The following is a 287639-nucleotide window of genomic DNA, read 5'->3' as shown; positions in this document are numbered from 1 at the left end:
CATAAATTATAGAACATAAAATGGCACCAACAGTAGTAGTAGTAGTCAGAGGTGTCAAGTAACAAAGTACAAATACTTTGTTACCTTACTTAAGTAGAAATTTAGGTTATCTATACTTCACTTGACTAATTATTTTTCAGACAACTTTTTACTTTTACTCCTTACATTTTCACGCAATTATCTGTACTTTTTACTCCTTACATTTTAAAAACAGCCTCGTTACTCTATTTCATTTCGGCCTTTAAAAAAAAAAACTATCCAGTTAAATTGCTCCATCTGGATAGAGTGAATTTGGTTGTGGTTGTTTCAGATGTTCTTGTCCAGTTTTGTTCTTACATCCGTTCCCTCAGATTCCTGCAACTAAACTTGGATGTACATTCCAATAAAGGTTAGGATAAGTGATAACATGCCTCTGAAGTTTGACTTTTGACAATACTTATAGGCAACTAGTCATCATATCTTCTGCTCTCTGAAACACATGTTAATGCTCAATAGTACACATATATGGTTCTTTAATATATTTGAATTATACAAAGATGCATTCATTTTCAATGGCTTTTGTCCATAATGGCTTTTTTCCCCCTTACATTACTTTTACTTTTATACTTTAAGTAGTTTTGAAACCAGTACTTTTATACTTTTACTTGAGTAAAAAACTTGAGTTGATACTTCAACTTCTACAGGAGTATTTTTAAACTCTAGTATCTATACTTCTACCTGAGTAATGAATGTGAATACTGAAGACACCTCTGGTAGTAGTAAAAACAGTGTGGTGACAGAGCACTCTGACACATGTTGCAATGGATTAATGATATCAACTTTATTTCAGAGTGTATATATACCTACCATAAAAACAAAAAACAGTCTAAATTGTGTTGTTTCTAAGAACATTTATTTAGATTTAAAAAAAAAAAATATCTTAAAACTTTTGTTAAACACCTCGAGCATGAAAACAGCATGATCGCTAGGGGGCGGTAATGCAACATTACGGTCGTGTTTCCTGCACAGGAGAAGAAGTATTACGCAGCTTTGTTGTGGTCTAGTTTATAATCAGAATCAGAATCAGAAAAGGGTTTATTGCCAAGTTTTCACACGAGGAATTTGTTTTGGGGATTGGTGCAACACAATACGCTCATTTGTATCGTACCTGAGCCGGTATTTAATGCAACTTCCCAGGGTTTTGTAGTAGTTTGTTGCAGAGGAGACCCATGGCTTTCGCGGTGCCGGTGTGGCTGGCGGTGCAGCAGGAGCTGAGCAGACACAGCGAGGAGGACCCGGCAGAGCCGAGCTGTCTGGAGGACTTCGACGACGAGACTCTGTTCCAGCTGTTCCACCTCACCAGACCGTGCATCGCCTTCATCATGGACGCCATCCGCATCCGCATGAAGACGGTGACCTCCAGGAAGCCGCTGCCCTCCGTGGAGGCGATGGTGATGGTGGCGCTCAACTACTACGCGCACGGCGTGTTCACGCCCGTGGTGCTGCAGAAAGCAGGAGTCAACCAGTCGGTCAGTGTGGGGGTGTTATTGTTCCAAGATAATGTGTGTGTGTGTGTGTGTGTGTGTGTGTGTGTGTGTGTGTGTGTGTGTGTGTGTGTGTGTGTGTGTGTGTGTGTGTAAAAAGATTTGTGTGTGTGTGTGTGTGTGTGTGTGTAAAAAGATTTGTGTGTCTCTATTCACATTTGTGTGTGTGTGTAAAAAGATTTGTGTGTGTGTATTCACATTTGTGTGTGTGTGTGTGTGTGTAAAAAGATTTGTGTGTGTATTCACATTTGTGTGTGTGTGTGTGTGTGTGTGTGTGTAAAAAGATTTGTGTGTCTCTATTCACATTTGTGTGCGTGTGTGTAAAAAAATTTGTGTGTGTGTGTATTCACATTTGTGTGTGTGTGTGTGTGTGTGTGTGTGTGTGTGTGTGTGTGTGTGTGTGTAAAAAGATTTGTGTGTCTGTATTCACATTTGTGTGTACGTAAAAAGATTTGTGTGTGTGTATTCACATTTGTGTGTGTGTGTAAAAAGATTTGTGTGTGTGTGTGTGTATTCACATTTGTGTGTGTGTGTAAAAAGATTTGTGTGTGTGTATTCACATTTGTGTGTGTGCGTAAAAAGATTTGTGTGTGTGTGTGTAAAAAGATTTGTGTGTGTGTATTCACATTTGTGTGTGTGTACGGTATTCATATTTGTGTGTGTGTGTAAAAAGATTTGTGTGTGTGTATTCACATTTGTGTGTGCGTAAAAAGATTTGTGTGTGTGTATTCACATTTGTGTGTGTGTATTCACATTTGTGTGTGTGTATTCACTAGGGGTGTAACGATAGACTAATCTCACGATACAGTACGATACACGATATTGAGGTCCTGATAACGATACGATGTTATAGCAGTATTTTTTTAACAACCTTGAATGAGGAAGATATGACTGGAAAAAAAATGTCTTTTATTTGAAAGAAACAACACACTTTTTTTATATTCTGATGTAAATCAGGGACTATAATGACACTAGTCAGTTTATCTGTAGTGATTAGTCTGTTTTAGATTGGGTGGAGTGATACGCCACAGTACGGCACTAGGTGCTGTGTTGATGTTCTAAAATCCTACACTGTTGAGGGACATTAAAGTACACTGGAACTCAGCAGAAGTTGTCCCCGTGTTTATCCTACTCACGACCCCAAAAAGGTTTAATTTAATAAGGTAAGGCTTAACTCTACACCAGCCTTACATAAGTAAAAGTTGAGAGCTCAAAACCCTGCAAGAGTCCCGTGATCGGGACCGCAAAACGGTACTAGTTTCTTCTGAGCGGAGTAAGATTTTGGTCCGCGGTTCGTGGTGCGGTCGTTACTAGTCAACACAATAGATTAATATTAATAACCCAATATTGCGATACAGTTTGTCACCTCCACGACACGTATTGTGACGTTTTTGTATCACGAAATTTCGTGGCACGATATATTGTTACACCCCTAGTATTCACATTTGTGTGTGCGTAAAAAGATTTGTGTGTTCTGTATTCAAATCGAGAGCTCTCGGCTGATTTTTTACGCACACACAAATGTGAATACAGACATACAAATCTTTTTTTACGCACACACAAATGTGAATACACACAAATGTGAATACACACAAATCTTATTACACACACACAGATTGAGATACGCACACACCAATAATATTGGAACAATAATACCCCCGTAGGTCAGCATCACCAGCACGACCAGCACCGTGTCCGGCGTGATCGCCGGCATGTCCGACGTGTTCATCTCCTTCCCGCTGACCGTGGACGCCAGGAACAGGACCGCCGGGAAGGTGGAGCAGTTCTGCGGGATCCCCAGCGTGCTGGGGGTCGTGGCTCCGGCCCACTTCAAGATCCGGGCGTCCCCCTACGAGAGGGACTCCTTCAAGTCCTTCATCAACGCCCTGGGATACACGTCGGTCGTCAGCCAGTTCATCTGCGACTCGGAGGGCAACATCCTGAGCGTGGAGAAGTGCTGCGTGGGCAGCACCTTCGAGCAAGACCTGTGGGACCTGTCGTTCAAGGGGAGGGAGGTGGAGGAGGAGCTGCACGGACCCTTCTGGTTCATCGGTGAGGCGGGAAACTACACGACAGGCATTTGCATAAAACAATAAAGAAGAGACCCTCATATCTGTTCCAACCCTGTAAAAACCAAGCAATTTGGAAAAAAAATACAAATTTGGGGTCCGTGCGTGCGTGTGTGTATATAAAATAAATATATGTGACATATTAAAAAATAATATATCATATGTATTTTATATTAAAAATGCACATACAGGACTGTCTCAGAAAATTAGAATATTGTGATTTTCTGTAATGCAATTACAAAAACAAAAATGTCATACATTCTGGATTAATTACAAATCAACTGAAATATTGCAAGACTTTTATTATTTTAATATTGCTGATCATGGCTTACAGCTTAAGAAAACTCAAATATCCTATCTCAAAAAATTAGAATATTCTGGGAATCTTAATCTTAAACTGTGAGCCATAATCAGCAATATTAAAATAATAAAAGGCTTGCAATATTTCAGTTGATTTGTAATGAATCCAGAATGTATGACATTTTTGTTTTTTTAATTGCATTACAGAAAATAAAGAACTTTATCACAATATTCCAATTTTCTGAGACAGTCCTGTATATGCCTTAGGTTCTTACCGGCATGGTATTAACCATTAATATGTGTGCAGATAAAATAAAGAAGAGACCCTCATATCTGTTCCAACCCCGCAAAACCAAGCCGTTTGGACTATTTAAAGCAGCACTATGTAACTTTTCCACCTTAATATCATATTTACAGAGTCATTGTGATGGTACATCAACTTCCAACAGGTTTAATGAACCTCTGTCATGGTCTGAGGGGTCTGTAACGCCTTCACTGGCACTATGTCACTTCGAGGTGGATGGTAGGAACCCTTCCACACTAAAAAACTACACATTTTTACGGCTTTGACTGCTTTACGGCATACGTCACTTCCCCCTCCTTCCCGATTCGTAGTCGAGACGAAAGCTGGGCGGGACGTGGAGCGCAGAGCTCAGCAGAAGCTGAGTGAATCCCTAAAGAAAATTACCTCAAACACACTCCTAAAAGTCCTAACCAAAAAAACAAAAAAAAACGATTAAAATGCTTATATATGCTTTACGTTTTACCAAACTTGGTGTTAACCATTAATATATATGCAGAAAAAAAGGTCCTAACCAAGGGGCCGATTTTTACCCATTTAACAGAGTACTACTGTTTTACCAAAGAAGAAATCTCTGAGGAGAAATTAGATTAGATTAGATTAGATTGTCCTTTATATCTCCCTCAATGGGGAAATTTGCTTTGTGCAGCAGCAGTTCACTCAACACACACATGCAGGGAAAGGGTAAAAAAAAGTACAAAATATATCATTTCAAAATATAAACAGTATATACAGTGGAATGAAGTGCAAAAAAAGCAGGTAGGATGTTGATGAGGTAGACAGATATTGCACATGTTGTTATTGTCCGTTGCTACTGTGAGCAGGCCTGGTTGTGGAGAAAAGCAAGTGTCCTTATACAAGTTCAAATATTTTAACTTAATTGAAAGGAACACACATTTTAAAAAGTATATTATTCAATACACATCCCACATGTATTGCAAAAATGGTTTACAATGACTTACTGTTTTGTTAGCGTTGCTTCTGAAATGTGTAAAAAGGAAGTAAGTTGTATGCATTCATCCAGTGAAGGGTTTGATCTTCTGCTTCCTCAGCTTCTCCATCAGTGCATATATAATGTTAATTTAGCAGGTGTTCAGAAGAGTTTCACTACTGAGTTAGGGAATGAATTCATTCTCAGTAAGGGCAAATGTGCCATCTGTCAACCAGACTAAATCTTTTTAGTATTTAGCTCAATTAAAAGTTTATATTGCAGTCTTTAGAACTAAGGTTTTAATTAAGTATTAATTATGTTCTCTTGTTTCTTTTTTAAGGTGGAAAAGGCTACAGCTTGACCAAACATATCTTAACACCTGTATCGCAGCCTAATGACAGCGAGCTCAGCTTCAATGATGCCCACGCAAAGATCCACAATGTCATGCGACAAACACTGGGCTCCATGAAGAGGCGTTTCAAGTGTCTGATGCAACTTGGCTTTGCAGAAGAAGGGTCTTTGAACAAAAAGTCCAACATTATCAAGGCATGCAGTGTACTACACAACATTGCTAAAAAGTTCTCAGTCCCCCCTCTGCCTGAAGATGTCAATTTTGAGCCTCTGTATCCGGGCAAACCGCATTCAACTGCAGCAGAGATCAACCCTGAGGCACTACAGGCCAGAAAGGAACTTATTGAGAGGAACTTCTCTGTCCTCACCAGTAAACAGGACCTGAAAGATGGCGATGCCAATAAACTGAGCCCAACGGACAGCAATACCGCACAGGAGGATATGTAAACAGTGCGATTGTGTTTAGAGAGTTACAGTGGCACATGAAGGACAAATGCCAAGCGGTCACCTTGCACTGTAAGATTTATACACGTAAAAATAAGCTGTGATTCTGTCCACTTTGACAGAAATATGTACAGATCCTAAAATACTTTGCTTTTCATTGCATTTGGAAACTTGGTATTTTTATGAATACAAAGTATTTTATTTCTTGTATAAATTATTTTTTGACATCATTTATTATCAACAATTAAAAATATGATCTAGTCACATGGAGTGTAAACTCATTATAATAACAATAATATTGGTACAAAATTGGCAAATAGGAATAAAAGCATAATACATAAAATCTCAAAAGGATTTTGCATACGCAGTAAATAAATATTTAAATGTATTCAACATTTCACGTATAACAGCTTCTTGAAAATATAATCATTTTTTAAATTTAGTGCATAAGTCATTAGGTTTATGTTAATGAAGCTGTTGGAGGGCCGTGGCATTTTCATATATCACAACATTCTCATATATGTTGTCTTCGGGACTCTCATTTGATTGCAGACTGTCCATGATACACTGGTGCAGGAAAACATACTGCGACTGAAAAGAAATTCACAAAAGTTTTTGGTTAATTTAACTGCAGAGCTCTTGCGTGAGTGTACTACCCCAGAGAAATGAGGTTTGGAATAATGTCAACATAGCATTTCGGTTTCCACTTAGAATTAAGCATTTATGAAGTTCACATAAGTAAAGGTAGATTGATGATTATATTTAAAGTTTCTCCTTGATGCCTCAAAGTACTGGTGTTGTTACACCATTATTAGGGCTGGGCGATATGGACCAAAAGTCATATCTCGATATTTTCTAGCTGAATGGCGATACTCGATATATATCTCGATATTTTTTCTGTGACATAATTGGGGTTTCCCCCAAAAGCATTATAGCATAGCATCTCTGTTAGCTTCAGTTTTTTCTGAGGCAAACCCTTAAAAAAACAGTCAGTTTTAATACAAAGCCTCGTGCCAAATGTCACACAGGTTCCTTTGTTAACAGAGGTCTGCACAATATCAAAATGTATAAAACAAATGAAATAAAAATAAACTTCCTGCATATATAGAATAAAAATGCTTCTTGAATAAAATAAAACAAATATCCCTTTCCTGCATAACAATTAAATTAAAATACACTGTACAATTAATACAGTGTAGACAGTAACAGGCAGACTTTTCAACTGAGATAGTAACAAAACAAAATAAGCTATATAAAAAAAAAAAAGATTTTTTTTTTTTTTAAATCGATATAAACGATATTGTCTCGTACCATATCGCGTTTGAAAATATATCGATATATATTAAAATCTCGATATATCGCCCAGCCCTAACCATTATGAATCCTTATAACAGGATTCAATAAAGATATATTGCTCTGGTGTCCAGGATTGTAAACTATTCTTACAGATTGACATTAAAAAACATTAGGATTATCATAAAATTATATGAATAAGCAGCAGCAGCAGCATTAAAGATCTCAGCACAACGTACATGCAGTATATGGTGTGATGTTGGTGCTTTTAGTGTATGTAGCTGTGTCAAAATATAGTACTAACTAGGCAAATAACTAACAAAGACATAAAACAGTCCGATGCAGCTAAAACAGTTTTACCTCTGTCTGCACCATGTAGGGACGGTTGAGTCTCATCTTGTGAACAAAGGACTTGATGTCAACTATTTGCTCTTTCTGTAGCTGCTGAAGTAGCACATCCAGGGCGATGATAGTCCCTGTCCTCCCCACTCCAGCGCTGCAAGCGAGAGACAACACAGAACAAGTTTCATCAGAGTGGATCTTGATTATTTCAAAAGGGACGTGAAAAAAGCAAACGGTCTGAGCTGAGAGCATATCACTGTAAGTTTGACTGAAGTGATTACCACCTTTATTTAGTTCACTAGGTGTCCTCAGTGTTTTCCAGGTGAACCATCTCCAAATTGGTCTGTTTGTTCATGGCTCACTTGGGAAAACCCTTCCCCCTTTCTTCCATAATATTTTTAGTCACAACTCACAAGTACATACCTATCCAACACGCAGCTCTAATCACCTCAGACCCTCAAAGACTCGCACATCACAATCTCAGTTTAATATTGGTTTCAGAGGATCAAAAATATGGAACTCATTACCTTCATACCTATGGCAATTCTCATCCAATCAAATAAAAAAAGCTCTAAAATCAACTCTTTTAAACAATAAATACTTCCCATACGGTCTTCCAACTTAACCAGGTGTACCAAATCTTATCATTTTTATTGATTTTTGTTTAATGTTTCTGTATTTAGTTTTACTAACCCCCCCCCCCCCCCCATTTGTTATAAATTGTATCTGCTTTCCAATGCTCTGGATGTATCTAAATGGAGAAAGCCACTTCTCAAGCCCCTGGAGGGTTTTTAGGCTTTCTCCTTCACATTTCTTTCTACTTTTATATTGTGTTACAAATGTTTTTTATATGTGAAAACAAATAAACTAAACTAAACCTTTCAAGAAATCCTACATAACACAACACTTCCCCTCCTTTTGCTGTCGCCTACATTTAAACATAGGTCAGTCCCTGTGGTGTTTAGATTTGCTTTGTACTGTTAAGTCACAGTTGCCTCAGAGCAGAATTATCCACCCTTCCTGTTTTTATCTATATCCAGCATCAACTTCCAGTCATGCTTAATTTGCTGTACCTCAGACACGGAAAGTCAAAAATGTTCTTTTTTTTTCTGCTTTGCTATTAACATCTAATTCTAATCAACAACTGGATGTGTCTGCTAACGTAAGACAGAAGTCAGTTAACAATGCTCTACTGCAGTGGTTCCCAAACTGTGTGCCGCGGCACACTGGTGTGCCTTGAGGCAAGTCCAGTGTGCCGTGGGATTTTGTGACAACCATAGCCTACTGCAATATAGTATACAACTAGACAAAAATAATTATTTTAATTTACTATATACTACTTTGAATGCACTCATTCCATAATACAGAGGCAAACTCTTTATCTAAAAACTATTTAAAAAAATCCTCCTGAAATGGGTGTGTTTGATGAAGCCCAATTTGATAAAGTTTAAATATTTTTGTGAAGTATTTTGTTAATAAATATTTCATGAGTAGAATAGTTGTCTTTGTTATATCTTATTTGGCATTAGTAAATAATAAACTTAACAGATAAACAGATGGTATTAGTGATAACACGTGTTATAAGGCTATTTTGCACAATAGGTGTGCCTTGAAATTTTTTATTTGTCCTTTGGTGTGCCTTGGGCACAGAAAGTTTGGGAACCACTGCTCTACTGCAAGAATGGCTTCCATAGCCAAGAACCTGAAAAGAGTTAGGTACTGTAGATCCTGAAGTGCTCGCTGAATGAGGAGAACAAAGTCTGTGCCATCAACACATATGCCCGGCAGCCAGTAATAAGGTACCCCACTGGTAATGGATTCTGGCAACAAGAAGAGATGGAAGCCACTGATATCTTGACGAGAAACCCCCTTACAATGCATGAAGGATTTCATCCCAGATCCCACACCATGAAACTCTACATGACTTGGAAGGATGGAGGATTAGTGAGCATCACAGCCACCATCCAGGATAAAACAACAAAATCCCAAAATACATCCAGAAAATGACTTTGATGAATGATGAACCGTGAAGTGAATGTCTTTGGTAACAGAAATGAAGTGAGGAGGAAGAAACAAGGGAGGTGGAACCATCATAGAGAGAAGTCAAAAGGGTCACACCGAGACTGCAGCTCAAACACACACAGTCATCACTCTTCACAGTAGCAGAGTGCTTTTCTAAAGGCTGAGTCAGCCTGCTCATGTTGATATTATAAACAGTAATGTGGAGGGAGAGGAAGTGTGCTTCTTAGTTTTGTGATGAGCACTTACAGTATTCTCTCTAGTGCAGCTCATTGCCTGTACTTCTAAATAAAGGGAGACGAGGGCAGATGAGTTGGTATGATACACGGAATAGGCTGCCATGCTGTTTTTCCAAGTATGATGCTATGATGTAAGATGTTAAATACATCTAATGGAATTCGAGTAAACCTTATTTGCAATAATTCCTATGGTTCAAGGCATCAGTTAGGCACCAATAGGCCCTTTACTAAGGAGCTGCCTCAGCACCTCAGACAGGCCTCTGTTTTTAAATCCCTCATCAAAACCCACCTCTTCTCCTTGGCTTTTGACACTTAGCAAGAGGCTGGATTTTGCTTTATTTTACCCTTTTATTCTTTCATCTTTTATCCCATTTCATTGTTAAGATTATATTAATGTTACTTTTACCCTTGTTTTATGTCTTTAACTTCTTTTATTTAACATTTTTTTTAGCTGTTTTGTCTTTTATCTATGCTGTTTTTTACGTATTCTTCTGTACAGCACTTTGGTCAGCTGTGGTTGTTTTAAATGTGCTTAACAAATAAAATTGGATTGGATTGGATAACTAAAACTAACTTAAAGCTAAAGCTGCCAGTGTATTACGCTTCATGGTGGAGCCATTTCTTCCCCTGTGAGCCTTTTAGTTAACAACTTTCATATTATCCAACTAGGGCTGTTAGATTTTGCCCAAAAATAAAAACTCGATTTTTTTTCTCTCAAAATCCGATTTTCGATTACGATTACGATTATTTTGTGAATTGACAAAAGGCAAAGAAATTATTTCAAATATGCAGTTTTTTTATTGAACATTTGCCCCATTGGGCTTTAAGTGCAAACTTTGCTCTTATTAAACCAAAAATGAATGAATAAAGTGCAAAACTCTGTAAAATAAGTTGAAAAAAAGTTTTAAAAAATATAATAAAATATAAAGTTTTATCTCTGAAAAAAAAAAAATCTGCAAATCAGCACTTGCAAACATACAGTAAGTTATATTTCCAATTAAATAAAACAAGACATTTTCTAATTAAACTAAACTGGGTCTTTGCATGTTAAATAATAATGCAACCCATGAAGGAGGTAGAGGTGTGTAATGTCAGTCATTACATTTGCTATTCACATTTGCAAGTTTTTTGCAAGGAACACGAGCCGGTCTACCGCATCGGGCTTGAGGGATGCCCGGTGGCATGTTACAACGCCCCCTCCTACACTAAAGAGCCTCTCCGATGGGGCACTTGTCGCAGGTATTGAGAGGTATTTCCATCAACCATTAATATGGTATCAATCATTAATATGTGTGCAGACAAGGTAAAAAAAAAGTGAAAAATCGATTTTACGATTTTCACGTTTTAACATCGTTCTAATTACATAATCGCGATTACGATTTAAAATCGATTAATCGAACAGCCCTTTATCCAACATGTTGCTTCATAAATGAAGAAGTCACTGGAATAAGCTATTATTTTTGAAAAAGAAAAGAAAACACCTGGATCTATTTTTTTTAGGTCCACCTAGGAGTGTGTTTAGGTTTCTATCACTGAAGTTCATAATGAGTGCAAACTCTTATACTGTACCTGCAGTGAACCACAGTTGGAGCGTTATTCGCCTCACTCTCCATGTGCTCTCTCACCAGCCCTCGGAACTGGATCAGGTCTTCGGTTCCTAGTGGGACTCCATGGTCAGGCCAGGCAGTGAAGTGAAAATGTTTTACAGTGTGCTCCTCTGAGGTGTTTGTCTGTGAGCAAAGATTAGACACAGGGAATCAGTTTCTCTACAGCTACAGTACTTCTGTTGTAGTTGATACACAGTATACATCAGTTATACATTTTGAGGGCAAATGTGTGAAATTGGTAATTAATGAATAGTTGTTTTTGGGAATGGGCGATATTTTACCGTTCACGATAAACCGTCCAAAAAATTCCCCACGGTAAGAATTTGTCATCTCGCGGTAAAAATGATAAATTCCCGTTGATGACGTTTTTGTGTAAAAGCTGAAGGAAGGAAGGAAGGAAGGAAGGAAGGAAGGAAGGAAGGAAGGAAGGAAGGAAGGAAGGAAGGAAGGAAGGAAGGAAGGATGGAAGAAAGAAAGAAAATGAGCCTGAAAGAAAGAAAGAAAGAAAGAAAGAAAGAAAGAAAGAAAGAAAGAAAGAAAGAAAGAAAGAAAGAAAGAAAGAAAGAAAGAAAGAAAGAAAGAAAGAAAGAAAGAAAGAAAGAAAGAAAGAAAGAAAGAAAGAAAGAAAGAAAGAAAGAAAGAAAGAAAGAAAGAAAGAAAGAAAGAAAGAAAAATTCCCATTGGTGTAGTTTAGTAGCATTTAGTATCTTTTAGAGCAGTGTTTTGGAGGCTCCAAAGACTGAATGTGGTGATAGATTTATAGTTAAAAAGGTGGAGTTGAATTGGTATTTTTTCTATCGTCATTTTTATCGTTTTCGGGATAAATGCCAGAAATTATCGTGATCATTTTTTTAGTCCATACCGCCCATCCCTAGTTGTTTTATATATTTGTATTTGTCATGTGAAACTGCAGTGTTTTAAATTGTTAATATTAGGTAAGTTGTACGAATTTTGGGATGTCTCGTACATCTTTGACAGTAAACTCCCTCAGTGTCCAGGTGGGCTTCTGCTGCTCAGATCGGAGCGTGACCAACAGCTCTCCGTAAATCTTCCGTTCTTCAGGCCAGTACTGTTCACACTTGGCCTATAGAATAATAATACAAAATACAATAACATGTAAATTACTCTCAAATCTGACAACACATTAGGTTGAAGAAAATGAACTGCTCTTAAAGCATTGATTCCAGTCACATTTTACTCATTGAAAAATGTAACATTTCCTGAGAGCTTACCCGACCGTTTTCGGTGCAGTTGGTTACCATGACAATGCCTTTCACCTTCTGTTCCCAAATCATCTTCCAGAAATCTTTGACTGTGGAAGAAACAGGACCCTGGGCGGCGATATACTCTCTGTTGCTGTTGTAGCCCTAAAACAGAGTTTACAAAGTTAAACTACACGAAGCCTTTAAATGTCCTTTAAATCAACCGTTTATCTGTTGACTTCACACACCACGGTGAACGTTTCAGGCTTATCAAACCTACCCTTACTTATTTAAAGGTATTGTGACATGAAAAACACATTTTTCTTGATTTTTTGTGTTTTGTTGGGTGTCTTGACATCAATTACACCCAAAAAACAACAAACTTTTAACATTCAGTGTATTGTGTGCTTTCTGGGATTTTCCGCATAACTATGCAAAAACGGCTCATCTGGTTTGGTGGCGGGCCGTTACGTATAGACCCGCTAAATCACCGCCCCCTCCACCCAGCTCCCTGCCTCCTCTCCTCTCCAGCGCACCATAAAGGCTGATTTATGGTTCCGCGTTACACCGACGCAGAGCCTACGGCGTAGGGTTACGCGGCGACGCGCACCGTACGCTGAACCCTACGGTGTAGGCTCTGCGTCGATTTAACGCGGAACCATAAATCAGGCTTAACACGGAGCTGTTTAGAGCGTCTTTTGTTCTAATCACCGGAGGAAAACTGCTAAGAAGACCCGCGGCCACTGACTGGACTTAAGATAAGGGGACAGTGCTGCTTGCATGCCTTTATTTTTATGATTGTTTGCTGTGGTTCGCCTTGCTGCTTTTCCGTGCATGCTTCGCCTTTCGCTCCCGGCTTAACTCTCCGACGCCGCTGTGAGCGTATGGCTGGAGGAGGAGGAGGTTTGGAGGAGGAGCGGGGCAATGATTGACAGGAAAGGGGGAAAAGGAAGCGTTTTTCACAGCGCAAAAAAACACTGTCATAAAAAGCCAGGAATGGAGTACTAGAGTGAAGTTTTTCTTGTTACACTCTTTTAGACACATTTGAGGGATGTTGGCCAAGACTTTTAATAGTGTTAAAAGCATGTTAAAAATGATGTCACAATACCTTTAAGCACAGTACTAGTCAATATTTTGTTATTATTCTCTGGAACATTGTGAAGTCGTGTACAATGGTTAGAGGGACAGCCTTCTTGAATGGTCATCAGTTATAATACTATACTTACAGGCATGTAACTGGCATTAATGTAGTCTAAATCGTCACGTGGAGCTGACGTCATTAGTTTGACTCGACACCAGTCGTCTAGAGTGAGAAAGCAGACGATAGTTGAATTGTAAGGTACCTCGATGAAAGAAGAACAACCAATGCCAGTCCCTCATGAGATCATGGTCCAGCAGTCAGAGGAAACACTTACAAGGCAGGACGTTGGTGTATCGATTCTTCCCTTTGTTCTCAGGTTGAGTAGCTGCCTTACGCGTCTGGTCTGTGCCAACTGGAGCCAGGTCCTGTGTGTAAGTGGAAGATGGGCCAGCATTAACTTAAACAAAGAGCATCAGAAAATTGCTTAACATTTGTGAATTGTGTGTAAAGTCAAAACGTTAAGGTCCAATGAACACACCGAGAAGAAACAAAGGAATACATTTGAAGTTATATCTATATACCTCATATTCCTTGCTGAAACCTCTGTTTTCGTCCAAACCTAACTGGAAGAAGTGGTCTGGAAACTTAGCTTTAGAAATACCCCTGAAAAATAGCACAGCCAGATTTCACCAGACTTTCCCAATTAAACACAATTAAATAAGTGTTTAGCAAGAGAAATAGTGGCCGTCACAGCATCCGGTTATATAATAACCAGACTCTGCACTTGACACGTGCAGTTTACAGGGTAAGTGACTGACCACTTATCCATAAGAGGAAACAATTATACTCACTTCCCCTTTTTATCAGGTAGCTTGGAGTCACCAATGAAGAACTTTTTTCTGCCGGGAGGAGAAATTTCTCTGATGAAGTTTGATACGGTTAATTTCTGGGATATAATCCAACTACAGTTCTGTCACCAACCTGATAATATCTGGTCTTTTAAGTAGAATGAAGGCAGCCACAAGAACCAGCAAAGCAAAAAGCAGCACAGCAAACACTGACCCTCCAATGACCACTGCAAGTAAAATAAGTATTTAAATTACTTCTTTGATTTTCATAAATTAAAGAATCTAAGTAAGTCATTTGATCTCCGCAGAGCACTTTCATAAAGAAAAAATGGGATTCTGATGTGTTTTATAGTAAACAACCAACTTGCCCTTTTACTCACCCCTTGGATCGGTAGCACAAGAAAAAGCAAATGGCTCTGAGCTCCTTTCTGTCTTAGACAGTGAAGCTAAAGACACTTGATATGTTTTGGCCGGCTGAAGTCCAGTTATTATAAGCTCGGTGTTATTTCCTTTCACTAGGTGAGTTTCCCCAGTCATGTTCACCTGCACAGTCTCCCACACTCCATCTGGTTGGTTCCAGACAAGGCGGGTAGAATAACCAGCATTCGAGAACTCACAGTAAGCTTGTAAATTAGGAGGAACTGTGCGGCAAAAGAGAAAATACAAAGTCATAATCACAAAAATGATGCAAAGAACTGCATACATGTAAAGTAAACCATTTCCACTCATTTTTTCTTGAAAATAAAAACTTTCTGTAGTTAATCAATCAAATGAATACATAAGGAAACTTTATATCAGTATGCCTGAATTATTTAAAGGTATTGTGACATCATTTTTAACATGCTTTTAACACTATTAAAAGTCTTGGCCAACATCCCTCAAATGTGTCTAAAAGAGTGTAACAAGAAAAACTTCACTCTAGTACTCTTTTCCTGGCTTTTTATTACAGTGTTTTTTTGCGCCGTGAAAAATGCTTCCTTTCCCCCCTTTCCTGTCAATCATTGCTCCGCTCCTCCTCCAAACCTCCTCCTCCTCCAGCCATACGCTCACAGCGGCGTCGGAGAGTTAAGCCGGGAGCGACAGGCGAAGCATGCACGGAAAAGCAGGAGGGCGAACCACAGCAAACAATCATAAAAATAAAGGCATGCAAGCAGCACTGTCCCCTTATCTTAAGTCCAGTCAGTGGCCGCGGGTCTTCTTAGCAGTTTTCCTCCGGTGATTAGAACAAAAGAGGCTCTATACAGCTCCTTGTTAAGCCTTATTTATGGTTCCGCGTTAAATCGACGCAGAGCCTACGCCGTAGGGTTCAGCGTACGGTGCGCGTCGCCGCGTAACCTTACGCCGTAGGCTCTGCGTCGATGTAACGCGGAACCATAAATCAGCCTTTATGGTGCGCTGGAGAGGAGAGGAGACAGGGAGCTGGGTGGAGGGGGCGGTGATTTAGCGGATCGTTACGTAACGGCCCGCCACCAAACCACATGCGCCGTTTTTGCATAGTTATGCGGAAAATCCCAGAAAGCACACAATACACTGAATGTTAAAAGTTGTTTTTTGGGTGTAATTGATGTCAAGACACCCAACAAAACACAAAAAATCAAGAAAAATGTGTTTTTCATGTCACAATCCCTTTATTTAAGATCTTAATGTACGGACAAAACTCATGATAATGTTGCATATTTTTTATATGAGAAATAAAATATTGTAATAAAAGTAAATAATACTCACGGATTGTCACTAAAGGTTTGTTGCGACACTGGTCAAATTTCTTGGACGACATATAAACAAGAGATATTTCATAGGTTGCTCCAGGGTAGAGGCCTGTAAACATCACATTTGTGCCTCCAGGGCTGCTGTGAGTTTGAGATGTGTTGGTAGCTTTTGCCTCTGAGAATAAACCTTCAACTGTTCCCTGGATTGAAGAGTTAGTAACGTGCCATTTTATACTGTCACAGTCAATGGCTGAAATGAGAAAAGAAACATACTTTTTTAAAGTCATTGCAGAACAAGAGCTGTAATTTAAGAATGTTTATAAAACTCCATACCAATCAGTTAAAAGTCAGAAGAAGGTGTATATACATACTTGTTACAGTGAGAGTCTTATGAGGAGCGCTCACGAGTCCAGTGAACTTTGTGGTCACACTGAATGCATACATTGTTCCAGGTTCAAGATCACGGACTGTATATGATACAGTTTCTATTGGTTTATGTGGGATAATAATTGAGCCATTGCCATTGATGTCAAGCAAATAGTTCCAGGCTGTGTTTGGATTCTTCCATTCAAGAGTTATATTGGTCTCATAGCGCTGCTTCACTTCGACTGAATCCACCGTTGGAGGAACTGAGAAAAGACAAAAAAACATGAAGTTATTTTTGTAGGTCAGTATATCCAAATAATAATAATAATAATAATAATAATAATAATAATAATATCAATAAATGCATCTTTAAATGTGATACTGCTACAGAGTTTTGATTTATAATTAGATTTTTTAGGTGACATCACTTAAAATATTGTAGACTATATTAGATGAATGACAGTTTACCAGTGGCTGCAGTGAGGTCGACTCCGCTGCTTCGGGCATAGTCAAACAAAGCGAAGACTGCGAAATTATACTGAGTCCCACTTGAGAGATTTGGGACTGTGTGTGTTACAATTCCCTCTGATGAATTAATTTTTGTTTCATTTTCAGCATAGACAAGAATATAATCACTGATGTCTCTCACTTGTTTCCACTGCAGAGTTATACTGGTCTCATTCTGACTAATGTCTGTGAAGTTTTCAGGATGAAGAGGAGCTACAATGAGAAACAATGAGGAGAAATGATTTAGAAACACAGCAGGGTATCCTAAACATTGTTGTTTATAAAAGGAACTGAAGTATATTGATCATGAAGCCTTTTAAAATCAACTTTAAAGCAATAGTCAGTCCTGGCTCATATTGTTGTCTGATCAGAGAAAGACATCTCACCAGTGACTGCAGTGAGGTTGACTCCACTGCTTCTGGCATCGCCAAACACAGCGAAGATAATGAAATTATAACTAGTCCCACTTGTCAGATCTGACTCTGTGTGTGTTACAGTTCCCTCTGATAAAGTAATATTTATTTTCTTTTCATCATAGGTGAGAATATACTGGATGTTTCCCACTTGTTCCCACTGCAGAGTTATGCTGGTTTCATTTTGTCCAACTCGTTTGAACTGTTTAGGGTCAGGAGGTGCTGGAATGAAAAAACAAGGGAAAAGACAATGATTTTAAAAAACAGAGTTATACTGGTCTCGTCTTGTTTAACTGACTCAAACACTTCAGCATCAAGAGGAGCTAGTATGTGAAAAAACAGAGAAAGGTTAAAAAAACTTGAATGAAAACTTGAAGGAGCTTTTGTTAGTCAGTCATGATACTTTTATATTGTCTGATCTTTGTCCTTGATTAAATGTTTTATTGATAGCCGGGCTGTAGTTTCCTACACTGCTTCTGCTGTTTTTAAAAACACTGAACAGACTGAGTTGTGTTAATTACTAATAGTGACTGCTCAGATTGCTTGTAAAACTTAATCATTACTAGGTGATAAAATACAGACCAGCTCACTTCAACAGGACACAAGTACATAGTCTAACTTTATTTCTTTGTCTTAACGAGTAAGAAAGATTCACTTTCATGAGTTATGAATCAGTGTGTAGTGAGTGAAGTTTTTGACTTCCATCAGAGGAAAAACATCTCACCAGTGACTGCAGTGATGTTGACTCCACGGCTTCTGACGTAATCAAACACAGTGAAGAGGCTGAAGCTGTAATTAGTCGCACTTGTCAGACCTGATATGGTGTGAGGCAAAGTTCCTGATGATAAAGTGAAGTTTATCTCACTTTCATTGAACACAAGAGTATAATTGTAGTCCTCAACTTGTTCCCACTGCAGAGTTATGCTGGTTTCATTTTCTCCAACTCGTTTGAACTGTTTAGGGTCTAGAGGAACTAAAATGTAAAAGCAGAGAAAGAACATAACTTGCAATTAAGTTTTTTAACAATGCCAATATTTTAAATAAGAGATTGTTTGTATAATATTCAAAACAATTAATAGTTTTATTTAATTTAATAACATTTTCAGAGATACATCTACATTTACCAAGTAATCAATACATTTAATTTGCTGAGAATGAATTAATCATATGCTCTTTATGTGCTCATTATATTGGCTGTAACCAGAAGAACATCTCACCAGTGACTGCAGTGAGGTTGACTCCACTGCTTCTGACATCGTCCAACACAGCGAAGAGCCAGAAATTATAACTAGTCCCACTTGTCAGACCTGACTCTGTGTGTGTTACATTTCCCGCTGATGAAGGAATATTTATTTCCTTTTCATCATAGGCGAGAATATAATCACGGATGTCTCCCACTTGTTCCCACTGCAGAGTTATGCTGGTTTCAGTTTGTCCAACTCGTTTGAACTCTTTAGGGTCAAGAGGTGCTGGAATGAGAAAACAAGGGAAAAGATAATGATTTTAAAAAACACGGTGTCGCTCATTTAATTTCTAAACAGGACAGCTAAATTCAAGCAGGATTTCATGTTCAGTTTTTATACATTACTTTTCAAAGTAGGCAAAGAGAGTACGATACATGTGACTGGTGTATATTGGAAAATAAGAGATTTTAACCATTTTATTCTCGCCTTGATCATCATGAAGCATGAGAGAAGCCTAAGAAATAAAAGGGATGATCGTGTACCACTGAACAGCAGGAGTATCATGTCTTTTGAGAGGTGGAAAGGAGAACGTTCTAGCACTTTCATACATGGATTTTCTACAATATTGGCTGACATGAGACTTTACCTCACACACTCTACCTGCTTTTTTTTCCTACTGTATATACTGCTCATATTTCTTTAATTATACTTATTTTATATATATTTTTAATTTTTTACTTTTTAGTCTCTTTTACCCCTCCCCTGCATGTGTGTACTAAGGGCCTGATTTACTAAAGGTTTGCGTGCGTAAAAACGTGTGCAAACTTGACATCACCAGCAAACCAATGTACCAGCTGATCTACTAACAGCGTTCAAAGAGGACTGCGCCTCTCAAATGCGCAAAATAGCACACGCAATCCGTTTAGTACTTTTGCCCTGATGAATAATCAATATGGGGCGTACCCGCCAGAAAGCGCTAAATACTGGAAGGGGAAAATGCAAATATCTCCATTTACCACGCGCAATGAGATTTACCAAGCCTGAAAGTTTTTGCGGGGATTGTGATTGCGTCTGTATTTAATACTTTCGAAAGGAAGGTGCTAATCTGCCCAGCATTACGCAGGGATGCTTGTTGGTGCCTGATTTGAGGACTGGGGTGGGGATGGCTCAACTTGTGGTGAGGATTCTCCACATGCAAAAGGAGAAATATTTTATTTGAATGTTAAATCGAGTATTATTCAGCAAAAGGTTGCCACAGGAGGCACATTCATTTTTTTATTTGTGATAATAAATAAATCACGTGTTTTCATGGAGAAAAAAGTGTTTCTTATTGTGCGCCTGTTCTGCAGTTGGCTCTAGCGTGTCATACCCCGGCAGGTGTTGTGCCGTATTCAGCACCCCTGCCGTGAAAAGCACCCCCTCGTCTGGCAAAAATGATATTCTCATTCCGTGTCACGTTCTGTTTAGCGTCCAGTTTTGTGTTAATGATTCATGTTTAAATGCGCTCATGGATTCCACAATAGTCATACTTTCCCACAATCACAGTCACAGATAACAAAAATCGGGTAAATGGTTATTGATGTCATTAATTAATAGCCTGCTTACTGTGTTGTCTTCCATAATATTTGTAAATATATATAATATAAACTCCTAAGCATGTGTTTGTGTGAGTGTGTATATATAAATATATTGAAGTGTCAGTGTGTTGTTTTTTTTCTTGGTCTACTTATCATTGAATATACGAGGAGGTGCTTTTCACGGCAGGGGTGCTGAATACAACAATTTGCCTCTTCCACTAATATCTCTAACTCCAACTTGTCAAATTTCATTTTGCACTTGCAACTATATCCTGCTTTCCATCCAGACTCTCCATGGCGCAAACAAGTAAGACAAATAAGACACGCAACACCTCATTTAAATACTGCGGTTTGCACCTGTTATCAATTGCGCGAGCATTCTTAGTTGATCACCCGCAAAACACACAACAACAGCAAGTGCAAACTTTTTCAGTGCACACGCAATTTAGTACTCTTTATTTAGGATCTTAGTAAATCAGGCCCTAAGTGTACTGCTGCCAACAAAATAAGTTTCCCCACTGAGGGAGAAAATAAAGGATTATCTTATCTTATCTTATCTTAATCATGCCAGTAACAGTGGGCCAGGAGTGCTTGCAGTATTTGTTTATAACATATGGAGCAAATGTGAAGGAGGGCCTCTGCTTCCTAGATGGTGAAAGACTAAGTTTCCACCAACGCCGTCTACTGAGAGGATTCACCTGACCTTCTGATGCTGTATGTGACATCACCAGAACAGTTTTGCCAATGAACAAACACAATACTCCAATACTTTCATGATGAACCCTGGAGAATTCAGCCAAGCCTCGCTCTGCTAGTTAGTCTCCAGTAGTTAATAAAATAATGATTGTTTTGTTTTTCATTGTATCACATATCTTCCAATGCAATTTACACTGCAACAACTTTTTTGGGGGGACTCAGATAAGTCTTGACTTATGTCTAACTTATATCTCAAGAAACCTTTTTCAAATTGTTTAATCCTTTGACAAACCCAATACAATTGTTGCATCAATTACATCAATTTACAATTTGACTTTTGATAGCCAGTTAAATCCTGTTTTGATTCATTTTGCCTCCATTTCTTTTGACTCCATCACTGACAGTACATCTAACTGGAAGCAGTAACACCAGTTAATCTTTTTTGACCACCTTCAACAACACTGAAAGTGTCCGCCCCCGCAACATTTGTGTGAGGCCTGACCTGATCCCAATTACAGAGTACTGTAGTAACCTCCTTAAGGGCTCCAGTAATATTATCAGACACATGAGGTAAAGCAAACACAAGTGCTGCATTTAACTATAAAATGGTTTGTTTTCCTGACACGTCTTAACCTAACCAGGTATTGAAGGGAACTTTTCACTTGAAGAGGGGAGTGATGTGAGTGATTAGCCTTTTTAAACCAGCCGCTATGAACATGGCAGTAAATAACGTAGTTCTGCTGTATTTCTGTGATATTTTGGGAAAAGTATGCAACATTATGTGGGCTCATTAAGATGTCAGGATGTTTTGTCTTGATCTTACCTTTATTTTATTTTTTTTCAAACATCGCAAAATAAACTTGTGCATATGTGTGACCAGCAGTGATAGGGGAACAATGATAAAATAAGAGAACGATTAAAATCTGTGTATTTCTGGTTTCTTGAAAACATAGAATAGGTAGTGACTGTCTTGCATTGATAGTAAGGCAATACACATTTTTGCTAGCACTTTATGTGTACTTCCTCAGCACTCCTGAGTCATTTACTAATGAATCTTTCATTTTTTCATCAAAATATTGCTGAGACAAAAACCCCCATCTGCCGCACTTGGCACAACAAATGGTTTGACCGAATAACACTTTTTGGTTCTTAGCTTAATTAGTTAATCACATCCCCGATCTTTTCTCTCATTTTTTTTTCTTGCAATATTATTTTCCTTTATTTTAATCAACATACAATACAGTACATTTCAAGTGTTGGTATGGAAGTCATGTTGCTCATGTTTTTCTCATAAATCCACTACAGGACATCTTACCAGTGACTGCACAGCTTTAAAGAATAATTTTCCATTATTTAAAGTTATTTAAAGTGATATTTTCTCGACATCAGCTGGACTAACAGCAACATATGCCACTTAAAAATGTTTCCACAAATGTTGTGCCATTTAGTTCTTTAGCCCAAATGATTCAGACACACATTCTCAGGGAGCTAGAAAGTAATCAACGTGGATTTGTATAAATCATTAATATCCCATTAGCATAATACTGTAGTACACATGTTGAGATGTTGTTAATCTGGTAACCATGTCCCAAGTCAGAATGTCTTTCATCACACATCAACAGGCCTGGTCCGCTGTACTTGCATGGGTTTTCTCCAGGTATACCAGCTTCTTCCAACAATCCACAAAACATGTACTGTATGTCTGTTTATATAAGTAACAAATATAACTTCCCTTTAATGGACAAATAAAGTTTTATTAAATCTAATTGTTTTAATTATTTGTCATTTATCACTATCACAAGGGGAAGGGACAGGGCTAAATAAGCATTCTGCTTCCTCCTGTTCCCTCTCGAACACATTGTTTTGCTGTTGTGTTTTTATTTCTGGATGAGACTGTTAATTTTTTTAATATTTTGATGCTTTTAATTTGATGGGTTTTGTTGTGTTTGAGACAAAGCCAACAATAAACAAAATAAACTGATGTTCAAATGAAATAAAGTCAGTGACAAAGGGAAAAAAACGCACTCGTTTTAGTTGTCGATGCAGTTGATGTAGGGGTTGCCGATGCACTCGGGTCTGATGTTGTAGTGCAGTCACTGACAACCTAAACAACAGAAAAAGAAAAAGAAATACCTCAAATTTAGATATTTATTGAAAAAACTACCAAAAATTAAGAAAAAGCTGTTTAGATGTTTAGATTGTTTGATGATTTTTATGAAGTTTTATGAACATAAATTTACAATTCACGTAATTTCTGGTCCCGACAAGCAATGAACCTGAGAAATCATTAAGTAATGTCAAATATCAATTATAGTCTGGACACTGTTCTTGCATTTCTACTTCCTAACATCAAATATAAGAGTACATGAAGAAGCTAAACAAATAAATGACAAAAATTCAGAAACCATTAAAACCATTGTTTTTTGATTAATAATGTAAATCACCTCAGTGGAATAGAGAGGAAAATGTTTATGTGTTACAACACCTTGAAAGATACTCTTTTGCCTGTCTTATCCCACTATATAGAATCAAACTTGCATTATTTATGGTTGAATATAGGGAAAATATAAGAAAAAATATGTTCAGCCTGAGATGTGCTCTCCAAAGCAATATACAAAATAAGTATTTAAAATGTTGCTACGCTAGTTACTTATTTCCTCATTTGCATTTTTATTTTCTGTGGAAACCAGTGAAAATAAATAACTGCAGCTTAGACGAAGTGAAGTCATATTTCACAATTTGAGAAACTCCATAATAATTCTGTTGTTGCCTACAAAGGGTTTTACTTTCTGTTCATTAAGAGAATTAATTTCTTTGTAAGATCCTTCATGGTATACCTTTCATGTGCTTAGCCTTATCTGGCTTTGATTGCAGAGGTTTCTTAGAGGAACAGTTTCATACAGTTGCAATCTGAATGTAAGGTAACAAAAAACAAAACTTACCCAAAGCAGACTAAAGAAGCAACACAGCAACAAAGAGCCCAAGGATGATTTGAAAGCTAAAAGCTTCGTCATTGTTCTGGACTAGTTACCTACACATACACTATGAACATCTTAAATTACTCTGTTGTTTCAAGATGAGCCCCAGCTTCTGCTGTCAGTGCAACAGCCAAAAACAACGAACATCTCAAAGCAAAAGTTAATATTAACTTTAGCCTAGAGGTGTTGACTTTTAATTCCTAACAACGTCCTCCTTTTGTAACCTCTGGTACCTTCTAAAATGGCCAAGTGAGTAAGGGAATAGCTGCTTCTCCTTTTTGGCCTTGCTCTGTGTAAGCAGAGACCTTTGCCCCGCCTGTTACTTCCTTATTAACGGTTATAATGTGCCACTTGTCAAAGGTGCGTCAGTCCAGTAAATTTGCTTGTTTTAATTGTTTATTAGCAATAATTGCTCCTATTATTGCCACTCCCATACCCATACCTACTTTTGATGAACAATATAGACAAAGGCAAAGCTTTCAAATGCCTTGAAAGATGAATAATCCTACTTTTGTTATGTTTAAACATATCATTTCAGTGTTTTTTATTAAACAGAATGACTGACTAGACTGATTTCACAGATCAGCAGATAGGAGAGATTAGCTGTTAGTTTCCCTGCACAGGTCTCCGTCCCCTGTGATATTTATAGCTTCCTTGTGGTTGAGATCTATAAGGAACTGCGAACAGAAAATATCACTGACAGAACTAACCACTGTTTATGGTCTCATTTTATCTGTAGTGCTCAATAAAAGTGTTAAAATGTAAAATACATTTCAAACAACCCGACTTTTTTTTTCACCATTTTATATGGTATAATCGGATTAACAAACAGAACTATAACTTTCCGTACATGATAACAAGCACAACCAGCGTTCTTTTCACATAGCCTAATGATTCCAAATTTGAACAAAATTTAATTTAAAAAGAAATTCATAATAACTTATGATAGAGTGATGGGTTCTTTAATTAACTTAACCTAATGCTTAAATACATTTCATTATAAATTATAGTGGCGGAATGCAGAATTTCAACAATTGCTCATGTGAATTAATGTTTAAAACCTTCATCCTGGTGTCTACAACAAATGAGCCCTGCAGAAATTACTTTTCCACATATATTTTTTTTTAAATGTGTGCATGCATAGGACTTTAAACCTTGACCGCAGCTCAAATACACATATGGGTTAGTGCTTACCAATAAAAGGTACTATTTGCAGCCAGAAAAGGCTATTGTTAAAAGGTGGCATTATAAAAGTAATAAAACACATAAAACACACAGTAGTTGTTCATGTGTTTCCTTTATGTAGAGCTGAACATGGTCATGCGAGGGTTAAGCATTGACACAGTAAGAAAAAAATGTTGTGCTGTGTTATTCACCTAAATGGTGGTTGATGACTAGATTCTGATGACCAAAAGCATCCACTGAGCTTAGAGTTGAATTTACAATCAATAAGTATTAGAAAGAATCTTATTAGATAGGCTACAGGAATATATAGTCACCACAGATGATCAGTTTGGATTTAAGAGTAAATGGCACTGACATGTGTATTTATGCTCTGAAAGAGGCTGTCAGTAGGTACAGAAAACATAACTCTACCATGTTTATGTGCTTCCTGGACGCCTCTAAAGCCTTTGACCGCATTAACCATGGTAAACTGTTTGTGAAACTACGTGAGCGAGGGGTCCCTCCTTATTTATTACGGGTTTTACATTTTTGGTACTCAAATCAAACCATGCAAATAAGATGGGGGAATACTACATCTGAACCCTTCCTAGTGACAAATGGGGTTAGACAGGGTGGGATTCTGTCACCTATGTTATTTAATTTGTACATGGATGAGCTCTCTAAAAGGCTTAAAGAGTGTAGGACTGGCTGTATGGTCGGAGAAAGGCTCATTAGTCATCTACTGTACGCTGATGACTTGGTCATCATGTCTCCCTACTCTGCTGGTCTGCAGCAACTGCTTAGAGTCTGCTCAGACTATGGGAAGCAGTTTGATATCAAGTTTAACTCAAAAAAGAGTGTGGTTATGATTGTAAAGACTAAGGAAGACCGGAAAAGAACATTCCCCACCTTTTTCCTGGCAGACAAATTGCTGAATGTTGTGGATAAGGTCACATATCTTGGTCACATCATCAGGGATGACCTTTGTGATGATGATGATATTCAGCGACAGTACTGTAAACTGTACGCACAAGCAAATATGTTGGCACCTAAATTTTTTATGTGTACTGATAATGTTAAAATTGCTTTGTTAAAGCCTATTGTACTTCACTGTACACTGCCCACCTGTGGTGCAGCTACAGTAAGGCTAAGTTTAATAAGCTACGGGTGGCATACAATGATGCACTTAGAATTATTTTGAAGCTCCCTAGGTGGACGAGTGCCAGTCAGTTGTTTGTGCACAGTGGTGTTTCTACCTTAGACGCTGTCCTTAGGAATCTCATGTATAATTTTATGGCAAGGCTGAATGACTCAAAAAATGAAATTATTATGGCTTTAACCATGCCCAAAAAGAGCAGTACTAGGTTCTTTTCTAGTTTTTGGAGGCATTGGAGAGGGTGTTTGTATATTTTTTAGGTATGTTCTTATTCTGTCCTTTGCTGTTTTGTCTACTGTTGTTGTTGTCTCTTTTATTGTATTTATATGGACCTATTTGAGTCTGAAATAAAGATTGAATTGAATAAAACAAGTGAACTTAAACCAGTAGAAAGGTTTCTGTAGTAAATCAGAACCTGAGATGCCCCTAAAATGAGATCTGAATAGAAAAATGACAACAGTCCATCGCCTCAACTGTTGCTCAAGCTTTAGTAAACAAAGGGAAATCATTATGAAATATGGGACAAATATAGGAATAATCACTACTTATTTCATTTTTTTTATGGGACTGTTAATGTAGTTTTTATACTGGATGAAAAAGAGCGACTTTGGAGCATTCCAGAGTGATTTGAAGCGTGGGTGTTCAACGGAGCATTAACAAATAGAAAAGTAATATCAAATCAAATCAAATCAAACTTTATTTATATAGCACTTTTCCTACAAATAATGAAACACAAAGTGCTTAACAGAAAAAAAAACAAGAAAAAACAAATAAACATAAAACTTATTAATGCCCCCCTCCCCCCCCTCCCCCCCCTCCCCCCCTCCCCGCAGACAAAAGCACACTACAATTCACCTAAATTCCTAAATTACACACACAGACACGCACGCAGACACATGGTGTAGACATGGCTAGGCACAGAGGATCCAGGTGACGAAACGGTAACGGGGAGCCGTCCAGGCCAGGAGGTCTCATAGCCCGCAGCTACAAGGGGGGGGGGGGCCCACAGAGACCATCCCGGCCCGGACGGAAAGAGGAGTCCACACCACAGCGGTGAAGCCGTGGTGCAGAGCTCCACAACCATCCAGGCCAGAACCACCCCCAGGACGACCCCCTGCAGGCCAGAGTCACTCCCAGCATGGAGGCTCCCCATGAGGAAACACTGGAGATAAAAGCTACAAGAAAACAGGATAAAATACACTAAAGGAGTTTATAAAAAACATAAAACATACAAACATAAAATCCTAAAAGTATGTCTAGAAAGTAAGACATTAAAAACTAAAATAATAAAACAGTAAAATGTATAAAATAGACCATAAATAACAACTAAAATATTTAGATAAAACATTGAGATTAAACAAAAATAAAATACGATAAGAAAGGATAAACTAAATATAAAACAGAGCAGTAAGATTCAATAAAAATAAGGGTGAGCATAAGAAATGTAAAAGAGTTAAATGAGTCAGTTAAAAGCCTGATTAAAGAGATGGGTCTTGAGCCTCTTTTTAAAAACATCAACAGTCTCTGTTTAACATCAGGAAGTCAATGTCCTGAGGAAGTCAATAGTGACTTTACTTTTTGATATTGGTGTGTGACTTTTCCGTGGAAACTGTCATAAACGCCATATGACTCACTATAGTGGAAGAAGGTTTAAGTGCTCTAAGGACTTTTTACTTAATTGCAGGTAAGGGGGCAAGCGGATGTGGAACTTGAGGTGAAGAAGGAACCACCCCAATTTGTCATTTCATATTCTCTATTGTAGGCAAACTGGTACCAAATAAAGAATCTCTCAAATGTTTTAAAGTAAATTCCAGGAGTTCCACATGAGCTGATTTGGGGTTTCAAACTATACACAGACAAAGTGAAATTCTGGGATTATAGTCTCCAAATCGTCTTCTTTTCCTTTCAACTGTTCCCTTCATGGGACCACCCGTCTCCATCTAACCCTGTTCTCTGCATTATCTTCTCTCACAGCAATTAAGAATTACAGTCTCCAAGAATATGGTAAAACATCTTGAAAAGTTGAACGCTTGACATTTTGTGGAATGAGGTTAGAGAGAAGAATAACATGGAAAGGAGGACATATATGTGATGTTTCCCTCTAAATGTGGCAGAGTCAAACTCAACAAGTTGGCATTGATCATACAGGGTAATGAGGAAATAATATAAACTGCCCCACATCAGAATATAAGCATTCATTCAAAATAAGGAAGAGAAATACATTTGGCAGAACACACTGAGATTAGGAGAGAATGAGAGGCTTATACTTACAAAATATATAAATATGTAAAAATATATAAATATATACTTAAAAAGGTCAAATTAAAAAAAAACTTTTGCTTTTTGTCATAACCAGGTTGAGGCTTATCGTCTACTTCGTAATGGGTTAGATCTGGGAAACAACTACCGTATTTTCTGGACTATAAGCCGCTACTTTTTTCATAGGTTTTCAACCATGCAGCTTATACAAAGTTTTCTATTCTGTGGATTTTTCTTCCACCGCTCGGGGCACTCTAACCGGAATTAGAATCAAAACTAAGACAAAATAAAGAAAGAAGAATACGCTACTTCTTCTTTAGCAGATAGAAGTAGGTAGAAGCAGATTTCAAACAGATAAATAGATAAATAAATACCGGTTACTTTCTCTTGGTTCTGTCCCGTTTTAATCAGCAAAGTTGCTGCCGTGTTAAAAGACACTGTTAGGAAAGGATCTATTTAGGTACAAACATGTACATCATATACAGTTAAAAATCCTTCTGTACATGTAGTAAATATCTAATCTAACAACAGAAATATCTGCGGCTTGCATATCTTTTTTTTATTGTCTTTTTAAAAATAAAGCGGATGCGGATTATATACAGGTGCGGCTTATAGTCCAGAAAATACGGTAAATGGAAAATGTGTGTGAGAAGGCACAGAGACAGTTTCATCTTGTGAAAAATGACTCATTTCAAAGCTTATGGACACAAGCAGCAGCATAAACTGCTGTACTATTCCTTAGTACTTCCAAAAAATATTTTAAAAAGATGTTAAAATTATCTTAAATAACAAACAATTGTGTTTAGTGGTAAGAATCTTGGAAGGTACTGTACCTTTCTGTGTGGAGTTTGCATGTTGTGGCTTCTTCTTAGAGTCCAAAACCATTCATATTAGATTGACTGTTGATTCTAAATTCAATAGAGTAGTGAGTGGAAATGTGGATAGTTGTTGGTCTTTTTCAAGTCTGCATGCCTCTGTTTTTAGTGTCCACCAATGCACTCCATCATGGCAGTACTTGTATTCAGACAGGTGGTGGACTCCAGCCCTTGAGGGCGACAGTCCTGCATGTTTTAGATATTTCCCTGCTTCAACACACCATGAAACAAGGAGTTGTGTCAACAACAGAGCTGTCCAGACCTTGATGACAAGCTGGTGATCACCATTAATTAGAATCAGGTGTGTTGATGCAGGGAGACATCTAAAACATGCCGGACTGCTGCCCCGAGGACTGGAGTCCGAGACCCCTGAATGGTCCATATTGGTAGATGTCAATTCCTCTAAGTAAATGAACAGTAGAGGGCAGCATTAAACCACTGTCATGTGTAGGCCACATAAAGCCACACAAGAGAAGAAGACGTGGCTTATATTAAGGGGCATCCATCTCGTCGTCTGTAGTCTTTGGTCGTGTGTAAACAAGACATCTGGAAACAAAGAGTCGTCACTGGTCAAGCAAGGTATGCAATTTACAGAATCAATTAAATTGAGATACTTATCTGCAAAATACTTATTAAAACTTTAGCCGTAATGAGATAGAATTTACTAAAAAGTAAACTTTTGTTGCCTTCAGATTAACCTAGGTTATTGTTACCTAATCAGTTAGCTTGCAGTGCAACTTATACAAGCTCTAAAACTAAGTCTTGCGAAATTCGTTTAGGTAATAATTAAAGATTAAATATAGGGACCAATGATTGTTTTTTTTTTTTTTTCTGAGTCGTGGCTTACCGTTATGGTTAGCAAGGTGTGTGCGCCTCTAATGTCACGTTATTATCCTAACGTACAATTACCTGACCAGACCATGCTGGCCTCTTGATCACGTGACCTGCTTAGGGCCACTGCTGGCGTGTCTTCTGATCACGTGACCTGCTTAGGGCCACTGCTGTCTCCTGACCTTAAATATCAGCTGCGGAAAAGCTGACTGGCAAACAAGCGAGATAAGAGTTCGAGAGAAAAGGGGTAAAGAGCAGGGTTAGGGTCTGTGTTGGTGCTTTTATTAAACTGATGTAACATTATCTGGACCTCAACCAAATTCATTGCTGTGTTTTGTTTTTTTTAGAAATGCAGTCTGCAGTGAAACAAAACTACCATGTGGAGACTGAAGGTGACATCAACATACTCATCAACCTGAAGCTCAGGGCCTCCTATACCTACCTTGCTCTGGTAAGATCTTATGCTTGTATAATCACACTGATATTGTTTAGGAAGCAATATTGTAGACGTTTCAATTCAGTTTATTTGGGAAGGGACAGTGTACATTCATATACATTTAGAATTAAAAATGCAAATGCACCCAATTTTAGCTACAGAGCTAGTTTCCATTGGCAGTCCCCCGGCTAAAAATATAAAAGAGAGACAAGTTAGAACAAATACAAATAAAGCATGCAAAAAGTTTCTGTTCTTGTTATTTTGCTTCTATTTAAGATAGAAGGAACAGGAGAACAACCTGACACATCAATCTTAATACTTGCACGATCTTACAGACATTTACATATATTACAATAGTGAATACATTACACACATAGTTTCACATTAAGCAGTTAAAAGTTTAGGCGGTAAAGTGCCAGAGTAAGTTAAAGTGCTGAGGGTTTAAAGTTAAAGTGCTATAATGGGGGAAAGACAAGGAGGATGGGAGGGGAGAGTGAAGATGGAATGGGCTGCAGCAATGTAAAACCAGATCATATGTATTGTTTGGTTGTGGAATTTAAGGTTCTATGCCAGTTGTAGGGTAAACAGATTGTGGAGATGGGGCCGGAAGGAGAAGAGAAGGGGGGGGCATGAAGTACAACATAACTGGGGAGGGGTGAGAGGATAGAAAAAAAAAAGTAAGAAGAGGTAGATAATTACTAGTCAGCTGAGTAATCATTTACATAAAAAAATAGCAAACCAAGAGGTGATGGCATGAAGCATCACCTCTTGTTTACAATCAGAATGTCAGTGTTTAAATAAAGTGACAAATGAAAGATTACTTGAGGACTTTAGCATCAATCACTGGATACTATCCAGTTTTGTGACCCTCTTTCTGGTGTCTGTCTCTAAATTTCTTTTTTCTACCCCTTCTATCTTGCAGGGGATGTATTTTGACAGGGATGATGTGGCTTTGCCAAATTTCTCCACTTTCTTCCTGGAGCGTTCCAAGAAGGAGAAGGAACAGGCTGAAAAGTTGCTAGAATATCAGAATACGAGAGGCGGCCGAATTTTGCTTCAGACCATTGCTGTATGTCTCATCAGTTTGCTTCAAAAGCCATCATTGTGATGACTGCTTTATATATTTTGGTACAGCTTTTGATGCACTGTGTTTGTGTAGAAACCCGTTAGGGAGGACTGGAAGGGTGGACTGGATGCATTGTCCTTCTCTCTGGAATACCAGAAGTCTTTGAATACTTCCATCCTTGAGGTGCATCGCAAAGCGGACGGCCACACCGACCCACATGTAAGCATCGTGCTTTTTTTTTTTTTTAAGATGCTACACCTTTTATTCATTCTAAGAGTTTGGCATAGACCTGTGGTACACATTACCTCAGCAAATTATTTAATATAAGACTTTTCTTTTACAGCTGTGCGACTTCCTCGAGGACCATTTCCTCGTCGACAGCCATGACACCATCAAGACGCTGGGTGACTACATTGGCAGTCTCGGTCGCCTCGTCTCATCTGAGACGCATGGTTCTATGGGAGAATACCTTTTTGATAAACACACTCTGTAAAGGTCAAAGTAGTGTAGGAACATGCATTTCAGACTTACAAAATGGATAAGGTCAACTTTGCATTCTTTTGCCTTTAAAGCTTAACACATTTTGCACACTTTATGCTAAACAATTTTTGTACAAAAAATCCAAGATGACTAGAATACCTCAAACCTTTTACAGAGGGGGAAAAAAAAACTTGAACGACTGCTTTCCTGAGCCGTTACTGTGAGACGAGTCACTTGTTCAGACTCTTGTATTGAGTGTCATGCATTCCAGTATCAATCATCTGTGATCATTAAAATCATTTGGTGAAAAAAAAAAAAAAAATTCCTGAAAATGAATTAAACTTGACCATCAACTTAACCTTGACTGTCTTGTTTTTTTGTTTTTTTTTGGGGGGGGGGGGTTAAAAGTGAAACTTGTTCACTCAATGATTCTTATGCCTGAGTACACTGTCTGACTCTGTTTTGAACACTAAAGAGGTAACAGTGGGGCTTTGTGTAAACACTACCTGGACGATTGCATTTTATATTGGACTATAGGGCAGTTTGTGGTGTGAGGTATTGCTTTTGTGACTTATGTTTATGCAAAAATTAGATTTTCAGGATCATAACTGTCTGGATCCTCAGATGTGTACGTGTGTTAAAGTTGTGATTAGAGCAGCAGTTTACGAATGCTTGAAACTTGATTCAGTGATTCTTTCACTTAAAAAAAAAAAAAAAAAAAAAAAATCTCTCCAGTAATTACAAGAAATGCAACTCGGAAGACTTTTGTTCCCAGGGGCTAATTCAAGGCACACCAAAATTGTGTATATTATGCAACACAGAGCCTTGGTATACCCAACTGAAATGACTTTGTTTTTTTCCCTAAAAGTTTAGTATATTGCTACTAATATCACAAATGTTGACTTGGCCAGTGAGGTCTTCATATGATGCCAGTTTAGTGTGATTATGGGTGGCGACGCGTGTCGCCGCGTACCCTACGCAGATTTAACGCAGAACCATAAATCAGCCTTAAACCACACTCTCACAGACCGGGTCGGATCAAAACACGGGTTTTATTCCCCACTTCTCCAGCTAAACGGAGTTGCTGGCCAGCTCTCTGTGGTGCAATTAACCCCAATCTTCAGATAAAACTAGTTTGAGGAAAAAAATATTAACTCTTTGTAGCTGCAGAGGAAAAAAATATTGCTCACGCCTCGGAGCCTCTTCAACATAGCAGTCAAAAAAAAAAGGGATACAAAACATGTACTGTATGTTGTACTATTATACACATTTATTGAAACACATGGTGAGTCAAACATTTACCAAAGCAGCTGCCAAACACTCAAACAAGGTAGCCGGAGACGGTGGTTCTGCAGAACTGCGGCAGTAAATCCTTTCTAAAGAGTGCAGCTCCGACGAGGAGCTCCATTCTTCAGTAGGGATTTCATATGGATCCAGACCGTTAATCATTTTCTCCATATACCGCTTCCTTGTTTTAGGTATCCTGGTAAATTCCAGTTCCTTTCCAGCAGTTTAACATCTTTTTTGCGTTTCGTCTGTTCACTTGGTGAAACAGAAAAGCGACCTGTCTTCTCTCAAAACAAATGCACGGGACAGGAGTTTTCCGGCAGTACGCGCTGGTGCTCAGTCATGGGAAACGTGTTCTTTCTAGTAAAGCACTACCGCTTTTGTCCAAAAGATGCCGCCAAACTCAGAAAAGCTGAAAGTTACGTTGTGCTGCTTTAATCATTACCAGGTGATAAAATACAGACCAGGGGCCTCATTTAAAATGGACTGCGTAGGATTCATACTAAAAGTGCACGTACGCTCAAAAGCCGAAAATGCCGGGCGCAAAAAAAAATCCGGATCAATAAAACCATGTGCACGCAGATTTGCACGCAACGTTCCTTTATGAATCACAGTCCAGCTGGAAGGCTGCGTAGCTGAATCCCCGCCCTGTACACGCCCATAAATGCATATGGATGAGCCTACTGAGCATGCGCAGTGGCTTCCTGCAGCCTGTTAGTGCGTCAGAATGAATTAGAAGTAGCAGCCACTGTGACACTGACTTTCACGGAGACAGAGATGTTGTAGATGATGTGGAGGACAGGAAAACCACATTATTTGGTGGTCACAGTAAAAGTTAGAATAAGTATATAAATAGTATACAATAAAATAAAGCGAGTGAGTGGCAGCACGCCGTTGCTGCGCCAAACGCCGTGAGTTCCCCGGCGCAACAGGGGGACACACGTCCCCCCGTCTTTTCAAAATCATGTTTTTTTCCCCTTACTTTTTACAGTTTAAAAACTAACGGTAGGCTCAGCCTTAAATTGCAAATTATCAAGACACTGTATGAAAGCGATACGAGAACAGCCCCGCTCCCCCTCCTCCCCCCTCCCCTCAGAGCTGCTCAGAGCTGGTTTATGGTTCTGCGTCACCGACGCAGAGCCTACGGCGTAGCTGCGCGTCGCCGCGTACCCTACGCCGTAGGGTCTGCGTCGTTTTAACGCGGGACCCTAATTTAGGCACCACAAGCAGCACCTAAAGGTTTCACGCGCGCGCAAAACTCATATATATGAAAAAAAATCTGAGTCCCTTTAGGGAAGAAATGAGGGGCTCCGTGGGGCTCCCTAAACGCAGCCCCTCATTTGTTCTGTCCTAAAGCGGTGCAGAGGAGGCTGCAGCTCCAGCAGCTCCAGAGTCCTGACTGACAGCTTCACACACAGAGGGACACGATCAGCGCTATTTTATTATAAGTCTGACATATGTTGTGATATGTGATGACATTATTAAGAGTATGACATGAATTTGGCTTCATTTCACCACCTCACAGCCTGCGTCGCCAGTTCCCTGTGTGTGTCTTAAGTAAATTCTTACGGGAGGGTCCGAGTTGCCATAAAGATAAGCAGATTTTTCGGTTAGTTTTTTCTTTTTAGATCCGAGGATTTGCGTAGAAGGTGGCTTCCGCAACTTTCAGGCGCTTTTTCTGCGCAAGCAAGCTTTATAGATGAGGCCCCAGCTCACTTCAACAGGACACAAATACATAGTCTGAGGATACTAACTTTATTTCTTTTTCTTAACGAGTAAGAAAGATTCACTTTCATGAGTTATGAATCAGTGTGTAGTGAGTGAAGTTGTTGACTTCCATCAGAGGAAAAACATCTCACCAGTGACTGCAGTGATGTTGACTCCACGGCTTCTGACGTAAACACAGTGAAGAGGCTGAAGCTGTAATTAGTTGCACTTGTCAGACCTGATATGGTGTGAGTCAAAGTTCCTGATGATAAAGTGAAGTCTATCTCACTTTCATTGAACACAAGAGTATAATTGTAGACCTCAACTTGTTCCCACTGCAGAGTTATGCTGGTTTCATTTTCTCTAACTGGTTCGGATGAACCTGCTTGTATTCATCGATATCATGTGACGTCACACAGTACTCGCAGCGCCATCTTGAGGACCGACTTGCAACATGCCGTCTATCTGTTGTGCCGTGGGATGCAATAACAATAAGTCTAAAAAAACGGGATTGACCTTTTATAATGTCCCCAAAAACACTGAGCGTCGAGAGAAATGGATTGCTGCTATCAGGAGGGACCACTGGACTCCTACAGAGCACTCCAGACTTTGCAGTGAGCACTTTGTTTCGGGTAAGTAACCAGGCTACCCACCCGTCCCTTGAAATACAGAATTGTTACGTAATTGGGAATTAAAAGTTGCGTTCTGTATTGAACCAATACGGAACGCAGTTTATTCTGTATTTCACAATTGTCCCATGCACGTCTGTCACACACAGGAACAACAAACTAACAGTAATAAACAAAATAAAGGAGAGTGTAGTGGGTTACATAATTCACTTAGGAACCCTCTGCGGGTTAATGTTGTTCCGCCCGGATAGGGCGCACGAACGGACGTTACGTTTCCGGCTTAGTGTTGTTGTGATTTGAATGGCTGATGTTAATAAACGGCTCGCGCCTTCATTCAACATTCCTACTCCGCCTCCGACTCCCGTTCTTCGGCACCACAAGAGGATATATTAAAGACAGCAACATGTGTTGGTTCACTCTGTTATTTATTGATGTCATGTCACTTAATTCGTTTCAGTAAATTCAACTAAGGTGAAAACAAATATATTAGATATATTATTTCCCATTACATGCAAAGTGATATATTCCAAGCCTTTATTTATTATATTTTTGATGATTATGGCTCACAGTTTATGAAAAGCCCAAATAAAAAATCTAAAAAAAATAGAATATTTTATTAAATCATTAAACAATTCAATCATCAAAATGATAACAGATAAAGGCTTAATATATCTTGCTTTGCATGTAATGAGACTATGTAATATATTAGTTTCACCTTGTAAGTTGAATTATTGAAATAAATTAACTTTTACACCATATTCTAATTTTCTGACTTTCACCTGTAGCTATATTTATATTTACTTGCATGTACATCTTGGCTGATGTGTGACTGATGTGATGTACAGAGCATTTCAGTTGCATGGTTGGCTGTCGGTAGGCTTCGGTACTTTTAAAAGCTTTGAGAGCTTTGCCGGTGTATGGAGAAAGATTGTGGACCAGGTAGATGTCCGCAAACGACAAATTTGGCAGGTTTTTGGCAGACTGGAGTGGAGTCAGTAATTGATTAGATATTATATACGGATCGAAACCTAAAGTGTCAATTTTCTGTAGATACCGTTGCTGTTCTTCGGGAGTTAAGTGAGCCTTAATTATTAGGTGAGACGTCATATTGGCTGCGCGACGTGAAGGTCCCCGGTCGGTCCTCAAGATGGCGCTGACAACAAAAAATGTCACGTGACTGATACCCATGAATAGCTGATGAACCTGGCTTTCTGTTTCAAACTGAAGCTAATTCTGATAAACAGTCTATGGCTAACCCTTTGGTTGACAATGACATTGAGGATGCTGGAAATGAGCTGGGAGGCCAATACCTGCCTCCAGAGATTTTATCAAGAATTATTGAATTTGCTTAATTCAAGATATGTCCATGCTGGGGACATTTAATCGGGTCTCACACTTATTCCAGGCACTATCGGCACCATTTCATCCCAACCTCTATATCAGTGAAACACTTGAGGAGAGCCTAGAACTAGAGAAAGAAAATGACTGTTCTATTAGTATTATGAAGCTGTACAAGGCTGCTGGACGCAACAGTGGTCTGACCACAAGAATAAAGGAGTTGTTTAGCAAGGACAACCGATGGATGAAAGTCTGGATAGTCCTTACTCATCTGACTTTCGGGCAGTACAAAATCAAAGACATATACTGGAAGAAGTAATGCCAGTTGTCTGTTATGATTCCTCCTTTGTCAACTATTTAAAGTTTTTTTTTCCACATTTGTAAATGAGCGAAAGCTACTTTTCATTTGAGAAGGAACAGTTTTAATTTAATTTTGATTGTTCATGTTCTATCCTGTGTATTGTACACTGCAGTTCAGATTTTGGGATTGGAAATAAATAATAATGCAAGTCCAGGAAAATACTGTATACGGTGAATTCATTTGACACCTCAACACCCTCAACGAGACACTGATTTTATGGTATATGCATGGTACACATGAAAAATTGCCTGTTTAGACAAGAACATCTATGAATATCTATTTGGCTAAAGAGGGGAAAACCACACAATTATGAGAGAGAGAGAGAGAGAGAGAGAGAGAGAGAGAGAGAGAGAGAGAGAGAGAGAGAGAGAGAGAGAGAGAGAGAGAGAGAGAGAGAGAGAGAGAGACATATCTTGGATGAATAAATATGACAACTATATGTCATCCACTAACTGCCCAAAAACTGCAAAAAACCTTTATTTCCAAGAGCTGCTGTCATATTTACGTGTTATTACATTATCGGCACCAGTTATTACATTTTGAAATGTTTTTTTTAATACCAGGCCAATAACGTAATAACCAGCCAATAATGTAATGCCTTATTACATTATCGGCAAAAAGTTATTACGTTATTGGCTCAAAAGTTGTATTACATTATTGTCACATTATTACACTACACTACACTACACTTGGCTTTATTACATTTGAAATGGCCAAAATTATTACGTTATTGGCAGTTATTACGTTATTGGCCGTTAATACGTTTTTGGTTGTAACAAGGCTTATCGTCTACTTCGTAATGGGTTAGATCTGGGAAACAACTAAATGGAAAATGTGTGTGAGAAGGCACAGAGACAGTTTCATCTTGTGAAAAATGACTCATTTCAAAGCTTATGGACACAAGCAGCAGCATGAACTGCTGTACTATTCCTTAGTACTTCCAAAAAATATTTTAAAAAGATGTTAAAATTATCTTAAATAACAAACAATTGTGTTTACTGGTAAGAATCTTGGAAGGTACTGTACCTTTCTGTGTGGAGTTTGCATGTTCTGGCCTCTTCTTAGAGTCCAAAACCATTCATATTAGATTGACTGTTGATTCTAAATGCAATAGAGTAGTGAGTGGAAATGTGGATAGTTGTTGGTCTTTTTCAAGTCTGAGGGCATCAGGCCTGCATGTTTTAGATGTTTCCCTGCTTCAACACACCATGAAAAAAGGAGTTGTGTCAACAACAGAGCTGTCCAGACCTTGATGACAAGCTGGTGATGACCATTAATTAGAATCAGGTGTGTTGATGCAGGGAGACATCTAAAACATGCAGGACTGCTGCCCCGAGGACTGGAGTCCGAGACCCCTGAATGGTCCATACTGGTAAATGTCAATTCCTCTAAGTAAATGAACAGTAGAGGGCAGCATTAAACCACTGTCATCTGTAGTCCGCATAAAGCCACACAAGAGAAGAAGACGTGGCTTATATTAAGGGGCATCCATCTCGTCGTCTGTAGTCTTTGGTCGTGTGTAAACAAGACATCAGGAAACAAAGAGTCGTCACTGGTCAAGCAAGGTATGCAATTTACAGAATCAATTTAAATTGAGATACTTATCTGCAATATACTTATTACAACTTTAGCTGTAATGGGATAGAATTTACTAAAGTAAACTTTTGTTGCCTTCAGATTAACCTAGGTTTAGTTACCTAATAGTTAGCTTGCAGTGCAACTTATACAACCTCTAAAACTCAGTCTTGCAAAATTCGTTTAGGTAATAATTAAGTATAGGGACCAATGTTTTTTTTTTTTTTTTTTTCTGCCAGTAGAGTCGTGGCTTACCATTATGGTTAGCAAGGTGTGTGCGCCTCTGCTCTAATGTCACGTTATTATCTTAACGTACAATTACCTGACCATGCTGGCCTCTTGATCACGTGACCTGCTTAGGGCCACTGCTGTCTCCTGACCTTAAATATCAGCTGCGGAAAAGCTGACTGGCAAACAAGCGAGATAAGAGTTCGAGAGAAAAGGGGTAAAGAGCAGGGTTAGGGTCTGTGTTGGTTTTTTTTCTTAAACTGATGTAACATTATCTCAACCAAATTCATTGCTGTGTTTTGTTTTTTTAGAAATGCAGTCTGCAGTGAAACAAAACTACCATGTGGAGACTGAAGGTGACATCAACATACTCATCAACCTGAAGCTCAGGGCCTCCTATACCTACCTTGCTCTGGTAAGATCTTATGCTTGTATAATCTCACTGATATTGTTGCTGTTTAGGAAGCAATATTGTAGAAGTAATTTATTTTATTTAATAGGGACAATGCAGGTTTACATGTGATCACATTCACTCATTACAAACAAGCCAATGTGACTGATGTTCTGCATACAGAGATTATAGCTATTGCTAGTTTCCATCTCCTGTCCCTAGTTAGGCTTTTAGTAAATGAAAAAGGAGAAAAAGAATACAAAAATACATTCAATTTTCAACATGCAAAGCTATATCCTATTTACAATTCTCAGCTTGCAAGAGAGCACCCTATTAGCGGTTACAGGTGATTAAAAATGCGTACATTTCTGATTTTGCTTCAACCAGTCTTTGACATTTTTAGTAAAAACCTTAAAATCTTGAGTTGTTTTTATCTCAGTTGGCAGTGTGTTCCACATTTGAGAGCCCTTTTATAGAGAACGCTCACTCCCCAAAGGAGGTCTTACGGCGTTCAACCTTAGTTACCACTTGTTGTTCCCCTGGTGATCCTACCACTATTCTGCCTGCTAACTAACTTGCATAAAACATCTGGTGCTAGGTTCTGTATACACTTAAAACTACACTTATGAAAGATTACTTGAGGACTTTAGCATCAATCACTGGATACTATCCATTTTTGTGACTCTTTCTGGTGTCTGTCTCTAAATGTCTTTTTTCTACCCCTTATATCTTGCAGGGGATGTATTTTGACAGGGATGATGTGGCTTTGCCAAATTTCTCCACTTTCTTCCTGGAGCGTTCCAAGAAGGAGAGAGAACAGGCTGAAAAGTTGCTAGAATATCAGAATACGAGAGGCGGCCGAATTTTGCTTCAGACCATTGCTGTATGTCATCAGTTTGCTTCAAAAGCTATCATTGTGATGACTGCTTTATATATTTTGGTACAGCTTTTGATGCACTGTGTTTGTGTAGAAACCCGTTAAGGAGGACTGGAAGGGTGGACTGGATGCATTGTCCTTCTCTCTGGAATACCAGAAGTCTTTGAATACTTCCATCCTTGAAGTGCACCGCAAAGCGGACGGCCACACCGACGCACACGTAAGCATAGTGCTTTTTTATTTATTTTTTTAAAAGATGCTACACCTTTTATTCATTCTAAGAGTTTGGCATAGACCTGTGGTACACATTACCTCAGCAAATTATTTAATATAAGACTTTTCTTTTACAGCTGTGCGACTTCCTCGAGGACCATTTCCTCGTCGACAGCCATGACACCATCAAGACGCTGGGTGACTACATTGGCAGTCTCGGTCGCCTCGTCTCATCTGAGACGCATGCTTCTATGGGAGAATACCTTTTTGATAAACACACTCTGTAAAGGTCAAAGTAGTGTAAGAACATGCATTTCAGACTTACAAAAAAGGATAAGGTCAACTTTGCATTCTTTTGCCTTTAAAGCTTAACAAGTTTTGCACACTTTACGCTAAACAATTTTTGTACCAAAAATCCAAGATGACTAGAATACCTCAAACCTTTTACAGAGGGGGAAAAAAAAAAAACTTGAACGACTGCTTTCCTGAGCCGTTACTGTGAGACGAGTCACTTGTTCAGACTCTTGTATTGAGTGTCATGCATTCCAGTATCAATCATCTGTGATCATTAAAATCATTTGGCGAAAAATTCCTGAAAATGAATTAAACTTGACCATCAACTTAACCTTGACTGTCTTCTGTTTTTTTTTTTTGGGGGGGGGGGGTGAGTTAAAAGTGAAACGTGTTCACTCAATGATTCTTATGCCTGAGTACACTGTCTGACTCTGTTTTGAACACTAAAGAGGTAACAGTGGGGCTTTGTGTAAACACTACCTGGACGATTGCATTTTATATTGGACTACAGGACAGTTTGTGGTGTGAGGCATTGCTTTTGTGACTTATGTTTATGCAAAAAATTAGATTTGCAGGATCATAACTGTCTGGATCCTCAGATGTGTACATGTGTTAAAGTTGTGATTAGAGCAGCAGTTTACGAATGCCTGAAACTTGATTCTGTCACAAAAAAAAAAAAAAAAAAAACCCTGTCCCCAGTAAATACAATTACAAGAAATGCAACTCGGAAGACTTGTTCCCAGGGGCTACTTCAAGGCACACCAAAATTGTGTATTATGCAACACAGAGCCTTGGTATACCCAACTGAAATGACACTTTTTTTTTCCCTAAAATTTAGTATATTGCTACTTATATCACAAATGTTGACTTGGCCAGTGAGGTCTTCAAGATGTAACATTGCAAAAAGCATGTGATGCCAGTTTAGTGTGATTATGGGTCTGTTAGCTCTCGTAAAGGAGTTGCCAAGGGCTGTTGGAACTTGGACTGCCTGTGAGCACAGCTATGTTCTGGGGATTAGTGGAGGGCTGTGTGCAAAAGCTGTGTAGGATGATGGATAAATAACCACCACTGCCATGAATGTAACATCCTCTACCTCAAACAAGGAAAAACCTCAACTGTTAAATTTGAAACCTTGAAGTAGGAAAACCATAAGATTTGTCTCGATACCTTGTCTGTCATAAAGCAACAGATGTTAGCCTTCTAATATTGGTGGGGGGTGGGGTGGGGGATTAAACAGCATCACTGCTCTAGTGATTTGCCAGTGCTTTGATGGAAAGGGTTTCAGGGAGCCTGCCAGTGAGAGCAGCAAATCGAAGAGTTGACAGGTGTATGAGGGCTCCACAAAGACAAGGCAAAGTAGTGGTAACTAGAAATATAGCTAAAGCAGAAAGTTCCAACACCTTTTCACATCGAGGGATTTGAGGGAACCCTTCAACAGGTAAGATGAGTGAAGTGTTTTGTTAGTTTTTTTTTATAAAATCAAAAGGCAATGCATCTAAAATAGTAAAACTGTTTCTGCATTATTTCATATTAAAATTATAGTAGATTCTGAATAAGCCTGCTTAAATGACCTGTTAACTTTGCTACTGGATTACCCAATGCTATTTTCTTTTTTCTTTACATTCACACAAATTTATTTTAAAAAGTGAGGATAATTTTCCAAATTCAATGGCATCTTAAATTATTGCTTTTATGTCAAAGGAAAAATACCCTGAACATTACCAGCAGTAACAACCCACATGCAGCTTTTTTTTTAAAGAAAAAGAAATGACATTTTCCTGCTCTTTTTTTCCCTTGTGGCAATGAAGCTAACTCTTTTCATGTGTTGTACAACTTAATGTTGTGTAATGATAATTCCATTTAGTCTTGAATCTGAATATATCAAATATTAGTTTTTTAATCTAACCATATATGCAGTACTGTGTTGTAAAACAAAATCAGGGGGGGGGGGGGTGGATTTTATCATGGATCATCATCAATATCACATATATTACAAATAATAGCATTGACCAAAACACCTGCAGAAATACTGCAGGAATGACATAGCAGCAGTTAAATGCAGCCTTCTGTATAAGCTTTAAATATCCACTGGGCTTACATCTAATACATCAAAACACAAAAATAAAAAACAGTTTTCTGAACTTATCAATATGATTCTGTCCTTCACAGGATAAGTAAAATGGATCACTGCAAAAACTCAAAATCTTAACAAGAATATTTGTCTTATTTCTAGTAAAAAAATCTCATTACACTTAAAACAAGACTCATCACTGGAAAAAACAACAATTTTCACCTGTTTCAAGTAGATTTTCACTTGAAATAAGTAGAAAAATCTGCCAGTGGAACAATATTTCTTTGCTTGTAGATAAATCTTGTCCCACTGGCAGATTTTCCTACTTATTTCAAGTGAAAATTTACTTGAAACAGGTGAAAATTGTCAAATAAGTTATTTTTCTGGTGATGACTCTAAATGTTGAAATAGCAGTAAAACCACATTCATTAATTAAATGACATAAGGGATGGAAAGGGGGGATGGCAGTTTTACAGGGGGGATGATTTTGACCGTTTTTATTTCAGGGAGGATGCCATCCCCCCTCATCCCCCCTCAACTCCAGTACTGCATATATGTCTAATTTTGTTTTTGATGTCCAGTTAAAAAAAGGTTTATATCATTGAAATCCATAACCAAGATTAACTGGAGCTTCTCTGAATCTGGCCTGTAGTCCAATGGGATTCCTTCCAAATGCATCGATAAACAGTCATTTGAACAGATACCTTTGTGAGAGGGCTCAAAGCAGAGGATGAAAAAGCATATAAATTTACCTTCGGGGATTAATAAAGTATTTTCAATTTGAGTTTGAATTTGCAAACAGTGGCTTCAGGAGGAGTGTTGAAGGAAGAGACCAACCTCTATTTATAAAAGCTCTGAGAGTCTGTGATTATGGATTAATATTGCAATGCCAGAGTTTAATCCAGTCTCTGCTAGAGACTGTGATGATAGAAAAATGGGGATGGGATAAATGTGGGAGTGAAAGTGTGGGTTATAGGATGGAGGAGATGATGGAGAGTATGGGCGTAACAGAGGGATTAGGGTCAGGCCTGTTGAGCATCTGGCTTAGAGATGTGCTGCTCCTGGACTACTGCATGAACTGCATGGACACAGGGATTACACAACATGCATGTGGAAATGTGTGGTGTCTCACTGAATGCGCCAACTAGATAGACGCCACTGACCCAACATGAATGTTTGAAAAGGTTCTTGTGTTTTTTGTTTTTTTTGCAGCTGACATGAGGCTGGTCACTGGTGGGGTTCGAGTCCGGAGGGCTGCCGAGCCGTCCAAACCAGAGTCGGAGGAAGGGACAGAGCCAGCTCATCCAGAACATGATGAACACTCACATACAGAACATCACCCAGGCCATGACTACAACAAAATGAAGGAGAAGTTCATGAATGAAATCACTCATCTGCATAGTAAGGCACTTGTAAAATGTACTGTATAGCACAGGGATCAGCAACCTGCGGCTCCAGAGCCGCATGCGGCTCTTTAGCGCCGCCCTAGCTTTTTCAAAAATGTTTGACCTTTTTTCTCTTTTTTTTTTCTTTTTCTCTTTTTTTTCTTCTTTTTTCTTTTAAAAAAAGAAAAAAAAACTTAGCTTTTTTCTTTTTTTTGTTCTTTTTTTTCCCTTTTTTCTCTTTTTCTCTCCTTTTTCCTTTCTTTTTTAATCTCACCATTTAGACTTTTTTTTTCGACATTTAGACTTTTTTCTTGAAATTGTACTTCAACATTACCGTAATCTCAATATTTCGACTTTTTTCTCGACATTTAGACTTTTTTCTCAACATTTCGCCTTTCGCCATTTGCCTTCATTCTAAGGCTGATACAAGACTTTTCATTTTTTGCGGCTCCAGACATATTTGTTTTTTGTGTTTTTGGTCCAATATGGCTCTTTTAACAATTTGAGTTGCCGACCCCTGGTATAGCAGAAGTGAGCAATTGGTAACTTTATGTACACATTAAAATAAACTCTTTGAAAAATGATATCATTTAAACTTTTCGATGGGTATGAAATCTTTTCCAAAAAATTTAAGCTATAATGGAATCATAGAAGAATTATACGAGGAGTATTCCCCAATTTCATGGGTATGCAAACTTGTTTCTTATATCAATACATTAATACTGTACTATTACATACTTCGATGTCCCTACCACAAAAATCAAGAATTAAAAAAAAAAGTGCAAGAATCGGTCTTCCTATGAGTAACTTCTGTTTATGCTGTCAGAGGTAAACCACTTAATGGTGAACTACTACCGCTGACACTGCTGGTGCACAGGGCCACTCCCAGCTGCAAGGGGTTCATTATCTGATTGTGGAGAAGGGTGTTACTGACCAAACTCATGCTCAACCAACCGTTGTGTGATAAGTGTTTGCTTGAAGAATTTAAAAGCTGAGTCATATATGCTTCCAGTTACATATGCTTTAATTAAATTTCAAAGCTAAGGAAAAGCTGAAGCACAATTGCTTGAATTAATTATTGAAGCACTAATGTGAAATTAAAGGTTGTGAAGTGACATCTATGGAGGATTTTTTGTGCCAAAATTAAATAAATAAATACATCATTAATTAATTAAAATGGGAATGAAATATATCATTAATTAATTAAATGTGTCATTAATTAATTAAAATTAGAATGAAATATGTCATTAATTAATTAAAATACAATTAATTTTAAGTAAAAATATATATTTATTATCTCAGCATTTAATTAATTAATTACACATTTAATTAATGATTTCGTGTTACGTGAGAATCATGAAATGTAAAACTGCATTTAATTAATTATGGACACATTTAATTAATGATTTCGTGTTACGTGAGAATCATGAAATGTAAAACTGCATTTAATTAATTAATGACACATTTAATTAATGATTTCGTGTTGCTGAATCATGAAATGTAAATGTAAAACTGTCAGTTTCACTCGTCAAACTCAGTGGGCGGGGCTAACGCGAATCAAGTGGAATCCATTGCTTTGGTCTGAAACTGGAGGTGGAAGAGGAAGCCGTTCGTTCTAAACATGGCAGCTGTGAGTTCGGAGGATTTTCGTGAACTTTGTAGAGAGTTGGTGAGCGATATCTTCGACCTTGCAGAGTATGTGGAAGCAGGACCTGCTGACCCCGAGCATGTAGCTTGTAAAGCAGAGGAAGTTCCTCTGCTTCCTCTGCTGGATTCGCGTTAGCTCCGCCCACTGAGTTTGACGAGTGAAACTGACAGTTTTACATTTACATTTCATGATTCAGCAACACAAAATCATTAATTAAATGTGTCATTAATTAATTAAATGCTGAAATAATAAATATATATTTTTACTTAAAATGAATTGTATTTTAATTAATTAATTACATATTTCATTCTAATTTTAATTAATTAATGACACATTTAATTAATTAATGATATATTTCATTCCCATTTTAATTAATTAATGATGCATTTATATATTTAATTTTGGCACAAAAAATCCTCCATAGACATCATCCACTCTTTGTGGAATGATTATTTGACTCTTACACATATAGTGAGGTTGATGTTTTTTATTTTCTCTTTTATAGTTCCCATGTGGGCAATAGGAGCAATTGTGGTGGTGGTTCTGGTTTTGGTGGCATGCATGATCTTCTGTCTTTTCAAAAAATGCTGTGGGAAAAAGAAAAAGCCAAAGAAAGTGAGGGAGAAGAAGGAAGGTAGAGGTCGCAGAAAGGCAAAGGAAGGTGATGGAGAAGGTGGAGACAAGGTGATCCTGAGAGAATTGTATTTCTTGTAATTTACTCTAAAATCTTAACCTTTTGAGAGCTTGACGATGAAGATACAATAGACTGATGCTTAATCTTGCAGGAGGGAGATGAGAAAAAGGAAGGGGAGGAGGAAGAGAAAGAACAGGAGAATGTGGGTAAGCTGGAGTTCTCTTTGGACTACAACTTCACAGATAATCAGGTAAGTCTTCAATGAAAACATCAACAGTTCCATCAAATACATTCATGACATTGGTGAGAATATAGAGATAGTGGAAAGTCTTACTCCTACTCTCTTTCCTCTGAAGCTGATAGTGGGCATACTTCAAGCTCAGGACCTTGCTGCTATGGACATGGGAGGAACTTCAGACCCCTATGTCAAAGTCTTTCTGTTGCCTGACAAAAAGAAGAAGTATGAGACCAAGGTTCAACGCAAAAACCTTTGCCCTGTTTTCAACGAGACTTTCATCTTTAAGGTGCTTTATTTCATTCTGGGCTATGTATCTACCTTCCTATATATTCCTATATATACATTTATTTCCTTAAAGGTATTGTGACATCATTTTTAACATGCTTTTAACACTATTAATAGTCTTGGCCAACATCCCTCAAATGTGTCTAAAAGAGTGTAACAAGAAAAACTTCACTGTAGTACTCCATTCCTGGCTTTTTATGACAGTGTTTTTTTGCGCCGTGAAAAATACTTCCTTTTCCCCCTTTCCTGTCAATCATTGCTCCGCTCCTCCTCCAAACCTCCTCCAACCCACCCATACGCTCACAGCGGCGTCGGAGAGTTAAACCGGGAGCGACAGGCGAAGCATGCACGGAAAAGCAGCAGGGAGAAGCAGTCCACAGCAAACAATCATAAAAATAAAGGCATGCAAGCAGCAGTGTCCGCTTATCTTAAGTCCAGTCAGTGGCCGCGGGTCTTCTTAACAGTTTTCCTCCGGTGATCAGAACAAAAGAGGCTCTAAACAGCTCCGTGTTAAGCCTGATTTATGGTTCCGCGTTAAATTGACGCAGAGCCTACGCCGTAGGGTTCAGCGTAGGGTGCGCGTCGCCGCGTAACCCTATGCTGTAGGCTCTGCGTCGGTGTAACGCGGAACCATAAATCAGCCTTTATAGTGCGCTGGAGAGGAGAGGAGACAGGGAGCTGGGTGGAGGGGGCGGTGATTTAGCGGGCCCTGACGTCACGGCCCGCCACCAAACCACATGCGCCGTTTTTGCATAGTTATGCGGAAAATCCCAGAAAGCACACAATACACTGAATGTTAAAAGTTCGTTGTTTTTTGGGTGTAATTGATGTCAAGACACCCAACAAAACACAAAAAATGAAGAAAAATGTGTTTTTCATGTCACAATACCTTTAAAGAAATCTGATCAGATAGTCTTATCCAAGCAATAAAAATGTGTTTCAATTATATCCTATTATTTTGATCATTGTTGTCTGGATTTTTAAATTCTGTTGCACGTAAACAAAAATGTCTACAGTCTACCGCTAACTACGATTATTATCATTTCTCTTTTTAGATTCCATATGCAGAGTTGGGTGGAAAGATTTTGGTGCTGCAGGTTTTTGACTTTGATCGTTTCTCCAAGCATGATATGATTGGAGAAATAAAGATTCCCATGAATAGTATTGATTTGGGCCAGCCAATGCAACAATGGAAGGACCTGGAGAGTGGTGAAAAAGAGGAAGTAAGCTTTTCATCGTGTTTTTTTATTTAAACAGGTTAACTACTGTCAAATTTGGGGATAAACATGTGCACTGGAAAATAATTAATTGAATATGTATATATGTATCCATCCATCTATCTTCCTTCAAATGCACTTCGTTTGGTCGATTATTTCTTGGTTCTTACAATGCTTCTTGCTGATAATTCTTATATCGTTGGAAATTTTGTTTATTTCTTTTTAAATAGTGCCAAATTTTTACGGAAAATACATTTGTGGGTGCAGTAGCAGAGTTGAGTAAGTGGGTTGAAACCAAGCACCAACCATCTTACTTCTCCCCTGAAGATCATGTAGAACTAAGATTTGGTGCAGTTCCTAAACTGGCTGGTAGAGGCAAAGGGGAGTCAATCTCCATTGATTCCCATGGTAAAATATCCAACTTCAGAGCAGAAATAAACATATTCACAGCCCTGGTCAAAAATCAAGCAATAAATCTATTTCTAAATCGATTGGCAGTTGCCTAAGCCAACGGCTAGCCTTTACCACTTCCTTATCCATAATTGTCATGCTAGCACACCTAACGAAGCAAACACCCTGTTACAACCAAAAACGTAATAACGGCCAATAACGTAATAACTGCCAATAATGTAATAATTTTGGCCATTTCAAATGTAATAAAGCCAATAGTGTAATAATGTGCCAATAATGTAATAAAACTTTTGAGTCAATAATGTAATAACTTTTTGCCGATAATGTAATAATTTTGTAATAATTTTTTAATACCAGGCCAATAACGTAATAACCAGCCAATAATGTAATGCCTTATTACATTATCGGCAAAAAGTTATTACGTTATTGGCTCAAAAGTTTTATTACATTATTGGCACATTATTACACTATTGGCCTTATTACATTTGAAATGGCCAAAATTATTACGTTATTGGCAGTTATTACGTTATTGGCCATTATTACGTTTTTGGTTGTAACACACCCATTTGTATTAACCTGGTGTGGGCTAAACACGACAGTCATTTTTGATTCTGCCGTCAAGTCAACATCTTAAACGGTATATCCCACTGTAAATGTCTGTCAGAAGCTCTGCAGATATTTTGGGTAACTTTGATTGAGATGCAGTGGGTGTGTTCACGTTGGCTTGTTGAGCAACAAGGCTGCTCGCTGTATAAAGAAAAACTGGACTTCAAAACCAGTCTTCAGAAACCAATGGGTCACATGACCGAATCCTTCATCCATATACAGTCTACAGTTGAATGTAATAATGTATGTAATAATTACTCGGGGGTCATGTTCTGGGTCTCTGGAAAGCGTCTAGAGACAACTTTTGTTGTATTAGACGCTATACAAATAAAATTGAATTGAATTGAATTGAAACCATGAAGATATTCTTTGTTAATGCTAAACTGCTTATTCTGCTATTGATTCTGTCAGTGACATGGGCCTCCTTCACTGGAACAACAAAGCTTATGATTAGATGAAATGTCAATGCAGAGAGATATCAAGCTATTCCTCAACCAGTGGGAATCCCATATCTCCACAGTCTGGAATTGAACTCGTTCCTCCAAGATGACAAGGCTAGCACCCACAGAGTGGGGTTTATCAGAGACGATCTCCAGAATTTAACCCCATTGAACACCTGGGATCAGTTTGCTGTTCATGCCAGAGTGACCGGCACAAACACAGTGACTTGCAGCAAACGCTCACATCAGTGTGAGGAGGAAGTGACAGACTGTTGTGGCTGTGTAAGGTTCTTTCACATGCTGCTGGAGCTATGTCTGTTGAATTAATACATTGTTAAATTAACAATATGTATTGTTTCTTCAAACTTCAATTGTCCAATATTAGATTGGATGGTTGAAGTTTGAAGAAACAAGAGTCAATAGCAGAATAAACTTTTTGGCAATGGCAGAGAAGAATAGCCATGTTCTTCAAGGGTGCAATGCAAAATAAATGTTCCTTACAAATGTGGCATCATTTAAAGAGGAATAAACAGACCAATGGTATAAGATGTATTGCCAAAAAGAATTGGTACAACAATGAAATAATCAACCAAACACAAATGTTCTTTCTTTTTAAACTCAGTTTACATACATTACATTTTTTACATTTCTACTCTCGAAATAGCAGACTGTCATTATTTGTAAAATGTAAAAAAATCATAAGAGTCATTTCATTTGAAACGATTTCCCTGAATAATTTCATAAATTATTCTTTCAGCAAGAAAAACTGGGTGATATTTGCATTTCCCTACGTTATGTACCCACTGCTGGAAAATTAACAGTAAACATTATGGAGGCAAAGAATTTGAAGAAAATGGATGTAGGAGGCTTATCAGGTAATACAGCCTTGTATTGTATTATTAGTTTGTGATTTATTTAGTTAATTTCTCATACAAAAAATAAAGTACTTGAGCCTCATGAGGAAATGAAATAGTCACACAAAAATTAACAACTTACCCACTTCCCTTCTTTTACAAGACCCATTTGTGAAGATAGTTCTGCAACAAAATGGGAAGCGGATTAAAAAGAAGAAGACGACAGTCAAGAAAAATACCCTTAATCCCTACTTTAATGAGAGTTTCAGCTTTGAAGTCCCTTTTGCGCAAATACAGGTGGGATTTACATGACTGATCACTTTGCTATAACAGACCTTGTGGTGTGAAAGAATCTAAATACAAAATGCTTTTTTCTTACAGAAAGTACAGGTTGTCATAACAGTTTATGACTATGATAAACTTGGGAGCAATGACGCCATCGGAAAGACCTTCATGGGCTATGGAGCTACAGGAGTCGGCTTGCGTCACTGGTCAGACATGCTAGCCAATCCCAGACGTCCAGTAGCCCAGTGGCACACTCTCCTGCCTGAAGAAGAAGTCGAAGCATTACTCAAAGCAAAACCTCGTTAGATTTACACCTTGATGGAATCTCAAACATTGCTGAGATGTTATTTGGTGTTAAACCTGACGTTTCACCAATTTGAATGTTCTACATCCAATTCTGTTTCCTAAGAGACACATATTGGTGAGAGAATAAATGACAACCCAATGTGAAGTGTCTTAGTAATGTCATAGGCCATCACAGACAGTCTGAACAGATTTGTTGTTTTTTGTACCCCATGGATGGGAAAACTGTCACCCTGGAAGACATCACTCCCACCAGGACAGAAATATTGCATCATGGGACAAAGTTCATATGTGGATCCAAACCATTCCAGCAGGGGCGTCAATTGGGTATGGCAAGGTATGGCAGCCGCCACACCTTGGCTTCAAGGGAAAATGTAAATGTTTGTTTTTTTAATACATTTATGGAATTACTCTGTGTCTATTTGTATTGATTATTCTATTACTTAATACATATAGAATAACTACAAATGCAAATCAGAACAACATGATCGATTTCACTAGTTATTATACACTGCAAAAAACTCAAAATCTTAACAAGAATATTTATTTCTAGTTAAAATGTCTAATTTTTAGTCAAAAAAAATCTCATTACATTTAAGACAAAACATTTTCATCTGTTTCAAGTAGATTTTCACTTAAAATAAGTGGAAAAATCTGCCAGTGGAACAAGATTTTTTTGCTTGTAATGAGAAGATAAATCTTGTCCCACTGGCAGATTTTTCTACTTATTTCAAGTGAAAATTTACTTGAAACAGGTGAACATGGTAAAACAACAAGTTATTTTTCTGGTGATGACTCTTGTTTTAAGTGTAATGAGATTTTTTGACAAAAAATTAGACATTTTAACTAGAAATAAGTTAAATTCAAAATAATTTTTGAGTTTTTGCAGTGAGCGATACTGCATTTGAAAAAGTTCCAATTTTCTTGAGCACACAGATAAGCTACATAGACTTCTGTGATGAGTATTTGCTGGACGTGTTGATTGATACTCTAGTTAAGTTCTGTGACTCGTAACCTTGCCATACCTTAGCTTTGACTGAATTGACGCCACTGCATTCCAGCAAAAAGCCCCCTTTAATGTTAAGTTTACGAGTTCAGTTTTTTCGTTTACTTTTGTCACTTGTCTGTACTTTGTATTGTATGTATGTGTGGGTGTATGTGTGCCTGTGTAATATACAGACACTTGATAGGCTATTACTTGATCTTAATCAAAACCTTGTCCCCTCCTATTTACCTACACTAAAGTCCAACATTACTGTATTTGTATAAGAACTTTATTTTTTAAATGTACATATGTGTATGCTCAGGGTTTGGATGTATAAAGAATGATTGACAGAAAGTGCTCTGTGCCCTGAAATGTTTGTTGGCTCTGGAGGTAGTTTCTAGATTTTATGTTACGTACACCGGGCTTTCTTTTTCTCATTTTGTAGTGCTGTGGTGTAACATAAATATGTAAGATACTAATAAATACATAAAACTTCCAGATTATTGCTTACTTTATTTTATGAACTATACAGCGTTCAGTATCTTCCCTTAATAATAACCTATACAAAGGTGTCAAGTAACGAAGTAAAAATACTTCGCTACCTTACTTAAGTAGAAATTTGGGTGATCTATACTTCACTGGAGTAATTATTTTTCAGACGACTTTTTACTTTTACTCCTTACATTTTCACGCAATTATCTGTACTTTTTACTCCTTACATTTTAAAAACAGCCTCATTACTCTATTTTATTTCGGCCTTTAAAAAAAACTATCCAGTTAAATTGCTCCATCCGGATAGAGTGAATTTGGTTGTGGTTGTTTCAGATGTTCTTGTCCAGTTTTGTTTTTACATCCTTTGCCCTCGGATTCCTGCAACTAAACTTGGATGTACATTCCAATAAAGGTTAGGATAAATGATAACATGCCTCTGAAGTTTGACTTTTTGCACCATTACAATACTTATAGGCAACTAGTCATCATATCTTCTGCTCTCTGAAACACATGTTAATGCTCAATAGTACACATATATGGTTCTTTAATATATTTGCATTATACTAAGATGCATTCATTTTCAATGGCTTTTGTCCTTAATGGCTTTTTTCCCCCTTACATTACTTTTACTTTTATACTTTAAGTAGTTTTGAAACCAGTACTTTTATACTTTTACTTGAGTAAAAAACTTGAGTTGATACTTCAACTTTTACAGGAGTATTTTTAAACTCTAGTATCTGTACTTCTACCTGAGTAATGAATGTGAATACTTTTGACACCTCTGAACCTACATGTATAGGAAAAGTGAGCTGGCAGTCTGTCACCGATGGGTGGCGACCGTTTCAACATTCACAACCGTTGCCTAGCAACACAAACCAAACTTTCTGCCTGAACAGTTGGCTGCAAACGCAACTGTTACGTAACGTTAGAGGTACGTTTTGTCTTGTTTCTTTTTCAATTATTCAATGTTTTTTTCCATTATAAATTGCAAATTCCTTATTTATTTATTTGACTTATTTCAGCATATCGAGACTCGAGACAGTTTATTGATATTGGTATATAGTTTAGGGACCGTTAACGTTTGTCAGGAGTTCAGCCGTTTCTCAACGTTGCCTTGATGTAAATTACCCCCGTTTCCTTTTTTTTTTTCTAAGTAAATGCAGAATGAGTGCTGGCCGAGCGTCTGAGGGAGCGGGCTGCGTCACCTGGTGGGGCTTCAGTCCCGCACGGGACTTACTCCGGACAGGTGAGAGCTCACCTGCACATTCTCACCTGCACATAATATTAATAAGATAAGATCATGACTGACGTCTGACTTTTCAATAAAGTTTCTAAAAAAAAAAAAAAAAAAAAAAAAGATAAGATCATGATTAGAGATTGACATAAAGCACCTGTTAACGTTACATATAGTCAGTAGTCGAGTTGAGGGGGGATGTGGGGGGATGGCATCCTCCCCTGAAATAAAAATGGTCCAAATCATCCCCCCTGTAAAACTCCCATCCCCCCTTTCCATCCCTTATGTCATTTCATCAATGAATATGGTACTACTGCAACATTTAGAGTCATCACCAGAAAAATAACACCAGAAAAATAACTTATTTGACTATTTTCACCTGTTTCAAGTAAATTTTCACTTGAAAAAGTAGGAAAATCTGCCAATGGGACAAGATTTATCTTCTTATTACAAGCAAAAAAATCTTGTTCCACTGGCAGATTTTTCTACTTATTTCAAGTGAAAATCTACTTGAAACAGGTGAAAATTGTTGTTTTTTCCAGTGATGAGTCTTCTTTTAAGTGTAATGAGATTTTTTACTAAAATTAGACATTTTAACTAGAAATAAGACAAATATTCTTGTTAAGATTTTGAGTTTTTGCAGTGATCCATGTTACTTATCCTGTGAAGGACAGAGGCATATTGATAAGTTCAGAAAACTATTTTTTATTGTTGTGTTTTGATGTATTTGATGTAAGCCCAGTGGATATTTAAAGCTTACAGAAGGCTGCATTTAACTGCTGCTATGTCATTCCTGCAGTATTTCTGCAGGTGTTTTGGTCAGTGCTATTATTTGTAATATATTATATTATTTGTAATCAGCAGAAATTATCTGTCCCCATATGATAAAATCCACCATCCCCCCAGATTCTTTTTTACAACTCAATTACTGCATATAGTACATTAAAAAGCCCTCTTATCACTTCCATAACATACAGCGCTGCACATTACATGCTGCTTGTTAATGACAGAAAGAAAAAAAGGACAGGGTTTATGTTATGGAAGACTGTGACAAGAGGGCTTCTTAATGTAAAAACGGGTGCTTTATATCAATATGTGTAGTATGTGCAGCCTTGTATCGTCTGGTGTAAAATATATTAGTGATATAAACATCGTATATAAATATAGTCAGATAAAAATCACATTACCGTTCCCGCTGTATGTTTAAACCATGGATGTAAACACTGTGGTTCAGTCAGCTGTTCGGTCTCGGCCGAGAGCGCCCCCTGCAGGTTTGGTAACCGGTTATAAAGCGTTTTTATTTTGAAGAGGGTTCCTTGTTTTATATCGTTTTGTGCTTTGCATCGTTTCTCTATTTGCAGCGCGTTTGATGATGCTGCATTTGTCTTTGTTTTTTGCAGCACGTTTTTTCATTTGCACCACGTTCCTCTTTTTGTACCTCGTTTTGAGTTTGTGAATTTGAATCGTTTCTGTAATTGAAGCCGTTTTCCTGAGACGCATTAGGCCGTTGCAGTGCGTTTGGCCCTTGTCGGCCACCGTAATTATGTGCCACTATGTGCCATTCTTTACAAAGTACAGTAATTTCCCCTGCTTTCTATTTTAAGCTATAAATATATTTAAAAAACAAAATAATCCCATGAAATGAACGAAATGATAAATATTTTCAGGCTGAAACAAATGCAAACACACCAACTAATCAAGTAATTTTATTATTTAAGTATGTGAATTGTTAGGATTCTATGAAATAGTTTAAAGGTTTGAAGGGTTTTTATATAAGATTCTACACTGCTGGTTTTTCTCTATTTGCAGGGTCATCTCCTTGTTTTTATGATTAGGCTGTTAAGATAGTTCAGCTAATTTCTCTGTTTCTTTAGCTGAAGACAATGAAGAGAAACAGATGTTTTAACACTGATGGGTCTCATCCGTTATCTGGGTTAACATCTCAAGTAGGAAGCAATAAACAGGGATACGGCTGAAGGTCTGATATGTTGGGCAGCTGGCTCCACCGATGGGGTTCACGTACAAAGAACACCTCCCTTGTTAGTATAAATACAACTGGATCGATGACAACTGTGTGCATTTCTCTCCTGCCTATGTGGTTTGAGAGAGGTGTACCTCCGGCTGAAAAAACATTGTGCATGATCTTAAAGCTAGTAATAACTTTGATTCTGTTCACTGGTTTTCTTATGGTACACCAGACGAACGAACATGCAGATCTTTCAGAATTAAGACTTTAAATTTACACAGTCAATGCATTTGCAACACATACACTGCTATAAAAAAAGTATCAAGATTAACCAGACATAAAACTATTTCATGCTGTGTCTACATGTGCCTAGGTCCTGCGAGATATGAAGGAGATGTCAACGTTTTACTGGTTGGCAGTGGAGATCCAAGACATATTTTGAAGACCATTGCTGGTTTGCAGGAAAAGCAAAGTCTTCATGTGAGCTTTATTCTCAAACACTGAGCTGCTACGTTTGAGAACAGTTGACTAACTGCAACTGTAAAATCTTGTCTTTCTGTTGCATTGCAGGTGTACGTGATAGAGAACAGCATGGAGTTGGTTGCTAGGCAGCTGCTGCTCCTCTACCTGGCACTGATTCCACAGGAAATCATGGGAATTAATGGTTAATGGTCTTAAGGCATTATTCATTTCACAGAAGGCACATGTGTATTCAACTTTTTGTTAGTGTAATACTGCTTTTTTTTCTTTTCAGAGAAGACTGAAGTTTTTTTGGAAGTGTTTGGGAACGGTGAGATCCGTAGTCAGACAGAGGAAATATTGCAACAAGCAGCATCACACCTCTCTCTGTTTGTTACTGAAATGCTGGAGGTGTCTGCACATGCCTGCCTGAACACAACTTTTCTAAAGGTACAACAGTGTTTCCTTCAAACAGTACAAACCTATCCATCACACCCATGTAAAACTCAAAGTCAGACAAAGTCTAGTAATTACATTCACTAAGTATTTCTTCAGTTTAAGGAGCGAGATGAACTAGCAAGGATATTCAAGTTGTGGACTCAACCATCCTCATCTGAGCATCCAGCTCTTATCTTGATGTCCAAAGCCTGGGATTATCGCCTCAGACAGCATCTGGGCACACGTTACGACTCCAGGGAGGGCTGCTTCGACTGGGACCTTACAATGAAGCTGTATGAGAAAGGGGTATTTGCACATTTGGTTTAATTTTTACTTGCTTTGCAATGGAAATGTGTTCCCCAAATTAGTTTGATATAAACAACTGGTCACAGAACTTCTTATTTACTAATTGGGAAGTTTACATGTTGGATTTAAGGATGGAAACTTACTGTACTGACTGTCTGCAGTGTCAAGTCATTAACAAACGGCAATATGTGCAATGGAGAGAGCGGGGTTTGGCGTTTGAAATGAGGGAAGGGGTCTACCAAATAACCAATCCAACTTTACTGTCTTCAAGAGTGTTTGGGCAGGTAAGTGTACATCTCATACAACACAGCAAGCTGTAATGGTTCTATGGAACTTAATTTGATATATTACAGGCAGTACTCGAGTTGAGGGGGGATGAGGGGGGATGGCATCCCCCCTGAAATAAAAACGGTCCAAATCATCCCCCCTGTAAAACTGCCATCCCCCCTTTTCATCCCTTATGCCATTTCATCAATGAATGTGGTTTTACTGCTATTTCAACATTTAGAGTCATCACCAGAAAAATAACACCAGAAAAATAACTTATTTGACAATTTTCATCTGTTTCAAGTAAATTTTCACTTGAAATAAGTAGAAAAATCTGCCAGTGGGACAAGATTTATCTTCTCATTACAAGCAAAAAAATCTTGTTCCACTGGCAGATTTTTCTACTTATTTCAAGTGAAAATCTACTTGAAACAGGTGAAAATTGTTGTTTTTTTTCCAGTGATGAGTCTTGTTTTAAGTGTAATGAGATTTTTTTACTAAAATGAGACATTTTAACTAGAAATAGGACAAATATTCTTGTTAAAATTTTGAGTTTTTGCAGTGATCCATTTTACTTATCATGTGAAGGAATGAGTCATATTGATAAGTTCAGAAAACTGTTTTTTATTGTTGTGTTTTGGGTGTATTTGATGTAAGCCCAGTGGATATTTAAAGCTTACAGAAGGCTGCATTTAACTGCTGCTATGTCATTCCTGCAGTATTTCTGCAGGTGTTTTGGTCAGTGTTATTATTTGTAATATATTATATTATTTGTAATCAGCACAAATTATCTGTGCCCATATGATAAAATCCACCATCCCCCCTGATTGTTTTTTACAACTCGAGTACTGATTACAGGGTGTGTGTTTGTGTGTTTCAGAGAGGAGAAAAGGTGGCTGTCAGAGGCTATTGGGGAGATATCGCTTCCAGTCCTTATCTCTCTTTTGGCATTGAAACCGATGACGAGAGCCTGCTGAAGACACAGAATGGGCAACACGTCAAGGTAAAATATGCCAATAATGACACAGTTTAAACAAAGGATTTGAGTTTGGATTTTAGTTTCATTAACATGTTTTATTCTTTATACCAGTTAAATAAATAGTGCACACACTGAAGAATATGTTCATGTGTATTTTTAGCATCCTTTTCCCTCCTTCATCTCCAGACAGCCCAGGATATCTCCTTTGCAAATGTGCAGGGATTGTTCCAGTCCCTCTCCAGCAGACGGGGCTGCCTCACTGTTTCTCAGTCAGGCACAGAGACAAAGAATCCAACCACACAGGCTGGCCAGAAATCTGCCAGGATTAATGGTAAAAGACTCCTTAAAATAGGTTTAGATGATTGGCAACACACAGGCAGGCTAGAACTAAAACTGGACCTCATGCATCTATAAACGTAGTTTAATTCACATTGAAAAATATGCTTTAAATCATTTGCTGTTTTATTGTGATTTTTTTCAAGTACTTGTTTTAGAAAAATGATTGGAACAAGATCTTCAAACCTCTCTGTTTATAACAGATTACTTCCAATATTTCAAAGCCTTTTTGATGTTTGTCAATGTGAAACTGCTACTGAAACTTTAATTTTTTTCAAATCTTTTTCAGATTTAATGCAATTAAATGGGGTCTCTGTGACATTCCTGTCTTTAGACTCCCTTCAGAAACTTCCAGAGAAACAGAAATACTCCCACTACTTTCACACAATTTACCTCTCTGCCAGGTATGTGATCTGAAATACGATTCCTTCACGCTTTAGTCACCTGGACTGCTGACTAGTGAAATGACTGTTGACCATGTTTCATTTCTGCGTTTCTCTCTCTCTCTCGCTCAGCTGTGTGCACCAGTTGGACCGCACCATGAGACAGATTGCTGCACCAGACGCTGTGGTTGTCATAGAGTTGGCCAAGTGAGGGTTTTTATAGTAACATAGTTTGTTACCATGGTAACTGCGTAGTCCCCAAGAGTAAAGGGACTGCTGTGTGTTGTAATATTTGCATTTGTACATCAGTGATTTTTGTTTGCTATATATCTCATGTTTAATGGCAGTATTTTTCTCGCAGTTAGCAGTGACATTGACAACAGCCCTTGTGTGTGTATCAGGTACATTCTGGATCTGAACAAAGAGCAAGAAGCAGGCTTTGCAACAAAAGTGGCAAGCATGGCTCTGGAGATGGGCTTTGAACATTTGCATGAGAGCAACAGCGATGACGTTCATGCAGTTTTCACACAAAAGAAGAGGTGAAGGTTTATTTGATCACAGCTGTTTATTAGTCTCCTTTTGCTATGAAATTGTTTCTGAAAAATACACTAAGCCTATACGTTTTCTGTATGCATTTTCTTTTACTTTTTTTGCCACTCTTTTACCTCAACCATTAAATGTTCTAAAATGACACAGAAACATTTTGTGTGTATGTTTATGCATACAGGATTTATTTTATCTCACAAGAAAAATATTCTGCCAGTTGTTAGAGATCTCAAATAGTAATTCAAATATGTTTGTAACACCTGTAACAATTTCTAGCTTTGGCATTTCAATACTAACAGTCCAATTTAATATAAATATTATATAATATAATATAAATAACACTGTTATACTGTATAAGCAGTGTTATATGGGCATTATGCAGTTGAGTAATGTATGTATTTTGTTAACTCCAAATGCAAATGCATGTGTGTGTGTGTGTGTGTGCATGTTTGTGGGTTGTTGGTTTTTTTTGTGGCGGGGGGGGGGTCATTTCCAGCGTCCTCCAACCTTCCCCTTACCATGGACCTTTTTGCTGCATTAAGAACAAAAGATTTAGAGCAAATTATAACCAGTTGTTCACAATATTCACCAGAAATTATCATGGTAGTTTTAAAAAGGAAAGCAATAGCAATACACATTCTGCATAAATTAGTTATGTAAATATCTGATACGTGCATCCTGTTCATAAACAACAAAGACAAAAGCATTTCCTGTGCACATAGACTGCAGCCGCTGAGCTGTGATATATTTGCATCATCTTCATCAAAGGTCGATTGACTTACAATTTCTGAGCATGTTGAATTCTGTTCAGGAGGACGTTGATCTGGAAAAAAAAATACATTAGACTATGATGTCACAGATTAGTCTTTTTTTTTTTTTTAAGTATAGTGTTCTCAGCTGAAGATTTCACCTCATACTTCTGCCCCTTCATCTTCTCAGTGAGGTCAAACTTATCCGACTCCAGCTGGTAGATACATTCCCACATCTCTTTGGCTTTCTCTCTGACACACATGGAAAAACTCGAGATGATAGAGATATTTACAACAGTGGTCTACAATGTGGACATCTTTTCCAAAATGCACCAGGATTGCCCAGCTGGCATTTCAAAGGCTTGGACTCAAATTTAAGAAGGGTAAGAGAGACTCTAAAAACACTAACCTCAGGCCATCCTCTTTGAGGTGTTCAATAGCCAGTGGCTTGCGTCTCTCTGCCAGAGTCTTCTTCTTGATCTCCCTTGCAGTTTGTTTTTTGCCTCGTCTTTGCTCTGCCTGCAGGAAACACACACCCTCACGTAAGGTTATCAACCTTCACTGGAAAAAGCTATGAACATACAGTTAAAAGTCTCAGCTGCATATCAACAAACTACACTGACCTTTGCAATGAACCCACCAAAATGAGCCCCCATGTTGGAGAGCACGTTTTTTTTCTTGGCCTCATCTTCTGCCCTCTTTTTGGCCTCTTCATCCTCTTTCCTCTGTCTCTCCTCCTAAAGAAATCATTTTTAAGTGGTCACTTGACTTTTTTCTCAATTTAAATAGCTCTTTTACAGTGTGTTGGTTCAAGGTATCCAGATTTTACAGCAATCCGAGTCTGTCTGTCTCGCTCTTTTTCAGCTCTGGCACGCTGCTGCTCTGCTCTCTCTGCTCGACGGCTCTCCTAAAACAGAAAAGCCATTCACACTATTAGCCAGAATGGTTTTTGATACCTGGCAAATTGTTTTGTAAGGAAGAGCTATAGACAGAAAGAATAGGAAAGGTGTTACAATTCTTTCTTTGAGGCCAATCAGCTCCTCTTCCTCTTTCTTTCTCTGCTCAAAGTGGACATCTATAAGCGTCTGTAGCTCCAGCAGATCTTTGTCCATCCTTTTTCTATGGATGTCCTACAGGAGTGGCCGGTAGATACACAGATTTAGGATTATTTGCAACTCATTTGGATATAATTGTTCTCTGGAGAAGCAGTCATCATTGAACATACATCAAAGTCGACCCTCTCCCCCTCAGGGATTTTTGGTGCAGAAAGTTGCGATACCATAGACCTGTAAAGCACAAATCAAATTAGAAAAAATATTTATATTACATGCATCCTTTCATTATTTTGACTGATGATATTGTTTTTTGGTCAAATTTAACAGCATGTTTCATGTGTATTATTCCATTACTTATGTTCTTACTTGTATTTGGGGCGTTCTCCTTCAACATGGCAGTGAGAGAGGTAATGAAAAAATGAATCCAAGTTAAATATACGAGCAAAAGACATGAGGTTTAACAGATTTCGAAACCAAAGTTTGTGGCTTTTGATAATAACGCTAAATTACCTTCTTCAGAAGGAAAACAACAGCTTTTGTCATCTGTTTTTGCTAGGGGACCGTTTCAATTCTTGTGCTGCATAAATGTATAGATTATTGACTTCCTACATTGCTGAGATATACAAGTAAACACTGGACTGCTTCCTTTATTAAAAAACAAACAAACTATATTTGCCTTTTGAAGTGTTTTTCTGAAAGGGTGCTTATAATGACAGGCTCATATAAAAGTTGGTAGGTGGATGTTCTGTTTCTGAGGTCTGGTTGATGTAATCATCACATAGCATTAAACGGTGCGTCCGAAATGCCATACTTAACAGTGTATACTAAAAAATATACTTAAGTTCGGCACACTTTTGAGTAAATATCAGTAGTGTGCATTAATTCGGACGTACTACTCAGAGCGCACACGTCACTTCCTTCCGTTGGGAGGAAGTGACGTGTCACAGCAGCAGTAGCATCGCACCGCTCCGCTATTTCCCGTTTATCCTGGCTGAAACAAGATGAGATTATACAATATATATACGAATATTATAATCTTAATATTGTATAATAATATTATTATACTTATGACATGTACATATCACTTAGCAACCAAACACAGCTGCATTGCATTGTGGGAAGTTTCTGCTTAGCTAGTGTCCATCAAACCACACTAATACATTTCTCCGGAATGAGTATGGATAGTGCATACTATTGAGTACGTTCTAATGTTTCGGACGCACTAAAAAATCTCACATACTGTTTTTACATACTCATTAGGGTGGAAGTATGCAGCCAAAGTCTCACCTCCCTCCCCCTGCTCTTCTTCTTCTTCTGCAAAAAGACAGTAATTGTGAGAAAGTACAGAGAAAAGATCAAACTTTGGTTTATGAAGTTAACAAATGAGCTCTTACCCTCATTGTACCCCCTAAATAATAGAAATAAAAAATAATCGTAAAACAATTGAAAGAACATGTTAAATATGCCAAAAAAGCAGAGATCTGTGTGTTGTAAGTGTGCATGCTTGGACTTCACTGACTCACCCCAGCTCTTCTAAATAAGACATGGTGGCACTAAAGAGAAAAGAACAATTATAAAAGTAGAAATAGTGTGAACTTTGTTTCTTATCTTTTATTTTCCATCTGTCTATCAGTTTTAAACAGCCAGATGAGGCACGGCACACCTTTTCTGTCAGCTATGCTGAGACTCAGAATTCAAGAAACCTTTGACAAACATTTGTGCACACAAGTGCAAGATGAGTTATAAACAGTAAACAGCCTTTTACCACTCAAAATTCAATAGAGAACACCGAAATGCTAAGAAACAACAAATTCGTTTTTCACATTAAGATATCAGAGGTGAATAAGAGGCTCAATAAAATAATGATGGAAGAAAAAGTGAGAGTTATGATCTTGGCCAGTGTTGTAAATGTTACTTAACCGCCACACCTGTAGGGGGACCCAGTGAGTCAAGACTTTTCAAATTCTATCTTCTGATACTGTGCAATTCTGACTGCAGGCAACATGAAAAGATTCCACTTTAAAGGGGACATATAAAAAAAAAAAAAAAAAATCTATTTCAGCAATCTGACTCTGAACTGGCCACCAAATTAAGCAATTTGGATACAATTGTTCTCTGGAGAAGCTGACACAACATAACACGGCCCACTGTTGCAGGGTTCTGTGACATCACAGACTCAGATCCAGGAAGAATCATCACCGTCGCTGTCTTTATCTCCACCCAGCCTCATATCATGCTGCACTTGCTGTACATTGGAAATAGGAAGTGAAAGTAATTCTGATTAGGAGTAGCAGGTGGAGGTAAGCGAGTTACTTCACCCATTAAAACCAGCTGATATGTACAGACCCGTGGAGATGGGATTGAAAAAAGGAGTGATTCTACGTTATGTTTGTGGTATTTGACAACAGCAAGTCATGAACATTTCACTAAGATTTTAGAAAATTCAGTCTTTTGACAAAATGTCAGGTCTTTTTTATTGCATATACAGTATGATATATACAAAAAAACAAAAGGCACATAATTCTAACAAAGTTGAGTATAACCCAAAGCTGTTATTGAAATAAGGATTAATTTGTAGCCAATGATCTAGGAATAGAAAAAGCCAGACGCACAACAGCACAGAATATCCTGTTACGCCAAATAAAAATGAAGGTTCAGCTGTCCAGTCCTTCTTGTTTAATTGGATTTACATGGGATAATGTGTGGTAGAGACATTGAATAGGTCAGCTGATGGCTCGCAAGCCCAGCCAAACCCTCTATTATCATTTGATCCAATTGCTGCTTTACTTGACTGAATGAATTGTGAGCCTCAAACAGCAAATGGTTAAGCCTTCAAGACCATTTCTTTAGAAGTTTATATACATGTTCCACCGCTACTTTCAGAGGAGTTTATTTCATATTTATAGAGTGCAAATTACAAACCATCTTTTAAAATTAAACAAAAACGTGTGTCTGGTAAAATGTACCGGTGCCAGGTCAGTTTTTAAATAACCCCATAGCAAAGAATTTAAAGTCCACTCAGACTGCTCGCCTCTAAGTATATTAAAGCAGCACATCCATCCCAATTTTGTCAGATCTCTTCATAGCAAGTTGTTAATAAAGATTTCACACTGTGAGAAAGTGGATCTGAATAAACAAGGTCATGAACAAAAGACAAATGAAGGATTGGGGGAACAATTCCTCACATTGCTTCTCTGTTGGCTAAAGTGTCCCCGGTGAGTCATACTCACCGGGGACAGATGGACAGAAATGCCAAGGGTACCAGGAATAAACTTGTCATTCTGATGATAACGATATTTAATTCCAGAGCTATGTCATCCCTTCATTAGTTGACCTACTGATGAATCCAGTGTTTATCAGGTATTATTCAGCAGATTTGTATTGTAATGTAGTCGAAAGTTGTCAAAAGTCCTAAGTTTCCAAAAACAATGCAGTGATTAAATATCAATGAGACGCCACAGAGGCTGCAGTTACATGGCATGCAGTTACATGCAGTCGCTGTAATAAAGGTATCACAGCATTTCACTGTAATAAACTGGTTTTGCATTGTTTTGTTGAAAAATATACAGAGGTCCTTGAGAAAGGTTCAACAAAGTTCTCCCTGATATTTCAACTGTTGATGAATACCACTTCCTGGTGAAGTGTCTTTTAGACTTTCCCCTGACTCTCATGTACCAACAATCCTCCAGAGTCCTTAAAGCCAACATCATCTATTCAAAATGTGTTTTTTCCTTACTCGACCTAAATTGCTCAAATTATAGGCCTGAAATATAAATGGGTGCATATTAACAAATAAAGTGAAAATGCAAAAATTACAATTAAATTAAATACATATTGTTTAGTTAATTACTAAATCAGTTCATTTTCTGATTTGGATATGTATTTTTTTCACCATTATCTAGTATGTATATTTTACATCCAGAAAACACAAAAAAGTTACCAGATAGAACATCACATCAATGAGCTATAAATGCAAAAAAGTTAAAAGAAAGTTTGAAAATAAAGAAGATAGATTCAGTATGGGTTCATCACTGTAGGAGACCACTTCTCATTTCCTGTTATTTGATCAAAAAATGAAGAAAAAAAACAATCAAACACAACAAAGTGTTTTCAAATTGTAGGATTACACAATTAAACAGTTTTCTGTCAATGAACAATATTTATTGATTCACTTCCTGTTATGTTCATGCTCATTAAGAAATGGTGGGACTACATGACCAGACCAGAATGACTGATGGTTTATAATGATACATTTCAAATATTGCAGCCCTTTACATGAAGAACCAAATCAGATTTAGTGAAAGACAAAACATGAAAGCACATACCTGGATGTAAAATGCTCACTAATGATGGATAGATGAAGAGTAAAAACCAGGTCCAAGGCGCACGTTTATATGCAAAGCTGCCTGGAGTGACGTGGCGGCCTGACTGTGTGTGTTTGTTTGTGTGTGTGTGTGTGTGTGTGTTGTGGAGTAACTGGTAGACTTGGAAATGTGTCCTCACAAAGATGGAATGACAAACGTGTGAGCCACAGTTTAAGAAAGGACAAGAGGGATGGATGTGGATTACTGGTGGTCTTTCAGGGTGTAAACTGAAATCTGACCAGCAGGATAATGAAGGGACCATTTCTTGCTTGCTGACCTCATCGCTGAAATAAGAGATAAGAACAGGTGAGAGGGGCTCAGACAAATAGAGATGAGAAAGAATAACAGACCAAAGTAAGCATGAATCTTGTCAGCAAACAAAGGCCTTGAAGGGGAAAGACACATTGGAGTCTGGAAACTGTGACTTTAGTGTTCAGAGCTGTTTTTATAATAACAGTAAAGTTGAATCATGAGCATTGGAAGGCAATTCAATGTTTTTTATTTTCTCTGTAGAGGAGCTTGAAAGGTAAAACAATATATATCACATTTAAAGGAACAACAAACAGTCTTAAACCAGAAGAAGAGCTAAATATAGATATATATAAGTTATTTAAAAATGGACAACAAACACAATTTGTTTGCACAAAACAGCTCGTACACAAACATATCTCACATAACTCAAATAATTGTAGCAGCAGGTGCTTCAAGACTCCAAAAACATGAAACAGGCACAGAGAAAACCAGAAACATAGAAGGATCAAGGATCTAGCAGTGAACAAGCTAGAATATGGGAATGTAAATACTGTGGGAGGTAAGGAGTTATGTGAAGGAGGAAAGGAAATCAATAATTGAACCCAGATATGAGATAGACACAAGAAGCAGTTCCAGAACATTGTTGCACAAAACCAATATAAGTAATTGAGCTGGGATATATCAGTTATCCCAGCTAGACCTGGCCACCAGTTGGCTGCACAAAAGCAGTTACCATGGTGATTTATTCTGTGCAGGGAGTCCAGTCAAGACCAGGCTAAAAGCCAGGATTTCTTAATCCTGCTGCTCTGTCTGTTCGGTCAGCTGTCATTTCAGGCTGTTGCAGTTGTTGAGATCATTAGAAACAGCTCAGGTTGCAAAAGAAATAAAGTCAATGACGAGGACGATAGTCCACTCCAGATAAAGTCGTGACACACGGTTCTTTTACAGTTGTGTGCCTTTCCTTTAAAAAAAACTTTATAAAAATGTGTAATTTCCAGTGATGGCATTGGTGACAAACGACTTTTAATTGTTATCATTATCAAACTTTTTTTAATCAAGAATTTTTGCAAGTTTCATTCTTTCTATGTTAATGTTAAATGAAGCTAACAGTGTATTGAAGTTGGATTTTTGATGCAAAAATGTGAAGTTGTGGATATGTAGATTATGAATAAATTACATATGGGATTTCTATATTTTCAAGGTCACCTTGCTCCATTACAAACAATACATATTTACCAAGGAGATGGTCACACATTTTCTATGACAGAAGTCCATCGATCAATCTAAAAAAATCTTGCATGAGAACAACCCAGAAAAGACATTTCTTTATTGCTTTTACAAAATGTATATTTAGAAACAAAATTCCGTTTTTACTTCATGGAAACATTTTTTCTCTGGATAACAGTTATGAATTATTTCAAAGAGCTTCCTTACTTTATTGGCCAGTAGATGGCAGACCGATTCCAATTAACACTCTACCCTTTTCCCTTCCCACGGTGTTTGCCTTTGAATAATTTGCTGCTTTCTTTCTTTTTTCTTTTATTCTTCTTTTATTTATATCATTTTCCAAGCTGCATGTTTTGTCCACAGAAAATCTCAACAAAAGACCCATTTGCCTTCACATTCCAGCTGCAGCCACCTGTCTTGCTGTCATCTGCGTGAAATTAAAACTGTGACATTGGGTCTTTTCACTTTCAAATTTTGATATTTATTTTGATATCTATTACTTTGAAATAAAATGTTATCATAGTCAGAGACACCAAACTTCTGTCTGATTGGCATTGCCCACATTAGGAAGTGATTTTGCAAACTAGCTCTGTGTACCTATAACTACTAAGCTACTTCGCATTTAGTCTGCCAAGCAGACTTGTATTTATAGCAGCTGTATTCCTTTTTCTACCGTATTAAGTGTTTAACCTCCACATAGTTTGTATTGTAATCTTTTGCTTGTTTGCTTTCTCTCCATTTTTGGATCAGTAAATCTGTGACCTCATGTACAGCTACAGAAACTATATCTGTTCATACCAGGTTTAGTTACCTATCAGGATTTTTCAAAACTAGTTGTCTCTCTCAAATCTTGGATCTCTTAATTCTTCTTTCATGCCACAACCCTCTGAATGCACAAAGTTCATCATTCACCAACAGGCCAAAACCCAAGTATTTATAGAGTTCTTTAAATTAGAGAAAAGCAGAAAGAAAATTTTAAGTCTAGAATCTACATAATGAAATTTGGCTAAATTAAATCATCACAATAAATATATAGTTTTATTTTCCATCACCTCAGATAATCATAAAATCTGCATAAATCATATTCTTCATGGTGCGCACATAGGCTGTACATTTATCAATCTTATAATGATCTTTAATGTTATAGTTGTAAATGGAGGACGTTGCATTGTTTTTTAACCTGTTAGTTTATTATGATGCCTTTGTGGCCAAATGTTTTAAATGGAACATTTAACTATATTTCCCCAAGGCGCGTTGTGCATCAAATGGATCCACACTGCACCTCACAGATCATCTGTTTGGATTCATCTTTTTTGAAATGTCACAAAAACAGCCAGACAAAATCCCAAACGAAGTACCATTTTCTTGGTGAAAGAGTGGAGATTCTTCTTAGAAATGCTTGGCAGACCCCCACCTGCCCCGCTAGTAAATAGTCCAGAAATACTTTCTCAATAAAAGCAGGATCTTCCTTTTAATGTTTTAGTAGAGTAAGAAGTGACGTCTCTTTTATTACAACTATTTTGTATTCCAGACGAAAACATGCTTTATCGTGCCTTATTGACCATACTCCTAACCTCAGGAAAGTGTGACAAATAAAAGATTTGATTGAAATGAAACGCCATTATGGGACCTCTTTCATAAGATGTTGTGTGGATGCTTCTAAGAATAAGGTTTAGACCAAGTATCACATGATGAAGTGCAGAATAACTGCAGGCAGAACTAGACCGATCTCAAATCCACCTGCAGCCCTGATGACATGAAGAGACCAGTCAACACAGCTCAGCCAGTAGTGAGTCCATAGATCCAAACTGGTCTGAGAGAAACCGGGCCATCACTCCGACAGCTCCAGTCTCTGTGTGAGAAACCGGGATTAGTTGAACACATTAACCGAGCCGGGTACCCAATTCCACTCACCCTTGGGGAGCTATTGAGGTTGATGGGAAAAGGTTAAGTGCATCCTGTGTAACGACACTCCCTTTTGTGTGCCGGGAAGGTCAGTTCTTTCAGGAAATGGATCATGGTAGCCACACTCGGTCCATTAAGTATGCCGTCAGGTTCCACCCAGGACCTGAGAGGACTGTATACTCATCATAAACATTGTGAAGAGAAGCTCCACGCATCTGTCTGGAAGGAAACAAAGCATGTTACATTGCATATATGGCTTAGCGTTAATATAAAAATAAAACGTTTAAAGTGTTAATTCTTAGGTGTTCTTGAATGATCTAGACCAGGGGTCGGCAACCCAAAATGTTGAAAGAGCCATATTGGACCAAAAACACAAAAAACTAATATGTCCGGAGCCGCAAAAAAGGAAGTCTTGTATAAGCCTTAGAATGAAGGCAACACATGCTGCATGTTTCTATATTAGTTAGAACTGGGTCCTTGGCTGCAAAAGTAGCTGCTGTCTTTCTACATGACTCTTTTTGTTACGCGAATCTATGGAAGAGTATTAGGGCCAGGCAGGAGAAAAATAAAAATAATATTTTAGAGGAGGAAGATTTTTTTTTCATTATGCACTTCAAGGAAAAAGTCGAAATGTCGGGAAAAAAGTCAAACTGTTGAGAAAAAGTCAAAATGTCGAGAAAAAAAACGAAATGTTGAGAAAAAAGTCAAAATTTCGTGAAAAAAGTCAATATTTTGAGAAAAAAGTCAAAATGTCGAGAAAAAAATCAAAATGTTGAGAAAAAAGTCAAAATTTCGTGAAAAAAGTCAAAATTTTGAGAAAAAAGTCAAAATGTCGAGAAAAAAATCGAAATGTTGAGGAAAAAAGTCAAAATTTCGTGAAAAAAGTCAAAATGTTGAGAAAAAAGTCAAAATGTCGAGATTAATGTTGATGTACAATTTCGAGAAAAAAGTCGAAATGTTGAGAAAAAAGGCGAAGTTTCGACTTTATTCTAGAAATTGTATTTCAACATTAATCTCGACATTTTGACTTTTTTCTCGAAGTGCAAAATAGAAAAAAAATCTCCCACACAAATATTTTTTCTCCTGCATGGCCCTGATATTCTTACGTACAAATCTTCGTTAACAGAAATGTTGAAATGTAATATTTATTCTACACATTTTTACAGCATTGGAAAACGTTCAGAATGTTTGTCATGTTTGTCCTCCTACAGAAACCACATTAACACAAAAAATGTATTTCCCTCCCCATCTTTTTCCATTTTCAAACATTTTTAAAAAAAATCCAGGAGCCACTAGGGCGGCGCTAAAAAGCCGCATGTGGCTCTGGAGCCGCGGGTTGCCGATCCCTGATCTAGATAATATTCCAGATTAATGATCCAGGCATCACTGAAAAACGTGAACAAATAATGCCAGTGATTGATTGTTCAGTTGATTGACTGATCGATCAATCGATTGATTGGTTGGTCGATCAATCAAAGAGAAGCAGACAGAACGTGAGGATGCAAAGAGTAGGCAAATCGCAAGCAGGCCGAGATTGCAAGCAAAGCAATGCAATGATCTCCTCCTCATCCAGTGTTGCCATGTTGTTTACTTATCCGTTGTTCCACCACCTGTTAGACTAATAATGCTGCTGCTACTACTAATTATATTACTATTCCAACTCTTGCTCTGCATACTTCCCCCAACTGGCCACCTCCGGTATGACGCGTTCTCCTCAAGGGCGTGCAGGTGACGTTCGTTCATCACAACAGACGTGACCTCAGGTTGAAACACTAAATAAACCTAATTAGCCTACAGTTTGCGACACAACCTGCCACACACTCGGTCTGCCACCCTACACTACATCCCACAAGCGCATAACATAATCACAATGCAAAAAAAAACAACAACAAATAAACCTGTGGAAAACAGGCCCTCTTAAAGCATAGATAAATACACAAGCGCTGGAGGCAAATTGAGCCAACTTACATAAACTTCCCTTCCCATAAACAGTCGTGAAAAAGAAAATACACCCTACAAGGTTTCATGAATCAGGAATGGCCCTGTCATAGTAAATTCCTTATTTATGAGTTACAACCCTTTCATTCTAACAATGCATATGGTTTTATCGTCTCAAAGTAACATAAAAAGACTGCCTGAGTAAGTGCTGCACGGTGCAAGCTTTCAAAGCTTTATTGACCCGGTTAAAATAGTTCTAAGCCAAACAGTTTAAAAACATCACCACAGACTCTTAACTCACCTGCTTTACTAGGCAAGGCAAATTTATGACAAAAGCCTTGAAAATGAATGCATCTTAGTATAATGCAAATATATTAAAGAACCATATATGTGTACTATTGAGCATTAACATGTGTTTCAGAGAGCAGAAGATATGATGACTAGTTGCCTATAAGTATTGTAATGGTGCAAAAAGTCAAACTTCAGAGGCATGTTATCATTTATCCTAACCTTTATTGGAATGTACATCCAAGTTTAGTTGCAGGAATCTGAGGGAACGGATGTAAGAACAAAACTGGACAAGAACATCTGAAACAACCACAACCAAATTCACTCTATCCGGATGGAGCAATTTAACTGGATAGTTTTGTTTTTAAAGGCCGAAATGAAATAGAATAACGAGGCTGTTTTTAAAATGTAAGGAGTAAAAAGTACAGATAATTGCGTGAAAATGTAAGGAGTAAAAGTAAAAAGTTGTCTGAAAAATAATTACTCCAGTGAAGTATAGATAACCAGAATTTCTACTTAAGTAAGGTAACAAAGTATTTGTACTTCGTTACTTGACACCTCTGCTCTCACGCACCTGGAATGCCCTAAAGCATATGCACGGATTTTATTTATTGATTTTAGTTCAGCTTTTAATACACTTCAACCCCATCTCCTCATCTCAAAGCTAAAGCAGATGAGTGTTAACCCTTTTTTAATTAAATGGTATTTTTCAGTTTTAACCAATAGAAGTCAGCAGTTAAGAATCAACAACAGCCTCTCAGAGATCAAACCAATTAGCACAGGTGCCCCGCAGGGTTGTGTCACTTCTCCTGTCTGTTTTACACTTTACACAAATGAATGCACAAACAGGTACCCCGGGAACCTTGTTTTTAAATTTTGTGACAACGCTACCATTCTTAGTCTCCTGCACAAAGACTCAAGCCCTTCAGCTTACTTTTCTGAAATTAAGCATTTTGTGAAATGGTGTGATGCTCATCATTTAATTTTAAACGTCCAAAAAAACTAAAGAGACGGTCGTAGAGCCAAGATTGATAGGGGATCACAGTCCCGCTGTCCTACATAACTCCCCCATTGAGTAGGTCAGCTCATACAAATATCTTGGAGTTCACCTAGACAACTCTTTTAGTTGGGATGTCCACGTGGAAAGTCTGTGTGCCCGTCTGCGGCAAAGATTGCACTTTTTGCGCAGATTGAGGCTGTATGGTGTGGACAAAAGCATTGTGTTTTTATTTTACCAGGCAGTACTGGAGAGCTTGGTCCGATATGGGATGTCAGCCTGGTATGGAAACCTTACTGTCAGGCTGAAAACCAGACTGGCCCGTTTGGTGCGTACAGCCATGAAGGTGACGGGGAAAAGGGTGGTAAAACTAGTGCAAGTGACTGAGGAACCTTTTATAGACATATGCCAGATACTCTAGTAAGCAATACTTTGTGATTTTTTTTTACAAATACACCCCCTTATGGTCAAACTAGTTCAAGTGACAGTGTCCTTTTGTAGACATATGCCAGCTGCATCTAGTAAGTCATACTGCGGGTGTTTTCGTTTTACAAAAAGCGCATTACAAGGTAAGACAATATTGGATGTTGCATTGGATTTTGCCACAGATTTCTATTTCTATTCTTCACTTCTTGTTCTGTGGCATGGTCAATGGCATGGTCAACCTGCCTGCTGCTGGTGGAGAGAGAGGGTCAGGAGGTGATTGGACTGATTGGAAGAAATATATGGATGGAGAAAAAGAGAAGCCCTATAAGTCAAGTTATACCATTTATGGAGAAAAGTTCTAATATCTCTATGAAGAGAGTATCATAAATATTATGTTGTATGTGTTTTTTGTATTTTTATACATATCCAATTTATGGGTACAATTTCACCCACAATGGGCAAGTAACCATACATGGTAACTTCAGTGTTAGATACAATGTTACTCGCAATGGGCAAGGAACCATATATGGTAACTTCTTTGACCTTGATTTGCATCAAGAATAAAAAAAAATGAAAAAAAGAAAAAATGAAAAATACTCTGGTAGTAGCCCCCAATAACACTCTAGGGTTGAAATTGTACATTTCCAAGTATTTAAATGAGTGCCCTATAAAGGGTTAACCCTTTATAGGGAGAGTAACCATATACTGTAATTTCCGTGGACATGAAAAACTACTTTCCCCAAACTTCTCAGTGAGGTGTTGAAGTCATGTGAGTTAATCCTGCCAATCAGCACAGATCATGCTTTGTCACAGACAGTGTCATCATGGCATCTGACCAATCAGCAGTGCCCTGGAGAAGCAGGAACTTCATTGATTTTCAAGAAGGGGAAATTTCACATTTTTGCTTGCACCTTCTTCCACACAAAAGTTCAGAAAGCTGAAACTAACCATGCTAAGTTGATGACACTCACACAGTATGTGTTTGAATGATGGTGCTAAATGATGAGATAAGTGTTGTTTGTGCAGAATTAGTGAAATCAGTGAAATAGTTAGCATGAATAATGGTGATCCCATATATGATCATACGCCCCTGTGTGGTAAAACTAGTGCAAGTGACTGAGGAACCTTTTATAGACATATGCCAGATACTCTAGTAAGCCATACTTTGTGTATTTATTTTACAAATACACCCCCTTATGGTCAAACTAGTTCAAGTGACAGTGTCCTTTTGTAGACATATGCCCGGTGCATCTAGTTAAGTCGTACTTCGGGTGTTTTTGTTTTACAAATAGCGCATTATAAGGTAAGACAATATTGGATGTTGCATTGGATGTTGCCACAGATTTGTATAGCATAATATCAGTACCACCATTAATTCTAATGCTATTCTTCACTTCTTGTTCTGTGGCATGGTCAATGGCATGGTCAACCTGCCTGCTGCTGGTGGAGAGAGAGGGTCAGGAGATGATTGGACTGATTGGACGAAATATATGGATGGAGAAAAAGAGAAGCCCTATAAGTCAAGTTGTACCATTTATGGAGAAAAGTTCTAATATCTCTATGAAGAGAGTATCATAAATATTATGTTGTATGTGTTTTTTGTATTTTTATACATATCCAATTTATGGGTACAATTTCACCCACAATGGGCAAGGAACCATATATGGTAACTTCTTTGACCTTGATTTGCATCAAGAATAAAAAGAAAATTAAAAGAAGAAAAATTGAAAAATACTCTGGTAGTAGCCCCCAATAACACTCTAGGGTTGAAATTGTACATTTCCAAGTATTTCAATGAGTGCCCTATAAAGGGTTAAGAACTAATTTGTGCCAACCTCCATCAAACTCCTGAACAATGCTCCATGAGGCCAAAGGATGTGCAATAATTTTATTAATTAATTTATTTTTTATACTGCGTTTTATCATGGTGAATTTTCGCATGTTTTAATTAGTGTATTTGTGTGTTTTAATTGTTGCTGAAATGGTGTGTTGTTGTGGTGGTGATGTATTGTTTTGTCACTGTAGCTGTCGACTCCAAGACAAATTTCCCCAAGTGGGACAATAAAGTAGATTGAATTGAATTACATGGAAAAATGATACACTCCCAGTGACACCTTCAGAGAACTTTATCTCCAGGTGTTTTATTAACTCTGGCCTTTGACAACTGCTTTTGTACCACAAAGAATACAAATCTGGCACGAATTGATGCCTACTGTCCCCTTGTGGACCCAAACACTCAGGGTGAGCAGAGCCCAGTGGCTTCTCCGTTATAAATAGTATGTGTCTGCAGACCATGGATGTATCATAGGACGCTGCAGACCCGGAGGCTGCAGTTTCAGACCCGCACTTTGACAGTTTTTTTGTGACAATGCCATCTACTGGATGGTTGTAAAACTGCAACTGCAGTTCTAGGCCCTGTAGACTAGATAGTGGTGGTGATGGATTAAACGTGTGCGCTTTATTACACAGGGATATGCATTAAGCTATATGCAATGTGTATGTGTATGTAAATATATATATATATATATATATATATATATATATATATATACATATATATATGTACACCATTCACACATGCACTTCAAGTGATAGTAGGAAAGTCTGACAGTTTTGAGTTGAGTTCTTTCACAGTTGACCATTTCCTGTTTAACTGAGCCTAATGACTGAAGTTTGTGCCAAATCAAATCTGGCACAGTCCGAAACATCTAGTGGGACGAATTGGACTTCATTTTTGATAACCCATCTCCGAAGCAATATGGAGATGCCGATTCCTGGGTAGTCTTGAAACGTTTGTCTTCTTTCTCAGGTGACTGGCCCGTCTCCTGGTAGCACCTCCATCCTCTTGACACTACGCTGACAGACAGCAAACCTTCTTGCCAAAGCTCGCATTGATGAGCCATCCTGGATGAGCTGCATTACCTGAGCCACTTGTGCAGGTTGCAGACTCACTCCATCTCAAGCTACCACAAGTGTGAAATCCCCACCAGCAATCAAAAGTGACCAAACATCAGCCATGGTAGGTACTGAGAAGTGGGCTGCGGTCACCACCTGCAGAATCCTTTACTTGGGATGTCTTGCTAATTGCCTATAATTTATTGCATTTGCAGAATAGCATGTGACATTGATTGTCAATCAGTGTTGCTCCCTAAATGGACAATTTGATTGTGATCAAGTGTGATTGACTTGGAGTTACAAAGTATTAAGTAAAAGTAAAGAAAAAAAAAAAAAAAAAAGGTAAGTATTTTTTAAATTGTATTAGCTCTTTTGGTTCCCCTGTTGGCTACTGGTTAATTTGCCTTTCCAACAATCATTTATTTTGGTTAGTCTCTTCCTCAGCCCACATCTTGTTTTTCTCTCCCATAATAACTTTAAATAATTTAAAAGTAAGATGCAGTGAACTCCAACCAGAAGGATATAAAAATTGAATCAAAACACTCACACAAAATAAAACATAAATTGAACCTAGCACACTGATAAAAGCACCTGCAGTTCCGGTTAGAACAGTATTACTAAGAAAATGTTACTGTGAGATCGTCTAATGTATTTCAGATTTTTCTGCACCAATATCTAGTCAAATACTTAAAATAAAAGTTTCATCTTTCAAGGAAGGCAAAAAAAAAAGAATCAAAACGCTCAGAGCTCCAACTTTTTTGTCCTCTTGTTTATTATTAAGAATGTCTTTATGTTCCCTTGTAATATTGCATTAAAAAGCCTTATGATAGCAATAACATGACAAAAAGGTTTTTGATCTGTAGTGAAAAAGACAGATCAGTGGAGGATAACAGGAATCTTCATTAATGCAAACACAGTTGACGAGTGATCCACATCTGACCTGCAGCGTTGCCGACTGAATAATTGCACATCATGTTCATAAATACAGCTTGCATTGTTATGGCGGTTTGTTTAAATAGATGTTTAAAAAATAAAAAAACAAAAAACAATAGTGGCACTGAAGTAACTGGAGTTCATGACAGAGCAATTTTTAAATTTTGCAGGTAGTTTGAAAAATAAGCCACAAATTTTTGTTAGTTGGCACTGAATAAAATTCTTGTCAAACAGCAATGAATTTACATGAAGTGTAATAATCTCAGTACACGTATAAACCACCTGATACTCTCAACATTATTACAATCCCATACGTAAAAAGCTAATTTACATACTGTATATTGAGTTAACACTCAGAAGTCATGGACACCCAGGCTTGTAAATGACCTGGAGTCTCTTTCTACAACAATGCATTCAGAAGGTACAAAATGAAGTCACCTATACAGTCCTGAATGTTTGTTTCTTCTTCTTTCTAATGCTCCAATAATCAAGTTGTAACACACAAATCCAATTAAAAAAAAAAAAAAAAGATCAAAGATTAATTTTAGTGGCACAAAGACCTTACATACTGCACTTGAATTTAAATTAAGTTATTCCCTACTGACGTTAGGATGTTCTATCCCAAAGTTGAGTGGTTCAACAAATACTGGCCTTTTTTCTTTTCTTTTTTTTAATAATAAACAAATTTCAAAATAATAATTTAGGCTTCCGTTTTAAACAAGCTCCAATGATCTGACAGTTAAAACTAAATGAAGCCAATTCTTTATTTGTTCTTCTGTGGACATTTTCAATCTCTAGGTCCCATCAAAAATCAAGGATACACAAATATCTACTCATCAGTAAAAACATCTTTTTCCATACCATTTTTTTGTACCAAGAAGCCATCTCTTGAATATCATCCACTTCGTATGACTTTCATAATGCTCAAAATACAAAAACCTGCATTTCCTTTCTTCATCACAGTCTTCCCTCTTTTCAGCATCCTTTCTCTTGTCGAGTAGTTACTGCTCTTTCTTGAACTTCGGTTGACTCTCCTCCGTTTTATTGTTCTGCTTTTGGTTGGGGTAAAGCAGCTGCAGCAGATCCTGCAGGGCTGTTCGGATCTGATCTCCAAACTTGTGGGAATTCTTGAAGAGAAACACAAGCCAGAAGAATAAAAATTACATTTGTATAATCAGAAAACTATTTCTATTTAAAGACAATATGTAGCAAAATCACTTCTGACCCAACAGGGGAAACAGAACTGCTCTGCCGACAAAAGAGCCTCTGACAGTATTGTGCTGAGTGAGGACGGGCCGATACACATCTTCGTTGTGTCTTATGCATAAAAAACTGGACAAATCCTCTGGGATGTTACCATTAGGTTTCCACGGAGTAGCTTTGAAGCTAGTTATTTTAATCCTACCTTCAGGGCACCCTGTGTAAAATGGGCAGAACAAACAAGCCGAGCAGTCGAGCCAGATGTGGCTCCTTGGTCTTGTTTCGGGGCCTGACACATGAACTTTCTTGTGATTTACTGCCTCCCTGTGGTCAAAGGTGGCATTACTACAGAGTCCATCAAAACTCCTAAAGAGCATTTGTGTAAACCCCTGCCTTATACTGGACACTGGGAGGAGACCCCGGGGAAGACGGAGGACATGCTGGAGGGAATGTGTCTCTCGGCCGGCCTGGGAACACCTTGGGATCCCTCCCAGATGAACAGGACGAAGTGGCTGAGGGAGGAAAGGCTGCCCTGCTTAGGCTACTGCCCCCGTGAGCGGACCTTACATGCGCTAATATACAAATAAACTTACCTTGCCTAGTAAAACAGGTGTGTTAAGAGTCTGTTGTGATTTTTTCAAACTCAGTTTGGCCGAGAGCTGTTTTAACTGAGTCAATAAAACTTTGAAAGCTCGCACCGTGCAGAACTTACTCAGGCCGTCCTTTTATGTTACTTTGAGACAATAAAACCATATGCATTGTTAGAATGACAGTGTCATTTGTGTGTGATTTATGAAACCTTGGTGCCAAAGGAGGGCGTATTTTCTTTTTCACAACTGTTTATGGGAAGGTAAGTTTATGCAAGTTGGCTTTTAGCAACAGATTTCAAAGACCATAACTAATTTCTTGTTGAACTCACAGTTTCAGGACACGAGTGTTTACACGAGATGTGGAAGTTAATTATGGTGTCACCCAAGAAGTTGTAAGACACTCCATAACCGTCATCAGCCACCTGAAAGAGACAATATTCACACTCAAAAAGAACAAATGATTTTCAGAGAAATCCATTCTATTAAATCAGAAAACAATGTGCTGCAAAACAGAATGACCCCAAGTTTTTACATTTTAATGTCTCATTAAGATAATTAAATTTGTTAAATACTTTTATTTTAGAGCTGCATGGCTGCAACAGTGTCCAAAAACATTGTTGAGCTAAAGGCAATTCTATAAAAGTAATGAAGTGGAGAAAAGAATAGTAGAAATGGGCAGAGGGCTGCTCGGTGGCGCAGTGGGTTAAGCAAGCGGCTCATATACTGAGGCTACAGTCCTCTTGCGGCGGTGGCAGGTTCAAATCCCAGCCCGTGCACCTTTGCTGCATTTCATCCCCATTCACTCTCTCTACCCCCTTCCTGTCTGCAACTTGAATAAAAGGCCACTAGAGCCCAAAAAAATCTTAAAAAAAAAAAAAAGAAATGGGCAGAGAACCTCCGGCTGCTAAACAAATGTAAGAACAAAGAGTTAAAAACAATATTTTCTGTAGAAACATTGGAAGGGATTTGGACATTTCTCCTTCTTCAGTCCATGACGCATAAAACCTGGAGGACTTTCATGACGTAAAAGGGAAAATACACAAATCTAAGATGTACTACCTTCTGACATGAAGGACTGTAAACATTTTCCCTTCTGTATAATAGTATGAATAATTCAGGGAATCTGAAGGAATTTACATGTATAAATATTATACCTTCCTAAACTCATCTGTTTTGACGTTTTATCAATATTAAACTAAAAAAATGTTTTTTATAACATTCAGTAAAACACATTTTCTGTCTCTCCAACCACAGAATGATGTTGAAGCTCAAACTGTGTAAAGCTCTTCAGAGATTTACACTGGAAAGATCTCACCATCATGTTGAAAAGTAATTATATATATTTTTTTATATTTTTTAATTATATATATATATATATATATATATATATATATATATATATAATTTTTTTTATTTATTGTAAAAGTATAAGATTCAGTGTCGAAATATGTTTCTAATTTACTTGGAACTTATACACCAAATGTCTTCACGTTTGGAACAGATGGAGCAAAACTGACCGGTCCAAATCCACCTCCACAGGAGATGTACTCTGGGTGGTTGACCAGGTCAAACAGCTCCGCCTGCTGGACTGAGGTCTGACTGGTGGACAGCCTCCACGGATCATACAGCACCTGAAACACGCATCATGTCAGAGTAGCTGAGCTCCTGCACTTTTTAATCTGCTTCAGAAAACCATACTTGTACTGTAATAGATCATTTACTATTAAAAAAAACAATAACATATTGAGCAAGGAATTACTTAAACCTCTTTCAAGAAAGGAGACTCCACTCCAAGGTATTTTGAGACCACATAGAGGCAGAAGAGGTGTCTGTCAATACCAGCTCCAGTCATGGCCATGCGGTACAGCTGCTGATGTTTTTCAGCCGCTGCGCGGAACAAACGTCTGCAGACATCTCCACCCTGGTGGGCAATAGCAGTTACTTAAAAAGTGACAGGATGTGATTTATGAGGAACACACACTGTATTATTTGTATAAATGTGCAATATCTTTCATTATGCAAGGTGCAATTATGTAAATATCCGTAAATATCCGTCTGATATTTTTTTATATACTAGTATTTCTTATTATTTATTTTTCTTCTTATTATTATTATTGTATATACCAATTTACTGTTTATAGTGTGTTATTATTACTGTGTTATTACTTTTCTATTGATGCCTCTTGTTTTTGCACTATCCCCTTTGCTGCTGTAAACTGCAAATTTCCCCTCTGTGGGACTATTAAAGGATTATCTTATCTTATCTTATCTTATAAATCTCCACGTTCTCACCTCTCCATTCTCCAGTGCTCGAACAAAGGCCGCGCTCTCATTGCTACAGGAGCGAACAGTTTCAGTCCTGCCCTCTCTGAACAGACGGGTCATGGAGGCTTCATATGTCAAACAGAAAGTCTCCCGGTTCTGGACAAAAGTTGGGAAAGAAAAAAAAACATACATAAGTATGCCATCATTTCATGCCGTAGTTTTGTTTTGTCATACATGCAGCCCAAGTATGCATTAATTAGGTAACCAAGGTGCATACACAGAGCCTCAGTATGTTGTGGAGCAGAAGATTCTTCTCAATAACCGGAACGTGTGTCTTTAAAACGTAACATTTATTCTCCTCAAACAAGCTGCAGCTTACAAAACGGGAGAAAATAACGGATCTAACAGCGTACAAACGGGAGAAAACGGATCTTGCTCCGACATCTTCAGCAGTCATGAGTCTAAAGCCCCCTCGATCATTTCCTGTAGACTTCAAAATAAAAGCATTTCCCTTTGAAACTGGAAATATGGTATTTTCAGTACAATCTCGATACTAACATAAGAATATTGACCATTTAACGTTTATCAGGACATGTTCACTTTACTGTAAATAGATGTAAATAAACTGTAAATACTGTAAATAAACTGTAAATAGTGCATCTAACACATTTTAACTTACAGCTTTAAGTAAACATGAATTATCTGTTTCAATCCCTTTTAATAAAACAATTCACAACACAGTATAACAGTCAAATTGTAATACTGGTCAGCTTTGTGCTCATTTTCAGGCTAACTGTCAGCTCAGAGGCAAACAAATGAATGGGTTTTCTACATCAGAGAGGCTTACCCTGTAGTAGGCCAGCTGAAGAGCCATTTGAATGAAGGCATCGGGACTGACTCTGCACCTCTTGACCTTTCCTTTGCCAAACTCCCTGAAGGAGAACACTTTGAAGTCCACATCATCGGCCAAGGCCTTGGCCACTGCCAGAGACTGGGAGATCTGCTCCTCACACTGTAACAGATACAACCAAGCAGTGGGCACCAACAGTACTGGGACACCAAGAATCATTGCACTGCAATTTGGGGGGCATTCTTCAGTGTAACCAGCCTCATATTATGTCTTTGTACAATTATGAGCATCTACTGTTATAACAGATCCATGAGGCCAGACACCATGTTGTGTGACTGAAACTGAAAACATAACCATATGGGTTGTATTTTTATTTACTCTTTAAGATGGATCTCTTGGATTTCTTGGATCTGATACGTTGCCAGGCAACAAGCAGAGTTGAAATTACTTTCTCTGGCAAAAAAAAAGTATTACATTTATGTGAAAGCACAGCATGCTGTTAAACGTATGTTGCTTTTTGCACAGATTCAATATCAATAAAGATGCAGTTTACCATTTCATTACATTTGGGGGTATTTCTGAACGTGTCACTGAGCCTCCAGGTTTGCATGTACAGTGGGACAAAAAGGCATTTATTCAGCCACCAATTCTGCAAGTTCTCCCACTTAAAAAGATGAAAGAGGCCTGTAATTTTCATCATAGGTACACCCGTCAACTATGAGAGACAGAATGTGGGGAAAGAATCCAGGAAATCACATTGTAGGATTTTTACTGAATTAATTGGTAAATTCCTGGGTGAAATAAGTATTTGGTCACCTACAAACAAGCAAGATTTCTGGCTTTCACAGACCTGTAACTTCTTCTTTAAGAGGCTCCTCTGTCCTCCACTCGTTACCTGTATTAATGGCACCTGTTTTAACTGGTTATCAGTATAAAAGACACCTGTCCACAACCTCAAACAGTCACACCCCAAACTCCACTATGGCCAAGACCAAAGAGCTGACAAATGACATGAGAAACTAAATTGTAGACCTGCACCAGACCCCTCCATCTGGCGCTGCACGCAAGATCTCACCTTGTGGGGTAAAAATGATCACAAGAACAGTGAATAAAAATCCCAGAACCACACGGGGACCTAGTGAATGACCTGCAGAGAGCTGGGACCAAAGTAACAAAGTACCATCAGTAACACACTACGCCGCCGGACTCAGATCCTGCAGTGCCAGACGTTCCCCCTGCTTAAGCCAGTACATGTCCAGGTCTGAAGTTTGCTAGAGAGCATTTGGATGATGCAGAAGAGGATTGGGAGAATGTTATATGGTCAAATGAAACCAAAATAGAACTTTTTGTTAGAAACACAACTTGTCGTGTTTGGAGGAGAAAGAAAGCTGAGTTGCATCCAAAGAACACCAAACCTACTGTGAAGCATGGGGGTGGAAACATCATGCTTTAGGGATGTTTTTCTGCAAAGGGACCAGGACGACTGATCCGTGTAAGGGAAAGAATGAATGGGGCCATTTATAGTGAGATTTTGAGTGAAAACCTCCTTCCATCAGCAGGGCATTGAAGATGAAACGTGGCTGGGTCTTTCAACAGGACAATGATCCCAAAAACATCGCCCGAGCAACGAAGGAGTGGCTTCGTAAGAAACATTTCAAGGTCCTGGAGTGGCCTAGCCAGTCTCCAGATCTCAACCCCATAGAAAACCTTTGGAGGAGTTGAAAGTCTGTGTTTCCCAGCGACAGCCCCAAAACATCACTGCTCTAGAGGAGATCTGCATGGAGGAACGGGACGAAATACCAGCAACAGTGTGTGAAAACCTTGTGAAGACTTACAGAAAACGTTTGCCCTCTGTCATTGCCAACAATGATTTTTTTGGATTTTTTTTTTTGATTTTGTCTCTCATAGTTGAGATATACCTGTGATGGAAATTACAGGTATGTCTCATCTTTTTAAGTGGGATAACTTGCACAACTGGGGTCTGACTAAATACTTTTCTGCCCCACTGTACACCTTCTGTAGTGCTCTTGGTTACGTGACTATAAAACATATTTGCTCAAAGGAAAATGCTAGAGTAAAAATACGTATATACACACACGTGTGTAACATTCAAAGGGCAATTATGGTTTGTGCTGATAACCCATCTTGAACGGCTGAATGGTTTACTTACTTCTGGAGGAATTTCCCAGTTCAGCTTCTGAGGTCGAGGCAGTGATGAATCTACTTCTCCTTTGCAGTGACCCTCTTCGTTGTACCCGAGCTGGAAACTGTCAGTGGCGAGGACATACTAGAAACACACAACAGTTACGGTGTATGGGACGGGCTCTTCTTGGATGAAGTTTATGGCACCGTGCAGCCTTCACGTTTAGGGCTGGGGATCGATTCAAATGTCAAGAATCGATTCGATTCCGATTCTTAAGATTCAGAATCAATTATCAAGATTTGATTCGATTCGATTCCAATATTGATTTGGGTTAGTGTTATTAAAACTGTTTTTTGAGCTGTTGCATGAATTATATGACTGTAGTTATGCAAAATATTACTACTAGTATTATATTGAGATTAAACAGCAAGTATTGGCAGCTAATGATGCTGTAAGGACCAATCAGCTCCCAGAATGCTGATAGAACTGCTTTCAGAAACATCGTGGGTCAGAATTACCAAACAGATCCAGGGAGGAAACAGAGACGGATGAAATCGGTTTTATTTTTTCCCACATTCCGTTTTTATTTGTTGCATTTTCGGTCTATTTTGGTTTTTAATTTTTGAGCATTTGGTTTTTAGCATTTCTTGCAAATGTAACCCCAAGACAGTATATAAAGTAATGAAATATAGACAATTTATGCAATTATAACCTAACACTTTAATGTTTTCATACCTTTAAACATATTTAAAGGCAAAAACATGGCACGAGTTATTCTCGTGTCCAACAAAACATTCCTTTTTTGGGGATAAACAAAAAAATAACCAAAAGTTGTAATGTAATGAAAAAAACATAAATAAAAAAAAAAAAATTAAAAAAATCGATCTTTAGACATATGAATCGATTTCTAGGAATTAATATGAGAATCGATTTAGAATTGGGAAATCGATTTTTTCAACACAGGCCTATTCACGGTCCTTACCTCCCAGACATGCGCCACCACTGGTGCGTCGGCCCATGAGTGCTCTGCGTTTATGCCACTCTTCCCGTTCTTGAAGTAAACCACTGAAAACGACTTGTCAAACCATCTGTATGTGAACAGAGATAATACAATTCAGGAAAACCTTCTACAATTTAAAAGCAACAAGACTTCCCCGCGAACCACTGTAATTACTTAACAAGATCAATTCAATGAGGAACTACCTGTCATAACATTTCCCATGCAACAAGGACTTGGCATAGCGATCCAAATTAGCTGCCGCATCATCTCCCATCATGCCTTGCTCCTCATCATCCAGTGTCACAAAGAAGGCCGCCTTTTCAATGCAGTCCAGGGAGCGTTTATTGATCCCACTGCTGAAATATGTTGTCCTGGCTTTGGCCCATGGAATCCTGGTTGATATTTGAGACAAAAGTTTAGACTTTACATTGGCAGTGCATTGTGATTTAAATACTAGTAGGCTGTAGGGCTGGGCGATATATCGAGATTTTAATATATATCTATATATTTTCAAACGCGATATGGTACGAGACAATATCGATTTATATCGATTAAAAATTTTTGATATAGCTTATTTTGTGACAAATTGACGTGAATGTTTTATTTGAGACTTGCACAAATGTCAACCTCAGTGGAAAAGTCTGCCTGTTACTGTCTACATTGTATTAATTGCACAGTGTATTTTAATTTAATTGTTATGCAGGAAAGCGATATTTGTTTTATTTTATTCAAGAAGCATTTTTATTCTATATATGCAGGCAGTTTATTTTTATTTTTTTTTGTTTTATACATTTTGATATTGTGCAGACCTCTGTTAATAAAAGTTACCTGTGTGACATTTGGCACGAGGCTTTGTATTAAAACTGACAGTTTTTTTAAGGGTTTGCCTCAGAAAAAAATGAAGCTAACAGAGATGCTATGCTATAATGCTTTGGGGGAAACCCCAATTATGTCACAGAAAAAATATCGATATATATCGAGTATCGCCATTTAGCTAGAAAATATGGAGATATGACTTTTGGTCCATATCGCCCAGCACTAGTAGGCTGTTAGACTCACCTGTCTCCAGCAGTTAGAGCTCCAAGTTTAGCCTCCCCTTCGCAGGGCGGTGAAGGGTCATCAAGGATCCTCTGAATTTGGAGCTCAATCTCCCTTGGAGAGAGGAGTCTGCCGGCCTGGTAGACTCTGAGACGGAAGTAGCGACCGTTGTGGTACACTACTATGTAGTCACTGTCCTGCCAATGTTGCACAGTATCTTTGGACGTGGAAAGAAAGAAATACGACAGCAGCAGGGTGAGAGGAAATACTTAAAGTTGAAATATTCTGTATTCTGAATTGATTTTGTGTTCAACATGTAAGGGGGTAACACTGTGATGTGTCAGGATGTAGATGGCGGCCGGAGGAGCATGGGGGGGCCTCTATTCACAGTAGGAAGGGCAGAAAATAACATGGCTCTTGGTGAAGTTGTAAACAGGATGTGAGGGCAGATGTCTAAAATAGTTTTCCTTAGATTATGAAACGCCTTTACCACTTTGTTTTATTTTACTCATGAATCTGATTAAAAACTGAAAAAAAAACAACAAAAAAAAACAGAACATTTATTACCATCCTCAAGACAAACAGGAAACAACAGAATAAGATTTCTGAGTCACAAATATTAATAGTATTGAAGGCAAGAAATTCAAGAAATAAGTTAGTTTCCTTTTACTTTGAGTTTAAAATTAAATAGGGGTGTAACAATACACTAATCTCACGATACGGTACGATACATGATATTGAGGTCACGATAACGATACGATATTATAGCAGTATTTTTTTAACAACCTTGAATGAGGAACATATGACTGGAAAAAATTGTCTTTTATTTGAAAGACACACAATACAAAACAATACTGTGCGTTTGCTCTATTGTTACAGTTTGTAATGCTTTATAACTGATCAAGTTTTAAAGAGAAAGCCAGGCCAACCATTTTCCACAAACTGAACTAAAAGTAAATGTCAGGTTTGCATTATGCATCTTCAGTTTCATACAAGTACAAATATTTTGCCACAAACTGAATAGTTTCTCTCATGTATGATTTGACCTTTTTCTTTTCCAGAAATTGAACAACTAAAATTAAATAAATAAATAAAAGTAAATAAATACATACAATTTTACATCATAAAAAAGATCGATTCATGCTCACCTTGTGTAAGAGGAGATTTATTTTTGTTAAGAAGTTTATTTTGGTAATTCAGGGTTCATTATTTTATAAATATATTCTTTATATTCTGATGTAAATGAGGGACTATAATGACACTAGTCAGTTTATCTGTAGTGATTAGTCTGTTTTAGATTGGGCGGAGTGATACGCCACAGTACGGCACTAGGTGCTGTGTTGATGTTCTAAAATCCTACACTGTTGAGGGACATTAAAGTACACTGGAACTCAGCAGAAGTTGTCCCCGTGTTTATCCTACTCACCATCCCAAAAAGGTTTAATTTAATAAGGTAAGGCTTAACTCTACACCAGCCTTACATAAGTAAAAGTTTAGATCTCAAAACCCTGCAAGAGTCCCGTGATCGGGACCGCAAAACGGGACTAGTTTCTTCTGAGTGGAGGAAGATTTTGGTCCGCGGGTCGTGGCGCGGTCGTTACTAGTCAACACAATATATTAATATTAATAACCCAATCTCGCGATACAGTTTTGTCACCTCCACGACACGTATCGTGACGTTTTTGTATCGCGAAATTTCGTGGCACGATATATTGTTACACCCCTAAAATTAAATGACTTAATTCAGCTAATTAAAGCAGCACGAGGGAACTTTTATCAGCAGCTGCCCCTACAGGTGTGGAGGTTAAATTGCTTTTACAACACTGTCCACAATTTGCACTTTAGGAATTTTTGTCATAGTGGGTTTTATGGAAAATAGTTTGACAGGAAATGGGGGCAGAGACTGATGGAGAGGACAGGCAGCAAAGGGCCACAGGCTCTCATTTTCTATCCTGTCATTACTTTCTTGAGGCTCTTAGTTGTCTCTGCCCTGATGTCCAATGTAGCTCAGAGAACTGGTTTCATCACTGTTGAAATGTCACACAGTTTTGTAAAGCAAAAAGCAGGTTTCTGAGGATACTATCGGGATAAGAGTACAAATCTGGGTGCTTTTTGTGGATCGCATGGACATGAAACAATACCCAGACAACAAAAATCAATCCAATATTCCTTTAAATCAAACTAAAGTTGATATTTTAACATATTGTGCTGCTTTGATAAGGCGAGGGAAGGTTGGTGTAGAGGGAACAGATGTTGGCCACAGTTTTATTTGATCACATTTGGTTGGGCCACTTTTATAAGAATATAAAAACTACCTGTTAGTGTTCCAGGGATTCGACATGTGTCAAACATCCGCTCAAACTGATACGAACAGCAAGGAACTGCAGATCTCAACAACCACTGATTAGGATAGAGAAGGAAAACCCAGAACAAAAAAAAGTGCAGAAGAAGCAGGGAGAGAATAAAGGGTGTTCAAAATAAAAAGATAATGTTGGGATGAGTAAAGAAGGGACCAGAGAACAGGAGATGGAAAGATTAGACAGGACAACGTGTGGGCAGAAGAAAATTTGACATTCATTAAGAACAGGCCTCTTTTAGAGACCTAGGCAGAGTAGAGATGAGACCAGCAGGCAAGATGAGACAGATGAGAGATGACAAACTGAGCTGCAACTCAGTGAATCATAGACGTCTTGATTCAAAGACACACACTCACACACAAACACGCTCCTAGACACCATTTTATATTCTTATTCTCTGGAAGTTTGGGACACCTTCAGTTTTCGTTGGTGGAAGTTGGGCTGTTGATATTCACTGTTTTATATTCAGACATGTATCACGTATCAGCACTGTATGTTTCTGTGTGTGTGTCCAAGTAAATCTCTTTACCAGTCTCCTCTCCAGGAGTGCGTGTGGTGTTGAAAATCCTCTCACACTGAGCTGCACACAGAGGAATGACAGTACCTGGGATACAACTCTGGGAAACGGAGAGGGGGAAATAAAAACATGGGTGTGGAGAGAGAGGAACAGGGGAGAGGGGTTGAAGAAATGTCGAGTCAGGCAAAAATAAAACTCATAAAAAAGAGGAAGTGTGTAATTGTTTTCAAACGGTAAAGAGAAGAGGAAAAAAGGAAATGAAGCAGGCATAGGAGAGAGGACAAAAGGGAAGGGGGGAGAGATGAGCATGGCTGGAGAACACGAGGGGAACGCCTCGACAAACGTGAATGAATGAACAAGCTATCTGCTCTCTACAAACTGAAGACATAAACACAGATGAATGGATGTATGTTAAGAGTCAAAATGTAATCATGAAGCACACTGAAAGCCTCATATATCCTTTCTGATAAACTCTCTGCCAAAACACAACGTTCCAGTGTCTCAGACCTTGAAAGATTAACGTAGCCATCACACATTATTAAGTCATGAGTAATTAATGTCAACATATTTGTGGAGCAGCAGAGGTTGAAAGATGGCTAAACTCACAGGTTTGAGTTCTTCTTTGTTGAGTTTGCGGCGATATAAGAAAAATGCGTAAATGCTGTTCCCCGCCCTGGCCGCCTGGATGGGTGTTGGAGTCACATACAAGAAGTCCTGTCGGGAGAAGGATGGGATATACCAAGTCAAGTAGGGTTAGGGCTGGGCGATATGGACCAAAAGTCATATCTCGATATTTTCTAGCTGAATGGCGATACTCGATATATATCTCGATATTTTTTCTGTGCCATAATTGGGGTTTCCCCCAAAGCATTATAGCATAGCATCTCTGTTAGCTTCATTTTTTTTCTGAGGCAAACCCTTAAAAAAACAGTCCGTTTTAATACAAAGCCTCATGCCAAATGTCACACAGGTTCCTTTATTAACAGAGGTCTGCACAATATCAAAATGTATAAAACAAATGAAATAAAAATAAACTGCCTGCATATATAGAATAAAAATGCTTCTTGAATAAAATAAAACAAATATCCCTTTCCTGCAGAACAATTAATTTAAAATACACTGTGCAATTAATACAATGTAGACGATAACAGGCAGACTTTTCCACTGAGGTTGACAGTTGTGCAAATAACAAAACATTTGTGCAAATCTCAAATAAAACATTCAAGTATATTTGTCACAAAATAAGCTATATCAAAATCATATATAAAAAAAAAATAATAATTTTAATCGATAAACAATATTGTGTCGTACCATATCGCGTTTGAAAATATATCGATTTATATTAAAATCTCGATATATCGCCCAGCCCTACTTGTGATGAATAATTAACTATCAATGTGATCCGCTACACATGTTAATCCTTTATGAGGATTCACAAAATGAGTCAGCTCTGAGGATAACATCTGGAATCCAGCTCAAATATCTAAAGTCAACTGCGATGACGGTAACATGAAATTTAACGTAATCCACCAGGGCAGGAATGAGGTGAGACAAGTCCAAATTACGCTTATGAAGTCCAGAAATCTACAATAATGAAAGAAAAAAAAAATACTTGTGTGTCTGCCAGAGAATGGGAGCTGGTCTGACAAAGAACTACTGACCACAAAAATGTGTGAGGGATCATGCATGTGAATAGCAGGAAATACACAAAATGAATCTGACATTTAGTTTATTCCTCTACTTTTCAGTTAGGATTTCTATTATTAGGTCTTTTTGTGGATCCCACAGGGATCCAGTTTTCATTAGATGTAGCCCAAGGGCTTCTGAAAGGATATGACAGCAAGTGGAAATGAAAAACAAAATATCTTTCAAAAGGGCAAGAATTTCGGGGCCCTGGATAGCGAAGCATATATAGGGGCTACTGCTACAGGCGGCGCAGGTTTGAATCCCAGCCTGTGGTTCTTTGCTGTGTGTCTTCCCCCCTCTCTCTACCCAAGCTTCCTATCCAGCCACTATCAAAATACAGACCACTAGAGCCACAAAAAATCTTGCAAAAACAGAAAAATTGGCAAGAATTTCCTCAGAATCACAAGCCCATTCGTTTGTTTTATCAGATAATATATCAGTTACTGCCTCAATCAACAACTTCCCTTTTAACAGATAATAGGAAGAACAGAGGCTCATAAGACTCACTCCCGTGGAGGAGCTGGCTTTCAGCGTCAACAACGGATGACCCATTATGGTTGAAATTCCTCCGAGCCATGAACATCTCAGGATACCAGGGCACTTGCATACTATTTCAGGCTGATTATGGTTGCTGTTAAATTTTACTCTTCAACCACAGTCCCACGTTTTGGCACCGACCAGCAGGCAGTTGCATTGCCAACATGTTGTGCATGTAAAGCGAAAGTTACGAATGTAACTACGGTTCTATGAATCCCGAATGACCGCCAGAGGCCGTGCTTCAAGCACTGAATATTCACCCTCTTTACAATGTAATGCAGATTATTTGTGGCTCTGTATCTTGTGTGGCCAATCCTTAAAAGGGAATGCATATGTGCAACAGCTTCGGTGAACATGGATTTAAAATAAATCATAACCGGAACAAAACCTACCCCCTACCAGGTGAAGTTAAGAGGGTAAACTGCCATGCGATTAACATACCGTGTGCTTTCTGGAACCACAAATGTGGGTTTATCGCTTATTCTGAGTTCACTTAACCAGGTAAGTGATAAATTTACCTGGTTTGGAACACCCTCCAAAGAAATTACACTGCTAAAATGACAACATTTCTACAATTCATGAATCAATGAATAGTGTTCCAACAGCAATAAAGAACACCATTCGTCTCCTGAAGAAAAAAAAAAAAAAAAAACAAGCAAACTCACACCTTTACGACCACAATGAGCTTAGGGCTGGGCGATATGGACCAAAAGTCATATCTCGATATTTTCTAGCTGAATGGCGATACTCGATATATGTCAATATTTTTTCTGTGCCATAATTGGGGTTTCCCCCAAAGCATTATAGCATAGCATCTCTGTTAGCTTCATTTTTTTCTGAGGCAAAAAAAAAAAGCCAGTTTTAATACAAAGCCTCGTGCCAAATGTCACACAGGTTCCTTTATTAACAGAGGTCTGCACAATATCAAAATGTATAAAACAAATGAAATAAAAATAAACTGCCTGCATATATAGAATAAAAATGCTTCTTGAATAAAATAAAACAAATATCCCTTTCCTGCATAACAATTAAATTAAAATACACTGTGCAATTAATACAATGTAGACAGTAACAGGCAGACTTTTCCACTGAGGTTGACAGTTGTGCAAATAACAAAACATGTGTGCAAATCTCAAATAAAACATTCAAGTCAATTTGTCACAAAATAAGCTATATCAAAATCATAAAAAAAAGCTATATCGATATAAACGATATTGTCTCGTACCATATCGTGTTTGAAAATATATCGATATATATTAAAATCTCAATATATCGCCCAGCCCTACAATGGGGTCACATTAGAAACAGAAAACGTCATACCATGCCGTAGTAGTTGCTGTTGACCATGATTGGGCTTCGTCCACGTAGGTACACATACTCCTCCCACCAGTCACTAACCTAAAACACAAAACAAACAAAAAATAAAACAACCTTTGTGGAAAAATGAATATTGCAGCCAAATCAATTTCATATTCAGGCTGGATAAATAATTAAAACCGCAAATTCTTGTGAAGATATAAATTGTTAATAAGATTTGAGACTTCCTCTCCTTTGAGCACTAAAGTAGCCACACTTACGCAGAGCACTGCAACCACTTACATAGTTTGAGGCCCAGAGAGCTTTGAGTTTGAGATACCACTGCAGACGGTTCCCTAAGCTGCTCTGGAAATCAGCAGCCAGATTGGTCATTCGCTCGTACTCTGTATCATTCATGACCGGACGCACTGTTTCCAAGTACTAGAACAAAAGAGATATTGCAATGAATAAAATAATTTACAAAGACTGAATGCAATGGGCTGGCTGTGTGGGCAAGATTTCTGACACCAAATGTCATATACAGGACTGTCTCAGAAAATTTGAATATTGTGATTTTCTGTAATGCAATTACAAAAACAAAAATGTCATACATTCTGGATTCATTACAAATCAACGGAAATATTGCAAGCCTTTTATTATTTTAATATTGCTGATCATGGTTTACAGCTTAAGAAATATCCTATCTCAAAAAATTTGAATATTCTGGGAATCTTAATCTTAAACTGTAAGCCATAATCAGCAATATTAAAATAATAAAAGGCTTGCAATATTTCAGTTAATCTGTAATGAATCCAGAATGTATGACATTTTAGTTTTTTTAATTGCATTACAGAAAATAAAAGAACTTTATCACAATATTCTAATTTTCTGAGACAGTCCTGTACACATCCTCTCCTCATCTCCTCAGTCAAATACATTTTTACTTGGATTTAAAAAGATGATTTTAATATCAACAAAATTCTTAAGAACTTGCAAAGGCGTTAACAATTTCTAAAAATATCTTATGAATGTATTCTGTCGTACAGCCAGAAGTGTGATATCATTTCCTCTGCATTATGCAACACCTCACCTTCTTGAGTGTGTCCTTGATGGTGGGCAACGGGAGGTTTGGCAGCGAACCCTGGTAGCTGTAGAGCAGAGGCTTTCTGCCAGAGAAGATCCGCACCAGGGCCTGGATTAGAGATGCAAACATTTACACACTCAAAGCTGTGATAAAAAGACAACTGTGGACTGGCTTTACACATTTGTTTTTGCTCATTTTAAAAACTGTGTTTACTTAAATCAAAACACAAATACAGAACACTTTTTCCTAAGATTTCAAAATTGTACAAGGTGACTGAACTAAGAGAAAACAATGGCGATTGAAAAAGATTGCCGTGTATGAGCTTTACTCAAAGGGTGGAGACCATAAAAATGAATATACTCCCAAGACTTCTTTTCTTGTTTCAGGCTCTCCCGGTGGAGATACCCACAAAACAATTCTCTGAGTGGGAGAACATTATTCCTAGGTTCATATGGCAGGGGAAAAAACCAAGAGTAAGGTTTAAAACACTACAATTACCAAAAGAGAGAGGAGGTATGGCGGTACCAAATTTAAAGGATTACTTCTTCGCAGCTCAAGTTAGACCGTTGATAAATTTGTGTAACCAAGACTATCACGCCAGGTGGAAAGACATCCAGCTATCACTCATTAAGGACCCCCCACTCCAGGCAGTACTGGGTAATAAGGATCTGGAAAACTTTGTAAACAAGTTGCAGAATCCATGGATAAAATTCTAAATTAAAACTTGGAACTCAATTAAAGATACATATAAATTACATGATAAATTAGGAATAATTAGGTGGTGCGCCCACGACCCTGATTTTAAACCGAATCAATTGGACCTTATTAAAAAAAACCTACTCCACAGACTACATTAAAGATAACTGGGAGAAGGATGGTAATTTTGAAATTCCCAAGGAGTGGCATAGTTGTTGTGAGTTTCAGTGGAAATGCACCAACTCGCACACATGGAGAGAATGTGCATGGAAATGTTTAATCAGATTTTTTGTAACCCCTAAACAGAAAGCTCACTTTGCAGGAGAGGATTCACAATGTTGGAGAATGTGTGGGAGCCGGGATACAAACCATTGGCATATATTTTGGGAATGTCCAGTAAATGTTAAAATGTAAAAAAGTTTTTGGTTAGAGATGCAAAAAATATTAGAAAACATGTTTCATATGAAAATACCATATCATTTCAAAACTTTTATTCTGGGAGAAACTTATTTTCTCACAGGGCATCTCAACAAATATCTATTTGGTGCTCTGATTTCTGCTGGCAAGAAAACCATCACACGTCTCTCTGGCTGCATCCTGACTCCCCCACAATAGAGGAATGGACTGATATTGTTAACGAAATATATAAAATGGAAAGGATTACTTTCTCACTTTGGCTACAAATGGTCAAATTCACAAAGTCATGGTCAAAATGGGTCTCCTATATACAAAAGTCACAATTACCCAGAAACTAAATTACTTGTCTCCACTCACTTACTTTCTCGGTCATTTCCCTGTTGGTTTGAAGGACTGCCAGGTTTTATGCGTTTTATACGTACATCATTTTATGTGTGTGTATATCCAAACCCTTATAATATTGTAGTTTGGTAAATGTACGCAGGTTTTGTTTCTTTCAACATTACACAACTATAGGGCAACAGCTATGTTTTGACATGCTGATGTTTTTCTTTCTCCCCGACAACAATTGTAAACCAATTCTACACCAGCTGTGTAATGTAAGATGTGAGGATAATAATAATAAAGGAAATTTAAAAAAAAGAAAAAGATTGGAGTGGGGGAAAAAAAAAAAAGAAAAGCACTGACCACCCAGACTTTGGTGGTGGTTGACATCTTGCCATGCTGCTCAAACATCCAGCGGTGGTAAGAGAGGAGCTGCTTCAGGCACAGGCGCATGGTGAAGATGAGCATCAGCCACAGCATGGTGCTGAAGAGCACCGCCGACACCACAGCCTGGCACTGGGAGCTCATCGACTGGCTGGAATACGTCAGAGTAAAAGGAATAAACAAAAAAGAGGAAGATAAACAATGTCACAAAGATAATATGAATAGGCCTGTGTTGAAAAAAATCGATTTCCCAATTCTAAATCGATTCTCATATTAATTCCTAAAAATCGATTCATATGTCTAAAGATCGATTTTTTTTAATTTTATTTATTTATTTTTTTCATCATTACATTACAACTTTTGGTTCTTTTTTTGTTTATCCGCAAAAAAGGAATGTTTTGTTGGACACGAGAATAACTGGTGCCATGTTTTTGCCTTTAAATATGTTTAAAGGTATGAAAACATTAAAGGGTTATAATTGCATTAATTGTCTATATTTCATCACTTTATATACTGTCTTGGGGTTACATTTGCAAAAAATGCTAAAAGCCAAATGCTCAAAAATTAAAAACCAAAATAGACCGAAAAAGAAACAAAAAAAAACGGAATGTGGGAAAAAATAAAACCGATTTCATCCGTCTCTGTTTCCTCCCTGGATCTGTTTGGTAATTCTGACCCACGATGTTTCTGAAAGCAGTTCTATCAGCATTCTGGGAGCTGATTGGTCCTTACAGCATCATTAGCTGCCAATACTTGCTGTTGAATCTCAATATAATACTAGTAGTAATATGTTGCATAACTACAGTCATATAATTCATGCAACAGCTCAAAAAACTGTTTTAATAACACTAACCCAAATCAATATTGGAATCGAATCGGATCGAATCAAATCTTGATAATCGATTCTGAATCTTAAGAATCGGAATCGAATCGATTCTTGACATTTGAATCGATCCCCAGCCCCATATGAAGTTACAATAAAACAGACAAAACATTATTCCCCTCCTTTTCTGATGAATACTGCCCATCTACATGTAAAAAAAAAAGAAGAAAAGTAATTAAAAGTTGAGGGCTTTGTCAGCTGCAGGCAGGCTGCTTCTGTCCCCTGCCATCTATGTCACAGATTGATAAACACTCAAATCAAAATGTTTATTTTTTTCCTCCCATAAGTCTGACTGTGATTGGCTCCAACCCTGAAACTTTGATCATTTTAAATTCCTTTTCAGATGCAAGATAAAGAAAATTAACAGTTTAATCAGTCTTTTGAGAAGATGGCCATTCAAACACCGATCAGATTAATGGTTCCAACACTTCATTCAGACACATCGTGATGGTGATGGAGACATCTTGTCTCATTTTCTCTAAACACCATGTAGTATAGTCACAACATATTATCATATTAATCTGCCTGGCATGCAGAGATTGTGTAAAGCTGTGACAGTGTATGAAAGCAGCTAAATAAATAACTTTTCTTTGTGTTATATAGTTTACTGGACTATAGTTTATACTATATAGTTAAATAGTTTACTGGACTTTTTTCGTGATATGAAGTTATAGCTCTGAGAAACTGCAGCACAACACAAAAGTCCTTTTACAGTTGCAGTTTTATCATATCAGAATATTTTGCAATTAAAAAAAAAATAAATCATATCAAGCTAAAAAGTACACTGTGTAGTATCAAAACCTTGGTTGGCACGAGCACTTTAAAAAATACTGATTATACGCTCAGAGCAGCAGTTTCAGCTGAACCTCACATAATTTTGCATATTTTTCTCTTTTTCACTTGTTTCAAAAGAATTTGATGCTGCATTGTAGTAAGGGTAGTAAGTATAACCAGGGAGGAAAACATGGAAAGCAAGGTTATTCACTTAATAAAGCGACACAATACACTGCTGCTTAAAATTATTGCTGTGTGTCCTGTCCTTTAACGTCCTTTGTGCCGCATTCAAATTGAGATCCAGAGATCCAAATTGAAACATGAGACACATGTTCAGTTGTTTTTCTATAATTGAAATATAAATAATATCTAAAAAGAACACTTAGATTTGACATGCAGAGTTCGTTTTTTAAGCTACAAATAATGAACTCATTGATCAGTACATTAAAATACATTAAAAAACCTGTGTTAACCCAGATACATTGCTATCACAATAAAATGCACTAAACAAAGTGTATATGAGACACTATGGCTGGGCGATATATCGAGATTTTAATATATATCGATATATTTTCAAATGCGATATGGTGCGAGAAAATATTGTTTATATCGATTTAAAAAATATAAAAAATTTTAAAAAAATAAAATAAAAATTATGATTTTGATATAGCTTATTTTGTGACAAATTGACTTGAATTTTTTATTTGAGATTTGCACAACTGTCAACCTCAGTGGAAAAGTCTGCCTGTTACTGTCTACATTGTATTAATTGCACAGTGTATTTTAATTTAATTGTTATGCAGGAAAGGGATATTTGTTTTATTTTATTCAAGAAGCATGTTTATTCTATATATGCAGGCAGTTTATTTTTATTTCATTTGTTTTATACATTTGGATATTGTGCAGACCTCTGTTAATAACGGTACCTGTGTGACATTTGGCACGAGGCATTGTATTAAAACTGACTGTTTTTTAAGGGTTTGCCTCAGAAAAAATGAAAACAGAGATGCTATGCTATAATGCTTTGGGGGAAACCCCAATTATGGCACAGAAAAAATATCGATATATATCGAGTATCGCCATTCAGCTAGAAAATATCGAGATATGACTTTTGGTCCATATCGCCCAGCCATATGAGACACAAAAAGACAATTCTTTATTTTGACTGGTGTGTCAAAAAGTTGATTTTAGAAACCATTTGTTTACAATTCCATATTGTGCAATGATCTCTTTGGACACAAAGGGAACATGAGTGTGTTGGCACACACATGAATCAAGGTTTATTTCTAACTTTCTTATGGCATTGTGACATGCATTACCTGACTGGTAGGTGCTCTTGAATCTTGGCTATGATCCCCATGGAGGGGTCGGAGCGAGTGTACATGGTAGCCAGGATTGCTATGACCACAAAAAGCCAAGAGGACGGACTGGCGGGGTACACTCCTGTTATCACACTGTTCTGTTGACGTGAAAGAAATATCTATTGAAATGTCATTCTGCTTCCAATCAGTACATAAACATACAGACAGATTAGAATATGGTTGAAGCAAGCAGAGTTCATGTCTAACATGATATGAAAGGACGTCACATATTTTCATTTTCAGCTTTCACTGCTGCAGAAAATGAATAAGTTAAAGAAATGATGATCAAAAGACAGCTTAAATATTCAGATGAGCATTCAACTCATTATTCTTATAACATATAATTCCCCAACCTAGTTTACAAAGAAATACTAAAAAAAAGGTACATTTCAAGCACTTAATGCAATCTATAATGCTATAAAACAAACATAAATATTAATAATAATGTTTATTCCCTACATTACATACTGTTTAGAAATATGGGGGAGTGCATATTTTACCCATACTAAACCGATCTTTATTCTTCAAAAAAAGAGCAGTAAGGATTATCACAAACTCAAATTATAGAGAACCATCAAATTAATTATTTATTAAATTAAGGGCATTTAAATTCATGGATTTAGTGGAATACAAAATAGCATTGATAATGTACAAAATGTTCAACAGATTGTTACCTAGTAAAATTGTAAGCATGTTTAAAATAAGGGTAAGTAGATATGAGCTTCGAGGGAAACATGATTGAAAAACCAAAGTCTAGGACTAAAATTAAAGATCAATGTATTACTGTAAGGGGTGTAAATATATGGGATGCACTTGATGAAAAATTGATTGCATTCATTCAAACGTTTGTTTAAGTTTAATGTGTTTGAAAAATATGAGGGATCCAGTAGATGATACTACTACGGAATTATGTTCGGGATTGTGTAAACAATATGATTTTTTTGTATGATGTTTTGTATGTTGCGATCTGAATAAGTTGATCATGTGAGAAGGGTAGGCGTAAATAAGCAATAGCTTCAGCCTATTCCTTTTCGGTTAGGTCTCTTTATTATGTGAACTATAGCTTTCTGTTGGTGTCTAAATTCTGAATGACCTGGCCGAAATAAATATATTTTCAATTCATTTCATAAATGAAGATTTGTTCGGAAGACCTGGCATAAACATATGAGGAAGAAAGATTTAATGGCAATGTTTTCCAAGCGAACTGCGATCATCCTAATGGTTAGTTATGTGACACCAGCATAAAGAGACAAAAGTAATAGCGGTACCTTGATTCTGATGACTCTCTTCTTCCAGGAGCGCACACCAGAGAGGTAGATCTCCGAGAGGGCCTGGTGGGACAGCTGCAGATCAATGCCCTCTGGGGTCACCGTGAACTGGAAGGCCACTGCCTGGTGGGCTTCTGCCATGATTACAGTCACCGATGAGTAGACCTGGGAGTGAGATGGAGGAGGAAGCAAGATAAATATAGATATTTTTATTATAAATGAGATACACCGAAATATATTGGTCAGACTTCTGATTTGATTTGTTTATTTGCACAACATAAAAACGGTACAAAAGTTGAAATAAAAGCATGAAAATATGTGCAGGTGAGAAAGGAAGCCCTAAATGGGCTTATTCAAAGTTCTCACCAAGAAAAAACATTATATTGTAATAACAGCAAGTACAAAAAACAGCGTTCCAATAAGATGGATATTTACAAACAAACAATTTATCGGTTGAATGAGTGCGTGTGCTTGCATGTGAGCATGCACATGTGTGTTTGTATGTGTGAGTGTGTGCGTGTGTATGTGCACGTACAGAAGTGAGTCCACATTAAGTGGAAGCACTTCTAGACGCTTGATCCATAAGGCTGGTCTTCAATCTCTGTTTAAAACTACTAATAGACAGTGAAGATTTAGCAATAAGTATATGAGAATTCCAGAGTGAGGAACCTCTGTCTTTGATGGAGAACTGACTGCTATTGGTACGACTGAATGAAGAATGGAGATCCTCAAATTGTCTAGTATTATAGTTATGAATTTGTGAATTTGTGAAATCTTTGAAAGTACTTGGAAGCATATTTGCAAGATAAGTGCATTTGTAAATGAAAGCACATGATTGGAGTATGTTAATATCATAGATGGATAATACATTTAATTTTTTAAACAAAGGGGCAGATGGGGCCAAATAGGAAGCAGAAGTAGCTATTCTTACAAACTTCTTTTGAGTAATGAGTAATTTGTGTAAATTTGATGAATATGTACTTGCCCAAACAATGTTGCCATAAATGAGATAAGGATAAATTAAACTGTAATAAAGAGTAACGAGACAAGCCTGATGGACCAAACCTTTGATTCTTCTGATGATACCAAGGGATCTAGAGATTTTGTTAGTTACAGAATATATATGCTCTTTCCAGGACAAATTCTCATCCACAAAGACTCCTAGAAACTTCTGTTAACATGAATGTGAAGATTTATAGAAATAAGAAATGGCATGAAAAAAAATTGGCAAACAATTATTCTGTGCGAAGTGAAAAATAAATCAGTCTTAGGTAGACTGCTAACGGGCATTACTTTGGCATTAAGAGCATTGTAGAGGTAATTATATCTGAATTTGTGGTTAGAAACGACAACTTTGACATTTTGATACCCACAGGCAGATTACAAGAAAGAGAACACAGGTGTACAATAACTATAAACAATCCCTTTCTAATGAATTTCTTCACTGCTGCAGCTGAAGGAAAACGGAGCCCTGAAGGTGGCAGCAAATTCAGCGAAGGGACAGATGACTCATCAAACTGAACACGAACTGCAAAACATACCTGTGGGTTAGGAGGGGCACATCCATTTTATAGGGAAGCATTTTTAATAGATCTTCAAACCAGAAAAAATGCATATGAGTCAAATACAAAGTCCGCCATAAGCTGACGAGTTTGTTGGGAAATAGCTGACTGGCTGCTGATGTGATCATGTGCTTTTCTGTAAGGCCGTTCCTGCTTCTCTTCACACTGAGAATTGATTTTTTTTTCTCCCCTCTACAAATAAAATAGGTTATGGATAATAGCCCGAGGTTTTAGTCACTCTGACACTAGACTGCACCCGTGTGGAGGTTATGTTTGCTCTTCTTTCAGTGAAAAATACACGGACTGTCAGATGGTGACCCAGCCTTATAATGACATTCTTGATGAAGTTACACACTTTTAGATGAACTCTTGACAGGTGGCTACCCGAGCAGTTGCTCCTTTAATATACATATAGGAGAACCAGTCGGAAAATATCAACTGATATGATTTCAAAAACGTGTTGGTTGAACCTAAAGTGTCGAAACCATTAGCAAATACAAGCCTATATTCAAATGCAGGGTGCTCAGAGTCCTGCTTCCGCAAAAACTGAAATAAAATTAGTATTTTGATGTTTTAAGTGTTGGAATTCACATTAAGCCAAGCTCAGTCAGCGGTGTCACAGCAGGAAAAAAAGGTGGGGCTGGTGTAAAGTAGGTTAAAGGTAAAACACCTCTAAGGCATTTGGATCACTACAGCAAAATATATGGTGTCAAACTATTCAAGCCCAACCTGAACTGAACAAAAGCACAAAAATCCTGTCTTGGGCAAGAACTTACTCACTTTTTCCCGCTCTTATTTAGAGTTATAATGAAACTGCATGCTCGGCATTTCACAAGGGATGTCTTATTTGAACTCATCTTTACTCAAATATTCCTATCTACCTGCCAAACAGGGATGAAGAAACAAACCAAAAAGGGGGCGGGGGGGCTGCATGTCGCAAAACTATGTAATACTATACTCTTAAAATGTGTATTAGGCCTGTTGAGATGCGTTGATGACGTCGACTTCAAAATATTTGTCGACGCCGCAGTGCAAAGCAAAACACTATGCACGGCGTAAACAGACTGGCCTTTTTATTTTGTATCATTTTATTCAATATTTTTATTTTGCTATGCAAAAGGGTGTTGTTTAATAAACTATAAAATTAAGGATTTATATCTATTTGATACATTATGATTTTTATTAAATCTTGTTTATATTTTATTATATTTATATTTATTTACAAAAATTTTTGTTCTTGCTGTTATTACAATATAATGTATTTTCTTGGTGAGAACTTTGAATAAGCCCATTTAGGGCTTCCTTTCTCACCTGCACATATTTTCATGCTTTTATGTTCATTTCAACTTTTGTACCGTTTTTATGTTGTGCAAATAAACAAATCAAATCAAACAACAAAAAAATACATTGATAAAATAATTGCCCAATTAATTGTTTGTAAAAATAATCGCTTACCCTCAGCCCTTATGTGTATGCATGTTTATGCTTATTGCATGAATTTTTCTATCTTAAAATACACTCAAGACCTCCTAAATATCTCTGATAATTGCATACCCTGACAGGATTCCAGGCGGCACTTAAACAACAAGATTTAAGTTTCGACTAATACTTCAAGAATGTTATGTTTACCCTTGATTCTTTTCAACTTCAGAATCAAATCCTGCCATTTTCGCCAATTTCTAATATTTACATTTTTGTACCATTTTTGAAAAACTAGAACTAAAATGAACTAGTTTCGGGCTGGCTGCATGAGGACTGTAGATCCATCCACATGGTCAGAATATCTTTTTGAATTTGATTTGAAGGAATGTTCTATTATTTTTAGGTAATGTCATCTAGCACTTGCAGTTTCCCCACTATCTGCAAATGCAGCCCAATCATCCTTGACTCCCATCCCAGTCGTCTCTTCCAATGATTGCTTATCGCTCTACAGAACTAATGTTAAAACATCAACAACAATGCAGCTACAGTGGACTAAGAGACCCAAAAAAGTCATGATGGAGGAGGAAATGTGAATGTTACCCAGCAAGACACCAAACAAGACTAAAACTCTGACAGTGGAAGCAATTCCACTAGTAGTGATTCCAGGTAGTTTTATTTTCGTTGATGTATGCCACCATCACCAGGAACAATCCTGCAAAAGTGGGTTTATGAACCTTTATGGGGTGAAAAATGGTCCTGTAGTGGGAGTGGTCGTCAGCTTAGACCACAAAAACTACCTGGCGCAAGGTATCTGCTGAATGAGATTCCTAAATCCCATTCAGCACTCTCACATGAACATAAATCATGTGAACACAACTCCTTATTTAACTGATTGGACCAGAAACATTGCTGCCAACACATTTGATAAAGACGGTGATTACACTGACGATAGCTGTACCAAGGAGTTGGTTTAGCCCTTAAAATGTAAAATACATTAATGTAGAGGTACTGCGGGGGGGGGGTTTCCTTTGTTTTTGTATGTTAAAAAAGCAACAAAAAAAATGCAAATAACATCCCTTGTGTATTTGTTTCTTCTTGTCTTTCTTCTTTCAAGTCTCCTTTTATGCTGCTGGATGTTTGCTAATAGCAAAAAAGGTGTTTACTAGAGATGGGCGGTATGGACTAAAAAATGTATCACGATAATTTCTGGCATTTATCCCAATAACGATAAAAAAAATACCAATTCAACTCCACCTTTAACTATAAATCAATTTCGCTCTCAGATCCGCCATGTTTGTTACACAAAAACGTCATCAACGGGAATTTATCCTTCTTTCTTTCTTTCTTTCTGGCTCATTTCTTTCTTTCTTTCTTTCAGGCTCATTTCTTTCTTTCTTTCTTTCAGGCTCATTTCTTTCTTTCTTTCTTTCTTTCTGGCTCATATCTTTCTTTCTTTCTTTCTTTCTTTCTTTCTTTCTTTCTTTCTTTCTTTCTTTCTTTCTTTCTTTCTTTCTTTCTTTCTTTCTTTCTTTCTTTCTTTCTTTCTTTCTTTCTTTCTTTCTTTCTTTCTTTCTTTCTTCAGCTTTACACAAAAACGTCATCAACGGGAATTTATCGTTTTTACCACGAGATGACAAATTCTTACCGTGGGAATTTTTTTGATGGTTTATCGTGAACGGTAAAATATCACCCATTCCTAGTGTTTACCACCATAAGTGGTACGTAGTGTTATTTGTTCAGTCAATGTAGCTCTACAGGGTAATACAGACACGCCAGATAGGGGGCTGAGGAGGGGGTTGGTCCTGTTACAGGTTCCTGTCTTGACAAGTTTACCCTGAATCCCCGCTAATGGAAATACACCTAGTACTGTAAATCACTGAATCTCTTCGCCAATGGGGTAACACCAGGATAAAAACTGCAAAAGTCCATTGATTGTCTTTATGTGCCCATCAAACAAGTGGCCATGGCCCATAATTACCTCCGGCACGTATCTCACGATGTAATAATCCAAAGATAATTAAACTTGGTACTGACAATGAGAACAACATTCTTTAGAAGCAAACCAATTTTTGTGAACTTTTTTGAGATGAAAGAAAAAGAAAAGAAAGACATTAATTAGATACACTCTTAATTTGAGGGAGTGTATCTAACAACCAAATGGCTAACATTTTCACTGACCAACATTTAAAGGGGACCTATTATGAAAAACACGTTTTTTCTTGCTTTAACATATATAAAGTGGTCTCCCCTCAGCCTGCCAACTCAGAGAAGGAGGAAAGCAACCAAATTCTGCAGTGTCTGTACAGCCGCCGGATGAGCCATCAGTGTCATGTGGCTTCTACGAGCCGTTCAGATTCTGCTCCCGTCGTTACGTAACAAAAACGCGATTTACAACGGTTGGCCTCCAATGCGTGAAATCACGCCCACAACTAACTCCGCCGGCTGGAGCTTCCGCCATTTTTTCGTAGCGGTGTATCGCGTCATTCAGGCAGCCAATCAGCACAGTCCCTCATTATCATAGCCCCGCCCACTCAGAATCCCGCATAGATAATGAGGTTAGAGAATGGGATGATAAAGACACGGCTCAGAGGCTGAATTTCTAATTTGTTTAGCAAAAACGATCAAAAGCTTGTTTTCAAGACTTTCAACGCCTGTTTAAAATAGGTATTAGATGCCATAATAGGTCCCCTTTAAAAATGTGAATGACTAATGCTCATGTTGCTTGTTGCAACCCCTAACCCTGAAGTGGAGGTCATGTTTCCAGTAAAGGGAGGTGCTCCGCTTTACTCTGCCAGCTCCTCTTGTATATTTCATCAAAACAAGATGGCTTTACAAGGACATTTCTATTCCTTTGGTGTTTATTTATGATTTATTTTTTACAAGGACAATTTCATAAGAAGAGTGGAAAACAAACTCCTACAAGGTGCTTCCTCCAGTTGTCACAAGATTTTCTCTCTGTTATCTTCGAAAGCAATTCAAAAAAGAAAAAAGTCATATTAAAAATGTCAATCTTATTCAATCTGTCAAAGTTACGGACCAATGACAACCAACAGTCTCACTCTTCAATAACACTTTCGGATATAGAAGTTCAAATTTCAAGAAACCCATCCTCATTGATCAAATTTGGTATAATTTTATCCAAGGAGGACGTTGTTGAATCATTCGACCATGGTTTCCTCTGGATCTGACCTTTGGAAATCAGTATATATATGCCAACACCAGACGCAGCATTTTAAATCTGGGCCCATCACTTTTTAAAACTGTTCCAAATGACTGAATTGTATTTATTTTCATCAAAGCATTTTGGTTGCATTACTGCATTAATGAAAATCTTTGCATGTGCCACAACCTCAGTCAACCTCAATCAAAAAAGAAACTTTTTTTAAAACTCCCATCATCTGAATTTATGATGCTCCAAAGAATGGGCGATATTTTACCATTTACGATAAACCGTCAAAAAAATTCCCCACGGTAAGAATTTGTATCTCACGATAAAAACGATAAATTGAGGAAATGAGCCTGAAAGAAAGAAAGAAAGAAAGAAAGAAAGAAAGAAAGAAAGAAAGAAATGAGCCTGAAAGAAAGAAAGAAAGAAAGAAAGAAATGAGCCTGAAAGAAAGAAAGAAGAAAGAAATGAGTCTGAAAGAAAGAAAGAAAGAAAGAAAGAAAGAAAGAAAGAAAGAAAGAAAGAAAGAAAGAAAGAAAGAAAGAAAGAAAGAAAGAAAGAAAGAAAGAAAGAAAGAAAGAAAGAAAGAAAGATTCCCGTTGATGACACTTTTTGTATTGGTATTTTTTTTATCGTTATTGGGTTAAATGCCAGAAATTATCGTGATACATTTTTTTTCCATACCGCCCATCCCTACTCCAAAGATTAAATGTGATTTCATGCGTTTTAATGAAGATCTTTCTTTGGAAAGTTACTTAGAAAAATATGAGTGAATGATGTCATATGTTGAAACTTGCAGAGGACCTGTAGATCATATAACTATTGTCTACATTCTTGTACTTGGAGGGAAAACCTTTACATATGAAGCTATTTAAACCTAGTGGCTTATGCACTGTGGTTTTTGGCTCAGACACGTTTAAGTGCAGCTGGATTTGCTCACTTATTTCATACAAGCAGTTAACTTGTAACTCCTGGTGGCTCAAGTGTAAACTGTATACAAGAACATTAAGCCTCAAGACTATATTTCTTACTGGATAATTCACAGGAAAGGATAAAATATCAGTTTGCACAGCTAGTATCTGTTCATACACAAACACAAAACAAACATCTTCATTCTTCCAGTCAATCCAAAGTAAAATACAGCAAGTATTTTTTTTTTTTTTAAAGAGCCTCAGCATAGAATAAAGAGCACTATTTCCAAATGACAAGATCATTGGGCTCATTCTTATGTCGGAGTAGTACTATGAGCCGACTTTCTGCACTCGCACTAACAGGGTTGATGGAAATCAAAGCTTTATAGTTTATAGGGTTTATAGTTTATAGGGTTTATAATACAGCAGGATTTGCAAAAAGGACGCTAGCTGATGCTAGTGCTGACTAGCCCAGCGCCCAGCCCATTATGTAAACGATTGCTGATAAAAAAAAAGAGGCTAAGCAAAGATGCGACGATTGGTGTCTTCAATGCAACGAAAAAATACCGTCATAGGAAGCCCTTAAGACTCACCTGTGGTTGTTTACAGGGGAGAACTTTGCAGAATTGTGGAAAGCAGTGACAGACTATGAAGTTGTGCCGTCGCGCTGATGCTGCTGGAGCTTCCTCCTCCGCACGCTGGCGCGGATGCGCGGATGACGCCTTCACGCACCCTCGGAATTTTTGCAATCACGAAAACCCTGACGATGTGATTGTTTCAGAATAGTTTGAACGCATTTATGTATTTTGTGATTTATTTTTTATGCAATAATCTGACATTAACTGAAAAACAAATACCTTTTTGTTTTTATACCGTTTTTTGTAATTTAATGATTGAATGATGTAATTGAATGAATCTGTTTGCTAGTGTTGGAGTACCAACCTGTGCTGTTGTGCTACGGAATTTGATGTACAAATTTATATGTAGAGTAGCCTATCTAACTCTTTAAATAGCATTATCATCTGCTTAATTAATCCTGCACTCAGTCAGGTTCACATCTAAATTGTGGAACCACTGGCGTTCATGTCTCTACACTTGCGCCTGACACTGTTTTCTTTTTGTGTCACTGTTGTTTTTAAGTCTTCTGTATTGTGGTTTTTGCTGTCTTTTATATCATAGGTTTTTGTCTTTTATATCGTGTATGTTATATGTATAATTTTTTATGGTACTATGGACCTCTTCTCGTCTTTAATAAAGTGTAAAGTGAATTGAATTGAAATTGAATTGAAATGAATGAATGAATGAATGAATGAATGAATGAATGAATGAATGAATGAATGAATGAATGAATGAATGAATGAATGAATTTTTATTTCGAACATGTATATAGAAAATAAAAATAAAAAAATAAATAAACAGTAACATCTTCATATTCACATATGTTCGAAAAAAGGAGTAGGAAGAAGTATACACTTTTTCCTAGTTCCTACCCCTTTATAACTCTATGAATTTACATTATTGTTAATATTATATCTACACAATATCCATATAAATATAGTCTATATAAATACTACGTAAACATGCCTATTACTACATAATTATCCATATAAGTATATAGAAAATATAAATATTACATAAATATTATATCAATATATAGAAAATACAAATATTATATAAATCTATATAAATATACACTATATAAACTACATAAATATCCCTATAAATATATGCTACATAACTAATAAATATAAATATAACATATATTACATAATTATAACTATCCCTCTCAACATATAATATATACTACATAAATATCCACATAGATATCTAAACATATCTTAAGCAAGTATAATATACCTTTTTCCCTATTTTATTTGTTTCTCACACTCCTCATTAACCCATTTCCTCTTCCATATACCTGTTTATAAATATTTTTTTGTATCTCTTTTTAAACAGATTTATGTTAATACTTTGTTTCATTTCCTTCTCCAAACTGTTCCACAGAATCGCTCCACAGTTCGATATGCACATGCTTTTCATTGTTGTTCGTACTTTATGTTTTCTAAAATGTAGTTCTCCCCTTAGATTATAGCCCCTTTCTCTCTCTGTGAACATTCATTTAATTAATTAATTTAAAAATGTATTAATTAATTGTTTCAACCGGAAGAGTTCTTCATCTTACCAGGCAGAGGTGCTGTGTGCCAAGAAGGCTTAACATAGTATTTTCCATCTAGAGACAAAATCACAACTGTATAATTTGTATGTTTCTCTGGTATCTCTTTTTACTTTGAAGCGTGGGTCCTCAGTAAAAACTAGTGTGTACTTTCATGTGTTCATGTTAAATACTCTTCTATTCTGGCCCACTATTTTAACTGTTTTGCACAGCAAAAAGTCAGTTAGATAGATTTTTCTAAAACTGTGTGGTGGGATAAGTTCAAATTCATATAAAGAAATCATTAGATGCCATTAAAAGTGACAGAAAAACAGGATCTTGGTGAGTTAAAGTCCAATGTTTTTTTTGTGCTCTCACTTGTATCCTTAATAATGACTAGTAATTGATTTACATTCTTTTAACAACTTATAGTACACTACGCAGTGCAACTGTTTGCACCAAATAGTTAAACAATCTCAAGATGAATGTAAGGCAAAAACAAACACTAGTTTCAAATGAAAAACAAATCTTACCCAGAAACTAATGAGACACACATATGAATTTAGGGTTTATTGTAATCATAACAATAAGGTGGATCTCTCTTTATTTTGACCATCAGTTCAATCATAATTGTTCTTTTTTTTTTAATCACAGGCAATAGTTATAATAGTGCACTTTTTATAATTAAATTATGATACAGACATTTCTTTTTTTTAAACACCTTATTCTACTGACCCTTATGAATGGAGAATAGTTTACAATCTTAGCCAGAGTTGGGTCAATGAAAGTGAAAGGGATGTGACAGATGAAAGTGATGAAGGTGAGCAATCATAAATTGTGTAGGGACAGTGAAGCAAACAACTTTGTACATTTTCTTTGTGACGATGGCTACACAACAGAGGTGAGGAAGCAGACAGGCAGGCCAAAGGGAGTAGGCATGAAAGCAAGAGATGAGGCGAATTAGCAAGCATTCGATGTGTGTGAGAAATTCTGTGCCTCTTAGGGGTTTGTCTTTTGATAACTGATTGGATATTACTGGGTTGGGCAACATCTCTGCACGCAATCAGCGCAAAAATACAACTGCTGCAAAGTTTTCAGCTCCCTGTCCATTTCACAGTCATCAATCATGCCACACACAAAGTCCAGTAACCAGAGATATGCACGATGAAAACGGATGTGAGATACGGACAAATATCACATAAAACAGAAGATGAGAGACTTATTAGCACTGCTATCAAAGCATTTCTTTTGTATTAAATGAATAAATAAATAAATAAATAAATACATAAATAAATAAATAAACAAGTCAAGAGAAATACTAACAAAAAATTGGTTAACCTACACACAGCTATTGTATTACTGTGTATCTTTCCGACAACATCCTGCACATTTGTTGCATATTGTGCTGTATGGAAGACTGGTGAACAACACTGACTAGTCTGACAGAGTACTGGAGTAGCACGTGAATATCCAAGGTGCTACGTCTGTTCGCAGAATGCTGTAATACTCAGTGTTGAGCGCGGGTGCAGTGATGGACTACTTGGCTTATTGGTGAACACTGGAATGAAGCGTTGGGAGATGCTTGCATCCCATTTTTGAATTGACACTGCAAGCATTTTAAGTCCGTCATTATGAAAATGTCCACTGATCATTGATAAATGTTCTTTTTTTTTTTGTCCTTTTTCTTAGAAGTCAGAATGTGAAGACTATGGAAACAGGAGACAAGTTCGACAAGAAAGATGGTTTCTGTTTGATCCAAAGGCCGGTAACACTCGTCTCATTCAGTCTGAGCACAAACCGCTCTGATGAGCTTCAAGGACGTATTCACACATCACGTTTTTTCTTATAGTAGTGTTCATATTTCCGTTCAAATCAAGCGTATTTCTTCAGAGTAATGAGGGTCCCATGCAAAATCTTAGCTGCATTGTTTCATATTGTCTTTGATTAAAACGAAAATATAACAGATTAAAAAAAATATAATTTAACTCAAAATGAGTGTTTGCCAACAAGCATCGGATAATCTTCTCCTTTCAAACATTGTGTTTTAGTTGCTGTCCTTAGTTACTGTGCTACTGACATCCTCAAATGAAACACATAAACATAAATAAAAACAGTTATTTTTTTCACATTCACTTACTTAGCTTACATGTTTCCTTTACCTCAAGAGATGACACTGGTGAAATTCCAGGATGCAGTTTTTCTTGAGAAAAAAACAGGACCGTTTGTTCGTCTCGTCACAACTCACTCAGGTGGTAGCATGTTGCTAATTCTTTAGGTTCATCTGCTGAGATGCATTTATACTTCTTTCAGTGTGGACTAGTATATGCATGTTGCTTGATAGTGATATGAGAGCACTGGTTAATTTAAAGAGTAATCTTGAGAACCATTACAAGACCACTACTTCTTTTTGGTGTCAGATACTGTATTACAATGATATGGTAAACTAGCCTATCTGGTCATGTCGGCATCCTTTAGCAGGCTGGTTTGCTTACTGGCATGCACATAGCACTTCAAAATTCAGTTCAATCTGTGAAGTTGTGTCTATGATGGATGGATACCCAAACCTCATTCACATGTATTTTTTTTTTCCATTAAAGGCTGGTTCCTCAAAACTCTTTTCTCATCTAAGGGTAGGACTCCTGGTGATCCAAAAGATCAAGAGAATGTTGAGTTGAAATAAAATGCATGATGAGGGGGAAAGGCTCAATCCTTGCTATAGTCAAGCAACTTCAATAACTTAGTCAAGGAAGAATAAGAGTAGCTCATGGCTTGCAGGGATACTTGTAAATGAAGTTCTACTATTTATTTTCTTGTGTTGTTCAGGCATCCTGCAGCATGGTCTCACTTTCTATCCTACGGTTGGGATTGGGTTCCGTTAGAGGACAGCAGTCGGGTTCTCTCTTTTGCTGAACCTCTGCGCTGCAGAACTCCTCCACTGCCTCCTATGCCTCCTCCATCAGCTCGGTCTCCCCAGTCGCACCTGTCTCCCCCACCCTCAGAGCGCCGCGAGTTTTGGCGGGTGGGGGTCCCGTGGGGCCGGCTGTTCTTCTCATCTGGGAAGGGATCAGGAGAGGAGGACAGGAAAGTCACTCTTAGAGTATACACTCTTCATAGGTTAACACGTAATGCACAAGTTATTAAAATGTCACGCTAGGGCTGGGCGATATATCGAGATTTTAATATATATCGATATATTTTCAAACGCGATATGGTATGAGACAATATCGTTTATATCGATTTAAAAAAAAAAATATATATATATATTTTTTTTTTATGATTATTTTGTGACAAATTGACTTGAATGTTTTATTTGAGATTTGCACAAATGTTTTGTTATTTGCACAACTGTCAACCTCAGTGGAAAAGTCTGCCTGTTACATTGTATTAATTGCACAGTGTATTTTAATTTAATTGTTATGCAGGAAAGGGATATTTGTTTTATTTTATTCAAGAAGCATTTTTATTCTATATATGCAGGCAGTTTATTTTTATTTCATTTGTTTTATACATTTTGATATTGTGCAGACCTCTGTTAATAAAGGAACCTGTGTGACATTTGGCACGAGGCTTTGTATTAAAACTGACTGTTTTTTTAGGGTTTGCCTCAGAAAAAAATGAAGGTAACAGAGATGCTATGCTATAATGCTTTGGGGGAAACCCAAATTATGGCACAGAAAAAATATCGATATATATCGAGTATCGCCATTCAGCTAGAAAATATCGAGAATCTGACTTTTGGTCCATATCGCCCAGCCCTATGTCAAGCTAAGAATGAAGCAGTTAGCAACAGAAATTATCCTGATCCTACACAAACCACTGCAATTACGATTCCTCTCTGCAACAAAGTTCTGACTCAAATTAAAGGCATCTTCAAGAAATAAATGAGGTGTTAATTTGTAAATTTGCAAACAAGACTTATTAAAAAAGCACCAATATCTCATCAGTGAATAAGAGTGTCTTTGTATGTTCCTAAAATGAAGCTTCTGGGTTTGGATTAGTGCGTATAAGCAGTCTTACCAGATAGGGCTTGCACCAGCGGCTGGTCATGAGAGCTGAGAAGCTGAGCTTGAATTGTTTCCACCACTCGTCTGAACCTGCGACTCGGGCCTTAGGATGTGCCAAAGTACACACATGTAACTTTGCTGAGATTCTCGTCCAACAACAGTGTTATAATATTTATTTATAATGTCAAAATTTGTGTCACTATATCTGATATTCAGCATGAAAACCGTAAAATCTTAATACTTTCAAACAAATGTCATGATTTTTTTTCTTTAATCTCCCCACTAGACAGCAAACAGACATGCTTTCTGAAATGTCAAACTACTGCATTTAAAACAACTGCAATAAAACTATGAATGCTGTTTATTTTCTTCACAATTCAAATGTTTAATCATTTTATAATAAAATAATAAACAAAGGGTGGGGCTTGCCTGATATAAGAGTGAACGTCACGCTGTAGATTCCGGTCTCCCTCCTGCTCTCCCTCTCTGCCCTCTCCCTCTCCCTCTCCCTCTCGCCCTCGGAAAAAGCAATGTCCACCTGGAACTTGACGGGCTTCTGAAAGACGGAGGGACCGCCGGAGGACTTGTACTCGGCCCGAAAGCTGGTCTGAGACAGGACGCTGTGGCTGAGAGACGGGATCTGCGTGGTGGGGAGACAGAGAAGAAGCAGAGAGACCGACAGACTTACGAGGCAGGAGAGGTATGGGGCCAACGTGAGTATAGGGAGACAAAGGGTGAGGGTGAGGAGAGGAGAGAAAAAGAGTGAGCCTTTTCGTGAAAGCAAAGTGAGCCATCGAGCCAAGAGCGAGTAAGAATAAATTAAAAAAGATGACACAAAGAGAAAACTGAAATAATGAAAGAAATGTGGTGTCCAGAATGAAAGTGCTTGTGAACATGCTTCCGCTTGAGAGCCATGCTTTGTGCAAACAAACTTTGATAGCGAAAGGCGTGAAAGATAGACCACATCATCAGATACTCACTGACAGGAAAGCGTGGACAATGTCAGCTTTGACAGAACTTAAAGGTTTGTCTCTGATCACCACAAAGATCTGCTCCTCTTTCTCCAAGCCAATGAAATTTCCGAACCACGACTTCTTAGCCAGCCTTGTATACGAAGAGAAAAATAAATTCAGAAAATAACAGGTAGAAGTAAAAACACCTGAAAAAAAAGAAAAAACCTCAGCAATGATTAAGCAAAAAATAGAAAGTGTGACTTACTCCGGGCTGGATTCTGGTGTTAGACTGGACATGTCTTCTGATGTAGGAACTGGCAAAACAAATCAGTATTCAAATGTAAGTTTGTCTGTATTACTAATTTCGCAGCTGCAAGCCAAAGGACACATAATTAACACTTTAAGCTGGAAATTAGGAATGGGCGATATTTTACCGTTCACGATAAACCGTCAAAAAAATTCCCCACGGTAAGAATTTGTATCTCGCGGTAAAAACCATAAATTCCCGTTGATGACGTTTTTGTGTACAACGTACGTGAAGGAAGGAAGGAAGGAAGGAAGGAAGGAAGGAAGGAAGGAAGGAAGGAAGGAAGGAAGGAAGGAAGGAAGGAAGGAAGGATATGAGCCAGAAAGAAAGAAAGAAATGAGCCAGAAAGAAAGAAAGAAAGAAAAAAGAAAGAAAGAAATGAGCCAGAAAGAAAGAAAGAAAGAAAGAAAGAAAGAAAGAAAGAAAGAAAGAAATGAGCCAGAAAGAAAGAAAGAAAGAAAGAAATGAGCCTGAAAGAAAGAAATGAGCCAGAAAGAAAGAAAAAAGAAAGAAAGAAAGAAAGAAAGAAAAAAAGAAAAAAAGAAAGAAATGAGCCAGAAAGAAAGAAAAAAAGAAAAAAAAGAAAGAAATGAGCCAGAAAGAAAGAAAGAAAGAAAGAAGAAAGAAAGAAAAAAGAAAGAAAGAAAGAAAGAAAAAAGAAAGAAATGAGCCAGAAAGAAAGAAATGAGCCAGAAAGAAAGAAAGAAAGAAAGAAAGAAGAAAGAAAGAAAAAAGAGAGAAAGAAAGAAAGAAAGAAAGAAAGAAAGAAAGAAAGAAAGAAAGAAAGAAAGAAAGAAATGAGCCAGAAAGAAAGAAAGAAAGAAGAAAGAAAGAAAGAAAGAAAGAAAGAAAGAAAGAAAGAAAGAAAGAAAGAAAGAAAGAAAGAAAGAAAGAAAGAAAGAAAGAAAGAAAGAAAGAAAGAAAGAAAGAAAGAAAGAAAGAAAGAAAGAAAGAAAGAAAGAAAGAAAGAAAGAAAGAAAGAAAGAGGGATAAATTCTGGTTGATACGTGTTTGTGTAACAAACATGGCGGATCTGAGTCATTACAGTTTTGCAGTACAGGTGGACTCATTTAATTGGTTTTTATCAATTCAATTTAATTGTAGTTTGGTGTAGTTTAGTAGCATTTAGTATTCTTTTAGAGCAGGGATTTGGGGGCTCCAAAGACTGAATGTGGTGATAGATTTATAGTTAAAAAGGTGGAGTTGAATTGGTATTTTTTTTATCGTCATTTTTATCGTTATCGGGATAAATGCCAGAAATTATGGTGATACATTTTTTTAGTCCATACCGCCCATCCCTACTGGAAATTAATTATTCAAGGACACATTTTGAAAATAATTTTTTTTTAAACCATTCCATACCAGTGTGATAAATACACAAGAAAACACAGATAACACTATGGCTAACACAGAGGAGCTACCTTGTAGTTTACGGCGATGGAACCGGGGTGAGCCGAGCAGGTTGTTCTTGAAAGAATTGAGGCGAGTTCTCCAGTGGGCAGAGCTGCTGGCCGCCATGCCGCTTCCCCCCTCCCGGGCTGGAGGGCGGCGTCAACGACAGCGAGCCCACACCTCCTCCCCCCTCCGCCCGCGAGGAGGACGAGGATGAGGAAGAGGAGGGCGGGGTAGAGGAAGGGTGGTGAGGGTGGTGGACAGGGGTGCCCAAAGGTGTGGGCAACGGAGAGCCTTGGGGGGTGACCTGCGGCACAGAGTGGGCAGAGTTTGGGTAGAAGCTCTTAGTCACCGACTTCAGGACAGAGGACGAAGGGAAGAAGAATCGGGGGATTGGTGAAAGGAGCGGGGAAGGTGAGGGTGAGCGGGAGGATGGGTTGTGCAGAGGCAGAGATTTGATGGGCTGCAGATGAGGGCGGTCGGTGGGTCCCTTGTTGGGCAAGGTCTGGGTCTTTGGGTTGGCGGGAGCAGCTTTGGGCTTGTCTTGAGCCCGTGCTGCTGAGCGAGGAGTGGTGGTAGCTCCTTTACTGGACTCCTTTGTAAGGGGGGAAGCGGTGGCAGAAGTGACATCTGATTGGCTGAAAGTGAAGACGGGGCTCTGATAGGACTGAGGAGTGGGTTTTTTGGGGTGGGAGGGGGGGGTGAGAGAAATGGAAAACAAGAAAGAGAAGGGATGGAAAATGAAGAAAGAATGGAAATGAATACCATGCTTAATGACAGAGTGCATCTTGTGAATAGTGAAAGTGCCAAATGCAATTCTACCAGTGCTGATAATGAAAAGATTCAGTTTTGCTCCCTCAAGTCTTTTTATAAGTGATCTTTGGATGTGAGGGTTTATCGGCAGTTGTGACAGTGATGGGTTAAGAATGCAGAGACACAGGACAGTGGTAGTGAAGGTGTTACTGCATTTTCAAGTAGTTCTGAACATGAACACACTAACAAAGCAAACAGTTGAGGTCAGCTGTCTATACAACTGGCTATAAAAGGACTAGTTCACACATAAAGAGGAAGATAAGTGGCATGGACAGAATAAAATGTAAACTTCTTACTGGATAAAAATTTTGATTTGAGGAATTAATGTTTTGATAATGTGTCTGAAGACATGAATGTATGATTTAAGTAGGTGAGTGGATACTTTTTTTAATTGCTTAATGTAAAAAGGGGGAAGATCCATAGAAAATGCTGTGAAAATAATTGCAGTGATCCATGTACTTTACAAAATTACTAAGCAAGTAGTAAAAATAAGTTAATAAAATAGCGTAATAGTTTCGATGACAAAAAAACCTACACTACAATATGAAACTAAGATAGAAGCATGCAAAAAAGGTATAGTATACTGAATTAACGTTATACTGAATCAAAGTTAACAACCTATTAAAATCCCCAACTGAAGGCCCTAACAAGTTTGGCATTGCTGTGTACTGCTAATTAATTAAAATGGAAGTTATGGTATATAAATGTGCATTGCTGGAAATTCAGTACTTTGTAATACATGTTCATACTATGTTTAACAGCAATAGAGAAACACTATACAGTTGTTAAAAGTTAGCCATTAGTCTTACCCTGGGACTGCTGAGAGGGCTCGAGGAGAGACCACTGGAAGCTCCACTGACTGAGCGAGACCTAAAAAAGAGGCAAAAATAAGTTATAACCAACAAAAAACTGATTAAGAAAGAATTATTGGGGTCTTGATAGAGTTCATAGCGAATGTACTGCATAGTAGGGCTGGGCGATTTTGGACAAAAATAAAATCCCAATTTTTTTCTCTGAAAACCCGATTTTCGATTTCGATTTTTTTGGTAAAACTACAAAAGACAATGGAATAAATTGTTTCAAATATTTTATCTTTATTTTTTAAGAAAAATAGCAAACAAATTTCCCTATTGGGAATGAAGTGCAATTGAAAGATACTGTAAATCCTCCTTGAGTTTAGTAAAGTGACAACATTTACAATTTTCTTGACCAAACAAAGATGACTAGACGAGTTCTGTCTGTAATGCAGCCAGCTGCAAAAAAGGAAAATCGATTTTCCGATTTTCCTTTTTTTAACATCGTCTTGATTAATAAATCCGATTTAGATTTAAAATCGATTAATTGCACAGCCCTACTGCATAGTTTAAAAAATAACAAAAATAATATACCTCTGGCTGTGTGCAGCTGTATCCAGAGCCCTGCGGGGCGGGGTAGGAGACCCCTGCTCAGTAACACTTAGCACTTCCAAGCTTTTTCTCTCAGGACGGCAGCGGCCATGGCGCGTCAGCATCGGAGAATCAACACGCTTTCGAGGAGGGTCCGCTGAGGAAAAACCCAAACAATAGATTGCAGATTTTAGCAGTTCAAAACTTATACTAAAACTACCTCGTTTAACCGAATTTTGATGGTGGCTGCATTGTTGAAGTGCTGCAAAAGATTCAAATAAATCCTTTAACTCTGTGTAATTATTTTTGTATTTTTAAAAAGGTTGACATTATGGAAGTAGTTTTTCCACGAGTCATTAAGTCCCTGCACCATCTGTGATTGTGATAAACCCGGCTTCATTTGCACCGGCAGTAATGCTACGTTCTCCTGGCTCTGAGAAATCCTGCAGATGTCCTGTGAAGTTTGGTGTTAACTTCGTAAGGGAAAACACCATCTTACTCTTGTTAATACTTCAAATTGTTCAGCATTTACTGCACTTTATAAAGTATGTATAATGCAATCCTTTAATCTATTTTAAGTAAAATCCAATGACAACGCCCAGAGGTAAGAGTCCAGATTCAGAGACATGGTATAACTGTTTTACTGAGATAGACTGAGAAAAGAGGCTTCTTCCCTTGAATGGATTCCTCCTGCCCCCTTATGACTGACCTACGTCATTGCGTGGAGGCAGGTCCTCATCCTCATAGCTCGGGTAGCGCTCCTTCCTGTCCAGCAGTAGGTAATAGATCATTTTCTCCTGGTTTTCTCTGAGACACACAGAGAAGAAAAGAAAGTCAGTGGGGAAGCCAAATAATATTAAACTAATATTTAGCAGATAACTACATGTGATTAGGTTAGATGGTCTTTACAAAATAAATCGCTCTACTTAACTTTAACTGTGTGCTAGAACAGGTATCTGAATGTGTATATACTTACTGTGCTTCGTTAACTGTTCTCTTTATTCAGTGGTTTGATGCCCCAAGGGCTAAATATGGAGTGGGACGTTTCCTGCTTTTTTTCCTAATAGAATTTAATGTGGATTTATGATTTTAAGAAAGGGATCAGTATGTCCATTGCATAACCATTGTACTGCATATTCTATTACCAATACACAGGTTGCAAACTTATCTTCCGATTGTGATTTCCAGCTTTCTTAAAGGTTTGACCTGCCACTGCCAATTTTTGTCTGATTCCAATTTTCTGTAATCAACCACAGTCATTAGCTTAATCAGCAATGAAGGAACGCCAAGGCTCCGGGCTGTGTTCTCTATAGGCTTTTAAGCCTCTTAACCTTTGTTAGCTTTATAACATTGAACATGCTTAGCAAGATAATGCTGTTTTAAGTGTTGGATTAAGTTTGTTGTCCAAAATGCTTTGGTTGTTGCTATTCTATGAGGGTTTTTGTTGTTGTTTTTTTGTTTGTTTTTTTTGCCTTACAGGCTGTACAAATGACTTCCTTTACATTTCTGTGCTCTTAATTAAAAACTTCCACCATATTCTCTCCAGAGATTTGTCATCATGGTGTACTTACTGATGGGGAAAAATATGGATTTCTTAGTATTCTAGGCTGATTTTTTTTATTTAGTCTAAGCGAAAAAGATTAGACTAAATAAGTAAAATAGAGATTTTCAACGCATACTGTACAAAAGAAAATAACCCAGTATGATTATGCGAATATCAGCAATAGTGGTGAGTAGGGCTGGGCGATATATCGAGATTTTAATATATATCGATATATTTTCAAACGTGATTTGGTACGAGACAATATCGTTTATATCAAGAAAAAAAAAAAATTATGATTTTGATATAGCTTATTTTGTGACAAATTGACTTGGATGTTTTATTTGAGATTTGCACACGTTTTGTTATTTGCACAACTGTCAACCTCAGTGGAAAAGTCTGCCTGTTACTGTCTACATTGTATTAATTGCACAGTGTATTTTAATTTAATTGTTATGCAGGAAAGGGATATTTGTTTTATTTTATTCAAGAAGCATTTTTATTCTATATATGCAGGCAGTTTTTTTTTATTTCATTTGTTTTATACAGTACATTTTGATATTGTGCAGATCTCTGTTAATAAAGGAACCTGTGTGACATTTGGCACGAGGCTTTGTATTAAACCTGACTGTTTTTAAGGGTTTGCCTCAGAAAAAATGAAGCTAACAGAGATGCTATGCTATAATGCTTTGTGGGAAACCCCAATTATGGCACAGAAAAAATATCGAGATATATATCGAGTATCGCCATTCAGCTAGAAAATATCGAGATATGACTTTTGGTCCATATCGCCCAGCCCTACTGGTGAGACGAAAATCAGTCACCCATCACCAGCTTTGATACATTTCTTTATTTTATCCCACTTATTTATTCCTGTTTAGATGTTCCCTGTTATAAGTACAATCAGCCAGTCAGTGTGATTGTCACATACTTAAACATACTTACTCTTCGCATTGCAAATCACGTGTAAGCTTAACTCTGTCTCGGAAACATCCTAGCGAGTGCATGCTGTCCAACACATCTGGGTCCAGCTCAGTCAGGGACAAGATTCGCCTCACACACACTCGCCTGGGAGGAGGCTGCTCAGGACATGGCTCATTACGACCACCACTATGAGCCAAATACACGCATGGAACCCGACAAAGCACATAGGAACAACACAAAAGTAACATGTAAGATTAAATATGATCCAACATCATTTCACAACAGTAAAATACCGTACAGGAAAATGAATGCATACTCACATGTACCAGGGATGTTTCTGGATGGCCTCTAGCTGCAAGGGGTGACAGGACAGATGGGGCTATTAGTTCCTACAGTCAGTTAACAGCCAGATGGCCACGGAGCTGTGCTGTGCAAACACTTTTTCTTTTTTCTTTAAAAAAAAGAACCTGGTGCAAATGTTGTCATTTTTAAAAGCTGTATTTCAAAATGACAATTCCCAACATTGTTTATTGCATGAGAGAATTAAAATTAAAACAAAAGAATTGAACAATTTTTACCAAAGCAGAGATAATAGCCAGTGTTGTTTCCTCATTTTTCTGTCATAAAAAAACACATCTTATGCATATTTTATTGAAGTCAAACATTACATTTTTTTTATCATGAGGGTTCTTTACCAGCAAAGCAAAAAAAACAAACAAACGAAAAAAATAAAATAAAAAAAGAGTTTTCATTTTCCTGAGGTGCAGTAAATGCAGCATGATTTGAAGTTGGGGGCGGAGATAAAAATAGCTTTGCTGGATAATTTCACTTACAGCTGATTCTGTGATGTAACATTACCCTGCAAATCTGAATGGCTCACTGAATTACATGTTTTCAAATAAACTACAAGCAGCCCCACGGTCAAAGTTGTTTAGGTCAGTTTTTATCTGGCTTAACATATCTACTTCTATGCATTCTGGCACAGACTATTTTTTATTTCTTTTTGTACTTTTTTTAAGAAAATATACACTTCAAAAGGCTACAGAGCAGATATGACAATCAAAAAATATTATAATTACCATAAAAAACTTTAAACAAGCCAATTAAGGTCCTCTGTTTATTTACCCTAGATTAAATAAAAACCCCTGCATAATTTAAAACCGAGGTGTAACTAATAATGATTGATGATGACTCAATGATTTCCAAATATTGTCTACACAAAGTGTGAAATGATGTGATCAGTCACGTACTGTGAGCCTCTTCTCAGGGTTGACCTCAATCATGCCTTTGAGCAAGGACTGGCAATCAGGAGGAATGAAGTGGGGCATGTGAAACACCCCGCTCTTCACCTTTTCCAGTAGCTGGCGCAAATTGTCATGGTCAAAAGGCAGGGCACCCTGCAGGGGTGGGAGAGAGGAGTAAGGAAAAACGACAGAAAAACAGACATGAGAGACCCAAATTGGCCAAAAAAGGAGATGTATGCCAATTAGACCCATTTACAAAGTGAAAGCATGACTAAAATACTGACCACCAGTAGGGCAAACAGGATGACCCCACAGCTCCACACGTCTGCTCTTCGTCCATCATATTTCTCCCCCTACCAAAGATAAAATGCACATAGGTTTTAACAGTTAAAATAACAAATGATTCAAAATAAATGCCATAATTCACTAAGATCCTTTGAACTAATTTAAGGATTATACAAGATTATGCACTGCCCGAACTTCTATCAAAAGAAATGCTGTAATCCGTTTTAACTCCTTTAGTCACTCAACCCCGGTGCTTTGAAACCAACATTTCATTAATAAAAATATATAATCTTAACTCATATTGCTGACAGCCATAAAGAGTCATGCTAACTAAAGAGTGTCATTAAAACAAAAACTGACTTATTTAACATTCCTTTGAGAGTTTTTGCATGTGTCTTTAATGATTTTAAAATGCTCAGCTCATGCAGCTTTATCTATTTGCCTTTCAAATAATAATTAATTTCTATCTTTTTTGAATTTTCATGACAAATAAGTACATTTGAGGAAGACTTGTATAAGCGCAGCTCACTCACCCGTATAACTTCAGGGCAGGCATAATGTGGCGATCTGAAATCAAAAGGATGTTGTACTATAAGAAACACTATGCTTATTGATATTGAGACAGCAGCAAAGGTAAAGCACTATATATTAAAAAAAAAAGGTTAATTTCATTTGTTGCATGCACTCTTAATGCGCCATTTTTAGTCTCTGGTAGTTATTGCAAAAGTCTTTTCTTACTAAATACATGACGTAAAATGCATCAACTTCCTATATAAAATGCAACACATTTTCACAAATGAAAATATTTCTGAATTTACACAGAGCTGAGACTCACCCGCAGCTGGTCTCTAAAAGACTATCCCCCACCTGTAGGGAGGCCATGCCAAAGTCAGCAATACGAATGTTGTTCTTTTCATCCAGGAGCAAGTTCTCCGGCTTCAGGTCTCTGTGACTGCAAAAGTAAAACACATACCATTAATGCCACAGTAAAAGGAAGACTTGTATGCCACAGTGCAGGTTATGACACTTTGCCTTCAAAGTAACTGCATGGGTTTGCAAAAGTGTCATTTATAATGGCTAAGACAACAAGGTTGCAAGTTTCTCCACTCATTTGGTCCTGAATTGTTTTATTTATTATTTAAATGTGAGGGCTCATTAGAGCTTTGTAAGTCAGCAGAGAAAACCTAATAATCATCCTACATATGGCCATCATATAATAATCACTGCTCTGTGCAAACGGACCAGATGGAATGACTGTGGCAGAAGTCCAAAGCAGAGATGATCTGCCTGAAGAACTTCCTGGCTTCTTTCGGAGTTAGCCGACCCTTTTTCACCAGGTAGTCAAAGAGTTCTCCCCCTGACACATGCTCCAACACCAGGTACCTGTCCACAGATGAATACAACAGCACAACTTAAAACTGTCATCTTAAAAAAGTAGGTAAACAAATATGAAATGTAATTAATCTATCCTAGCAATCTCAAGATCATTACATAATTGAATTATGGTTAAATGTATTGTGCATAAATCTATTTGTCTCATATATGTCAGAATTATACTGATTATATTTGTATAAGATCATTTATATATATTTCTTATATTCAAATGTCTGAGTATTTACAATATTATATGAACGAAGAACATAAAATAGTTTTAAAACGCCCAAGTTTTATTGTAGTTATTTGTGGGATTTAATATTTGTAAACTTGTGAACATTCATTTGTTACAACGATGTTGTAATGTTTGAGTCCATTTGAATCCACAACAACGACTGTATTCAAGTTCAGCCCACCTACTCCAAACATTCTTGTTTTTCAGTTGTATTACAGGAAATAAAGATCAAACCATTTTCAAAAATGAAATTTACATTAAAGTTAGCAAATTCTTTTAGTCTGACCATCCTAATTTTCTCTTTGATACAAAGAATACGTCTGGCTCCTTTGGATTTCCTTTGAAAGGCACTACCAATGGACGCCCAAGTTGTTGCCTCTGGACACCATTGGATAGGCAACACAACCAATCAGAAACATTAAGCATATGATGTAGGCAAAGCAAGACTAGCATCAAACAAACACATCCAAAACAGTGCTTAGTGGAGTAGGAACATTGGTGATTAACTGTTTATCCGAGGTGTTATTAGCAATGCTGCAGCCATCTTGCTTGTTTTGAGCAGTGGCTCTTGGGTCCTCCTGTATAAATTGCCACATAAAACCCACCCGCCCCCTTGCGATTGGTTCAGTACATTCTGTACCGGCAGAGATAGCTATTAATGGGAGGGGTACCACACCCATTTCACAAGAAAGAATTTTCAGAAATTGAATGGGTGTGGCTGGGCAGGCTAAGATTTTGTGCCATCCTTCATTTATATTTAGCTAGCCTATACCTATCTCACTCCAAAGATCAGTACTCGGCTAGAAAGCATGCAGGAGCAAGGCTCATCTGAATGCAGGAAAAAACTCACAGATATTTGTTATTCTCGTAAACATCATGCAGCTTCAACACATGCGGATGCTCAATCAGCTTTAGAATGGCAATCTCTCTCTCAACCTAGTTAGACAGAAGAGAATGTTAAAAAGAAACAGACAGAAACAAAGGCATCAAAGCTGCACACACAAGCTAGTCAGTAACATTTCTGAAGCATCAGAAGTGAGGTTAATTAACCAATAAGAGTTGATAAATATAGAGAATATGGAACGGTTTGTTTATAGCTTATAGTAGGCGATAGGAATGGGCGATATTTTACCGTTCACGATATACCGTCAAAAAAATTCCCCACGGTAAGAATTTGTCATCTCGCGGTAAAAACGATAAATTCCCGCTGATGACGTTTTTGTGTAAAGCTGATTTATGGTTCTGTGTTAAATCGCCGCACAACGTACGCAGGAAGGAAGGAAGGAAGGAAGAAAGGAAGGAAGGAAGGAAGGAAGGAAGGAAGGAAGGAAGGAAGGAAGGAAGGAAGGAAGGAAGGAAGGAAGGAAGGAAGGAAGGAAGGAAGGAAGGAAGGAAGGAAGGAAGGAAAGAAAGAAAGAAAGAAAGAAAGAAAGAAAGAAAGAAAGAAAGAAAGAAAGAAAGAAAGAAAATGAGCCAGAAAAGAAAGAAAGAAAGAAAGAAAATGAGCCAGAAAAGAAAGAAAGAAAATGAGCCAGAAAAGAAAGAAAGAAAGAAAGAAAGAAAGAAAATGAGCCAGAAAAGAAAGAAAGAAAGAAAGAAAGAAAGAAAGAAAGAAAGAAAGAAAGAAAGAAAATGAGCCAGAAAAGAAAGAAAGAAAGAAAGAAAGAAAGAAAGAAAGAAAGAAAGAAAGAAAGAAAGAAAGAAAGAAAGAAAGAAAGAAAGAAAGAAAGAAAAAAAGAAAGAAAGAAAGAAAGAAAGAAAGAAAGAAAGAAAGAAAGAAAGAAAGAAAGAAAGAAAGAAAGAAAGAAAGAAAGAAAGAAAGAAGTAGTTTAGTAGCATTAAGTATTCTTTTAGAGTAGTGTTTTGGGGGCTCCAAAGACTGAATGTGGTGATAGATTTATAGTTAAAAAGGTGGAGTTGAATTGGTATTTTTTTTATCGTCATTTTTATCGTTATCGGGATAAATGCCAGAAATGATCGAGATACATTTTTTAGTCCATACCGCCCATCCCTAGCAGGCGACATACAAAATTAGCACGGTTATCCTCAATGAGAGCAACAACCTCAAAGACGTCATACTGTACCTTCATCAGGACTGACTCAGACAGCTTCTCTCTGTTGACTATTTTGATCGCTACCTTCTGACCCGTAATGCAATGGACGCCCAGCTTGACCAGTCCTGAAAGGCAATGCAAAATAACAGGCAGATGCATGAAAGATTTGAATCAATCCTATTAAAAAAAGGAAAAAGTTGTATTTGATATTGTTAAGCTGGTACATGTACCCACCTGTCTGTCCCTTCCCAAGAGTCTTCTCCAGTCGATAGGGCCCAACATATTGAGCTGACTGACTCAGAGACAGTTCCTTACTCATATTGCTCTGACTGGAGGCTAAACACACCAATATAACTAATACTGCAGGGTGATTATTGCAATTAATGTGATATTGTACAGCTTATACAGAAGATCTGGGTGGATTACAAGACGATGCTCTACTTGGAGGGACAGCCTTTTATTTCAGGGATTAACACAGCTATTCTGAATTTACTAACATGTAACATGTAAAAGCACGTATCTACAACACATGGATGCCCAGATGAAGGTTGTTCACATGAACCAAGCTAGATATTGGGGTTTTATCCGGACCACGGTAAGCATGACATTAATATTTAACATAACAGCTTGCTAATGATGCATTAAAGCAGAGAAATTGAGATGACAATAAGGTGCAAAGCTGTTTTTTTAAGCATTAAATACTGACCACTACCCTAAAGATAAACATGAGAAGGCAAACTACTTCAATATATGAGCTTATTTTGTATAACTTGTCACATGTACAGCGTTAATGGGGGAGGAAAAACCTTGAAATGAGCAGCTTTTCACGGTTCACGCCATGTGCTGCTCAAGTATTTGCAGAAAACGCCTCAATGCACACAGTAAATGTTGACGCCGAAAGAATAACCAGTGTATTTGAGTGTCGGCCGGGCCTCTTTTACATGTGCAACTACATGCTATTGTAGCCAGCTCGGGCTAGCTCTCACGCACCGCCTGTCAGAAAAACCCACACCGCCTCAACTTTCTGGGCATCGCTAAATGGTCGTTTTCATCACACGGCCGCCACATCCCCACGATATTTCGACGTGAAACGCATATCCCTCGCCAGACAAGCATCTTTTAGCGTAGTCGTCCCCCTCCCTGCCTCCCTACATCACTGCAAGTAGCACATCACAGCATCTTCTCCTCTCTCCTCCTTCCTCGGCGTGTCCTCCTCCTCCTCCTCCTCCTGCTGCTGCTCGGCGGCTGCACAGGTGGAAGAAAACACAAGCAAAACCCCCTTTTCCGCCCTTTTTCGCTTCGGATAATAGTTGAGGCAAAGGCCCCTGGTATGATACTCCGTTTTCTTGCCGTAAATCGATATTTTCTCTCTCCCCTTCCTTCCTTCCTTCGCCCCACTCACTCGCATCAGCATCCGGGTCTCACTCCCTCTCCATCCTTTCTGCTGCTGCTGCTCTCCCCCCGCCCTCCTGCACGTCCTGCTCCTCCCGATAGTCTTTTCCTCACAATATTATCTATGCTCGTCTTTTATTTCACCTCGGCCAACGGGCCACGCCGAGTACCGCAGCGGACGCCTCCCTCTCTGTTATTATTATCCCGGAAAGTCTCGGTAAACGTCGGCGTTGATGGGGCGCCGCAGCTGCTGGGATGCGCTCAGGGTTGATTTATGGTTCTGCGTTAAATCGACGCAGAGCCCACGCTGTAGGGTACGGCGTACGTTGCGCGTCGCCGCGTACTCTACGCCGTATCATCTGCGTTGGTGTAACGCGGAACCATAAATCAGCCTTTAGGCCCATGCAGTCTGACGACAACACTATGTGATCTGCAGAGTTAGGGCAGATCCATGGGGTGAAGCTGTGGAATAAGTTACCTCAGTGGCGTCAATTCAGTCGAAGCTGAGGTATGGCAAGGTTTTGAGTCACAGAACTTAACTAGAGTATCAATCAACACGTCCAGCAAATACTCATCACAGAAGTCTGCCATGTAGTTGATCTGTGTGGTCAAGAACATTGGAACTTTTTCAAATGCAGTCTCGCTCACTGCAAAAACTCAACATCTTACCAGGAATATTTGTCTTATTTCTAGTTAAAATGTCTCATTTTTAGTCAAAAGAATCTCATTACACTTAAAACAAGAGTCGTTACTAGAAAAATAACTTGTTATTTGACCATTTTCACCTGTTTCAAGTAAATTTTCACTTGAAATAAGTAGAAAATCTGCCAGTGGAACAAGATTTATCTTCTCATTGCAAGCAAAACAATCTTGTTCCATTAGCAGATTTTTCTACTTATTTTAAGTGAAAATTTACTTGAAACAGGTGAAAATGGTTGTTTTTGAGTCTTGTCTTAAATGTAAGGAGATTTTTTAAAAAAAGAGACTAAAAATTAGACATTTTAACTAGAAATAAGACAAATATTCTTGTTAAGATTTTGAATTTTTGCAGTGTATAATAACTAGTGAAATCGATCGTGTTGTTCTTATTTGCATTTGTAGTTATTCCATAAATGTATTTAAAAAAACAAACATTTACATTTAACCCTTGAAGCAAAGGTGTGGCGGCTGCCATACCCAATTGACGCCCCTGGGTGAAGCTGTGGAATAAGTTACCTGACAACATCAAAGAAAGTAAAAATATTGCACAATTCAAAAAATAATTTAAAAACAATACTCTGGATATTTATAGACATGGTGGTATATAATCACGATTTTGGGGGAAATTGAACTGAATCTCTGGTATTATGTTTGGTATTGGCTGTGTATGTGTATTTATAGGTATAGGTGGTAGGTATGTGTGTACATGTGAAAATCTATGTGTATATGTATGTGCACTGTATATGGGTGTAGATGCAAGCATGAATGCATCAATGTGTATGTGTGCGTATATTGTATATGTTATATATGATTTGATCGTCTAAGGTTAGGGCACCTATAAGCTTGATAGCTTCAGCCCTAACCCTTTTCGGTCAGACCTGTGTACCCTTTTTTGTTTTGTTGGAAGGACTTTTTATTTTTTTGCTGATCGAAATAAACAAACTCAAACTCAAACTCAAAGATTGCATGCCTTTTTTGTAACTTGCAATACATCCAGTTAAAGTATACACAATACTCCTTATAAGGCTGAAAATAACATTGCAAAATACTGGAGGTAACAAATAAATAAATCTTGAATTAATCAAAATTTACAATGTTTTCAATACACATTTCATGCAGTTGTTGTAGTTTAGTTGTGGTGATAATTTAGCCTGCAAGTCATGACTAACTATAACCTGCTGGCTTTAAAATATTCTTGTTTTTGGAATCTTTCTTTATTCCTCTTCTTTCTAGTGAAAAATGTCACCTGTCTAGGTTTTTTCCCCACCTCCTCCCTGTCTTACAATGTCATCTACTACTACTACTACTACTACTACTGTCATTTAGCAGACGCTTTTATCCAAAGCGACTTACATCTGAGAGAACAACACAAGCACAAAATCATATAGGAGGGTACAGCTGGATAAGTGCGGGTCAGACTGCTGAGAGTCCAGTTGGACACAGGTGCTGTCACGCCAGTGCTAGAATTTCTTTTTTTTTCCCCTTCGTCTAAACCAACAGTCCCTTTATACAAGAAAGCTATGTCTAAAAAGACACCATCATGCAATCATCTTGTCATAAGTGCATGCAGCTTACTCAATGCTGAGTCCTGCAAAGAGCTGGATCTTCTAACTAACACTGATGAGCAGAGAAGTTTATGCAGAAGTGCTCCTTAAAGAGCTAAGTCTTTAACTTGCTCTTAAAAGTAGGTACGGACCCTGCAGATCTGACAGAGTTTGGTAGGTCGTTCCACCATCGGGGAACAATGGAGGAGAAGAGTCTAGCTACTGATTTCACGCCACGTTGTGGTGGAAACACCAGGCGTCTTTCACTGGCTGAGTGTACCTATCAAGAGGGAGTGTAGCTCTGGATGAAGGAGTGAAGGTTGGCAGGAGCCGTTTGGGTAATTGTTTGGTAAGACAGAAGCAGAGCTTTGAACTTGATGCACGCTGCAGCTGGGAGCCACTGCAGGGTGATTAGCAGCGGAGTGACATGAGCTCTCTTGGGTTGGTTGAAGACCATCTGCAAACATTACAGCCAATGGAGGCTCCTGTCTGACCTAATCTTATCAATTTATCTACCACCATGGCAAAAAAGAGTCTACCATTGATAGAGTCCCACTTTCACGGAAAACGTCAATCCTACCAAAAGTTATACTCCATATTTCAAAGTTGTAAGCAAAACAAATTGTATTTTTTCAGTTATAGTCAGTACTGGAGTTGAGGGGGGATGAGGGGGGATGGCATCCCCCCTGAAATAAAAACGGTAAAAATCATCCCCCCTGTAAAACTGCCATCCCCCCTTTCCATCCCTTATGTCATTTCATCAATGAATGTGGTTTTACTGCTATTTCAACATTTAGAGTCATCACCAGAAAAATAACACCAGAAAAATAACTTATTTGACAATTTTCACCTGTTTCAAGTAAATTTTCACTTGAAATAAGTAGAAAAATCTGCCAGCGGGACAAGATTTATCTTCTCATTACAAGCAAAAAAATCTTGTTCCACTGGCAGATTTTTCCACTTATTTCAAGTGAAAATCTACTTGAAACAGGTGAAAATTGTTGTTTTTTCCAGTGATGAGTCTTGTTTTAAGTGTAATGAGATGTTTTTTTACTAAAATGAGACATTTTAACTAGAAATAAGACAAATATTCTTGTTAAGATTTTGAGTTTTTGCAGTGATCCATTTTACTTATCCTGTGAAGGACAGAATCATATTGATAAGTTCAGAAAACTGTTTTTATTGTTGTGTTTTGATGTATTTGATGTAAGCCCAGTGGATATTTAAAGCTTACAGAAGGCTGCATTTAACTGCTGCTATGTCATTCCTGCAGTATTTCTGCAGGTGTTTTGGTCACTGCTATTATTTGTAATATATTATATTATTTGTAATCAGCACAAATTATCTGTCCCCATATGATAAAATCCACCATCCCCCCTGATTTTTTTTTTACAACTCGAGTACTGGTTATAATTGATCATATTTACTTTTTTGTAGTTATTTGCATTATTGCATTTGATGACATATAAGTATAGTGCTCACTTCCCCATCTTTCTGACTCTTTTGGATTTAAAGTTTGAAGTGTGAATTGTATATATATATATATATATATATATATATATATATATATATATATATATATATATATATATATATATATATATACTGATTTCCAAAGGTCAGATCCAGAGGAAACCATGGTTGAATACTTCAACAACGTCCTCCTTGGATAAAATTATACCGAATTTGATCAATGAGGATGAGTTTCTTGAAATTTTAACTTCTATATCCGAAAGTGTTATTGAAGAGTGAGACTGTTGGTTGTCATTGGTCCGTAACTTTGACAGATTGAATAAGATTGACATTTTTAATATTACTTTTTTCTTTTTTGAATTGCTAACGAAGATAACGGAGAGAAAATCTTCAAGCATTAGTCATTCACATGTTTAAAGGGGACCTATTATGACATCTAATACCTATTTTAAACAGGCCTTGAATGTCTTAAAAACAAGCTTTTGATCGTTTTTGTATTTTGTCTACAAATACCCCAATATAAGTGTTAATAAGTCACTTAAGCATACTTTTAAATATTTGTGCTTCTCTCAGACACCCCCACTCCTACTTTACACTTCACCACTATTAGATCCATATCCACTAACATTTTATTGTATAGTACATTTTCACTTACACCCCAATTAAAAGTACTTTAACAACAACATAAATCATGTTTAAAAAAGCTGTACATTGAAAAGGTTCACACAGAGATGACAGTTTTACAATAAGGGAAAGTGGTATATTTAAATAAAGCATCTGCACTGAAAAATCTTTTTTTTAAACTCCATTTGAAATGTTATGTGTGGGTGGATAATTCCCAGAAGCTCATCTTCATCTGTGCCTATCTAGTGGATTTTCACGCAACCAGAGGGATTTGTCTCCAGCCACAGTGCAGAAATAGAGCAGAAAGAGATATTCACTCTACTACTTTCTGTTTGGCTTTTACACTTTTGAAATTAAAAAGAAGAAGAAGAAAAACACAGAAATACAATGGGCCTTCTTAAAGATTGTGAGGGACATACTGTGCAGGACATGCTAAATAAAGATTTGCTACACTAAAATAGGTACAAACTTTAAAGATGCATGTGAAAATCATCTTTTTTTACTTTATTTTTTTTAAAGAGGCAACGCTGGAGAAGAAAAAACAAATATAAATTTGCTGTTATCTTTAGAAGATTTTTTATAATGAAAAAAATATTTTTCTAAAACTTTTCCAGGTCTAATCTTTGTGCAATGCCATAATCCTTATGTTCTCGTATGGAGCTCAGACTCAAAAACTAACATTAGACTGCTCGGCGCAGGTTCTAATGGGAGGATTAAGCAGAGATTAACAAGCTCTTCTTAATTCTATTAAGAGTGGATACTTTACATAGAAACCTATGATAAAAGGCTTAAACAGTTGCAGAAAAGAATAGCTACATAACATGTGATTAGCAGGGAAAAAACAACCATATCCAGACTTTTTATTTGTGCTTTTTACATACAAAATGACAGTGTATTAGTGTCATTCATTTTTTTTTACAATGGAATGGGTACGCTGACAATATAACTCATGTTCACGGAAATATTGGCTTTGGAAGTGCATCACCATCACCCCTCTTCTGCTATCAATTGGTCCAGTCCAGTGCGGTGTGTAAGGAAAGAAGCAGGAAAGTGATAGACTTTGAGGTGAAGCTGCAACTGAAACACAAAAAGAACGTAGAAAAAGTTATGTGGCGAAGGCATTTGTGTGCTGACACCTTGTTTCCAAAACTGGCTCTTGGGACAAATTCTTCTTTTAAAAAATAAATGCTCATTTTGAATTTGATGTTTGTGTCATGTTTCAAAGTTTCAAATAATAAAACAAACTCCACTACAGAGCAAATCTGTTGTAAGATGTTCACATGTGAATGATCGAAATTTACATTTTTCTTGATCCATCATGATCCTTCCGACAGAGTTTTCACACAGGTCTGGAAAGCATCTATCAGATCTTTGCAGTCCTCGCCCCCCTTCTCCTTAACACTGAAACAGAAGGAAAGATGATAAAACATACAGTTCTCTGCCTCTAAACACATGAGGTGTTCAACTCTCTAAATACAGAGAGATGACGCTGCACAGAGCCATATCTCTAAACGCAGTGAACATGTGCATCGAGGGATTATTCCAGTCTGGTCTGATAAGAATGCAGTTCAGCTCAAACTTGGAGTGGCTTTTATCTCTAGTTAGTGAAGGACTGCAACATGAGCGGATAATCTGCACAGCAGCTCCGATTACATTAATCACTGCTGCACATGGACACAAACCAAATATCTGTTGCTTCTTGACAAACAGCCTGGTGTGATCGGGTCTTCATGTCAGAGCTCACTTTAAATCTCAAACCTGTTTATGCATCTCATGACATTTATGTTACTGTACTCTGAATGTCAATACAATTAGTCAAATTATGTTAAGTGGATTTACTGAAAGCTGTTGACAAATATTGAACATTGACTCCAGTTAGAGTTGATGATCTTCCCACAGGAACCCATATACGTTCAACTCATTTACAATAAAATTTTTCTATGATGTCAAAAAGTAATGTAAGTATTTTTATTTTTTTTTCTGCATATTTTGGTATGACATTTCTTTTTTTCTCCTGCAATTGTATATGGTTCATATCAGAACTCACCACTTGTCAAAGTCCTCCTTGATGGCCTGGCATGGTGCTGGCACAGCCTCGTAGGAGTCTGGCATCTTGACAGAAGAGAGCTGAAGGTGTGCAGCTGTAAGAGCTGCAATCCAATGTGACTACTGACAGTGATGGAGGGAAATATAATCAGGGAGGGAAAGGAAGAGAGGAGGGCGAGAGAAGGAGGGATGGAGGGAGGTGAGCAATGAGCATGACAGTGAATGTACTTGATAAGCTTAAAAGAGAAAGAAGTCAAGACAGATGCAAAAAAAATCACTTTGGTTTCTTGACTTTCAGCTTTATTTGAAGGGAGTTCTGTTCATCTTACTCCTTCAATTGACCCCATTTGTGTATATCCGTTTGTATTATCTGAGTATAATTAAAATTCCTTAATTCCCACCTTTTGTTCTTTTGTCCTTCTAATGACTATGCACAGTGCTGACCCTTTGAGTCAACAATTACACCATACAAAGGCCTCCTGAAGTTCCTTAAATGCTCACTACAGGGGATCTAGCAGAGGGTTTTTCTTGGGTTGCCGACTTTGTTTAAAGCTGTTTTGTTTCCTCAGGGCATTGAGCTGAGAAGTGCAGCATTTCCTTGACCAAAGGGGAAAAAAACAAGAATTATCATTGAGCAGGACTGTATAATAGAAGATTTCTAACGACAGGAATAAAAGCAGATGTGGGTAGCATTGGTGTGTTCGGTCCCAACTGGAGAACTTTTTTTTTTTTTAAATCCTTCCTTCAGATTTTTTTAAATGTGGGAGTGTATATGCAACATTTTCAAACAAAATAACATTAGAAATGACAGAACGTTTCACCTAGTTCCTCTTTTATTTCCCCTTGCAGAAAATACGAGGTGTAGCAACTCTTGTCATGTATTCATTTACAAAATATCAGTTTTCGCAGCAGTATAATTATCAGGAATTCAGTTGAAACAAGAAAACTGTCACAGTTTTGTGTTTTGATTCCTCCTCTCACTCTCTATGGGAAAAAAAGCTGAAAAATATAAAGACATTTTTCAAATAAACTGTCTTTATTAGAAAAGGGGAATATTAGAATATATCAAAATTGCCTTAAATTATTATATTTGGAAATATATATGGTTTGTCTTGGATTCTGTTCTTAATGTGTGAAAAGCATGAAAGCATTGCAACAGTGAGATAATCCTCCAAAGTTGAGAGAAACTACTAAAACTCATTTATTCCAGACAGCAGTCAGAATGAGCCCCATTTTTCCATTATATAAAATAAAGTAAATTTAAAAACCGTGGATAAATGTAACTTTGATATTTCACCAAACCTGGATCTAAAAACGTGTATATGTGATTTTGCCATGTTTGTGCAAATTCCAATGTTTGATCAACATATTACAGGAGGTGAACTAGACATGTTCTGATGTTTCAGGAAAGAAGATAATATGGAAAAGACAAGATATGTGAATCGTGTTTTGCTCCTACAGGGCAGCAAAGGTACTTAAATTAGGGGATAAAAAGGTCCCTTCACTTTTCAACAAAAAGAACATCTAGATTTTAAAAAGTTACTTCTCCACTAGAGGGCAATCAACACACAATCATTATTTTCGTGACATAAAGACATCTACAGTGAGAAACAAAATTAATCATATTTTGACCTTCTGGCACTTTTATAGTTTTCTTTTTTTTCTCTCTGTTACTGGCAGGTAATCCAGCCAATTACAGTCTGAGTAAAATCCACTATCAGGAGTAAAAAAAAACCTCTGTGTCCCAGCGCTGGGGGATTCCTCTTACTTTATAACTACTATAAAACATGGTGTGCCATCTGCTGGCGTAAACAATCATTTGCATACAGAGTTTTCCAGACAAAGTTCTAAAAATAATGGGATCTGAATTTAACTATGAATAATTTCTTGCAATTTGAATAATGAAAAAGACAGGTTGAATCTGAAATCATGGGCTCCTCAGCACACATGCAAGAAGGGCCCCTCTAAACACAATCCAGGACCCCCTCCAATCAACACCAGCAATGCGGATGACAGTTGTTATCCACATGACTTGTGCTTGATTTGAGGGGACATAATACTACTACTATAACTACTACTACTACTACTATTACTACTATTAGTACTACTACTACTACTACTACTACCACTACCATGACTACTGTCATTTATCAGGCACTTTTATCCAAAGAGACTTACATCTGAGAGAACAACACAAGCAAGACATAATAAAAATCAATTAATTTATGGTTGTTTTGTATCTCTTACAGATGTTTTAGACTATTGTGTATTTGACAGTCTAGACAGTTTGCAGTTATTTGACATGTTTTGTTTTTGTTTGGTTTTTTTTGTCACTTTTGGTCCTTTTTTCAGTTTTGTTTATACTTTCAGACAAATTGCATGTCTTCTTGTCGTGATTTTGTTTTGTGCCCAGCTTTATTGATTTTACATTCTTTCTCATCCTGCATCTCAATGGCAAACAGAATGAATCAGATGTAGAAAATTGATGAATGGAAATGGCACATGGAGAAATGTAAATTAAAAAAGGAAATGGTGGTAATGAAAAAAGGGCAGCAGTGGCACAAGTAGTCAGTTCACCACAGGGTCACAGAGAGATGGAGAGAGCATTTTGCAGCTCTTGCTGAATATTTTAGACTTCACGTTGGAGGTATTAGTCATTTAGCATTTTTTTTTTACAAATTTTGCATGTTTTCATAGACGTTTTACTTAGATTTATTTTGCATTTCTTTATGGTTTATTGGACTAAATTTATACTTTTTAGTGGCCATTTGAATGACTTTTGATGTCTCTTTTTGTTAATTTCACACTTCTTTTGAGTGTTGCATCGGTTTTTTTAATTCTATGTGGAAACATCATATTGCTAAGGTATGACCAAAAACGAACGGACTCCTAGTTCCAGTTATCTGTAGACTCATCTGTCTTCGGAAGGACTTTATTCGGCATAGGCGACCTAAACTGCAACTGCAACCTAATTTGGAATGTTTTCAATATACAAAAAGTATATTAAATGTTTTTCTTTTAATTGATTTACTGCTCTGTATCGGTATATGTAGGAGCTGACAGAAATTGATTATAAAAGGGTAGGCGTAATAAACTAAGCTTCAGCCTACACCTTTTCGGTCTTGTTTTGTTTATATATTTTGGTCTAATGCAATATTAGCAATATTAGAATCATGTTTATTTGGCCAAGTCAGGTCAAACAAGACAGGGAATTTGACTCGGTTATTTTTGCTCACTTATGGTTGCCAACTCCCTGAAAAATAAATAAGGGACACCTCATCGGAAGGGCCAGCCCACCTGATTGCCTTCACCTTTCCTGGTGTGGTGAATTATTTTAGCCCCTTTTTTTTGTGAGTGAAACTATTTTTTAACTATTTGACTCAAACCTGAATTGAATTAGATGCATATTTTTGAATGCCATCAACACATGGAAAACAAATTATTATCTAGCAATTCACTTTAATACAAAATAACAAAATGAACTGAACAAAGTAAGTATCTTTCTTAAACAGAAACCTGTCCTGCTTAACTTAAAATTGTATAAATTAATATAAAACAATAGAAAGAAAGCAGAATATACATTCTGTAATAGTGCACATTTTAGTGCAATAACAAAAGTGCAAACAGAAAGTCTGTAGAAAACTTGTAAAAATATTTGTGCTCAAAGGCCATGACTGTAGGCTACAGTTGTAGTAAAACAGAAAAAAATAACTCAATGCCATTTTCTGACTATTTTCAGACTATTTTTTGACTCTCACAGTAATACGGGACGATTCTGTTTTTTAAGGCAACCCTACACTCACTGTACAGTAAATTAACTTCATGTTTATTTGTTGTTTTCTTTTCTTTCATTACTTTTGTATTTGAATTCTTATTTTGGAAATGACCAAAATAAACAAACAAACAATTAACAAATTAAGCACATAATGGTTAAAGAAATAAAACATTAATCTCAAGTAGTTTTTCCAATCTGAATGTGAACTTGCAAACTGATTGATGCAAAGCAATACATCTGGTTATAACAGGATTTTTCTCTGTGCACTCGAATGCGCCTCCTCAAATCGCGGCGTATTGAGCGAACAGGTGATTATTTTTTGACTATATTAATATTTATCTCATCAAAAGGATGGAAATGTGGAAAAGCGAGCGAGGCTCGTCGGTGTAGTGAGAGGCGGTGAATGGAGGTCACCGCAGACACGGAGGGGGAGAGGGAAGGCTGATTTATGGTCCCGCGTTACACCAACGCACAGCCTACGGCGTAGGGTACGCGGCGACACGCACCGTACCTTGCGCGACCGCGTAGCCTACTGCCGCGTTCCATTTGTCCTCGGAAGTGGGGATTTCCCAGTTCCCAGTTGGATTTTTCAACTGGAACGCCCTTCGAAGTGGGATTTCCCACTGGGAAAGTGGGAGAGTCTTCACCACCCCCGAGTTCACATTCCAACATGGCTGCCCCGGTTGTAAACAGTAGAAGAGAGCTCTGTAAAAATTCGTAGCACTTCATTCTAGTTTTGGTCACACTAAATCAGTCGTATACAAGTATTGTTCGGCATATATATGCTGCTATAGTCAGTACTCGAGTTTTAAAAAGAAATCAGGGGGGATGGTGGATTTTATCATATGGGGACAGATAATTTGCGCTGATTACAAATAATATAATATATTAGAAATAATAGCACTGACCAAAACACCTGCAGAAATACTGCAGGAATGACATAGCAGCAGTTAAATGCAGTATTTTGTAAGCTTTAAATATCCACTGGGCTTACATCAAATACATCAAAACACAACAATAAAAACAGTTTTCTGAACTTATCAATATGACTCTGTCCTTCACAGGATAAGTAAAATGGATCACTGCAAAAACTCAAAATCTTAACAAGAATATTTGTCTTATTTCTAGTTAAAATGTCTAATTTTAGTAAAAAAAATCTCATTACACTTAAAAAAGACTCATCACTGGAAAAAACAACAATTTTCACCTGTTTCAAGTAGATTTTCACTTGAAATAAGTAGAAAAATCTGCCAGTGGAACAAGATTTTATTGCTTGTAATGAGAAGATAAATCGCATTGGCAGATTTTTCCTACTTATTTCAAGTGAAAATTTACTTGAAACAGGTGAAAATGGTCAAATAAGTTATTTTTCTGGTGTTATTTTTCTGGTGATGACTCTAAATGTTGAAATAGCAGTAAAACCACATTCATTTATGAAATGACATAAGGGATGGAAAGGAGGGATGGCAGTTTTACTGGGGTTTTTATTTCAGAGGGGGATGCAATCCCCCCTCATCCCCCCTCAACTCCAGTACTGGCTATAGTGTAATTTTCATTTTTCATGTGGTATGTGCGAACTACAATCTTGTTTTCCTACTTTGTAACTGGAACGCTGATAACACGTCTGTGACGTCATTCCCAGATCCGAGTTCCGACTTCCGAGGTAAATGGAACGCAGCATAACGCCGTAGCCTACGGCGTAGGCACTGCGTCGATTTAACGCAGAACCATAATTCAGGCTGGAGGACGGCAGGCAGCGGCGAGCCGCCTTCAAAAATGGCGTCTCGGAGGAAAATGAGTAAAAAATATTAAAACGCGGCCTGCTTTCTTCACACTTCCTCGTTAGCTGAAGTGTTTATTTTCCTTTTTTTTGTTGGTATTATTCCCCGTGTGGTTCCTCGTCAACGCTTTTTGTCGAAGGGGGTTTTTAAAGGAGAGAAAAAAGGGGGTAATAAACGCAGCCTGGTTTTTATTTTGATGCGTCGTCGCTGACAGCTTAGCGTCTGCTGCTACCGCGGCTCCGCTGCAGGGGGATGGGGGGGTGATTAGCATGCGAAGAGAGGAAAAAAAAGGAGATTTTCAAATCGGGGACTGCTTTTTCTACGCCGTGGGGAGTGATTGCTACTAAGGATTGCGAGGTTTTCTCGAGTTTTAGCGCTGTAGCTGCCGGTAGCCCGGAGAAAGGGAGGAGGGACGGCGAGGAAGGAAGGACGCGTTCAAGTCAAACGTTTAAAAGCAATCTGCCCATCACCGCATCTTCATCATGACCAGTTTAAGACCAGAGCTGCATTCGTGGGAATGATAAACGTGAAAGGCGCAGGTTAAAGGAGAAAACTGGCTTTTTTTTTGTCTTTTTTTCCTTTTTTTTTGGAGGTGGTTGGATTATAACCCCGCACTCAGACCCCCCTCTTTTTTCATCCAGCTTTCTCCTCCTCCCCACCATTTCTCTTTCAATATGCTGTTTTCCACTCCTGAGGACTTGCTTATGAAACCGGGGAAAATAGCCTGAAAAAACGAGAACGGGAGAGACTGGATTTTTTTTTCCTACATCGTGTCTCGTTGCTTTCATCCTCATCCTCACCACTGTACAACACATAAATGGATAGAAATTACCCGGGAACAGGATTCGGTGATTTGGGCGCAGGAGCAGGATGGAGTTACGACAGAACGGCCAAAGCAAGGTATGGATTCAATTCAGGACAATGTGCATGCATCAGTAACACTTTTGCAGGGAATTATGACCTGTGCAAACACATTACAGCCACTCACTTCACATTTAGCACCATGCAATGCCATTATAGTAGTGCATTGTCATCCAACTAGTTGCATAGTAATAATATTATAAACAGGAATGAATCAGTGTGGGTCGTGGGGGTGGGCGGGGTGGAGAAAGGAAAGGAAAGGAAAGGTTGGGGGGGGGAAATGCATTGAATGTGATTGACAGACAGGGGTTTTTAGGTGGACCTGGTGGGGTGGAGGTGGGGGATGTCTGGAGTGTCCATAGGAATTATTGTTCCCCGTGTGTTGTGTGTGCAGGCCTGCAAACGTTACCATGCATAGATGGATAGATTAAATGCATTGATAAGAACTGCAAAGAGTGCAGACGCAGCAAAGACATCAACAAGATGAGCTGATGCATATTAACTCCAGGGTTAAACATTAATTACACATTCATCAAATAATTGTCACACTGTAAATTAAACCTAAATACTGGCACATTTAGGAAAAACGGATGCACCACTGTTAAAATTAGTATTTTAATGTATTTTTTTTTTTTTTTTTTGGTAGTTGAATTGGTTCCAGCCGTGATCCATATAATTGGTTTTTGGATGGTTTTAGCTGGTTTGTGTTCATTTGCATATTACAGCTGTGCCACTTTCCTTTTGCTTCAAACATGCAATTTTGCTGTTTTGTCTCAAATAATACAATGCAATGAAATAAAATAAATGGCGATGTGAGGAAATGCATGCAGTTGGGTGATGATAAAACACGCCTGGACTGTGTTAGGTAGCTTTGTCTTTTAGCTCTGCTTAGCCTGCGAGCTAACGTTGTCTTGCAGGGAAGTCGCTTGCTTGCGGCCTGCACACGCAAACAACTCTGCTGCTCATAGCTGCACATGTGAGGGTCAAGCAAAGAGTTTAGTCGCTTGATTTGACTCGATAGCCAACACATCCCCCGAGAAATGTCATTTGGATTGAAGGAAACCCGACTAGTTGCTGGTGTTTGCATGCAACTTGAGCGTGCATTCGCGTCAACCTGCAGCATCCAGTTGTTAGCTGCATCACCATGACAATTAGTGCTTACAGACATGTTAATCGCTAGTCTCTGATTTAAATAGAGGAAGTATTATATACTATATATCTTTTTTTTTTAATTGTTTCATTTTAACATGTTCCAGTCGTGCACTTTAGTCAACCGTGGTGCATTTAAACGCAACACTGGCCTGGCCGTTTGGGCCTAGTTTCTGCATTTGTAGCAGAGCTGCAGACTCTGCTGCTGCTGCTAGTGTGCGTGAATCTGGCCACCCAGACACGCATTTCATCCGTCTTTTCTACAGAAATATGATGCATCTGGAAAATAATTTGAGTCCCTTTTCTCTTTTTGGGGGTGCGCAACAAACTTTTGCTTTGCAATTGTTTAAATCGTGTAATGGCTGGGCGTTCCGATGCCATTATAATAATACAATTTTTCAGTTCTTTCATTATTTATTTAATAATTGCATTACTGGCTAGCTTTATTTGCATGTATTGTAATTCATATTCACGTAATGACCAGGGTTGTCATTGTGTAATTGTTAAACAATAAATTAGCTTCAATAGGTTATTGTTTTTTCCCTCCTAAGAAGCAATGGGTTCAATATGGAGGCCAAACTTATTGGTTTGAGTTGAAGTCTAATGTTGGGATTGTTTTAATTGAAGTGCATTTGACTTGCACATCAGAATTTGTGCAGGGAATATTTTAATTAGTCTTTTAATCTAATCAAAGGTCATGTGTGAACTAAGATAAGATAAGATATCCTTTATTTTCTCCCTCAGTGGGGAAACTTATTTTGTTGTCAGCAGTACATTTAGCACACACATATAGGGGAGGGGTAAAAAGACTGAAAAGTCAGAAATAAAAAAATATATAAAAAATACAAAAAGATACGTATAAAATATGTATAAACAGGATATGAACAGTATATACAGTTAAACAGTGCAGAAAAGCAGGTGGAGTGTTGTGAGGTAGATTGGCAGATATTGCACATCTTATTGTCTTATTTATTATAATAGATTACTTTAGTGTTAATGTATTCTGATATTAATGACACTTTCCCAATCCTTGTCTCCCTTTCCTTCCCAGTCTTGTGTATGGGAGTTCCAGATCATCCCACCCTGAGTCTGAGCTCCTTCACCGACAAGCCTATGCCACCCCACACCCTCTGCAGGGCTATGCCACCAATCACCACCCAGGGAGCTCTGGCCAAGGCGGGGCTTGGGGAGCAGCTGGACGGAGTTTGGGTAAGATAAATGTCATACCTTCTGTGTCACCACCATTAGGGGCCCTGGCAATGAATTATTGTGTCTGTTCACACTGGCTCGGGTACATCATTGTCATTGAAAAATGTGCACATTATAGTTCAGATGAGGCAAAGCTCTGGATGCCAAAGCCTGCGGTCGCATTCTTATAGTGCTTTGCTATTTCAATGTGCTTGTAGGTAAAATTTCAACTACTGAAAAAACTGTTACAGCAGAATTCATAGATAAACTTTGATTCTTATTACAATATTTAAAATCCCTCAGCCCCCTTTTAATAGGTTTTCCTTACTCTGTGTTAGGGATGGGCGATATTTTACCGTTCATGATAAACCGTCAAAAAAATTCCTCACGATAAGAATTTGTCATCTCATGGTAAAAACGATAAATTCCCGTTGATCATGTTTTTGTGTAAAGCTGATTTATGGTTCTGTGTTAAATCCACGCACAACATACGTGAAGGAAGGAAGGGAGGAAGGGAGGAAGGAAGGAAGGGAGGAAGGGAAGAAGGAAGGAAGTAAGGAAAGGGGAGAAGGAAAGGAGAAAACAAGGAAAGGAAGAAGGAAGGGAGAAAAGAGGAAGGGAAGAAGGAAGGAGAGAGCAGGAGGAAGGAAGGAAGGAAGGAAGGAAGGAAGGAAGGAAGGAAGGAAGGAAGGAAGGAAGGAAGGAAGGAAAGGGGAGAAGGAAGGTAGAAAACAAGGAAAGGAAGAAGGAAGGGAGAAAAGAGGAAGGGAAGAAGGAAGGAGAGAGAGGAAGGAAGGAAGGAAGGAAGGAAGGAAGGAAGGAAGGAAGGAAGGAAGGAAGGAAGGAAGGAAGGAAGGAAGGAAGGAAGGAAGGAAGGAAGGAAGGAAGGAAAGGGCAAAAGGAAAGGAGGAAGGAAGGGAGAAAAGAGGAAGGGAAGAAGGAAGGAAGGGGAAAAAGGAAGGAAGGAAGGACATGAGCCTGAAAGAAAGAAAGAAAGAAAGAAAGAAAGAAAGAAAGAAAGAAAGAAAGAAAGAAAGAAAGAAAGAAAAATTCCCGTTGATGACGTTTTTGTGTAACAAACATGGCGGATCTGAGAGCGAGATAGATTTATAATTACAAAGGTGGAGTTGAATTGGTATTTTTTTATCGTCATTTTTATCGTTATCGGGATAAATGCCAGAAATTATCGTGATACATTTTTTAGTCCATACCGCCCATCCCTACTCTGTGTGCATTTGTCCAAATGGTGTTTTAACAGTTGTATCACTAGTTAATTCTTCTTTTGTTGTTTCTTGTTTTAATTTCTGAAGGTCTTTCTGGGCTTTTTGACACTGGCCTGCACCACGCCAGCCCCTCTGCCCCGGATGCATCGGTCATGAATCTGATCTCAGCCCTGGAGTCCCGAGGTCCCCAGCCTCCTCCTTCTGCCTCCTCTCTTCTCTCTCAGTTCCGCACACCATCCTGGCAGACAGGTGGGGCCATGCTAGATCCTCCCTGATGTGTTGACATTCAAACAGGCCCAATGTCAATATGACATTTAAGAAAAAGGGAAAAAAAAAAAATAAATGTTTGACTGCATCATTGTTCTGACTAGGAATGGGTGATATTTTACCGTTCACGATATACCGTCAAAAAAATTCCCCACGGTAAGAATTTGTCATCTCGCGGTAAAAACGATAAATTCCCGTTGATGATGTTTTTGTGTAAAGCTGATTTATGGTTCTGCGTTAAATCCACGCACAACGTACGTGAAGGAAGGAAGGAAGGAAGGAAGGAAGGAAGGAAGGAAGGAAGGAAGGAAGGAAGGAAGGAAGGAAGGAAGGAAGGAAGGAAGGAAGGAAGGAAGGAAGGAAGGAAGGAAGGAAGGAAGGAAGGAAGGAAGGAAGGAAGGAAGGAAGGAAGGAAGGAAGGAAGGAAGGAAGGAAGGAAGGAAGGAAGGAAGGAAGGAAGGAAGGAAGGAAGGAAGGAAATGAGCCTGAAAAAAAGAAAGAAAGATGAGCCTGAAAGAAAGAAAGAAAGAAAAAAATTCTCGTTGATGACGTGTTTGTGTAACAAACCTGGCGGAAGGCGGATCTGAGAGCGACTCATTTAATCGGGTTTTATTAATTCAATTTAATTGGTGTAGTTTAGTAGCATTAAGTATTCTTTTAGAGCAGTGATTTGGGGGCTCCAAAGACTGAATGTGTTGATAGATTTATAGTTACAAAGGTGGAGTTGAATTGGTATTTTTTCCATCGTCATTTTTATCGTTATCGGGATAAATGCATCTTAACATCTTACATCTTTTAGTCCATACCGCCCATCCCTAGTTCTGACAGTGTTAATGGCATTCTTTTGCAAATTTAAACATTTAATTAAATACTCATTATTTTACTTTTGCATTCTTATCAAATAGTCTCATTTTGATGACTTTATATGATTTATTGCTATGTCTTCCTCTTCCTAACAGCGATGCACACGCCTGCTCCTCCTGAACTATTCATCTCTGGAGCCCTTCCTGGCTCCGGCTCCTTCCCATCCTCTTCAGCTCTGTCAGCCTATCAACATCCAGCGTCCTTCTCCAGCCGCTCTTTCCCTGCCGCCTCCCTTTCCCTCCAGGACACACCCACATTCAGCCCCACGTCCAATGGCCTTCTCTCCCCACACGATCCCCTAATACACATCAAGGCCCCTTCCCAGTCGAGCCTGGGTTTTGACAGACTCCTGTCCTCGCAGGGTGCTGCCGCCGCCGCCTACAGGGGCAGCCAGGATCCCACGGGTGCCACATCAGCCCAGGCATCATCTGCCCGGCACCTGCAGTCACACCAGTTCAATCTGTTGTCATCACAGCTACAGGATCAATCCTCCCAGCTGTATAATCCCTCAGTGTTTTCCTCAGCCCAGCCACAGCCTCAATCTCAGTCCCAGTCCAACTCGGCTCAGGAGAGGACGGTGCCTCGGCAGGACAGCGTTATCAAGCACTATCAGCGGCCCACCCCATCCCAGTCACAGCTTTCGTCCTCAGCGGCCCATTCTCTCCAGCACTACCTCAGCTGTGGAGGGGCGGGGTACCAGCAGATCGCCACCCACCACAGGCACGCTGGACTTTCTTGCAGTCCACTAGGTGACCAGAGTCCCTCTTCCGACCACAAGCCGGCCTCTCGCACTGAGCAGTACCGGCCGATCATTCAGCCTCCGTATTCATCCTCCTCCTCCTCTTCTTCTTCCTCAGCTGGAAAAGGTACAAAAAGCAGCTCTAGCAGCGGCTACTCTTCTGGAAGTTCTGCATCATCCTCAAGAACTCCTCACACCCCGCCTTCTGCTTCTTCTACTTCTTCCTCCTCCTCCTCCTCCTCCTCTGCCACATCAGGAGCTCATCCTTCAAACTCGATTCCAACCTCCACGTCCAGTGCAGCTCCTTCGCGGCAGCAGCCCCCCCCTCAGCCGGCTCCACCGCCCCCCGCACCTCAACAGCAACAGCCCCCCGCCACTTCCTCGTCAGCTCCTCAGTCTTTACCGAAATCCTGCTTGTCTGGCTATGGCTCTCCTGTGCCCCCAGTCAAGACCCCAACATCTGCTCTTACCGGTCAAACTCCACCCCAACAACAGACACAGTCGTATTCCCCCAATCAGCCTCCGACATCCCACCTAGCTCAGTCTTACGGAGGCTTCAGCTCGCCACAAGCTCAAGACTTGAGTTCTGGCACTGGTGGGAAAGGTTACGGGGGCTTAGGTGGGCGAAGCCAGTCGTACTCCGCTGATATGTACGGAACTGATTCTGCTTATGGATCCCTTCCATCATCGTTAGGCGGAGCTGGGAGCCCGTCGCTCGGCTATGGGGCCCCAGGTCACTCTCCCGCCCTTTTGAGATCAAGTGGGTCGTCGGGAAGTGGCGCATCTGGTGGAGGAAGCAGCAGCGGCACCGGGAGTGGAAACTCCGGGTCGGGAGGAGGAGCGGGGACTAATATGAGCAGTGACAGAGGTGGAGCAGGAAGTGGAGGCTCTTATCATATTCCAGACTCCAGCCCCTCCCCGTCAGGCAACTCAGGCATCATCCGTCCAGGGTTGCACTCCCCAGTGCCCACCTGCCCTACCCAGTCTCCAGGAGGTGCAGGCTCAAATAAATACATCTCCTCTGTCCTCTCACCCCCTTTTCTTGCCTCCCCCCAGGGCTTCCCTGACACCAGAGGCCCTGCCTCCCAACCTCAGTCATATCATTCCACCTCCTCCAAATCAAAGCAGGACACTTCGATGTTAGGAGTGGCCTCGCAGAGATCCCAGGAGGAAGTTGACGATGACGATGAGTTTTTGATTCAACACCTGCTTCAGGCCCAAGCGAGTCCCGGTCCTCAGGCTGCTCATCACCATCCTCAACCGCAGTCCCAGCAGACATCTCAACAGACGCAGCCTCAGTCGCAGTCAGGACCCCCGACCAGCGACTCGGGCAAAGGCATGAGCTACGATATGGGTAAGACCTCTGAAGAGAGGTACCACCCCCAGAGTGTTATACGTACCCACAGTGCGACATCCACCGCCGGAGTGGGAAATGCGGGTTCTGGAGGGTCAATCTCAGGGCTGGACAACCAGCTGGAGATGTCCCTAAAGAAGCAACAGCATCATCATCAACAGCAGCAGCAGCAACAGCAGCAGCAAAGGAACGAGAGATCTGTTGGGAGTAACAGAAGCAATGGTGGAAGAGGCAGCGCTGAACAAGTACACTCCCACCTCCATCACCACGACAGTTTGGGTTCTGTCGTGCACTACGGCCGGGCCGACCCTTACACCCAGCATCCTCTTGCTCCCCAACACTCCTCACACAGTCAACACGTGTCCTCACATTCACAGATGCCGCCACTTTCCCAAATGGATCTCCAAAAGAAGCCGCAGGAGCGTGCGGAAATCCCTTACCCTCGTAAAACACCGGAGCTCCCCCAGCAGCATTCTCAAGCTACCGGGACCCTAATGGACTCTCCCACCGACCAGTCCCGTCAGCCTCCTCACCTGCTCCAGTCGGTGCTGTCGCACACGACCCGAAACAAACTGGAGACTCACCAACAGCACCACAAGATGGACTCGCATCGCCAACACCAACCGCATCAGCAACATCCCAAATTGGATTCCCACCCTCAGCATCAACAGCACCAAAAGATGGACTCCCATCAGCATCAGGCGCACCATAAAATAGATTCTCATTCACAGCATCAGCAGCACCATAAAATGGACTCTCATCCCCAACAACAGCAGCAGCATCCTATAAGCCAGCAGCAAGCTGTGATGGAGAGTGCTGGTGGGAGACTTGGTTCAAGTAAACATCAGAGCCAGTCTCAGTCCCAAACCACCCAGCTCCAGCTTCAGCTGCAGTCCCAGGCTTTGGAGGTGGCGGCGGCTCACTACAATCACGGGCCCCATCAGCACGAACAAAGCCAGGTTAAACAAAGTGCGGTGGTCTCCTCCCTGGACATGCTGGAGCGCTCCCTTTCTCAGAGCTCCAACACGGACGCCGTTGCAGAAGAAAGACGTGGCGGTCCAGGCAGCGCGGGGAGGAGCGGGAGTAGCGGTGAGCGCCACAGACAGCAGGAGCCGCAGAGGCAGCACCCACCTCATCATCAGCCGCAACAAACCCACCTCTCACAGCAACACTCGGCCCCCGAACTCCACTCCTTCCTCACTGAGCCCGACATTGGCCTGTCCACCCCGTCTCACATGCACCATCTTTCACAGCATCACGCACAGCAGCAGCAGCAGCAGCAGCAGCAGCAGCAGCATCCGAGCTCTCAACACCAACAAACTCACTCCCACCACCCTCATCCACAACAACAGCCTCCTCACTCTCACCATATACCCCCACCTTCTTCCTCAGCCCACTCCCAGCCCCAAACTGATCCACAGCAACCACTCTCGAGCCAGCTCACGCCTCAGCAGAACCAGATGGATCAACAGCGGTCGGAGCAGCACCAGTTCGACACCGGCGCCCCGGGGGAGAAAGCAGACCAGAATCAACAGAGTAACCGCTTCGTACCTTTGACTTCGATCTGCTTCCCGGACTCCCTCCTCCAAGATGAGGACCGCTCCTTTTTTCCAGGGATGGAAGACATGTTTTGTGCGGAGGACTACAAGTCGAGCTGCGCGGGCGGTGCAGGACCGGGGCAGGAGGAGATGAACGAAGCGCACACTGGGCGCGAAGGACTGGACGCTATGAAAACTGGACAGAATACGGGAGGAGCCGGGGGAAGTAGCGGACCGAGCTATGACATGATGGGTCACCATGGTGGAGATCAAGGTTATGAACCGTATTGTCATGGTCTGGAGGAACCCAGCAACAACACTATGACTCTGGATCTGGATTCTCTTAAAACTCACGACCTTCCTTCTACCGTCAACACGGAGCAGCTCGGTTTGATACAGTCCCAGGCTCCGGCCATGGGTATGGGACCCAACACAGCCGGTCCCAACAACTCTGGAGGTAAAATGTCTTCCGGGCCTGGAGGACCTAGCTCAGGGACAGGTTCTGGAGGACTCCAGTCTCCAATCTTCTGCTCATCTCGTCCCAAGAAGCTCCTGAAATCCAGCTCTTTCCACCTGTTAAAGGAGCGCAGGGACCCCAACACACTGCCTAAGAAAAGTTACGCTCAAGAATATGAGTTTGAGGACGACGAAGATAAAGCTGACCAGCCAGCTGACATCCGCTTGAACAGCCGCAGGCTGCCCGACCTATTACCAGATTTAGTATCCAGCTGCAGAAAGGGAGGAGGCGGCGGTGGATCACTCAGCCCTTTAATGAGCGACATTGATTTTTACCACTCCTCTGGATACTCGTCTATGGGTTCACACTCCATCCTGCCTCCAGATGGACCCAAGAAGAGAGGGCGAAAGCCCACGAGGCCGAAAAGAGACGGTCCTCCCAGGCCGAGAGGCAGACCTCGTATCCGCCCCATGCCCGAGCCCTACACCCCCCGAGGGATGCTGGGGGATATGGGTGGAGCAGCAGTTGGAGCGGGATTCAACGTAGAGGGTCGAGGTAGGGGAAGGGGCCGTGGAAGCAGGGGTAGAGGAGGAAAGAGGGAGGATATGTACATGGAAATGAGTGGAAAGGAACCAGATCAGATGCACCCTCACCACCTCCATCAGCAGCAGTCGCAGCAGCTCCATCACCAGCCCCAGCAGCAACACGAGCCAATCCCACCTCTCAAGGTTAGTGCTCACTTATCAAACACAGGTCGTAATAAATGGGAAGTATATATTAATTATTGAAGCTTTATGTGTTGGCTTTTTGTAGCCTTTGTACAAAGAAAACATAGAAGCCTGGGGCCGGATTCACAAAACATTCTTAAGAAAAAAAATCTTCTTAAGTGTCATTTTTTTTCTTAAGTTCAGTCTTAAGAAGAAAAAAGAGAAGAAGTCATATTATCCAAAAATGTTCTTAAGTATTTTCTCAACTTTCTTCTTAGGTTTCTTCTTAAGAAAAAAACTTAAGAATAAATGGTATTCTTGAAATAAAAGTTCTCAAATTTGTTCTTGACTTTTTTCTTAACTTTAAGACAACCTTGACCTGTCTTAAAATGTCTTCTGTGAAAAGATAATAATAATAATAATAATAATAATAATAATAATAATAATAATAATAAGCATCTAATATCACCCTTTTCAATATATTAATCTCATCCACCATAACCTTGAAAAGTTCCTACATCTCTTTTTCTCCTTCTCCATGTTTAGTGAGTGACTGACGGTTAAGACACAAACTACCTGTATAAATGTTGTTTGTTGGCGCGTGCAATGCAATGACATATTCTTATTATTATTTTATTATATTCATGTTCTTAAGTAGGAAAAGTAAGAAATTTGTAAGAAATTAAGACGGTTCTTAAGAAAATATTGAATTGCACGTAAGAACTTTCTTATGAACTTCTTAATTTTAGATCTTAAGACATTTCTTAAGATCGTTCTTAAGAACATTTAGGTGAATCCGGCCCCAGGTCTGTAAGTTAAAGAGGATATTAATAGGGAATTGGAGGAGATTCAATAAAATGGGAATGTACATCTTACCTAACTTAATTTAATTAAATATATGGCTGACCTTTTTATTTATTCTTTTGTTTTTTTTACGATTTACCTTTTTCTTTGACATAAACTCGACCACAGACAGGCGATTGTCATCCCTCTCAGAGGGAAGATCTTGTTGCAAGTGAAGTGGTGAGCTGCCTCAGGTTGTTTAAAAGGCCACGTTGTAAATAGGAGACCTAAAGTAATTAAATGAGATGCAGCAGGTGGTATTGGGCCGAGTCACGTTGTAGTTTCTCCCTCTCATGGTAGAGGTCAGTGTTTTTGTCTGTGGGTGTTTTGACAGGTCTGGGTTCTGGGGATCAAATCACTAACTCTTTGGCTGGAGGATGATCACACTTAACTGTTTAGGCGTGACCAGTTTAAAAGCTTTATTTAAACCTCGTCCTCACTGTCATTTCAGTCCCGTGTGTTTTGTTTTTTTGTTTATTTTTCTAAAGACTAAAAGCAGCAACTTTTGCTTTTTAAGAAGTTTGTTCTTGAAATGGTGGGATCTGCACTTATGCTTTTAATGGTGCATTCAGTAACTAATGAAACCTTAAATCTTCATCTTCAAACTGCAAGAAAATGACCTCAAAAAGTCAGATTCAATTTCATTAGTCAAAGTACTGGTGGAAGCATTAACTTCAGTAAACTATATTCTGCTTTAGAGAATTTACTGTTGATAAGGGAAAATAAATAAAAAGACAGGACTCAGCTTCTCACTTACTGGGTACATCAAATGCCGCATCATCAGTAGTTGTGAGTTGATAGAAAGACGGTAAGGCTGAATGATTTGTCTCTGAGCTGGTACTTTGATGAATGAATGAATTGTTTATTTCGGTTACATTACATTATTTGCAATTCAAACTGTGTGTGTGTAAATGACAAAACACTTTCATACAAGTTTACACTCATCAGTTTCACACAAAAAAATAATAATAAACTCTGTAACCGAAAAAGGAATAGGCTGAAGCCAAAGCTTATATTTGCCTACCCTGTACTTTCCAACAGAAAACCCAGATTATCTGCAATATGAAAAGAAAAAAAAAGAGAAATTTCCCTTTTTAAATTGTTCTGCTTAACCAAATTATACTCCAATCATTTAGCATTGTAATCCTTAATTATTTTACTTTTCAATATTTTTTTAAAATTCAACAGAGATTTACACAGTTTCACTTCATCACTAAGTTGATTCCATAATTTGACTCCCAAAAATGAAACACATCTATATTTAACATTAGTCCTCACACGACATCTTTCAAAGACCCACAGCCTTCTTAAATTATAATTTGTTTCTCTTAATTTAAAGAAATGCTGAAAACAAGCAGGAAGGCTATTATTCTTAACTCGAAACAAAATTTCTAATGTTTTTAAATATACAATATCTATGAATTTTAATATGCATGACTCTACAAATAATTTATTAGTAGTGTTGATGAAACATTACCCTGAAGTTCTACAAATCATGACGGCTCATTAAGGCTGGCCCCAAACATTTTCAAAGCTGTATACTGTGCTGTACTTATAGCAATGTAGTAATAATAAGTAATATACAATATGTACTGCCCACTGGTCCAGCAGCTGCTTTAGTACGCTTTAACAGTGGCGTCTTACAATCTGAAGCCACTTTAGTCACTGCTGCACCCCGTGCACCTTCCAGGGTAGTTGCACGTTACGTTATGAGACTTTTCCCAAGAAATAACCAACCATTTAGATAATTATGACATTCTGCAAATTGTGCAATTGTTAACATACTGTATATTTATTGAGTTTGGAAGCTCTTCAGACAGCCGTATGTATGGTTTCCCCTAGACTGCAGGGTTCCTATTAATTGTGCTGATTTACCCTCAGTAAATATTTTTTTTTTCTACTTAGTTGCCCCCTCCTACTTTAACTCCTTTTTTCATATCTATGTTTAGATTTGTCTTGTTTTCAGCAATAGTTAAAAATTAAAAAATGTAATTAAAATAATTAAAAAAAAAGAAATGTTAGGGGCTTTTTTTGGATTTACTATCAGATGCATCACTGTTTTGTTTTTTCTTATTTTCTTTCAGATCAAGTTACCGATTAGTACCCTGTCATCCTCCGATTCTTTGCTGAGGACAGACTCTTTGTCTGGCACCGATCCTGCTTTGTCAGACGGCTCAGTTGGCTCCGCTCCCTCTCTGGGTTTAAGTCCTGGACCACCCTGCAGCACCGAGAGCACCAGAAGCCACGACAAGAACAAACAAAAAAGCCAAATGATAAGCGAAGTAATGGATGACGATGGACTGGAAGAAAGGGTAAAGGCCAGAAAGACCAATTTTACACTGATTTGCTGTATAAAACTGAATTTAAGTGACTATAATTTCAGTTCATAATAGTGTCCGACCGATCAGCCTTTTTTTCGATTATTTCGATCACCGATTAGGGGGAAATCAAAAAGACCGATAGCCGATATCAGCCGATACGATTATTACCCTTTTTTACCTTTTTGGGAGAAAACACATTTCAATACAAGAATTCATTTAAATGAATGGTGAGCAATTTATTGCTAGGAAGGACAGCAATATTCACTTTGCACGGCTCACACATCAAAAGTGCAAATTATGGAACATCAAACAGAACAAGCAGCATTTCAGTTATTAAAAATAACATTAAGTGAATTTTCTCTTTACATAAAATAAAAAAGCTGCCTATAAAAAAATAACAAAAAAGAAAATGCAGTATTTCAGTAAATTTCTTAATTTTTCTTTGAAAAAAAAAAAAAAATCGAAATTATTTATTTTCGATTTTTTTTTTTGGGGGGGGGGGCGATACCGATTATTAATAAAATTATGAATATCGAATTTTTTTCGATATCGATTATCGGTCGCCCACTAGTTCATAACTTGATAGTTGTGGAGATCTCTGTTTTAATGACTCGTGGTTTTTATGTTTATGTTTTTTCCAGGGGGATGAGAGGGATTCTGAGTCTAAGGCTGGTTTTGTCGCTTCATTCTTGGACTTCCTCAAGACGGGGAAGAGACCTCCAGGACTGGACATCTCACCAGGAATGGACCCTGACAATGGCGAAAGCTCCCCTTGTAAAGCAGGAGCTCTACGTCCACTGTCTCCTGCCCCACCTCCCCCGCCGCCGCCTCCGTTCGGCGACGGTGAGGGTAACGGAGGTCTGGCTCTGGGCAACTGTCCCAGCCCCAAGCGCTTAGAAGATGAGCTAAAGAGGAACCTGGAAACCTTGCCATCTTTCTCCTCTGACGAGGAGGATTCAGTGGGAAAGAACCAGGACCTTCAGAAGAGCATTTCCTCTGCCATTTCTGCTCTGTACGACACTCCTCAGCTGACCTCAAACCTCCAGGCCCCGCTGCCTCCTTCACCTCCCCAGCCTCAGTCTCAGCCGGCTCAGGCCCCTCTCACCCCCACACTGCAACCTCCCACTCTCAGTCCACAGCCCACCATGCACACTCCCCACAATCAGCCCCAGTCCAACGAACCAGATATCCTTCAGCCAGAAGAGGGGGACATGGAAGAGAACAAGGAGGAGGAGAATGAGGAGGAAAGAAGCACAGTAGGGGATGAAGACGGTGATATGACAGAGGAGAGGGAACCCCACTTGGAAACTCTGGGTCCCCCTAAACTTGATGGTAATGTATAGTTGTCTCACTGGTCCACTCTAGGGATGGGTGGTATGGACTAAAAAATGTATCACAATAATTTCTGGCATTTATCCCGATAACAATAAAAATGACGATAAAAAAAATACCAATTCAACTCCACCTTTTCAACTATAAATCTATCTCGCTCTCAGATCCGCCATGTTTGTTACACAAAAACATCATCAACGGGAATTTCTTTCTTTCTTTCTTTCTTTCTTTCTTTCTTTCTTTCTTTCTTTCTTTCTTTCTTTCTTTCTTTCTTTCTTTCTTTCTTTCTTTCTTTCTTTCTTTCTTTCTTTCTTTCTTCTTTCTTTCTTTCTTTCTTTCTTTCTTTCTTTCTTTCTTTCTTTCTTTCTTTCTTTCTTTCTTTCTTTCTTTCTTTCTTTCTTTCTTTCTTTCTTTCTTTCTTTCTTTCTTTCTTTCTTTCTTTCTTTCTTTCTTTTTTCTTTTCTGGCTCATTTTCTTTCTTTCTTTCTGGCTCATTTTCTTTCTTTCTTTCTTTTTTCTTTTCTGGCTCATTTTCTTTCTTTCTTTCTTTTCTGGCTCACTTTCTTTCTTTCTTTCTTTCTTTCTTTCTTTCTTTCTGGCTCATTTCTTTCTTTCTTTCTGGCTCATTTCTTTCTTTCTTCCTTCACGTACGTAACGCAGAACCATAAATTCGATTTTACACAAAAACGTCATCAACGGGAATTTATCGTTTTTACCGTGAGATGACAAATTCTTACCGTGGGGGATTTTTTTGACGGTATATCGTGAACGGTAAAATATCACCCATTCCTAGTCCACTCTTATCTCATTTTGTAGCTGATGGATTTTTATTCAGCTTAGTTCCCTTTTTATCTTTGGAAAATGTCCTACCATATCATGAATTTGGTTAAATGTATTTTTCCTGTCTCTTGTTCGTTCCAGATCCCCTTCCAGAGATTCCACCAGAGCCAGCGACTCCTGAACCTCCCTCTGCCCCCCCATCTCCAGCCTCCTCCTCGTCTCCTTCTCACTCTCCACTCCCTCCTCTCTCATTCCCCTCACCGCTACCTCCACCAGAGGAACCCCAAGAGGGTTCCCAGCCTCCCAGCCCCATTGCTCCCACCCTTCCTTCTCCATCACCTCCCCCAACTGTTACTCCTGCCCAGCCTTCCACTCCCCCTCCTCCTGCTCCTGCTCCAGCCTCCCCTCCTCCCCTATCCTCAACTCAAAAGGAGTCTCCCATGCCATCCCCGGAGTCCCCCGCCTCTCCTGAGGAGCCTCCAGCTCCAAAGATCACCTCGCTTCACCTCGCCCAAAAGCAAGAAGATGCTGCCATTGTTGGAGAGAGTGAGGAGGATGAGAGTGAGAGCGGAGGGGAGGGCATCTTCAGAGAAAGGGATGAGTTTGTGGTGCGCGTTGAAGACATTCGAACGCTCAAGGTAATTGTGTGTGAATGTGTAGAGGGCAGCCCTGGTCTGAACTGGTGCATCAAAGAATTAATCCACATATTGCCATACAGACGTTGATAGAAACTGCAAATGCTCCAGTTTAATTTGATGCTAGAGCAAAGAAATAATAAAAGAAAATTAGTGATGCACCGAAATGAAAATTTGTGGCCGAAACTGAAACCGAATAAACACATGGCCGAATACCGAACATGGTTCTTCACAGTTTTTCATTTTTTTCACCATTGCATGAATCAAATAAATTTGATTTAGGCATGCTTTTCAAAGAAAAAAATCTTTTACAAAATTACAAGGTAGAAAATATTTATTGAACATAAAAAACTGAACATTTTTTAATTTCCCAGCATTATGTTGTTTTGGTTCCACCTCCTGGTGAATGATAAGTAAAATTCTTACGTGGTTACTTTTTGGTTGGCCAACGATTTATGTTTGTGGTGGAACAGTTAGGGGAGCGGCCAGTCTATTTCCTTATTTTAAAACGCCGTTATTAATTGTTCGTTTTTTTTCCCACTTATTCCACCGAACACAGAAAGTGTTTTTTTGCCATTTTCGGCCGAACAATTTCGGTTACCGAACAATCGGTGCATCACTAAAGAAAATAATTTCTTTCATTGAATACACGTTATTTATTTTAACTGAACTGTGTGTGGTGTTTGTGCACAGCTGGCTCTGCAGACGGGTCGTGAGCCTCCACCCATCTGGAGGGTGCAGAAAGCTCTGCTTCAGAAGTTTAGCCCAGAGATCAAAGATGGGCAGAGACAATTCTGTGCCACAAGCAACGTGAGTTCATCTAAACCCTCCAGCGCACTAACCTGTAAACGGTCTTGTTTACTTAGAAACTGTTTGGAGGTTTCAACTCTTAACATAAGAAGAAAAAAACCAACAAACTGTAGCCTATGCTTTGTTGTATGGTTGCTGAGCAGATCAGAAGGTCAGAACGGTTTTGCTATGATGCATTTAAGTCTTTATAATCTGTTTCCGCTTTAGTATCTTGGCTACTTTGGAGATGCTAAGAGGCGATACCAGCGAATATACGTAAAGTTTCTGGAGAACGTCAACAAAAAGGACTATGTGAGAGTGTGCTCCCGGAGACCATGGCGCAGAGCCACTCCTGCTCACAGGTACCAGTTGTTTTTCATCTTTAATCTTAAAAAGATTTTAAAAAATAGGTCAGTGACATTACATTTTCACTATTTTTTCACTATTCTTTTCACAATTTTTTTTTTAACAGCTTGTGCTTTTTATTATTTTACTTCTTTTCTTATTCTTACCTATTTGTTATTATGTCTTGCCGCTTTTAATGTCAATGTAAAGCACTTTGAATTACCTTGTGTTGAATTGTGCTATATAAATAAATTTGCCTTGCCTTGCCTATTTCAAGTGAGTCTTGGCAAGTAAAGATAAAACAGTAAAGAAGGGGTTACTGGGTTTATTTTTTGTGTCTTGTTAAAATTGAAGTCCCCTGTGTCTCACAGACGGCAGTCCCTACCCAGAATGGCGTCCCCTCCTGCGACGCAGACACCACCTAAAGTACAGGACAAAGAGGAGAGAGTGACTTCACCAATGCAGCGTGAGCAGAGGGAGAAAACAAAAGCATCGACGACAACAACAAAAGAACCCCGGGAGAGGAAGGAGGCTCCAGCTGCCGTATCAAAAGCCAAGGAGAAGGAGAAGGAGAAAGAGAGGGAAAAGGAGAAACCAGTGCAACCGCAGCAGGAGAAGGTGGAGAAGCGGGTACAGGCGCAGCACGACAAGGTTGAGAAGCGGGTGCAGCCTCAGCAGGAGAAGGTGGAGAAACGGGTACAGGCGCAGCAGGAGAAGGCAGAAAAGCGAGTACAGCTGCAGCAGGACAAGGTGGAGAAACGAGTACAGCAGCAGAAGGTGGAGAAGCGAGTCCACGCGCAGCAGGAGAAGGTAGAAAAGCGCTCCAGTGCTGCAGAACGTGGTAGAACAAAGGAGGACAAGAAAGCTGTGGAGAGGAAGGAGAAGGAAAAGGCTGAGCGACCACCCAAGGCCAAGCCAGCTAAAGTAAAGGCAGAGCCTCCACCCAAAAAGAGAAAGAAGTGGCTCAACGTTCCTTCATCTGTACCTTCATCGTCTGACTCCGACTCATCTGAGGAGGCGGCAAGTGAAAACGAAAGTAAGATGGCATTTTCGATTATCCCTGCTTCCATTTTGACTCGATACATTTTCAAGTTGTACATTTTAAGCATGATAATATTCACTTTGATGGTTTTTAAACTGTAGTTTTTACCCACTTAGTGCCAGTAAAGGGCGGAGTGAACAACCGTGCCATGAGGGAGATGTTCAGGAGCTACGTGGAGATGCTGGTGAGCACGGCTCTGGACCCGGACATGATCCAAGCCCTGGAAGACACAGATGGTAAGACACAGTCTTCCCCTCAGCCATTACTCGCATGAGAAATATCTGTCTAACTTACCTGACTTACCTGTCAGGTAGCATGTTTTCTGCACCTTCAATGCCTGGGCATGACGCAGATCTGTAGAAGTATTCGGATGTTGTTTTAGCACTATACTAGCAATGTACATCCATTGTTTATCCAGCAGAAAAGAGCGGTGAGGATCATTCATAAAACAAATTACAGAGAACACACCAACAGATTATTTATTAATTCAGGAATTATTAAATTTAAAGAAATAGTTGAGTTACAGACATTATTAGTTATGCATAGGGCAAAAAGAAAAGTATTACCAAGTAATCTACAGCAGTTTTTTTTCAAATCCAGAAGTTAAAGGAATACACAAATTTATTTAGGTTCAAAAAAATGTATAAAGATAAAATATTTAAGTTATATGATCATGAATAGGCTGGGACTTAAACAGTATTATTGATATATGTGGTTGGTTTCTATTTAAGTGTATATTTTTGTAAATATTTGTTACATAGACTGTTCTTTTTGTTTTGGTATTTAATAAGGGGCAGGTAACATAAGACTTGTCTTCATCCTGCTCCTTTTCGGTCATGAATGTGTAGATTGATCACCATGCACGAAATAAATAAATAAATAAAGAGTAAAGAGTAGGAAATTAGGGCAGGTAGAGTAAACTGACAAGAGTTGGCTGCCAGGTTTGAGGCCAGCTGGGCAACATTTCCCGAGAATAGGAGAGGATTTGTTGCCTTTTCCACATACACATTTAGATGAATCTTTCAATGGGGTTTATACAGGACTGTCTCAGAAAATTAGAATATTGTGATTTTTTTTTTTTTTGTAATGCAATTACAAAAACAAAAATGTCATACATTCTGGATTCATTACAAATCAACTGAAATATTGCAAGCCTTTTATTATTTTAATATTGCTGATCATGGCTTACAGCTTAAGAAAACTCAAATATCCTATCTAGAAAAATTAGAATATTCTGGGAATCTTAATCTTAAACTGTAAGCCATAATCAGCAATATTAAAATAATAAAAGGCTTGTAATATTTCAGTTGATTTGTAATGAATCCAGAATGTAGGACATTTTTATTTTTTTAATTGCATTACAGAAAATAAAGAACTTTATCACAATATTCTAATTTTCTGAGACAGTCCTGTATGTCCACAAAATAAGGAGTGAGGGAGCGGGGAAAAGCCCTGCGGGTGTACAGCCGACAGAGCTGCCACGACTTTGCCCTTGGTATTAAAATGATTGACAGCTGCATGAGTGATGACTATTGAAACCTCCTTTCGTTTGATTGGCCATCAGATGAGCTCTACCTCCCCCCGATGAGGAAGATTGACAGCATCATAAGCGAGCAGAAGAGGAGGTTGTTGAGGAGAGTCAGCATGAACTCTCCACACCAGGTAAACTGCTCTCACTGTGCTGGTTCCCTTTTCTCTGGTTCTTTTTTCATTTATTTTTTTTATTTTATTCAATAAACTAAAGTAGACAGCAGTTTAATGGCTCAGTGGTGTGCCAGGGAATAACACTAAACTCTGAAATGCTGGAAGTCTTTATTATAAGGGCTTCATCAATAACCTGAAAATGTGATGTTTTCATGTGGATCTAATTATAGCTGATGTATTATATTAGTTTTGCTTTGAGGATATTTTTTTATGTAAAAATGTTGGTAATAAACACTTGCATGAATGTAATTATTGCCTTTTGTGTCTGTTTCTTACTAACTGTTTCTGCCTCTCTTCCTTGACAGGAGGTTCTGCACGCTTACCCCCAAATAATGATCGACCCCCTGGACACCGGGGTGGTGAGGGTGCGGCTGAGCGGCGACGCCTACAACCGCAAGACCCTCAACAGAGTCAAGAAGACCCTACCTAAACCACAGGTAAGTCTGTGACTTAATTACTGCAAGAAAAATGTGTTGCTTTCTTTTCTCCATCTTCACTGGAGGTTCGCACGGGTCCACAGAAGACCGATATTCAGCATATGGAACTCATTTTTGTTAACAAAAAATGCCAGAACTAAATCGGTACCAGACACAGAACTTCTTGCTATTTACAGACGATTCTGATTTTGCATCTGACTTAGTGTAACATTAGCGGTCATCTCTCCTGTGCTTGGCTGCAACACATGTAATATGCCTGCTTTAAATTGTATTTGTGGCGTTTTCAAATAGACTGGGTACATTTGAACCTACATCTACAGATAAGATAAGATAATCCTTTATTTTCTCCCTCAGTGGGGAAACTTCATTTATTTATTCTTTTATTCTTTATTTCATTCAAAAAACAAAACAATTTAATACAAACACAAATACAAATGTTCCTAACTTATGAATGAAAAGGGAGCAGAAAGAAGAAGAATCTTATCTGATCTGCCCCTTTCACAAATAACATAAATTAATAATAATTAAAAAAACAAAAAACTAAGTGAATAAAAACAACTAAAATAAAATTAAAATAACATTAAATAAAATTACCACCGCCTACGGGTATGTCAATCAAACTCAATATTTTTCGTTATATCTCCTTAACATACAGGCTTTAATTGTTCTTTTGAATGTAATGTTTGATTTGGATTCTTTGTTTTCTTTGTTCAGATTGTTCCATAAATTGATTCCTTTCACAGAAACACAACGTTCCATCAATTTTGTCCTGCATCTTGGTTTTATAAAAATCTCTGTTCCTTTTAAGTTATACTTGCTTTTTCTTTTTTCAAATCTTTTCTGAATGTTGATTGGTAAAGTTTTTTTATGAGCTTTAAACATAATTTGCAGAATACTATGGTCTACTAGTTCATGAAATTTCAATAAATTTAACTGAAGGAAGTTATTAAACTTATTTTGTTGGCAGCAGTACACTTAGCACACACATGCAGGGGAGGGGTAAAAAGAGACTAAAAAAAATAAAAAATATATATAAAATATGTATAATTACAGAAATATGAGCAGTATATACAGGAGATTGAAAGAAAAGAAACAGTGCAAAGAAAAAAGCAGGTAGAGTGTGTGTGAGGTAGACAGGTTTGCTGACACCTGTGGAACGCCTTTAAACTTTGAACCGGTGTTTTCTGACATTTATAGATAAAAAAGAAAAAAGAAAAACTACAACCTGGTTAAGGAGGAAATAAAACTGAAACCACAACTCTGAAAAAAATGATCCCTTACAGTAAAGGCGGGTGGGGGCCCGCAACAGCTGCAAGTTTCCAAATCTGCTATACTTTGGCAGCGGTTAATGCCAGATTGATTTTATTTTATGTTTTATGTCTCGTTTTCACATTTTGTTTTCTTAAATTCATTTAAATAAAATTGAGTTGTCCTAATGGAATGTCTTTCTTATAGGACTTTAAGCTTTCATCAGAGATGTACCGGATCTACAGTCTTTACCACTCCCTACATCACTATAAATACCACACCTTCTTACAGTGCAAGAAAGAGGTAAGCGTGTCCTTAAGTACCGTAGCCTGGCCCGCCAGACGCACTCACATGTGTAAGACGTCTCCCTTTGGAAACGGGTCCGTTACCCCTCCCTTTCACAGCCACTTCCAGCACCACAGAACGTACTGAACCAATCACAGCGGGGTGCTGGTGGGCTTCATGTGGGGATTCATACAGGGGCGTCCAAGTGATTTGTGGGCAGAAATCTTTAAGAAAAAATTCCTCTCGTTGTCTTTTTAGCCTCTTTCCCAACATAAATATGACAGCTGTGGTACATGGTTTGGTATTACTTTTACATAGATTCCACCACATGTAGCATAGTGATGTATTTTTGGTGGACAAAAATGTAAAGAAATGAATACACATTAAGTCCGGATCAACAGAAGAGCAACAATGAAATGACAACATGTGTGGCTACATTAGGAATGGGTGATATTTTACCGTTCACGATAAACCGTCAAAAAAATTCCCCATGGTAAGAATTTGTCATCTCGCAGTAAAAACGATAAATTCCCGTTGATGACGTTTTTGTGTAAAGCTGATTTATGGTTCTGCGTTAAATCCACGCACAACGTACATGAAGGAAGGAAGGAAGGAAATGAGCAAGAAAGAAAGAAAGAAAGATAGATAAATTCCCATTGATGAGGTTTTTGTGTAACAAACATGGCGGATCTGAGTCATTCCAGTTTTGCAGTACAGGTGTAACTCATTTAATTGGTTTTTATCAATTACATTTAATTGGTGTAGTTTAGTAGCATTTAGTATTCTTTTAGAGCAGTGTTTTGGGGGCTCCAAAGACTGAATGTGGTGATAGATTTATAGTTACAAAGGTGGAGTTGAATTGGTATTTTTTTTATCGTCATTTTTATCGCTATCGGGATAAATGCCAGAAATTATCTTGATACATTTTTTTAGTCCATACCGCCCATCCCTAGGCTGCATCATGCAGTAAGAAAGTTATCTTTCATCAAGCTCAAAGCCTTTTTGACAGCACAAAATCTCTACTGTTACCATGGGAACTAAAGAACATCAGCCAATAGACCATTTTCTGATTTTATCATTATTCAAAAAGGGATGTAGTCACTGAAATCTGACTGTCATGTTTCGGATCAACTGCTTTTAACTAAACAATCCAAGTTTATGTTAAATAAAAAGTAATTATTTAGTAAAAAGCAAGGCTTTAACATCAAGGATCAGTAAGTGTAAATTATAATAAAACACAAACCTTGCCTATTTACTGGGAATATGCTGAAAGAAACAGACACAGGGGTGTAATTTTAGAATTACTGCAGGTCCAGGGGATTTTAGTCAGGTGTGAAAAGTACGTAGGACTCACTCCTTAAACTGAAGAGGAGTAAAATTATGTCTGTAAATGCTTAAATTGTGCGTTATTGATGCAATTCCATCATTTTTTGAGCACGAGTTTCCACGTTCTCTCTTTTTAGCCTGGTCACAGTTGCTCTTGTTTTCTTCTCACTTCTCCAGACCAACACCATCGAGCAGGCGGCCGAGGATCCGGGCCAAGAGGAGGTGGTACAACAGTGCATGGCCAACCAGAGCTGGCTGGACACCCTCTTTAGCTCCTTCATTGAGCTGCTCACACTCAGCACCAAAGCTTGAGTGACTTGTGTTAAAGGACAGAAAGGTTTAAGTAAGAATATTTAAAAAAAAAACAAGACTTTAAAGAAAATACAAAAACCGAAAGAAAATGGATCCCATTGTACAGCCCTCTGACGCTCTTCAAGTCTCTTAAGATCCGAGGATGAATTTTTAAGTCCCTCAACGAACACAAGAAGGGTCTGTTGATATGACCTCGGACACTGGCTTCTGGATTTCTTGGGGTTCTTTCTGGTTCTCGTTGTTGATCAAAGACTAAAGAAATGTATTACTTTGTGAGAAAGGTGACCCCACTGGACCGCGGGTCACTGGAGGCTAAAGGAGGAATTTACCATTGGTGAAAAGGGAGAGACACAAAACGGGATGAAGAGGAGGAGCCAAAAACACCAAGTAAAAACGGAGGAGCCGCCGAAATGTTATTAACTGTGTCAAAAAGACAATTGTTCAAAGAGAAACTATTACCGCTTAGTTTTTACATAAATTATTTTTTTGAAAAGACTAACATCAGCTGTTGGCTTTTGAAAAGCGTGGAAGAGGGTGAGAATGCTTTTTAAATTGCGTGTAGTGTGCCGTGAGCAGTGTGACCATGGACTCGTCCACGAGTAGAAATACATTAAAAAGTGTTAATAAATGCTCCCTCGCTCCGTCATCCTGTGCTATGTGTAGGGCGGCACCAGTCAGCTGTGTGATAATATATAAACACATTTTTATTATTTATATGAGGAGGTTTTTAACTTAAACTCTCACAAGCGCTGGTTTGCTGCCCTAACATTTTAGAATACCTTTTTATTTTTCACAGGATCAGTATACAATCATAACCCACATATCCAAGTCGTCTTCCCTTCTATACAAAAGAACAGACGTTGAGACAGAAATATTGTATTAAATATAGTGGGTGTAAAATAAACAAAAAAGGAAGAAAAGAAAAAAAAGGAGAATGGCAAAATCTATTTGAAACTTAACATTGTCGTGCTTCAGTTCAATCATCAGTCATGCAGGTGCAAAGAAAAAGAACTATCCCTTTCCCATGTGGGAAGGAGTATAAATAGGTAATATTTAAAGAGGAAATAGTCATTTCATTTTTATCATTTTGATGTCTGTGCATACTATGACTTATTTTGAAAACAATCTAATTTTCCATAAAAAAGGAAAAAAAAGATGTGTAAATATTGTACAGTTCTTGATGAAATTCTTTGTCCTTCTGTACATTAACTCTCCTGTATTTGAGAAACAAATAAAATCTACAAAGAACAATTGGTTTCATTTCCCCACTGTGTGTCCATGTGGAGCCCTGCATATTTTTATGACGACAAAGATCAAAAATGTTTGCCTGGTCCCAGCTGATTTTGGTTAGTTGTTTTTCTGACCTGCTTTTGAGCAGCACTAAGCATTAGTTTTCAGTTGATACTAAAGTATTTTTCTCTCGTTGTCTAACGACTTGAGTATATTAAGAATTTGGTGCACAAAACCCCAAACTTTGGTATTGTATTCTTATCAAGAATACAATTCAGGCATAGTTGATGCTGATATGAAGGACATCTATCATGTTTTCATGAAATAGTGGGAGCAGATCTGCTTTCAGTAGTATTTAACAAATTAATGTTGGGAAATGTATTACGTAGTCATGTATTGTAGTACTCGAGTTGTAAAAAACAATCAGGGGGGATGGTGGATTTTATCATATGGGGACAGATAATTTGTGCTGATTACAAATAATATAATATATTACAAATAACGGCACTGACCAAAACACCTGCAGAAATACTATAGGAATGACATAGCAGCAGTTAAATGCAGCCTTCTGTAAGCTTTAAATATCCACTGGGCTTACATCAAATACATCAAAACACAACAATAAAAAAACAGTTTTCTGAACTTATCAATATGACTCTGTCCTTCACAGGATAAGTAGAATGGATCACTCCAAAAACTCAAAATCTTAACAAGAATATTTGTCTTATTTCTAGTTAAAATGTCTCATTTTAGTAAAAAACTCTCATTACACTTAAAATAAGACTCATCACTGTAAAAAAAAAAAACAATTTTCACCTGTTTCAAGTAGATTTTTACTTGAAATAAGTAGAAAATCTGCCATGGGAACAAGATTTTTTTGCTTGTAATAAGAAGATAAATCCCACCGGCAGATTTTCCTACTTATTTCAAGTGAAAGTTTACTTGAAACAGGTGAAAATTGTCAAATAAGTTATTTTTCTGGTGACGACTCTAAATGTTGAAATAGCAGTAATACCACATTCATTGATGAAATTACATAAGGGATGGAAAGGGCGGATGGAAGTTATACAGGTGGGATTTTGACCGTTTTTATTTCAGGGGGGGATGCCATCCCTCATCATTGGAAAAAAACAACAATTTTCACCTGTTTCAAGTAGATTTTTACTTGAAATAAGTAGAAAAATCTGCCAGTGGAACAAGATTTTTTTTTACGTGTAATAAGAAGATAAATCTTGTCCCACTTGAAGATTTTCCTACTTATTTCAAGTGAAAATTTACTTGAAACAGGTGAAAATTGTCAAATAAGTTATTTTTCTGGTGTTATTTTTCTGGTGATGACTTTAAATGTTGAAAAAGCAGTAATACCACATTCATTGATGAAATGACATAATGGCAGTTTTACAGAGGGATGATTCTGACCGTGGGTCCTCACAAGTCTGCTAATGCAGCGCTGTGTTAAAGCGGCCCGGCGACGTCACATCAGGAAAACGAAACCTACGGCCGGAGTTTCCCGAGAAACACCAGAAGGCGGAAAAGCGGACAGTATTTAAGCTGGAGACTGAATGACGGCTGCTCTCACAGCTTCAGTTTGTCCGCATACTTTTACGGTTGACATATTTTTAATATCCGACTGTTGAAACGACGACAAGTTCAACACTCTGTTGCAACAAGGAAACTTGATCAGGTAGGAGAGGTTTAAAGACCAAATGTAATTCTTACGAGATGCATTATTTTGATACCGTATAAAACCCTTGACTGCCAGTGAAATTTATTCATATTGAGGTTAAGTTAAACCTTTCTGAGAGATGTTGACACTAGATGTAGCTGTCTGTGTAGTTACTGCATTAACCATGCTGATTGATGAGCTCGTCTCATTACGATTTACGAGCCGCAACTGAACACAACATTTATAACAAGCACATCGCTGCATCGCATCTTAATCCCTTAAAGTCTGATGGTTAGATTATATTTTGATATTTCTGAGACCTGTGCACAACCTCCAGTAGTCTAATCAAAATAATTAAAATAAGGTTTACAATTAATTTATTTACAATTTATTACAATGAAATAAAATACAACTTTTAAAAATGATCAAAAGTATTAATTAATATGCAAAGAGTAGCCTACTTACTAGAAAATTGTTGAAGACCAAATTTGCTGATGTTTCATAATAACAAAAAAGGTAATAAGTACTTCAAATTTAAAGAAAAACAATTGTATGTGTATTATTTCATATTTCAGTTAAATATGACTGCTTAGTATTATCTTAGAAAATCAGCTCAATGATAACTGATAAGACCAATGGCAGATAAACAATTTCTGCTTCATAAGTGTGGATTAACTTCTAACATAACTCTTACACAAGTAAAGATGTTATCTTTATCATGCTATTGTTCTGTATTATGGCATCTGTTTTCAGCCTGCTTCCTCTTTCTTGGATTTATAATGTTTCCAAACAGATCAGATACTGTACAGGCTATGATTATTTTTTTTCATCTCCAGAATCTTTGATATTTTAGAAATGGAGAAATACAGATTAACCTGAACTTTATATATATATATATATATATATATATATATATATATATATATATATATATATATATATATATATATATATATATATATATATATATATATATGTGTGTGTGTATATATATATATATATATATATATATATATATATATATATATATATATATATGTGTGTGTATATATATATATAAATTACCAGATTATTAACAAACAAGTATCACACTTTTTTAAGGAGCCACATTTCTTAAAATTACTTAAAACTCTTAAAATTAACAATGAATGTAACTGTTGAGTGAAGTACAGTAGCAGTGTCGTGTTTTCTGGACACGCTTCCCTGGTACCGGAATGGTAACAAATAAATGCAAATGTTAAAGGTCACAGCACCAAAATTAGATGTGCTGGACCTGGTAAAGTTACATCTTTTTCTTGCGCCTGTAGAAATGGCTTATCCAAGACCTCTGCTGATACCATGGCTGCGGGAAAAAATTGACAGCGGCAGGTTTCCTGGTGTCAACTGGACAAACCTGGAAAAAACTGAGTTTACTATCCCATGGAAACATGCTCTGAGACAGGACTCGTCTGACACCGATGTTCTCATCTTTAAGGTTGGTGTCAGCGTCTCCATTTTTGATTTACTGTGATATACAATAAATATTCTCTTTATATCTTAGCCTGTACACACATGCTGTAAGTGTTTGGTTCCTCCTTGTAGGCTTGGGCTGAGGTGAGCGGCAACGGCCGTGCTCAAGGCGACGCTTCTGTGTGGAAGAGGAACTTCCGCAGCGCCCTACGAGCTAAGGGCTTCAAACTGCAGTCAGATAACAAGAACGACACTGCTAACCCCCATAAAGTGTTTCAATGGCCGAAGGATTCAGCATTAGGAGGTGAAGATTGTGGTTGAAATACACAGTGAATTTTCAAAATTGAAAAACTTCCCATGGGAATAAAGGAAATAAAAATGGAAATTCATAGGAACTTTACGTCTATAATAGAGAACCTACATTTAACTGGAACATTTAATTTTTTTTTTGGGGGGGGGGGTTAAAAGCAGTTAATGCAAATTCAGCAGAATTGATTTAGTCCGACGTTTCTTTAGATTCACCTTAAGGAAGAAAAGAGGAGGGAGATAGGAAAGAGAGGAATGTGGATCATATTAGGATGCTGGCTGTGGAATTATTAATTTCTTCATCTCGCCTATTTCCATTCATTTTTCAAGATTCAATTTTAAAATATTTGAACTATTTTATTTTATTAACCTTTATTCATCCCACAAGGGGAAATTATCCTCTGCTTTTAACCCATCTCTAGTTAGACAATGGCTGGCACCTTTACAGCACAGTTAGGGTTAAGGGCCTTGCTCAGGCCCAAAGTGGTTTCCCTCGGTGGCCCCCGGGGAATTGACCCAAGCCCACCTCTGTAATGTTTTGCTATTAATGTACTGTGTAGATACAAAGTCAAAAATATTATTTTTTAAATTAATATTTATTTTGAATTTATACGGGTTTCCATGCTACTCTGCTAACAATCTAACAGAAGGTTGGTATTCACATTTGAAGACAGAAAATAAACACAAATTCCCCATTTATTGCTGTAGATTTTCTTGAAAGCTTGAATCTTGAATGTTAACATGGAAAATTTCTGAAAATTTACTGGGAATTTTCTGGCCCTTTGCAACCCTAGCATTCACCAGGTTGCACGTTTTTTTTTTTTTTTCTCCGATCATGTGCTCAATATGGTACACTCATTCATAACATGTCATGTAATCATTTGGATCGAAAAGGAGTAGGCTGAAGCTCTGAGCTTATAAATGCCTACCCTTTAACCTTCACATTATTATTATTTACACTTTCTATAACAAATGGTTTCTAGCATTTCCACCCAAAAAAGAAGCAAACACAAAACACAAAAAAAAAAAATGTAACAAAGAACCAGTAAGAAAAGAAAAAAGGAAAAATAAATAATAAATAGTCCCGATTAAAACAAGGACAAAAAGATCAGTAATTATTACCTGCATAATTCCATAATTCTCTCTCTTGCATCTTATCCTTCAATCTTGTTGGATAAGATTGCACGGTTGCACGTTTGTTTTTTTCTTGTGGATAAAAACTAAATGGGACAAACATTCAATTGTTCTGTATTTTGCAGCCTTAAACCTCTTTATTTATATGATACATTTCAGATCCTGTAAGCACATTATAATGCCGTTAATTTTTTTTTCTTAAATATTGATCTGCAAATTAAATCTAATGAAACTTATCAGTGGATGCACAGTGCAGATCAAGATAATGAGAAAGGAATAAATCTTTCGTGTGAGAATAAATACTAAAACGAGAATAAACTGATTTTTCTTCTCACAAAGCTAATTCTTCTGCTGGCTCCCAGGAACAGGATGACGATAACTTGTATAACGGCTTTGCATTTCCAGAGGTAAGTGACCGTACGTGTAGGTTTAACTTTTAAGCACACGTGGCTGTAATGTTTTATTTAGCCTTAAACTCATATGTGAATATTTATAATTCTCAGAATCAGGCTTTCCAAAACTTTGTTGATGATATCTACCTTCCAGAAGACATTGCGATGCCAGGTAAAGTTCTTCTTATTCTATTTTCTCTATACTGGTATGTATTTTTGTAACAGGGAAATGCAGTTTAGTTATAGCTGTGAATATATTTAAAGGAATCAGTCTGAATTTCCAAACTGATCAACATTTGTCTGTGGATTGTCCAGCTGGCCAGGATCTTCTCCAGGAGTGCTTGAGAGACCTGAACATTGGCCCAGACGTAGGTAATATTGTCAGCACTGCTCCGCATTTCCTCCTCCCTTCTGCAGCACAAGCTGAAGGCCGAGAGTTTCCAAGGTACTTCGCTACAAACACTTTTTCAGATTCTCCAACTTTTCCACAGAGGGCACCGTGGGCTTTGAGCTTCCTCCTGAGCAGCAACAGCTGCAGAATCAGATTGTGATTGGTGGACACCCGTTGCCAGGGCAACAGCAAGATCCAGTAATGTTTTCGGGTGCAGCCAGTGAAACTGGGTTGCCTGGGCAACCAGCATGTCCAGTGCAGGGAGATGTGGGAGGGGCCTATGCTACACACTTCCTGCAAACAATGCACAAGACTGGAGATGGAGATAATTTCAGTAAGTTGTTGGATGCGTCTGTACACACACACTAACATAAATTACGCAAAATATTAAATGCAGTATGATTTCCAAGACTATTGTGTGCCCTGTCAAGAAAAATAAGTCATGACCTGCATCTTGAATAACATGTTTTCATCAGGACGAGGCTGTTAAGCACCTTTTCTAATACATTTCTCCTTTTTTATTATCCTTAGAGACTGAGTTCAAGATAACAGTGTGCTACCGAGGGGAGAAAGTGCTTGAGACGCTGGTTGGGAATGAAGCTGGATTCCGCCTAGTCTACAGGTACCATCAGAAAATATGTCTCACGACATTCCCTTTTCCATTTCAAAACAACTGACTATTTTTTTAAAGCAAGTTTCTGTTCTTGTCAAGAAGGATACATTCAAAAAGTTGATAGTACTCTGATGTGTAAACATGTAACTGGAGCCAGAAGCTCTGCAGCTGAAGGGGTAACGATTTGCCTGGGATTGAGACTGCTCTGGGTTAAAGTCATAATTCTAACAACATTTTCACTACAGATATTACTGTAAGGGGGAAACACGACCTCAGGGGAACAGCAATGTTTGACACAACAACAGTTAGAACAAATGCAAAGGGCAGATGTATATCTGTTTTAGGAGTAAAACTGTGGAACTCATTAGAAAATAAAAAATAAAAAAAAATAAAAAACTAGCAAATTCAATAAAAGCATACAAGATATTATTCAAAGCAATGGCCACATATACAGAAACACAATAAGCAAACAAAGAAGAATGCACACATGCATGAGATAAAATGACAACTTAAATTTGTTTTGCCGGTTTCCTTAGCATCTTTTCACTTTCTGTTTTCAGAGCTATCATTATTATTATTATCATATTATTTCTATTATTATTATTATTATTATTATTACTATTATTATCATCATCATCATTATTGTTATTATTATTGTTATTATTATTATTATTATTATTATTATTATTATTATTATTATTATTATTATTATTATTATTATTATTATTATTGTTATTACTATTATTATTATTTTGTGTAGACTTATGATACTTCATTTGTTTTTTTGTATATTCTATTCAGTTAAAAGGTGGGCAAGATAAGCTTTATGCTTCAAGCCCAGACCTTTTCGGTCAAATAATCACAATGTTGACCAGGGAAAAACCTGTGTTATCTTGTTTGTTTGTGATTGACCGAAATAAATATTTACTAAAAACTAAAAAACATGTGGGGGGAAAATGACAACGTCAAATGAAATGACAACAAATCCAATTAGAATTTTCTAAATCTTTCAGAGACGCTGTCTGTCTGCCTACAGTATTTTTCTTTTATTTGAATAAATTCTTTCAGTACATAAAGCAGCTATCAACAAGGTCCTGCTTAAAAATGTGAAACTATTTTATTTAGTAAATGTACAAATTTAGTAAGAAGTGAAGATGTGGTCAGAAGCAAAAATCTACCAATGAGACAAAAGAGGGCTATGAGGGAAGAAGGGAGGCCTAAACAGCAGGGTTTCCGCGGGGTTTTAAAAAGTATTAAAAAGTGATAAATGAAAATTGCCAAATTTAAGGCGATTAAAAGTGTTAAATTCACTGTCAGAGGTATTATTTTTTTTTAAAATTGGTATTATTTTTTACCTTTTACATTTTAAGCAGTCTATTTTATTGTCATTCACAAAGTGAAATAAATGTGAAACATCTGGTCAACATCAATGAGTCTATAAATCTGTTCTGTATAGTGTTCTATAGTTCAAAATCTGTATTAATGTTAAAAGATCCGTGATTAACACTTAATGTTGTGACAGTTTTTAAAAAAAATCTGAAGGTAGTGAAAAAGGTATTACCGGTAAATTGGTATTAAATTTAACATAAGGATTGCTGTATAAACCCTGAAACAGACAGAAGCTAAGATGGGATGACTTAAGATCTGTTTACACCGCTTACATCCTGTACATATCCTATAATATTCTGCCATGTGAAGGTATGAGCCTGAGGACTCATACCTAGGATTTTTGCCACTGTGAGGTAGTAACAGGGTGAAAAAGAGGGGAGATGAGCTCTGTGTGTAAGGAAGAGTCAGACTTACCTCGTCGGTCACACTCATGCCACACAAAAGACCCACAATACCTTTATGCAGTTTGTACAAACACGCTGATGTGATGCTGAGCTGCATCTGTTTGGACTGTGTGAATTTTTAAAGGGCACAATGGCAGTTTAAGATTACTCGCTTTTTTTTGGTGGGGGGATATAATGGGGCCAGGGTGTGAAAGAGGCTGTATACATGGAATGAACTGAAAAAACTGTTGTTTTTGGACCACAGGAACCTTTTTATTGTCGTTATAATTGCCGGAGGAAGTTGTACTTCTTTTTTGAGTGGGTACTGCAGGAACTATAGCAGAATGTAATTCAGCAAACACATTTTTTTAGCTCCTACTTGAGAGTAGAAATCTTTCTATTTAAGAGGAATCATCTGTCATGCCAGCGTTTGACTGCTGGTTAAAATAATGTAAAAGTGAGCTGATTGGTCTTGACAACATATACTCAGTACTCGAGTTTAGGGGGGATGAGGGGGGATGAGGGGGGATGGCATCCCCCCTGAAATAAAAACGGTCAAAATCATCCCGCCTGTAAAACTGTCATCCCCCCTTTCCATCCCTTATGTCATTTCATCAATGAATGTGGTATTACTGTTATTTCAACATTTAGAAACATCACCAGAAAAATAACTTATTTAACCATTTTCACCTGTTTCAAGTAAATTTTCACTTGAAATAAATAGGAAAATCTGCCAGTGGGACAAGATTTATCTTCTCATTACAAGCAAATAAATATTTTTCCACTGGCAGATTTTTCTACTTATTTCAAGTGAAAATCTACTTGAAACAGGTGAAAATTGTTGTTTTTTCCAGTGATGAGTCTTTTTTAAGTGTAATGAGATTTTTTTACTAAAATTAGACATTTTAACTAGAAATAAGACAAATATTCTTGTTAAGATTTTGAGTTTTTGCAGTGATCCATTTTACTTATCCTGTGAAGGACAGAGTCATATTGATAAGTTCAGAAAAGTGTTTTTTATTGTTGTGTTTTGATGTATTTGATGTAAGCCCAGTGGATATTTAAAGCTTACAGAAGGCTGCATTTAACTGCTGCTATGTCATTCCTGCAGTATTTCTGCAGGTGTTTTGGTCAGTGCTATTATTTGTAATATATTATATTATTTCTAATCAGCACAAATTATCTGTCCCCATATGATAAAATCCACCATCCCCCCTGATTGTTTTTTACAACTCGAGTACTGCATATACTGTATGCAGGGCGACTGGTCGGGCATGTCAGTGCAACACTGGAACTTTCACTTGTTACACACAACATCTTATTTATATCTGTAAAAAGGCTGACCACATAAATAACCATTCATAGCATTATATAAATAAACGGTATGACACTTTAAAGAAAACACGATAGAGATATTCAGTTGATATGCGGCAAAAAGAAAAACATGGTGTAATTTACTAGTATACCAACCTGTTAAATGGCCTCAGCGTTCTAATATTTGGTGAAAAGACAGTGCTTTTTGGGGGGGGGGGGGGCTTTCTTGAACTGCTACAACACAACTTTCCTAATGCTTACTTCATGCAGCAAAGTTAAACGCCATCCCAAACTTTAGATGACACTTGACATTAGGGCTGGGCGATATATCGCGATTTTAATATATATCGATATATTTCCAAACGCGATATGGTACGAGACAATATCGTTTATATCGATGTTTTTTTTTTGTTTTTTTTTTTATATAGCTTATTTTGTGACAAATTGACTTGAATGTTTTATTTGAGATTTGCACAAATGTTTTGTTATTTGCACAACTGTTAACCTCAGAGGAAAAGTCTGCCTGTTACTGTCTACATTGTATTAATTGCACAGTGTATTTTAATTTAATTGTTATGCAGGAAAGGGATATTTGTTTTATTTTATTCAAGAAGCATTTTTATTCTATATATGCAGGCAGTTTATTTTTATTTCATTTGTTTTATACATTTTGATATTGTGCAGACCTCTGTTAATAAAGGTACCTGTGTGACATTTGGCACGAGGCTTTGACTTAAAACTGACTGTTTTTTTAAGGGTTTGCCTCAGAAAAAAATTAAGCTAACAGAGATGCTATGCTATAATGCTTTGGGGGAAACCCCAATTATGTCACAGAAAAAATATCGATATATATCGAGTATCGCCATTCAGCTAGAAAATATCGAGATATGACTTTTGGTCCATATCGCCCAGCCCTACTTGACATTAAATACATGTAATTCTGCACATGCAATGCATTCATGAGACAGCCACGTGAAGCAGGCCATAGGTCACTGATTTAAGATGGTTTACATTTGATTATTGAATTTTTCAGGTATGTAACAGCTTACCCTAGCTATAATTTGACCTGTACTCTGGTATCAATCTCACTGCAGTCTCAGCAGCAATGTCAAAAATACATTTTCAGTGCTGAAAAATCTTCTCTCCACGATAGGCCTAACCTCGTTGGTGCAGTTTCGGATTGTGACACAGACCTCACCCTCGTCTCTCTGCCAAAACCTGGACCAATGCTGGATAAAACCCAAGCTAAGCTGACCCAAAGGATTCTGGATATTCTGGGAGACGGCGTTGACGTAAGGGTATCAGGTCACGTGGTCTACGGCCAGCGTCGGGGTGAAATCAAAGCTTTCTGGAGCTTCGACAAGTTTGACAACACCAGAAAGCCTCAAGAGATTTCTAAACTGAACCCTGAAACTCTTTATCCCTTCAGGACATTTTTGCAAGGTGTGTGAAAGAAATATTGAACTCTATACTAGCATGAAGCTAAATACTCTATGGGCCTGATTTACTAAAGGTTTGCATGCGTAAAAACGTGTGCAAACTTGACAGCACCCGCAAACCAATGTGCAAGCTGATCTACTAACAGCGTGCAAAGAGGACTGCGTCTCTGAAATCCGCAGAATAGCGCACGCAATCCATTTAGTACTTTTGCCCTGATGAATAATCAATATGGGGCGTAACCGCCAGAGAGCGCTAAATACTGGGAGGGGAAGATGTGTGGTCCATTTACCACACGCAATGAGATTTACCAAGCCTGAAAGTAATTGCGCGTATTGTGATTGCGTCTGTATTTAATACGTTTGAAAGGAAGGTGCTAATCTGCTGCTGCTGTTATTGTGGCAAGGAGGCGACATCCAAAATCAAAGAATACGCAGAGAGAGAGTCTTTATTCTGCTGCATGCTATTTTAAAAATGGTTGCACAAGTTTTATTAAAGGCCACTTTTTCTTTAGTTCTTCGCCTTCTATCTTGCCACCTTCTCTTATTGTGCCCCCCTCCACTCGCCCACAAGCAGGCCAAGCCTTTGTGCCAAAACTTTGTATTTTATTGATTATTTATCTTATTGAACGTGAAATCATCCTTCGTAAATTACATTTAATTAAAACCCGTGCTTATTAATCACAAAACACAGGTTAAACATCATGACCAAACCGCTCCGACCCGCTGTGTCAGTATCAGCGCAGAGACTGCAGCTTCGCCTGAATTATGCTTCTGCGTTAAATCGACGGCGTAGCCGACGGCGTAGGGTCGCGGTGCGGTGTGCGTCGCCGCGTAGCCTACGCCGTCGGTTCTGCGTTAATGTAACGCGGAACCATAAATCAGCCTTTAGTGTGCGCTCTGTGCGCTGTTCTGAACACTTCTCTTCTCTTCTTGCCATATGATGGTCCCGTCTGTCACACATTTACTGTCAGTGTTTGCTATATAATATATAATATTTGCAATATACTGTGGACATCTGAATAAAAACTTAACTCATAAATAGTTGAATCAAAGCGCTCTCCAGTTCTGTGTCTGATTGTCTTTTTCTCCTCAGATCATGCCGAGCACCGCAGGGTCACGTAAACCCGACCAATTAAATATTAAAATCAAATTCAGTCCTGTGGCCCGTTTTTCGATTTCGTATTTTTGATCTGTGCCTAAAACTGAAATATGAAAAACCAACCGTTTTTCCGTTTTTTGTGTTATAATAAAAACTAATAACAACATAACCAGTCACTTTTTCATGTTTTGGTTTTTGATTGGCAATTGAAAATGGAAAGAACGAATGATACACGGATTCATCCAGACTCTCCATGGCGCAAAGTTTGCGCTCGCAAACCCTAAGACACGCAACACCTCATTTAAATACTGCGGTTTGCACCTGTTATCAATTGCGCACGCAATCTTAGTTGATCACCCGCAAACCACGCAACAACAGCACGCGCAAACTTTTTCAGTGCACACGCAATTTAGTACTCTTTATTTAGGATCTTAGTAAATTGGGCCCTATGTGTGTAATAGGTTTCATGTTGGCATAATTGATTCCTTCTAGGAATAATGGACTTCATTCAAGGGAGGGACAGGGACTGCCCTCCCTGCACCCTGTTCATCTGTCTCGGGGAGAAGTGGCCTGACCCAGAGAACCGGCCTTGGGAGAAAAAACTCATCACTGTTGAGGTGAGAAAATGTAAAATGATAAGCTGGTCTGAGCATTTTCAAGATACAACTTTATCCTAAAATTGATTAACTGCACTGAGGGAACAAAGCATGAATATCAGTGTTGACGGTGTTCCCTCAGGTCTAAATTATTTTTTCTGCCATAGCAGGGATCATTGTTTCTTAAATGAAATACTCAAAGGCTTGTTTTGTAGCTTTCTTTACATTTTTTTGCGCTAATCTCAGGCTCACATTTGCCATATTGGTGCTGTCATTACGTCTAACTCTGCCTCCACGTATTTTTTATTTTTGTGTGTCAGGTGGTCTTGACTTCAATGGAGTTACTGAAGAGTATAGCTGTTGGAGGCGGCGCCTCCTCCCTGCAGTCTGTAGAGCTGCAGATGTCACTCGAGGAGATGATGGAGCTGCATTGATGCACCACTCTGTGCCAGCAGGAAATAGCTGCTTACCCTTATGTTTACCTGATTCAGTGTAAATATGTGTGCTTTTAAAAAAGAAATTGACATAAATAAGATCTATGATATTTAATAAGCTCTTTCTGGTACAATTTGTATTAGTATGTTTTTAAAGAATCAAAACAAATTCAGAGATCAACCACCATTTGTGCCTCAATTAGTGACAGTAAAATTATTTGCATTTTTATGTGACAATACTTTTTCTTTAAGGTTATCAAAGACAACAGTGTCTGTAATGAGTCGCTTGGTACAATGGCATTTTACAGGCTTTACTCAATGAAATATGACTTAAATTCACAAATATTAATGCTCTAGCCTTTGAATAATGTGTAATGTGTGGTTTATTTGCAATTTTTTGAACAGCAGTCCTTTAAAGAGAATTGCATGTAACTGTACATTTTAACACATTTAAAACCTTTATTGAAAGACTTACGGGCATTATAATAATCAGGAAATCAGTTTATTGTCAGCAACTACAACATGTCAAGAATTCCATTCTTGACTGAAACCAGTGTGAAAGCTGCTCTACGATCTGTATTATAAGTCTGAATCCAAATACGAAGAAATAAAAAAAAAAAGAAAATCATCACGTCATATCATTAGTTTACTTGCTGTCAGAATGAATGAGTGAGCTGGGTGGATGGACTATCACTCTCTTTTTCTGGGTTATCCACACAGTTACAACAAGATTTTTATGAGCTGAAAAAACGTAAATAATGAGATGTTTATAAAATGAGTGAAGTGAAGCAACATAATTAATGTGTTTCAGTTCTTGTCTCCTTCCTCTGTTTCTCCGTCACTCTCTGGCTCCTCAGCCGGAGGATTTCCCCCGAGTCCCGACAGCGGGACAAGCTTCCCTTCTTCATCCACTCCCATTGGCTGGATGATGTCATGGCTACAAAACACACACGGTGTAAAAGACATGGAGGGCTCGATCATACATCTATGGCTATTAATAAAATGCACAATTGATGAAAAATTCATACTTTCAAATATCTGTTTTGAAAACTAAGATGCAATACTTTTTTCTTTTTTAAAGAATATTTGCATTTTACAATAAGTCATTGACCAAAATGTTCCTTTCTGAGTCGACACTGATTCATTTTCAGCTGATATACAGAAATCTCTCTCCCCTGAATTGCTTCCTCAGGAAGGGTATTTACTGTATTTGGTGCCGCTGCGAATGAGCTTACAAACAACCTCCCATTATCACAGCCTGTCCCCCTCTTCTCTACATCGATGGAGCAGGGGTGGAGGTGGTCCCCTGTTTCAAATACTAGGGTTTACCAACACCTTCACCTGCAATATTGGCTAGACCAGGGGTCAGCAACCCGCGGCTCTAGAGCCGTATGCGGCTCTTTAGCGCCACCCTAGTGGCTCCCTGGAGCTTTTTCAAAAATGTTTGACCTTTTATTTCCTTTTTTTTTCTTCCTTTTTTTCTCTTTTTTGCCTTCTTTTTTCTTCTTTTTTTCCTTTTTTTCTGTTTTTTCTTCTTTTTTTTCTTTTCTTTTTTCAGTTTTTTTCTTCCTTTTTCCATTCCTTTTTAATCTCAACATTTCGACTTTTTTCTCGACATTTCAACTTTTTTCTCAACATTTCGACTAATTTCTCGACATTTCGACCTTTTTCTCAACATTTCGACTAATTTCTCAACATTTCGACTTTTTTCACGAAATTTTGACTTTTTTCTCGAAATTTTGACTAATTTCTGGACATTTCAACTTTATTCACGAAATTTTGACTTTTTTCACGAAATTTTTACTATTTTCTCGACATTTTGACTTTTTTCCTCAAGATTGTACTTCAACATTAATCTTTACATTTCGACTTTTTTTTTTCAAAATTTCGACTTTTTTCTCGACATTTCGACTTTTTTCTCGAAGTGCATAATGAAAAATACAATCTTCCCCCGCTTGCCTTCATTATAAGGCTTTTTTTTGCGGCTCCAGACATGTTTGTTTTTTGTGTTTTTGGTCCAATATGGCTCTTTCAACATTTTGGGTTGCCGACCCCTGGGCTAGGATATCACCAAAATGACTCATCAGCATCTGGGCTTCCTGGGGACACCAACAATGGCAGGTCTTAACTCTGCATCACCAGCTTGTGCTACAGGTTTGTGGAGGAGAACACACTGATTTCAACCTGCATGAACCGTTTGTCCCTCAGACAGACAAACAATAAGAAAAAACCATAAGGTTGAAGAACACTTTCCTCCTAAAAGCTGTAAGACTGATGAACTGGACTATTTCAATTCAATTCAATTCAATTCATATTTATTTCGAGCAATAAACATAACATAAGTGACCTGCGTGCAACATAAAATTAAACAAATACCTTTTATCAGGTTTATCAGGTGCAGGTTCAAAATACAAATTAATTCGTCAACACTCGAAAGGGAGTGGGAAGAAGAAAACTTATTTAATCCCACCCCTGTTTCTTATTAACAACTTGACAGATTTTTTTTAAGGCTTCCTCCTGTCTCAACATTTGAACCAAAAATGAAAAAAAGACCTATATCAAATTATAATAAAAAAATGTTCTACAGTTCACCTCACCTAAATTCATACACATTGTGGCTGCGAAATGCAGATGCATTTCATGGCCACAATGCGTGCAAATCCAGGAACAATGTATATAGTAATATTTATAGTTAACCGTTAACTTATATTTATAATAAACCGTTAACTTATATTTATAATAAATACCAGCAATGGTAAGAGTAACAATACCAATTTAATATTGATCCCTATAAAACTCTGCACTTTTTTTCTTTTCGTACTGATGCACTTAAATCAGTTTAATTTAAATCTTTTCATGTTTTTACCGTCAACATCCCAGTAAAGTATCATTAAAACACTAGATGTTTTTACTGTGTGTCCGTAAGTGTCTGCAGTTTTGCTGACCTGGACAGTTTGTTGAAGAGCACCATGAGCCTCTTGGCCTCCTCTTCCTTCTCCTCGTCGGTCATTCCCTCCATGGGGTCTGGCTGCTGTGCCTCCACCCGGCCCGTCACCGGGTTGATGCTGTCTCTGACCTGCCGGTACTCCTCTGTGTCTGAGTCAGAGTCACTGGAGTACTGAGCACCGGAGTTCCTGGCCGTCTGGCCTCCCAGCAGATTCCTGGTGGCCAGCAGGCCCGCCGCATTACCGTAACCTGTGTACTTGACAAAGCGCCTCACTGGCAAAAGAAGAGAAAGTACCGGTAATCACGAGTAAAATATACACTAACCTTCACCTGATAGAATTTAAAACTAGATTCTTCATTCCCTTAATCCAGAGGCATGAAATTGTTTACCATTTTCCTTGCAGAGGACAAAGATGAGGTCAGCGGCGCAGTGTTTGAGATCTGTGTCCAGATGAGTCATGAGTCGAATCAGCCGACTCTTCACTGTGCAGCCTTCTTCTGGTTTTTGTGATGCATCTCTCAGAGGAGGCAGGATCTAATTAAGGGGATGCATTCTGATTTTACCATGTCTTTAATATATATATATATATATATATATATATATATATATATATATATATATATATATATATATACAGTACTCGAGTTGAGATGGGATGAGGGGGGATGGCATCCCCCCTGAAATAAAAATTGTCAAAATCATCCCCCCTGTAAAACCCTAACCCTAACCCATCACCAGAAAAATAACACCAGAAAAATAACTTATTTGACAATTTTCACCTGTTTCAAGTAAATTTTCACTTGAAATAAGTATTTATCTTCTTATTACAAGCAAAAAAATCTTGTTCCACTTGCAGATTTTTCTACTTATTTCAAGTGAAAATCTACTTGAAACAGGTGAAAATTGTTGTTTTTTCCAGTGATGAATCTTATTTTAAGTGTAATGAGATTTTTTTTTACAAAAATTAGACATTTTAACTAGAAATAAGACAAATATTCTTATTAAGATTTTGAGTTTTTGCAGTGATCCATTTTACTTATCCTGTGAAGGACAGAGACATATTGATAAGTTCAGAAAACTGTTTTTTATTGTTGTGTTTTGATGTATTTGATGTAAGCCCAGTGGATATTTAAAGCTTACAGAAGGCCGCATTTAACTGCTGCTATGTCATTCCTGCAGTATTTCTGCAGGTGTTTTGGTCAGTGCTATTATTTGTAATATATTATATTATTTGTAATCAGCACAAATGATCTGTCCTCATATGATAAAATCCACCATCCCCCCTGATTGTTTTTTACAACTCGAGTACTGTATATATATATACACTGTACACAAATGAGCAAAAACATAGCCACACACAGAAAAGGTGAATTATGATACGAAGCTATTCTAAATGTCTGGGATAGATTCATTAATTGTCATAGTAAAACTGGTGGATGCAGTAGAAATTGACACTTTTTAAGACCTGAGAAGCTCTGATAAAGTGCATCTCTGAAATGTAATTATTGTAAGGTGTCTCCTCTCAGCAGCAGACTTGCAACAGAGTGTTAAAAGCTGCGCTTTAACAAGTCTGATTAGCGCACAGGACTTAGGTCATCTTTGCGCCTGATGCTATCAGGCCTCTTACTTCTCGTAAGAGCCAGTGCCTCAGCAACACATGTAATGGGGTTGCTGCATGATTTTGCTCGTGTGTAATCCAAATATAGTAACAGCTTTCATGTTACCTGTTTCCTGATGTAGATGCGTGTTTCTCTGTTGGCCCTGCAGCTCTCTGTCAGCAGATTGAGGATCGGCGTCAGCTTTTCTTTGATTCTATCCCCCTGATGAGCGCAGGAACAGGAAAGTCCTTATTTCGGTATAAGTGGATTCTCTGTTTCAGAGTTGGTATTGAAAGGGATACTCCAAACACAACCCCCTTCCCCCGTCTGCTTATAGGGCTTTATTCCTCACCATCTCCAGGCGGTTCTCCATGTAAGTCAGCAGGGCGTGGACACAGTCCATGTTGACACCCAGACATTGCTTGGACTCCGGCTCCAGGGGCACCGTGAGCAGCACGTCCAGACACTGGAGAGGCAGCGCCGAGAGCAGGTTGACGGTGTGACTGAGATCATGAGGGCATCACAGGAACAGAGAGGGCAATTGTTAACTCTCAGTTACATAAAAAAGAAAACTCACACACAAAATCTGTTTTCTACGACGGAGTATTAGGGCCAAACTAAGACAAAAAAAAAAAATGGAAATTACGAGAATAAAGTCGTAAAATTACGAGAATAAAGTCAAAACCTAATGTTGAGAGAATAAAGTTGTTATATTATGAGAATAAAGTCGTAATATTACGAGAATAAAGTCATAAAATTACAAGAATAAAGTCATAGCCTAATGTTGCGAGAATAAAGTTGTAATATTATGAGAATAAAGTCGTAATATTACGAGAATAAAGTCGTAATATTACGAGAATAAAGTCGTAATATTATGAGAATAAAGTCATAAAATTACAAGAATAAAGTAATATTGTTGCGAGAATAAAGTCGTAATATTACGACTTTATTCTCGTAATTTTACGACTTTATTCTCGTAATTTTATGACTTTATTCACGTAATTTCAATTTTTTTTTTGTCTTAGTTTGGCCCTAATACTCCATCGTAGTTTTCTTGAATGAATGAATGAATGTGTTTACACAGGACTTGATTATTTAATTTATTATCATTTTTGTTCTAGTATTGATAGACATATGTTAAATAATTTTGAATGATGTAATCTATTGACCATATGAGGGAGGGAAGGGGAGAGGGTGTGCTGTTGTTTTTTATTTTTATTATTATTATTATTATTATTATTATTATTATTATTATTATTATTATTATTATTATTTATTTATTTTGGTTTATTAATGTTATGAAAAGTAAAAAAAGGGGGGAAAATATTGATAATTATATTGTTATTGTAAATCTTATTTCTTTTTTTTAATGCCCTCAATAAAGACATCTATACAAAAAAAAACATCTGTTTTCTTACACAATACCCAAAATAAAAAAAGAACAGTCATTAAAAATGAGGACGACTCTTCTGATCTATTAGAATACACGTATATAAATGATCAGGACTGAGAAGTTCAGGGTTTATAGTGCTCACCCCTGCAGCTCAGTAGTATCGTCTGCCAGCAGACACTTCCTCATTAGGCAGAGACGCAGGATGGCCACCAGGTGTCGGTACAGAGCTGCATCATCCTAGAGGGGGTAAAAAACACAGGATAAGTCATTTGTCTCCTTATTTTGATATATTCAGTCATTTTTGCTGTGTAATTGTCATATAACAGGTAAACATGGATTAGATTTGAAAATACATTATTACATTTTCCTTTGTAATGTCAGATGCGACTGATAACACTGTCTTCTACTCAGAGGTGTCAAAAGTATTCACATTCATTACTCAGGTAGAAGTATAGATACTAGAGTTTAAAAATACTCCTGTAAAAGTTGAAGTATCAACTCAAGTTTTTTACTCAAGTAAAAGTATAAAAGTACTGGTTTCAAAACTACTTAAAGTATAAAAGTAAAAGTAATGTAAGGGGGAAAAAAGCCATTAAGGACAAAAGCCATTGAAAATGAATGCATCTTAGTATAATGCAAATATATTAAAGAACCATATATGTGTACTATTGAGCATTAACATGTGTTTCAGAGAGCAGGAGATATGATGACTAGTTGCCTATAAGTATTGTAATGGTGCAAAAAGTCAAACTTCAGAGGCATGTTATCATTTATCCTAACCTTTATTGGAATGTACATCCAAGTTTAGTTGCAGGAATCTGAGGGAACGGATGTAAGAACAAAACTGGACAAGAACATCTGAAACAACCACAACCAAACTCACTCTATCTGGACGGAGCAATTTAACTGGATAGTTTTTTTTTAAAGGCCGAAATGAAATAGAGTAACGAGGCTGTTTTTAAAATGTAAGGAGTAAAAAGTACAGATAATTGCGTGAAAATGTAAGAACTAAAAGTAAAAAGTCGTCTGAAAAATAATTACTCCAGTGAAGTATAGATAACCAAAATTTCTACTTAAGTAAGGTAACAAAGTATTTGTACTTTGTTACTTGACACCTCTGCTTCTACTTTAATGTAGCTTTTTCCTCTTCCTTCTTCACTCACACCTGAAACCAACTGTCTTATCACTTGTTCATAACCACCGACCTCACTTGGCTCGTGCCTGTGGCTGCTGTAGGTGATATTGAAGAAGATTTTGAGGATCTCTACGATGCGTTGGGAGGCTTCCAGAGAGATGGGTGGTGCCGCCCGGTCCAGCACGCACTCATACTGGTCCTTCCACTGCACCGCCAGGATGCTCTCCAAGGCTGCTGTGAGGAGGGGCACGCCTCCCGCCTGCAGGACGACAATTATCAATGTGAGAGTACGAAGCACTGACGTGATGCCAGTACTGGAGTTGAGGGGGGATGAGGAGGGATGGTATCCCTCCTGAAATAAAAACAGTCAAAATCATCCCCCCTGTAAAACTGCCATCCGCCCTTTCCATCCCTTATGTCATTTCATCAATGAATGTGGTTTTACTGCTATTTCAACATTTAGAGTCATCACCAGAAAAATAACACCAGAAAAATTACTTATTTGACAATTTTCACTTGTTTCAAGTAAATTTTCACTTGAAATAAAAAGGAAAATCTGCAGGAAAAGATTTATCTTCTTATTACAAGCAAAAAAATCTTGTTCAACTGGCAGATGTTTCTACTTATTTCAAGTGAAAATCTACTTGAAAAAGGTGAAAATTGTTGTTTTTTCCAGTGATGAGTCTTTTTTTAAGTGTAATGAGATTTTTTTTATTAAAATGAGACATTTTAACTAGAAATAAGACAAATATTCTTGTTAAGATTTTGAGTTTTTGCAGTGATCCACTTTACTTATCCTGTGAAGGACAGAGTCATATTGATAAGTTCAGAAAACTATTTTTTATTGTTGTGTTTTGATGTATTTGATGTAAACCCAGTGGATATTTAAAGCTTACAGAAGGCTGCATTTAACTGCTGCTATGTCATTCCTGCAGTATTTCTGCAGGTGTTTTGGTCAGTGCTATTATTTGTAATATATTATATTATTTGTAATCAGCACAAATTATCTGTCCCCATATGATAAAATCCACCATCCCCCCTGATTTTATTTTACAACTCGAGTACTGCGTGATGCTGAGGGACAAAATCCCAGATAGAGTGGATTTGCAAATATGTGAGGATGAGCTGCCTGTTGTAGCTGAGTGCCGAGCTCTGGCCGTAGTGCAGTGGTGAGGAACATCAGGCGCAGCTCGTAGAACTGAACACTGGAGGGACATGACCAGTTGACACTGGAGGACAGGTGCTCAATGAGACCGCTCAGGAGGCTGGCAGAGGAAAAAAGAAAATGTTTCATGTGGAGATAGAACCTGATTTACACAGAAGTGGAATGAAGAGTTTGAAAACGCTGAGAAAATCCATGAAGCTGGTTGCACACTGTTTCTCTGAGGCTTCCATTTCACTGTCCACCTCAATTTGTCATTTACATTTGTTGTACTGACCTCTGAAATAGGGTTGCCACCTTTCAGAAATAGAAATAAGGGACGCCCTGATTTCAGCAGCGCAGGAGCCAAAAAAAAGAGCCCCAAAACTTCTAAACTGTATAAAAATGTGTTTATTTTATATGAAAAAACAAAATGCTTTGATTTAAAGTTTATAGTGCTTTAATAGCATTGAACTTGCATGGCTGTACAGACAGACAACCATACTAGTAACTGAAATAGCCTCCTATGCTATGTATGTCCACATCAGCCAAGATGTAATATAGCCTACAGGTGAAGAATATGGTGTAAAAGTTAATTTATTTCGATAATTCAACTAGAATATGGTGTAAAAGTTAATTCATTTCAATAATTCAACTAGAATATGGTGTAAAAGTTAATTTATTTCAATAATTCAACTAGAATATGGTGTAAAAGTTAACTTATTTCAATAATTCAACTAGAATATGGTGTAAAAGTTAATTTATTTCAATAATTCAACTAGAATATGGTGTAAAAGTTAATTTATTTCAATAATTCAACTAGAATATGGTGTAAAAGTTAATTTATTTCAATAATTCAACTAGAATATGGTGTAAAAGTTAATTTATTTCAATAATTCAACTAGAATATGGTGTAAAAGTTAATTTATTTCAATAATTCAACTAGAATATGGTGTAAAAGTTAATTTATTTCAATAATTCAACTAGAATATGGTGTAAAAGTTAATTTATTTCAATAATTCAACTAGAATATGGTGTAAAAGTTAACTTATTTCAATAATTCAACTAGAATATGGTGTAAAAGTTAATTTATTTCAATAATTCAACTAGAATATGGTGTAAAAGTTAATTTATTTCAAAATTCAACTAGAATATGGTGTAAAAGTTAATTTATTTCAATAATTCAACCAGAATATGGTGTAAAAGTTAATTTATTTCAATAATTCAACTAGAATAAGGTGTAAAAGTTAATTTATTTCAATAATTCAACTAGAATATGGTGTAAAAGTTAATTTATTTCAATAATTCAACTAGAATATGGTGTAAAAGTTAATTTATTTCAATAATTCAACTAGAATATGGTGTAAAAGTTAATTTATTTCAATAATTCAACTAGAATATGGTGTAAAAGTTAACTTATTTCAATAATTCAACTAGAATATGGTGTAAAAGTTAATTTATTTCAATAATTCAACTAGAATATGGTGTAAAAGTTAACTTATTTCAATAATTCAACTAGAATATGGTGTAAAAGTTAATTTATTTCAATAATTCAACTAGAATATGGTGTAAAAGTTAATTTATTTCAATAATTCAACTAGAATATGGTGTAAAAGTTAACTTATTTCAATAATTCAACTAGAATATGGTGTAAAAGTTAATTTATTTCAATAATTCAACTAGAACATGGTGTAAAAGTTAATTTATTTCAATAATTCAACTAGAATATGGTGTAAAAGTTAATTTATTTCAATAATTCAACTAGAATATGGTGTAAAAGTTAACTTATTTCAATAATTCAACTAGAATATGGTGTAAAAGTTAATTTATTTCAATAATTCAACTAGAATATGGTGTAAAAGTTAATTTATTTCAATAATTCAACTAGAATATGATGTAAAAGTTAACTTATTTCAATAATTCAACTAGAATATGGTGTAAAAGTTAATTTATTTCAATAATTCAACTAGAATATGGTGTAAAAGTTGATTTATTTCAATAATTCAACTAGAATATGGTGTAAAAGTTAATTTATTTCAATAATTCAACTAGAATATGGTGTAAAAGTTAACTTATTTCAATAATTCAACTAGAATATGGTGTAAAAGTTAATTTATTTCAATAATTCAACTAGAATATGGTGTAAAAGTTAACTTATTTCAATAATTCAACTAGAATATGGTGTTAAAGTTAATTTATTTCAATAATTCAACTAGAATATGGTGTAAAAGTTAATTTATTTCAATAATTCAACTAGAATATGGTGTAAAAGTTAATGAAAATACGGTACAAATCGTGTCCCGTATTAGTTCAATACAAGGACAATTCCGTATTTTACGGGACGGGTGGCAACCCTACTCTGAAAGTGAATGAACCTCTCACTTTCAAGCAAAGATAGCTATATCCAATATAATAGTTGCATGATCACATTTCTTTGTGATTGTTCAGAACTGTTGCAAAATGCCGAGCCTGATGTGAAGCTCTGTGTATGTTGGAATTGGATAAATTGTAAAACTGCCCACCTGAGAGCACTGAACCGCTCCTGCGCCCAGGTGCTGTTGTAAACCACATTGCACAACACCTTCATGGCCTCTTTTCTTAGTGCCTCGTCTCCCGGTGCCGCTTCTTCCTCCTCCTCCTCTTCCTCCACAACCACCTTGCTCTCTCTCCGATCCCTCTTCCCTCGCTCCAGCACCTTTTGATGGGTTCCACCTCTGTGCATTTCATTGATGCTGGTTCTGTGGCTCCCGAACCAGCTCACGCTGTCCAGATCTGCACTGTGGGCATTGCTGAGGTCGCTCTGGGAGTCCTCATCAATAGCGGGGCACTCGTCGTTCTCATCACCGTCCTCCGCCTCGCCTTCATCCTCATTGACGTGACTCTGATAAATGTTGGCTTCCGCGAGAGAAGCGATGATGTTGTCATAGAAATCGGAGTCAGGGTCGTTTGTTTCGTCGCTGGTGTCACTTGTCGTCAGCCCAGCGAGATTGGCCAAAGTCAAAAGGCCGCTGTCAGTCACCAAGGGGCCCAAGATCTTTTTGTCCCTGGAGAGGATCCTCAGGGTGCGCAGTGACACCCTCAACAGACGTTGTTTGACTCTTGATCTTATGAATCTCATGAGGACAAGAGCTAAATTCTAAAAAGATGAACCAAAAAAGAGAAAAAAAGGCCTTTGGTTTTAAAACTAATTTTCAAAGAAGCATTAATCTATCCCTCTTGGCAGGGGCGTCAATTGGGTATGGCAAGGTATGGCAGCCGCCACACCTTTGCTTCAAGGGTTAAATGTAAATGTTTGTTTTTTGTTCGATTTCACTAGTTATTATACACTGCAAAAACCCAAAATCTTAACAAGAATATTTGTTCTATTTCTAGTTAAAATGGCAAATTTTTAGTCAAAAAAAAACAACCATTTTCACCTGTTTCAAGTAGATTTTCACTTAAAATAAGTGGAAAAATCTGCCAGTGGAACAAGATTGTTTTGCTTGTAATGAGAAGATAAATCTTGTCCCACTGGCAGATTTTTCTACTTATTTCAAGTGAAAATGTACTTGAATCAGGTGAAAATGGTCAAATAACAATTTATTTTTCTGGTGGTGAATCTTGTTTTAAGTGTAATGAGATTTTTTGACTTAAAATGAGACATTTTAACTAGAAATAAGACAAATATTCCTGGTAAGATTTTGAGTTTTTGCAGTGAGCGAGACTGCATTTGAAAAAATTCCAATTTTTTTAACCACACAGATCAGCTACATATCAGACTTCTGTGATGAGTTTTTGCTGGACGTGTTGATTGATACTCTAGTTAAGTTCTGTGACTCGTAACCTTGCCATACCTTAGCTTCCACTGAATTGACGCCACTGCCTCTTGGTAACTAGACAGTGTCAACATCACCTGTCTGAGGAGGAGGCCTCGATCTTCAGGCTCGCACTCATCAACGTCGGAGTCAGAATCCTCATAGTCCCTCACTTTATTCTTCCTGAACTGATAAAACGATGCAAACAAATAAGTATAATTCAGGATTTTTTCATTTTTAAAAGAACTCAGTGTTTAAAGAATGGCGGCACTTTACCTCCTCTAGTTTTCTTTGCTGCAAGAAGAGGGCAATCAATTTTCACAGAACAATGAAGCAGAAAAGAGGGAAAGAATTGTCAGTGAAAGCTCCTAAAAGCTCCTATAAAAGCAATTGTTTCTTCTAAAAAATCTCTTCAGAAAGCTGCTGAACAATTTTGCAATGAAAAGAGAAAACTTCTGAGGCAAGAAAAGTGCCCTATGGCCTAGCAATGGTTTCACAGGTGGCCAATGAGCATTAAATGGCTGTGAACGTGACTCACACATCATTCACTGAAAAATAAAAGCAAACTAGACTGGATTTAAATAATAATAGAAACAATGAGACAAAATGTTATAAAGAAATGATGTCTATAAAAGATACTTCAAGGGATAAAACAATTTTAGGACTACTTTATGAAACTCAGATGTCGTTTCCCTGAGTTTAACAAGACTGTGGCAACTCAAGATAGTCATGAGCACAGTTGTATGTTCCCTCTGCCTGGACTCAATCTGTCTGAGCATGCACGAGAGAGGATCAGGGATAACTGATACAGCAGAATTACTAATCACAGATAGAGAGTGGGGTGGGGGTGGGGACAAGTGGATGACATGAAGTTGTAGAGTGGGGGGACATGGCATGTGACAGTAAACTTTCTCTGGATGCAGCATCGTAACTCACTTTGGAACGTTCCCTCTCCTCTGCATCAAAGAAGAAGCACTGGGCATACTGCAGGGAGACAAAAGGTTGTAAGCAAGTGCTGTTTTAGTTTTACTCTGATCGCACGGCAGCTTGAATGTGGTTTTACCTCTTTGTTGAACTCCTGCAGCTGTATTTGAACACCGTTCTCATCCCCCTGTTTGATGCAATGGATAATCCCCTCGACATCCAAGTCCATGCTTCCTGCGCTTTCCTGGACACACACACACACACACATGCACACACACACACGCACGAATACACACATACCCATAAACAGAGATCATTTCGGCCATAACAAAATTAAAGTTACACAACAATAATGAGATTGGTGGTGATGAAAGGCGGTGAATGCTCATATATATAGCAACAAAAAAGACAATTTGTGCAGCATATAAAAATATAGAGATGTCTTTTTGTAGAATAGAAAAAAAATTAAATAAAACATCAAATGGCAATAAATAATTGACTTTCAAGGAAACCTTGCCATTTATCTCAAATTAATCACTGATAAATTCTTCCTTGATAATAAAACAGATTTTGTATCTTTTACGTGGCTAATAAGATAAAGACATTGGACAGATTGCAGATAACCACTAAAGTCTTAACTCACCTTGAGCACGTCTTTTTATTGGCCGAGTGATGTACTAGCAAGTGATGGCCAGCAAGATCTCTTTGAATCTCTGAAGTGATGCCACTCCAACTTTTCCTCAGCTCGCTGCCAAGGGTCTTACCGGTCTTGTGCCGTGTTCTGCCCTTGACTTTGCTTCAATTCAATTGCTTTCCAGTCACCCTCAAGCAGCCAGCCTATCTCCCTGTCCCTCTCTCTCTTTAATCCAAGAGAGGTGCATGAGCCACAGAGAGTTTATGGTTATAATCCACTAATGGACTCTAAGCTGATATCTCCCAGCGTTGACCCTCTAGCCTCTTACAGATTCTCCATACTTGTGCTGCACAGCTCTCGCTTTCTGACTCTCTTTTGCTGTAATCTCTCCATGCTTGGAAAACATTAAACCAGCCATTAAGATTTTGTTCTTTTTAAATTTTTTTTTTATTTTTATAGTGAGTTTCATTAGTTGTTGCATCATCAAGCTGGAGATAATGATGGCTAAGCTGTTCTTGAAAAGCATTGCTGCTAGAAATGAGTTTCTCAGGATAATGTACTTTTTTCCACTGTTTAGATAGAAGATTCAATTTACAATATTCTTCTTTGTCATGGCTATCAATCAACCCCTAATGAGGATGTATTAAGACGTTGCTGATGATGCTGATTATGTTTGTTTCCACAAGATGGCACTGTTATCATGGCAGAGATGGTCCACAGAGGACTTCCATCCATCCATCCATCCATCCATCCATAGTTAATAGTTAATAGTTAATATTTATTTATTTCGGTCAATCACAAACAAAAATCAACAAACAAGATAACACAGGTTTTTCCCTGGTGAACATTGAGATTATTTGACCGAAAAGGTCTGGGCTTGAAGCATAAAGCTTATTTTGCCCACCTTTTAACTGAATACAAAGTGTATACAAAAAAAACAAAAAAAACAAAGTATCATAAGTCTACACAAAATAATAATAATAGTAATAATAGTAATAATAATAATAATAATAATAATAATAATAATAATAATAATAATAATAATAATAATAATAATAATAACAATAATGATAACAATAATAATAATAATAATAACAAGGATGATGATAATAATAATAGTAATAATAATAATAATAATAGCAATAATAATAATAATAATAATAATAATAATAATAATAATAATAATAATAATAATAATAATAATAATAATAATGATAGCTCTGAAAACAGAAAGTGAAAAGATGGTAAAAAAAACGGCAAAACCAATGTAAGTTGTCATTTTATCTCATGCATGTGTGCATTCTTCTTTGTTTGCTTATTGTGTTTCTATATATGTGTCCATATATCCATCCATCCATCCATCCATCCATCCATCCATCCATCCATCCATCCATCCATCCATCCATCCATCCATCCATCTTCCTGATCAGGCGACGAGTCCATCACAAAAAGACTTCATTCACTGCATGGTAGAAACAGTGCAGCTTACATTTGTAAAAGTTGAAAGTTGAAATTTTACATAAACATTTAACTTATGCTGGAACCTACAACTGATGCAGACCAACATCACCTGGGAAGGGCAGAGAAATGGCATTAAACATTCTGCTCAAATTCCTGAAAATGAAAGATCCCGTTTACAGTTTTACTAACATGGTTTTATCACTGATACTCATTTCACTTGGGAGCTGACAAAGACATTGACACAACTGTGGCAAATACGTATCACCAGATGAAATCTACGATGACATGTGAGTGAAATACATGCTTTCCTGGCAGGATGCGCTCTCTGGTGCCCGGTTTGTAGAGGAAACGGACCCAGGGGGAACTGAAGTGGACGGCTTCTGGCTTAAAAACAACAGGATGCACACTACGTCAGAGATAGTGAGAGAAATGTCAGAGGAGTACTCGCAGGGAGCCCTCCAGGCAGTAAATCTATATTCCTTAAAGATGGATTAGGTGATGCATACCAATAAGTCAGAGCTAAAAGACACAGATGACCCTGGTGAACTTCTCCTACTGGAAGACAACAGCTGTAACTGATGCAATCCTGCACTGTATGCTTTCATCCTCACTCAGACCAACACCCTCGGAGAACTAGGACACAATATACAGCATGAAGTCCAAACAATTGACCTCGACATACAGAAGCTTTGGAGGGTCAAACTACTTCAGTGAAGAAACGTTTGGAGCAGTTAGTAGACCTACCTGTTTTTGTATAACACGTAAAATACCCAACATTCAAAGGTCTGGACGCATCTTCTTTTTCAACATGAATGGGCGCATTTTACTTTACAAGAGGATTTTATTGCTTTTGTTCACATCCTCACTATCTGTAAATGATAGATTCCATAGTATTGTGTCTTGTGAATATATATATATATATATATATATATATATATATATATATATATATATATATATATATATATATATATATATATATATATATATATATATATATATATATATATATATATATATATATATATATATATATATACATATATATATATATGGAATGTGGGAGGCAGGGAGTCAAACCAGCAACCTTCTTGCTGTGACCACTGTACTGTATGATGCATGAAGACAAAAGTCATAAAAACTCTAACTCATAAAACTATAAAACTACTTTAAATACACTTCCCTGGTTGTACAATTAAGATTGTAAGATTATATTGTAATAACAGGACTTGTAATTGAGTGCTTTTTTTTTTAAACATCTTTTTATTGAAGGCAAGGTATAAGAGAACAGTTATATATAAAGATAATATTTTTGCTTTTTTTTTTTTTTTTTAATTTTAACAGAACATACATACAAACCCCCACCTGCCCGACCCGTCCCACCCCCCCACCCTACAACATCCGGTGCATCTCAGTCTAAGAAAACAAAATAAGTAAAGAAATGAATGGGTAAAAGTTATGATATTGGTACTTAAAGATATCTTGCAAGAGGTATGAATAATAAAACAAAGAGAAAAATGAAAAGAAAGTGGAGGTAGCTAATTTAAAATAAAAAACGTAAGAATAAGTAAATGAATGATGAGGCCACATTTGCTGTGCAACATCATGCATCATCCCTCAGGACCTAGTAAACATGGATTCATGTATTGTCAGGGAGGGTTTTAAGTTTGTTAATGAAAGATATTACTGGGTTCCAGGTGGAATAGAAAAGGTCTTTCGACCCTCAAAGTGTGTACTTGATCTTTTCAAGACTTAGATGAAGCATAACGTCACTCATCCATGAGGAGGTGCTGGGTGGTTTGGGGGATTTCCAGTGCAACAGAATTCTCCTACGGGCAAGTAGAGTTGTAAATGCGATGATGTTCTTATGCCTATTGGCAATCCGCTCTTCAGTTGGCATTATACCAAAGATGGCAGAGTAGGCGTTAGGTTGCAAATTTAGGGCTAGTGCCTGTGAGAGAGTCCTGAAGATAGCTGACCAGTAGTCTGAGAGGGAAGAACATGACCAGAACATATGTGTTAATGTTGCCGAGGCAGCATGACATCTGCTGCAATTCTCGTCCACCTCACCTAAATTCTGGCCAACCTAGATTTGGAGAGGTGGGTGCGGTGTAAGACTTTGAATTGAATTATTCCTAGCCTAGCACATGAAGTAGTTCCATTAACTCTCTTCAGAGCTTCAGTCCAGTAATTGAGTGCTTTTACTGTAAAGTTCAAGTATTTGAATGATAATCTGAAAACTCCAGAAAGTGTTACAGTCATTATCATACATTAATAATTGGTGACTTATTTCAAGCTGTTGAGTGCAGACTGTATGAATTTTTGCTTTCTAAACATCATCTGGGTTTTAAAAACGTAACATTTGGGCAATGGTAGATGGATTTGTTCAAGGCCAGGTGTCAACAGTTCAACAGGGACTGCTGTACCGAGAGGATGTGCTGCCTTTCACGTTGTCCCCTCATGTTATCCAGTCACCACTGGGTGGAATAGGTGCTGGATCATAAGTGAATAACCATTTGAGTGCTTATGCTCTCTTATGCACGCGCGACAGTGGTGACTCAGTGTATCAGTCCGGCATTGCAAACGGCTCAGATGTTACTCACAGGAAAGGTGAATAATAGAGACGAGGGGTTAAATTAGAGCAGGGGTGAAAAAATAGTGTGAGAACTATAAAAAAAACGATCCCAGTATCCTGTGGATTTATGGTATCACAAAAAGATTTGAATTTTCTCAATTTCCTGTAGACATAATTGTGTTTGTGAACCAAACATGAAATTCTTGCACCTATGGCCATTTGTATAGGAGTCATAACGGCTGTAAACAACCCTGGCTGCTTCAGTTTGGTGAGAATTTATGTAATCTGAGATATATTTTCATGTTGAGGACAGCTGCAAAGATCAAGGAGCTGCTTTTCAAAGTCCGTCTGCCGGGAGGTGGATGTGAGTGAAGGACATTTCAAGAAAAACACGTTGACGGCAAAAGTGACTCAAGGGAAAAAGGCACAGGAAAAATGCAGCGATAAAGAAAAGCTTGGAGGAGAATTGGGGTTATTTTGGGCTCGGCGGGCTTCCTGCAGGTGATGGAAATGAATGAAGGATTTCTGGAACAATTGCTCAGCAGCAAGTGAGGCGAGGGAGGAGAGGGATGGAGGAGGATGTGTATGCAGGGGTGGGGGGGTGGGGGGTGAGCTGGAGCAAAGAGCGAACATAAGAATTAATGTAAACATCACAGAAGGTGCAAGGTCACTGAAAGTATACGAACAAAGTTTTTCTCGGATGCTGTTGTTTCATGGCTTGTTTATGTCAACTCCACAGCTTCTGTAAATAGAGGATAAAACTGCCAACGTAACTCATTAATTACAAGTGTGGAGGTTGGTCTGAGTAGCTCCAAAATGACAACACGCACGGGAGACCCCCTCCCCCTCCCCCTCGCCATCTTCTCGTGCTATAAAGGACCAGAAGCTGGACAGGGATGACAGACTTGGTGACACAACCATCAACAACACACCTCGAATGGTTTCTTCAACAAACCACAAGTTTCTGCAACTCCTCTGCGGTAAGTGTCAACCCAGTTTTGAGTTAACGTGAACTTAACATGCTTTTGTTATGTGCGTAGAGTTGTCAGTGTTTTTAATTAGATGTATCAAAACTGTATTTTTTTCTTTTCAGCCAAAGGAAAGTGCGGTATGGAGATAGCTTTTCTGCTGGTGCTGACCGTGTCTTTGATTGTCGCCTCCCCACTGAGACAAACCAAGAGGTTAGTTTACCTTTTTTATTATTATGATGTGTTTGTTGTGTGTATGCAGGGGAGTGGAGTCTGTGTGAGGGGTGGGGGTTAGGGCCCTGTTTTTACTTTTTAAAATTGTACAGTTTTTAAACATGTAAAGCCTTTGTGCTACATTTTCAAATAAAAATGCTTCATAAATAAAGTTTGATTGATAGTGTAAGAAAATACACTCACAGCAGCCACAGTGATGTATTAGTAATCACTCTATGGGAGATAGAAATATACTAGACCAGGGGTCCGCTCTTTAGCGCCACCCTATTGGCTCCTGGAGCTTTTTCAAAAATGTTTCACCTTTTTTTCCTTTTTTCCCCTTTTTCTTCTTTTCTTTCTGTCTTTATTTTCTCTTTTTTTTCTCTTTTTTTCCTTTTTTTCTTTCTTTTCTTGTTTTTTTGCTTTTTTCTTCTTTCTTTCCTTTTTTTCCTCTTTTTTTCTTCCTTTTTTCCTTTCCTTTTTAATCTCGACATTTCGATTTTTATCTCGACATTTCGGCTTTTTTCTCGACATTTCGACTTTTTTCTCAACATTTCGACTTTTCTCAACATTTGAACTTTTTTCTCGAGATTGTACTTCAACATTAATCTCCACATTTTGACTTTTTTTTCGACATTTCTCCTTTCACCATTTGTCTTCATTCTAAGGTTTATACAAGACCTTTCATTTTTTGCGGCTCCAGACATATTCGTTTTTTGTGTTTTTGGTCCAATATGGCTCTTTCAACATTTTGGGTTGCCGACCCCTGTACTAGACATACATTCAGGGCTCAAACATGATGTAATAGTGTTTAGAAAACATGTTTTCTTTCAGAATTACATCATACTAAAGTACCTGCATCTTACAGTATTCTGTTGTGCTCACAGGTCTGAAGAAGACGTCGTCCTCTCGGAGACAGCTGCCAAGGCTGAGGGTGTTGAAAGGCCAGAAGAAGAGCAGGAACAACATGCTTCACTACTGAAGATCATCCCATTTCAGTCAGAAGGCCGGCATCTGGATCTGGATGCTCTGAAACACAGGTACAGAATTTCAGAAATACCGCAGGTGACTGTAAAACAGAGAAATGGAAACACGGCAGCCTTCTGGCATTATTTAGCAAATCTCACTGTCTAGAGTAAGCCATTGAAGTTGTTATTTATTTTTTTTATATCATTTATTTTTATTTGTTATAGAGGGACAATGATTTATTTATTTATTTAGATTTATTTATTTGCACAGTTAAACATTATGCAAATAAAATTACCAACTTTACAAATTAAAGTGCAGGAAGAGGCGAAAACTCAAAAGAGCTTATCAGGTGCCTCCACCTATAGTTAACATAAAATGTAATATCATACTTATAAAAACAAATATCATACTTATAAAAACAATGTACATTAATACATTTAAAAAAATGTAAATGCACCCAATTGTAACCAAAAGGCTAATTTCCATTGGCAGTCCCCCTGTCAGAAGGAACACAAGGCGGAGTAGTAAAGGAAAAAAAAATGACAGTAAAAACAAAGACATATCATACATACAATATTTAGAAAGCAACATTACACATAACTCCTCCTCCCCTCCACACACACACACACACACACACACACACACACACACACACACACACACACACACACACACACACACACACACACACACACACACACACACACACACACACACACACACACACACACACACACACACACACAATGAACTAAACACTAAACTGTAAGCCATAATCAGCAATATTAAAATAATAAAAGGCTTTCAATATTTCAGTTGATTTGTAATGAATCCAGAATGTATGACATTTTTGTTTTTTTTAATTGCATTACAGAAAATAAAGAACTTTATCACAATATTCTCATTTTCTGAGACAGTCCTGTAGACCCTGCACTACAGGTAAATCAGGGACTAGAGTCGACAAATTTGGCTGTCGATTAGCCATTTCTTACATTTTTTTTTAAATGAGCTGTATGAGATGGACTCTCTTATGTAGAGACAGTAGACCACAAACATAACAACCTGACAATAAATATACATACCGGAAAATAATGTGCAATATCATTCTCTGCAACGTGCAATCAATAACATCTGTAAATATCCATCTGTTATTTTTTATTTTTTATATACTAGTATTTCTTATTATTTATTTTTTCTTCTCCTTATTATTATTATTATTATTATTATTATTATTATTATTATTATTGTTATTATTATTATTGTATATACCAGTCTACAGTTTATAGTGTGTTATTATTACTGTGTGTTCTATTGATGCCTCTTGTTTTTTGCACTATCCCCCGTTTGCTGCTGTAATCTGCAAATTTCCCCTCTGTGGGAGTATTAAAGGATTTCTTATCTCATCTTATCTTATGTTTTGAGGGATTGTATTCCACTCATTAGCTGCCCTGTAGGTAAAAACTGATTGACCAAATACAGTTTTCCTGAATGGAATTTAATTGTTTTTTTTTCTCCCCATTTTCGTTCTTTCTTTTTTCTAATATCAACAGCTATAAGCTATTCTAAACGTCTAATGGTTTCATATTAAACGTTTGACCTCTTGTCTCCTCTTTACAGCAGGGCACTAAAGCTGCGGCCACGGCGTGCACCGCAGCGCGGCTGCAAGCTCGGGACATGCCAGCTCCACAACCTGGCCAGCACCTTGTACCACATCAGCAAGACAAGTGGGAAAGAGGAGTCCAAGAATGCTCACGACCCCCAAGGATATGGCAGATAGTATGGAGGAATTATGACACAAGGACTAAACAAGTGTCTCCATTTATGTACTACCAAATATCTCTATATACATGGTCTAACACTGGTACTTATGGCTTTATGCTCATCAAGCACATCGAATGTGGATGTTGAATACTCTGTAATATCTCTTTTTAAAATATAAAATGGTAATTATTTAAATTGTTGTACAATAAATATTTAATTTAAAGATGTTTATGGATTTATAGTGTATGTAACCTGATCAGACAGCACTGAAGGAATATAAATGAAGTACCTCAGAAGGGTGAAGCCTGATATGTCCTCCACGACTCATTGGCTTGGAATTGTGTAAATTTGTTGCTATTTTTAGCAGGAACGCTCAGTTCAGTTCAAGGAGTATTTACTCACTAGTTTGGCAGTGATTGTGAAAAGCCTCGGGATTTACCTCACATGTTCTTCTGGAAATCATGGCATGACTGCGTGATATTTTTAGGACATAATTACAGCTCCAGCTCCAGTCTGTGTGCAGACACTTGTCTGTCTGTTATGTGGGTGCCAAAATGTGTGTGACCCGTGACTGAGATTGTGATGCGTTTCCTTCCAACTTCAATCAGTCAATGAGAAACCTGGAGTCGACAATTTCTCTCCGCACAAATTCAGCTCACATTGCAGCAGTGGCGTCAATTCAGTGGAAGCTAAGGTATGGCAAGGTTACGAGTCACAGAACTTAACTAGAGTATCAATCAACACGTCCAGCAAATACTCATCACAGAAGTCTATGGAGCTGATCTGTGTGGTCAAGAAAATTTGAACTTTTTCAAATGCAGTCTCGCTCACTGCAAAAACTCAAAATCTTACCAGGAATATTTGTCTTATTTCTAGTTAAAATGTCTAATTTTAAGTCAAAAAATCTCATTACACTTAAAACAAGATTCACCACCAGAAAAATAACTTGTTATTTGACCATTTTCACCTGTTTCAAGTACATTTTCACTTGAAATAAGTAGAAAAATCTGCCAGTGGGACAAGATTTATCTTCTCATTACAAGCAAAAAAATGTTGTTCCACTGGCAGATTTTTCCACTTATTTTAAGTGAAAATCTACTTGAAACAGGTGAAAATGTTGTTTTTTTGAGTCTTGTCTTAAATGTAATGAGATTTTTTTTTTTACTAAAAATTAGACATTTTAACTAGAAATAAGACAAATATTCTTGTTAAGATTTTGAGTTTTTTTGAAGTGTATAATAACTAGTGAAATCGATCATGTTGTTCTGATTTGCATTTGTAGTTATTCTATATGTATTAAGTAATAGAATAATCAATACAAATGGACACAGAGTAATTCCATAAATGTATTTTTAATTTGCCATTTTAACTAGAAATAATTTTTGGTTTCGACCGACTCCTCCTACTTTCATGATGTGTACACTTAACAATTCGCCTGCCTCTTGAGGCCACACCCTCACCTGTGTGCGTGTCCGGACTACACCTGGATCCTCCTGCCGGCTGCAAGAAGGCGGCGAGAATTGTTTGTGGTTTCTTTTCTTTTTTTTTTTTTAAACCGGAAAATGGCCAGAGAGACATCCCAACCTCGGGTGTTTTCCGCCTAAATCTCCTCACTGGCACCGACAGAAAAACTGAAAATGAAAGATTCAGGAGAGGCGACAGGCGCTGCAGAGAAAATCAGTAAATCTGAGAAGGACCAGGTGGGTTGTCTTTAAGAAGAAAAAAAATCTATTGTGATGTCTTTAAAACGGAAATATGTCACATTGTGGAGTTTTTCTTAAGAGCTGCGGCTTGCAGTCTTTCCATGTTTACTTTGATGTCACCTTTGTCTGTTTTGGATATCAAACGGAGGCACTTATTTCTTCTTTTTCACTAAAACTGGACAGAAGTGTCAGTAAACACACCACGGATCGCTGCTGATGTCCGAGTTTTGTATTCTCCGAGCAACAACCAGCGGAAGTTAGGCATAATTAGTGTAAAACGTGTTTTTTCTAACACAACATCTTCCTAAAATCCCACATTTAACACTTAAATGTAGTTGCAAAAGCTGCATGAAGCTATGTGATGCCTCAAGGGCTGAGTATACTTCTGCGTCACACACACGCAGAGCACACGGCGCACCCGTGGTGCCGTCACGAATCGTTCTGACTTCTCCGTCTCTCCGTTTGGTCGCGGTGCAGTACCCCCCGCGGCCACTAGTTAGCGATCTTTTTCTGAATGGTTTATCCGACTTTTTCCGGTCACAGTAAATCAAAGAAATAAGGACAACTATTGTGCAAAAAACAAAAACAAAAAAAATCACATATAAACCAAGAAAAAAGCCCTGGAAGTTCACTACTGATTCAAACCGGAAACCGGAAATGCTTCGCTTTCAAACGAACCAATCACAGCCCTCTCGGTCTGCGTGTGGTCTGCGTCTCCTCGACGCGTAGTTACAATTTTCGGGAGGTGCACGTCACTGACGGCGCATGTGACGGCGTGTCCTCTGCGTGTCCAAAAACCACACGCCGTAGACACGGCGTCGTTTTGACGCAGAAGTATAATTCAGCCTTCACAGTCAGCTTTCCGTCACCACATAATGTAACGCAAGTCGCGGTTTTCAGCTGCTGGTTTAGGCTGCGTCCCATTCGTCTCACCAGAGCCAGATGAAGGACTGTTGTCAATTATCTGTATCGTGCCAGTCTCTGGTTCAGCTAAATGGAACTCAGCCATTATATTTTGCATACCATTCAAACGTTCAGTTACATTACTTTTATAAAACAAATATGGCTAAAGTGAGGTGAAATTTACCGAGTGTACCAGGGGCGAAAATCCCGGGGGGGACAGGGGGGACAAGTCCCCCCCATTAGTAAAGCTGTCCCCCCCCTAGAATAATTTGAGACAGAATTAATAATTTTGGAACAATGCAGTAGTATTTAGTAGTGATGCACCAAAATGAAAATAATAATAAACAGTAAAATCTCATTACACTTAAAACAAGACTCATCACTGGAAAAAAATAACAATTTTCACCTGTTTTAAGTAAATTTTCACTTGAAATAAGTAGAAAAATCTGCCAGTGGAACAAGATTTATCTTCTTATTACAAGCAAAAAAATCTTGTTCCACTGGCAGATTTTTCTACTTATTTTAAGTGAAAATCTACTTGAAACAGGTGAAAATTGTTGTTTTTTCCAGTGATGAGTCTTGTTTTAAGTGTAATGAGATTTTTTTAAACTAAAAATGAGACATTTTAACTAGAAATAAGACAAATATTCTTGTTAAGATTTTGGGTTTTTGCAGTGTAGCCTATTATGTCAGATGTGCTGTATTATTGCCACCTTCCACCTAATACCATTGTTTTGTATTACTCTAAGAAAGGTCTTCTGCCTGTTTGCGAGATAGAGTTGAAAATGTCAAAATGCTGTATTAAAGGAAGGCTAAAACTTGTATTCCTTGTCCCCCCCTGGATTTATTCTCTAAAATTTTACTGTTTATTGTCCCCCCCCCAACTATGAAACGGGATTTTTGCCCCTGAGTGTAACATTTTCCACAATGCCTGTGTAATGTATAATGTAGTGTTTAGACTCAATGACAGACTCTGTCATCTCATCCCCATTTAGGCTCCCACTCATGAACACACCACAAGGGGAAAACAACTTTTAAAGGGAAAGAAAAGGAAACTGAAATGTACAAGTTTCAGTGTAACCTGCAAAGGTCCAAAAATTTGGAATGAGATTGATAGTGTTATAAAAGAGTCTGGATCTCTCTCAATTAAAAAAAAAAAGACTAAAACAAAAATTGTTATTAAATTATGTCTCTTATTAACATTTTTATGTACCAATACCTGATGTATTATTTTTATAAGAATATATTTGTATCTAGGAAATCTGAGGAGGTTTCAGGGTTTTATTGTGTGTTTTTTCTTATTTAGGTTAGGTTATTATACTGTATGTATATGTATTATATGTGTAATTTGTAGTAGTTTTGCTGTGTGACTGGGCCCCTATTCATAAGCTACAGTAGCTTCTGGGGAGTCCCATTTTACAAACCTCAATTGATTATTATCTGTAATTGTGTTTTTTAATTATTTGTAAATAAACTCTAAACTTAAACTTAAAACTTAAAATGCCCACTTACAAGTAAACAAATATTTGTGTGTAAAAAAAAAAAAAGATCAGGAGCAAAAACCTACTGAAAGTATGGGAAATACAAGGTTTCTCTCTGACTGATGCGTATAAAAACTAAAGCATCAGTTTGTCTGGACCTCGTGTTTGTAGCTGCCTGAGCTTGTTTACATGACCAAACAGCTTTTAAACATCCGTAAATCCTCAGGGTAAGGTGAGATGCGTAAATGGGTTACTTTTAAATCGTTAACATTGCAATAAAACAACAACAAACAAACAAAAAGAAAACTTCACTAACTCTTTACAGGGAAAATAATCATATTTGGTAACTTCACTAGGCCTTCATAGGCCTATTATGAAAATAAAAACAAATAAAAAGAGTTTATAAGTTATTACTCGCTATTACTCTCCTATAACCCTCTATGCATTTTATTTTATTGACAGCCTTGTAAAGGGTGAAAATACCAGATACTCAACTAAATGAATCAGCATTTAAAGAACTGTAGTAGACTACAGAGAAACAGTATGCTAACAAAAATAAATTATAAACTGGTCCTGCTTCGGGAGTCCCCATCACCCCACGACTGACCCAAGTTGTGGAAAATTTGAAGTCTCAAATGTATTTAATGAATAGATGGTGCTGTTTAAATGTTAGATTTCGCAGATAATCGATGTTAATTCTGTACAAACATGAAATTTTAAAAAGCCCAACAACTGCAGAAATGCTTCCAAGAATACCTTTACTTGGGGTAAAGGCCGCAATTCACTGAAAACGGGACAAAACAACCCACAGATGGAGAATCACTGCTCTAACATACATACATTGTCTTGATACAGTAAATGTATTAGAAAAATAAAATTACTTTGATTAATTCAAAATTAAACTGAAATTATTACTTATTATAAAAATAGGCACAATCACAACATCTTGAGCTTCAAAAGTTTTCTACCTTTTTGTCTTTTAAAACATGCCATAACATTTTCAGTGCTAATACAATACATTTTGTGTTACAGTAATTACGTTTTCACTTTAGGAATTACAAAAACGGCACAGGTCTACTGTTTGTTCTCAGCTCCACATAAGCAGTATGTTGATTCATAATTATTAGATGTTATTATTGATCAAAGAAACTGCTGTGTGGCATTCATTCGAAATGTTCTTTCACTACAAATAAGAGTAAAATCCCTGTTATCAGGGTTATTTATTTCGATATAAAGAACATATTCAGCCTCCAGAATTAGTCAGATCAAATTACTCTGATAAAAAATACAAAGTAGTTTGCCCTAGATGTCTGCTGAGTGATGTAGGACAGTGTCTCCCAACCTGGGGTCCGGGCCCCCCCTGGGGGGGCGCCTGGGATCTCATGGAAAACTTTGTCTGCTTTGAAATTATGCAGTTTTAAAAATTATATTTGCGCATGTTGAATAAATAAAAAATCACAGTAACACACCTAATGGAGTACTGTAATCCAAGTCTGTGTAAACCCACGTAGTATTTTAAAATGACCAAAATATATTTAAAGTTATTTAGAAGGATAAAAACGTAATAACTTATTATATTATTATATATTATTATATTATTATTCAACATTTAATCATACTACTACTCCGACAGGTTTTTGAAGGAAAAATGTAAAAAAAATGTGCTCTCATATTAAAAGAGACATTTTTCAGAAATTATTTTATGTCCTTGCAATTATTTTCTGTGCGTATTTTATTCATTGGTGACACAAAATTAAGGCGAGAAAGAAAAAGTCATATGTATACAAGGTAGGGCTGTGCTATTAATCGATTTTAAATCTAAATCGGATTTATTAATCACAATCGATGTTAAAAAAGGAAAATCGGAAAATCGATTTTCCTTTTTTGCAGCTGGCTGCATTACAGACAGAGCCCGTCTAGTCATCTTTGTTTGGTCAAGAAAATAGTAAATGTTGTCACTTTACTAAACTTAAGGAGGATTTACAGTATCTTTCAATTGTACTTCATTCCCAATAGGGAAATTTGTTTGCTATTTTTTCTTTAAAAATAAAGATAAAATATTTGAAACAATTTATTCCATTGTCTTTTGTAGTTTCACCAAAAAAATCGAAATCGAAAATCGCGTTTTCAGAGAAAAATATCGGGATTTTATTTTTGTCCAAAATCGCCCAGCCCTAATACAAGGTAAACCAAAGAGAAATGTATCACAAAAACATAATTAATGTTTATTTTTTCAATTAAAGATTTGTAACGAATCACTTTACTCTTTTGGTGCCAGTACGTACGGGTCGGGGGGCCCGGCTGGTCTTAGACACAAGTAGGGGGGGAACAAGGAAAAAAGGTTGGGAACCACTGATGTAGGAGATATGAGAGTCTAGTTCCAGGCCCGGTGGGGGGTGCTCCTTTCTGTGACGTGTAGGTATGCAGTGAAGATTTATGTCAATCCTAAATATACGCATACTTAGACAGATGAGCTGAAATGACAGGACCCCGTCAGAAGTTACAGTCAGGTGTTTAGGAACAACAAACCTGAACAGCTGAGTCAGTATTTCTCATCACTGCAGCATTTTCTACACCTCGTAGTCACAGACACAGACAAATCAGCCTTCGTATTAATTTTGCTTCTTAAACTCCTGCGTATATTTTCAGAGTTGGATCCCCAAGATCATCAAGAAAAGAGTGTGCACCACGTTTGTGGAGGATTCCTTCAGGTAACATGAGCTTTGCTTCAGGACTCTGTGATAAAGTGGTGTGTTTTTCAGAAGAGGATCAGACTCTGACTCTCTGTTGTCTCTGTTTAGTAATGGCAGACTGTGTCAGTGTGGGGGAAGCAGAGATGCCCATACCTCCGTGGCTCTCGGGGACTATTTCAGCACGGCCATTGTGAACCACTGGGACAGCGCGCAGCACTCGTCTGAATACCCGACGGATGCCTTTGGAGAGCTGCAGTTCGCAGGAGCCAGCAAGAGGCATAGCTATGTGGGTGTCTGGACCTCATCAGTGCTCCCAGAACGGGCCATTACCTCATTTAGTTTTATAGCCTCAGACATTGTGATGATGTTTTAAAAGTAAATGTTTCCAAAAGTGACCTAAATATGAAGTGATTACAGTAAGAGCTGACTGCAGTAGTGAGTTCTTCTGATTTTAGCCATTTTTTGACTTGTGTTGCAACTGACTTAACAGAAGCTGTTGCGGCTTCTCTATCCAAACTTTTGTGAGCCGCTACTGAGCGGGTCAACACAGTCAAAAACAAAAGACAGACGCGGATCCAGCGTCACCTCCAAGTTAATGCAATTTAATAATAATTCAGCAGATTATACTGTTGCAAAAGTATCCATCAAAAGACAAAAAAATTATCTTAATTTATTTTCTGCGATCTGCCCTTTGCGGTCAAAAAACTGTCCCGCTTCCCACTCTCACACTTACGGAAGAGTATTAGGGCCACTTAAAAAAAATAAAAAGAATTCTGAGAAAAAAGTCAGAATTCTGACTTTAATCTCAGAATTCTGAGAAAAAAGTCAGAATTCTGGGCCACTTAAAAAAAAAAAAAAAAAAAGAATTCTGAGAAAAAAGTCAGAATTCTGACTTTAATCTCAGAATTCTGAGAAAAAAGTCAGAATTCTGAGAAAAAAGTCAGAATTCTGACTTTAAACTCAGAATTCTGAGAAAAAAGTCAGAATTCTGAGAAAAAAGTCAGAATTCTGACTTTAATCTCAGAATTCTGAGAAAAAAGTCAGAATTCTGAGAAAAAAGTTAGAATTCTGAGAAAAAAGTCAGAATTCTGACTTTAATCTCAGAATTCTGAGAAAAAAGTCAGAATTCTGGGCCACTTAAAAAAAAATAAAAAGAATTCTGAGAAAAAAGTCAGAATTCTGAGAAAAAAGTCAGAATTCTGAGAAAAAAGTCAGAATTCTGACTTTAAACTCAGAATTCTGAGAAAAAAGTTAGAATACTGAGAAAAAAGAGATTAAAGTCAGAATTCTGACTTCTTTCTCAGAATTCTTTTTATTTTTTTCAAGTGGCCCTAATACTCTTCCGTACACACTCTTCCCTGCAGCTGCAGATGTCGTTAATCACTCATTAAATCACTGCAGACGCTCTGACACAAGAAAGGAGGGGTGCGAAGACAAGGCAACAAACTAACAAAAAATGATTCCTTCTGAACTTATCTGTCTATAATATATACAACACAAACAACACCATGCCCCCACAAACCAATTCATATACACCTTCTTTCAAATAAAGGATCAAGTAAATAAAGTATAATTAGACTAACCAAGATTAATTTTGGCCTCAACAGAAGCAATCAACTTAATGTGAGATCACTATATACATTTAGAAACTCCTTTCCCTTTTTGTTAATTGCAATAGAGTGAATGATTGGTGAGGGGTTTGACTTTATATTTCTGTCAATCTGACCCTAAAACTAAATTTGTAGCTAAAGTTGTAGCTCCATTTGGGTCTCTGTGGTGTATTTTGCACCAGTAAACCCTGATCTAGCTCAGTTGACCAGATGGCTGTAGCTACCTATGCCAGGTAACAATATGATATCTCACCAGTGCCACATAGCGTCTCTAGTTCGTAAAAGCACTAGGGCTGTTCAATTAATCGATTTTAAATCGTAATCGCGATTATGTAATTAGAACGATGTTAAAAGTGAAAATCGTAAAATCGATTTTTCACTTTTTTTTTTTTTTTTTTTTTTACCTTGTCTGCACACATATTAATGATTGATGGAAATACCTCTCAATACCTGCGACAAGTGCCCCATCGGAGAGGCTCTTTAGTGTAGGAGGGGGCGTTGGAACATGCGTTGGAACACGAGCCGGTAGACCGGCTCGTGTTCCTTGCAAAAACCTTGCAAATGTGAACAGCAAATGTAATGACTGACATTACACACCTCTACCTTCTTCATGGGTTGCATTATTATTTAGCATGCAAAGACCCAGTTTAGTTTAATTAGAAAATGTCTTGTTTTATTTAATTGGAAATATAACTTACTGTATGTTTGCAAGTGCTGATTTGCTGATTTTTTTTTTTCAGAGATAAAACTTTATATTTTATTATATTTTTTTAAAACTTTTTTTCAACTTATTTTACAGAGTTTTGCACTTTATTCATTTATTTTTGGTTTAATAAGAGCAAAGTTTGCACTTAAAGCCCAATGGGGCAAATGTTCAATAAAAAAACAGCATATTTGAAATAATTTCTTTGCCTTTTGTCAATTCACAAAATAATCGTAATCGAAAATCGGATTTTGAGAGAAAAAAATCGAGATTTTATTTTTGGGCAAAATCAGCCCTAAAAAGCACCGAAGAGTACAAGTCAGTTGAGAAAGGACAGTAATAGAGGACATCCAGCACATTGTGTTCTTTCTTCTTGGCAAGAAGCAGCTGAACTTTGTTCGACAAAACCCTTCAAATTGGTGCATATTGTCTTTATGTCCATGCCACAAGGAGGAGGCGATCCTTTGCCAATCAATCGACTGACTGCAGTGTTTCTAGTGCCAACTTAAATACACCGAAGGGGACAAAAAAACCCCCCAAACATTATGATACTTATTTTGATATGGTTTCAAATCTTTTATGATGGGAACACAGAAAATTGTGTACCGTATTGTTCTGAACTGAACTGTAATACTTGGTTGAAACTGGCTACAATACTCCGTCATAGATTTAGCATTTCACTTTTCATGCTACTTTTTAAGTCTTTGTACACTTTTTATACAAGTTTGTTGCTTTTAATCAACTAAATTACCTTTTTTTTCCCCCACTACTTCATGGGGACCTCAGTTCCTGCGTATGTCATGGGACACCCTGCCATCCATGGTCTACACCTTGATGACGACCCACTGGGGTCTCTCTGCACCCAACCTGGTGGTTTCTGTCGTGGGCGGAGAAGGGAGGGCAAAGGTGAAGACCTGGGTGCGGGAAGTCCTCCGACAGGGGCTGGTGAAAGCTTCTCAAAGCACAGGTAAGGGATGGTGAAAGCAAACTGTAACTTTGACACACCACTTCAGGTTCAGCGGGTCAATTGTCACATTTGTGTCAGCCACGCTGCCAAACTCAAGCACTGTTTTCTGTATCTCTGTAAAACTACTTACCCTGTGGGTTCTGTCCCTTTTTGTACGGTAGTGAAATCTTTTATTTACCAAACTTAACTATCTTTTCTGCTTAGTTGCTGCTTTATGTAACTTTATTCAGTTTTTCCCTTGGAAGAACCTCTTAACTACAGTGTTGGTCTAATGCAGGGGTCGGCAACCCGCGGCTCTAGAGCCGCATGTGGCCCCTTAGCGCCGCCCTAGTGGCTCCTGGAGCTTTTTCAAAAATGTTTCACCTTTTTTTCCTTTTTTCCCCCTTTTTCTTCTTTTTTGCTTCTTTTTTTTCTTCCTTTTTTTCTCTTTCTTTTCTCTTTTTTTCCTTTTTTTCTTTCTTTTCTTGTTTTTTTTGCTTTTTTCTTCTTTTTTTCTTTTTTTTCTCTTTCTTTGTCTTTATTTTCTATTTTTTTCCTTTTTTTTCTTTTTCTTGTTTTTTTTGCTTTTTTCTTCTTTCTTTCCTTTTTTCCACTTTTTTTTCTTCCCTTTTCCTTTCCTTTTTAATCTCGACATTTCTACTTTTTTCTCAACATTTCGACTTTTTTCTCGACATTTCCACTTTTTTCTCGACATTTCCACTTTTTTCTCGAGATTGTACTTCAACATTAATCTCAACATTTTGACTTTTTTCTCTAAATTTTGACTTTTTTCTCCACATTTTGACTTTTTTTCGACATTTCTCCTTTCACCATTTGTCTTCATTCTAAGGCTGATACAAAACCTTTCATTCATTGCGGCTCCAGACATATTTCTTTTTTGTGTTTTTGGTCCAATATGGCTCTTTCAACATTTTGGGTTGCCGACCCCTGGTCTAATGGCTATGGAGGTAGTAATGTTTGTTTGTGTGATCATGTTTACACGGCGTTGTGTAATTCCAGGTCCTTTCCTGGAAGTGGTTGTATTAGTAGTTTTTTCCTCCCTCTTCTGCGACAGACAAAGCAATATCAGTTCCTACAGAAGAAACACTTGAAGTCCGATCTGGTAAACTCATAAACATTATTTATGAACTGGAAAATAACGTAGAGTAATGCATCAACACCTCCTTGGGAAACACGTGAGCTACTAGTGGTTGTAGTGGGGAGAAACCAGACGTTACGAAATGTAGCCCCTGTACACTGTACGAGTCCCAGGAGTCGGACTCTAATTTGGTAATACAATGGCCATTTCCTCCTCACTCCTGTGCCAAGTACAGGTGGCACACAGCGATAGTCATCTCCTGCTATCTGAGGTCACTCACTGTTTTTTTTTTTTTTAAACAAATCCTTTTTAAGAAATCTTCCAAAAAAACACAGGTGCACAGACGTATATATATATATATATATATATATATATATGCAGCTACATGGCTTTTGAAGAATAAAAACATGTTTATTTGTCAGAGTGGGGAAGTGAAAGAAGCAAACGTGTTGCTTGTGAACGACAGAAATGCTAAAAGCAGCTGTCATGCATTGAGAGGACCATGTTTATCTTTGTGTTGTGTAACTTCTTCTATTTGTGAAGCAACATGTGTCCCAATCTTACTCGATGTTTATTTATTATATTGCTACAAATGTTTTCAGTGAGTGCCAGGTCTGGACTGCAGGAAGGTCAGTTTAGCATCCAAACTCTTTAATTTCAGAGCCGTGCTGCTGTAATACAGGACTGTCTCAGAAAATTAGAATATTGTGATAAAGTTCTTTATTTTCTGTAATACAATTTAAAAAAAACAAAAATGTCATACATTCTGGATTCATTACAAATCAACTGAAATATTGCAAGCCTTTTATTAATTTAATATTGCTGATTATGGTTTACAGTTTAAGATTAAGATTCCCAGAATATTCTAATTTTTTGAGATAGGATATTTGAGTTTTCTTAAGCTGTAAGCCATGATCAGCAATATTAAAATAATAAAAGGCTTGCAATATTTCAGTTGATTTGTAATGAATCCAGAATGTATGACATTTTGCATTATAGAAAATAAAGGACTTTATCACAATATTCTAATTTTCTGAGACAGTCCTGTATACACTGACTGTAGGTTGGCAATGTCTTGCTGAAGTAAGCAGGGCCTTTCCTAAGAAAAATGGGAGCAAATGTTGCTTCATGACCTGTTAATAACATTTTTCTAATTACCTTCACGTCTATTGGCTTCAATAATCTGCAACTTTTGAACCACAGGACTACTTTTTCCCAGTCCCATGTCGGATGGGTTTGTGTCCAGAGAGAACCAATTACATTTCTTGTTTATGTATGTTTATTTTTCTTTGAATGCTAGTTTCATAACTTACATTTTGGGTATTGTTATGAGTTGAGTTCACTACGATAGTCTTTAGAGGCCTGTGTTCCCGAGCCAATGCTGAGATTTCCATGACAAATGTCCGTGCCAAAATTCATGGCCATTAAAGGCTCACCCAGTCTTAGATGCCATTTTTGTACCCATTATTATAAGTTGTTTTTTTTTAAACAAAATTAAAAAAAAAAAAGATTTCTGGGCTCTAGTGGCCTTTTAAAGTGGAATGTCAGGAAATGGGGGCAAAGTGAGTGGAGGACAATCGGCAAAGGGCCACAGGCAGGAAGCTGGTCCTGATCTGGCTGCACGAGGCGTTTGGCCTCCGTACATGGTAGGGCTGGGCGATATATCGAGATTTTAATATATATCGATATATTTTCAAACACGATATGGTACGAGACAATATCATTTATATCGATTTAAAAAGAAAAAAAAAATTACATTTTTTTTTTTTTTTTAGATTTTTTTTTTTAAACATTTTGATATAGCTTATTTTGTGACAAATTGACTTGAATGTTTTATTTGAGATTTGCACAATGTTTTGTTATTTGCACAACTGTCAAACTCAGTGGAAAAGTCTGCCTGTTACTGTCTACATTGTATTAATTGCACAGTGTATTTTAATGTAATTGTTAATGCAGGAAAGGGATATTTGTTTTATTTTATTCAAGAAGCATTTTTATATTCCATATATATTCTATATATGCAGGCAGTTTATTTTTATTTCATTTGTTTTATACATTTTGATATTGTGCAGACCTCTGTTAATAAAGGAACCTGTGTGACATTTGGCACGAGGCTTTGTATTAAAACTGACTGTTTTTTTAAGGGTTTGCCTCAGAAAAAAATGAAGCTAACAGGGATGCTATGCTATAATGCTTTGGGGGAAACCCCAATTAAGGCATAGAAAAAATATCGAGATATATATCGAGTATCGCCATTCAGCTAGAAAATATCGAGATATGACTTTTGGTCCATATCGCCCAGCCCTAGTACATGGGATACCTGCTCAATTAAGGGAGATATTCTGCAACATTATTCTGGGTCTAAGCTAAATGGGTTATGAGGTGTACTGTACTGACGCTTTTGAAACCTGCACAACTTTTCTAATCTAGTACCCCCCTTCGCCAACTTTCCAGGAAATGTTTTGGTGGCATAAAAACAATAACTATAAAAAAGTGTTTATGTTGTCTTTAAATATCTATAAAAATCTAAAATACTACAGCTCCCATACTTTGGCAAATTGTTTTGTACACACTGTCCTATTTACGTCTTTGACTTGCATTTTGTTCCTCAGAACCTATGCTGGGTTATCTTTTAGATGATTTTAGATGGTCATTAAACATGTCCTGCAGTGATATGTTCTGACGTAAATTGCAAAAATGTGCAACATGGCACAGACCTGTCCTTACTGTATGAGGAAGTTGTACAATCCCTTTTTTATCTGAAGTAGATCTCTGTATAAAAAGTACAAAGCCAAGCCAGGGTGGCATGAGTATGCAAAAGAGCTTCATGCTGAGGCCAGAAGGGCTTTTTAAACTTGTGGCCGAATCAGGCAAACCTAAACATGGTCCTGTATTTGACTATATGAAGCGGGCAAATGCTAATTTTAAATATGTTCTACCATTTATTAAGAGGAATGAGAACACACTAAATCTGACTCACTTGCAAGGAAATTACAACATAACAGTCCTACTGAATTTTAGAAAGAAAATTATGAGCCAATAATTTAAAAACATCCCTGCCAACAAACATGGTGCAAACGGACCAGACAAAATGATTCAGTTATGGAAGAAACATTATGATGAACTGTTTAACTGTAGTAAAGGTAATCTCTTTGTGATAGACAAAGGGGAAGATGTCATTATTTCTGTACTAGAAGTTAGAGATATTGTTATTTCTGTACTAGAAGTTAGAGATATTGTTGGAGCTGAAAAATAATAAGCATATGTGGCAGAGATAAGATATCTGCTGAGCACTTAAAATTTACAAGCAGTTTGTTTCACTGGGTTTTTAATTCATGGCCAAATTGTGTATTGTAAAAGATAAGGCAGTCCTTTATCACAGATCTTGTTAAACTGAGAAGTTTATTGTCTGATAACACTTGGGCTTCAGCGTTGTATGCAATATGTACAAGCTAGCATGCTGCTTCGGAAGTTCTCTATGTGTTCAATGTCTGTCAAAACTGCGCTCTTTTAAGGCATATTGTAACTCAATGTATACTGCCCACATATGGCAGCAGTATTTATAAACTTCAGGTGGCAGGTTCGTAAATGCCAATGCACCAACGTGTGCTGCTGTTCTTCCAAACCTTATGTACAGATGTATGTGTTGGTTAACAGTATAATATAGTATAATTTATACTTGGACCAACTCTGCTCAAAGCTCTCTTAGGTTCTCTTTTAATCTCTGGAATCACTGGCGCTTAAGTTCATATGGCAATGGATGAACACTCTTTTACTATGGATCATATATGCATCTGAATAAAAAGGTTTGATGGATTGATTGATTGATCACTTCACACAATATACATGACTGCAGTGGAAATAAATAATCACCAATATGAATAGAAGCTAAATGATAATGGTATCATATGTATGAGATACTTGATTGCCATTACAAGAAATAAGAATGCACAAAGATTTTAATTGATTTCCCCAATTGTTGCGATGTATGGCGGTGCAGCGGTTTTTGAGGCCTTAAATTGTGTTTTTTAATCTGTCTCTGCTATTAACAGTGCAACAAAACCCAAGAACCAAATGTGTGATTTGTTTTTCTCTGAATAATTTTTCTCATCTTTTGGCTCAGGAGCGTGGATCCTGACGGCGGGCCTGCGTGAGGGCGTTGGCAGGTGTGTTGGAGAGGCAGTGAGAGATCACGCTACTGCCGCCTCTTCTGTCTCCCTCAACAAGGTGGTGGCGGTGGGCATCGCACCATGGGGCCTCGTGTACAACAGAGACCAACTGGTCAATCCTCAGGTGGTGCAAGGACTTGCGCATTTACAGTTTTTTTTTTTTGGGGGGGAGCGGGGGGTTTAGAGACTGAAACATATCTTTTCCACTTGTATTGCTGCACTTAGGAATGGGTGATATTTTACCGTTCACGATAAACCGTCAAAAAAATTCCCCACGGTAAGAATTTGTCATCTCACGATAAAAACGATAAATTGAGGAAAGAAAGAAAGAAAGAAAGAAGAAAGAAAGAAAGAAAGAAAGAAAGAAAGAAGAAAAGAGAAGAAAGAAGAAAGAAAGAAAGAAAGAAAAGAAAGAAAGAAAGAAAGAAAGAAAGAAAGAAAGAAAGAAAGAAAGAAAGAAAGAAAGAAAGAAAGAAAGAAAGAAAGAAAGAAAGAAAGAAAGAAAGAAAGAAAGAAAGAAAGAAAGAAAGAAAGAAAGAAAGAAAGAAGAAAGAAAGAAAGAAGAAAGAAAGAAAGAAAGAAAGAAAGAAAGAAAGAAAGAAGAAAGAAAGAAAGAAAGAAAGAAAGAAAGAAAGAAAGAAAGAAAGAAAGAAAGAAAGAAGAAAGAAAGAAAGAAAGAAAGAAAGAAAGAAAGAAAGAAAGAAAGAAAGAAAGAAAGAAAGAAAGAAAGAAAGAAAGAAAGAAAGAAAGAAGAAAGAAAGAAAGAAAGAAAGAAAGAAAGAAAGAAAGAAAGAAAGAAAGAAAGAAAGAAAGAAAGAAAGAAGGAAAGAAGGAAAGAAGGAAAGAAGGAAAGAAGGAAAGAAGGAAAGAAGGAAAGAAGGAAAGAAGGAAGGAAAGAAGGAAAGAAAGAAAGAGAAATGAGACGGAAAGAAAGAAAGAAAGAAAGAAAGAAATGAGACGGAAAGAAAGAAAGGAAAGAAAGAAAGAAAGAAAGAAATGAGACGGAAAGAAAGAAAGAAAGAAATGAGACGGAAAGAAAGAAAGAAAGAAATGAGACGGAAAGAAAGAAAGAAAGAAATGAGACGGAAAGAAAGAAAGGAAAGAAAGAAAGAAATGAGACGGAAAGAAAGAAAGGAAAGAAAGAAAGAAATGAGACGGAAAGAAAGAAAGGAAAGAAAGAAAGAAAGGAAAGAAAGGAAAGAAAGAAAGAAATGAGACGGAAAGAAAGGAAAGAAAGGAAAGAAAGAAAGAAATGAGACGGAAAGAAAGGAAAGAAAGGAAAGAAAGAAAGAAATGAGACGGAAAGAAAGGAAAGAAAGGAAAGAAAGAAAGAAATGAGACGGAAAGAAAGGAAAGAAAGGAAAGAAAGAAAGAAATGAGACGGAAAGAAAGGAAAGAAAGGAAAGAAAGAAAGAAATGAGACGGAAAGAAAGGAAAGAAAGGAAAGAAAGAAAGAAATGAGACGGAAAGAAAGGAAAGAAAGGAAAGAAAGAAAGAAATGAGACGGAAAGAAAGGAAAGAAAGAAAAAAGGAAAGAAAAAAGGAAAGAAGGAAAGAAAGAAAGAAAGAAAGATTCCTGTTGATGACACTTTTTGTATTGGTATTTTTTTTATCGTCATTTTTATCGTTATCGGGATAAATGCCAGAAATTATCGTGATACATTTTTTAGTCCACACCGCCCAGCCATAGCTGCACTAAGCAATTGTATTGTGCAGCAATACAAGTGGAAATAGAAGAGTATGGCATCCACCTTGTGCAGAAGCCTGAACTCCTGTGACATGTATTCATGTTACTCTGTTTACAGGGCAGCTTCCCGGCTAAGTACTATGTCCAGAACTCATCCCGGGACTCCTGCTGCCTGGACAACAACTACCAAGCCTTCCTGTTGGTGGACGATGGGAGTGTTGGCCGTAGAGGAGGAGAGACGGGCTTCAGAGCCAAACTGGAGGACTATATCTCCCACCAGCGCACAGGCATATGGGGTAAGAAACATTCACACAATTTACTGTTTCGGGTGAACTGAATTTCTAACGAGACGTATCCAAAAAGCTCAGTGCATTTTTTTTTTTGTTGAGAATCAAATTCAAGCTCAACCTCTTGTGGAGATCCTTGTGTTAATGTCATGATAAGCTGATCCTTTGGTATCCTCTGGGTGGATGCCATTGCATGCCACGGCAAGAATTTGAGACCAAGTTTTTCAACATGTGAAATCATGCAGATCTTACAAAAAAAAAAGAAAGAAATCTCACACAAAGGATGTTGTTTCTGCACGAGTTGTGTTTGTGTTGCCATGTCATAGGAAAAATATGCCGTTTGCAAATAAGATCCCAATTACTCATCCCACATTTGGTATAAAGTAGGAATATATTTTCTATTCTATTTTATTCAGTTTGATTTTCTTTTCTTTTTAATAGCTAGTGGCAGCATTGACATCCCTGTTCTTTGCATGCTTATATCAGGGGAGCCAAGTATGCTAGAGGTAAGAGAAACTAATTTATTTATTTTAATGCTGCCTTACTAGAAAAATATAGGTCTCATATAGAAGGAAAAACTAAGTTTAATATTGTATTTTCCCTTCATTTCTGCCAGAGGGTGGATCTCTCTCTGAAAACCTCCATGCCCTGGCTGGTGCTGGCCGGCTCAGGAGGCATCGCAGACTTCCTGAGTGATCTGCTGGAGAATCTGTCTTCAGCTCCGGCCGCCCAGTCTCCCGGTGAGGGCGACGGAGAGGCCGTGCCCAGTGTGGATCTGAAGGAGAAAGTGGCTGAACGGGTTAGGAAGTACTTTTCCCCCGATGCAGAAATGGACAAACTTGTTGAACAGGTGAGTGGAAGGTTTTCTCCTCCCAGGTTGTTCAGTAACAGGTGACGAGTACAAGTTATAGTACACTGCCTGTCCCAAAAAGTCACCACCTGGATTTAACCAAGCACATAATTACTGCATGGATGATTATGTTTCAGCTGGCAACAAGTTAACCCTTTTATTAAAAACAGGAAGAATATTGGGGAACCATCATCTTTGAGGAAGAAATGTGGTCGAAAAAAAATCTTGAATGCTTGTGATTGGCTTAAATGTTTGGTGAAATTAAATTGTAATAAAAACAGTAGAGCTCACAGCTATGTTTTAATAAGATAAGATAAGATAAGATGAATCTTTATTGTCTCCCTTAGGAGAAATTTGTCTTGGACACGAGAGGCACAGGCGACAATCACACTCCTATAAACATAGAAACATAACCCCAAAGTCTTTACCCACATATACAATCAAACCATACTACAGTTAACTAGGCTTGCCACCCGTCCCTTGAAATACGGAATTGTTACGTAATTGGGAATTAAAAGTTGCGTTCCGTATTGAACCAATACGGACATATATTATGCTCTTATTTATTGATGTCATAATATACGGGTGAAGGAAAATTTGAATATATTGCAAAACTTCATTCGTAGTAAATTCAACTAAAGGTGAAACAAATATATTATTTCCCACTACATACAAAGTGAGATATTTCAAACCTTTATTTGTTTTAATTTTGGTGATTATGCCTCATGAAAACCTTAAATAAAAAATCTATATATCATGAAATCAATAAACAATTCAATCATCAAAATTATAACAAATAAAGGTTTAACACATCTTGCATGCATGTAATGAGACTATGTAATGTATTAGTTTCCCCCTTTAAATTGAATTATTGAAATAAATTAACTTTTACACCATATTCTAATTTTCCGACCTTCACCTGTAGCTATATTCTACATCTGGGCTGATGTGGACATACATAGAATAGGAGGCTATTTCAGTTGCTAGTATGGTTGGCTGTCTGTACAGTCATGCAAGTTCAATGCTATTAAGGTACTTTAAACTTTAAATCAAAGCATTTTGGTTTTTTTATATAAAATAAATACATTTCTATGCAGTTTAGAAGTTTTGGGGATGTCCCTTTTTTTTAGCACCTGCACTGCTGAAATCGGGGCGTCCCTTATTTCTATTTCTGAAAGGTGGCAACCCTACAGTTAGCACACATCAATTCCCACTCCCAGTTCCTAGAAAACCTATTACACACTACCCCTGAGTAGAAGAAAAAATTATTGCACAGAGCCCGAGTGAACTTATTGCTCAGATGTCAATAAGTTCAGTCAGGCTCTGTGCGTAATAGTGAAAGAGAGAGCATTTCCACACCCACAATGCAAAGGGACCTCAAGGGACTGGGACTAAACAGCTGGGCAGCCTTAAGAAAATCACTTATCAGTGAACTGAAGCAATGGAAGAAGGTTATGTAGTCTGATGAGTCCAGATTTACCCAGAGTTCCAGAGTGATGGATGTATCATGGTAGCAAGAGAGGTGGATGAAGTGTTGCAGCCACTATGCCTAGTACAATCCTGTGGGGGCAGTGTTATGATCTGGGATGGCTCCAGTTGGTCAGGTCAAGTTTCAGCAGCATTATGAGTCCAAAGAACGAGGTCAGCTGACTACCTGAATATACTGAATGACCGGGTTATTCCATCAATGGATTTATTCTTTCCTGATGGCACAGGCTATTCCAAGATGACAATGCCAGGATCATTTGCCCTTAAATTGTAAAAGACTGGTTCAGGGAGCGTGAGGCATCATTTTCACACATGGATTGGCCCCTGCAGTGTCCAGATCGGACACCCATCAAGAATCTTTGAGATGTGCTGGAGAAGACTTTGCAGATTGGTCCACATCTCCCATCATCAATATCTTTGCAAACACTTAATGCAAATCTGGATAAATACATCTCTGGTATTATAAAAGCTTATTGAAACCATGCCACAGTGAATGAGTGCCGTAATCAAAGCTAAAGGCGGACCAACAAAATATTAGATCACGAGTTGTTTTTTTTTTTTTGGTCAGGCAGACTAGGATTGAAAGTTTACCATTAAAACTGTATTGTTTTCCCTTGATTTTACATTTCTGTAACTCTCTTACATTCTTTACTTCACCATTGACTCAAAGTTTTCATCTTTTATGTAATCATTGTTATTTTTTTTAAATCTTATTTTGGCAATCAGTTCAGTTTATGGTTGTTTGCCTCTGCAATGACCCCTTGAGATTGAGTTTATGTAAAATCAAGGGTAACTGATATTCTTATCAACAAGGGCAGACATTTATAGAAGAACAGTGATTCTACCAGAGTCTACAGGACTGTCTCAGAAAATTAGAATATTGTGATTTTCTGTAATGCAATTACAAAAACAAAAATATACATTCTGGATTCATTACAAATCAACTGAAATATTGCAAGCTTTTTATTATTTTAATATTGCTGATCATGGCTTAAAGCTTAAGAAAACTCAAATATCCTATCTCAAAAAATTAGAATATTCTGGGAATCTTAATCTTAAACTGTAAACCATAATCAGCAATATTAAAATAATAAAAGGCTTGCAATATTTCAGTTGATTTGTAATGAATCCAGAATGTATGACATTTTTGTTTTTTTTAATTGCATTACAGAAAATAAAGAACTTTATCACAATATTCTAATTTTCTGAGACAGTCCTGTACTTTATTTTAGGTGCTTACAGGCCAGTTAAGCAATATAATGTTTCCAGCATCTCTTGTCTGCCTGCCTGGTCCAGTTATGGTCCAGCATTTGCAATCTGTGAATGATTAATGTCCATAATACCTGGTGTGAAATATCATCTAACTAGCTTTTTTTAACTTCTTTTCGTCAATGTCACCAGGTTTTGTTGTCACGTGTCAAACATTTCTGTTTTTTATTTTACTTATTTGGTTATTTTTTGGTCTTCTGTGTTCTTGTTTTGGGTCTCCAGGCTTTAAGCATCTACCAAAACAAAGACTTGATTACCATCTACCACGGGGAGCAGGAGGGTCCAAATGACTTTGACACGGTACTCCTCAAAACATTGGTGGGAGGTACGCAGAGCTTACCAGGACCCTGTAAATATTTGAAGTGACAAAGCATCTGTATTTTCCTTATTTCTGTGTTTGTGGTTTATTTCTGTTGGTGTTGGTCTCAGCGAGTAAGCAGCGTGCTTCAGTTAATGCCAGCCCGTACAATGAAGAGCTGAAGCTTGCTGTCACATGGAACAGAGTAGATATCGCCAAGAGTGAACTCTTCAACGGAGACATCCAGTGGAGGGTGAGGACAAACAAAGCATCAAATGACTTTACCATTTGTATTTGTATTTATTTATTTAGCACAATTTAAAAAATAGTGCAAGGAGGGAACGAAGCCCAGAGGGCTTGTACAGAGTTCCACTCCCGTCATCTACTGTAAACAGAAAATTAAATGTACAAACATAGGAAAACTCTAATTATAAACATGAAAAGAAAACAAGGATACATAATAGAGAATACATTGAGAAATTAGGACATGAGATATTTTTTCAGCAATTTTTTGAAGGATATAAATGACAATGTGGACCTCAGAGACATGTCTAAATTGTTCCAGAGTTTAGGACCTCTAAATGAAATTTTAAACTGATGAAAAGATGTTCGACAGAAGGGTAAATGTAGATTGACACTGTGTCTAGTTGAGTATGAATGCAAGTCAGATGAAAAACTAAAGAAATTATGAAAGGTGTCCGGAAGATCTTGCTTATTGTTGATAAACTTGGGCACAAATAAACATGAGTGAAAAACATTGAGTTTATGAATGGGTAATATAGAGTATTTTTTGAACAGAGGTGCGGATGGAACAGTTTTTTTTTACCAATGCAATAAGGGACTTGAAGTCATCATGAACAGCATTCTAAAGTAGATACTTAAGGGTAATTATATTTGACCACTTCTACAAAATAAAGCATTTCACCTGCGAAAAAAATCTTCCTCCCGATCACATAGTATGATGACCTGGAGGACTCCATGACGGATGCCCTGATCAATGACAAACCTCAGTTTGTGCGGCTTTTCACCGAGAACGGCTTGAACATCCTGGACTACCTGACTTACGACAGGCTGGAAAGCCTGTACCGCTCCGTGGCTGATGGGACGCTGCTATACCAGCTGCTGCAGCGCCACCTAGTGCTGCGGCTCGGATCTACAACCACCGCTCCCACGTCGGCCAGTGTCCCACAGTCGCCCACCAAGTTGATAGAGAGCAAGCAGAGTAATGAACCAGCACAACAGGTCACCCTTTTTGAGGTGAGGATTATTTTTTTTTTCTTACGCAAAATATTCTTGACCTCTTTTATGAGATGCAATGTTTGACACAACAACAGTTAGAACAAATGCAAAGGGAAGATGTATTTCTGTTTGAGGAGTAAAACTGTGGAACTCATTAGATAATGACCTTAAACTAGCAAATTCAATAAAAGCATACAAGATACTATTCAAAGCAAAGGTAATGGACACATATATAAAAACACAATAAGCAAACAAAGAAGAATGCACACATGCATGAGATAAAATGACAACTTACATCGGTTTTGCCGTTTTTTTTTACCATCTTTTCACTTTCTGTTTTCAGAGCTATCATTATTATTATTATTATCATCATATTATTGCTATTATTATTATCATCATCATCATTATTATTGTTGTTGTTGTTGTTGTTGTTGTTGTTGTTATTATTATTATTATTATTATTATTATTATTATTATTATTATTACTATTATTATTATTACTATTACTATTATTATTATTTTGTGTAGACTTATGATACTTCATTTGTTTTTTTTTTGTTTTTTTGTATACACTTTGTATACTTTGTATTCAGTTAAAAGGTGGGCAAGATAAGCTTTATGCTTCAAGCCCAGACCTTTTCGGTCAAATAATCACAATGTTCACCAGGGAAAAACCTGTGTTATCTTGTTTGTTGATTTTTGTTTGTGATTGACCGAAATAAATAAATATTAACTATTAACTAAGAGTGGAAATACAAATTCATGCCATGTGGATTTCACCGTTTGTGTTATTCCTTAGGTGTCAGGTGTCCTGGAGCTGCTGATAGGGGACGTGTGCCAACCATTCTACTATGAGGTTTTGGGATTACACAACATCTCGTCCAAAAGGAGAGCTCTTAAGGTAATTTTTGTTAATAAGCAGATACGACAGCAAAGCTGACAAAATCATCTTTTTTGAACAGTCAATCCTAAAGAATCTCGGCATTCTTCTTTTCACTGCATTAATCCCAGCGTGCCAGTAAGCTTCTGTGTGGAGAGTGCGTGTATCGGGACAGGCGCTGCGTCTACCCCTGGACCTCCCTCTTCATTTGGGCCGTCCTGCAGAACCGCAGCGAGATGGCCATCTTCTTCTGGGAGATGGTAATAACCGGCCTCAAAACAGGAATATGTGCTGCTCACACCTGCTAGAGGAGGCTTATCTATCATGGCTGAGGGGTGGGCTCACAGGATTCATCTAAGGCCGGGGTGTCAAATGCGGCCCGAGAGAGATTCTCATGCGGCCCGCGAGAAGTTTCCAACACAAAAAAACGAAATGTTAATTTACTAAAAAGGAAGGCATAAATAATTGTCATGAATCGCAGCATATCCGATAATATATTTCTTCTACAAATCCATCGTTATTCCACAAATAGAGCAGTTTTCGACATTTTTTTAGTTTTCTAGAATGCGTTTGCTGATTTTATTTCTTTGTAGCCAGTCGTTTATTTTTATTAACTGACTACTTTTATATATTTTCGCAGGAAAAATATCACTGCTAAAAAAGATGATAGAAGATATTTATTCGGAGAATTTCAGTTTTGAATACGAGGATAGTGACAAAGTAAAACAGTTAAAAATAAATACACTTAATTGTACTGGAAAAATCTCTAAATCACAAAGAAACACTCTCGGATGTAATAAGAAAGATTTTGCTTTTAATTAAATGTCCTATAAAAAAGCGAAATATAAAAAAAAACATACTTGTTTCTGTTTATCTTTGTAAAATGAACTAAACCGATATTGGATTAGATAACAATAGTGAAAAAAAAAAAATCGCACCGTTTTTGTTATTTTGAGCGTGCGGCCCGTGAGAAAAAAATTGGTCAAATCCGGCCCGCCAAGCAAAATGAGTTTGACACCCCTGATCTAAGGTGTTATGTAATGATCAGTAGGAAAATTTAGGGAGAAACAAGGAGAGTGATTCCACATATTTACTACATATGATCATTTTGAAGAAGTGAGGACTTTAGTAAATGGATAAGCTGAGTATACATGCTCAGATCAAGGAAAAATAGAATTGTATTGCTTTGTTTACTTATTTGTTTTGAAGGAATATTATGACTTTATTACAATTTAAATATTATTAATGGTACATAAAGCCTGAATTTGTTGCAAAACCATGTTTGGATGCAGCTGCTAAATTACAAAATTCTTGTTTTGAGATTGTGAAGAAGTTTCTCTCACAGTTCAAAAGGTGTCTTGACTATTTCAGATGAAATCTATAAATAAACCTGTGCAATATTAATGTTACAACTATGATGGTCACAACATCTCATCAACACAGGATTGCTGTCACCAGAAGGAACATTATAGTCTTATGTTGAGAGTTTCTTTGTCTTGAAGCTTACAAGAGGCGTTGATAGGTATTTGGACTATTTTGTCAGCCAAATCTGGGCTAGAGACGGTGTTCATCCTGGACGGGTCACCTAGCAGGGCTAGCATGAAGACAAAGGCCTACAGATAATTTAGAACCACCAACCTACCCAGCATGCATGTCTTTGGACTGTGGGAGGAAGCTGGTGAACCGAGAGAAATCTCACACAACCTGAAGGATATCATGCAAACTGTAAAACCTTCTGTTTTACATGATGCTGCAAGCATAGTAACTAAGTACAAGAACTTAGTTACTATACTCCACTGACCGTATGCAGCACTATAATTAGTTATTCACACTGATCAAAATGTTTGCCCTCAGTTTCAGTCTAAAATATGCAAAAGTGCCTAATGCAATGACCTGCCATTAATGACTGTGTAAGCCCGCACCTCTCCTGTGGTCCATCTTAGGCGGGTGAGTCTGTGCTGAGCGCTCTGAGTGGCTGTAAGTTGCTGAGGGAGCTGTCAAAGCTGGAGGTCGAGACGGAAACCAAACTCTCCATGAAAGAGTTGGCCCAGAGGTTTGAGAATCTGGCACACGGTAAGATCATGAACTCAGCTTCCCACCCCTGTTCAGATGAATATTAATCAAAAAAGAAAAAATCACTTATAATATTTAGGTTCTCAGTATTCACATTCCTAGCTTGATGGATGTTCATTTGTTCATTTGATGTAAAATAGCAGTGATGGATAATAGCGTCTGCTAAATGACAGTAGTAGTAGCCTAATAGTAGCAGTAGTAGATGTGATGACAGTTTCTATACAATTCTCAGGATGTGTATAGATGCTTTTTGTGCAAAAAACACTGTATTGATTTCTATTCCAATTTGCATGGATGCATATGGCTCTATTGTGTTGACAAGAAACACTGGCAATACTGTGCTAATGATAATGGGGACAGGCTTGTAATACCACTTTGTCCCAGTAGATGTGCACTTTCACAAAAAGTTATTTTGTGATGTGCTTCCCCCATGTGGTCAGATGATGTATTGCTATATAAAGTGGTTCTAAATGTGCATTTGAATTAGGGATGGGCGGTATGGACTAAAAAAATTATCACGATAATTTCTGGCATTTATCCCGATGACGATTAAAAAAAAATTTTCTTTCTTTCTTTCTTGCTCATTTCTTTCTTGCTCATTTCTTTCTTGCTCATTTCTTTCTTTCTTTCTTGCTCATTTCTTTCTTTCTTTCTTGCTCATTTCTTTCTTTCTTTCTTGCTCATTTCTTTCTTTCTTTCTTGCTCATTTCTTTCTTTCTTTCTTGCTCCTTTCTTTCTTTCTTTCTTTCTTGCTCCTTTCTTTCTTTCTTTCTTTCTTTCTTTCTTGCTCCTTTCTTTCTTTCTTTCTTTCTTTCTTTCTTTCTTTCTTTCTTTCTTTCTTTCTTTCTTTCTTTCTTTCTTTCTTTCTTTCTTTCTTTCTTTCTTTCTTTCTTTCTTTCTTTCTTTCTTTCTTTCTTTCTTTCTTTCTTTCTTTCTTTCTTTCTTTCTTTCTTTCTTTCTGTACGTACGTTGATTTAACACAGAACCATAAATCAGCTTTACACAAAAACGTCATCAACGGGAATTTATCGTTTTTACCGCGAGATGACAAATTCTTACCGTGGGAAATTTTTTTGACGGTATATCGTGAACGGTAAAATATCACCCATTCCTAATTTGAATCAAAGCATGAGATACATTTTCTGTAGTTTGCTTTAATTAGCTGTATATAGTTGCAGTGCTGGTGATAAGAGAGCAAAGATGATTTTTTTTAATAACCCATTACAAAAACATTCATTCTGTGAAATTCCTTTTAAAAAAATACGTAATTAAACACTTCAATTAGTCTTGCCCTTAGCACCTTACAACAAAATATTTGTTTGTATGTTTTAAAAGAGGAAGTAACCAAACTTTCAGCTATTTAACCAACTTGCGTATGCTTTGTTTCACCTCAGACATCTTCAGCTCTTGCTATCGCAGCAATGAGAACCGTTCCTTCACGCTGCTGATCAGGAAATCTGTGGTGTGGGGAGGCACCACCTGCCTGCAGATGGGCATGGGCGCTGACGCACGGCTTTTCTTTAGCCATGACGGTGTACAGGTTTGTCATTTGTTTTGCACATTTGTGACTGAATCAGAGAGCAGTGGAATTGTAAATTTCCGTGTCTAAAATTGACATATTCTGTTTTTTATTTTGTACGTCTGTGTTTAAAGTCTGTATTTGTTCGTCTGACATGCCTTCCGACTCTAAAATTTTGAGAAACATAACCTCGTGACTTAGTTTACAGCCAGTAAAATCTGAAAATGTGTGATTCATGAGCTCTTCAGATTTTAATTCTACATACATTACGTACATTCTTTTGTACCTTCTCCCTTCTCAATTCCATGAGGAAAAGGTAGCTGTTGTAGTGCTTGGATTTTTAGATTTAAACTCGTTGTCCTTTTTTTACTATGTGTATATATTGCTGCAAAATTAATTGCCCCATTGGGGACAAATAAAGTTATTGATTGATTGATTTCAGGACATTGTAACATCACAGATCCAGATCTGAGTAGATTTATTAAACTTTCCAAATTTGAAACCTAATTTATTCCTCTCCGTTGAATCAATGGCATCGACACGCAGAGCCTCTTCGTAAATACAAATGTCTTAAGTGTCCGCTGCTTTTTCTTCTTAATTTGTTTCAAGTCTGCTACAACAAGAGTTATGCAATGGCTGTAAAAATAATTGATTCTCAACATTTTTCAGCTCCAAATATATGTTATTTGCTCTGTTTTCTAAGTCTGAGCTACAAACAGGACCTAAACAAAAGGAAACTTGGCACTGCGAGCGACGGTGCAGCAGAAAAGAACATACATTGCCACCTAGCAGTTGGTGATAAAATTACAGAGACGCAAACAATAACGCAGAAGTATAAACGCCAGCGACGGCGTAGTGGGCGGTGTGGACCCTACAAGTCTTGGTAATCTAGAATAACCTGAATTTATCCAGGGGCACTCGGAGGGATGCCTACAAGCAACAAAACTCACCTGTATCTAACATAAACTAGTTGATTCTAGGGTTCTGTTCTCTGTTTCAGTCTCTGTTATCCCAGATCTGGTGGGGTGACATGAAGAGGAACACAGAAGTGTGGAAGCTCCTGCTCACCTTCTTCTGCCCACTCCTCTGCTACACCGACCTCATCCCCTTCAGGTAAGCTCTACGCAATTCAGACATTGGTTTAAACTGGGATTTATAACTTTCATTAATAATTGTTCTATATTTTATATCAAAACTATTCTTTCTAGGGAACAAGAAGACCACCAAGAGGAGGAGGAGGGGAAGCCTTATGAGGATGGGCCGGGTCGGAACGACAACTATGGGACCACCGTCTTTTCCTTCTCTGACATCAAGCACATGTAAATGCCCAATCCCAATACACCCCCTACTTTTCTTCACTAGCCCTACTTTCTTCCACTAGCCCTCCCTCACTACCACTACCCCTAAAATAGAAGGGACAGATTTTGGGGCACTTGAAATCTTCCCAGGGGCCTGTCCCAATACTCCCCTTACCCCTACTTTCAGCACCACCCCTAAAATAAGGAAGCCGAGAGCCAAAAGCTGTTTTAATTTCAGCTGTAGCGCTGTTAATATGCCACTTTATTAAGTTTTAATATTTTTTCAGGTGTAAAATTAACCGTTAAGATCCCCAACCTGGGCTCAGTTTATCCAAATAACGCCTGTTTAGAAATTTGATCTGATGTTTTTCGGCGATGATGAGACCGGGGCCCAGCAGCAGCAGCAGCAGCAGCCGGAGTAGAGACGTGATCGCCCTGCGCCGTCGTCCCGGGGGAGAAACCTGCAGCTCTGTGGAGAATTACTGCTGGCTGAAATAAATCATTTAGGAAGATAAATGTTGGTTTAATAGATGAAAGCTAACAGTTGTAGCTACGCCTGTTAAGAAATTTGCTCCGAAAATTTCGGGATTTCTGCCTGCTGGCTCCGGAGCTTATGGGTCCGGGTTAAATCGACGCAGAGCCTACGGCGTAGGGTACGGCGTAGGGTACGGCGTAGGGTACGGCGTAGGGTACGGCGTAGGGTACGGCGTAGGGTACGGCGTACGGCGCGCGTCGCCGCGTAACCTACCCCGTAGGCTCTGCGTTGGTGTAACGCGGAACCGTAAATCAGCCTTTATTCTGGCGAGGTTGCAACAACGGGAAAACGAGTGATTATGTACATTCACTGAGTGAATATTATGAAAGTAAAATATATATTTCTCGCTAGAAATGTAATCAAAACGCATTTTTATGCAGAAACTAACTCAAAATATTGATTTTGTTCACTAAAAAACAAGAAATGTCCGCCAGGTTTTTTTTTTTTATTCAGTCCGCAAATGACGACGAAAAGCATTCTGGGAAATTTTTCTGTCACTAGTTCAGCTAGTCAGCATCGGAAATCCCTACATCCGTAGGGACAAATTCATAGCAACTACACTACTTTTCTTCACTACCCCTAGGTGGAAAGAGGAATTGGGACACCACTACCCTATACATCACTGTTATCAGTTTGTCAGATATTTTAAAGATTATTTTTTGCAAGTTTAACAGAAAATATATATATCTTTTTAATTGTACTAATTCATCTTTCTTCAGTGAAGCCGAGACACAAGGAACGCTCTCTCCCAGGACCGCTTCCATCAGAGGTGAGTCCTGTTTAGTAAAAAACTAAATCAGTACTGGCGAAATGGATCAGTATCTCTGATCATCCACTAATCCATGTCCAATCACTTCACTCCAGGCTTAGGGCAGCCTCTCAAACCACCACGGCGTCCGTTCATAGTGTCACGCTGGCGGCAGTTCTGGTTTGCGCCCGTCACCTCATTTTTGGGCAACGTCCTGATGTACTTCCTGTTCCTCGTACTCTTCGCTTACGTGCTGTTGGTGGACTTCAAGCCACCTCCTCCCGCTGGTCCAGCCATCACAGAGTACGTGCTGTACTTCTGGGTTTTCACCATTGTGTGTGAGGAGATCAGAGAGGTGGGTGTAAAGAGACACATCTTACTTTTTTTTTTTAACTTTCTTAGTAAGAGGTACATCAGGTAGAATGCACATAACTTAAAAGTGTTTATATGAAATCAGTTTGTATTTGGATGCTTCTCATCTTCTGTTTTTTTTAACATTGTTTTTAATTTGTGAAGTTGATTTTTGAATTTTCCTCTCAAAGACATTCTTTTTAGGGTCGACGACCTGGCGTCAGAGGCTCAGAGTCTACATTCAGGACGTGTGGAATAAATGTGACCTCACGGCCATAATACTATTCATCATAGGACTGGTCTGCAGGTACTACAACCAGTTACCTCCCATGATAATATGCAGTAATGCCCTCCCAAGTTGTATCTGAACAAGCAAATACTTGACGCTGGAGGCCTTTGTACGATGGAGTATTAGGGCCAAACTAAGACAAAAAAAAAAAAGGAAATTACGAGAATAAAGTCATAATATAATGAGAATAACGTCGTAATTTACGAGAATAAAGTCGTAATATTACGAGAATAAAGTCATAATTTATGAGAATAAAGTCGTAATATTACGAGAATAAAGTCGTAACATTACGAGAATAAAGTCGTAACATTACGAGAATAAAGTCATAATATAATCAGAATAAAGTCGTAAAATTACGAGAATAAAGTCATAATGTTGCGAGAATAAAGTCGTAACATTACGAGAATAACGTCGTAATTTACGAGAATAAAGTCGTAATATTACGAGAATAAAGTCGTAATATTACGAGAATAAAGTCATAATTTATGAGAATAAAGTCGTAATATTACGAGAATAAAGTCGTAACATTACGAGAATAAAGTCGTAATATTACGAGAATAAAGTCATAATTTATGAGAATAAAGTCGTAATATTACAAGAATAAAGTGTTATTTTATGAGAACTCTAACAGGAAGAGTGTGTTAAAATGTTGAATATTGAGCATCTTGTGAAGTTATATTTATATATTTATAATATATTTAAAATTACGACTTTATTCTCGTAATATTACGACTTTATTCTCAAAATATTACGACTTTATTCTTGTAATTTTACGACTTTATTTTCGTAATTTCCTTTTCTTTTTTCTTAGTTTGACCCTAATACTCCGTCGTACATTTGATCTACTATCAAACAAATAAGACACAAAAGTGACACCATGTGGTCATTTTTAGAACTTCTTTTAATAAAAAACTATATCAGTTGTGTTTGAAAAGTACAAACACTGTCAAATCTACAGGATTTGAATCACTGGCTTCAGGTAAAGTGCCAGAGATTAAAACCTCCAGTGGGAGTGGGAGGAGAAAGCTGTTTTATTTAAACCTCTAGGACGTGGTGCTCTGTTTGCTTTCCAGGCTTGTTGTTGGAAAACCTCTTCAAAGCCTTTAGAAAAGAAACTTGGATTCCTACAAGTATGGAAATGAATTAAAAGTACAGTTCTGAGTTATTCAAAGGTTTGCATGCAAACGGAGGATGTTTTGTTTGTTTATGCAGAACCTTGGCGATACCAAGACCCTCCTCATTTTTCACTTGGCAGCCTAACAAATTTCAAGTAGCCGCTAAGATTAATGGACGCATGGCTGCCACAATTTACCTTTGCTAATTTAAGGGTGCCAATAGTTTGTTCACAAATGTTTATAGTCTTATAGTTTAATGTGTCTTTGTTTTTGGGAGGAGGAGCGGGGCGATGATTGACAGGAAAGGGGGAAAAGGACGCGTTTTTCACAGGCAAAAAACACCGTCATAAAAAAAGCCAGGCATGGAGTACTGGAGTGAAGTTTTTCTTGTTACACCCTTTTAGACACATTTGAGGGATATTGGCCAAGACTTTTAATAGTGTTAAAAGCATGTTAAAAATGATGTCACAATACCTTTAAAACACCTTAATCAACAAATCCAACCTGTAGACTTTGGGGAGATCGGGGGGAGTTACTGACTGATGGGGAATCTGGGAAGAACAGTACCGGTACGCGCCGCACACAGTAAATAATTTCCGGTACGCTGATGGGTAAAATTTAGAAGTGCCGGTACTGCGTACCACTCCGTACCGGCCCACTTAAAGCACTGCTTGAAACACAGCGACACCGGTGATCATATACAAAAAAAACATGGTTATCTTTCCTGGTGCGCTGGATCTGTAACTGCTGATCTGTGTTTAAGGATGTTCGACTGGTCCTATGGATTTGGCCGGGACGTCCTGTGTGTGGACTACATGGTCTTCACTCTGCGGCTCATTCACATATTTGCCATTCACAAACAGCTGGGACCAAAAATCATCATCGTAGGAAAGATGGTGAGAAATGTCTCCACACGCTGAGATTATACTGGAGAGAATTTGTTTTGTTAAAAACATTAAGGAGCGCTTCATTGAAAAGGGAAAAAAAAAGAGAAAGAAAACCCACACGTGAATCAAAACTGTATTTTTTTTTTTTTTTAATGAATGTCGCATGTCGAATGTTGCGTAGTCAAAATAAATTGGCAGCTGTTCTCACCGTCCAAAAATAAAATAGTTAGGAGCTCTTTGGTTCCCTGCTCAGATTTCATTTCGAGTGATTGGTGTTTGTAGGTCAGCCGATCTTTTGTTTCAGGTTTCAAAGCCCTCTTTTCTTTATAAGATTCAAAAGATCATGTAACATTGATTGTAAAGCTTTTTCTTCAGTTTCCTCTGCTCTTAGAGAAGTGCTTGTATATTCCCAACAATGGAGAGATTACAGCCATGAATGGTGGATTTCTGCATTTTTCTCCTCCGTCTCTGCGAACGAGACAAAAGCTCTCTCTCTCTTATTTATTTATTTATATATATATACCGTATTTTCTGGACTATAAGCCGCTACTTTTTTCATAGGTTTTGAACCGTGCAGCTTATACAAAGGAGCAGCTATTCTGTGGATTTTTCTTCCACCGCTAGGGGCGCTCTAACTGGAATTAGAATCAAAACTAAGACAAAATAAATGCAAAGAAGAATACGCTACTTCTTCTTTAGCAGATAGAAGTAGGTAGAAGTAGATTTCAAACAGATAAATAGATAAATAAATAGCGGTTATTTTCTCTTGGTTCTGTCCCGTTTTAATCAGCAAAGTTGCTGCCGTGTTAAAAGACACTGTTAGGAAAGGATCTATTTAGGTACAAACATGTACATCATTTACAGTTCAAAATGGTTCTGTACATGTAGTAAATATCTAATCTAACAACATAAGTATCTGCGGCTTGCATATCTTTTTTTTTTTTAAATAGAGCGGATGCGGCTTATACACAGGTGCGGCTTGTATATCTTTTTTTTATAATTTTTTAAAAAATAGAGCAGATGCGGCTTATATAAAGGTGCGGCTTATAGTCCAGAAAATACGGTATATATATATATATATATATATATATATATATATATAAAATTGTGAAAATTGACTGATGTAAATCGAAGAATGCTTTGTAGATTTTGTGCAGCTCATTAAGAGCATAATGCTTGTTTTTGTCCTGTTCAGTTTCATTGGTTTGGTTTGTAAGATAATTTAGTTGATTCACAATTATGAAGCAATGTCTGATTTTCAAAACTACAGTTTACAATTACTGTTGTCGATTTCAAGTTATTTCAGTGAGTATTGTGGATCTTTCTGGTCTGAAGCGTACCTACACATGTATGTACGTGTGTAAAAGCACCACAACCCCCTGTACTCGTCATACTGTCACTACATTGGTCTCGACCAACAGCACTTGATGTTTACCCTTTAATAGCAGTGAGATAATGGTTTCTCCTCCTCAGATGAAGGATGTTTTCTTCTTCCTCTTCTTCCTGGGGGTGTGGCTCATGGCATACGGAGTAGCCAACCAGGCTTTGATTTACTCCTACGACCCAAGCCTCAATCGCATCTTCCGCAGAGTTTTCTACCGACCGTATTTGCACATCTTCGGACAGATTCCTGTCGAAGAAATGGATGGTATGAGGGTTTATTTTTACTTTCTGTTCCCCTGACCAACACTTTAAAGATTACCACAGCAATTGTAACTGTTACTATAACATGGACATGACTAGGAATGGGCGATATTTTACCGTTCACGATATACCGTCAAAAAAATTCCCCACGGTAAGAATTTGTCATCTCGCGATAAATTCCTGTTGATGACGTTTTTGTGTAAAGTCGGATTTATGGGGAAGGAAGGAAGGAAGGAAGGAAGGAAGGAAGGAAGGAAGGAAGGAAGGAAGGAAGGAAGGAAGGAAGGAAGGAAGGAAGGAAGGAAGGAAGGAAGGAAGGAAGGAAGGAAGGAAGGAAGGAAGGAAGGAAGGAAGGAAGGAAGGAAGGAAGGAAGGAAGGAAGGAAGGAAGGAAGGAAGGAAGGAAGGAAGGAAGGAAGGAAGGAAGGAAGGAAGGAAGGAAGGAAGGAAGGAAGGAAGGAAGGAAGGAAGGAAGGAAGGAAGGAAGGAAGGAAGGAAGGAAGGAAGGAAGGAAGGAAGGAAGGAAGGAAGGAAGGAAGGAAGGAAGGAAGGAAGGAAGGAAGGAAGGAAGGAAGGAAGGAAGGAAGGAAGGAAGGAAGGAAGGAAGGAAGGAAGGAAGGAAGGAAGGAAGGAAGGAAGGAAGGAAGGAAGGAAGGAAGGAAGGAAGGAAGGAAGGAAGGAAGGAAGGAAGGAAGGAAGGAAGGAAGGAAGGAAGGAAGGAAGGAAGGAAGGAAGGAAGGAAGGAAGGAAGGAAGGAAGGAAGGAAGGAAGGAAGGAAGGAAGGAAGGAAGGAAGGAAGGAAGGAAGGAAGGAAGGAAGGAAGGAAGGAAGGAAGGAAGGAAGGAAGGAAGGAAGGAAGGAAGGAAGGAAGGAAGGAAGGAAGGAAGGAAGGAAGGAAGGAAGGAAGGAAGGAAGGAAGGAAGGAAGGAAGGAAGGAAGGAAGGAAGGAAGGAAGGAAGGAAGGAAGGAAGGAAGGAAGGAAGGAAGGAAGGAAGGAAGGAAGGAAGGAAGGAAGGAAGGAAGGAAGGAAGGAAGGAAGGAAGGAAGGAAGGAAGGAAGGAAGGAAGGAAGGAAGGAAGGAAGGAAGGAAGGAAGGAAGGAAGGAAGGAAGGAAGGAAGGAAGGAAGGAAGGAAGGAAGGAAGGAAGGAAGGAAGGAAGGAAGGAAGGAAGGATTCCCGTTGATGACGTTTAGTAGTATTTAGTATCTTTTAGAGCAGTGTTTTGGGGGCTCCAAAGACTGAATGTGGAGATAGATTTATAGTTACAAAGGTGGAGTTGAATTGGTATTTTTTTTTATCGGGATAAATTCCAGAAATGATCGTGATACATTTTTTAGTCCATACCGCCCATCCCTAGACATGACATTATCTCTCTCTCTGGTGTTGTCTTTCCTTACTCCAGTGGGGAAGGAGTGGGACATGCCCTGCACAGACAACGTGACCCTGATCGACGGCGGTGCGGAGCCGTGCCGTACTCTGTACAGTAACTGGCTGGTGGTAATTCTTCTGGTCGTTTATCTCCTGGTCACCAACATCCTGCTGATCAACCTGCTCATTGCCATGTTTAGGTAAACAAAGGGAACAACATCCACCAGTCTACCTCTACCGCAGCTGCACTGACATGCTGAATTCCAGATATGCATCTGAATTTATTCAGACTCCTTTTCACTGTGATCTTCATGTTTCCTGGCAGCTACACGTTTTCTGAAGTGCAGGCAAATAGTGACATCTACTGGAAGTTCCAGCGCTACAACCTCATTGTCCAGTACCACTCACGGCCGTCCCTCGCGCCTCCTTTCATCATCCTCTCTCACATCAATCTCTTCATCAAGAGGAACATCCGCAAAGTGCCCTCGGTCAAGATCCACCACTTTGGTTAGTGTTTGGACTGAAAACCTGGATCAAATGTATGCGGTAAAGCTACATGATGTGATTACTGTGATGGCTGCCTAATGTTCAGAGGTGTCAAAAGTATTCACATTCATTACTCAGGTAGAAGTATAGATACTAGAGTTTAAAAATACTCCTGTAGAAGTTGAAGTATCAACTCAAGTTTTTCACTCAAGTAAAAGTATAAAAGTACTGGTTTCAAAACTACTTAAAGTATAAAAGTAAAAGTAATGTAAGGGGGAAAAAAGCCATTAAGGACAAAAGCCATTGAAAATGAATGCATCTTAGTATAATGCAAATATATTAAAGAACCATATATGTGTACTATTGAGCATTAACATGTGTTTCAGAGAGCAGCAGATATGATGACTAGTTGCCTATAAGTATTGTAATGGTGCAAAAAGTCAAACTTCAGAGGCATGTTATCATTTATCCTAACCTTTATTGGAATGTACATCCAAGTTTAGTTGCAGGAATCTGAGGGAACGGATGTAAGAACAAAACTGGACAAGAACATCTGAAACAACCACAACCAAATTCACTCTATCTGGATGGAGCAATTTAACTGGATAGTTTTTTTTTAAAGGCCGAAATGAAATAGAGTAACGAGGCTGTTTTTAAAATGTAAGGAATAAAAAGTACAGATAATTACGTGAAAATGTAAGGAGTAAAAGTAAAAAGTCGTCTGAAAAATAATTACTCCAGTGAAGTATAGATAACCAAAATTTCTACTTAAGTAAGGTAACAAAGTATTTGTACTTCGTTACTTGACACCTCTGCTAATGTTTACCATCATGTTGTCCTCAGTTTGACTCTTGTGGTTCCTGAATTGTATTTATATTTGTTGTTTTTAGTAAACACTCACTAAGTGGACATTGAATCTGAAAAGATTGAATTTTTCCTTCTAGTGTTGCAGCTTAGAGGAAAAGCAGCAAACAGGTTGACAACGTGGGAAACCATTCGGAAGGAGGACTTCCTGACGGCTCAAAGCAAGATCCAGAAAAGCAGTGACTCAGAGAGACTTAAACGGATATCCGTCAAGTGAGCGTGCTTTCCAGTACCGCAGCACAAAGGGACATTTATTCTTCTGGCTCTATCACAAAGACATGACTAACTTTTCTATTTATAGAGTGGATGGAGTCGTGAAACATCTGACCGAAAGCAGAGATTTTGACCACAGATTAAGAGCTCTGGAGACTGAGGTAGGTGTTTAAAACCTTTTTCTTTTTTAATTAATGAATTAATTTTTCCAAAGAAAGTAGCTGAACTTACACAGCTGGTGCAACACCTGCTCTTCTTTTACTGAATCATAACAAATCTTTCCTACCCCACGAAGTTTTCCTACTATCAAATCAAATCAAACTTTATTTATATAGCACTTTTCATACAAATAATGAAACACAAAGTGCTTAACAAAAAAAAAACAAGAAAAACAAATAAACATAAAACTTATTAATGCGCCCCCCCCCCCCCCTCCCCCGCAGACAAAAGCACACTACTATTCACCTAAATTACACACACAGACACACACGCAGACACATGGTGCAGACATGGCTAGGCACAGAGGATCCAGGTGACGAAACGGTAACAGGGAGCCGTCCACGCCAGGAGGTCCCATAGCCCGCAGCTACAAGGGGGGGGGCCCACAGAGACCATCCCGGCCCGGACGGATAGAGGAGTCCACATCACAGCGGTGAAGCCGTGGTGCAGAGCTCCACAACCATCCAGGCCAGAACCACCCCCAGGACGACCCCCCTGCAGGCCAGAGTCACTCCCAGCATGGAGGCTCCCCATGAGGAAACACTGGAGATAAAAGCTACAAGAAAGCAGGATAAGATACATTAAAGGAGTTTATAAAAAACATAAAAACATAAAACATACAAACATAAAATCCTAAAAGTATGTCTAGAAAGTAAGACATTAAAAACTAAAATAATAAGACAGTAAAATGTATAAAATAGACCATAAATAACAACTAAAATATTTAGATAAAACATTGAGATTAAACAAAAATAAAATATAAAATAAAATACGATAAGAGAGGATAAACTAAATATAAAACAGAGCAGTAAGATTGAATACAAATAAGGGTGAGCATAAGAAATTTAAAAGAGTTAAATGAGTCCGTTAAAAGCCTGATTAAAGAGATGGGTCTTGAGCCTCTTTTTAAAAACATCAACAGTCTCTGCGGCCCTGAGCTTCTCCGGGAGGCTGTTCCACAATCGGGGACCATAAAAACTGAATGCCGCCTCCCCGTGTGTCCTGGTTCTAACTTTTGGTATGGTTAAAAGGCCAGCACCGGAGGACCTCAGGGTCCGCGAGGGTCGATAGGGTAAAAGTAGTGCAGACAAATAAGAAGGCCCAAGACCATTAAGACACTTAAAAACTAGTAAAAGAACCTTAAAATCGATCCTGAAGCGCACGGGGAGCCAATGCAGCGATTTTAAAACAGGTGTAATGTGCTCCCGCCCTCTGGTCCTCGTCAGCACGTGTGCGGCTGAATTCTGTAATAATTGTAGGTTGTACATGTTCTTTTTAGGAAGACCAGAGAGCAGGGCGTTACAATAATCTAAACGACATGAGATAAAAGCATGCATTAGCACCTCCGTGACAAACGCATAATCAAAATTTAAAAACCAGCTGCATAGTATAATTTGACCACAAGGAGGCGCAGTGATCATAGAAGCTCTGATTGATGGTAGTTTTTGGATAATGCCATGTAAATTATTCATAAAGCACAAATTTATACTAACATTGATCAAAGTGCTTTATATAAACATAAAACACATCATAACCAGAAGGTAAAAAAAAACTAAATTAGATGCAATTAACAAGATGAGAAAATTAAGCAGTGCTGCCTTTTATTTTGGTAAGGTTCAAGAAAAATGTTACTCTTAAAAGAAAGGGGAAAAAAAAGACAAGAAAGAAATATCCACCTCATCTTTCTGAAATACTCAGTCTGCTATTAGATCTGGGCAGTAAAGAAAAAATAATGTTATAGCATACAGGACATTAGACAAAATGGTTAAATATGCTTTCTGAGAGCAGGCTCAACACGTTCAATCTGCCCTTCAAGTATAACGGCAAATAAGACTATGTGGTTTTGAAAAAAAAAATGAAAATAATTGATAAATTCACTGTAAAAAGTCTTTGTTTCTCCTGATTGTTACACATATTTCTATGGGAACGTGAGGAACTTCTACCTTTTGTCAGTGTGAGATTCTCTTCCTGCAATATCTCAGCATTTCCTCTGGAGCAGCAGTGTTTCACAACGCTGGTCATGTTTTTATGTTTCCCTGCTTCAGCTCACCGGGATAGAAGTAGCTGTCATCAACAGAGTTGTGTACACCTTGATGACAAACTAGTGACGAGTGTTAATTTGAATCAAGCGTGTTGAAGCATGTTAACATCTAAAACATACAGGGTGGCGTATCCCAAGGACCAGGGTTGGATAACACTGCTCTGCAGGATTTAAAACAGGTTTCTCTAATTCCAGTTAATGTGATTTGCATAGTTTGTGAACAAAGGAGCTGGAATTGTCACAATTTTCCATTGAATGTTCTTATATTCAAATGAAGGCGCGTGGTTTTAAATGCGGGTGTGGCCAGTCGTGAACTTCAGCAGATCCTCATGAGGGACAGGAAAGCAGGAAGAAAACAGAAAACCGATTAAAAACATCAACGAAGAGGAAGAACAAAACTTAGCAAGATTCGGGGCGGACTTGGAGGTTGAGTAGATGTTTTAGATCGGAATACTGTAAAATATCTGTGACTAAAAGCAGCTTATACTTATTGAGAGAGGCTACCAGCCACCTTGATGGAATGGCAGCTTGTCCCCACCTGCACCAGACTCACCGAGCCCCAGAATCCCTTTCCACAACCACTGTTCCCAACTCTGTTTATCCTGACTGCAGGCCAATGCAGCGCCATTGAATCACTTTTAGAATTATTAAATTAATTCTTCAGGATCAACCAGCAGCTTCGCGGATGCGTGATTCATTTGCGGTCTAGATGCGGAGCCGTGGTGAAGATGTCCTGCTCTGGCTGAGCTGGGAGCGGCTGCTGCATGAAGACTTGCTGCTGCATGAAGACTTGCTGCCTAAGAGTGCCTTGGGACGGGGAGGACGCCACGGCAGGACCCGCTGCTGTGAAGAATAATGCATGCTTTCACGTTGGCATCTCCTAAAGTCATCAATAATACCCAAAAAACGTTGCACCGCATCTAGACCGCAACAATGAGTTGCTGGGTTTGACCCTAAAATTACCAACCAAGTAAAGCTAGTAGTCGCCTCGCCTTCTCAGTTGCTGGCGCCGGTTGCTCAGTTATCGGTGCAGGCCTATCAGTAATCTGATCAATAGCCGGGTTTGGATTGGATATAGCCTCCCACGACAAGGATATGGACTACCGCCGGTTCCGCAATAATCTTAATTTTGCAGGCATGCCCATTTCAAGTGTTGCCATTCATCGCCGCCCTCATACTTCCATGCATCTTTTACGTTGCCTTGGTTGTTAAGTCAGTTCATCCACTAGTGGGCAGTGCCAATTCAGGAACATCAAATGTCTTGGTTATGCTCCATTCACAGTGCAGAAAGACTGCATTTAATCTTTGCAAGTAATCAGGGACTTTTGTTAGTTGACTTTCCAAGAAAATCTGGCTGTGTTATTCCATCTGGGATCATTTTCTGTAAGGTGGTGTTTTTTGTGAGTTCCTCTTATGTCATATATTCTACTTCTAGAGTCTAGCAAGTAATGAAAAGGTGCATAAGGTTTCTATAAATGTTTGCCTAGTTTCTCTTCAAAAGCTCCCGCAACGGTTGCAGTTGCTGTTGTCATCGTCGTCTTATTCTTCTTTGGTTTTTTCTTTTTGCTGGCTGCATGTGAGCTATACTCAACACTGTCCCCACGGTTTCCGGTGGCAAGCGACGGATCCGCAAGGTCCCTGAAAACGGACCAAATCACACGCGTAAATGATGGAGAATAAAGGGCCCATGCGCCTCCGGATCCGTCTTCTGCATCGAGCATGAATGAGCCCTAATGCAGGGATGTGTTTAGACACAAGTTACAGAAAATTCTTGTCGGAGACGTGCAGCATATTCTAGGCCAGGGGTCGGCAACCCAAAATGTTGAAAGAGCCATATTGGACCAAAAACACAAAAAAAATATGTCTGGAGCCGCAAAAAATGAAAAGTCTTGTAGCCTTAGAATGAAGGCAACACATGCTGCATGTTTCTATATTAGTAAGAACTGGGGGGAGATTTTTCCTTTCATTATGCACTTCGAGAAAAAAATCGAAATGTCGAGAAAAAAGTCGACATGTTGAGAAAAATGTCGAAATTCTCGAGGAAAAAGTCAAAATGTCGAGAAAAAAGTTGAAATGTCGAGAAAAAAGTCGAAAAGTCAAGATTAATGTTGAAGTACAATCTTGAGAAAAAAGTTGAAATGTCGAGAAAAAAGTCGAAATGTCGAAGAAATAGTCAAAATTTCGTGAAAAAAGTCGATGTTGAGAAAAAAGTCGAAATGTCGAGAAAAATGTCAAAACTTCGAGAAAAAAGTCGAAATGTCGAGAAAAATGTCGAAATTCTCGAGGAAAAAGTCAAAATGTCGAGAAAAAAGTTGAAATGTCGAGGAAATAGTCAAAATTTCGTGATAAAAGTCGAGATGTTGAGAAAAAAGTCGAAATGTCAAGAAAAAAGTCAAAACTTCGAGAAAAAAGTCGAAATGTCGAAATTAATGTTGAAGTACAATCTCGAGAAAAAAGTTGAAATGTCGAGAAAAAAGTCAGAGATTAAAAAGGAAAGGAAAAAGAGAAAAAAGGAAAAAAAAAAGCTCAAACATTTTTGAAAAAGCTCCAGGAGCCACTAGGGCGGCGCTAAAGAGTCTCATGCGGCTCTAGAGCCGCGGGTTGCCGACCCCTGTTCTAGGCCCTATAAAAGGACCCTGGACCCTTGCTAATGGAAATGCATCCCTATTGGTGTGGTATTGTCAGTGGCTCTGTCTGCAGATCTGATTGTGGTATTGCTACATACAGCAACTTGAACTTTTGAGAGCCGATCAGGCTGAAAAGTGATTTTGAAATAACAGTAGAATAATTTACTTTAACAGGCCTTAGCATGTGCATATTAAAGAAAGAAAATAAAAAGACTATTCAACAAAGAATATTCTGAGCTCCTTTCTAACAAGCCACTTCCATCTCCTCTTCTTCTCAGATGGAGTACTGCTCAAATGCCCTCAGCTGGATCGTGGATACTTTAGCTCAAGGCAGCACATTTAAACCTCCTCGGCCCCCACCCACATCAAGAGGTAATTCCCTGCAGGGCCAAAAGAGAGAACATGAGTGTTTTCTTTCATTTAAAAGCACTTTGTTTACCTTGGATGATGGATCCTAACCAACCATTTGTATCTTTTTCCACACAGATGCCTTCCCCTCTTCTTCTTCCAGTTCAACTTGATGCCTCTTTTTGATACTTTCCCCTCCGGTTAAGATCAAGGAAAAGATCAAAGTTGGTTACGATCACTCTTGGCAGCTTTTTCAACAAAAGCAAACCAGTCAAACTGGTTGCTGGCCTTGGTTATCACTGGATTTGACTCATAGTTTCTAACAACAAAAATATATTGTGACAGTAATAAGGAAATGATGTCTTATTTAAAAGGGGATATATTGTGTTTTAGAGCCTATATTTTTATGTTGGAATATTTATCAACTCAAGATATCCTCCAAAACAGAACGTGTTCACAGAAGCTGGATAATGCACAAACAAAGTGAACAGGGGGTTGTGACCACCTCCATCTGAAAACAGTCAGACTGAATTCTTGAGTTGATTCGGGGAGCCTGCGGTGACCAAGGTGGTTGATTTATCCAGCTTCCTCTCTTCCATCTCCACCCAGCTTCACATCTCATCGTGCCTGCTGTACCTCTGAATCGACGAGCACAAACACAGATTTAGAAAGAGGCACGTCTCACAGACGAGGGAGCGGAGTAGAGACGCCAACTCCATCGCCTGCTGAACCCGCTGCTTCCGAATGAGCAGAGGAATTCGGTTTAAAGGGTTGTTTCTGTACTGTATTGCTGCTGCACATATAGTTTGCTGCAGTGTTTTTCTTTTTGGTTTTAATCAAAACAGGTCAGATTTTTTTCTCAAAATGTCAGGAAATGTCACTTTTCGGAAGAAGGGTAAAATATGCAATGTATTTTATAAGCTATCTATATTTTTTTATGCCGTGTGTCATAAAATACTAAGAGCTGTAGTTTTAAAGTCATTCTCAAACTTGATTTATTTTTCTTATTTTTTTCTTATTTTGGGATGTACAGATGATGTATATTGTTTATATGGGGTACATTAAAGGCACCCTTGGGGGTTAAAAGTCTCAAGTGGTTTTCTAACTATCTATAAGACAGAGATCAATATGTATGCATCAATGGTTGCTATTCCGCAAAGTTAAAAATATCAGTTGGGGTTCCACAGGGCTCGATACTTGGTCCTTTATTGTTTTTGATTTACTGTATATTAATGATTTAACCATGAACTGTAATAAGTTTATTCCTATTTTATTTGCAGATGATACTAATCTCGTTGCCTCACACAGGGATTTAAATACCCTTGTCAATCATGTAAACAATGAATTATTGGATGTTTTCAAATGGTTTCAACTGAACAAGCTTACTCTTAATATTAAAAAATGCAACTTCATGATTTTTAGTAACAAAAACAAAACATTTCCCAAAGAAAAACCTAGAATTATAATCAATGGCTCTAAAATTTGCCAGGTTACTCGTACTAAATTCTTGGGTGTCATTATCGATGATCATTTAAATTGGAAACAACATATTGATACTGTATGCATGAAATCTATGAAGATGCTTGGTATTTTGAGAAAAGTTTGTCCTTTTTCTTCTTCCTTCCTCTCATTTAACTCTCTATTATAGCTTAATCTTCCCTCATCTTAATTACTGCAACATTGTTTGGGCTTCGGCACATTCAACATATATTAATAAATTACTGATAATTCAAAAAAGGTTTCTCAGAATGATATCACATGCAAACAGATATGAGCCGTCTGCTCCCCTTTTCATTAAATATTCATTATTATCCGTCAATAAAATTAACATTTTTCAAACATGTTTATTTATGTTCAAATTTAAAAATGATATACAAGATCTTCCTTCTTCTTTTCATAATTTCTTTTGTGTTAATTCCGATATTCATTCTTATGCAACAAGGCACAAAGATCATTTTAATTTACGGTTTTGTAGAACATGTAAACATCAATCTTTCATCACTTTCAGAGGCCCCCACTTGTGGAATTCACTCAATAAATCTCTTAAATCATCACCATCCTTGCCAATATTCAGAAAACATTTAAAGAACTTTCTTATTGTTTCATCTTTGTAGTGTTTATTATTTTGTTTTTTTACTCCCCCTTGTGTAGCTTTTGTTTTGTTTTTTATTCATATATGGAAAGGATTCTATATAAGCCACCAGGCTTCTTCCTTTCCTTGCATGTTATTTCAATGTTTTTACATTTATTGTTCAATTTGTCTTATATTGCTAAATAAAAAAACTAAACTAAACTAAATACATTATTAGATTATGAGGAGTGTCAACTTTTGGTTGGGAACAAAGATTTAAATTGAAGCAGTTCTGAGTTGCGACAGAATATGTTTGCGCAGTAAAAATGGCACTTTATAGTAGCCCAGATAATAATTGACTTTTATCAAAATAAATTGCTATTTTTAGCCTCTGGCAAGACTTTAATGTCACTCTACTTAAGTCATAGTGTGCATCGTGTCTCAACAGGCAAAATTAGGTAATTAACTTTGTAAGTGCACAGACGGCATATAAAAAGGACTTTGTTTACAACCATCTTGTTCTACCTCTGTAGAACTGGATTACTGAATGCTGAGTAAGCTGCTGTCAACATGCAAGAGTGGGAGATCTACTGTATGACCCTAAGATCAGTACTAACATATTTATGGACCCTCATCTTTTTTTGTAACCTTTTTACTGATAGATTGGGTGACGTTTGGTATTTTACTTGTACAGACTTGAAACAAGACTGTCTGGACCAGAAGGAGATTCCTGTACAAACATTCCTTTTTATGCACTTTCTGTACACTTACAAAGTATAAATGTCCTCTCGTTGTCTCTGTGGACCCTACCGCCCTATCACAAACTGGAGGGAAGTTTTTTAATCTTGGTGGAGCCTTAAAATCTCAATTTATTTTCATGTAAGCTGATCGCTCCAAGTGAAGATAGTAACTCTGTAAACATTTCTAAATGTATATTGTTCTCACTCAAACTGCTTTATTTACACCCCTTGCCATCTAATAACAGACCTGGGGCCTGTACTACAAAGCGGGATTTGGGGTTAGCGAGGTAACTTCAGGTTTAACCCTGGGTTTTCAGGACTACGACGGTGGTTCACTTCTTGCCGGGGTACATCGCCATGGTAACTTATGCTGAACAGCTAACCTGCTCCGGAGCAGGTTATGTTCGAGATACAGATCGCCGGGTGTAAAAGCACCGCCCACTGACCAAAAAAAAAAGAGTGGGCTGACTTTCAACAAAAATTGAATTAGTCAAGAAACTAAGCAATTCCTTTCATACCCAAGTATCAACACTTTATAATTTCTTTTCTCCTGACAGAGAGGTATGCGAGTACGTTTGTCTTTGCTGTAGATACCCTCACTCCGTCTTTCTAAGAAAACTACTTTTGCAAATAAACCTTTATGTACAAACTGTAAATACACTGTAGAAACAAGGTATGAGTCATTTGAGAGAGGATGCAATGTCAGACCTCGTTTAATTTGAACACGACATGAACTTTTAATTTCAAGTCTAAATATTAAGTTAAATCACAGTGTAATTTATCCTTTGCTCTTCGCTACTGAAATAAGCGTCTCTGACAGCGGACTTCTCCATGCTTGCGATTGGTCATGCGCTGAAAACACGGCCCCTTTTATGTGCACGCGCTCATATCCAGATTGGAGAAACCTGGGTTGATATACCGAGTTGATAACCACCGTCGTGTGACCGCTTAGCGTGATTGCAATTGTCCGGGTTAGTGAATCTGGATAAGGAAAAGATATCCTGGGTATGTTGAACTTGCTTCGTAGTACAGGCCCCTGGGGTTGTTCTAACTTCACAATGTTCCCTTAAAAACACACAGTTACAATGAGTCACTACAAACTAAGATATATCATACATTTGTGTTACATTTTATTTCTGTTCAATACATTTTGTGTACAGGAAACACGTAGTATTTTGCGTTTCCTCAGAGAGTTCTTCAAAGAAAGAAAATAGCATAAACATATGATTGTTCTTAAAGGAGCTTGAGGCTCCTTTTAAGAAATGAGACTCTCTAGCGCCACCCTTCGCCACGACAGCCGTCGGGGGTACTGCAACCAACAGCGAAGCCGGCACGGGAGAACGGGGAGAACGTGCATGCAGCGTCATGTGACGTCACATCCGCAGCCCAGCGCGGGAAATTCCGGTCACAATTGCAGCACATTTTGCAGCACACAGCCTGTTCAAGGCAACGGAGAGATACACTAGAGGGCTCATTCTTTTTGGTTTGGAACGCTTCATCTGACATTATTACTAGAAACCCTAAAACGTATACACATTTTTTTCATAAATCCTGCCTCAATCCTGCCTCATGCTCCTTTAAAGTGCGTAACTGGTTTTGACAATAAATGAGGTAGATTTCATTGTCTATTCAACATTAGAGCTGGATATAGTGGTTGCACATGTTATAGATGGTGCCAAAGGTGCTTGGTGCTGAGTTTCAGCAGGCCGGCGGACTACTGAAGGTCACATAGTGGAGCAAGCTATTGAAGGAGCCTTCACTCTAAATAGTCAGCTGAGCCACCTGTCAATTGCAGCAGCAGCTCACGCTTAGAGCCACTGTCATCACTTTTTTTTTTCTTACTATCTCTACATCATGGCTATATGTGCAACTGCACTTCTGCATGCACTTCTAACGGTCAGCGATGAAGATGAACCTAAAATCACCTTCCATCCATCTCCAACTTCACCGTTTCATGGACAAAAGCACTTTGTAAAATCATTTTGTCCCCAAAAATGTGATCTATGGAATCTTCACATTCTCACACCAGCAAGCTCTCAATTTCCGTCTATTTACATCATGTCCATACATCATCATGACATGCGCTTCTGCATTTCTGCACTTTTGTCTTAAAAGAGTTAGTTTAGGACTGTGGTCATTTTACAAGACAGCGGCGAGAGATGTTTCACTTTGCAAGCAAGCTCATAATATTGTGTATCACGTTTACTTCTGTCCTGCTTCAAAATACTTTTGCATTCCTCTGTAGAGCAGACGATGCACCTGGATACAGCTCCAGTGTGTTTTTTTAGGGGTGGAAATGAACATAGTCAAACTTGGGAACAGCTGAATATCATTTTCTTTTTATACCAATAAATACATCATGTGTCATTATCAGAGGTGGGTAGAGTAGCCAAAAATTGTACTCAAGTAAAAGTGCTGTTACTTCAGAATAATATGACTCAAGTAGAAGTAAAAAGTAGTCATCCAAATAATTACTTGAGTAAAAGTAAAAAAGGACTTGGTGAAAAAACTACTCAAGTATTGAGTAACTGTTGAGTAATGTCTGATTTATTTTTTTAACACGTCCATTCAAACAGACAAAAGTACAAAATAATAATCTTCAGGCAAATTAAATCAATAAAATAATAAGATAAATTAAAATTAATAAAAAATAAAATATAGCTTAAATTAAAATAAGCTTAAAATAAATTAAAGTAATTTAATAAATAATAAAATAAGTAAAATAATAACAGAATAAAAAAATAAATTAAGCACAAGTAGCACAAAATTTCAAGCCTTTGTACTTTTCTTTTTTAACCAGCAGAACTAGAACAAGCCCATGAACTCATAGAAACTCTGTGTGTGTGTTTGAGTCTGTGTAAATGTGACAAAACATGCAAAAACAAACATTTTTCCCAAAGAATCCCCTAGTGATGTCATGAGATTGACCCGTACGCGGATAAAAGGGATAAAAGAAAAGTAACAGCTCAACGTAGCCTAATGTAGCAGAGTAAGAGAAACAGTTTCTTCTTCACAAATCTACTCAAGTAAAAGTAAAAAGTATAGTGATTCAAAACTACTCCTAAAAGTACAGAATTTCCCAAAACTTACTCAAGTAAATGTAACGGAGTAAATGTAACTCGTTACTACCCACCTCTGGTCATTATATAAAAATGTGTTCAAATATCTGAAAACCAGAGAGGCATGCTTGTTTGTTTTGTTGATGATGTCTTAAGCACTTCTAAGTATCAGTTAATATCTGGAATGAACAAACCCCCTCCCTCTCATCTCCATGTGATCTCTGACCTCCTTTACCCCACCTCCACTCAGTGCACGCTCACGCCCACCGCTGTGATGCACAGTGTTAAACTGTGTTAAGGGCATCGGAGGCATTCTTCCCAGACATGTGCCTCTGTCACTCATGTGAATGCAGCCACACAACCACAGCACACACACTGTGTTTCCACTGTGTCCTCTGTGTTCCCAGCACAAGGCCGGCACGCTGCTCTGTCTCTGGACCTGACAATACCACCGATTGAGCTGAACCTTTATCACATTTTTCTGCGGATTTTATGGATTTTAAGTGTTGAAAACCAAATTTAGGCGTTTTGGCTTTCAGGTGGAGAAAAGAAAATAGCAAAAAGAAAAGAAGCTGAGACTTTGTTCCAGGTGCAGAGTTGAGCTATAGTCTTCCAAGATGGCCTCCGTGAGAGGTTGGATGGTTGGGCTCCTGCTGGTGCTCCTGTGCCCGTCCCAGGTCCCGCTCGGCGGTGGAGTGTGTGCCCAGGAAGGGGCCGAAGCAGAGGAAGACCTTCACGGTAAATACAGTGAAGAGCTTGGGGCCGAGGACGGTGAAGCTGCAGAGTCTGATGAGGAAGGTGAAGAGGAAGCAGAGGACCAAGGAGATGAAGAAGAGACTGATGAACACGGTTTAGAAGAGGATGACGAGGACGCTGCTGAGGAGGAAGAAGAGGAGACTGCCGATGGTGGAGAGGAAGAATCAGATGAGGAGGGGGCGTCAGATGACGAGGACGTTGGTAATGACGAAGGTAAAGAGGATGAAGAGGATACTGATGAAGAAGAGGAAGAGGGTGGAGCTGTGGATGAAGATGCTGATGATGAAGAGGAGGACGATGAAGCTGTAGAAGAAGACGAGGAGGAGGAAGAAGAGGAGGAGGAGGATGCCATTGATGAGGATGATGAGGATGAGGAAGAGGAAGAAGTAGAGGAAACATCAGAAGGAGAGGAGGAAGCTGAGGAAGAAGAGGCTGGAACACCTGAGGCTGAAGAAGAAGAAGAGGAGCATACAGCTCAGGATGAAGAAGAGGAAGGTATAACTGCACCTTACATTCATCATGGTTAAAAAGCAATTATATATATCCATATTCATATATATATGTATATATATATATATATATATATATATATATATATATATATATATATATATATATATATATATATATATGTATAGAGAGCAAGAGAGAGAGAGAGAGAGATGTAATATGCTGTATGTAATGAGTGATAATATTATACTACAATTATTATTATATTATAATACTATAATAGTATAGTGACATTATATACTATTATAGTATTATATACTATTATTGTATTATATACTATTATTGTATTATATAATAGCGGGCCTCTGACAAAGCATGACTTGCTGGAGCAACTTTAGGAACGCCGTCATGCATACCAGTCCTAAAATAGAGCGACTGATTTGTGCAAAAGCAGCGTCCACGCAGCGTTTATTAAAGCATTTTTTATGCCGGTGGGACTTTTGATACTTCAAAAGAGGTACTTTGGTTAAAATATAAACATCAGAGAAGTTGTAATCAAAAGTCAGATGTTGATACATCAGCTGCTCTTACTTTCACCTTCAGACTATAAATGTCATCATGGAAACTTGTGCTGTCTGCACTTTGTTATGAAAGCCTGTGCAGCATTTGTAACTCCTCACTGGAGATAAAAGAAAGAAAAAGAATCTCATGTACATGTACAAAATACAGCGGCCATAGTAAACATTACACCTATAACCCCCACAAACACTAGTCTTTCTTGGGCTTTAGTCTAAATATGAAAGTAGAGTAGTTTTCATCTGAAAATAAAGCGGCAACCATAGTTAACATTCAAGCAGATATAAGAGTGAACCACAGCCCATCCAAAAACTTGTAGTATCATAACTGTGGTGCAGAGAAATATAACATGATACAAACAGTCTTGGCACAGATTATTAAACACACTTTGTTTAATCTGTTGATTTTAGACGAGCCTCAAGATGACAACACAACAGACAACCAGGGTGACACAAATGAAGAGGAGGCGAGTGCTGACATGTTCCACTCTGGCTCTCTATGCAGTGTCTGCTCCATATGTGAGGTAAGATCCCCAAGGACAAGTGAAGGACGTTCACATCCGGTATCAAACGGTCTGCAGTATTTTCTTTTTTTGTATAGATGTCTTTATTGAGGGCATTAAAAGAAAAAGAAATACGAGTTACAATAACAATATAATTATCAATATTTTCCCCCTTTTTTTTTACTTTTCATAACATTAATTAAACCAAAATAAATAAATAATAATAATAATAAAAAAAAAAAGTAAATAAAAATAAAAAACAACAGCACACCCTCTCCCCTTCCCTCCCTCATATGGTCAATAGATTACATCATTCAAAATTATTTAACATATGTCTATCAATACTAGAACAAAAATGAATAATAAATTAAATAATCAAGTCCTGTGTAAACACATTCATTAATATAGTCGATGATTCAGATCATTAGTCCATTAAAAGCAAAACATTCAAAAAAGGTCCCCAAATAAGGTCAAAGTCCCTAGGTTTTTTTCTAACGGAATACAATATTTTTTCTGGAGTACAATATGATCCAAGTTCATTGATCCACAGTTTGGGTGCTGGGGGGTTTTCTGATTTCCAGTTTTTTAAAATACAATTTTTTGCCGCGGTGTCGGCAAGCAGAATGAAATACTTTTTATGATAAGTCATGTTTAATGAACTAATATCTCCCAGTATCCAGACTTTAGGATCAAGAATATGGGATTTTAAAATGTCAGAAATAGTTTTAATCACGTATTTCCAGAAAGCATCTATAATAGGACAGTTCCAGAGCATATGGAGCAGATTTCCAGTATTTATTTTGCATCTTTGGCACACGGCAGAGACCGTACTATTAAATTTATTTAATCTATAGGGAGTATAGTAAATTTGATGTAAAATATTGAATTGAATTTGTCTGTGTTTGGTGGATATTAACATAGTATGTGTTTTTTCTATAAGAGTATACCAATCCTTGTCCTCATATGAACATTCCAGGTCTGCTTCCCATTTTTGTTTCATTGGAGGTCTGTGATATAGTGGTAGGTTATTAATAAGAATATTATAGATTACAGATGTTATTCCTTTTATAGATGTGATTTTTTTATCAATCAATTGCTTTTCCAATGGAGATGTTATAGGTTTATTGGGGAATGTGTCAAGCGATTGATTTTTGATCCAGTCTCTTATTTGAAAATACTTAAACAAATTATGTGTTGATAAGTCAAATAATTCAGATAGTTGAGAAAAACTGGCAAATAAACCATTAATATATAAATCATCAATTGTTTTGATACCTTTCTCAGTATCAACCAGTCTGCAGTATTTTCAAAGGGATGCTTCCAAAAGTGCAAACAAGGATGTAACAACTGTGTTTTACCAAACCCTGAATTCTTTTCAGCCTAAAATGTTCAAAGTACAGTAATGTCTATGGCCTATGCTTTTTTTAAATCTTGCTCATCTTTCAGCTGTGGATGTTCTCTTCTCTTAGAATTGCTCTAAAAATTGTGACAAGTGTCCTTGTGAGGAGGGGGATGAGTCAGCTCACTGTACACACTGTGAAGTAAGTCTTGTAACTGTTTCAAATACACATCTCACCTTGACAGGAGCTTCTTCATGTTAACGCCATGTCGTTTTTCTCAGGGCTGCTCAAACTGCTACATTTGCCCCATTCTGTGTGAAACCATTTGCACACCAGGTACGTGGTGATTCTAATTATTCCTTCTGTAACTGCATTGCTGCTCGGGTCTGGCCTACCATCAATGTTTATTTTATTTCATTTTAGGTGGCCTTGTTGACGAGATAACCGGATCTATCTTTCAGTAAGGTTTCTACTTTTTCCAACACACATTTGTAATTATAGAAGAGTTTATTAGTTATTTTTCACAAACATTAAAATGTGATGTTTAAAATGTAGAGCTTATTTTTTTATTTCAATAAAAATTGCATGTATAATCATTTTTCAAGAACATTTTGTATGGTTGGTAAGATTAATTAAATCTGTTTTAGGAGCCTTATTATAAACATCTCTCATGTCATAGTGCCTCACAAGTTGGAACTTGGAAGGTCGACTTGAATGTGTTCGAGTTGCAAAGTCAGACAGTGAAACTTTTCAAACATTGCTGCTGCTAGACATTGTTATCGATATGCATTCCATTCATTATGGTGCATGTAGTCCATATACCGTATTTTCTGGACTATAAGCCGCTACTTTTTTCATAGGTTTTGAACCATGCGGCTTATACAATTCTATTCTGTGGATTTTTCTTCCACCGCTGGGGGGAGTGCTAACCGGAATTAGAATAAAAACTAATACAAAATAAATGCAAAGAAGAATACGCTACTTCTTCTTTAGCAGATAGAATTAGGTAGAAGCAGATTTCAAACAGATAAATAGATAAATAAATACCGGTTATTTTCTCTTGGTTCTGTCCAGTTTTAATCAGCAAAGTTGCTGCGCGTGTTAAAAGACACTGTTAGGAAAGGATCTATTTAGGTACAAACATGTACATCATTTACACTTCAAAATCATTCTGTAAATGTAGTAAATATCTAATCTAACAACATAAATATCTGCGACTTGCATATCTTTTTTTTTTTTAAATAGAGCGGATGCGGCTTATATACAGGTGTGGCTTATAGTCCAGAAAATACGGTACACAGCGTAGCAATGTGCCGATTTGTGGAAGTTCAGACTGTATAAGAGGATCTGTACAATACCCTGGTGCCGTAATACCCAGACATTATCCGACGAGTCCTTTTTAACACTTGCTTCTAGTGCAATGTGGCATGTTTCATAGTACACAAAGTACTTTACTTACTATACTAACAAGATGCTAAAAAGAACCGATAGAATTTTACATGTTTATTCCTACTCATATTAGACGAACTAACTGAGACATGCCTACTTTAGCGTTTTGGACAAACAGATAAACATCTTTAGCGCTAAATTTGTTGGTTCTACCATCTGTCTGAAAGTTCCCTTTCATACAGATACCAACTTTCCGACTTGGTATTCTGAATTCAGAGGTTGTTCCACCTGAATCTTCTGGCTTGGAACCAAGATATTATAGCTCCCAGGAACAACTGGAAAATACTCGTACTCCCTCACTACTAGTATTTGCAGTTGTTTGACACAATTTGCACAATTTACCGGATTTCACCCTCAGTATTGATGGATTTCTGGGTTATTCCTATCCTGACTTTTTTTTCAGGACTGTTGCCTCACTGCTGTGAACAGACTGGGTGTCTTTTCATGTCAAAAGATGGGAGATGGGATTCTGCTGCCGTCCAGCTGCTCTTATTTCAGAAGCACAATGAGGACTTCACATCCAGCTGAGCTAGTTTTTAAATGATCGTCTGTATTTCAACAAATGCTTAAATAATATTCTAAACCATCCTTTGTAATGTGAGATACAAAGTCTGTTTGTAGGATTATTATTATTATTATTATTATTATTATTATTATTATTATTATTATTATTATTATTATTATTATTATTATTATTATTATTATTAGTATTATTTTGTTATTAGTATTTGTTTTTTTCAGCAAACTAGTTATTTTTAAGTCTTAGTGCCAGAATCGGAATAAATGAAGCAGAACAATTAAACTTAAGTCCATTGTCAAATAAGTAACATGAAGATGTGCAGTATGTGAGGAAATATCCTTTTCTATTTTTTTTTCCTTTGCAACTTGCAAGACTACAATTTCCCTTATGTTTTCATGTATAAATGCTGTAACTTTAATCTACAAATAAAGTTTTGTCTTTCCTTATGTATGAATGTCTATGTTGCAGGCACAGCTCACAACTCACCACTTTTCTTGCAGAAAAAACTGTGTGAGTCAGCTCCTGTTGTGGCATAAATACGTTTATGTACTGGAGATGGGAAACCTGGGTCCAAAACAAACACAAACAAAAACGCCTGGACATATAATGTCAAACTATCTTAAATTATATAATGCATGCATAAAAACCACAAATAAAAAAGAGGAATTTTAAAAACAACAGCTGACAGTTTTGAGTTGACAAAGAAAAAAAAAGGAAAACCTAAAATACAGAAGAATACAAATTATGCAAATAATCAGAGGTAAAACAATATACTTAATAAAACCAAATGCAAATTATATAAAATTAAACTTTTAAATGAAGAAAATTGAGAATATTTTCAAAGACACCCGATGCATTAAAGCCCTGTTTCCACTGAGCGGTTCAATGCGGTACGGTATTTTGTGTGTTTCCAAAACTTTCCAATGTAAAATGGTCCGTACCGTACCATTTTTGAGTTCTGTTGTTTGTAGGTCCATAGAGAAATGGCACGGTACAGTAAGGGCAGAGCTGCTGGTCTCACACGATACAATACGTTGATTGGCAGACAGAAAACGTCACTACGCACGACAAAAGCAAGCGAGAAACCAGCGCAAGCGTTTTTAAACACTCTTTGCTGCTTCCAATCCTCTCTCAAACAACGTGGCATGGATTGTACAGGTGAAGTTCCAAAGGCATTAGAAAAACTATCTGCTGGATGACCTCCATTGTTGCTGGTGCGTCTCCATGGTAGCTTCACTTCGGTTGTTGTCAGTCACAATACTATGACACCACACTAGGCATTTGGTCTACCCCCCGCATGGGCCGTGGCGGTCCGACTTGCAGTGGTAATGCTCACCTGAATTGACTGGACCATTCTAATTAGGGTTGCCACCCGTCCCGTAAAATACGGAATTGTCCATTATTTGAGAAAAAAATGTAGCGTCCCGTATTGAACTAATACGGGACACGATTTGTACCGTATTTTCATTAACTTTTACACCATATTCTAGTTGAATTATTGAAATAAATTAACCTTTACACCATATTCTAGTTGAATTATTGAAATAAATTAACCTTTACACCATATTCTAGTTGAATTATTGAAATAAATTAACCATTACACCATATTCTAGTTGAATTATTGAAATAAATTAACTTTTACACCATATTCTAGTTGAATTATTGAAATAAGTTAACTTTTACACCATTTTCTAGTTGAATTATTGAAATAAATTAACTTTTACACCATATTCTAGTTGAATTATTGAAATAAATTAACCTTTACACCATATTCTAGTTGAATTATTGAAATAAATTAACTTTTACACCATATTCTAGTTGAATTATTGAAATAAATTAACCTTTACACCATATTCTAGTTGAATTATTGAAATAAATGAACTTTTACACCATATTCTAGTTGAATTATTGAAATAAATTAACTTTTACACCATATTCTAGTTAAATTATTGAAATAAATTAACTTTTACACCATATTCTAGTTGAATTATTGAAATAAGTTAACTTTTACACCATATTCTAGTTGAATTATTGAAATAAATTAACTTTTACACCATATTCTTCACCTGTAGGCTATATTATACATCTGGGCTGATATGGACATACGTAGCATAGGAGGCTATTTCAGCTGCTTTATGGTTGGCTGTCTGTACAGTCATGCAAGTTCAATGCTATTAAAGCACTTTAAACTTTAAATCAAAGCATTTTGTTTTTTCATATAAAATAAACACATTTTTATTCAGTTTAGAAGTTTTGGGGCTTTTTTTTGGCTCCTGCGCTGCTGAAATCAGGGCGTCCCTTATTTCTATTTCTGAAAGGTGTCAACCCTAACTGTAGCGAACCGCTCAGTAAGAGGTCAAATCAATGAACACGCAAAGATTTGCGACAGTTTGAGAGAATAATATTGAAGAAAGGCGAAAGGGCCTTTCTGTGTGGAGTTTGCATGTTCTCCCCGTGTTCCCTTGGGTAGCTAGTGTGAGCAACCCTCACAAAAACATGCAGCAGTCCTGGGCTGTACTGCGCCCTCTGGCCGGCCGGGGCGCCAGACGGGGTGGGGAGGATCTGGCCTGAATGATGTGATCCTTCCACACGCTACGTCCGGACGGAGAAGCCCCACCCTGTCTGGTGAAATGAAGCAGCCTGCTCACTCCTAAAGTAAAGACTTTATACGTATTAGAACTTGAGCGCAGTGTGGGCCCTCCTGGGGTTGGAAGAGGGTGAGCAATGCCCGGGACTGACTTAGGTAGGACCACTGGGTGATAAAATGGGAACAAAAATTGGGATAAAAATATTAAAAAAAAAAAAAAAAAGACACCTATGGTTAGTCATTTTTTTTAAATTATTGTCAGGTAGAGGATCTCCACTTTAACAAATGTATGACAAAATCTGAACCATTTAAGTGCAACTGACCTCAAAGAAGTATGCATTTTGTTATTCTACAGAACATAATGTTGTGTAGTGGCCTTGTCCCTGGCAAAGGTTTTCTGCTCATGTGATGGCAGATGTCTTAAAAACATCTTTTGCAGGGATGAATGATGTTTCTCAACAACTTGTCACAAAGCCACGTTGTGCTCAGGTCATGCTTGACCTGTGTGTGCTGCAGAAGGTGAGGGTGCGGATACTGGACTGGTCCGTCTGCAGTTCTGAGTCAGTGGTGGAAAATGTACAAAAATATTGTATTTAAGTACAAGTACAGATTTTCTGCATGAAAATTACTTAAGTAAAAGTAAAAAGTACCCATTAAAAACATTACTTAAGTAAAAGTATAAAACCTCAAATTAAGTATAATAAATTACCAAAAGTACATGGTGTAAAATGTACTTAAGTACAAAAGTAAAAAGTACAAAGTACAAAATTATTTTCAAAAGGATTGCAAAGAAATGAAGTCCCAACATTGTCATGCTGTCGAAAGTGGCTTTATTCCAAGAATTTGCTTACAACTCTAAATAATGGTGATATTATTCTGACCCCTTTAGCGTTTGTTTCCATTACCCCATTTTAATGTCTCCCTTTGCTCATCACTGCTGCTGTACCCCATTGGCCCCGCTGACAGGTTCACCCCCAGCCTGAAGTATGCAGTGACAACATTAAGCAACCCCAGCTGAAGGAGGATGAAGGAGACTCTTGAACTGATTGAACTTTTAAATGCCAAAACCACCTTAGAAGGGGTGGAATGAAAGAATGGTGCCCATGGACACTCCCTGGGATGATGATGGTGGAATAGGTGGAAAAACACAAAAAAACACTACAATTTTTACATATGGCTGTTGACGAAAACAACTGAGAAACCATATGTAACTATAGGAAATAAAGTTTTAAACCAACTCTTTTTAAACCAAATGACAATCTCCACAGAGTGCTATACTGAATTATGAATTATCTTAATCTTTTTTGATCCTTTTAAGCAATAATAATGGATAGGTTCCTGTATCTATTCTGTACTGTATTTTTAACTAACACGTAGGCTAAGATTATTTATGAACGATCTAAACCAGGGGTCGGCAACCCAAAATGTTGAAAGAGCCGTATTGGACCAAAAACACAAAAAACAAATATGCTGCATGTATCTATATTAGTTAGAACTGGGGAAAGATTTTTTATTTCATTATGCACTTCGAGAAAAGAGTCGAAATGTCGAGAAAAAAGTCAAAATTTCGAGAAAAAAGTCGAAATGTTGAGAAAAGGATAAAAGAAGAAAAAAGAAAAAAAGGAAAAAAGAAAAAAAAGGGAAAAAATAAGAAAAAAAGGAAAACATTTTTTAAAAAAGCTCTAGGGAGCGACTAGGGCGGCGCTAAAGAGCCGCATGCGGCTGTGGAGCCGCGGGTTGCCGACCCCTGATCTAAACCCATCCATTTTCAAACCTCACAATGTCATTTACCGGTATGCTTGAATGTACGCAAATTGGTTGTTTATCTGTCTACTGTTAAGCTTCAACAGCAGTTGGTTCTCAAAATTGCGAGAATCTAGCCGTGCTCTCCTTGGGCTGAAGACCTGTCCGGCGGTGCTGAACAGTCGTTCACAGGCTGCAGAGGCAGGTAGAGGTGTGTTGAGCTTGACAGACAACTTGCAGAGAGACGACTTCAGTGCAGTCATTTGATCTGCTGCTGAAAGGGCCAGGTATCCATCCTGTCTTGGTTCACATTAGAACTCGTAAGGCCCGCAAAGAAGTTTCCGTCATCAGATGAACTGGCACTGGCGACATCCGTCAGCGAAGGATCCTCCAGGTACTCCTTGATGTAGTCCATTCCTGAAATACAGGGAAGGTGAAATACCATTAGTACAGCTGAAATACCAAAAATAATATAATGGAGAATACAAAAGGTAGATACATTTTATATTGCTGTTCAAACTCTGATGCATTATTTCTCCCTGCTCAGGACAATTAGACAGTCATAACAACCAGGAATGCATATGCAGAAGGAAATCAGACAATTAGGGGAGCTTAACCCTCTCAAATTGGTCAGCTGATTGCCACTTCAGTGTATACGTGTCTTGTATACATCCACATACTACAATGCAGTGTATTAACCTCTCAAGTATATGCTCCCTGAACTAACGTTGCAAACTACGAATCCCTATCATACAAGTAAAAATGCATTATGTCCATGTGCTCACCCAGTTTGATTGTAGCATCATCTTTTGTCCAAGTAGTTTTGAATTTGAGGACTTGAGGAAGAATTGTAGCTGCAATCAATTCAGGATCTATAAAGATGCAATCAAAGCGCTTCTTTATGCCAGCTAGCAAGGCGTCATCCAATGGCCTGCAGTGCTTCAGCGGCATCTTGGCTTTCTCCACTTTGGAAGTCAGACAGGTTATCGTCGGAAGCAGCCACCCCATGTGCACATTCTTTTCTCCTTGCAAGATGTTGATGGCTGCTGCCACTGGGCTCATGATGGCAGCATACTCTGTCATATGTGATGCCAACTGGACTGAACCTGTGTAAAAATAAAACAATATGTTAGAAAAACATCCCTTTAAGTACTGGGACCCCCCCCCCACAGGGACTACCAGGAGAGAAGATTTGTGTTAAAATCAACATTCAAGAATTTTCAAAAATGGTTTAAAAAAATAGCAGATGTACAAGCTTGCAGCACTACACTTAGTGAAACACTGTGAGCTTGTAGATCTGCCATTTTTGAAATGTTTTGAAAAGTAAAAAACAAAACAAAACAAAAAAAAAAAATGTTTTCCCAGTTTTAAGGACTTAAATTGTGTGAGCCAATTGTGGTGTTAAACCTACATTGGAACGTTGAATTCAGTGCAGACAGCTCTCAGGGCCGGCTCCCCCCTTTTTCTCCAATATCTTTTTTTTTTTTTTTTATAAATCTTTTTATTGGTACCCTATCCAATATGCCATCTTTTAAACCCCAACACCAATATACAGTACTCGAGTTGAGGGGGGATGAAGGGGGATGAAGGGGGATGGCATCCCCCCTGAAATAAAAACGGTCCAAATCATCCCCCCTGTAAAACTGCCATCCCCCCTTTCCATCCCTTATGTCATTTCATCAATGAATGTGGTTTTACTGCTATTTCAACATTTAGAGTCATCACCAGAAAAATAATACCAGAAAAATAACTTATTTGACAATTTTCACCTGTTTCAAGTAAATTCTCACTTGAAATAAGTAGAAAAATCTGCCAATGGGACAAGATTTATCTTCTCATTACAAGCAATAAAATCTTGTTCCACATGCAGATTTTTCTACTTATTTTAAGTAAAAATCTACTTGAAACAGGTGAAAATTGTTGTTTTTTCCAGTGATGAGTCTTGTTTTAAGTGTAATGAGATTTTACTAAAATGAGACATTTTCACTAGAAATAAGACAAATATTCTTGTTAAGATTTTGAGTTTTTGCAGTGATCCATTTTATTTATCCTGTGAAGGACAGAGGTATATTGATAAGTTCAGAAAACTGTTTTTTATTTTTGTGTTTTGATGTATTTGATGTAAGCCCAGTGGATATTTAAAGCTTACAGAAGGCTGCAGAATTTCTACAGGTGTTTTGGTCAGTGCTATTACTGCTATTATTTGTAATATATTATATTATTTGTAATATATTATTTGTAATCAGCACAAATGATCTGTCCCCATATGATAAAATCCACCATCCCCCCTGATTTTTTTTTACAACTCGAGTACTGCCAATATATCTTGAGCAGCCTCTCCACAGCAATGAACAGAGAGTTCCACCGGGTGGCAATTGGGCGCAACAACAGGAGCGCGCAGGCTTCTTCCACAGCTTCAGCTGCTTTAACCGATCTCCCACACTTATCCCTCAGCCCTTGACACTTCCGAATGCTGAGCGATACACTCGTTTGTATCCGTCGTTGGAAGTTGCTTTCTCAGCATCAACTGTGGAGACCAAGTTGAGGAGATGGCAAGCACAGCGTTGATGCTTTGGGAGCTCAAATTTAAAGCCATCATTCTCATCTAGGATATCTGACACTTCAACAAACTCCACTTCATAATTTCCCTCTTCTTCCTCACCGTCATCACCAGGCTCTGGGTCACCACCAACTTTATTGTTCATGTCCAGAACTTCACTGTAAACGTGAAAAGCCTTTAGGAAGTTGGAACCGTTGTCTGTGGTGGTCCTCACCATGTTGTTTCGGATGCCATACTCTAAAAGGATATCATTGAGTGCATTAGCCAAAACATCGAACGTGTGGGAACCTCTCAGTTGTCTACAGGCCAGGATTACTGAGCATCTCTCTAGGCTGTCGGGGTCAAACCAGTGGGCAGTCACACCAATGAAGCTCTTTCTTCTGGCTGACCAGCAGTCTGTGGTGGTGGTGGCAACGTGGTCCACAGCCTTCATTTTCTCAGTGACCGCCTTTTTCGTTTTCTTGACAGGATCATCAATTCTTAAACGCAGGGTGGACCTTGAGATAATTTTTGCCTTAGGCTGAGGAGTAGTGACAAACTCTTTGAAGGCTGGTTTTTCCACAGTAGAGAATGGCTCTAGGACTTCTGTGACATACTTCACAATACCTCTTTCTATTGTGCTTTGGGTTACCATTGATCATTGTGGTCTGTGTGAGGCTGGAAGGTGCTGTAGGAGGACGGTGTTTCCGTTTTATTGATGTCAGCTCTTCATATTGGTTCAATAGGCTTGGATGCTTCCGCTACATCAATGCGGAGACAAAAAAGAAAAAATGTTAGCTCATCAACAGGCTACTATGATTTTCACAATGTTATTGTTAATACATTTCAAAAGACATGTTGATATGTAGGATAGACAGTTATCAAAGATTCAAATAAGGATTGTGTTCAATTAAGGTCTAATAGACGTGTGTGTGTGTGTGTGGGGCGCGCGTTCTACCCACATGTACTGGAGCGGTTTGTTAATATTGGCAAATTACCATATTTTCGCGACCATTTGGCACGCCATGTTGAAAGGCGCCGTGTGGAAAGGCGTTTTGTGTGTCATTTTTGGATTTAACACACATACGGTGCACCGACCGAAAAGGCGCCTCTACACACACGGAGCGCCGCCTTACAACAACACACACACACACACACAAACATACAATTGTGGTATTTGAAAATAGAGCGGGAGCAAAAATGAGTTGGATTGTACTTTATTTAAGCTATTACATTAATCAAACCCATCGAAATCTTCATCCTCCGTTTCTGCATTCATCCGAGCATGATCACGCTGAGGCCGGGAGAACTGCTGCGCGCTGCGACGGGCACAAGCCCGCAACTGCCGCGCAACTGCACAACTGCCACAGCCGCGCTGAGCAGCCGAGTCACTTTCCTGCCGTGCGGCCCCTCGGAAATGATGCTGGCTTTTGCAAAAGCCTGAACAACAGTCCAGCCCAACAGACATGTCAGCCCACGCATCTACAATCCTTCAACAGTAAACGATGGAGCCCGCTGACCGGTCCTCGTCGGTTCTCGACGCGGCGGCCCCCGGGAGCTGCGGCTCCTTCTCGGTATGGAGGCCGAGTCGCCCTGTCCGCCCCAGGTGTCTCGTCACGGAGCCGCCGCCAGGCAATCACGGGCAATTCACGCACCCCCCTTCCCGCTTAATTTCTCATGGTGGCCTCAATTACGTCCGCCTTATGGTTCCTCGTTAAATCGGCGTAGGGTGCGCGTCGCCGCGTACCCTATGCTGTAGCTCTGCGTCGGTGTAACGCAGAACCATAAATCAGCCTTTACGATAATACAATGAGCGCATTGCGTAATTGGGCATGCGGTACTTTTTTTTTTTAAATACGGCAGTTGTATGGACAATATTTATGAATTACACAGGAACATAAGACATACCTTAACGTGCACCTTGAGGTTTGAGGGCGAGTTGCTGAACGCAGACAGTTCCTTCTTTGCAGGCGCACACAACTTGCATTTCAGTCGGTAGGAGGAATCTTCCCACTGAATGAACTCAAACATCGTCGCTAGGTAAGGCCACGGGTGTATTTCACCTTCTTCAAAATCAGCGATAGAAGTTGTTGCACTAGTGGCAGTGACTTCTTCTGAAGAGGAATCCATGTCCAGGTCGGAATATATTCTATGCTGAGTTTGCTTTTCTTCTGAGAGCGTGTGTCGTTCCTTCTCCATTTTCAGCACTGCTTGTGTCTTCAAAGTAGCCACGCAGCAGAACTCCGCCCACCTTGGAGGCTTATAGGCTACTCTATGAGAGCAGTCTCGGTGTGCTGTTCTCATGGCAATAGCCTACATTTTCATTTAATGTAAGACTTTAATTTGTAGCGAGTAACGACGTGTCCAATTTTAAATATAGCGTATTAAAAGTACAATTTTTTCCTTGAAAATGTAACAAAGTAAAAGTAAAAGTACAGAAAAAAAAGTATCAATAAAAGTACAAATTCTCAAAAATCTTACTTAAGTACAGTAACAAAGTACTTGTACTTCGTTACTTTACACCACTGGTTCTGACATGCCACCAAAACATTTAAAACAAAAACTAAAATACTGAGGATCCAGACTACTACACACCTTAAGACATGTTTGCAGGAAGGACCGTGTCAACATTTGTGTGTGAGGTCCATCTGAGGCATAAATGGGGAGATTGGGGCTTCATAAGGGAATCAGGTGGTTCCATATTGGCTCCATGTGAATTTCCTACTTGGGCTTGTTTACGTGGGTGTCCCAGATGTGACTTCCATTTTGAGCCCATGGCTATTCATCACGTATGTGGCTGTGCATAACCACTGCATTTCACATGGAGCCAACAAAACTTGAAGGCTATATTAAAACATGAAATAAGGTTGACGAGAAATTACATAAAATACTGTTTTATACTGTCCACAATGAAATTGTGATTTCTGGTAAACTAACAATGCACATGTATATACCGCTAAAAATTAGCTTAAACTGGACGACCTGTGTGTTATTGTACACATACAATACTCTGTGCAACCACCTGTGCTAAGCAACAGAAAGGGCTTTAATGCAGGAATCCCAAAAACTCAATGCAAATTACCTTCACTAAAATAATAACCCAAAGTAAATCCAAAAGGCATGAGTAGGCAACCAGGTAGAACATGCAAATAGATGGGGACAGAAACTACTGAGTCACGTGACTTAATGGTTCATCCATGTTTTTTTTTGCTTCGCAAGTGAGAAATTACTGAAGACAGACCTAAGTAAAACAGGGAGTGAAGTTAACACAAACAGATGAAGACAGAGGAAAGAACACAAGACCAGACCCAAGAACACCAACACTTAACAAACACAAGATTGTAACAAAACAATAGACTAAACCCAGATCCTAAATTCCAACTTAGTCTGAACCCAAGACATATTTATTTGCAAAAGTTAACATGAACAACTCAGACTTCTTTTAAGTCACTGATACTTGTGATACCTATTGATCGGGCAAAGGTATCGCCTCGGGCTGATCAAGACCCATAATCACACTCCAGATTTTCTATTTTTAATGTGTAACTCAAGCCCCCAGAACTCAGAGGTCCCAGAAAGGTAAGGATCAAGTATGCAACATCACGAATCAATGGGTTAAAATATTAGAGATAATCTGTTATTTTTCAAAATGTATTGTTTCTTAAAGACCCCAGCTTCTTTGACAATATTTCAATATATATATATATATTTTTAATGAACATGAGGAGCCTCATGCTCTGACGGAAGTAAGTAATTCAGTGGTAATGAAGCTTTTGTGTCGAGGATAAACAGGGCTGTTTATTCATTTGTCAGTGACTTGGCAAAGTCTCAAGCGTGTCATTGCATAAACAAAAACAGAGCCAGGACTCTATGCCAAAGAAGAACTGTCCTGACAGGTTAGAGCATGTTGTTGGGATCAAAGGGACAGCTCTACGTTGGTTTAAATCATATCTATCTGACAGATTCCAGTTTGTTCATGTACATGAGATACAGTCTGTTATGGTGTTCCGCAGGGTTCAGTGCTAGGGCCAATCTTGTTCAGTTTATACATGCAGCCATTGGGAAGTATAATCCAGAATCACGACATACACTTTTATTGCTATGCTGATGATACGCAGCTCTATTTGTCTATGAAGCAGGATAAAACAGAACCGTTAGTTAAACTTCAGGCATGTCTTAGGGACATCAAGGACTGGATGTCCAGAAATTTCTTGCTTCTAAAATCAGATGAAACAGAAGTTATCATTTTTGGTCCAAAGCATTTTAGGAAGGGATTAGATGGTGTTGCGATGGCTTTCAGTGAATCTGTGAGAAGCCTTGGTTTTGTTTTTGATCAGGATTTGTCGTATATTAATCAGGTTTGTAAAATAGCATTTTTCTATCTCCGTAATATCGCAAAGATTAGGAAAATCCTCTCGCAGAGTAATGCGGAAAAACTAATTCATGCATTTGTATCTTCTAGATATCTAAATAACAGCAAATAATTTGCTGACTCCAGCAGAAAATGCAGCAGCGTGAGTGCTGACAGAAATCAGCAGGAGAGACCACGTCTCTCTATTGTTAGCTTCGCTCCATTTTCTACCCGTAAAATTCAGAATCCATTAAAAATTTTATAACTTGCGCATAAAGCCCAAAACAACCTAGCTCTGCGATATTTGCAAGACCTGATAGTGCCTTATGTTCCTAACAGAGCTCTCCGTTCTCAGAGTGCAGGTTTACTCGTAGTTCCTAGAGTATCTAAATGTAGATTTGGAGGGCGGGCGTTCTGCTATCAGGCACCACTACTATGGAACCAACTTCCAATCTGGGTTAAGGAGGCTGACATCACCTCCACCTTTAAAACCAAACTTCAAACATTCCTGTTTAGAAATCGGAGTTATCGTTTTACAGACTGCCGAAAAATAAGCTTAAGAAAGATAAATGGATCGCTGCAATTCGCAGAAACAACTGGATTCCGGCACCGAAACGTGGATTTGCGGTTCCCATTTTGTATCAGGTAATGTTGGATTTTTGGGTAGCTAACGTTAAACGGTCAAATCATAAAGTTCGGTGTCCTCATCACTTTAATTTCGCCAACAAATCATGCCTTGAAGTTGGACCAAGCGTCAAGACTTTTGTATGCCTTCAAGCTTTGCTTCGTGTACATATAAATATCAGGAAACTGGATTTGTGGCCAAATATTAATGTCCATGGACCACTGGTTCTTCGGGTAACTGTATGGGTCACTGTCAAGTCCAACTGCCTTTAATTTAAGCTTTTCCTGCTCTCAGTTTGACCATTCCTCTTTTTCCAAAATGTCTTACCAATTCCTAGCATGGGGTGTTCTTGATTTTGTAATTTGTCTTGGCATTTTTGTCATTGCTTTTCCTTTTTCGTTTCCAAGGAAAAGAATACTAACGAGGTATGACGTGTATGTGAAGACACGAGGTGAAGGACAGAAAAACCGGTTCATTAACCAGAATGATGTGTACGTAAACAAAAGGAGCAAATACACTAAACAGAGGTGGTTACAATGGCACGTAACCCTGAGGTGAGACAAAGAGCCGGTTCCCTGAAGTATCATGTGTCAGGGATATGAAGTTTACATCTTTAGCTGTAAATATGCCCCGTCATGGACTGGCGACCTGTCGAAGGTACAGTATAATATTCCACATATCAACCAGTGCAAGCTCAGAAAAGCTCCATCATACTATTGTAAATATAAGTCACGGGCAATATTGATCATGAATTAAGACTTTAAGGAAGTTCACTTCCTCAAGGAGAGTGAGATTATGAAAGCAGTGCTATAGACTGCCACCAAAACCGCTCTCCGCACCACCACCACTACCCAGTCCAGCTGTCATATACTGTATGCCCCCACTGCGCAAGAGACTGTGGATCAAGGATCGGCCTCCACAGCCACCTGAAGACCCACAGATGACCAGACTCACCGACAGGAGGACAATCATACTCGTTTCGAGTGATCGCCGATGATAGACTGAATATAAAGAAATGGTTTTAATGATCAAAGACTCCAGTTATTCCAAAAATGAGTAAATGGGCGAAATAAACAACTTTGGCAATTAGCTACACTTCCCCACAAATGAGGTATTCCACTTTAGCTTTCCTCATGCCAACCTATGATGGCACCTTACATTCGTTCAGGTTAGCTAGTTACAGGGTAGGGCTGAAGGTGGGCGCCGACTGCTTGGGTTGACCTTTACAATACATCAATGTTAAAAGATGGGATGTCTCAGCAGGACCCGGATAAACTACTCTATGCATTCATCTTTAGTAGCTTGATTATTGTAAAAGCATCTTTACAGGTTTACCTAAAAAGTCAGTTAGACAACTGCAGCTCATTCTGAACTCTGCTGCTCGAGTCCTCACTTAGGCCCAATCCCAATACTCCCCCTACTTTTCTTCACTCGCCCTTCTTTTCTTCACTACCCCCTAAAAAAGAAGGGACAGATTTTAGGGCACTTGAAATCTTCCCAGGGGCTTGTCCCAATACTCCCCCTACCCCTCGTTTTCATCCCTACTCCTAATCAGGAAGCTGAGAGCCAAAAGCTGTTTTCATTTCAGCTGTAGCGCTGTTAATATGCCACTTTATTAAGTTTTAATATTTTTTCAGGCGTAAAAGTAACCGTTAAGATCCCCAACCTGGGCTCAGTTTATCCAAATAACGCCTGTTAAGAAATTTGCTCCGAAAATTTCGGGATTTCTGCCTGTCTGCCGGCTCTGGAGCTGATTTATGGTTCCGCGTTAAATCGACGCAGAGCCTACGGCGTAGGGTATGGCGTACGGCGCACGTCGCCACCTAACCTACGACGTAGGCTCTGCGTCGTTTTAGCGCAGAACCATAAATCAGCTCCGCTATCTTCACTTCAGCTTTATCTGAAAGTGTGTAAATTACCCAGATAACAGCTTTGTGGTTTCTGAAAACTATTATATCAGAAACATCCAAAACAAATCTGACGAGTCACAGGATTATTTCTCTCTATTTCTCACAAAAAAATGCTTGCTCCCTTGGTCACAATCTGAGACGGTCTGCAAATGATGTTTGCCCTCGGTCGGCGAGTCAAATCAACGTAGAGCCTACGGCGTAGCTTACGTAGCCTACGGCGTAACCTAACAGCCTGTATTTCCAGCGCGATCTTCGTGAACAACGGGCAAAAAAGTGATTATGTACATTCACTGAGTGAATATTATGAAAGTAAAATATATATTTCTCGCTAGAAATGTAATCAAGACTCATTTTTATGCAGAAACTAACTCAAAATATTGATTTTATTCACTAAAAAATAAGAAATGTCCGCCATGTTGTTTGTTTGGATTCAGTCCGCAAATGACGACGAAAAGCATTCTGGGAAATTTTTTGGTCCTTAGGTCAGCGAGTGTGCATCTGAAAACCCTCGCTCCGTAGGGACAATTCATAGCCACTCGCCCTCATTTTCTCCACTCCCCCTAGGTGAAAAGAGGAATTGGGACACCACTACCCTCACGGGAACGCGCAAAATTTAGGGGAAGGGATGAGAACGAGGCGTAGGGGGAGTATTGGGACAGGGCCTAAGACCAAAAAGGTGGACCACATCAATCCAGCTCTGAGCTCTTTGCACTGCTTGCCTGTCCGTCAGAGGATAGACATTCAAGTTCTGATTCTGGTTTATAAAGCTCTGAATGGTTTAGGACCAGTGGTGCAAAGTAACGAAGTACTTCGTTTTTGTACTTAAGTAAGATTTTTGAGAATTTGTACTTTTATTGATACTTTCATTTTTCTGTACTTTTACTTTTACTTCGTTACATTTTCAAGGAAAAAATCGTACTTTTAATCCGCTACATTTAAAATTGGACACGTCGTTACTCGCTACAAATTGAAGAACAGCACAGCGGGGGCTGATTTATGGTTCCGCGTTACACCGGCGCAGAACTACGGCGTAGGGTACGCGGCGACGCACACCTTACGCCGTCGCCTACGGCGTAAGGTGTGCGTCGATTTAACGCGGACCGGCGGACGGGAAGGAAGGGGGGCGCGTGAATATACCGAGAAGGAGCCGCAGCTCCCGGGAGAGTTGCGCCGCAGAGGCGGGCCGGAAGGCCGGAGGAACCGCCGTCGCGTCGAGTACCGAGGAGGACTGAAGCCTGAATTATGGTTCCGCGTTAAATCGACGCAGAGCCTCGCCGTAGGGTACGGGCCCTGCGTTGGTGTAACGCGGAACCATAAATCAGCCTTGAGCGGCAGCCCACGCGTGTCCATGCGCACCATTCTTTGATTCCACCCCTTCTAAGGTGGTTTTGGCATTTAAAAGTTCAAAAGTCTCATCCTTTATCAGCTGGGGTTGCTTAATGTTGTCACTGCATATACAGGCTGGGGGTGTACCTGTCAGCGGGGCCAATGGGGTACAGCAGCAGTGATGAGCAAAGGGAGAAATTAAAAAGGGGTTAATGGAAACAAACGCTAAAGGGGTCAGAATAATATCACCATTATTTAGAGTTGTAAGCAAATTGTTGGATTCTTCATTTCTTTGCAATCCTTTTGAAAATAATTTTATACTTTGTACTTTGTACTTTGTACTTTTTACTTTTGTACTTAAGTACATTTTACACCATGTACTTTTGGTACTTTATTATATTTAATTTGAGGTACTTTTATACTTTTACTTAAGTAATTTTCTTAATGGGTACTTTTTACTTTTACTTAAGTAATTTTCAAGACCTATTTTCAGCTGCCTTTGAATAAAGCTCTAAATCTGCAGTTCCAAAATGTAATCATATTTTAACTACTGATTTTATCTATTGCTCTAATTCATTTCTTTTTTTTAAATCTTAAATCATGCATTCTTTGTAAAGTACTTGAATCACCTTCTTGTTGAATTGTGCTATAGAAACAAACTTGCCTTGCCTTTGAAGCACACACCTAGTGGTCATTCTATGAACTGCACTTTTTGTGTCATTTTCTGCAATGGCTTAACCTTTGAAACCAGTTGTTTACGTGTTGCCAGCTTGTCAACCTAATAAATAAATTAATAAAAATAAAGAGAATTTAAAAAATTGTCCACAAATGTGAAATTCCACATGGTAGTAACTCTAATTAATATGGTTTGACGCTTGTTCAATCAATGAAAAACCCAGAATCTGTGAAAAGGATATGTTCTGGAGGAAAGTTTCACTGCATCTTCGTCATAAAATCAAACATGCAAAAAATAACACCTTCCCTTTTCTTTTATTTTAAAAAAATGAAGAAGAAATACCGTAGAAATAGAAAAAGCCTGAGATTTTATTGCCTTTGTAAGATTTTTCAAGTTGGGCAAGCTAAGCTGTAATCATGTACAGCACAAGTGGCACACAGTGCAGTGTCTTCCGCTACAGTGGTTTGGAGCCAGCACACTTACAATGGCTTATATAATCGTCTTAGCATCAGTTTGCAAACCCACCTACAAATTAAAAGCTTAGTGGGTCCGTGCTCCTTGTTTGTTGGTGAGATATTGCTTTGCAACCAGATATTCTGGCATTTATGTCCGTCATCTAAATTCTAATTTTGAATAATTGTGTGATGAGTTTATTTTTTTTCTTCTGATAATTTGTATGAAATTAAATTAAACAGCAGGTCTCTTTTTGGGGGCGTTTGTTTGATCATAAGAGGTTCAGTGTGACACGCTGTTTAGCATTTTATACCTTAGTCTGAGGGGTTTCATAATTGAAAGTAGATGTTTAAAATAATTCAGATCTCAAAACTATTCTTTTCTATGTAAATCACCGTCTTTGTTCAGCTTGTAAGTGTTAGGTGAACCATGGCCATCTTTGTTATCACTGTAACAAGACAGTATTTACTTGTGAGTGCTTAACTGCTGTTCTTTTCACATTGTTATTCTTTTTTGTGTTTTTTTTGTATGTCTTTCTTCTGGGAAAAACGAGACCCTGGATAGGCATCTTTAGGTACTTGAACAAAGGTTTACCTTATCTTCTCTTTAATTGTTGTCTTTTACATGTACATAAATCAAATCAAATCAAATCAAATCAAATCAAAGGTTTACCTATCTGCAGTGGTGGACAGTAACGGAGTAAATTTACTTGAGTACTGTACTTAAGTACATATCCAGAGGATTTGTACTTTACTTGAGTATTAGATTTCTTTGGTACTTATTACTCTTACTTGAATACATTTCCAAGACAAATATTTTTACTTTTACTCGAGTAAATTTCTAGGAAGGCTGAAAAGTACTCGTTACTTTCAGGTCTGCTCTTTTTTCTTCTTCCCTAAAATCCTATTGGACACAAGCTGTTTTTGTCAAAGGAGGAGACCTGTCACAGTGCACGCTCTCCACTGGGATGTACGTAAAGCGGAAATACGTCAAGCCTCTGAATGGCTGAATGGGGAGACAGTTTGTTATGCTCTATATTGCTATATTGTACTGGTACATGTCCTTCCTGTAAAGTTAAGTTACTTCAACATTGAGTTATTGAAACCAGAGATGTAGTTTTTTGTAAAGCAGTGGTCTTTGAGGGGGATCCAGACTTAGTGGGATGCTGCAGGTTCATTTGGTTTCAGTTCATGATTGTTAATAAACTCTGCATCATCTGCTGTCCTCTTATGATCCCATTCATTTGATTTGTTTTTGGTGTTTCTGCAGGTTTTATATAACATTGTGGTTCTAAAAGCAGCACATCAGTGCAGCTGGTTTCAAAGAGTTAATTCTCAGAAACAAGAGTTATAAGATCCTTAAATTAATTTAGAAAAAATATAGTAATTTACTGATGTGGAAAATAAGAAATTTACTCTTACTCTTACTCTTACTTTTACTTAAAGTAAATTTAAAAGCATTTACTTTTGGATACTTAAGTACCTTTAAAAGCAAGTACTTTTCTACTCTTACTCGAGTAATATTTTGACTGAGCTACTTTTACTTGTAACGGAGTAAATTTTGACCAGTAGTATTTGTACTCTTACTCAAGTACTGGGGTCGAGTACTCTGTCCACCTCTGCCTATCTGAGGACTGATTCCAGCAAAATGATGGCATCACAAGTGAAAGATGCAGTTGGTATGATATCTAATGGCTCAGAACAACGGCATGTTGATGGGCGTCATGGCTGGACCGTTACATTCACAGCATGTCCTCTACCACGGACACATTTGTAAATAACACTAGACGATTAGCTTTTGGAAGACACCTCTATTTAGAGCCCACTTTTCAGTGTCTCTTCCATGCTGGTTTTGTTGTCTATACACAAATGGAGCTCCTCCCAGTGCATCTTCTTCCAAGTGTATAAAGCTACCTTGAATCATTCTGGGATGCTTTTAAAAAAAATCTTTTCCCCCCAAAACTCATATTCACGCTCGACGCCTTGGGGACTTGAGGCCTGGACAGAAAGGTTAGTGAAACAGATGTATCGTGGGTCCAGGGTAAGAACTTCCATGTTATTGATAAAACTTCTGATAAAATGTCTTCAAAAAGAGCTTCGTCATTACGTAGAGAAGCAAGATTTAATGGAGAATGCTTAGTTTTTCTCAAACTTTTGCTTTTTAATGTTAAACTAAAGTAAAGATAGACTTTTGGTGTGCCGCATGTCAAATTAAGCCCAGAGTTTGGCTTGATGACTGATTTTCTTCTCTACTTTAAGATGTATCTCGTCTCCTTAGTTCTGTGCCTGGCTTTGAGTGCTTTGGTAAGATGCAGTAAGTAATGTTTTTTTATTTTAATTTTTATATTGTTGAGCTCCATTTGTATTTGGCTCTAACTGGTGGAGGATAAAGACATGCTCAGGATACAAAACCTTTTTTCTTTGTCTGTGGATTCATATTTCAGAGTATAAGTGTTTCTTTTTGTTTTTGTTTTTTGCAACGTTAGTGTTGGAATTATTGTAAATAAGTAGTAAGTTATCATGCTCGCTATTAACAGAACGTATGATAATTTGCTTACACCTGTGACACACTGATAAAACAATGCTGTATTAAAGGTATTGTGACATCATTTTTAACATGCTTTTAACACTATTAAAAGTCTTGGCCAACATCCCTCAAATGTGTCTAAAAGGGTGTAACAAGAAAAACTTCACTCCAGTACTCCATGCCTGGCTTTTTATGACGGTGTTTTTTTGCGCCGTGAAAAATGCGTCCTTTTCCCCCTTTCCTGTCAATCATTGCGCCGCTCCTCCTCCAAACCTCCTCCAACCAACTGCTACAAACTTCTGCCGTCTCCACACACATGCACGCACAGCGAACCACAAACACCCACACACACAGCCCAGACAGGGTGACTACAGCCCGGGGATGAAGTCCGTGACCAGAGGACCGTAGCTCCCCGCAAGCATTACCCTCACAGCGGCGTCGGAGAGTTAAGCCGGGAGCGACAGGCGAAGCATGCGCGGAAAAGCAGCAGGGCGAAGCAGTCCACCGCAAACAATCATAAAAATAAAGGCATGCAAGCAGCAGTGTCCCCATATCTTAAGTCCAGTCAGTGGCCGCGGGTCTTTTTAGCAGTTGTCCTTCGGTGATGAAAACAGAAGAGGCTCTAAACAGCTCCGTGTTAAGCCTGATTTATGGTTCCGCGTTAAATCGACGCAGAGCCTACGCCGTAGGGTTCAGCGTACGGTGCGCGTCGCCGCGTAACCCTACGCCGTAGGCTCTGCGTCGGTGTAACGCGGAACCATAAATCAGCCTTTATGGTGCGCTGGAGAGGAGAGGAGGCAGGGAGCTGGGTGGAGGGGGCGGTGATTTAGCGGGTCTATACGTAACGGCCCGCCACCATACCAGATGCGCCGTTTTTGCATAGTTATGCGGAAAATCCCAGAAAGCACACAATACACTGAATGTTAAAAGTTCGTTGTTTTTTGGGTGTAATTGATGTCAAGACACCCAACAAAACACAAAAAATCAAGAAAAATGTGTTTTTCATGTCACAATCCCTTTAAGTGATTAAAAAGTGTTGCACAAGAAGTTTCCTTTTTATCAGCATAAAGCAGAAATCTGCAGAGAAGAGGAAACTTCTTGTTACTAACGAACAAGAACAAGAACAATCTATACCTGTCCACAGTATTCACAGTTCATGTTTGCTATGGTTGTCTTTCAGCAAGTGATTGGTGTTACAAGGGCTGTGGTAAGTAAGGAAAGATGTCCAATATCTGACAAGTTTGGATCAATCTGACTCTCAGTTTAATTTGTGCTATTAAATGCATCTCCATGTTTTGTAGAACACACCCCATCCCACTGGAAAGACATGCATGGAAATGTTTGTGGAGGAACCAAGCAGTCTCCTATTAATATACACACCAGCAGTGTTAAGACTAATTCTGATCTCCACAATTTTACCTTGACCAATTTCACCTCTGAGCAGGCAGTCAAGTCCATCCTATTCAATGGACATGCAGGTAAAAAAAACTAACCATTTATACATCATAATGGAAACCGACTGAACTTGACATGCTTCTTTGTCTTTGGCCTGCATAGTGAAATGTATTTTGAAAGATGGTGAAATTGAAGTGAGTGGAGGTGGTCTCAATGGAACGTACTCTGCTCTTCAGTTTCACTTTCACTGGGGTCAAACAGATTATACGACCCATCCGGGCTCAGAGCACACAGTTGACGGACACAGGTACCCCATGGAGGTACAGCAGTGAGCATCACTTTACTTTTCATAAAATGTGCTCCTTAATCTACCTTGCTTTTTCTCACCATTTAATGAAATCTGTTGCAGATGCACATTGTCACTGTGAAGAAAGGTCTCTCTGTTTCAGAGGCCACGCAGAAACCAGACGGACTTGCTGTTCTTGGGTTTTTCATAAATGTATGTCTGGTGATTTATTTATTTATTCATTCATTCATTTTTGACTGAACATTATGTCACTACAAATTAGCACATACATAATTAGATAACGCACCATTTACATGAAGCAAATTATATTTGGTCACTTCAATGAACATACGGGCATGAAAATCTCTGAAAAATAAATGAAGCGGAGATGTCTAGGGTTTGAAATTTAAATAATATTTTATTGTAGTGCCCAATAAAAAAGTTAAACATAAAATCTTTTTTTTTAAAGCAGTGTAACAAATAATTGCTTACATGTTAGTAATCAGCTTGGAAATATTTTATGATAATATCTAAAAAAAAAAAGTGTCTTTTCTAGACTGAAATGTACTGCCTCATTATTACTTGTGAAGTAAGGTTGTCACTGTCAGTTGGAGATATTTCATGGAGTGGAGGTTAAAAGTTTGAAAAAGTTCCCTCTCCTGTGGACTTTTTCTTTTTGGGTACCTGCATTTGACATAAATCCTATTCAAATGTGTCACATTCATCAGAGCCTGGTAGATAAAGCAAATCTGCCATATTAAGAACATTTTTTTTTGTAGTTCAATTAAGGTTGACATTGTAACTCCAACAGCTTCTGTTAGAAAAAATGTGGTAAACAGTTCCTCAATGAAATCTAGTATCCCTCCTCCATTCATCATGATTCACGGGAAATGACTTATAGATGTTTGCATGGACAGTCATGAGGAAACTTATTCTTGCACAGGTTTCTGATCAACTGCCTCGGGGCAGCTAAGGCAGAACTTGTTTAATAATGAAATTAATGTATCTGTTTGTTTTGTTTTGTCTTAATGTCTCCTCCCTAAAGGCAACTGAGGAATTTGAAGATGCAAAAATGTCGGAACAGTGGACACATCTCACTGATTACCTGCCAGAGATTATAGGTTAGACTTGATCCTTTGTTATCCTGACGTAGCTTTGACTATGTGTGCGCGTGTGTGTGTGTGTGTGTGTGTGTGTGTGTGTGTGTGTGTGTGTGTGTGTGTGTGTGTGTGTGTGTGTGTGTGTGTGTGTGTGTGTGTGTGTGTGTGTGTGTGTGTGTGTGTGTGTGTGTGTGTGTCATATATACGTTTTCAGGAACTATGATTGTGATTACCTGTAAATGCCAACTTCTCTTCCTTCATCATTCATTAATCAAAAAAAGGACCAAGGCCAAGGACAGGTATCAAACATACACCTGCTGCCAGGGATGGGATCAAAGCCAGCATGGTTTAGTAATTACACAGTAAAATTAATGAGGTCATCAGCTCTGTAATACATGTTCTATGAACACAATATGAACTCAATAACCCAGTGTCATAATAATTCCCTTATCTTTAAAAAAAAAAAAAAGATCTTGCATTATTGATGAATGCTCGTTTTTGTTGGCAGGAAGGAAATTATTATTTGTTTCCTTATTGATGTGATCCTCATTACAGTTTTTTTTTTTTTTTCTAATATAATTATCTTGCCTTTTTAACAGCGAAACCCGACGGGGTTCCAGTGACCAAGAACATCTCTATTGAAAAGCTGATTGGTCATGTAAACCTCACAAAGTTTTACAGATACATGGGCTCACTGACCACCCCAAACTGCAACGAGTCGGTCGTGTGGACGGTCTTTCACGAGCCAATCCAAGTCAAGAAAGATCTGGTGAGTTATTTTTCACAACAAGAAGGCTATGGTTCCTGTTTACCCAACGCAGAACAAGACGGTCGGTCACACGTTACCTTACAGCCACAACACAGAATCTTCTCCTCTTTATGAACAAGTGCAAGCTGAGTGACGGCCAGCTTGACAGGATGTTCATTTCACTATCTCCTCAACATCTCTAACGGCTTTACATTATTTTGTTATAGCATACAGCTAAAGCAGTAAATTACATGCGATGAATGACATCTTGCACATATTGTTATTCAAGCAGCCACTGATGCATGCAGGTAAGCCATCTGATACAGTCAGCAACTGATGCTATACTGGTACCTGCTGGTGTCTGGTTCGATTGTTTCGTTACCTGGTCAGGCTTGTTTTATGTTCTGTTGACTGTCTCAACAAGCAAAAATGTTGACCAAACCAATGGTGACCGTGGAAAAACACCCAACAGATAATCGTTTGAATCACATGAATGTTGCCGAATGACAATCTGTCTCTTCATCTCATCTACCTGTCAACCATCAGAGACTTGATTAATGAAGTTGACATTTTTCTCCCCCGTGTCCTTTTCTTGCCTACGTCTCTCAGGTCACAGCAAGATGTGCACAAGTATGTAAAACTGTTAAAGAGCAAGGGGGCAACTATTAAGGAAAACAACTTAATAATGAGAGAAGTTTGCTTGAATAGTCGCATCCTGAGATGTATTTTCATGCAGTTTAAATCGAAAAATGAAAAGGAGCGTGACTAAATCAAAGTCTGTTCACAAGGGTTGAGCGCCTCCGTGTATTTGTAAGAGTTGTTTAAGTCTTTGGCTGGAAGTATGTAAAAGTAGTGAGAAGTCATTTGCATCTGGGTGTGTTTATGATTATAAAAGAAGTAAGGAAACCAGAACTTCCACATGACTTCTGTTTGACACTAATTATCCTTGACACTCTTCCCTCCTGCAGCCAGACACGTGCAGACTGATCTAAAAGATAAGAATGAAAAAGAATCCTTGGTTTCAAAACAGCTTTCATTCTTTTTAGTCATAAATCCTCCGGAGCCAGAACTGTCGAAGAAAACCTTTTAAGCCAAAACTTCTCCCCTGAGATAACGTCAGGATCCAGACAGGTTCGCTTTACAGTGTCACATAATAGTGTTCAATATTGACACTAAAACAGCCTTTGACTCTTCTAGGTTGTGATCCCCCCAACCACACAACATGGGCAGTTAGTCCTACAAGTGCCTGTCGTCACTGTCTTGACCGTAATGTTGCTCCAACTGATTGTAATCAAGGAAATATGTTTTTTCCGTCCTCAGATTCCGAAGTTTCCCTCTCTGACAAACAAACCAGACGTCTATCGACCCTCACAAGACCTTCATGGGCGTCAGGTGTATGCGTCCCCGGCAACTCCTCTACCCAGTGAGTTGGCAAATCATTTAAACACAATTCTGATTAGGCTTTTGGTTATTTCTTTGAAATGCTCATCTTTTGAGGTACAATCCCTGTTACAACCAAAAACGTAATAATGGCCAATAACGTAATAATTTTGGCCATTTCAAATGTAATAAGGCCAATAGTGTAATAATGTGCCAATAATGTAATAAAACCTTTGAGCCAATAACGTAATAACTTTTTGCCGATAATGTAATAAGGCATTACATTATTGGCTGGTTATTACGTTATTGGCCTGGTATTAAAAAATTATTACAAAATTATTACATTATCGGCAAAAAGTTATTACATTATTGACTCAAAAGTTTTATTACATTATTGGCACATTATTACACTATTGGCTTTATTACATTTGAAATGGCCAAAATGATTACGTTATTGGCCGTTATTACGTTTTTGGTTGTAACAATCCCCAAGAAACAAAATATTTGCTTTCCATGCAAGTTTTTATTTATTCTGTTATTTTAGAAATACATAAAGGGTCGATTTGCTACTTACAAGCTTGGAAAGTAATATTTTCTTTTATAAATTTAGCCAGGGACATGCTAGGATAAAAAATGACAAACGTGCTGCCTCTAAACTTACTTCTTTTTCTCTTAGAAATGTTATGTGGGCAGTCATTTTACCCCAGAACATGCTCTAACCGTTTTTATGAAGCAGTTGAAAGAAATCTGTCAAAACTCACTTTTGCCATCAATGCTGTTCACGTTCAAGATGAGAAACATCATGAACATCTTTCAGAACCGTGCATAATTATTCATTTTTTGTCTTTGAGTTGGTACATTAAACATGCCTGTTCCTGTCTTTAGGTCACTCGTGGTGCTATGACGATCACTGCGGTATGTATTAACCAACTTCTAGATCTTTTTTCACTCGAGATTCACATTTGTCTTAAACTTTAACATTTGTGTCTCCAGAGCACAGCCCGTCTCACTGGGTCCTTCTGGCTGACTCCCATTGCGGTGGCCAAAGGCAGTCCCCCATCGACATTGATACACATGACGTTACGTTGAATGAAAGTCTCGGACCCTTCACTTTTACAAAGTTTGATGACAAGCATGCTATCAAGTATATAACCAACACGGGCCACTCAGGTATGGCTTTTTTTCTTTCATACAGCACTCACTGTTGTTGCAGTGGTTCCTGTGGATTATCATCCTGTGGAATCTGCTCCCACCTAAACCTCAACTGAACCTGAATTTCATTGCTGTATTATTTCTATTTTTTCATTTTTGGCCCGGTGTCTTCACCAAACCTCCAGTGAAGTGTGTACTGAAGGACGATTTGGTGGAAGTGTCCGGGGGAGGTTTGGGGCACGTCTACTCCACCCTTCAGTTCCACTTTCATTGGGGTTCTGGATCAGGGGACTCCAAGGGCTCAGAGCACACCATGGATACAAAAAGATACCCAATGGAGGTACTGAAAAAGCACCGTTTTCTGATCACCAACATTTGAATGTGGGGCCCATCTGAGATATAAATGGGCTGATAAATATGATTGTTGGCTTGTTTAATATCGGCCCTATAAGGCCCAATCTCAATACTCCCCCTACTTTTCTTCACTCGCACTTCTTTTCTCCACTCGCACTTCTTTTCTTCCCTAACCCCTAAAAAAGAAGGGGGAGATTTTAGGGCACTTGAGATCTAGGGCACTTGGCCCAGGTGCCTGTCCCATTTCTCCTACTCCCCCTTGTTTTCATCCCTAACCTGATCAGGAAGCTGAGAGCCAAAAGCTGCTTTAATTTCAGCTGTAGCGCTGTTAATATGGCACTTTATTAAGTTTTAATATTTTTTCAGGTATAAAGGTAACCTTAAGATCCGCAACCGGGGCTCAGTTTATCCAAATAACGCCTGTTAAGAAATTTGACCCGATGTTTTCGGAGATGAGAAGAGCCGCCGCCCCCGGGGAGCAGCCTCAGCTCACAGCCCGAGAAGAGACATATCCGCCGGGTCAAGCTGCTGCGTCCCGGGAGAGAACTCTCTCCCAGGACGCAGCTCTGTTGAGAATTACGCTGGCTGAAATAAATCATTTAGGAAGATGTTGGTTTAATAGATGAAATCTAACAGTTGTAGCTACGCCTGTTAAGAAATTTGCTCCGAAATTTAGAGATTTCTGTCTGCCGGCTCCGGAGTTTAGGTCTGCGTTAAATAGACGCAGAGCCTACGGCGTAGCTTACGTAGCTTACGTAACCATATTCCGGCGCGATCTTAGCAAACAACGGACAAAAAAGGGATTATGTACATTCACTGAGTGAATATTATGAAAGTAAAATATTGGTTTGCGCCGAGAAATGTAATCAAAATGCATTTTTATGCAGAAACTAACTCAAAATATTGATTTTATTCCCAAAAAAATAAGAAATGTCCGCCATGTTTTTTTTTTTGATTCAGTCCGCAAATGACGACGAAAAGCATTCTGGGAAATTTTCATACCCCCTCGCTCGCCAAGTCAGCATCTGCAAACCCTCGATTTGAAGGGGCTATTCTCAGCCCCTAGCCCTCGTTATGCCCCCTCCCCCTACGTGAAAAGAGGAATTGGGACACCACTACCTTCACGGGAACGCGCAAGAGTTAGGGATAGTGAAGAAAACGAGGGCGAGGGGGAGTATTGGGACGCAGCCTAAGAATGGCTCACTCGGGTTCAATTATACGGCCAATCCTTTATAAGACACCCATTTTACACTCATGCCCATTCATCACTGCTGACCTGAGTAAAACACACAGAGCCATCAGGGAGGCAATGGATGAGCCGCCATTTTTATCTCAAATTGACCCCACTTACATACACTGGCTGTGAGCTTATGCTCTTTCTCTATAAGTCTTTAACTGTGTCTTTTGTCCAGATGCACATCGTCAACAAGAGGAAGGATTTAACCCTGGCCGAAGCTTTAAAGGTTCACGATGGCCTGGCAGTACTGGGATTCTTCATCGAGGTAACGGTTGCACTATTAGAGGCAAATTTATCAGAACAAAATCTGAAAAAACGTCCTGGAAAACCTAAGAAAAAATGCTTGATCACCATCAGGCTGGCAGGGTGAGGTCATCCAGCTGGTCATGTCTCTTAGTGCAACATATCAGCTTTCATCTTAAGTGAGAAAATGCTGGGATTCTACCTGCCCTCATACATTAGAGATTTTCGTGTACGTGCACAGACAGAAATCTGGATGGTGAATCTCACCTGTGGATGACGTAGAACATGCCATTCTTTCAATTATCTGGTCTGGCTCATAGCATATGTACTTTCGGTTGTGGATTGCTGTATGGACCATTTAACTTAATGAAAATATTTAAATGATTTATCTCTGAAGGAATTACCTTGTACACACTGTGCCAGATACATTTAGGCTAAAATGTAAATAAGTGAGAATGTAAATAAAAATTGTGCTCACCTGTGATTATAAATATAGGTTGCCTTTTTGGTTAAAACAGTTAAGATCACTTTTATCACATGTAGAAATGTCATGATGTCCATTTTTCAGGCTCCACTCTCAAGCAAAAGCGGCTCACACGGTTCAGAGGATCATGCAGCGGTAAGCAGTTTCGTTTTTCTTAGCTGTAGCCATTTATTTGAGCTTTACAATCCAGTGGATTGTGCTCATCAGTCAGACAGTAACTATTCACCGTGTTTGTCTCTGTAGACAAACCCCACCTCAAGTCCATCATCTAACATGGACGCCTGGAAAAAATTCACACAATACCTTTCAGTAGTTGAAAGCATCAGTGAGTGCTCATTCATTTAGGGGAATAGGAAGCAACAATAAAAGCAAAGTTAGAGGAAGGAGGCACAAACACCATTTCTAAAAATGCATTTTTCTCTTACAGACTCAAAAGCTGTCTTCACGGATGAGATCTCAATTGACGATTTGCTCGGAAACGTGAACCGCCGGTCATACTTCCGCTACAATGGGTCTCTTACCACCCCCACATGCAACGAGGCCGTGGTTTGGACGGTCTTTAAAGAGTCTGTTAAGGTGGATCCCTACCTGGTACGTACAATTCACCACCTGCATCCACAGACGCAGTTTTTAAACATGCATTCTTGTCTTCTAGTATCTTTTTTCTTTACAAGAAAAACAAGAATATATGCCTTTGAATGTAATTGAGCATAGTAGTGTTTAATCCCACTAAAAGGCAGCGTTGTCAGACGTGACTAAAATTCCAGTTCTTTTGGTCTTTGTGCCATGTGAACATACTTGCACATCGCTGACGCATCAACGGTTTGACATGAAACTTGAATCTTGTAGTTTTATTTGTAACTCTTTGTTTCTGTGTGAGTATGACATCTAACAGAGGAGCAGTAAAAATAGTAGTGGATCAAGTAACTTAGAAGTTATAAGCAACAAGTGTTTGAGCCCTTTGTTTCTGAACGCTTTGGTCAAATATTTGTTTAAACCGTCACTGAGTGACATGTTAGTATTTTTCTGTAGTTTACTTGTAGTAAACTGTAGTAAACATCATTGTGTATGGGCTCAGATCGCGCTCAAAGTCCATATGGCCAAACAGAGGGATGCTACAGAATCTGTATACAAACCCACACCGGACCTGTTTTTTGGCCCATTTGTAACTCACGTAGAGACCACAGAGCTAGGTGACCCCAATAAAACGAATTAAAAATTACTTCAAATGAAATCAAAACTGATTTTTTTTTTTTTTTACAAGAGACAACTCCTTGGTGTGACTTTAAGTTCAAATTAGGGCTGGGCGATTTTGGAAAAAAATAAAATCCCGATTTTTTTCTCTGAAAACCCGATTTTCGATTTCGATTTCGATTTTTTTGGTAAAACTACAAAAGACAATGGAATAAATTGTTTCAAATATTTTATCTTTATTTTTAAAGAAAAATAGCTAACAAATTTCCCTATTGGGAATGAAGTGCAACTGAAAGATACTGTAAATCCTCATTGAGTTTAGTAAAGTGACAACATTTACAATTTTCTTGACCAAACAAAGATGACTAGACGAGCTCTGTCTGTAATGCAGCCAGCTGCAAAAAAGGAAAAATCGATTTTCCGATTTCCTTTTTTTAACATCGATTGTGATTAATAAATCCGATTTAGATTTAAAATCGATGAATCGCACAGCCCTAGTTCAAATGAAAAAAAAAATGGATTAGTGAAAAAATCTTTACAGTTTTAGCTCCAAAATAAATTCAACCCCCAAATCAAAATTCTGGGCATCAAAACTAGGGCCAAATACATGTACGGCGGTTATCTTTGTTAGTTTTTCTCTGCTTTGATTCATATGCAGTAATCTGTGAAAATCAGTCACAATTTATAACGCTTTTATCAGTGACGATCAGGGCAATGGAAAAACATGTGACTGAGAAAAATGCAGAACGACATGGTTTTTCACAATCTGTGAGCAAAAACGGCGCTACAGCCGTGCTGCGTCAGGGACTTCCTCTTCACTGTTACACCTGTTATGCAAGTAGCATGAATTTAATCAGGTTTCAGCATCATAACTGATCATATTCAGTTTTCGGCTTCAGTGCAGCTTTGATTATCAATAACAGTCATGAGATTTAAACGGAGGTTCATTAAATGAAAAGCTATCTAATCTGAATGATGAATTGATGACCTTTTATCTTATGTCTCCCAGATGTCGACGTTCCCAACACATACAGGTTATCGTGACGTGTTTCGGCCCTCACAGTCTCGTCATTCCAGAGTTATCTTCACCACCAAATCTGCGTCAAGTGTTTCTGGACCCGTCATGTTTTATCAGCTGCTCGCGTGTCTCTGTGCCCTTTTAAGATGATTTTAACTCTGAACTACTGTGAAAAATATTTATTGCACTATTTATCCATCTTCAAATGCTAGCAAAATACTTGTAAAGTGGTGTTTCTTCTTCAGTGATCCTGGCACTCTTGTCATGAAATTATCATTAAGTTGATCACGTACCTTCTGAAAACGCTAACCGTGAATGTTGATGACAAATAATAATAAAACATGACTTTGAACTTGTGTGGAGCGTGGAAATGGGAGTAGTATTTCTAGAGTGGTTTTTTACCATATTAAGCAAACAATATGCAATTTATGTTCATGTTTTGTTATTTTGTTTGTACAATACATGAAATGAAGATATGTCAGACAAAAATAAAATACTGTAAATATTATTCAGACCTTAGTGATGTGGGAAGAGCATCTTTTGTTCTGTAATATGGTATCAGGCTCAAATACATGTCTGTTGTTCTGACTTTGTATCTATAATCTTATTTTATTTGTAAAAAATAAATATGGCAATGTGCAATTTTAATAGCTTATATTTTTTCTGACGGTCGGTCATTCTGGGGTCCGAAAACCTTCAATCAGTCGAAGATATATTTGCTCTAGCAATGTGTAATGTATTCTTGTAGCCTCTGAAAAGTTACATAATTGTGTTAATATGGCCTAAATTAAATGCTTAAAACACAGGTGTAACAACTGTCCATATTTGTAACGTTATTGTGTGAAATATCACATATATTGCATTATACAGAAGCCAGAGAACATCAAAACACAAAATCATTATCCCGCTCGCCAACGCAGGAGAGTTAGAAAAATAAAACATGCATTTAAACTGACAGCGTGTGAAAAATGTTCAAGTAGTCCCATCTACTCAAATGAAAGGCTATTTCAACTCACTGGTGGTTAAGTACGGTAATCAACACGTTTTGGGAGTCACTCAAATCACTTGGATGTGACTTTGATTGACGGCCCACAACCAGTTCAACATGTTTGCTTTTGCTCAAACTTTTTTGAAGAGAGTTGGCACAGTAAAACTCATATAAACCTTGTACCTTTGATGCCAGAGTTCTAGCTAATCGAAAAGTAATTGGGGGTGTAAAAAGTGCTAACAAAAATCACTGAAGAATACATGAAAGTGACAATATTTCTACTGAACAGTCAGCCCGGAGTCTCTTGGATTCTGGATAACTGTGTTGTCTGAGCAGCCGCCTCTATGTGTGGCGGCTACAGTCCATGTGCAGCTGGTTCTGGCTCAACTCCAGACTTGTATCTTTGTTTATCCAGGGACACTTTGAAATTTGATGTCCAGGGGATTGATCTACCCACACCATCATATAATACGTACTAGTGAAGACATGCTTAATTCTTATATTTCTGTGAGATCAGGTTGTTGGCTGTTGGCTTCATCGAACCGGGACCTTCAATTCAATTCAATTTTAATTCAATTTTATTTATATAGCGTCTAATACAACAGAGTTGTCTCTAGACGCTTTACAGAGACCCATACCCAGAACATGACCCCCGAGCAGATATTACATAAACAATGGCGGGTAAAAAACTCCCCTAGTGGGAGAAAAACCTTAAGCCAAACAGTGGCAAGGAAAAACTCCCCTTTAGGAGGGAAGAAACCTTGAGCAGGACCAGGCTCATCAGGGGGGACCCTCCTGCCGAGGGCCAGACTGGTGGGTCAGGGACGGCAACAGCACAGCAGGCAGGTGGAAGCAGCAACGGGATGACCGGGGGTGGGGACCGCAGGCCAGCACACAGCTCCCGAAGCTCCGGCCCAATCAGCAAGTCCCAGGTTGGGGTGCAGGGTCAGGAAAAGACTTGTGCTCCGTAATGCAAGCTACAAGCCACCCATGGCCACCTGCAGGACAAAAGAGAGAAAAGGGAGGAGAAGGGGGGGGCAGCAACGGGATGACCAGGGGTGGGGACCGCAGGCCAGCACACAGCTCCCGAAGCTCCGGCCCAATCAGCAAGTCCCAGGTTGGGGTGCAGGGTCAGGGAAAGACTTGTGCTCCGTAATGCAAGCTACAAGCCACCCACGACCACCTGCAGGTTCCGGTGTCCGGCAAAGGATGCTGCAACATGGACAAAAGAGAGAAAAGGGAGGAGAAGGGGGGGCCAGCACAAGAAACTACAGGAGCGACTCTGACACACTAAAGTTTACACTACCTAGAGATTTACCAACACCAGCTAGAGGTTTACTAAACACTAACTATAGGCTTTACTAAACAGAAAGGTTTTAAGTTTAGTTTTAAAGGTGGAGGTGGTGTCAGCCTCCTTAACCCAGATTGGAAGTTGGTTCCAAAGTAATGGTGCCTGATAGCAGAACGCCCGCCCTCCAAATCTACATTTAGATACTCTAGGAACTACGAGTAAACCTGCACTCTGAGAACGGAGAGCTCTGACAGGAACATAAGGCACTATCAGGTCTTGCAAATAATGCGGAGCTAAGCCGTTTTGGGCTTTATACGCAAGTAATAAAATTTTAAATTGGATTCTGAATTTTACGGGTAACCAATGGAGCGACGCTAACACTGGAGAGACGTGGTCTCTCCTGCTAATTCCTGTCAGTACTCGTGCTGCTGCATTTTGGATCAGCTGGAGCCTATTCAGCAAATTACTTGGACATCCTGCTAACAACACATTACAGTAATCTAGTCTAGAAGATACAAACGCATGAACTAGTTTTTCTGCATCACTCTGTGAGAGGATTTTCCTAATCTTTGCAATATTACGGAGATGGAAAAAGGCTATTTTACAAACCTGATTGACATATGGTTTAAACGACAAATCCTGATCGAAAATAACACCAAGATTTCTCACAGTTGCACTGGAAGCCATCGCAACACCATCTAATCCCTTCCTAAGATGCTCTGGACCAAGAATGATAACCTCTGTTTTATCTGAATTTAGAAGCAGGAAATTTCTGGACATCCAGTCCTTGATGTCCCTAAGACATGCCTGAAGTTTAACTAACGGTTCTGTTTCATCCGGCTTCATAGACAAATAGAGCTGCGTATCATCAGCATAACAATGAAAGTGTATGCCGTGATTCTGGATTATACTTCCCAACGGCTGCATGTATAAACTGAACAAGATTGGCCCTAGCACTGAACCCTGCGGAACACCATAACAGACCCTTGACTGTTCTGAAGAAACCTCATGTACATGAACAAACTGGAACCTGTCAGATAGGTATGATTTAAACCAACATAGAGCTGTCCCTTTAATCCCAACAACATGCTCTAACCTGTGCAGTAAAATGCCATGATCTATAGTGTCAAAAGCAGCACTGAGGTCCAGTAGAACCAGTATGGACACTAATCCCTTATCTGAGGCCATAAGGAGGTCATTCGTGACTCGAACAAGTGCTGTCTCTGTGCTATGATGCATTCTGAACCCTGACTGAAAGACTTCAAACAGATCATTTCTATACAAATAGTCACATAACTGGCTTGAAACTGCCTTTTCCAGAATTTTAGACACAAATGGAAGGTTGGAAATTGGTCTATAGTTAGCTAAGGTGTCTGGGTCAAGAGAAGGTTTTTTAAGTAAAGGTTTAATTACTGCGACTTTGAAAACCTGTGGTACATATCCTAAACTTAGGGATAGGTTAATTTGGTCCAGTATTGTCGTACCAATAAGAGAAAAAACATGTTTGAATAGACGAGTCGGGATGGGGTCTAACATACATGTGGTTGACTTAGCTCTATTAACGAGTGAAGTCAGCTCAGGGAGGTCTATAGGATCAAAACAGTCTAGAGACAAGTCAGAGCCTAGGGAAGTCGCTAAAGCTGAAGAAACACCTACAACCGGCTGGTTGATTTCTTCTCTAATTCTCGCGATTTTACTGTTGAAGAAGCCCATAAAGTCCTCACTACTGAGAGCTGCAGGAATGCACGGCTCAACAGAGTTGTGACTCTTTGTCAGCCTGGCTACAGTGCTGAACAGAAAACGTGGGTTACTTTTGTTATCCTCTATCAGCGTTGAATAATAAGCTGTTCTGGCTTTGCGAATGGCTTTTTTATATACTATTAGAATATCTTTCCATTCACGATGAGAGTCTACAGACCTACAAGAGTACCACTTCCTTTCCATTTTACGCACGTTTTGTTTCAACATGCGGATATCTGAATTATACCAGGGAGTTAAGCTCCTGTGGCTAGAAACCCTCCTTTTCAAAGGAGCAACTTCATCTAAAGCTGAATGCAACAAATCAGCAGTGTTACTAGCAAGGAAATCAACATCTGCAGAGGTAGAACCCAGGTCACTGGCCTCGACTACATCACTATTTCGCACTGTCGTAAGATAAGCAATGGCCTCCCTAAATTTAACAATAACTTCATCAGACAAACATCTGCTAAAATAATACCTCCTATTTTGCACTTCAACATCAACAAAATTAAATTCAAACGTTATTAAGTAATGGTCGGATAAAAGGGAGTTTACAGGTGACACCAACAGACCATCAGTTTCAACACCGTAGGTGAGAACGAGATCGAGAGTATGATTAAAACAGTGCGTCGGTTTATCCACTTTTTGTGAGATACCCATTGATTCTAGAAGAGAATCGAAGGCTAATTTAAGATTATCGCTTTCAACATCCATATGAATGTTAAAATCACCCACTATGATGAATTTATCTGTGCTGATCAATAATCCAGAAAGGAAATCTGAAAATTCAGACAAAAACTCCAGATACGCACCAGCAGGGGGCCGGTACACTACCACTAACACAACTGGCTTCTCTGATTTCCGGCTCGGAAATTTCAGACCAAGCATGAGGCTTTCAAATGTATTATAGTTGCACTTGGGTTCAATTTTTGTTTGGAGACCGGAGTTATAAATTGCTGCGACTCCTCCGCCTCGGCCCGTGCTTCTAGGAATGTGATGATTAAAGTAGCCGGGCGGAGTTGATTCATTCAAACTAACATACTCTTCCTCCTGTAACCATGTTTCTGTTAAGCAGAAAATATCACTCCTGCTCTCTGTAATTATATCATTTACTAACAGAGACTTAGAGCTTAATGATCGTATATTTAGTAGTCCGCATCTAATTTTTCGGTCTGTAATTGGTACCAAATGTGCATTGGTTTTAATTTTTACAAGGTTATCTTGGTTAACGCCTCTATAACGCTGCACCTGGTGAACTTTTGTAGGGCGGGGAACTGCAACCACTTCTATTTTGCTAGGCACCTGGCCAGAGTCGCCAATATCATGTAATCCTACAGTTTTAGAGTCGCTAATTACATAATGCAATCCTACAGTTTTGTTGGCAGGCGTTGGTCCTTGAGAAGCAACAGATGTGTCGCTGAGCCCTTTAAGACTACCCTTCCTCCGAACCGTCACCCAGCTGCCCTGCCTGGCCGGCTGCCGGGGAGCTGCAGGGGAGCGGTTACGCTCAGCTGCTACGGGCCGGTCCGCAGAGGATTCTATCGGACTATGGTCTAGTTGGCCAAACCGGACCTCTAACTGACTAAGCCTCGCCTCCAGCCCTGTTAAACTACAGCTCTGCATCCTGGCCTGGACCCTGCATTGTCAGGGGGAGTGTCTAATAACATTGGCCAGATTTCTAGACATAAGAGCTGCACCATCCCGGGTGGGATGAATGCCGTCCCTTCTAATCAGACCGGGCTTTCCCCAGAATGTCTCCCAGTTGTCAATAAAGTCCACGTCGTTTTCTGAACACCACTGAGACAACCAGCGGCGGAGCGAGAGCATGCGACTAAACATGTCATCGCTGGTCAGATTGGGGAGGGGGCCAGAAAAACCTACGGAGTCTGACATGGTTTTGGCGAAGTTACACACCGAGACAATATTCATTCTGGTTACTTCCGACTGGCGAAGACGGGAGTCATTAGCTCCGACATTGATGATAACTTTACCATATTTACGATTACCCTTTGCCAGTAGCTTCAAATTTGCTTCTATGTCGCCCGCTCTGGCCCCCGGGATGCACCTAACTAAGGTCTCTGGAGTCGGCTTCACATGTCTGACTATGGAGTCTCCAATCACCAGGGTCGGTTTCTCAACAGATGTGTCGCTAAGTGGGGAAAATCTGTTAGACACATGAAGCGGGTGGTGGTGTTCCGTGAGCCCTTTAAGACTAGTCTTCCTCCGAACCGTCACCCAGCTGCCCTGCCTGGCCGGCTGCTCGGGAGCTGCAGGGGAGCGGTTACGCTCAGCTGCTACGGGCCGGTCCGCCGCTAGCTTAGCCTGGTTAGCTGAGGAGGCTCTCGGACTATGGTTTAGTTGGCCGAACCGGACCTCTAACTGACTGAGCCTCGCCTCCAGCCCTGCAAATAAACTACACTTTAAGCACTTACCGTCTTCACTAAAGGAGGCAGAGGAATAACTAAACATTTCACACACTGAGCAGGAAAGAGGTGAAGCGGTGGGAGCCGGAGCGGCCATGCTAAGATGCTAACGGAGGCTAACGGACAGAAAATGTATCGGTGATTGGTGACAGTGAAAGTTACGGAAGAGAAAATGAGCGAGTGTTGAAATAAAGACAGTAATGTACCAGATATTCAGCCTGTGCAGGGAATCAGATGAGAATCAGCACCTCCAAAACCAAGGCCATGGTTCTCCATCAGGAAAGGGTGGCGTGTCTTCTCCGGGTGGGTGGAGAAGTCCTGCTTCAAGTGGAGGAGTTCAAACATCTCAGGGTATTGTCAACAAGTGAGGGAAAGATGGAGTGTGAGATTGACAGACGGATCGGTGCAGCGTCCGCAGTAATGCGGTCGATGTACTGGACCGTCGTGGTGAAGAGGGAGCTGAGTCGAAAGGCGAAGCTCTCGATTTACCGGTCAATCTACGCACCTACCCTCACCTATGGTCACGAACTTTGGGTAGTGACCGAAAGAACAAGATCGCGGATACAAGCGGCCGAGATGAGTTTCCTCCAGGGTGGCTGGACGCTCCCTTAGAGATAGGGTGAGGAGTTCGGTCACCCGGGAGGAGCTCGGAGTCAAGCCGCTGCTCCTTCACATTGAGAGGAGTCAGCTGAGGTGGCTTGGGCATCTGTACC

At 38.3% G+C, this 287639-nt stretch overlaps 15 protein-coding genes and 1 long non-coding RNA gene across 26 annotated transcripts; 10 read left to right on the top strand and 6 right to left on the bottom strand.

The window, feature by feature from the left end:
* Positions 1 to 1010: 1010 nt before the first annotated feature.
* Positions 1011 to 8379, top strand: si:dkey-197c15.6 (putative nuclease HARBI1). The gene is made up of 3 exons (XM_061708781.1): positions 1011 to 1508; positions 3188 to 3575; positions 5465 to 8379. The coding sequence occupies exons 1-3, from the start codon at positions 1209 to 1211 to the stop codon at positions 5920 to 5922; spliced, it is 1146 nt and encodes a 381-aa protein (XP_061564765.1). The 5' UTR covers positions 1011 to 1208; the 3' UTR covers positions 5923 to 8379.
* LOC133419566 (receptor-type tyrosine-protein phosphatase H-like) lies at positions 6134 to 24246 on the bottom strand. The gene is made up of 19 exons (XM_061708780.1): positions 23945 to 24246; positions 23028 to 23106; positions 18763 to 19014; positions 18270 to 18518; positions 17519 to 17767; positions 17094 to 17345; positions 16631 to 16888; positions 16276 to 16509; positions 14931 to 15191; positions 14684 to 14777; positions 14554 to 14601; positions 14284 to 14365; positions 14037 to 14127; positions 13848 to 13924; positions 12652 to 12786; positions 12387 to 12503; positions 11382 to 11542; positions 7573 to 7708; positions 6134 to 6510 (listed from the first exon to the last, which is right to left on the bottom strand). Exons 1-19 carry the CDS (start codon positions 24014 to 24016, stop codon positions 6385 to 6387), a joined length of 2973 nt encoding a protein of 990 aa, XP_061564764.1. The 5' UTR covers positions 24017 to 24246; the 3' UTR covers positions 6134 to 6384.
* A 5655-nt stretch (positions 24247 to 29901) lies between these two features.
* LOC133419568 (ferritin, lower subunit-like) lies at positions 29902 to 32606 on the top strand. Of its 2 annotated transcripts, none has more exons than XM_061708782.1 (5): positions 29902 to 30013; positions 30613 to 30716; positions 31624 to 31770; positions 31861 to 31986; positions 32111 to 32606. In XM_061708782.1, the coding sequence occupies exons 2-5, from the start codon at positions 30615 to 30617 to the stop codon at positions 32258 to 32260; spliced, it is 525 nt and encodes a 174-aa protein (XP_061564766.1). In that variant the 5' UTR covers positions 29902 to 30013; positions 30613 to 30614; the 3' UTR covers positions 32261 to 32606. The 2 variants fall into 2 exon arrangements, with proteins under 2 accessions (XP_061564766.1, XP_061564767.1); XM_061708783.1 differs by lacking the exon at positions 29902 to 30013 and adding an exon at positions 30416 to 30512.
* Positions 32607 to 39009: 6403 nt separating this feature from the next.
* Positions 39010 to 41478, top strand: LOC133418857 (ferritin, middle subunit-like). Of its 2 annotated transcripts, none has more exons than XM_061707732.1 (5): positions 39010 to 39134; positions 39684 to 39787; positions 40500 to 40646; positions 40735 to 40860; positions 40991 to 41478. In XM_061707732.1, exons 2-5 carry the CDS (start codon positions 39686 to 39688, stop codon positions 41138 to 41140), a joined length of 525 nt encoding a protein of 174 aa, XP_061563716.1. In that variant the 5' UTR covers positions 39010 to 39134; positions 39684 to 39685; the 3' UTR covers positions 41141 to 41478. The 2 variants fall into 2 exon arrangements, with proteins under 2 accessions (XP_061563716.1, XP_061563717.1); XM_061707733.1 differs by lacking the exon at positions 39010 to 39134 and adding an exon at positions 39546 to 39589.
* A 923-nt stretch (positions 41479 to 42401) lies between these two features.
* On the top strand, positions 42402 to 52136 carry syt5b (synaptotagmin Vb). The gene is made up of 9 exons (XM_061707731.1): positions 42402 to 42585; positions 44431 to 44619; positions 46757 to 46935; positions 47037 to 47135; positions 47242 to 47409; positions 48464 to 48631; positions 50840 to 50957; positions 51100 to 51233; positions 51318 to 52136. Exons 2-9 carry the CDS (start codon positions 44436 to 44438, stop codon positions 51525 to 51527), a joined length of 1260 nt encoding a protein of 419 aa, XP_061563715.1. The 5' UTR covers positions 42402 to 42585; positions 44431 to 44435; the 3' UTR covers positions 51528 to 52136.
* A 2029-nt stretch (positions 52137 to 54165) lies between these two features.
* LOC133419885 (dynein axonemal assembly factor 3-like) lies at positions 54166 to 59977 on the top strand. Its single transcript, XM_061709367.1, has 11 exons — positions 54166 to 54247; positions 56575 to 56681; positions 56772 to 56865; positions 56956 to 57110; positions 57216 to 57404; positions 57566 to 57688; positions 58552 to 58674; positions 58837 to 58981; positions 59276 to 59390; positions 59502 to 59576; positions 59771 to 59977. The coding sequence occupies exons 1-11, from the start codon at positions 54166 to 54168 to the stop codon at positions 59910 to 59912; spliced, it is 1350 nt and encodes a 449-aa protein (XP_061565351.1). The 3' UTR covers positions 59913 to 59977.
* tnnt1 (troponin T type 1 (skeletal, slow)) lies at positions 59719 to 66133 on the bottom strand. Of its 6 annotated transcripts, XM_061709370.1 has the most exons (12): positions 66045 to 66133; positions 63243 to 63272; positions 62973 to 63033; positions 62086 to 62104; positions 61890 to 61950; positions 61678 to 61794; positions 61494 to 61571; positions 61288 to 61401; positions 61074 to 61183; positions 60826 to 60934; positions 60698 to 60738; positions 59719 to 60447 (listed from the first exon to the last, which is right to left on the bottom strand). In XM_061709370.1, the coding sequence occupies exons 3-12, from the start codon at positions 62974 to 62976 to the stop codon at positions 60402 to 60404; spliced, it is 699 nt and encodes a 232-aa protein (XP_061565354.1). In that variant the 5' UTR covers positions 62977 to 63033; positions 63243 to 63272; positions 66045 to 66133; the 3' UTR covers positions 59719 to 60401. The 6 variants fall into 6 exon arrangements, with proteins under 6 accessions (XP_061565354.1, XP_061565356.1, XP_061565355.1 ...); XM_061709372.1 differs by lacking the exons at positions 62973 to 63033; positions 63243 to 63272 and having other exon boundaries at positions 66045 to 66065; XM_061709371.1 differs by lacking the exons at positions 63243 to 63272; positions 66045 to 66133 and having other exon boundaries at positions 63007 to 63028.
* An 11274-nt stretch (positions 66134 to 77407) lies between these two features.
* Positions 77408 to 107385, bottom strand: LOC133419677 (carnitine O-palmitoyltransferase 1, liver isoform-like). 2 transcript variants are annotated; one of them, XM_061709033.1, is made up of 19 exons: positions 107269 to 107385; positions 99615 to 99779; positions 98305 to 98444; positions 95308 to 95479; positions 93514 to 93615; positions 92727 to 92864; positions 92448 to 92525; positions 89511 to 89618; positions 88917 to 89004; positions 86052 to 86247; positions 85196 to 85384; positions 84975 to 85080; positions 84020 to 84136; positions 81847 to 82011; positions 81027 to 81155; positions 80500 to 80655; positions 80252 to 80365; positions 79064 to 79156; positions 77408 to 78071 (listed from the first exon to the last, which is right to left on the bottom strand). In XM_061709033.1, exons 2-19 carry the CDS (start codon positions 99753 to 99755, stop codon positions 77946 to 77948), a joined length of 2358 nt encoding a protein of 785 aa, XP_061565017.1. In that variant the 5' UTR covers positions 99756 to 99779; positions 107269 to 107385; the 3' UTR covers positions 77408 to 77945. The 2 variants fall into 2 exon arrangements, with proteins under 2 accessions (XP_061565017.1, XP_061565018.1); XM_061709034.1 differs by lacking the exon at positions 88917 to 89004 and adding an exon at positions 88346 to 88430.
* Positions 107386 to 109405: 2020 nt separating this feature from the next.
* On the bottom strand, positions 109406 to 126981 carry LOC133419175 (serine/threonine-protein kinase BRSK1-like). Its single transcript, XM_061708205.1, is given in 20 exon segments — positions 109406 to 111880; positions 112845 to 112934; positions 113261 to 113471; positions 113812 to 113935; positions 114050 to 114098; positions 115513 to 115621; positions 115623 to 116150; positions 117106 to 117166; positions 117685 to 117838; positions 118391 to 118488; positions 120167 to 120331; positions 120466 to 120497; positions 121396 to 121542; positions 121674 to 121742; positions 122208 to 122241; positions 122510 to 122626; positions 122917 to 123057; positions 124134 to 124219; positions 125368 to 125462; positions 125572 to 126981. Coding segments are annotated over 20 exon segments (2595 nt in total). The 5' UTR covers positions 125657 to 126981; the 3' UTR covers positions 109406 to 111680.
* A 4142-nt stretch (positions 126982 to 131123) lies between these two features.
* LOC133419315 (uncharacterized) lies at positions 131124 to 135133 on the bottom strand. Of its 2 annotated transcripts, XR_009770506.1 has the most exons (4): positions 133517 to 135133; positions 133117 to 133238; positions 132371 to 132470; positions 131124 to 132146 (listed from the first exon to the last, which is right to left on the bottom strand). It is a non-coding gene; the product is annotated as an uncharacterized LOC133419315 (long non-coding RNA). The 2 variants fall into 2 exon arrangements; XR_009770505.1 differs by lacking the exon at positions 133517 to 135133 and having other exon boundaries at positions 133117 to 133507.
* Positions 135134 to 138636: 3503 nt separating this feature from the next.
* prr12a (proline rich 12a) lies at positions 138637 to 163680 on the top strand. The gene is made up of 15 exons (XM_061708938.1): positions 138637 to 139571; positions 141733 to 141890; positions 143180 to 143341; positions 144319 to 149039; positions 151946 to 152173; positions 152824 to 153514; positions 154436 to 154932; positions 155623 to 155739; positions 155947 to 156080; positions 156435 to 157099; positions 157222 to 157341; positions 158670 to 158767; positions 159115 to 159246; positions 160702 to 160797; positions 162283 to 163680. The coding sequence occupies exons 1-15, from the start codon at positions 139489 to 139491 to the stop codon at positions 162415 to 162417; spliced, it is 8037 nt and encodes a 2678-aa protein (XP_061564922.1). The 5' UTR covers positions 138637 to 139488; the 3' UTR covers positions 162418 to 163680.
* Positions 163681 to 165148: 1468 nt separating this feature from the next.
* irf3 (interferon regulatory factor 3) lies at positions 165149 to 176880 on the top strand. The gene is made up of 11 exons (XM_061707912.1): positions 165149 to 165331; positions 166621 to 166787; positions 166895 to 167066; positions 168542 to 168609; positions 168706 to 168766; positions 168910 to 168966; positions 169086 to 169319; positions 169517 to 169607; positions 173838 to 174127; positions 175715 to 175839; positions 176139 to 176880. The coding sequence occupies exons 2-11, from the start codon at positions 166623 to 166625 to the stop codon at positions 176250 to 176252; spliced, it is 1377 nt and encodes a 458-aa protein (XP_061563896.1). The 5' UTR covers positions 165149 to 165331; positions 166621 to 166622; the 3' UTR covers positions 176253 to 176880.
* On the bottom strand, positions 176692 to 190069 carry si:dkey-94f20.4 (synembryn-A). The gene is made up of 14 exons (XM_061707911.1): positions 189828 to 190069; positions 189324 to 189428; positions 189197 to 189244; positions 188537 to 188554; positions 188359 to 188448; positions 186989 to 187602; positions 184455 to 184590; positions 183396 to 183584; positions 182333 to 182427; positions 181150 to 181300; positions 180924 to 181019; positions 179589 to 179733; positions 179198 to 179471; positions 176692 to 177189 (listed from the first exon to the last, which is right to left on the bottom strand). The coding sequence occupies exons 2-14, from the start codon at positions 189411 to 189413 to the stop codon at positions 177060 to 177062; spliced, it is 2076 nt and encodes a 691-aa protein (XP_061563895.1). The 5' UTR covers positions 189414 to 189428; positions 189828 to 190069; the 3' UTR covers positions 176692 to 177059.
* A 9167-nt stretch (positions 190070 to 199236) lies between these two features.
* LOC133418933 (transient receptor potential cation channel subfamily M member 4-like) lies at positions 199237 to 241874 on the top strand. Its single transcript, XM_061707846.1, has 28 exons — positions 199237 to 199465; positions 204502 to 204563; positions 204654 to 204831; positions 207645 to 207825; positions 213027 to 213196; positions 214878 to 215055; positions 215488 to 215552; positions 215663 to 215896; positions 218876 to 218978; positions 219083 to 219204; positions 219909 to 220208; positions 220990 to 221091; positions 221202 to 221330; positions 223014 to 223143; positions 224538 to 224683; positions 225663 to 225775; positions 225871 to 225981; positions 227215 to 227264; positions 227360 to 227598; positions 227786 to 227901; positions 229762 to 229894; positions 231359 to 231533; positions 232931 to 233096; positions 233222 to 233403; positions 234327 to 234459; positions 234548 to 234620; positions 239625 to 239718; positions 239833 to 241874. The coding sequence occupies exons 1-28, from the start codon at positions 199403 to 199405 to the stop codon at positions 239865 to 239867; spliced, it is 3783 nt and encodes a 1260-aa protein (XP_061563830.1). The 5' UTR covers positions 199237 to 199402; the 3' UTR covers positions 239868 to 241874.
* Positions 241875 to 245883: 4009 nt separating this feature from the next.
* On the top strand, positions 245884 to 251603 carry LOC133418916 (sarcoplasmic reticulum histidine-rich calcium-binding protein). 2 transcript variants are annotated; one of them, XM_061707820.1, is made up of 6 exons: positions 245885 to 246815; positions 247757 to 247869; positions 249318 to 249389; positions 249470 to 249524; positions 249612 to 249648; positions 251041 to 251603. In XM_061707820.1, the coding sequence occupies exons 1-6, from the start codon at positions 246182 to 246184 to the stop codon at positions 251060 to 251062; spliced, it is 933 nt and encodes a 310-aa protein (XP_061563804.1). In that variant the 5' UTR covers positions 245885 to 246181; the 3' UTR covers positions 251063 to 251603. The 2 variants fall into 2 exon arrangements, with proteins under 2 accessions (XP_061563805.1, XP_061563804.1); XM_061707821.1 differs by lacking the exon at positions 251041 to 251603 and having other exon boundaries at positions 245884 to 246815; positions 249612 to 249652.
* A 17714-nt stretch (positions 251604 to 269317) lies between these two features.
* On the top strand, positions 269318 to 281132 carry LOC133419390 (carbonic anhydrase 4-like). Its single transcript, XM_061708547.1, has 17 exons — positions 269318 to 269407; positions 269626 to 269680; positions 271074 to 271100; positions 271195 to 271371; positions 271451 to 271608; positions 271698 to 271787; positions 272620 to 272695; positions 273274 to 273443; positions 274743 to 274845; positions 275688 to 275717; positions 275796 to 275972; positions 276140 to 276294; positions 277721 to 277810; positions 278357 to 278407; positions 278516 to 278597; positions 278700 to 278863; positions 280476 to 281132. The coding sequence occupies exons 1-17, from the start codon at positions 269390 to 269392 to the stop codon at positions 280632 to 280634; spliced, it is 1782 nt and encodes a 593-aa protein (XP_061564531.1). The 5' UTR covers positions 269318 to 269389; the 3' UTR covers positions 280635 to 281132.
* The last annotated feature ends 6507 nt before the right edge of the window (positions 281133 to 287639 follow it).

Source organism: Cololabis saira, chromosome 19 (assembly GCF_033807715.1).
Source record: "Cololabis saira isolate AMF1-May2022 chromosome 19, fColSai1.1, whole genome shotgun sequence".
NCBI classification, from domain to species: domain Eukaryota; kingdom Metazoa; phylum Chordata; class Actinopteri; order Beloniformes; family Belonidae; genus Cololabis; species Cololabis saira.
Note: the sequence above shows the minus strand (reverse complement) of the source record. Positions and strands in the feature narration are given on the sequence as shown.

Bases quoted from the DNA above. Each gene is read 5' to 3' on its own strand.
- si:dkey-197c15.6 (XM_061708781.1), top strand. From the start codon at position 1,209: ATGGCTTTCGCGGTGCCGGTGTGGCTGGCGGTGCAGCAGGAGCTGAGC. The intron at 1,509-3,187 runs GTCAGTGTGGGG...ATACCCCCGTAG, and splicing joins AAGCAGGAGTCAACCAGTCG to GTCAGCATCACCAGCACGAC. The intron at 3,576-5,464 runs GTGAGGCGGGAA...TTCTTTTTTAAG, and splicing joins CGGACCCTTCTGGTTCATCG to GTGGAAAAGGCTACAGCTTG.
- LOC133419566 (XM_061708780.1), bottom strand. From the start codon at position 24,016: ATGACGAAGCTTTTAGCTTTCAAATCATCCTTGGGCTCTTTGTTGCTG. The intron at 14,778-14,930 runs GTGAGTAAAAGG...TTTTACTTGCAG, and splicing joins TTGTGCTACCGATCCAAGGG to TGGTCATTGGAGGGTCAGTG. The intron at 6,511-7,572 runs GTAAAACTGTTT...ATTTCTTTTCAG, and splicing joins CCTACATGGTGCAGACAGAG to TCGCAGTATGTTTTCCTGCA.
- LOC133419568 (XM_061708782.1), top strand. From the start codon at position 30,615: ATGCAGTCTGCAGTGAAACAAAACTACCATGTGGAGACTGAAGGTGAC. The intron at 31,771-31,860 runs GTATGTCTCATC...GTGTTTGTGTAG, and splicing joins TTTTGCTTCAGACCATTGCT to AAACCCGTTAGGGAGGACTG. The intron at 31,987-32,110 runs GTAAGCATCGTG...TTTCTTTTACAG, and splicing joins ACGGCCACACCGACCCACAT to CTGTGCGACTTCCTCGAGGA.
- LOC133418857 (XM_061707732.1), top strand. From the start codon at position 39,686: ATGCAGTCTGCAGTGAAACAAAACTACCATGTGGAGACTGAAGGTGAC. The intron at 39,788-40,499 runs GTAAGATCTTAT...TATATCTTGCAG, and splicing joins CCTATACCTACCTTGCTCTG to GGGATGTATTTTGACAGGGA. The intron at 40,647-40,734 runs GTATGTCATCAG...GTGTTTGTGTAG, and splicing joins TTTTGCTTCAGACCATTGCT to AAACCCGTTAAGGAGGACTG.
- syt5b (XM_061707731.1), top strand. From the start codon at position 44,436: ATGAGGCTGGTCACTGGTGGGGTTCGAGTCCGGAGGGCTGCCGAGCCG. The intron at 46,936-47,036 runs GTGATCCTGAGA...TTAATCTTGCAG, and splicing joins ATGGAGAAGGTGGAGACAAG to GAGGGAGATGAGAAAAAGGA. The intron at 48,632-50,839 runs GTAAGCTTTTCA...TTATTCTTTCAG, and splicing joins AGAGTGGTGAAAAAGAGGAA to CAAGAAAAACTGGGTGATAT.
- LOC133419885 (XM_061709367.1), top strand. From the start codon at position 54,166: ATGAGTGCTGGCCGAGCGTCTGAGGGAGCGGGCTGCGTCACCTGGTGG. The intron at 58,982-59,275 runs GTAAAAGACTCC...AATCTTTTTCAG, and splicing joins GAAATCTGCCAGGATTAATG to ATTTAATGCAATTAAATGGG. The intron at 59,391-59,501 runs GTATGTGATCTG...TCTCTCGCTCAG, and splicing joins ACAATTTACCTCTCTGCCAG to CTGTGTGCACCAGTTGGACC.
- tnnt1 (XM_061709368.1), bottom strand. From the start codon at position 62,171: ATGTCTTTTGCTCGTATATTTAACTTGGATTCATTTTTTCATTACCTC. The intron at 61,795-61,889 runs GTATGTTCAATG...CCACTCCTGTAG, and splicing joins GGGAGAGGGTCGACTTTGAT to GACATCCATAGAAAAAGGAT. The intron at 61,572-61,677 runs GTAACACCTTTC...TTTCTGTTTTAG, and splicing joins TTGGCCTCAAAGAAAGAATT to GAGAGCCGTCGAGCAGAGAG.
- LOC133419677 (XM_061709033.1), bottom strand. From the start codon at position 99,755: ATGGCAGAAGCCCACCAGGCAGTGGCCTTCCAGTTCACGGTGACCCCA. The intron at 95,480-98,304 runs GTAATGCATGTC...GACGTATTCCAG, and splicing joins CAAGAGCACCTACCAGTCAG to CCAGTCGATGAGCTCCCAGT. The intron at 89,005-89,510 runs GTGAGTTTAGCC...TCCGTTTCCCAG, and splicing joins ACAAAGAAGAACTCAAACCT to AGTTGTATCCCAGGTACTGT.
- prr12a (XM_061708938.1), top strand. From the start codon at position 139,489: ATGGATAGAAATTACCCGGGAACAGGATTCGGTGATTTGGGCGCAGGA. The intron at 141,891-143,179 runs GTAAGATAAATG...TAATTTCTGAAG, and splicing joins AGCAGCTGGACGGAGTTTGG to GTCTTTCTGGGCTTTTTGAC. The intron at 159,247-160,701 runs GTAAGTCTGTGA...TCTTTCTTATAG, and splicing joins AGACCCTACCTAAACCACAG to GACTTTAAGCTTTCATCAGA.
- irf3 (XM_061707912.1), top strand. From the start codon at position 166,623: ATGGCTTATCCAAGACCTCTGCTGATACCATGGCTGCGGGAAAAAATT. The intron at 169,320-169,516 runs GTAAGTTGTTGG...TATTATCCTTAG, and splicing joins TGGAGATGGAGATAATTTCA to AGACTGAGTTCAAGATAACA. The intron at 169,608-173,837 runs GTACCATCAGAA...TCTCCACGATAG, and splicing joins GGATTCCGCCTAGTCTACAG to GCCTAACCTCGTTGGTGCAG.
- si:dkey-94f20.4 (XM_061707911.1), bottom strand. From the start codon at position 189,413: ATGGACTTGGATGTCGAGGGGATTATCCATTGCATCAAACAGGGGGAT. The intron at 182,428-183,395 runs GTCGGTGGTTAT...TACCCCCTCTAG, and splicing joins ACAGGCACGAGCCAAGTGAG to GATGATGCAGCTCTGTACCG. The intron at 177,190-179,197 runs GTCAGCAAAACT...TGTGTTTTGTAG, and splicing joins CTCTTCAACAAACTGTCCAG to CCATGACATCATCCAGCCAA.
- LOC133418933 (XM_061707846.1), top strand. From the start codon at position 199,403: ATGAAAGATTCAGGAGAGGCGACAGGCGCTGCAGAGAAAATCAGTAAA. The intron at 225,776-225,870 runs GTAAGCTCTACG...TATTCTTTCTAG, and splicing joins ACCGACCTCATCCCCTTCAG to GGAACAAGAAGACCACCAAG. The intron at 233,097-233,221 runs GTAAACAAAGGG...GTTTCCTGGCAG, and splicing joins CTGCTCATTGCCATGTTTAG to CTACACGTTTTCTGAAGTGC.
- LOC133418916 (XM_061707820.1), top strand. From the start codon at position 246,182: ATGGCCTCCGTGAGAGGTTGGATGGTTGGGCTCCTGCTGGTGCTCCTG. The intron at 246,816-247,756 runs GTATAACTGCAC...TGTTGATTTTAG, and splicing joins TCAGGATGAAGAAGAGGAAG to ACGAGCCTCAAGATGACAAC. The intron at 249,390-249,469 runs GTAAGTCTTGTA...CGTTTTTCTCAG, and splicing joins CTCACTGTACACACTGTGAA to GGCTGCTCAAACTGCTACAT.
- LOC133419390 (XM_061708547.1), top strand. The intron at 269,681-271,073 runs GTAAGTAATGTT...GTTGTCTTTCAG, and splicing joins GAGTGCTTTGGTAAGATGCA to CAAGTGATTGGTGTTACAAG. The intron at 271,788-272,619 runs GTATGTCTGGTG...TCCTCCCTAAAG, and splicing joins TTCTTGGGTTTTTCATAAAT to GCAACTGAGGAATTTGAAGA.